Raw genomic sequence first — 288,358 nt, 5'->3', positions numbered from 1 at the left:
AATAAGTATTTCCATTTTCTGTGAACATAAACCGGTGAGAAGATGTGCAACTGCAACATTTTAATTCCTTGATTTGAAAATAAAGAGCAAAAAAAAAACACACACACATTTTACTTTTACTGCAAATTGTTTCATATTTAGTTGTTGTGGAAACTAAAATTCAGCTTATAAGTTCAAAGCAACATAATTTAATTCCCTCGTTCCAAACCACCAACACCAGCCGCCGCCAACCTCCTCTCTGTTTTTAGGTTTCCCCTGCAGCGCTTTGGGAAGAAACCACCAGCTTCCCCGGGGAGTGGGTGACACTCACGCTGTGTGTACCTGCACACACACACACACACACACACGCCCACTTATGTGACTGAGTGTGTGAATCGGTGAGTGTATTTGAGAGAGCTGCGGCTAGCCTTAAACCATCAGCCTAGCGGCAGTACAGTAATAACCACAGGATTCTCTTGCTACCACAGGCTATGTGTGTGTGTGTGTGGGTGGGGGGGGGTGCTTACCGATAATGCTGGGTGTGCTTGTGAGTGTATTGATGTATTGGATATGTGCATCCTTGCCTACTGTACTCAATTTTCACATTTCCTGTTATTGCGAAAACCAACTTGCTGTTTGTGTGTGTGTACAGTAGCTCATTTATAGCGGTGTAGTCCAATCACGGCTCAGATCTGTTGGTCCAGCCTTGGCAGCAATTGGTCGAACGCTCCAAAGCCACCGGACAAGGTCGCACAGACAAACAGCTACAAAGAAAATATATATTTAAGGCGCTTCCTGCATCTGCATGCAAAACAAAATCTTGGTAAAATATGCAAAGAATGGGAATTGTTTTCTTTTTTTTCCTTTCCTTAAAAAAAATACTGTTTCCTGTCTTCCCTCCTCTATCTTTCCTTCTCTCTTTTTATCATGATCTCTCTCTCTGTCTCTCCCTCTCTGGTTGCTGCAGGGTTGATTGGAGGTTTTGTCACGCCTGCTTTGACAGGCCGGGCAGAGCTCAGGTCCCAACGGTTTGGCAATTATCCTCTAACCCAGCAGCCTACTGCTGCACAAACGCACTCGCACACATCTACACACATCCATACATGGCCTGCATGTCAATACGTCAGAGATGGGGAGACAGCCTGTCTGTGTATTCCATCTCGTTCTCTTTCGCCCTCTTCACATCTCTCCCTCTCTCATTAGCCGGCTGCGTTTTAGAGGGGAGGAAGGTGTGAAACTCCCGAGACTCTTAGCATTCCTCTCTAATATACAGTCCATCTTAAGCCATCCAGGGCCTGAACCGCATTCACACACACACACACACACACACACACACGGTAATCCTTGGAGATCAGAAGGGCTGCTCTTTCTCCAGCTAAGTACTGTTGGACTCGTCTACAGACTCACTGACAGCCTCTCAAGCTTAGCAAATGTACAGCAGCTTGTCAAGTTCAGGAAGTAGCTCCGGTTCTGGAATTAACTCAAACATGGACTTTAGAAATATGAAGGAGTTTTCAGTGTCCAGCCTCATCCTAAACCCACATTGTAATAATCAATCGATCGATTAATTCACAAACACATTATTTTAATATACACGAGTGAAAAGGGAGGAAGAAGAAGAAAATATCTTGTGGTTTCCTCCCTCTTCCTCAATATTTACAAAATAAATGTCCATGGACATTAAATTACATTAAATGAAATAAAAGCATATTTATTTAGATTATATGCTTTTTTAAATTTATTTTTTGTCATTCTTAGTAAGTAAAGTTAATATCAGTTTACTTTACTTTACATTAGCTTTACTGTGAAATTCAGTTTTTTATTTTGAAAGGCTTCCTTCCTGTTGAGTTGTATGTAACAAAATACCCGCAGACTGTAATACCATTTTTGACCAGAAGTGGCGTGTTTGGATTTATTATTATTATTTTTTTTTATGTTTGCATTTTATTTAGATAAATATTTCTTAGTTAAATTCAAGGTTTTGCACTTTAAGAGTGCTTCAAGAACGACACAGATACTGGCTCGGTTGCCATAGCAACATGAGTCTCAAACAGTAATGATCCTGTGCGCGTGACGTCACACTCTTCAAAACTCCCCCATGACAGAGAATGTAGCCTAACCGTTGGTAACCATGGAGACAGTGCCGCACCGTCATGTAGCCTAGCATGTACGAAAGAAATGGTTAGCATCTCGTTTTTAGTGCTGCTCCGGTTTAAGGGGAAATGCTGTTTATGACATAGTGACATAAATCATGTGGTGTGAATTCAGGTAAAGTTAGTAATTTTACCAACACGTCAGGAGGGAGGAGGTACGGGTCGGTTTCTAAACTAGCTGCTTCCAACTTTTGTAAATACCTCCGTCTATGAGCCTCAACCAGGCCTCTAACTTAACGTTAAAATCATACATGACTAAGTTTTTTCACTAAAAATCATGCCACACCGTCGTCCTAATACTTCCTGTCATATTCTTCTTTGTGGTTTAAGTCAAAGGTTAACATCCGGTTGTTGATCATGTGACTCGTGATGCGAAAAAATGTGCTTCCGTTGCAGTTTTGCAAAAAAAAAAAAGAAAAAAATCTTTGTGACACGACCAAAAATTCAATTCATCCTCACATCAAAACTTTTTACTGAAAAACAAGTAAAGCCTAAATGTCAGATTATGCAGCTAAAGAGTTTGAGAGCCTTTCTAAACAATGATACATTTTTTTCCAAACACTAGTTTTGTTTTTTAGAAGTAAAAAATTGATGTTAAAATTGCCAACTATTCATAGGTGTGGTATAAACATAATTTTTAAATATTAAAATTAAGCTTGAAAATGAAAATAATTTGAAGTAGAAGTGAAAGTAATATCAAGGTATTTGTTTAGTTTTGTCACCTTTGGTTGAGTTTTGTGTTTTGGTTTCTACATTTGGGTCAGAGTTCTGGTGACAATAATCACTCACCTGTTTTTTGTCCACTAATCACTCCACCCAGTATAAACCCCTCCGAGTATAAACCCCTCCCAGTATAAATCCCTCCCAGTTTCCTCCTGTCTCGTCAGATACATGGTCTTCTTTACCCTGTTCTGTTTCCTCTAGTGGTCGACCCGTGTCTCCATGTTTGCTCTGGGTTTTTGTTGCAACTCTTGGACTTAAAGTTGCAGGTTTGTGTTTGGTTCATTAAAACTCACAGCTTTACTGACCTCCTGCCTGCAGGTGAGTTCCTACAATATATCACAGGTTAGACCAAGTTCGCTTTTACTTGCATGGGAAGATAAGTTTAGTAAAAAGTGTCAATAGGAAAATTATATGCGTGAAATCTTGTAATAATTTGTATGCTTCCATTCACTTTTAAGCAAACTATTAGACCATAAGTTCACTTTTTGAAAAGAATAAAGTGCTGAATGTATTTTCTAAATAAATTGTCAGAGGAAGCAGAGAGCTATATATCAACCATCCCATTGTTTCTGTGCTTTAGTCCTCCCCAGGCTCCTCTCTTCTGCAGCTGTTCTCTCCTTCCTCCAGCTAATAATATTCACATGCTGTCCCAGCTGTAATCCAGCCCCTCAATCACCGCTGCTACACTTGTCAGTCATTTTGACAGGCTGTCTGATGAACTCGATGGCATAAACCCTGGCATTGCCAGACAAAGGTGCAAATGCAAATTACTCTAGAGCCTCTCACTTCCTCTTCGATTTACAGCAACATAATGAACAGGCGCAGACCGAAATACCTGCGGACGCAATTGGGCGAGCCTACAGCCAATGGGAACGCTGAATTGTGTGACGCCTAAAGCGAGCTCTACAGGAAGATGGGATGATTTTAACTGGCTGTTTGGGGAAAAATATGTCATCAAAGTCAACTCTGATGTGAAATAAACTCATTGCTCAGATACTAAACTACCAGAACTTTGGTTCTGCTTTCGTCAATTCAAGTCTTCTGGTTCTGGTCTTCTCTGAATTCTCAGAACCAAAACCAAGCAACTTTCAGCTTCTATCCACCACAAATCTGGAACAAATTTCCAAAAAGCTGCAAAACAGCCAAAATACTGAGTTCCTTTATGTAAAATTTACTCCTTTTTTCAACTTTACATCATGTTTTAATGTTATTCCCTCATCAAAAACATCCTGGGAGTGTTTTGATTCTTTCATGCACGTTTGAGAAATCCTTTAATCTCCATGGCAACCATTCAACTGTCCAAACCGTCTGGGTGGACCTAGCTCCGCCTTCAAGGACTCATCTCCTACACAGAGCTGCAGTTTCCAATCTTCCGCCTCCCCGCTCCTTCAGACTAGTCAGCAGCAATTAGCAAACACCTGGTAGAACTGCGCTTTGACTGAGCTCATTAAACGAGGTACTTCTCAGTGCAACGCTGGTAAAAACTTTATTAAAGGGTTGATAGAGGAGTGATTTTGTGATGACTTCCTGAAAGTGGAGTTTCAGAAAGAGCAGGAGCTTCTTAAAGAGACAGAGGCTCAATTTCAAGATGTTAATTACAAAGTAAAACTTCTTTTAACTGCGTGTTCACACCAAATGCATTTTGAGCGTCAGGTGCGTTTGGTTTACATTGAAAGTCTATGTGAAGGCGCATCGAGGGCCGTTGCGGCGCGTTTTGACCGTCTAGCTCAGCATGATTTGAACTATTTGGAGCGTTTGATACGTCAAGAGCGTCCAAAGCACCCGACTCCACATAGACTTTGAATGTAAACCTGACGCGAATGATGCGCGAAACGCAAGGAATGTCAAGCGTCTGTGTTCAAAGTGCACACGTGTCAAACTTGAAGCGTCAGACGTGTTTTTGACGTGTGTATTGTGTTTGGTGTGAATGCACTATAAGTCATTTTTGATATATGGAGCATTTTTAAAACAACTGACGTCAACATAGTTACTTGATCTTGCTATAAAATGGCACTTTAAGCCAAATTACTGCCCCTTATAATCAAAGCTGTTTAGAGCTGCATTTGATTAGTAGCAAGTGGAACATAGATCAACATATTTCATGTGTATTTTGATGATGATATGACAAAATGTGATGTTTATTGCCTGTTTCATAATTGGTAACTGTGAGAAGTTGCTGAATTTTACACTCTGAAACCAAAATAAGATGAACTGAGAAATGGCCAAAGACTTTTGCACAGCACAGTGAACATATTAAGACATAAAAACCTAAAACATGAAACAAACCCATGCTATAAGAGCAAAGCTTGATGTTTGCAGCCAGGTGAGGGCCTGTGTGAGTAGGTGTGGGTTTCCCTCATAGGAGACGCCTCACCTTTCTCCTCCTCTAATGAAGTTATTTCTGTTCCTCTCCTTCCTCTGGTTTACAGAGTGGCACCGTCAGTGTTTCCTGCTCAGCGCCCTGGGCGGCATAATCGTCAAATCCATCAACACGCTCGCCTCACATCAGATCAGCGCGCCGCGCTTTGAAGGAGATGGACGTTGTAGCTTTATCAAACAGACAATGCAGTGATCTTACCTTCCGGCGTAAAACAACTACATACACCTTACAGCAACAAAAGCCTCTGTGTGTGTGAGTGTGCCGGTGTGTGTGTGTGTGTGTAAGTGGTTATGGAAGCAGAACAAGTAGATGGGTGTAATTTTAAACGTGTGTGCTGTGAGAGTGTGTGTGTGTGTGTAGGCGGACCTTGCCTCAAGCTAAAGTCATTGAACAGTTAAGGAGTTCCTGCTACACTCCAGGCTAAAGCTGAGATGCAACCGTCTGACCACGCGTGAAATTACCACTCTTTCATGAGCAACACACAAACACACACCCCCACACACATGCTGACGTGTGCTGACAAAATCATACCTGAGCTTTTCCATGTTCACAAACATCCTGTAGAGTTCTGCAGCAGACAGAAAAACATGTCTGCACACCAAGAACAAACTATCAACCTTAGAAGTGCTAATAGTTTATCTACTCAATCCTTTTATTGACTATATAAGCCACGTGTGTCAAACTGAAGGCCCACGGGCCAAATCTGGCCCACTGTAGGTTTTCATGTGGCCCTCTAAGTTACATCAATCACTCCTTCAAGATTTATTTGCGATTCTGCAATTTACCAAAAATCAGTAGATTCCAACATTCTTTCCCCCTAAGGCATAGCTGTGAGTTTATTGTAAATATTACGCAAAAATAGTAATAAATATGGAGTTTAAGTGATGCTAATTCCCAGTATTTCTTACTTCCAGTACACTGCTACCTCTGAGTTACTGGATGTCAAGTTATAGTCTCTATTTTCATTTTTACTGTTTTGCACATTTCATTTTGTTTCTGTTTGTTCACTTAATCTTAACACCTGTATTTAATTTGTTTATATTACAATAATAAAATGTAGCGAGTAACAAACAGCCATATTTCTAAACTGGAGCCACAAAATTAGTAATTTTGATTGGAAAAAAAAAATTCACAAAACATTCACAAAATCCTGGAGGGACTGATCAACGAGAAAAGATGTTCCATATTATTAAATTTGAAGCAGTACTTCTCGAATGCAGAGACAGCTATTAATTAATATTTTAAGAGTTTGTTAATGTGTTAAATCTGATGTGACATAGCTCTATTGCTAGAGCAAAATTATCCAAGTTTAGCTTCAGATCTGTTGCTCTGAAGTAACACAAGCTGAGTTGCAAAGCGACGTCTGACTTTGCAGCCAGCCGGAGTTTCGCAACTTGAAAGAAGAAAGAAAAACTAATTACAATCCGTTTGAGCAGCTGAGATAAAACTTTAACCTTTTAAAAAGAAACAGGAAGGAAGTCCAGCAGATTTCTCCAACTGCTCCCTATTGTGTGGAAGTTCAGGTGTACCAGCAGCAAGTTAAAGATCAGTGGAAGCATGCATATTTACATAAAAGTAAAATATATAAGAATAACAATGATATCATTTACAGTAAGAGAAAATTCACAAGAATAATAATAATGTAGAGGTAAAATTGTATGGTCAATGTGAAGCTGATAAGTTGCTGAAAACACTGGAATAGACAATTGTTGATGTCACTGCAAATTAAAAAAAGGTAAAATATTTTTACAACTGGATATATTTAATAGCTGAGTTTATGTAATTCACAGTGTCATTAAATATTTTAAGAGGAAAAGACAACCAATGCTCTACCTGTCTGCAAATAAAACTTGTACTAAAATGATCAAACTTTTAACAAAATGTTCCCCTATGCATTTTTAATTCTCTCAAGATTTACCATGAGCTCTAAAGTGGAAGAAAATTTTATCTCTGTACAAATTGCCAGAAGGGCGATAAAATGTTTCAATGAAACCGTCCGGTTACAACCACATTGTGCACCTTTTTTTTTTTTTTAAGCAAATTTTGCAGCAAAATGTTTACTTGTTTACAAATCCAGCAAGGCATTTAGTTTTCTAAACACCTCCAGGATTTGATTTATAAATCTGCCCTGAATAAAAACAGATAAAAACAAATACTAAGTGCTCTAAATCTATTTTTTGGTAGCAAGCAGTGGTGGGCAGAGTACACAAACATTGTAGTCAAATAAGAGTAGCAATACTTCAAAATAGTTTTACTAAAGTAACAGTAAAAAGTAGCCAAAGAATCATAACGTAGAAAAGATTAACTAATCAAATCATCATCATCAGCCATTGTACAATGGCAAAATCAGCCAAATGACCAAATGTGCTGGAGCTCAGCTTGGGTTGCTAAGTAACAGGCTGGGTTTTGCTGGAGTTTCTAGGTAACGGGGCACTGCCTGCTGATTTGTGACGTTGCATTCTGAAGGTTTTTGAAATGTCTCATTTTCCAGACACCACAAAATATTTATTTATTGGCAGAAACCAGTTCAGTGTTTGTTTTTAAGCACTTAAACTGTTTTTAGAAGCAGTAAAAACCCAAATGGAAGTACAAAAATGTGCAAAATGTGAATTTTGCTTAATGTGAACCCTTTAAAGCTCTTGTCAATCAGGCTGGGAAGGAAAAACTGTCACTGAAGTGCATCACTTCACAATCCCACCACTCTTAGCTCTGACTTCACATCCACACAGACGTCTCTACAGAAATTGGCACAAAACACCTCACTGTTAGTTCTGCTTTCTTCTCATTAGCGCTCTGTGTTGTTTTTATCTTGTGACAATACTGTTGGCTCCCATTGCGGAATAAATTTTAAAATCGATGCATAAATGCTTCCCTCCATTATTACTTCGGTAAACGCTGCGCTGCTGTGTGACGTCAATGTTCTTCTTCTTCTGCACAGAAGTCTCACTGCGGTCGAGTTTAATTAGTAGTATGAACGACCACACCAGAAAAAAACCATCTGATTTCAGCAAAAAAACAACAAAAACAAATCAGAATTGAGCATCAAGATGTGCTGTATGAACGTAGCCTAAGGCACGTTAAAGTCCCGTTTTTAAACTCACTTTAGAGCTCAACGTTAAGAAAAGCTCAATTTTGATCAAAAAACCTAAAAGCTACGACTTTTGATTCATCCAGAACAAGAACGGTAAAAGTGTTGGCAAAGTAATCTGGGAACTTCACTTGTTTTATCTCAACTCTCCTGCCTTTTGACAACCATCTTAAATGCTTTCAATTAGCTGAGCTGCAAACTGATCTTGAACGTTCAATAACACAAACTGAAAACTCGATACTGTATCCACGAATGGTTTTTATCCACAACCTGTTTATCTGTCAATCAATCAGCAGGTGTTAGGCCTCACACACACGCCCCCCCCACACACACACACACACTGGGTGCTGGTTCAGTAGAGTAATACAGTCAAGTCTTCCACTGTGCAGTGTGTCACAGCACATTATCCCAATTTCAGATCACAGTGAGTGTGATTTAGACACACACACATACTGTACGTGCCCGCGCACGCACACACACACCCACCCACGCACACACACACACACACACAATGAGCCATCACAGCAGTCGTCAGTTAGATTTGGTTCTTTTGAAGCAGAGCAGAAGTGCAGTAATGTCACAGCCTTGGGCGACAGACTGCAAGCACCCTGACACCCATTTTACTCCCTCCTCCCTGTTCCTCTCCACCAGCTCACCCCCTCCACCCACCAACCTGCCCGCCTGCTACCAACACCATCTTCCTCTCTGAAACACACACACTTAATGCAGACTGTCATGGCATATCTTACTCCAAACTCCTGCACTGTCTGTGTGTTTTTTAATGTCTCCTTCACAGAAATTTGAAACCAATTACCGCTCAAGGCTTGATTAAAAAAAATAACCTGTAATAGTTCTGCAAAGTTCATATTTTGCACATTTTTGTGCTTCTATATGGGTCTATGCTGCTTGTAAAAACAGTTGAAGTGCATAAAAAAACAAACATTCAGCAGGTTTTTGGCAATAAGCTAGGGTTTTTTGGTGTCTGGAGAATGAGCCTTATATAATAGCAGAAATCAGCAGTCATGTGTTGTCTTCGCCCTGAGTTTTCAGATAACGACCCTCCAATAACCAAACTTCTTTTTCTCTTTGCTTCTTTATTGAAGAATGGCCTCTGACCTCTGCCTTCACTTTGGCCATCGTAAAACTGAAAAACACAAGGAATACTGTTAGCTGACTATGCAAATTGGCCATTCTTAGCGAGCTAAAATTAAAAAAGCATTTTCATGAATGACTTAAATGTACAAATTATTCACACCACTGCTACAAAAAACAAAGAGACAATTATTTTCGTCATTAGCCAATACCTTCGAACAAATCTCGTCCAAAACACAAAGTACAACGTTCTTTTCTTCCAATTAGTTTGTAAACTGCAAAAGATTCAATCCTCAATATAGTAAAGGGGGCCGGTTATGCAAAAGTCACATTTTGCACGTTTCCGTACTTTTATTTGGGTCTTAACTGCTTCTAAAATCAACCCAAGTGCTTAAAAAAGGGCCACAGTTGTTCGGCAATAAGTTGGCGTCACAAATCAGAAGGCACAGTTTGTTACCTGCAACCCAAGCTGAGCTCCAGCATGTTTTGTCAGCTGGTTTTACTGCTGTACAATGGCTGTTGGAAAAGACAATTATTTTGTTGTTGATTTACCATCCAGAAACCATTTACTGTATTCTTGTTGGTTTTGTGGGAGGCTCCACCTCTGCTTTTCTAAGATGTACGATTGTATAGTTGCACATCAGTTAGCAGCCATTTTCACGTGTGAGTGTAAATGTACGGTTGGGGGCATGACTAATTTAGATCTAAAATGACAGGAGGCCCTAAAACAGATCAAAATCGGCAGAGCTGAGCAAATTAAAATCTCATAATCTAAGAATGATTCAAAATGTTTTGCATAGCTCATGAACCTATGCTAACTTGTTCGAGGAAACCTTATAGGTCACCTTTAATAATAGCAAAAAGCAAGCACCTTTAAAGTTTTGGTGATTTGTTTGTATTTTTCATTTATTCTCTAAACATTTTCTGAATATTGTTTGTCCAGATTCATGAAAGAAGGTGTTTTTTCCCCCCGTCTGAGTAAGTAAGTGCTTTTATTATTACAGCAGTGTGAGCTTGTTTTGAAGTGTCCACAGTAAAGCCTGCGTTTTAATTTGTTTGTAATGAGGAACAGTTCTTCGCTGCGAGAGCATTCAGTGTGGAGATGTGTGTGTGGGTTCAGACCATGGCCTGAGGTCATATCTACGCCGGGCGGCTGCTAGAGCTCAGGGCTGGAGCATGATCCCCTACGTCTTTAATTAGACACATTAACATTCACACACACTCGCGCACGCCACACAAATAGAAGACACACACTTCCCTTCCTGTGCTGCTTCATTTTCTCTCCTCTCTCTCTCTGTGTCTGCCTCCCACAATAGGCCTGTTGCATGACCTGAGGCTATGCCGACCACACCACATTAAAACCTGAACTAATCAACCTTATACTCTCATGGACATTTACTCTCTCTCATACACACACACACACACACACACACACACACACACATATTAGGTCTTTCTATCTTCGCAAGGACTTTGCATTGATTTCATTCATTTCTATATTATTTTTAAACCTAACCATGCCTCACTCAAAACCAGACAGCATAAGAGAAAGTGGGTCCTCACAGTGTGGTATTTGTTGGAGAAACGGGCCTCACAAGGTGAGATATGCTAAAAAAAAAAACACACACACACCTTTCACATACAGAGACACTCTGTGGTTGTTAATACTGCAGACAGAACATGGTTAAAGTCTGATTTAATGTGGCAACTGTGGAGACGAGCAAATTAAATCTTGAAAATGACCAAGGAGAAAGTAAGCCTGACCCCATTTATAAATTAGAAATGATGCAGTAATGGTTTACATAATGTATTTGTTGAAGGGGAAGTATTATGAAAAATTCACTTCTTGCACGTTTTTCTACTTCAGCCAAAGCCCTTTAAGGAAAAAAAAACATTTTTCGGTTTTAAGTTTTGCTTTATTTTTTCAACAACCACCAGAATCTTCAGTCAAAATCGACAGGCACTGCGCCGTTACTTAGCAACTCCTTTAATCTTTTATTTACACACAAAGCTTTAAAAGGGACGTATTATGGAGTGCTTAAAAAAACACACAGCCAGGTTTTGGTAATAAGTGAAAGTTTTTTTGGTGTCTGAAAAATGAGCCATTTCAAAAACCTCCTGAATGTAACATCAAAAATCAGCAGGCACTGCCTGTTACCTAGCAACCCCAGCTAAGCTCCAGCACATTTGGTCAGTTGGTTTTAACCCCTGTATGCATTGTACAATGGCTGCTGGAAAAGAGAAGCGTTTTGTTGTTGACTTACAAATCAGAAACCACCTGCTGCATTCTTGTTGTTTGTGAAGGAGGCTCCACTTTTGCTTTTCAAAGATGTATGGTTGTATAATTGCACATCTTTTTGCAGCCATTTTCATCTGAAAATGTAAACATTGAGTTAGGGGGCGTGGCCAGCAGCAGTTAAAGTGACAGAGACCCTAAAATAGCTCATTCTGAAAGGAGCTGAAATTGAAAACATTTATCAGAAGTTACTTATTTATGTTGGAAATTAGAAAGCTTCTTATTAGATTGCAGGATGTATGTGAGTAACCCAATCAAGTACCAGCTAAATACTGAGACTGATCTATAAACCCAAGCAACCAGCGATCGACTAAACCAGAATAAATCACTTCTCGACTACATCGCTGAAGAAATAGGAGAAATAGAAACATCAACTCAATGGCATTCAAACTTCCTTCAAATATTTCTAAACTTTACCTTGATCAAAGTGAATTACTGTTCTGGAAGGAGGTACGGCTAAATTTTTGTATCGACTCAAATACATTTAGTCAAATCCTGCTGGGGAAATTTTTCCCCAGAATGCTATTTGTCCAAGGTTAATCACTTTCGGGGCCTTGAAGTCTTTTCATGGGCAGAATGAAGCTGAAAATACATTCTTTAAAGTTGGGAAAAAATTTCACATTTCTGCAGTTCATGTTCTGCATGTTAAACAGTCTGCTGACACATTCCTCTTTGGTGTAGCGTTTGTTAGTTAATGTGGATATTTTCTTTTACTCTTTTTATGGAGTAGTTATAATTTTTACATTGAGATCAAAACACGAACGTTCAAAAATACAGGAACAAATGTTGATAAATAGTTTTGTAATTTCAACAAACCAGATTTTTGGAAATGTACATTTCAGAAAAAGCAATTTAAATCCACACTGTTATAAGTTTAACAGCTTGAATTTTTAGGGAATATCTTGTGAAAGACACTCCTTACATCTAAGAGTATGGAAGTAAATTTGTGTCAAATGTAGGTCAATATGTAACCTAAAAGAATTTCATTATTATTTTTACATGGTTGGAATTTAAAAGTTGAATTTTTTTTTAAAGTCTGAAAAGTTAAACTAAAAAACTTAGTTTAACTTTATTTAGTTTAACTTAATTTTTAGCTTAAAATCAAAATTAATGAAAAAATTTTTAGGTTAAAAATGTATTCCGAATATATTTTATCACTAAAAGAGTAAGTACAAACACACATTAAAATATCAGTGGCAAGAAAAAAATGCTAAAATTAAGACTTTTTTATGTTTTATCAAATTATAATTACAAAATTCAATATAATTTTTTATTTAACAATAAAGCTGCAATAGAGAGTGAAGAACTGAAGTGTAAGAAATAGATTTTTTTCTTTTCTTAATTGGGAAACAAAAGTCTGAAAAGTGTGGTGTGCATTTCTATTCTGCCCCTGTGATTACCATGAGGTGCTAAATAAAGCCCAGGTGAAGTTTATGTAAATGTGGGGCATTTGATGGCATTTAAAAAAACACCACAATCAATATTAGAGAGCATCAACTGCGCACTGCAAAAACACAAAATGTTGCCAAGTATTTTTAGCCTAGCTTCTAGTGCAAATATCTACTTTGTCTGCAGTAAGCAGTAAGATAAAACAAATAACTTTTCTGCAAGATGTAAGAGCTTGTTTTAAGTCAGTAATTCCTTAATACTGATGAAAAAGTTCTGTTTACATTGGCAGATTATTTTACTTATGGAAAAAATGTTTTGTTATAAGTACTTCAGAATTATTTACTTAAAACTAGTTATTTCCCACAGAAAAGTTACTTGTCAGTTAATTTTGTCTTATTTCAAGGCTATTAAGATATCTGCGGTAGAAACTAGACCAAAAATACTTGCCAACATTTTGTGTTTTTGCAGTGAAAGGTGCCATCTTGTATATTTTTGCCTCCAAACAGATTCACTTTGAGCTTTAACATTGCATACAATGCCTCACTCCTGGCAATTGAGCTTAAAAGGAGCTCTGCGCTTCTTGCTCTGAGCACCTCTCACCTGGAAAACTAATGATTATTGACTTCCCTCCAGCGAACGTTGGGGACGTTTGCCTCAGGCCTTTGACCATTACACACACACGCATACGCACGCACGCACGCACGCACACACCCACACACCCACACAGTGACACTCCAGAACTACAGTTGACACCAGACACATGCAGCCTCAGAGGCAGAAGTCATCACCCATTTAGCATCATCCTAACAGGAAACCATGCACACATATATTAATCGTTTTGGGGCAGGAGGTCAGAGCGTAGGTATGGGAAGCGGGCTGATGGGGGTGAGGGGTTGTTGGGGTTTTTTCCTCCAGTAGCAGCAGCTTTGCCTGGGGGGCTTCAGACCTGCCACTCCCTGCCAGAGGAGAGAGGCTGTCACTACGCGTCTGTGTCACTCTGCGTGTGTTTATGGGTGTGCATCCAGCACTCGATTTTTTTTTCTTCCATTTTTGTGTGTGCGTGTGTGTCATTCCCGCTCTGTGTCAGCTGCTAAAAGCTGCCAGGCCGCATCGTGTCTCTGTGCTTCCCTGTTTCGCTCTGATTGGCCGTCTCTCGTTTGTAGGGGGAAGTGGAGGAGGAAAAGGAAATCTTACACATTCTGTATTCAGATTTATACAATCAATCAATCAATCAAGTTAATTTGTGTAGCCCATTTTAGCAACACGGCATCATACAAACACAAAAGTGTCATCATTTCACATCAAAATATTGGTCAGCGTTTCATTTGTTATGGTTCTAAAGCAGCTGGGTTTTAGGTAGACGTAAAGGTACTCCGCTTTTCGTCTGTGTTACAGTTTTCTGTAAGTTATCTCCAGATTTTTGGTGCATAGAAGCTGAATGCTGCTTCTCCGTGTTTGGTTCTGGTTCTTATGTGCATGTCACTCAAAACGGCGTCAAAAAAGAACAAACTCTTACCAAGTATGATCTGTCTAGTTTCTAGTTCATCTTTTCCTTCCACACTTCTTCCTTCCACTCAACTTTCCATTAGTACATTGGGATATAGCACCCTGATCAGACAGCTTTTTTAATAATGAATTTTAGCAGCTTATCCTCCTTGTGGAAGGCCTTACACTTGGTTTTTTTAAGCCATACATTGCAAAAATACAAATTCTTCCCAAGTATTTTTGTCTAGTTTGTAGTGCGAATATCTTAGTCCACTTGAAATACCACAAAACTAACTTACAAGTAAGAAATTGGAGCTTGTTTTAAATGAACAATCCCTAAATATTAATAAAAAAAGTTCTGGTTCTGCTGGCAGAGTGTTTTTCCCATGTTATAAGTGAAACTGTCTCCTAGTGGAACTAATACTGTTACAGCAATATTGGGAATTATTTACTTAAACTCCTGTATCTTGCTCAAAAGTTGCTTGTAAGATAACTTGATATTGTGAGTAAATAATAGAGAAATATGGCTCTTTAACTAGCCGAAGGCAGTTTTTTCATGCATATTGTGAAATAATTATTTGGTTTAAATTGCAGCAATAAACTAAAACTTACAATTCAAGATTAATGAACTTAAAAAAAACAATGTTTATACACTTGTCTCTGTTGTTAAATCAACTTCATGAACTTTAATTTCTGAGTTAAAACCAAAGCAGTTTTCTTTTTGGCAGGTTCATTTCAAATTTCATTTTCAAATGTTTTACAGTGTAGCTTTTATTTACTTAACTGTGAAGTGTTAGCAGATGCCATACTCGATTACTATATTTCATCCCATAGCAAAAACACACTTCCTGGATCCTTCTGTGGTCCTTAAGGGCAAAAGCAAACCATAAAGTGAGATTCTTTGGACTGGTGTGTGTTTATCTGTAAACATGAGAGAGTCGCTTCTCTATTAGGACAGCTTGAATTAAAAATATCACCACAGTGACAGACACTGGGCTGTTTTTTATCGTCAGTAAGAGTCTCAGATGACTGATGTGAGGTTGCGGCTGCGTGTCTGCTGCCATCTGTCTGGGATGTCTGGCTGGATTCGGCGCGTCAAAGCAGCGCGAGGAGGTTTCCCACAACTGACAGATGTGTTAACGCCAAATCGGCCCTTCGAAACCCAGCCGCATCACCTCTGACACGCCGCTGTCAGCTTCCCCCTGACGAGCTCTGCAAGTGAAATGTGTCAAAGAAAGCATCCGTCTCTTAGGCTGCTTTAAATGTTTTCTGTTAAAGTCGTTTTTTGGTGAGATTTCAGTCAGAAGAATGTTATTGGATTTGTTGCTATCAAAAGCACAAAATTATTTGAGTGATTTGCTGACATGGTTTTGTTATTATTTATTCATGATCAATTTGATGTTTTCAGATTTGATTTGAATAAATAACAGTGGTGCAAATCAAACGTTGTAAAAAAATGCTCAATCCGATGCATAAAACATGTCAGAGGATGGTAATATGCCCAACATATACCAGCACCGTTGCTTTATTGATAAAAGATGATAAGATTATAGAGGATTTGATGAGACGTGTTGCACATTTCAGAAAGCGCAGACGCCTGCGTGGCATTTGAAAGAATACTGATGATGTTTACCTCAGAAATTCAACATATATCATATATATGTCATCTATTATTCTACTTCACCTGTGGAGCATTTGCAGCTTTACTGCAGAGAAACACCAAGTACTGCATGACTGTAAAGTGGAAGAAAAATAATGCATGTTTTAAAAATGAAATGGGAATGTAAAAACTGACACATTTCTGTATTTACCCTTGTTTTATTCTAAAAATGTCTACATATGATCAAATTAACTCTTCAGAAGTTATTGGATCAATAGAAAGAGTCAATCTGTATGTAATTTAGTCTCTGAAGGTTTCTGACACCAGACATGGAAAGATCTGAAAAGTGTGGCATGCATGTGTGTTCAGCTCCCTTACATTGCAGAAAAACCTATCGGCGAAATAATATACACAAGTACAGTTACTTTAATAACATTTTACTTACACGAAAGTAAAGATACCAAAAAAATTACAATTTTACTTTAAGTTAAAGTTTCTTTTGTATGAGCAGAAGAAAGTTCCTCTTGTGAATTTTACAAATGAAATGAAAATATATTGGTCTCCAACAGAATAAAAAGTCATGACGGAAAGGATTAATGCTGGTAATTGTTTTTTTTATTATTACTTAATATTAATTGATGATAAAGTACTATTTCCATTGGCAGATTGTTTCACTCATAACGAGATAATCTGCAGGTGGAAATAGATCTGGGTTGCTAGGTGACAGGCTGGGCTTGGCTGGCGTTGCTAGGTGACAGCGCCAGTGGAACTAGAACTTTTTCATCAGTATTAAGAAATTATTGGGCTTAGAACAAGTTGCTATATCTTGCTGGAAAGTTCCTTGCACTTTGTTTTAAGATATTTGAACTACAAATTAGACCAAAAATACTTGGTAAAATTTTGTGTTTTGGCAGTGTAGTTAATTCTCAAAATGGGTAGGTAATTACTGTCAAACTGTTTTTAAATCAAATCAAATTTTATTTGTATAGCACATTTCAGCAGCAGGCATTTCAAAGAGCTTTACATCATAACAAACACAGAAACACAAAGCAATATAGAATCAATAATCAAAACACCACATTAAGTCAAGTTCCATCAATAAATTTGTAATTGATTATGTTTCAAATACAATCCTAAACAGGTGGGTTTTTAGTGGAGTTTGCATCCATAAAAGGTTTACCTGTTACACTCCTACTGTGTGTGTAACAGATGCAATGCTACTTCTTTCAGTTTCATGTTGGATTAGCAAAATATCTTAAACTTGTTCAAGTTAAAGCACTGCAAAAACAAAATCTTACCAAGTATTTTGGTCTAGTTTCTAGTGCAAATACCTTAGTACATTTGAAATAAGACAAAACTAACATACAAGTAATCTTTCTGCAAGAAATATGAGCTAATTTTAAGTAAAAAAATAATTTTAATATTGATAAAAAGAAAATACTAATTCTATTGGGATATTATTTCACATATAACATGAAAAAAATGTCATGTTATAAGTGAAATATTCATGAAAAGTTCCTTGTAGTTTAGTCTTATTTCAAATGTACATTTACACTAGAAACTAGATTTAAAAAATACTTGTAAACATTGTGTTCTTTTACAGCGTAAACCTTTATTTAAATTGCATCTACATGCCATTTTACCAATATTTTACAAAATCTATTTCTGGTAAATAAGTCATATTGTGTAGCAAACTGTTTATGACTTTTTGTGTTTCATCTGCTTGATATTTTTAAGACAAAAAAATAGAAGAAAGAATAAAGAGACGGATAAGGCAGACTTTTAACTCTTTTAATTCTGCTAGAGGAAGCTGGTTAACCCCTAAGTGTTTCGCCCTGAGGACATCCATGAAAACTTAATCAGCCCCACCTGGGACGGGCACCTACATAACAATAACTCGCATTTGTGTGTGTGTGGGTGTGTGTGTATGATGCGAGGTCAGTGAGGTATGCAAGTCAATGCCTTATTGATGAGTGGCTGGCCAGCGGTGGGCGGAGCCTGTGGTTCGGTGGTGGCATCTCTAAAGCAGAGGAACCGGAGATGAAGGCGTCCTGGAGACCGTATGTTCTCGTTTAGATCGGTTAGCACGCCTAAAGGCACGAGGCTTTCATCTGAACGCGTCGTACAAAAACCGCCACTGCACAGTAACGCAGTTCGTACGTTTGTGTCTATTTAAAATAATATGTGAGTCTTCCAGAAGATCGATCCATCTTTGTGTCTGACGGTCTGATGCACATCAATAGACATTGATCACGCTGCAGTTTGTGTGTTCGTTATGGTAATATGCTGGAGCTAATGAGATAACACACACACACACACACACACACACAGTTTATCCCACTCGAGAGGTAATTTCTTTCTCTTGCTGAGAGGCGCCAGAACAAAACATTCATTTATTATTCAGAAATATATAATTCACTTTTGAAATTGGCTACAGTTCTCCTCGTCCGACCTAAAGAATCAATGTGGCCACTGGACATGATATGCACAGTTGTCTGACACACACACACACGGATAAAAACACACACAAGAGAGGTCAGTGGGAATGTGATCAGAATCTGAAACGGATTCTGCAGCAAACATTCATTCACTGCCACAACAAAGGAGAAAGAAAACAAGCAAATGGAGACAAGCGGTCTGATTTTAAACAATAGTGTTTAATTTCACATCTAATCTCATCTTATGGCATTTTCAGGATGAATGGGTCAAATTCATCTGCAAAAATATACCATAGAATTAGAGATGGGATCTGAAAGAGGCATTCAAAATCTGTTTTCTATTTGTTTATTGTTTGGCTGTTTTTAGAAACGGCTTGAAACCAAATGGAAGTACAAAAATGTGCAAAATTTTGAAATTTGCATATTATGTCCCCTTTCAGATCATTAGTATCTGATTTTTTTTTTATTATTTGTTGCCTGGATGTCAAGATATTTTGGGAAAATATTACCTTTGTTTTTATTGTTTTCACCATCAGTAAAGTAGAACCAGATGTGTTTCCTTTGGCTCGGAGTTATTCGTGTTTCTCAAGTTCTTTAGCCCTAAATTTTATTCAGATACCTCAGACAAACATTTTAATTGTTTTTACAAGTCTGAAAGCCAGGAAACAAATATCAAACAGGTTGGTGCATACAAAGCAGAAATTTGACTTTGGTTCCACTTCACTCTCAATGAAAACGTTAAAATAATAAACAAACTAAACAATTCTTGGGAATTAAAGAGTTTTTCTGTAGATATGTATGTGTATAAAGTGTTTTTATAAAAGAGGAAGACAAGGCTGAATGAGTGGAAATATGCATGGTATCGATCTGGGAACTCTGGCTGTTCAGCGTTCATCAGAGTCGGCCTGGGAAAAAAAACTCTCTCTCATTTTTAAAAATAGTGCTCTGGTGTCACCCTGAAGGAAAAAGTCTAAACAGTTTCAGGAGTGATTTTGGAGTTATGATAGCATGGTGTTGGGAAAATATATATTTACCCGGATGAAAGGGAAAGAAAACACTAAATTCATGAATGTAGAACAATTGTTCAGCATGAATTTAGCCAGAATATTGTGAAGGATTGGGTTTAGTTCATATTTTAAAAAGAAAATAGCACAGGGTGATTCTTAGATTTCAGTTTTCAGGTAAATTTATGTACAAAAACGCAACATTAGACATTCGATTGCAAACTGTGCCTGCATGTGGTGACAGCAGAAAGGAAAACTCCAACTGTCACCATATGCAAGATGTGTGCGATTTTAGTAATTTGGCTGCTCAGCAAGAAAGATGGCTTACAACCTTTGTTGCAAATCGCAGCTAAATGTGAACGTGTATGTGAGGCTATGAGTTGCACAAGACTCTCAATCAGCTTTAGGAATTTATCAAAAAGTAGGCTAAGAAAGATGGTTGTCAAAAATGCTAAATTTAATGCTTATTTTTTTTCTTTTGCCATTCTTGGTGCTGGAACAGATTTGGTAAAAACTAGACCCATCTGCTATGATATACTGAAACGTTCTTGAATCCACACAGCAAAAACGCAAAATCCTACAAAGAACAAAGAATGTTTCTAGTGCAAATGTCTTTGTTTGCTTGAAATAAAACAAAACTAACTTACAAGAAATGTAGGAGCTTGTTTTAAGCCAACACATTCTTAATATTGATGAAAGTACCAGTTGAACTGGCAGATCATTTCACTTATAACAAGACATTTTCCACATAAAAATGTTGCTTAATTACAATAACATCAGCAAATATAACAGGTTACTTTCCTGACAATTACACCTGCAAGACTTTACACTGCAAAAACTCAAAATTTTACCAAGGACTTTGTCTAGATTCTAAAGGTGCACTTGAATAAATACGAAAATAACTTAAAAGTAACTTTTCAGCAAGATAAATAAGTCTAAGTAAATAATTATTGAATCCAGATTTTTGTTTTTCAGTTAAAACAGGAAAGATTTCTTGTTACAAGTAAAATAATGTGGAACTAGAACTGGTTGCTAGGTAACGGGCTGGGCTTGGCTGGCGTTGCTAGGTAACGGCACCAGTGGAACTAGAACTTATCAATATTAAAGAATTATTGACTTAAAACAACGTCCTATAGCTGAAAAGTTATTTGTAAGTTAGATATTTGCAACAGGGGCGTCCAAAGTGTGGTCCAGGCGCCATTTGTGGCCCTTGATCAAAATTCAAGAATAGCCTAAATTTGGTTTGCCATTTCAGGCAGTTGACACAGATTTTAAAATTATGTTATGGTGCAGTCTTTCAAGAAAAACAGAATTTAAGATACTAAAATGTAAAATATAAGGTGCAGCACAAATTTTTTGCTTTTAATTGGTTTTAATTTATTTGTAAAAGCAACCATTTTTACTGAAATGCAGACTTTCAGTAAAAAGTCTGCATTTCTGTCTGCAGAGCAAGAGTGAGACATGTGCTGTTCTTGTTTCCAAAAAAAAGGCAAACAAAAAAAGATAGAAAAATATGATCAACCTGAAAAAAATCTAATACAGTTTGTTGTTATTTTTTTATCTGGTAAACCTGCAAAGCATTTCTTTTGTGTAATTAATGACTTGCCTGGAGAAATGTGACTGCCATCATGTTTAGTTTCAAGTAAAAATGAAAACACAAGGTAGTCTTTGCAATTATGATTAAAAACAAAAATACTAAAAAGTCTGTGGCCCCCGGAGTTCTTCCAGCTTGACCTTTCTGGCCCCCACAAAAAAAGTTTGGACACCCTTGATTTACACTATAAACCAGACCAAAATGCTTGCTTGTTAAGATACTTGTGTTTTTGCAGTGCAAAAGAAAATTTTTCATCAGCCACTTGGGTAATAATAAGTTAAAGTTTGAAGCCGGCAGGGAGAAGGCCTACTTTTTCTGTGTACATAATAAATTTGAGGCTCAGCAAATGAATATGTTTAAAATTAATCTTAAAAGGGGAAAAAAAACGATTTAAACTTGAATTTACTACTGACATTTTTATACATCAGCATAAAAACTTATCAGCAGGACAATCTCTCACAAAGTTTTACCTTCAATAAACAGACTTGTTTTTTTTTAATAAGCCTCCTCACCCTTGTGGCTTTTGAAACTGCCGACTTTAAAGCAAAACCTGCTCATCAAAGTCACGAAGCCTGACACTGACCTGTGTGTCAACGTGCAACACATGTCAGGCGCCGCACTTTTGGGACAAAGTCTTGACAAAGCGGAGTTGTTACCGGTAGGAATTAGCCAGAGGTCATATCCCGATTCGTGATATTCATCAAAAGGTGGAATACTTATCCATTTAATACTGTGCATCGCTCAGAGCCACCTAGCTTCAGACCAGATCATGTTGAAGAGATGAAGAGTGCCAGATAAAGAGAAAGCAACTGCAGATGATAGAGGAGTAAAGAGAAGAGGTGTGTGTGTTTATCTGTGTGTCACAGTAACCAAGCTTCAGATAGAGATGTTGGACTATTTTTTTTCTCTCCTCAGAGGGGATAATTATTGTTTGCATATTCATATATGCAAACACAACATGAATAATTTCCCTCTCCACCTTCCTCTCCCACTCTCCAAAGGTTAGCCCATTAATTACAGCCCAATAATTAGCAGCAAGCATTTTTATAATTTTTTTTTTTTTTTTTTTTGCCAGCTTTCGTGCATAACTTACAGAAGGGTCAGAGTCCAGGACAGCTGTTGAGGGCGTCTGCAGCGTGTGGCATGCCCATGCTAATGCAATGTGTGTCTGCAGTTTTAAACGTTACACAGTAAATTAACAGTCAGTGTTATTTTAACACCAACAAAGTGTCTATATGTGTCCACACAAGCTGGTGTTAAAATAACATTTGTGAAAGTGTTAAAAGATTGACAGCCATTTTTATTTTTGTTAAATTAACATTAGACATTGTTAAACAATCAACAATACTGAATATCACATTAAGATTACAATGGTGTTGGTGTTAAATATAATGATAAAAGTAACACCAACACTTAATGTAAACTGCGGCCCCAGGGCCACAAGTGGCTTTTTGGACCCTCCACAATGGCTCTTAATAACTCTGACTAAACAAAAATAAAAAAAAAACAGATAACATTTTTAATAACAAATGTAGCCATGCAATATTTGCACTGAATTTCCACAAAGAATGACACTAAAAGAGCCAGTAATATGTTTCTAGGTCCGATGTTTACGACAGGGCCATTGTAGGTAGAAAAAGAAAAGAAAAAAAATAGTAAATTTCAGCCAAAAAACTGAGAAATTTGGCTGAAATTTCTGAGTTTTTTCTAAGAATTTCTGAGACTCAGATTAATCTCAGAAATTTTCTAGAAAAAACAAGAACATTTCTGAGCTCCAAAAGACAAAATTTTAAGTCCAAGATTTCCAACTTTTCAAAAATCTCAAATATTCTGAGTTAAGAGTTTTTTTGTGAAAATGTACTCCTCTTCAACATTTTCTCATTAAGTTGGAATCTATATGCTGTTTTTATTACATTTTCCATCCCACTGAAGGAAAAAATGATGCATACTTTTTTTGCTAAATTTGATCTTTACCTTTATTTCAAATCCTAAAAACAGAAATAAAATGGTGACTCTTTAAAACTATACAAATTCCCTTTATTTCCTATATTTATCTAAAATTCTTAGTTGTTCTAAGAGAGTTTTATTTGGCTGGCCTGACAGTAAGAGTGTCTCTCCTGATTGTAAAGCAGTGGTGCCCAAAGTCAGTCCTACAGGGCCGACATCCTGCATGTTTTAGTTCTTTCTCTGGTTTAACGCACCTGGATCCAATGATGGCTCATTAGAAGGCCGAAGAACAACAATGACATGCTGAAAAGGTTGTTACTACCACCAGGAAGAGAACTAAAATGTGTTGGATGCCGGCCCTCGAGGACCGACTTTGGGCACCTTGTTGTAAAAGTTGCAGATCTCTGATTTAGAGAGATCAACCTGACGGTCATGTTTTTGGACAGTGGGAGGAAGCTGGAGTACCCAGAGATAACCCACACATGCACAGGGAGGACATGCAAATGACCCAGGCAACAGTGCTACCAACTGAAGACATTCAGCAATTATGTTGGATTAAGTACATGAATCTTTTTTGTTTTGACAGTGATTTTTGAGGAAACAACTTGTGTGAGGGAATTAAGAAAAAATCCCCACATCCTCTCAGAGGCTTAACATTAGCTGCTTGCAATGTTGGGTTTTTTAAACATACATACAAAGTAGAATGCACTTTTCAGCAGCCGTTACACGAAGGAGTGGCTTAATCAACACCAACCAATTAACACTCAAATTCTGGCAAATATGCCAGAAGTTACACTGACAGTGTTACCTTAAAGCTGTCTGGTGTTAAAACAACACTAACACTTTTTATTTAACACTATACCAAAGATTTCGATGTTGGCATTTTTACTGCGTGGCAGCGAAACTCTTTCAAAAGAAAAGCAGATTAGGATGTACGCCATCAAGGCAAAACCACACACCCTCATAAATACAAGAAAATCAAAATGCACATGTTAGGACAAAAAAAAAAAAAAAACATGCACCCACAGACCAAACATGCTCGCTCCTTCCCTGCTTCCCTCGCTTGTGCAAACACGCACACGCAGAGCGGCCTCAGTGTTGGTTGTTGCCTGTGGGCCTGTGGTCTTTGAACTGCCTCTCAGACTCCAGTCTGCTCAAATTCACCATCAAGAGATCCAGCTCTCTGCCTGCCTAAACTACTCCAACTCAAACACACTCAAAGAAAGAAGAAACGCATGCACGGCCAGGCAGACAAACACATCAGACTGGGATGGAGCTGCACAGCAAATCACAGCACCTCTGCTTCAACCTGCACAAGTTCTCTGGGAAATTAGAGCTGGTTTCCTACCTGGAGTCAAACATCCAGCAGCCCAACCTGAAACTTAAGAAAGGAAATTGTTCCAGAGCTCATTCTGCAGTCCGGACTACTCTCAGGGTTGTTTGGCTTTATTTACAGATTTAAAACATTTTGCAAAAATGCATAAGTTGAGGAAAAGTTTTGGATTGCTTTTTTTTATCTATTTATTTTTTTATATTTAGTTGAAAGGTACAACAGAGTATTTATTAGGACCATGTTAAGAAAATAAAATTACGAGAATAAAATCGTAAAATTACAAGTTATAATATTGTGAGAATAAAGTCACAATGTTATGAGAATAAAGTTGTAAAAGAATAAAGTATTATGACTTTACTTTGGTAATATCCTCACTTTATTCTGGTAATAATATGACTCATTATATTACGACTATAATCTTATTTGATTTCAACATTTTACTATTAGGATTTTGTTCTGGTAATATTATGACTTTCTTGTAATACTATGATTTTATTTTCATAATACTATGACTATTCTAAAAATATTATGACTATTCTTGTAATACCACAATAAATTTTATACCCATAATATTGACTTAATTCTTCACGTAATATTACAACTTTATTCTCATAATTTAAGTTTTAACTTTTTTCTTTGTATGGCCCATACTCTTGTATTTTTTCATAAACATCTGTGTCCACATTGGACCTTATTTTCAGAAATGTTTTCATCCACACAGAAACTCTGAGAACTGAGGCTCAAAATCCTGCTTTTACTCCTCCAGACCTGTAAGTGGCGCTAAACATAAAGTATGGCGCATACGCATAAGGCTTCCACGCAAACTTAGCAGTAAACAACAAGAATGCTGAACCAAGTGATCAATGAGTCATAACAAAAAAGAGTAGTAGATAAAGTTAACCTAGTACTTAAGCAAAGTACAGATGGAAACTGTCAGCAGGAGCAAGATGAACATCTGCAGCTGAATGTGTCGAGTCAGGGAGTTAGAAACATGCCGTTAATTTTACTGAAGTAGTGGACTGCTATGTGGAAGTTTATCTGTATAGCACATTTTAGCAACAAAGCTATTAAAACATCATACAGTCGGCAATTATGAAACAAGCAATAAACATTACATTTTGTCAAATGTCATCATCAAATTCATCAATATGTTGATCGACATTCTAAAGCAACTCTTAACAGATTGGTTTTTAGCTCTGAAACAGGCAGCACTGTCTCAAAGATAACAGTGTTAGCTTTATATGTGCCTAGCACTTAAGCAAAGTGCTACACATGGAAACTGAATATTCAATATTTAATACATAGAATATTCTAACAGCTGAAACACTACAAAATAGTGTTTCGGCTGTTTTGCATGTTTGGTTCTGGGGATGCAGAGAAGGCAAACATATGGATTAATTTCTCTATATCTTGTTGATACTTTAGTCTGTTTGTCCTAGAAACATTCTTCAGGTGATAGAAGGCTGACTTTATAACTATCTTTATGTGTCTCTGAAGGTCTAGGTTTGAGTTCATTTAGGACAAAAGAAGAAGAAAATCAAACCACAAGTGAAATGAAGCTTTGAATGGAAGTTGTAAAGGAAGCATTGAGAGAAATTCCAACAATATGGCTGGAAAACAAATCACTAATAACATATATCGAAACTGACAAGTGATCAATATCAATAGATACTAGGTTTGATAGAATATTCAATATATATTCACTGAATTCCAATACAGACCCATGCAACACTGAAATTCAATTCTAATTAAAAAGTATCTTATTAATCCCAAACAGAAATCAAATGTTGTTGGAACTCACATCAATTCAAAATTTGTCAAAAAGTTGTTTTCAGGGAGAAAGGCTTTAGCCGCTCAACCTCTCTCAGCCAGTTAAGAAACATTGGTAACATTAACTAAGTCACTAACTCTTTGGTTACCTAGCAACTCACGCATTCTTTGGTTACCTAGCAACAACCTGTTGCAGCAGCAGTTTGAGGTTTTGGTTTTTCCTTATGTCTGCTTAAAAATAACATAACTGTGTGGAAAGAAAACAAAAGAGGAAATATTACTCCACTAATATGGCAGAATTATGAATATTGAAAACAAAAAACTGAGAAATTATTATTGATATTGACTGATGTGAAGCGTTTTTCAGCCACACCGTCCCGCCTTAAATATTCGCTATGACACAGGATGAGCTGAAGTTTTCTTTAAAGTGTCGGATGAAATCTGCTAAATCAAAATCACATGCAGCCCCACTAGTGTAAATGAATGGCATCTGTAGGTAGAAACATGTTGAGGTTGTAGCTGTTTTTTGATATTTATAAAATGGCATTACATCCTCTTGAATGTTCATAAACCACATAAAGACATCTGACTTTTTCATCAGGTGTGCCAACAGGTATTAAGGTTGATGAAAGCTACAGAATTTAATGCAAAGTGAAAATTACAACCGAAAAATGTTACGAGATTCTTTTGGTCAACACACCAAAGGCTGTAAGACTTTATAGTCGCGGCGTTGTAGCAGATAATTTCCCGCCTGGCATCTTCCCACTTTGATCCAGGCTCCTTCCCCACACAGTCAAATGAGAGATGATGTGACTGTGCTGTTATACACCGCGCGTGTAGGCTGTGCCTTCGCTTTAAAGAGGAGTTTTAGAACTGAGAAACCTGTCCTGTTCGCTTTTTCACGGAAGCTAATTTACCGGCTCTCGCTCGCTCGCTGGTGGCACCGAGGAAAGGGAGCCGCTAAGCTGTTTATATCATACGTGTTTGTGTTTTGGGGGGAGAAAAAAGGCTGTTTGAAGAGGGAAAGGATACATTTTCCTGCTCTCTCCTCCCATTAAACATATTTGTACACTTCATCTGCAATAAAAACAGCAAATCAATCTCATTTGGCGCTCTTCAGAGGGCTCTTTGATGTGAATGACCTCCCACTTTCTGCACCAACTGGAGCTCAACGAACACCCTACAAAAAAGTGATATTTATCCCGCTTTCCAAAATTAATTTATTTTTTCCAATGGAAAATCCTTGAAAATTTCATCAAACACATTCTAATCAGGGACTCCTCAGGTCAGCTAATGAGTTGGCAGGAGTGGAGCCCTTTCCAGGCGGTTCTCTTCAAAGGGCCGGCTCATTAGCGTTAGCAGCTCTGATTATGATACTTTCACATGCTCCCCTCACACACACACACACACACTTCCTCATTCACTGACACACACACGCTTGTATAGAGCTGTTATTAGCTCAGTTAGCATCATTAGCAGCCAAGGTCAGTGTTTGAAGCTGGAGACAGACGGGCTACCTCCTCCTTCCTTCAACCAGCCTTTCAAAATGTCTCCCAGCTCCAAAGTTATATCTCTGCAATTAGACCAGAAGAAAAGTGAAAGGAAATGGAAAGCAAAGGCATTTTTTAAAAATGTAGCAATAGTTAAAAAAAACAGTTTGTCCTTTTTTGTCCTTTAGCATTCCAGGTTTTAATCTGCCAGCATTTCCCTCCGTTGTTCTGTGCAGGCAAAGAGATAAATGGTTCTCCACAACTCCACTGAGGGTTAATTAAAAAAGTAGGTGGGGAAAAGTGTCACTACTTTTTCCATTATTCAGCACTCGTTTTGCTTTCAACACTTCTTGTTGTATGGCTGTTTACAGGGTTTAGAATGATTGTCGACACTGATTGGACAAATTGGTGAGCAAATAAAAATGTTTTAATTTGGAGCAAAATCAAAATGAAAAAGTTTTTATTAAATAAACATAAAAAAGGACTACTAGAAAACATGATTTAGAAATAAAAAGCTGATTTTCTCAAAATGGGAGGACAAGATTGTACCATTCTCAATACCATGACTTTACTGGAATATTCTGTTTTTGTGATGCTCATTTTAAAATCAATCTGTTAGCTATTAGATTAAACTTTTTACACTTAAGAAAAATTATTTAAGAGGGCAGGCTCAAGGAATCTTATGAGACTCTTCAAAAACAATCTTAAAACTTTTCAGTTACCCACTTTCACTAGCTGAAAAACGTATCACGATGTAAGCATTTCATATCAATCAATATCAATAATTATTGATCAGTTTTTTGTTTCAAATATCTGAAATACTGCAAAAACTGTTGGCTTGATCTTTCCTGTTTTATCTACAGTTTTCACTCCACACTGTTGTTTATTTTTAAGCAGTTATGAGGAACAGTGCTGAAACTTTAAACTGCTGCTGCGACAGTTACTCAGCAGGTTGTTGCTAGGTAACCACAAGTAACTAGACAAGTATTGCTAGGTAACCAAAGAGTGAGGGAGTTAGTTGAGTCCACCAACCTTGCTTAGTCGCAGTGATACAAATAATGACTTTCCTCTGCCTACATCCCCCAGAATGCTGTGCGGTTTTGTTTTCTAATTTTACTGTTTACAATATTCCTTGTTAAATAGTGTAATTGTACAAACCATGACAATAACAGTGAGTCGCATACTAAACTTATAGTTTTGTGTAGCATTACCATAATTGTAGTAATCTGATATTTTTGTCTGCTATATAATTTTTTCCCTTTCTTATGTTTTTCTTTGATTAAGAGTGTAATAAAGTTGTTGAACCAAATTTGAAATCCGCATGGACAAAAGTTTTACCCAAGTAAGATTATCACTACTTCAATATAAATCCAAGAAATTAAGTAAGTAAAATAAGTAAGAGTATAAAAGTATTCTGTAGAAAGTCTACTCAAGTACCAAGTAACTGATCAAATTATCAATCATTTAATATTTAAAAAACTACATTGTCATCAGGCCAAATTTTAAAGTTTTGGTATTTTAAGGACCAAAATGACAATAATTAATATAAGTAACAAAAAATAACAAAATCAGGCAAAAAAAAAAAGAATAAACAACAATTAGAAATCAGTTTCTCTCAATAATAAACTTATGAAACTTGAACAAAAACCGCAGTTGTGTGTCTGGTGAATTTTTGATTAATTTACATATTTGTACTATAATAAGTAATAAAGTACTTATTTGTTTTTCATTCAGTGGGTAGAAAATCCAGAACTTTTACTAAAGTAAAAGTAGAGATACTTCATAATAAAGTTACTAGAGTAAAAGTAAAAAGTACAACTCTCGATAGTCCTTTAACAATAGAAGATCTATCTGAAGCAATAGACAGCATGAACAGTGGTAAAACCCCAGGTCCTGATGGACTTCCAATAGAATTTTATAAAACATTTAAAAATAAATTAATCCTACCACTTCTCAACATGTATGAGGAATCATATGAAGCTGGAATACTCCCAGACTCACTGAGGTTCATATCAATAACTCTCTTGCTAAAACCAAACAAACCCTCCACTGAATGCTCCTCTTATAGAGGAATCAGATTTTGTGTAAAGCCCTCTCTAGGAGATTAGATAAGTACCTGCCCAGTTTAATAATAGATGATCAACAAGGATTTATTAAAGCAAGACAAGGCTACCATAATATAAGACGGGTTCTTAATGTACTGCATGAAAAACATAATTGTAAGGACACAGCAATGTTATCATTAGACGCACGTCAAGCTTTTGATAGAATAGAGTGGGATTATCTGTTTGAAGTGCTCCCCAAATATGGATTTGGTGAAACCTTTCTAAAATGGATACGACTATTATATACCGATCCCAAAGCACAAGTTTTAACTAATAATAACATGTCAAAACCTTTTAATTTACAACGGTCAACTAGACAGGGTTGCCCCCTGTCACCACTACTTTTTGTATTGGCAATAGAACCTCTGGCAATGGCTGTTAGAGCAAATACAGGAATATCTGGTATTAGAATTGGAGGAAGAGATCATCTCATTTCCCTGTTTGCGGATGATATCATATTTTTCATGAGTAATCTGAAGATCAGTATTCCTAAATTATTACATCTAATAAAAGAATTCGGTGAATTTTCAGGATATACAATTAATAATTCTAAATCAGAGTTAATGTTTCTTAATGAAGAAGAAAGGAGAAGTCCTATTGTGACTACCCCATTTAAAACAACAACAAAAGGTTTTACATACTTGGGCATTAAGGTCACCCCATCTCTTAATGAAATAAGCACAACAAATTATAATCCCCTTGTGGAAAAAGTCACAGAAATGCTAAATAGATGGTCAAACCTGCCTATATCTATGATAGGCCGAATAAATTTATTAAAAATGACAATCTTGCCCAAATTTTTGTATTATTTTCAAACACTTCCATTACCGCTGTCAGATTCATTTTATGACAGTCTGGACAAACTATTTAATCAATTTATTTGGAGTAATAGAAAAGCAAGACTCCGCTTAAAACTACTCTATCTGCCCTATGAAAGAGGTGGACTTCAAGTCCCTAATTTCAGATGGTATTATATGGCCGCCCAACTAACATCAGCTACCCACTACCTTTGCCCGACGACACCTCCAGCCTGGGTAGATATTGAACAGCAATCTGTTCCAGATTTCCCCTTAAATACCTTTCTATATTCTTCGGACCTAAAGACATTAAAAAAGACCACAAAAAACCCCTTTTTAAAAAATACGATTACAAACTGGTATGCAGCACACAAACATGTAGGTGAGCATCCAGAGCTATCACAATTTACCCCAATCTGGGGTAACGAAAGGTTCATCCCAGGGAAAAATGATGGAGGATTTAAACTATGGAAAACCAAAGGCATTCAGAAAATTAAAGATCTGTATGTTGATGGCAAGTTACTTACTTTTGATGAGCTATGTAAGAAGTATTTAATACCCCCGAAACATTTTTTTAAATACTTGCAATTGAAAAACTTTATGTCATCAAAACTGAAACAAATAGTTGACATTCCACCCTTAACAAAAATAGAAGAGGTGTGTGTTGGAGACTCAAAAGGGAAAGGTTTTCTCTCTGTGTTCTATAATTTGTTAATGCTTTCCTCTAGGGACTCAGCAATAGATAAGTTGGACGCTTGGAGAAGAGATACTTTCGAAGATATAGATGAGGAAGACTGGAATCAGGCCTGTTTAAAAGCACAAAAACAAACAATAAACACACGATTTAAACTTTTGCAATATAAATGGCTTATGAGAACCTATATAACACCAGTTAAGCTTCATCATATGTCCAGTGATATTCCAGATACTTGCACTAAATGTTTGTTTGAAAAAGGAACTCTTCTCCATTGTTTGTGGGAATGTCTTAAAATTCAGAGGTTTTGGAGGGATGTTATTGGGTGTCTATCTGAATTGTTTAAGGTAAAAGTCCCATTAGAGGTTAAAATCTGTGTACTAGGAATATACCCAGCGGAATTTAAACAATCACAGAGGAAAACTAAATTGATAGACTATGGACTTCTTCAAGCCAGAAGATCTATAGCATTATGCTGGAGAGGCATGGATGCACCCTCCCTGGGACTTTGGAAGAAGGAAATTGCAAATTCGCTCGGACTGGAAAAGCTAACATACATCACCAAGGGTAAACAACGGGATTTTGAGACTCTCTGGGAGCCATATATGAAGATCATAGGGACTGAAGGTGGAACTTATTAATGGCTGTCTTGTCTACAGTTTCTATTCATATATTGTTCTGTTATTTTTCTTTCTTTTTTCTCTAAGTTAATCTAAAAGATTTTTGATATTTTTGGAACCAAACAAATGCAGGTTTGAAGGGTGAGTGTGGGAGTGAATGCAAGAGTGTATAAGTACATGTTATAATGTTAAGTTTGTTGTGTGTAAATTTGTTATGTCAAAAAAGAGAAAATTCAATAAAAAAATAAATAAATAAAAAAAAGAAGTAAAAAGTAGAGTGTAGTAAAAGTACATGTTTTCAAAAAAGTTACTCAAGTAAATGAAATTGAGTAAATGTAACTAGTTACTACCCAACTCTGGTCATGGATGCAGTGGATTTAACTGAGATAGACAGTGACTGTTTAAGGAGCTGTGTGTAAATGTGTGCAGGAGCTGGAAACATGAATCCAGGGCTTCTGTGTGCACGCAGGCGTGAGGGCGTGTGTGTGTGTGTGTGTGTGTGTGTGTGTGTGTGTGTGCTCCCAGAGAAAGCCAATTGAAAAACCTCTCTGTAGTCTATCAGATTAGCTCCATTAGTGGATTAGCCGGATTAGCGGGTTAATTGCAGTCTGCTGCTGCGCTGGTGCGCAGAGGCTAATGACAGCTAACGCCAGTTAATCGCCCGGCAACGGGCTCGTCTGGCAACATGGCGCACACATCAGGGAAACCAGCGTCCAGCAGCTTCCCATGAGGATTAGCAGCCAGACATCTCTGCTAGCTAGCAGCAACACATCTTTCGCTTCGTTTTTTTGCCACATTTAATTATGAAAACAATAATTAATGGAACAGGATAGCACAACATATAAAAACAACAATAAAATACATTGCATAACATAAGGTAAAGTGAGATTTTAGAGTATAAAAAATTTATAAAAGGAAATTATTTTGTATAAAAATGCATTTCAAAAGAGTTTTGATGCTGCTTTTTAAAATTCTAGATTTATTGGGGGTTTTATTGTGAAATTTTCCTGTTCTATATAGATAAAGTTTGTTTTAGTTTTGTCTCTAGATCCAACTTGGTTTAGTTTTCTCCCACTTATGTATTTTGGTCCTACACTGTACAAATAAAAAAAAAAAAGGACGGATTTCACAGTATAAATTCTGTAAAATCTGTATTTATACTGTAAAATTCTGTGGATGCCAGAATTTTACGGTATGAATACCAAACATATTTGGTATTTATACCAAATTTTACTGTAATACAGATTTTACCATATTGATAAGGTCAAATCCAAAACAAGAATAACATTGTTGTTAAAAATTTTGATTTTACCATATTTTATCAATATAGTAAAATCCGTATTTATAACAAAATTCTGTGGAGGCCAGAATTTTATAGTATTTATACCAAATTTATCTGATTCTTTGGCATTTAAACCAAATTTTAATGTATAGACACAGATTTTACCACAGTGATTCTGTGAAATCTGTATTTTTACCATAGAATTCTATGGATGCCAGAAGTTTTACATTTTAAAATTCTGGCAATGCAGCTGCCAGTATTTCACCATAAATTAGAGACGTTTTTTGTTTTTTTTACAGTGTATTGTTAACACCTGAAACACATTTGTTCTTCTTTCTGGGAAAACACTTGTTACAGAGATATGTTAAACACAAATCCTGTAACTTGACCAGTGCAATTAGTAATTGGACAGTAATTCCTGTACGAGAAGCCGTCCGGCTCTGCGGATCAGCACCTTGAGGCAGATGTAAAAACAAAACCAAAAATCAACCTCAATCACCACCGGTGGAGAAAACGAACAGAAAGAGACGATCAGTCCAATCTGCGGCGCGTCTGGCCGTTAGGATGTGGCGTTTGGAGCCGAGCGGATGCTGTGTTATTGATGCGGTAGCCAATGAGGTCTGACACATGGCTTCAGGACAGGAAACGCCAGGGGTTATGGGTAAAACGGGTGTTAGCAAGCGTGAGCCGAAAACGCACGTTGCTGGCATGCAAAGAAAACGAGATGGAAAGGGTGTCCACGCGCGTACACACTCTCCGTATATATTCTGTGGGCACCTCGGCCTCATTAAGGGGAAGTGGAGGGCTCCCTGCTCATCTTTTAAAGATAAAACAAAGTGCTGTGATGTCATACCTCATCAACCTCCGCCGAGGAGACGAGAAGCACTTTAGCAGAAAGTGTGTGATCGCCTGAACGCACAGACCTCCCTCTGACACTCGCTTGTGCTTTTTTTCCTCTTCTTCACAATCGTGGCGGCAGCGGATGGTGGATGAGGGATGCATGTTGGTTCGGGGCTAAACATGATATCTCCTTTCCCCAGGGCCAGCCAATCAGAACAGCCTGCCAGGGAAAAACAGCAAAAGCACTCAAGATTGGCCAGAGGAAGACACACTCCTAAACACATACATGCTAACATGCACATAAACCTACAAAAAATAAAAATAAAAACACTCTGTACTCCTTTAAAAAAACAGCCATTCAGACAAAGAAATGCATGAGGAAGGCCCGGAAAGTTGCTGGAAAATTAGCATCTATATCTCTTTAGAGTGTATATCAGCTACCAGCAGTATGAGAGAACAAAGCTGGGACTCTGTGTTCTTAGAGTTGCACCAGTTTCTGCTGGGGGTTGGTCCTTAGGGTGGGAGCTGGGAGGTACGGAGCACAGGAAGTAAGCACCTGGGGGGGCAGCAGTCAGGAGAAGCGCCTAGAGGTCCTGGGCAAGACACGTTCGCTGCTACCGGCTCTGTTTTACGGAAGACGGATCCAGGGGAAGCGTTTACAGGAGAAGCAAAGCCCCCTATTAAAACCACATTGGGTTTTGAAGACAGTCAACACAAATCAGTGCAAGAATTTCATGTTTTTCATAAGTTGTTTCTTGAGCCCTGATGGTGCTATGAGCGATTTCCCCCAAGCAAAATTTGGTCGCAAAGACATGAAACTGCTGTGTTGAGTTGTCTAGACAGATAAAGATGAAGTAGCCTGTTCTTTTCTTAATGTCACTGAAACCTGATCAAATATGTCAAAGGAGGCTTATTTTAGCAAAATTCAGATTTTGCAAGTATTTGGTACCAAGCGCTTAAAAAAACCCACCCAAACTGTGTCTGTGTTTAGCTGTGTCTCTTTCCAGGATGGAGCCATTGATTTTTTGTGTTTTTATAATTCCCTTCATAAAGCCGACTTGCTCTTTTACAAGTCAACTGATGCAGGCCTGCACTGCAAAAACACAAAATCTTACCAAGTATTGTTGGTCTAGTTTCTAGTGCTATCATCTTGGTACTCTTGAAATAAGACAAATCTAACTTACAAGTAACTGTTAAGCAAATTATAGCAGCTTATTTTAAGTGAATAATTATTTAATATTGACAAAAAAAATGTACTAGGTCCGTTGGCAAATTATTTCACTTATTACAAGGGAAAAATGTTTTGTTACAAGTGAAACAATCTGACTTTTTAAAAATCAATTTTAAGCAATGTAAAACTTGCCAATATGTTTTGCTCAAAATTTACTTGTAAGTTGGTTTTTATCTTATTTCAAGTTCAGGAGTACTAAGAAATTTGCACTAGAAACTAGACCAACACCACTTTAAGATTTTGTATTTTGGCAGTGTGCGAATACATTTGATTATAAGTCTGGAGTCTAAAAAAGGTGGACTGATTTTGACTTCTTCTAGCCGCAGTGATCCTTAGAGAAAACACTGAGAAAATGTTTTTAAAAAAAATTATAAAAAATTGCCTTAAACTAGTTGTGACGTGTTTTACTTTACTCTGTCTTTTGTTGCCGTTATTCCTGTAGCTTGATTTGTAAATCGTCTTTGTTCTACCTTATAATGGAGGTATTCCTGGCTCAGTGCTTCCGTCTTTCTCTTTCCTGGATAAAGCCACTGATGGAGCTATTTCTCCCATTAACTTTGTGTTTCTTTCTTTTTTTTTTAATTGAAAGTACACCTGGGTTACGGCTTCAATGTTTAGCTGTGTCTCTTTCTCAAACTGAACATTTGTCAGAATAATTTCTGTCATTAACTTTGTGTGGCCTCTTTCCAATAGAAAGTTCTCCTACATCAGTGCAACATCATTATTTTTTGTTAAAATAAGAAAAATAAAACTTTCTCCAGATAACATGTTAAATATCTAACATATGTTGATAATTAGATCAATTAGGCTCATTTTCTGCAATACAAATATAGTCAACTTTAATAAAAAATTACAGGCACATAGCTAGCTAGCAAGAGCTAGATGAGTAGAGATATCTAGCTAGATAGCTGGCTAGAGATAGATACATAGAGATAACTAGCTAGTTAGCTAGAGACAGATGGGCAGAGATAGCTAGCTAGCTAGTGATAGATGGATAGAGATAGATAGCTAGTAGCTAGCTAGCAATAGATGGGTAGAAATAAATATGTAATAGCTAGCTAGCAATAGATGGGTAGAGATAGATAGCTAGTAGCTAGCTAGAGATAGATAGATAGCTATCTATCTCTATGCATCTATAAATTCATCCATTTATGGAAGGATAGAGATAGATAGCTAGTAGCTAGCTAGCTAGAGATAGATAGATAGCTATCCATCTCTATGCATCTATAAATTCATCCATTTATAGAAGGATAGAGATAGATAGCTAGTGGCTAGCTAGCTAGAGATAGTTGCTAGAGATAGATGGACGGACCAACATACATATTGGTAGTAAAGTACACAATAAGTCATAAAATTTGGAACAAACTATGAAAACCATGAAGCGGTATTTCCTACACTGAGGTGGGACACTTTTATTTTTATTTTCTATTTTTATTTTTGTCATGAGGTTTGTTTTCTTAACAGGCAGTCTACCATTTCACGATTTAGGGAAAGAAATCCTATCAAAACTCGACCGTCAGTTTGGGAAAGTGCAAATTTGTGAATTTAAGAGCGCTATCCGAGTCAGATCATCAAGCCGGCGCTCAGGTGTAGCGGGCTGACAGAGGATTAGAGAGAAGCGACTCCTCCGCTTGTTTGAGAAGTCGACTCCATCACTCTTCGATTTGCCTCTGGGTCTCACTTGGTTGTTGACCCTCTCATAGATCCTGACAGGACTCTGCGCTCACTTTCTGTTACATCATGTCGGCATGCAAAGACACCAACAAACCGATAAATAAAAGCCTCACAAGGCGGCCGGATACTCCTCTCTTCTATTGTTCATCACAGTTACGTATAATTAGGCTGCACATCAGTGATAAAATAAATAAAACAGAGACCCAGGAGAGAACTGGGATGGTTAGAGACGGTAGGATGGGAGGATTTGGTGGTTGCAGGGTCATTATAGGGTGTAGTAAGAAGCGGAACAGGGGTGGAGCGGTGGGGGTTGAGGGGTTTTTGTGGGGTGCGTTGGGCGGGGGGTGAAGCTTGGAGGCTGTGGTGCGGCGGGGGTGAGGGTTGGTTGGGAGGGGGGTATCAGTGGGGAATGGTGTCAGCTGCAGAGGCAGCAGGGAAAGCCGACATCTTAATAAAACAGCCTCGGGCTAAATCCCATTAAAGGCCTCAGAGCCTGTTACCACTGCTGGCCAGGTATCACGCACACACACAACAAACCCAACACACTCCGCACACACACACGTCAAAATTTAGGCTTGTGCACACAACCGCTCACACACACCGGAATATATTATATATAGATCCATGTGTCCGTCTCTCTGTCTGTTCCTGTCTGTCCATGTGTTGAGCTTTTTCTTTGTGCTCGCTTTTTTTTTTTTTTTTTTTTTTTGTGCGTCGATGTGCCTTTTCATCTCATTGTGCAACTGTTTACTCCAAATTACAAAATAAGCTTAATGAAACCCAGTGAACAAACATTTAAAGGTCTATTGTTGGAAACGCAACAGCTGCAATCCAGTTTGTTTCACTTTAAACTCAACTTTAACTCCAGGTCCAGTGAACCGGACCTTGACTTGGCCGGTCTAGCATATTAATATTCTTTCCTCTAAACCAAGGTTGTGTGTCAAACTCATTTTTATTTTGGGCCACATTATGAACGCCTCAAAAGGCCGACTGTGGTAAAATGTGTTGATGAAATCCATTAATAAACTTCTAAAATTTGAATAAATAGTCGCCTCTGCACTTCATTTAACTGCTTCCTAAAGTTAAATAATACTGAACATGATGTAATTTGGCAGAATACAAACTACGGGAAAAGATCGTGGCCACTGAAAAAAACAAAAAGAATCCCGGCCTTAATCCTCTGAGGTCAAAAGTCAAAATTCTGAGAAATATCCCCTCCATTCGGATTCTTTCCTCAGAATTTTGACTTTTGATCTTGAACAATTAAACTCAGAATAATTGTGGTAAATTATGAAAAAAGTCGTCAAAATTCTGAGAAAAAAAAATCTAAAGCGTGGCCCTAATCCACTTCTGTTGAAAACTGCGTTCAATTGATTGATAAAATATTAAAGCACACAACAGTTATTTTCAAGGTTCTGTTTATGTGTCCCTCTGGGCCATATAAAACTTTATGGCGGGCCACATGTGGCCCGCAGGCCTTGAGTTTGACACGTGCTGTAAACCACTGTAGCTTTAGCTGAAGTTCAGGATCTCTGTCCTGCTGGAAGTGAAAGATAAAATCTTCAAAAGAAACGGCATTTATAATTAGAGAGTTGCATTTACTTAGAAATTGTTCAACATGATGGGAACCTTATCCATGTTATTGATATGATCTGGTCACCATGGTAGGGTTGTACTCAAGTAAAAGTAGCACTACTTCAACATATTTTTTATTAAAATTAAAAGTAGCACTTCAAAAAATTACTCAAGATTTAAACAAATATTTGGTAAAAAGGCGACTCAAGTACTGAGTAATCAATCATTTACCATTTAAAAATTGCATCATCAGACATTATGTGGAAACTTTGGTATTTTAAAGACCAAAATGAAAATATATTTTTTAAATAAATAACATAATTACAAAGTAACAAATTCAGGCCAAAGAAAAATGTTTCGTAATCAGTTTCTCTCAATGTAAAACTTATGAAACTTTCACAAAAACTGCAGCTTTTTGATTAAAACATGTTTGTTTTTCATTCAGTGGGTAAACAATCCAGCACAGTTTTTTCTAAAAACTTACTCAAGTAAATGTAACCAGTTACTACCAAACTCTGCTGGTGTTCAGTTGTTTTCAACAAACTCTTGGAAACTGGATCAACTTTGACTTGAAGCACAGAGCTCAAAATACAAGATATAAGAGCTGGTTTTAACGAAGTAAATACAATTTTTAAATTTTTTTTTAAAGTACTGGTTCTTCTGGCAGATTATTTCACTTAAGACATTTTTCTCATGTTATACTAATTTTAACTTTTTAAGGACTCATTGACTTAAAATCATTGCTGAAAAGTTAATTGAAAGTTAATTTTGTCTTATTTCTAGTTTGCTAACATATTTGCACAATAAGACAAAAAAATACTTGGAAAGATTTTGTGTTTTTGCAGTGCATTAACTTAAGGCAAGTTTACCAACCACCAGAGTTGGGTAGTAACTAGTTACATTTACTCAGCTGCATTTACTTGAATAACTTTTATGAAAAAAATTACTTTTAGGAGTATTCCTACTACGCTGAACTTTTTAATTTTACTTGAGTAATTTCATTATGAAGTATCGCTTCTCTTACTTGGGTAAAATTTCTGGATTTTTTTGCTAATTATATGGATTATTGTCATATTGATTTTTAAAATACCAAAATTTTCACTGAACTTTATATTTTGGTTCGTCTGATGATGTAATTTTTACATGTTAAATGAGTGATCATTTGACCAGTTACTCAGTACTTGAATAAACTTTTTTACCAAATGCTTTTTTACTCTTACTTGGATGGCTACTTTTTACTTTTACTAGAGTAATTTCTACTCTTTCACAAATTTCCTACTGAATGAGAAAAAACATGTTTTAACCAAAAATTCAGACACATTTGCAGTTTTTATTAAAGTTTCACAAGTTTTTATATTAATATTATTGAAAGGAACTGATTTGTGAAAATGTTCTTTTGCGTGATTTTTGTTAGTTTTTTGTTACTTACACGAATTATTGCCATTTTTTTCCATAAAATACCTAAATTTCCACTTATGTTTATATTCTGGTTTGTCTGATGATGTAATTTCTAAATATTAAATGAGTGATCATTTGACCAGTTACCTCATACTTGAGTAGACTTTTTACCAAATACGTTTTTACTCTGAATTGGGTAAAAATATGTTGAAGTAGTTTACGGTTTGCCAACCTGCATGCAGCTGCCTGTAACTCCGAATAATGCAGAAAGGAAAACTCGCGTTTTCTAAAGTGAGAAAAGGAAGCGACAGCGATTTCTGCTGCGGCGCAGAAGAGCTGCGGTGGAGATTTGTCAACGATGGCAATTCCTCCCTGGAGCACTACAGACGTGCGTATGATGAACAGTATCTAAACTGTCCTCTGAGTTTTTATCTACACATACGCCCTGTGATTCTGGGCTGGGATCCAAGCGAGCTGGCCCAAATAAAACACATGCACACACACCCTGCATGTGGCGGTGGAGGCGTCGGGGTGTGGGGTGTTGATATGAAAGACGAATCTATATGTCCCAAAGTTGAAGTTCAGCCTCTGTCTGACAGAACACACAAGTTCCTGTTTTAGTAAACTATTGTTTTGACAGGATGTCACTTCAGTTCTGCAGAGTGTGTGTGAGAGCGCCGAGCGCCGCGCCTCCTTTTTATCTCAGGCCTAAGGCTACTGTCACTGAGCCGGGGGGGAGAATGGGAGACCGAGGCAGGCAGACAGAGGCGTAGAGAGAGAGAGGGAGAGGCAGGGAGATACGGAGGTAAAAGGAGGGATAATTCACTTGTCAGCTGCCTGATGAAATGCTATTTTAACTGAAGCTGCTAATAGGAGCATTACGGGAGTTCAACAAGCCTCAGACAACTTGCACATGGTGAGGTCTGCATGCGTCCCATCAACACAGAAACTCTTCTTCTTCTTCCCTTTATGTGAAAAAAAAACTGCCTCTGCCAGGCTGTGCAGGACGTGGGACTCCACCCTGACGAGGTGGAGGCAGATTTCAAAACAACCTGCTGCATCATTCCTCATGTTTAAACGTTCTGGAAAAGAGGATTTATTAAACTTCTTTTTCTATCTTTAATACAATGCAGTGATGATTGGTTAATGCGTCTATATTTCAAACATTTTGATCCATCTTAAAATAATGTTTGAATTATTGTAACATCTTAAACATCATTTAAGACAGGGGTGTCAAACTCCAGTCCTGGAGGGCCGCTGTCCTGCAACTTTTAGATGAGCCTCTCCTGCACCACACCTGAATAGAATAATGAGGTTATTAGCAAAGGTCTGGAGAACCGATCCACACAAGGAGGAGGTCATTAAGCCATTTCATTCCAGTGTTTTGTACCTGTGGCACATCTAAAACCTGCAGGACAGCGGCCCTCGAGGACTGGAGTTTGACACCTGTGATTTAAGTTTTGCATAACATCTTGGAACATGATTTAAAGTATAATCACTCTTCACATAGTCCCTCACATCGATTGATTGTTTTAATTAGTCTTTCAGTGACAATAAAAGACATAAATTGTTCAGATTATTTTCAGTATTTTCTTCTGAATTTGTCTTTTTGTATTCTTTCATGACTTTTATGACTTAAAGCTGTTTTAGTTGAGGCTATTACCGCCATCTTGACCCAAACTCCCTGGAAGAAGAGTTTATGTTTGTTTTTTGTGTATATTTATTTAGATGACGTAACTAAAAAAACAAAGAAGAAACACAAGCGACAAATGAAAAAGTGTCTTATTTTAAGTGTATAAGAATAATGTAAAAATAGTGCAATTCTACTGGAAATGTGCAACATTTTGTGGTTTTAAATCTATAAAGGTGCAACAATTCACAATTTAAAATGATCCCAGACAGCATTTACTTTCTGATAGGCAAATTTTCAAAAATGCTCATGCAAATCAGCAGTTATGGCTGTTTTTCCCCCCTAAAAGCTCAAAGTAAAATCTTCATATCTACAGCTTCATGTGAGAGTTTAAGTACAACAGAAATGATAAAAGTCTCAGTCTGTGAGTTTGTGAAGGCCACAAACTTACAGTTATAAACTGAAGGTGTAAGAAAAAATAAACACATTTTAGGGTAAATAATTGCTGACAAAACAAACTTTTCAGGATAAAAAATAATTCCGGTTTGGAAAAAGAATAAAAACTTACATTTGTTTAGTATGTTCATTCAATTCAAGTTAATTTCGTTTTAGTTTCAGTCTTTAGTACTAAAGACATTTTTTTTTATCCAAGTTTCGTTTTAAGTTTACAAAAAAGGAGGGAAAATATGCCAAAACACTTCAATTATCGCAAGTATGAGTTGTAAACATCATATTTGATTCCTCCAATCGAATTTTCCTAAAAATGTTGTGTCAGAAATGAGCAGATCTTTTAAAAGGTTGACTAAGTTTCTGCAGCTTTAGCAAACACTCTCATGCAGCATCAGCGCAGCAGCTAGCCATACTGTCCACCGACATTACCGCATTTCAAAGGGACATCTGAGACCTGCACACCCCAACACACACACACACACAAGCAGCCACACACACACTCACTCACTCTCACAGAGAAAGGGTTAAGAGAGCCCCGAGGCCAAGTGATTTACGCAAGAATGGGCTCAGTGGTTCCTGTCTGCTTCGGCATCAGTGTGTGCAGATGTGCATGGGTGTGAGTGTGTGTGTGTGTGGCTTTGGTGTTTAAATAGGATAGTTCTGCACAAACCTCCAGCATCCACACATTGAATTGTATTACAGCATTATTGTGCAGCATTATTAGCAACAAATCTCATCATTGTGTCTATTTAAAGAATATTTATGATCATTTTCCTCATTCCAGTGGATCAAAAGTGCTTTTTTTGTTGTTGCTATTTTTCCATGTTATCAACAAAAGTTTGTTTCTTTTTTAAGTCAAAACTGTACATAACACCTGAAGGCTGCACTGTCTGACCTGAGCGTAAACCGAGAGCAGAGTGAGAGTTCATCTGCTTCATTTTTATGAAAATCTAAACGAAGCAGACAATCAGACGGCCACGCATCCGGTGCGTGTTTTGCTCTGGGACTGAAAAAGGAGCCTTGAATGCCATCTAGCGGCCTCAGAGGGAGCAGCAGCAACAGAGGTCACCTAAAGGAGTAAAATTCATGTCAACAGCACCCCCTGCAGGAGGAAGCGAAAACTACACGCGTGATTTTGGCTTCTGCATCAGCTGAAGCTTATTTTACTTTAACCAGGAATGCAACAGCTTCTGTTGCACCATAAAGTCCTGGTTAAGATCAGAAATGATAAAAACACAAACTTACTACGGGTTTAAAAAAAAAAAAAGATGAGAAACACGATATTTGATAATTACAAGAGTAAATAACTTCAAATTATGTTGTATTTGCACTGGTTTTGGATTGTTTCATTTCCTTTTATGTTTCTGTGTAGTGATTCATATATAATAAGTAAAATATTTTGGGGTTTTATATATTGAAATGATTTATGAAGGGGTAATTTAATCCAATTTAATGAGATACCTGCACATTTTCAGTCAAGTTGTTTAAATTGTTGCGGTGTTTTTGAAATATACATAAGTTATTTGATGACTGACTCACTGAAAAAATCAATAAGGTAAATAAATCAAAACACACTAGCAACATTCTTTCATTTCAAGTAATTTTTTTGGCAATTTTTGGTGACTGAGGAAGTAAATAAAGAGAAAGGTAAACAAAATAAGCAACTATTTCAGAAATGCAAACATGAATATCCCAGACGTGCATGCAAATTACATTTAAGTGAACTTTGGATTTTGCGGTTTTGGTGACTTTTTTTGCAGCAGAATTTTCTTGCACAGACTAAAACTGACTTAACTTTTACATTTCAAGTTAATCTGATAACTCTACCTGCACTAAAATCCTGTTGGTCATACTTAAGATTATTTGATATTTATTGCTATAAGGCGAACTTTATCCTTAGTGTTTGTGAAATCTGCCCTGGTCACTCTTGGCTGCAACATAAAATGTGAGATTTTCACCTTCCTGCTCCTAAATGAAGTTATACTTTCCAATAAAACAATCAGATCCCATTATCTGCCATTCTTTAACAAATTAGCAGGAAGGGAAACTTGCTGGCAGAGTGCTGAGGTCTCAGCGGCCATCAGCATTCAGCCGGTGAACGGAAAACAGGGACGCTGCAGAGGCCTTCACTGCGGAGCTGGAGACCATGGTGACTGACATGTCATCCTCACACACACACACAAACGCTCACACACACACACACACACACACACACACAGAGTTTAAAACTGGGAGTCTGTGAGGATGTGCATTGACTCAAGGTGTCTGTCAGAGTGTGTGTGGAGCCGTGGATCTCCTAATTTAGCCTCTAGAGAGCTGAGACGTCGGGGTGTCAATCTCTCTGCGCCGCTTTTTTCCCCACTTAACTTTTTAACCGAGTTTCCTTCTCTTTGCAATCCTCCGTATTTATAGCTGCCGAGCCTGGAGCAGACACGTATGTTTGCAGGAGTGCGTGTGTGTGTGGTATTTACCAACATTAAACTCTTTGTGCCATGTGTGTGTGTGTGTGTGTGTGTGTGTGTGTGGGTGTGTGTGAGAGCTGCACAGCTGTTGATATTGTGAGGGTTAGGGGTTTGGTATTTCAGTCAATTTCCTCCGAGACGAAGATGAAGCATGGCGAGGGAGGGAGACAGAGGAAGTGTGGAAATCGCTGGAGGAAAAAGAGAGAGCAGAGGAAGAAAGAAAGACGAGGAGGTGAAAGAGATGAGGAGGGAGGGATGGGGATGAAGGAGGGGCGGATGAGGCAGGATTCTGGCCGGGTGAGCAGCTCTGAGACTAATTAAGGTGAGGGCAGTGGCAGAGACGAGGTAATGATGAAGAAAAGGATTTACTCCCCACTCTCTTCCTCTAAGAGGCGCAGCGCTGCGTCTCCAAACCAGCCGAATTAATTCTGTCACAGAAAATAACGCAGCTGTAATTTTTACTGCAGGAAAAGTCGACTCAAAGCGACGAAGTTTTACTTTGACTTTCTGACCTTAAGGTCAACGACATCTGAAGGAAAACAAATCAGAGTCTTTGTATTTTCTTTGGCGCGTTTCCCTCAGAGCAGAGGTCAGAAGTCCAAACAGTTACCTTTGACCTGACTCCTACAAAATAAAATTTTACAGCTTCACAAAGCTTTAAAGATAGCTTTTTAAAATACGTTCATATGGAATTTGTGTGTTTTAATTTATAAACAACAAAGGAGAAAGTACATGATACACTTTATAAAAAAAACTTCTCACTGCAAAAACACAAAATTTTCTAGTTTCTAGTCCAAGTATCTTAGTAAACTTGAAATACAAAGAACTTAAAAGTCTTTTCAGCAAGATAAAGGCGATTGTTTAAGTAAATAATTCCTTAATATTCATTGGCTGATAAATTTACTTATAACATTGAAACAAATGTCTTATTAGTGAAATAATATACCAGTAAAACTACAACTTTTTCATCAATATTAAGAAACTATACTTTAAAAAGTCTTTCTGTCTAACTAATAAGTTATTTAAGTTATTTTACTTGTACTGAGGTATTTGCACTAGAAGCTAGATCAACAATACAATAAGATTTTGTGTTTTTGCAGTACTGTTGGTGAATAAATCCAAATGTTGTATTCAAACACACATACAAACTTATTAAATGGATTTCTTAAGTACCTTGAAGTTTAAAGACATATACTGTATATATATATATATATATATACACATATTTTTTTTTCCCACCCTATTAAGACACATCAAAGAGGACATGTGGCTCTGGAAACTCAGAGGGAAAAACTATTAAAATGTTTCAGTTTTGTCCCAAAACAACCAAAAGCATCCATGTATTTTACCAGAAAGTTGAGAAGTTAGATAAGACTTATTTACTGCTTTTTAGGACATGAAATAAACACCTGCTGAATGCTTCATTATCACCTTGTGGTGTATTTAATGACATAAATGATGCACTGCAAAAACACTAAATCTTACCAAGTATTTCTGGTTTAGCTTCTCGTTTTGTCTTATTTAAAATAAGACAAAACTAACTAACTTCAAGTAACTGTTCAGCAAGAAATAGCAGCTTGTTTTAAGTCAATAATTCATTAATCTTGATTTACATTGGAAGATTATTTCAACATGGAGAAAATGTCTCGTTATAAGTGAAATAATCTGTCAGTAGAACTAGAACTTTTTCATCAATATTTAGGAATTATTAACTTAAAACTAGCTCTTATTTCTTGTTGAAATGTTACTTTTAATTAGTTCTGTCTTATTTCAACTGTCTTAAGATATTTTCACTAAAAAATAGACAAAGAATAGTTGGTAAGATTTTGTGTTTTTGCAGTGCAGACTCTGTTTAGAGTAACAATAACTAAAGCATTGTTCTTATATTTGTCTATATGAGTCTAGTAAATGATTGTAGATCTCGGTTTGGCTGTTTCTGTCTAATCTAAACTGTGGGAATTCAAAATCTGCTGTTGTACCTCAAAGTTGGTCAGCGTTGTTCATCTGTTGCTAAAAACTGTTGCGACTGATGGAAGAGTTGATCTTTCTTGTCTTTGCAGCGTTTTGCGACCTGAAGGGGAAAAAAAGCAGCAAAGTTGTAAACTCTGTTGGGTTTTTTTCAGCTCTGGATTGTTTGGTTTCTTCTGCTGGTAACTTTTCATCCACTGGACGTTTTCTTTTAATGTCAGACGTCCGGAATGTGTTTCTAAACTCACTTTGAGTCTTCTTTGTCATTTTAAAACATAAGTATCAGACAAAAGAGTTTCAGAGCCTTTTGTTTTTCTTTAAAAGAAAAATTAAATCATGTTTTTTTTTATAAGTATAATTTCCCACGTACTCAATTTAAAGGAATCATCAATTACTGAAAGTATTAAATTTAATAAAATTTAATAAACAATAATACATTTATTAGAGGAAAATAAAGTGAAATAAAAATTCACAAATAAGTAAATTTATGTTTATGCAAGGAAAGAAGGCAATAAAAACATAATTACGTTAAAATTAAATAAAGTGAAATAAATAAATCTGTTTGAAATTGGGAAAAAGCCATAAAAAATGTATATATTTAAAATAAAATAAATAAATAAAAGTTATAATGTATTATTGTTCTAATATTGCCCTTTTTCATGCATGAATATGTATTTTTATTTACTTATTTTATTTTACATGTATTGTGGATTTTAAGGGTTCTTTTTTCACTTATTCCATTTTTTCCATGCATAAACATAGGTTTATCCATCTGTTTATTTATTGACTTTTATTTTAAATTTACTGTATTACGAGTTTAAAATTTTTTTTTCCTTTATTGCCTTTTCTCCATGCATAAATATTGATTTATCTATTTACTTATTTTTAGGTACAGAATCAACGATAGACTAATTCAATACTTAAACTCTTTATGTTATTAGTTAAGGTTTGTGGGATTTATCGGGCTGTGTACAGGAGGGAAAAGCTAACGTTTTCTGCAGAGCATCACTGATGTGGCATTCTGACTCCTCCACCTCCTTCCTCTCCGTTTCGTGGGCCAACATGGAAGCTGCTACAGCTCCACATGAGGCCTCCTGTTCCGTCCCGTTCCTGTCTCCCAACGGCAAAACATCTCTTTATAAACGTTCGCTTCCGCCCACACGCATCCAGCATCTGCCGCTCGCTGTGTTTTGGTGTCTTGTAGGAAATTAGCATACAGTTTGCAGAGCCAGAGTCACTTCCTCTCTTGTTGCCTGCGCCTGTCACTGCCTCACTAGAACTGTGAGGCTGCGGCGTCTCCTCAAACACAACCAAACGTCTCTCGTCACACACACTTTGAGTGGTTTAATTTTGTTGGCAGAGACTTGGATCAGTGCCTGAACAATCAAAAGAAGGCAACGCAACAAAATTAAACTGTAAACTTAAAATACTTCAGATTCTGTTTTGCAGGTTTCTGTTGAAAAAATGAAATCTTTAAAGAGATCAGATCGGGATCACAGCAGAGACGTTGCTTGTGTTGGTCTTGTTTTCTTTCAGTTTAGATTTTTCTCTCATGTTGTGATGTATTTGTAATAAATCCTGATTGTCAGGATTCACATGAATTTGAGGATCTGGATGGATTAGCAGTACATGCTGAGACGAAATTTTAAAAATCTCTGCATCAACAAAAAGACAACCTGATTTCTTCATAAATTTCCTCCATTTTGCACGTAACTAGTTCACAAGGCGACATCCTGGAATTGCATGACCGGATCATGTAAAACAAATCACCAATAGAAAAGTCTATTTTTCACTTTTTTGCATTAATTTATTTTTATGTTTTACGAGGATTATAAACTGCTTTCATTGCTATTTTTGAAAAGCAGGAGTAATTCTGCTGCTGATGTCTTTAAGAATCACCTGCGCAGTTACTAGCGCAAATGTCTTGCAGCAGGAAGTTTCGTACGGAAATGTACGGAAATGAGGGACGGGAGTATTGAACAGAGAAACTGAACTTGTTTTCCAAAGTTGTTTTTGCGAATTTATTCATTATTTCTTCTTGTTCAAGTATTACTAATTTGTCTGTGAGAGTAAAACGCCTGGTGGGGATCATAGACGGAGGTATTTATAAAAGTTGGAAACGGCTAGCTTAGAAACCGACTCGTACCTCCTCCCTCCTGATGTGTTGATCAAATTACCGACTTTGCTTGAATTCACACCACATTATTTATGTCACTATGTCATAAACAGCATTTCCTCTTATACCGGAGCAACATTAAAAACGTACAGAAGACGAGATGCTAACCAGTGTTTTTTCCATACATGCTAGGCTACATGCTAGGCTACATGACGGAGGAGCATTGTTTCCATGGTTCCCAACGGTTAGACACGTACTTTCTCCATGATGTGATATTTTATATCTTTCTAATTACACTTACTTATAAAGTATATGAATGTTAATCTTCTTACCATGTAAAAATTGTTCAGGGTTAGGGTTAGGGTTAGGGTAGGGTTAGGGTTAGGTCATTGTGATTAACGGCTGCCGTCCATCGCCGCCAGATCTTTTCTCATTAAAAGTTATAAAATAAAACTACAAGTTTGGTTTATATCCTTGTCTTTTTCTGTAGCCGACCGCACAGCACCCTGTGACCATCTTTAAAGTGAAATCAACTCAATTAAAGCAATATTAGATTACAGATGTCTTCTTCTTCTTCTTCTTCTTCTTTTCCTTTTTTATGGCGGTTGGCAAACAACTTCTAGATGTGCATTACCGCCATCTACTGGAATGGAGTGTGGATCGGGACGCTAACTATATACACCCCCCTCAAAACAAAACAAAACAATAAAATAAAAAAATAAATTAAAAAAAATAATAATAATAATAAAATAACAACACTTAAATCTTTTCTATCAATTTTGTTTTCTTAAGATAATTAATTAAATAACTTATATCTTTAGAATTAGAAATTTTTCCCAAAATATCTTGTAAATTTAACTGTAATTTATTTTCTTGTAACCGGCTAACTAATTTCCTTCTCTCAACAGAATATTTGGTACAGAACAACAAAACATGTTTTACTGTCTCTTCTTGACCACAAAAATCACAACTTCCAGTTCGATGTTTTCCTATTTTAAATAAATTACTGTTTAACCTTGTATGTCCAAAATGCAACCTAGATATAACTGTTTCCTCTTTTCTATTTCGTCCCGTTCTCCTCATTGCACCAACTTTTCTTTGAATACTGTACATCCATCTACCAGTTCTATCTTCCTCCCACTGTCTCTGCCATCTTTCCTTAACCTTTTGTTTAATAATAGATTTGATTTCTTCTCTACTAAATGGAACTAATATATCAATATCACTATATGTTGAAGCTTGTTTTGCATATTTATCAGCCAACTCATTCCCTCTTATTCCTATATGTGATGGTATCCATGTAAATATAACTAATAACCCCATTGCTTGAATTCTATATGTCATTAACTGAATTTCTAATAAAAGATCCGGTCTACTATTAGCATGATTATTTTTTAATGAATATAAAGAAGAACTTGAATCAGAGCATACTATGCTTCTTAATGGACGGACTTCCTCAATCTATCCTAAAGCTAAAATAATTCCCATCATCTCTCCAGTATAAACTGATACTCCATCAGTAATTCTTTTACATTTTTTAACTTTGAATTCTGGAACAATGAAAGATACCCCATTATTGCTATTTGAGTTTTTAGACGCATCTGTAAAAACTTGGACATATCCATAGTACTTACTATCTAAATATGATTGAACCAAATATGGATCTGAAATGTTTTCTCCTTTCCTTTTCTCCAACAAAGTTAAATCAACAACATTATTATGAAATAGAGACGGATAAACTGGTGAAAGAGGAACTGTTTGACTAATGTTTATATCAGATAAACCAAAATCTTTTATAACATTTTCTATCTCCCATCCAAAAGAATTTAATTTCTTCTTTTCTTTTTCCCAACTAGATTTTAAAATGTCTTGACATGGATGATTTCCATCATGGCCCTTTAAATTACACCAATAATTGGACTGTAACTGTAATCGTCTGAGATTAAGTGGCATCTCTCCCATTTCTATTAGCAAAGATTACAGATGTCTGTTTTTGGACTGGATTAAAAGGAGCACGTTGGTTATTTTGACGTCCGTCATGGCGGAGTGGGCGGAGTTATGAAGAGCGTGACGTCACGTGAAACAAAAGCACAGTACGTATTACGCCGCTACGCTCCTGACTACCGGAAAGTAATGTAACTGACACAGTTCCATTACAGTGTAACACAAAAAAACACTTTGAAGTCATTAAGCAAAACCAGAATTAATCCATATTAATCCACTAGAGGGCGCTGTCTTACTCCAGAACAATATAAGGCGCTCTGTCGTGTTTTGTTTTTTTTTTAAGTAAAGGCTTTTAAGTGTAAGTGCGCTTTAGAGTCTGGAAAATATGGTAATATTCATTTTTATTACAGCTGAGGTGTGTACCTTTGTTAAAATATGTCTTTTGGATATTTTAAAAACTGTCATTGATAAGAGACAGATGATCTGTGGGAAAATAAATCAACTTTCTCCAGGTGGTCCTACTGCCATCTGCAGAAACAACCATTTACAGATAGGAGGCGTGTCTTAGAGCTGTCAATCATGATCATATTCCTGTAACGTAATTTACATAAAGTAATGTATTTAGTAAGATTTATATTCATCTTTATATTTAGATGTAATTCCTCAATCATAACTACATTTATTTGCAACTTCTCAAAAAGTTCGGGCTGCATTCTCAGGTTGTAACAATAATTACTTAATGGATTCTAATAGACTGACTTTTAATTTTATTTGATTGAATTTTATTTTAATTTTGATAATTTCATCAGATTTAATTGTCTATTGTTTAGTCATTTGTCTTGTTAATGCATTTAAGTTTTATTCAGTTTATTAATCAATTCAAATTTCTCTTTAATTTCTTTGATACATTTGACAACATTTAAAGACAAAAACGAACAAACCTTTTTTTTTCCTATCCAAAGATGTTTTTCTAACTTTCCGTCATGATCCCTGAGTTTGTTGTCTAAAACAGAAAATCTTAGATGCTAAATGCTAAATTGCAATTCTGATGTGTCAGACAAGATTTTTTAGAGCACCAAAATGTTTGACTCTTGTATATTTAGAGAGAGAATCTTAAACTGGACAGAATCATGTCTTTTTCCCTCACAGAGAGCACAGCCTCTGGCTACCGAACTCCACATGTTTGCACATATTTGCACATGTTCTGCTCCTTCATCTCCGTGTCTGCTAGCATACGGCCACCTGAACACGCTGCCTCTTTGTCGCTCGCTTATCAGAGTTCAGAGCCAGGTGTGCCTGAAGCAGAGAGCTGAGTCTTTGAGCTCACAGGGTGGCATCGCTGGTTCCCACGTATGAAAAAATACGTAGCTCAGCCTTGTCCAAAAAGTCACTATATTTGTCACTGGGTGCTTTTTTCTTTTTTTGAAGAAGGGGTCTGAAAAAGTTGCTAAATCTGGTGAGGAAGCGTGAAAGTTGGCAGCAATGCTTGGGGCATGGCTCAGGGCAAAGTCTGTATAGTTATGACATCACAACCTTATGGCGGTCCTGATGATCCATTTACAGACTCCAGGCTTCAATACAAGCTACGTACACATCTCAGCAGAGAAAATATTTTAAGCGTTTTATAGTAAACACCTTGTAAAGCATCCGGCGATCAGAAGAGGAAAACTAAAAGTTCTGCAAATTATTGTACAGATTTTTGTCCTCAGTTTTCTAATAATTATTTTATTTAATAAGGATAACAACTTTTGAATTTTTGGGCTGGCAGCGTACCCAAAAATTTTACTCGAGTAAGTGTAGCACTACTTCAACATATTTTTACTCAGGTAAAAGTAAAAAGTTGCCGTAAAAGAAATTACTCAAGTAAGAGTAAAAGAAAGTTTAGTAAAATGTTCACTCAAGAACTGACTAACTCATGAATTTATCAATCATTTCATAAAATCTTAAAATAGAAAGTTAAGTGGTAATTCTGGCATTTTAAGGACCAAAATGACAATTATTCATAGAGATATCAAAAAACAAAGTCAGGCAACAGAAAAATATTTCCAAATCAGTTTCTTTCAACAACAAAAACTGCTGGCCACGCCCCCTAACTCGACGGTTACACCCGCACGTGAAAATGGATGAAAACAGATGCACAATTATACAATCGTACATTTTGAAAGGCAGAAGTGGAGCCTCCTGTACAACCAACAAGAATGCAGCAAGTGGTTTCTGGACGGTAAGTCAACAACAAAACATCTGTCTTTTCCAGCAGCCGTTGTACAGCTCAGCTTGTGTTGCTAGGTAACGGGCAGAGCCTGCTGATTTCTGACATTACAGACCAGAAGTTTTTGAAACGGGTCACATTCTTGACACCAAATTCTTGCCAAAACCAGTTTTGGCTTTTTCTTTTTAAGTACTTGGGCTGTTTTTAGAAGTAGTAGGAACTCAAATGGAAGTATAAAAGCATGCAAATTGTGAATTGTGCACTTTTAAGAGAAGTTGTCTATAGGCTGATTTGTAAAACAGGGGAAAGTGACTCCAGGGAGTCCCAGGGAGATTCACGTTGCCCTTAAATGGTGAAAACCAGGGAAAGTGGTGAACCTTTCCAGGACTCAATGTCCACACTGCAAAAACACAAAATCTTACCAAGTATTTTTGGTCCAGTTTATACTGGAAATATGTTAGCACACTTGAAATAAGACAAAACTAACTTCAAAGTAACTTTTCAGCAAGATATAGACGTTTGTTTCAAGTTATTAATTCATCAATATTTAGGAAAAAATATCTTGTTATAAGTGAAATAATTTGCCAGTGGAACAAGTACAATTTCATCAATATTAAGGAATTATTTTCTTAAAACAAGCCTCTATTTCTTGCTAGAAAGTTACTTTTGAGGTAGTTTTGTTTTATTTCAAGTGCACTAAGACGTCTCCACTAGAAGATTTTGTGTTTTGCAGTGCAGAATCACTCGAGTCTTCCAGGATGGTAAGGAGCAGGGACTGGGTCAGAAAGAACAGCTTTGAGATATGCAGGATTTATTTTTATAAGCTTGTTGTATTTGTGTGCTTATTTTTAAACCAACAATTAAATAAAAGTTTGAATTGACTCCAGATATTAAGAGTAAAAGACTGTAATAAAAATACAGATGCTTGTGAGCCTCACAGCAGACTTTCTGAAATTGTTATCTACTGTATTTATAATGTTGCACAACCTCTGCTGCTTCTTTCTAAGTATTCATCCTGGAAACACCAGCTGGATATGCTGGAAATTCCTCACTTCCTTATAAATATTTGCTTTTGGTGTCAGGTAAAGACCAAGAAGAAAGATCTTAGATGTTTTTGGAATACTTGGACAGTTTCAGGATTGTTACAGCGTTAAAAACCAAGCTACACTATATTTCCAGAACCACTGAGATGAATGAGATGTTCCTGAACATCTCATTCAAAATATGCTTTAATCCTGAGATGACCAACTTTGAAGCTGTAGAAAACACATGTCATGTCTACAAACTTGTTCCCACATATCTGGGAGGATGCAAAGCCAACCATGAGAAAAAAAATACAAGCTCTAAGTTTTTCCAGTTCAAACAAAGTATAAATGACGTCTTTTTGAGTAATTTATATGTCTAACTTGTATTATATGTGTAGTCCTGCTGCACTGTTGCCTTGCAGCAAGAAGGTTCTGGGTTCTGCGACAGGATGAGGTGGTTTTTTTGTTTTGTTTTTTGGTTGTATGGAAATTAGTGTATTTCACAAAACTGCAATGGAAACCCTTTTTTCGCACCAAACAAGTCACGTGGTCAGCAACCGGAAGTTACTACTGGCGGAAAACACAAAGAAAACAACAGGAAGTAGTAGGAGGATGTTTTCTTAATGACTTATCCTGGTGGAAAAGCTTATTCACATGTGATTTTAATTGTATTTCTTATTTAATGGAGTAATCGTTAATGTGAAATTATATTTTTTCTGACAAAGTTTTGAGCACATTTGCAATGGAAACGCAGCTTGCTGGTGTAAATCAAGGGTGTAGGTTTGGTCTAAGTTTTGGTGGGACCTTGCAACTTACTGCGCCCCCCCCCCCCCCAACTCCCCCGCACCGACCATTTTTGACCACTCGGGGGCGGGGGGGGGGGGCACAACATTGGCTTAATAACCCCCTCCCCCCAACCATAACCAGATCATACAATCTTGTGTATACAACCAGATACAGTCATACTCAGCAGATCAGTTCAAGAACATTTTACTTTTTCCTTTTCAAAATTCAGCAAACATTACAAGTCAGATCAAAAGAAATATCCTCTGGATCTACTGATTATACAACAAACACAACTGCAGATAAGAACAAAAAATGACTTCTTGCACTTCAGGAAAAAAATCCAATTGTTGAGATATTATTGCGTGATAGATATCTAACTTATGGGTCCCCTCACTGTACTTACAGCCGAGGTAGCGAAATAACTTCTAATGTCTGTCGTCCTTTTCTTTTTTGGTGGCGACATGGAGACTCATAATAAATGTGAAACTCAGAAGGAGACGCGTTCACTGTCAGCACCGTGGACCAAGCTTCCGGTCCGCGTGTGGCCAGCTGGCCGCCGCCTGGTGCAGCCAATCAAAGAACGTAGATCCACGTCCTGTGAGCCAATGGCGGGTCGTCATAGTTCATAACAGCGAATTTTAAAATGAATGCTACCACTGCGTAGTATATTGAAATATTAACTAATCAATGTAGATTTTCGTTTATTTATTTTGTTTTTGTTAAAAAATACATATGTTTTTTTTTTTTTTTTTATTAATATGGCAAAAATTGGTCGGGACTATTTTATATCCCTTGAATATTGGTCGTGACATGTCACGACCGTCCATACCCAAACCTACGCCCATGGTGTAAATGCATGTTCCAGGTTTATTTTAATACCTGACTACTGAATGCAAGGTCCCATGTAGCAGAAAGGACATTTCATGAATGAACCTTTTGCACATATATCGTCTTATCACGGTACCAGCCAGGACGTCTTCCGTTCAGAATGGATCGACAGCAACCTTTAGATGTCAGTGCGTAAAAGCGACCGGGGCGTGCAGCTGAGCAGGTTTCTCATTGGACAAGGTCATGGGACATATTTAAGTCCTGCAAGGGACTGCGCTGCGGCGGCGAGTCTCCTGCAGAGCAGAGCGCAGGAACAAGAGACCGCAGCACAGCATGAGGCAGGGAGAGGAGGGAGCGCTGGATGGAAGGTGTGTGAGCAACAGAAAAGCCTGGATAGCAGTGTGTCAAGAGTGCTGTCAGTCACTCATCCATCCAGCTGGCTAATTGGCTCCTTACCCTCTCTCTCCTTCTTTCCCTCTCCCTCTATCCCTCTCTCTCTTGCCCTCTCTCTCTCTCTCTCTCTCTCTCTCTCTCTCTCTCTCTCTCTCTCTCTCTCTCTCTCTCTCTCTATCAGGCGTTGCTCCTAACTGCGCGCCGGAGGCCAAAATGCAGATGAGCTCTGCCTCGCGTCAGGGGGAGCTTCTGCTCTGCTTAATTATTTGTGTGTGTGTGTGCGTGTGGGGTGTGTGTGTGTGTGTGTTAGCCTATGAGCTTACCGGCCCACACACACAACGTTCGAGTTGCTGCTATGCTAAACAGCAAGGCATCCTGGGAATTGCAGTGACAGCTCATTTTGGGGGGTTTTCATAGTCTCTGTATGAAGGCTGCTGAGAGACAACCCTCCCCTCCTCATCTTCCTCCCAAATTTCCCATTCCCCTCACAACACACACACTCACTCACACACCTCTCTCTTTCCCCTGGTGCTCATGGGAACGGTCCGGGGCCTGTCACTAACCCTCCCCCTCTCCTTTATCCCCACCACCTCACCGCCTTCCCCTCATCGCTGCGGTGACAGGGCTTGTTGACAAACGCCAGCAGTCATCAGGGCACCATGGGAAATCTTCTGCCACCATTTTGTCAGCAGTATGACAGAAGTTGTTAATGTCTTGCCTCTCGCCCTGACACGAGACGCCGCGGCTGACAGACTGCTACACACACACACACACACACACACACCCCATCACACTCACGCACACACACATATATATACAACATGCACGTGCACAAACACCCCAACAGGAAATGTCATTTTCACAATATAGACACAAACACAGATGCTCATGCACACACACACACACATTCATGTCCACATTTTGTGTCCCTCTATCCTTAACTCACACACACACACACTCTCATTCAACTAAATCAGTGAGTGTGTGTGTGTGTGCGTGTGTGTGTGTGTGCTGGCTGACAACTGGATATGTGTGGATGTTTAGTGTGTGTGACTCGGGAGTGTTAATGAGGATATGTCTATGAGTGTGTACGGCTTCTAATGAGTTGTACCTGTGTTTTAGTGTGTGTGTGTGTGTGTGAGAGAGAGAGTGTGTGTGAGAAGTGTCTTGGCTCTCGTTATGGATGCTGCGTGTTTGTCTGATCGATAACATTTACAATCCCGACAGGAGATTGAGCCTGGCGGACAACCCTAACTGACCGTTATGAGAGCATAATGAACTCCGGACAGAGCTTCCTCTCAAACACCCCCACACGCACACACACACACATACACCTACACACACACGCACGGTGCAGCTTCTCTGGGCAGCCAATTACCGTTGCTCATAATCCACTTGCTCCTCACACATCCACCTGTGTACAAGTCAGTGTCCAACATTTGTGCGGCTGGATGTTTACGTGTGTTTTGCCGGTTGCAGAAGATGCCAAAGTTCCCTCCAGAATCCATAAAGCGTGCGCGGATCACGGCCCCGGTCGGAACGGGATTGGTGGTTTCTGCCACGGTTCACCTGTTTGAATCCACGCTTCGATGCTCGAGGTGTTGCTGATTCATACTCACCTGCAGGGCCGAGCGCCGCACAAACTACGGAGGGATGTGTTCATGTTTCTTCAAAAGAAGGAAACAGGAGACTAAAATAATTTATTTTAGTTTTTTTATATGAAGCTGGCTTTCCTTTTTTATTTGCAAAGTCATTTTAATTGAAAAACAGATTTACCAATAATCAAATTTACTCCTAAAGCAAATCAACAGAGGCCTATTCTCCATTAAATAAAAGGACAAAATGGTGATAATTACTCTGTTTGTCATATTGTGAAAATAACAAATAAAATCAGGGAATTTATATATATACATTATGTTTTACAGTATTGTCCACAAGACTTGACAAACTGCACCCATCCTGCTACCGGTACCAAAATCTGCATTATTATATCCAGAAATCTGTTTTGAAATCCAAACTCATCTGAAACTTTGTGGAAAAGAAAACAAAGGAGGTTAAAAACAGATTGATGTTTAATTTCGTCTCCTTTTGCACATTGATGCCAATATAAACCTATAAAGTTTACTATGACCAAATGCCTTTCAAATCTATTTATGTACCTTTAACTTTTTCATGATGAATCCACAATATTTAATGCCTGTTCTTATGATTTAGTGCAATTCTTTTGCTTTTCGCAAATTGTCTTCACTGCAAAAACAAACTCTTACAAAGTATCTTTGGTTTAGTTTCTAGTGCAAATTTTTAGTATTCTTGAATTAAGACAATAGTCAAACTTTTCAGGAAGATGTATGAGCTCATTTTAGATCAATAGTTCCTTAATATTGATGAAAAAGTTCTAGTTCTACTGGCAGATTATTTAACTTATAACATAGGAAAAACGTCTTGCTACAATTGAAATAATCTGCTAAAATTTACTTGAGTTAGTATTGATTTTGATATTTGCAAAAGAAACCAGAGCAAAAATACTTGATAAGATTTTGTGTTTTTGCAGTGTTGTCAGTAAAATTTTGAAGTATTAACTTTATTTCTGTCCAGTGAATATGTCCCTAAATGTAATTTTAGGGAAGTCAATTACATTAGTAAATATGGTTCATCTGGGTGTAATTTAATCTCAATATTAATCCAGCTGGTTTGTAAAGGTGTCAGAAATTTGCTAGAGAACATTGGTGAGCAAAATATCATCATAAAGGGCAGATATAAATATGTAGAGAAGTTAAAGAAGAATTATGTTGTAAATCAACATATTAAGCATTAAACATTAATGGGACCCAGTTCAGTCCATCTGAAAATGGAAACGCATGGAACAACAGCAAACATATCAAAAACAACATTTTAAAATCACACATTCCTTTCCTTCCACTTCACAATTAAGTGCTAAATAAAATTAAAGTAAAATGAACTGAACTTTGAAAGTGTGAATAATTAGGCTGTTGTTCCGATTAACCAAAATAAAACACACAAATACAGAAATTTGCTTTGAATAAATAACAACAAATGTATTCAGCACCATGAAACTTAACAGAAAGATAAAACAAAAAGATATACAGACAGAAATATATTTCATGGTTGTTTTTTTTTACTGGAAGTTGTATTTAAAAGAAGAAAATTGTGTACTGATGTCAGGGAAGGAGTGTCTGATGAAGAAGGCCCACAACCAGCCTCAGTCTGGATTTACTGCTAGTAATAGTACAGTAATAATATCTGATAATACAGATTATAATGTTTACAACAACCAGGTATGACACAATTACACCCTAATTCAATGCATCTCAGAGGACAACTAATGTGAATACACACTGAAACCCATGCTAACGCTCCTGTTTTAGACACATCATTACATAAATGTGGTCAAAACATCTCTAAATCAGACAACTCAAAGATGGCTCCTTCAAAAGCACAGCTATAAGTTTAAATTACATAACTTAAAACATTTACTCCTACAAAGCTTATTACAGTAGTAATCAAACAAAAGATGCTAAATCCTGTTATAAACATATTTATTAGGCTGACCTATGTACTTATTTCTTAGAACAATAGTAAAAATTAAACAAAAATCTATGAAACACAAAATCTCACCAAGAATTTTTGATCTAGTTTCTAGTTCATGTAACTTGAAACACAGTAACACATGAAGGAAGACAAAACTGACTTAAAAGCAACTTTTCAGCAGGACAGAGGAGTTTGTCTTAAGTCAATAATTAGTGATTAAAAACAATTAGTTCCACTGGGAGATTTTTTCACTTATGAGACAATGCTAAGAGTCAAATAACCTGCCAGTTGAACTGGTAATTTCTCATCAGTATTAAGGAATTATTTACTTATTTTTGTCCACACAGATGTTTCGTTTACATGCAAAATTGTTCATCCTCCTGGTAGATTTAAAAGGGACTTATTATAAACTTTTTAGATACTTCCATTTGGATTTCAACTGCTGCTAAAAACAGCTAAAGCACTTGAAAAAAGAAAAAAACACTAAGTTAATTTTAGGTGTCTGGAAAATGAGACATTTCAAAAATCTTCGAACGTCCATGGGCACTTGGGCTCACCCAAGCTGAGCTCCAGCACATTTGGTCAGCTGGTTTTACCGGTGTACAATGGCTGCTGGAAAAGACAAGTGTTTTGCTGTTGACTTACCATCCAGAAACCACTTGCTGTATTCTTGTTTGTTGTGCAGGAGGCTCCACTTCTGCTTTTTAAGTATAATTCCACATCTGTTTTCAGCCATTTTCACGTGCGAGTATAAAAGGGTGTGGCCTACAGTTTTTAGTCTGCCACAGCTGTCTGGTCTGCCATAGCTTTTTATATGGCCCTCAATACATCAATGAATTCACACAAAATCAACAGATCCACACATTTGTTTCCTGATTTTTACTGCAAATTTCTCTCAAAATTGGTTTAAAGTGACTGCTGCCTTATTTGATGTCAAGTTGTAGTCTGTAATCGATACAATTAATAAAGTCGCATTTATTTGCTCTAATCATACATCATACAGTTCCTTACAAATATTTCTAAATTAACACCATAAAATCTGTGATTTTTATTGCGAATAAAAAAAAATACACAAAAATACTCACAAAATCCTGAAGGGACTGATCAGGGTGAAAAAATGTTGAATATTATTTAATTTTAAGAAACACTTCTTCAATGAAACAAAAAAACCTATTTATTTGTATTATTTATTACATCAATAAATCCCTCCTGTTTTGCACAAGTTTGCAAAATTCACACAAAATCAACAGACCCACACATTTTATTCTGATTTGTACTGCAAATTTCTCTCAAAATTGGTTTTAAGTCACTGCTGCCTTATTTGATGTCAACTTATAGTCCGTGATCAATACGGCGATTAATAAAAAGTCACATTTAACATCATACATTTGCCCCCCTTCAGCCCCAGTTCGCCCAGGGCGCCAAACAGGCTGGGACCGCCTCTGCATTAGCTAAAAAGTTCTTACAAATATTTATTAAAAAACACAAAAACAATCACGAAATCCTGGAAAAGATGTGCAATATTAATTAATTTTAACAAACACTTCTTCAATGCTGCAACTAACAACTGTTTATTGATATTTTAACAACTTAATTACAATATTCAGATTTTTGACATGGCCCAAAATGAAAATGAGTTTGACACCCGGGTACAGTACGGCTCTGCATAACAACTTGTTCAACAACACACACACACACACACACACACACACACACACACAGGTGGAGGAAGTTAAGTGCAGCTTTCAGCAGGTGCCGCCCTGCGTGAGCCGGCGAGGACGAGATGAAAGTCACCGCTGCACTCCGACTCCCTGCCTCCCATCACCGCGCGGAACACGCAGCCTCCCTCCCCGCCTCCCTCCCCCCCTCCCTCCTCCCCTCCCTCCTCCCCTCCCTCCCCTCCTCCCTCCCCGCCTCCCTCTCCGCCTCCCTCCTCCCCTCCCTCCCCGCCTCCCTCCTCCCCTCCCTCCTCCCCTCCCTCCCCTCCTCCCTCCCCGCCTCCCTCTCCGCCTCCCTCCCCGCCTCCCTCCCCGCCTCCCTCCTCCTCTCCCTCCCCTCCTCCCTCCTCCCCTCCCTCCCCGCCTCCCTCCCCGCCTCCCTCCTCCCCTCCCTCCCCTCCTCCCTCCTCCCCTCCCTCCCCGCCTCCCTCCTCCCCTCCCTCCTCCCCTCCCTCCCCGCCTCCCTCCCCGCCTCCCTCCCCGCCTCCCTCCCCGCCTCCCTCCCCGCCTCCCTCCTCCCCTCCCTCCCCGCCTCCCTCCTCCCCTCCCTCCCCGCCTCCCTCCTCCCCTCCCTCCCCGCCTCCCTCCCCGCCTCCCTCCCCGCCTCCCTCCCCGCCTCCCTCCTCGCCTCCTCTCTCTCTCCGTGAGCCAGATTTGTAGTGACAGCAGCGGGTGCACTCACTAGTCATTCCCCATAAAAGGTTCCGTCTGATCAAAGCCCCGCTGAGGCAGCGAGGCGGCTCGCTAACGTCGGTGTGTGTCTGCGTGTCTCCGGTGTCTCGCAGGATTGAGGCGGGTTTTGAAGCGTTATAAACACAAAAAAAATAAAAAAAAATCCCTCTCTGTCGATCTCCCTGCTATTTACATTTGAGCTCCGTTTTGCCTTGGCAGTAAAACATTGTGTTTTTTATATTCCCTCCGCCTGTAGCCTGTGACAGCCGCGGCTGCATTAATCAGCGCCTCTCGCTAGAGTCGGGGATTTCTTAAACTGGAAGAATTAAATCTTTAAATACATTTTAAACGGAAGCGTCTGACTGAAGTTATGTTAACAAGCCCCCCAACCTGAGAGGTGTGTGTGCCGAGCGCAGGTTCCCCGGTGAGCGCTGAGGGGTTGGCACACACCAAAGCAACGTTGCGGCAATGTGTTGATATAAATTTGCCCATCCGCTGTCAATTAGACAAACCTTTTAGCAGCTGTGAAAGTTGGGCTTTTCCCAGTCAAATATGAGAAGGACGCCATGCAGGTGCAGGATGAACTATTTAAAGCCGTCTCTCTCTCTCTCTCCCAGTTTTCCATATTCATGTCGCTTTTAAAATCACCAGGAAGCCCGAGCATCCCTCTTTACCTCCTCATTAACACCAGGCGGCTCGTCAGGAGCAGCAGCGTTTTTCACAATCAATTAAGCGCGAGGTTTACTGCTGACGCATCGATGCAAGTTGAAAAATATGCATGTGAATAATAAAAAAAAAAACAATTTTGAGAAATGCAAATTTTGAAGTGCGTTAAGACTTTTAAGAGGCTTCTTTAAGGAGCTCCACACCCCTTCTGCCTAAATTCTGTTTTCATCCTCAACACAAAGCTTTCTATACATTGATCTTTTCCTCACAATACTTCCTGTTTCTGCTGAATAAAACATAGACCATCAACACCGCTTGAAGTTGTCCGTGCATCAATGCTTTCTGTCTGTCTTTGAACACTAAAAAAAAGTCAGAATGTGACTTTCTAAAGAAAAACTAGAGCAGAAAAAAGAAAGATTTTGAACATAAACATCAAAACTACTTTGCCAGCTCATATCTAATTTGGGGAAAGTGTGAAACTTGTTCCTTTAACTTTTATATGTGCAGCAGTGGCACCGACAGTTCCTGACGCAGCATCAATTTTAGGTGAGTTTTATATCAATTCAGCAGTAATAATGGGACAGAAAGAAACTTTTGCTGCTAAAATTACCGAGAAACTAAAGCGGAAAACACACGGCCTCGATTTTATTGAATGTTTAAGAAATATTCCCCCAAATCCAGACGATAAATTAATAAATTATACATTAAATTACAATTATGAACTTCACCATTTGTTAAAAACTACTTATAAAGAACATCTTGAAATTTGAGCTGATCAATATAATATGCAAGTTATAATTTATTGATTTTGCTTTAAAGTGGTCAAACGCAGGTATTTTTTAAAGATCTTGTTATTTATTTGCAGAATAATCTATTAAACAACTTCAGCTTTTTAATTACAAAATTATTTTCTGGAAGTACATTTTAGAAAATATTTAAAATTGCAAGAAATTCAAGAGATGAAAAAAATTAAACATTAGATTGTGCACAACAGAAATCTAGGGAAAAGAAATATTTTTCACACTTTAAGTTTTTGCATGCAGTTTTTATTCTAAAAAAGATTTTTATGTTCCAAAGCAACAAACCGTTGCAAACATGTTTGACATGACGTTTCTGATAGATAGAAAGTTTGCTTTATATTATAATAACAAAATATTTCTATCTAAATTTGAGAAACTCCACTATTGGTCAAATTTTAGTTTGTTTTTAATTAAAATTTTTTGAATATATTTAAAAAATAAAATCTAACAAAAACATTGTTTTTTTTTTTAGAAATATCAACACAAAGATGTTAAAAACTTTATTTTATCTTCATACAGCTTGTGTCAACATGTGAAAGTGAACAGGTAAAAAAGGACTGATTTGCATCATTAACACTGCAGTTGTGTTAAAAGCAAAATATGAAGAAACACAGAATCATTTAAGTTTCATCACACCATTTAATTCCAACAGTCTGTATGAAAAAACATAGTACAGGATATACAAACATTAGGATCACCTTACTTCCTCTGAGCGGGGTTAAACTTTGCTATGTTACATTCAACTCAGAGAAAATGCTGAGAAGACACCAGGAAACCGAGCAAACATTCCTCATCAGCATTCTGCTATAATTTAACAGCCTCCAAGCTAAAATTAATTTACAAACGAGCCCTCAAACACATTCGCATCACTTATTCAACCTGTCCGATCAAGGCAAAGTGGTGCTTGAACGTTCACTTGGCTGATCATGTTAGCAAGTATGTTGGCAGCAGACATGATGAGAATTAAGATCTAATTAGGGATCATGGGTTACTGGGGATAGGCCTCAATCACCATGGCATGACCCTGGAAGATGGACAAATTACAAAAAATTAAATATTTGTTGTGTTGTTTTTATTTTTGCTGGTTTTTAAGGTTAAAAAGAAGAAGCTACCTGTCCTCCTGCAGCGCAGGCGGCCACCATGCCGTACTGTCCGCCCTCCTTCTTCAGCCGATGAGCCACGGTGGTCACCAGCCTGCAGCCTGTGGCACCGAACGGGTGGCCCAGAGACAGAGAGCCGCCCCACAGGTTGAACTTATCCAACGGTGGAGTCCCAACCTGCACAGATAACAGGGTCAAAGGTCAAGGGTAAAGCACCAGTGAAATGTTTCACATTATAGATATAAACACCACTGACATTTAATGGGATTTTATGTGATAAACCAGCAGAAAGAAGCACATAATGATACACAATCAAAATGTTAGAACATTTCAAGAAGTGAATACTTTTGAAAGGCACATTAATATCAGACCAACATAACTAGGACTGTCACAATAACAGATTTTGCAGCATGATAAGTTTTTGTCATAAACGATAATAATGTTTTAACAACGCAAGAACAAATTCTCAACATTAATAAACTTTAAATTCTATTTAATATTTAACACTGGAAATGTAAGACATTTTAAATATGCAAAATGAATAAACAAACCAGCAGAAACGACAAATAAAATGAATTATGAAGTCTGACCAAAAACTTTTGTTATTCAAAAGTAAAAAGAGAAAAGATTATCATGTGATTAAATCATTCATTGCTTACTGCGATAGGCATAAACATTCAAAGATAAAGCTGCTGTATGTAACTTTTATAAAAAAATAAATCTTTTTACACCAATCAGAGCCAGGAGGCGGGCCTTAGTGCTGTCAATCACCTTTGCTCTCTGCTAAGCTGCAGTTAGCATAGCTTGTCATGAACACTAGGGCTAGTTAGCATAGCCACCGATGACGACAGATAAACGGTTTTCCTGTAACCGAAAGTCATTTCTCCTCCAGTAGCACATTTAGCATCGAGTACATGAGAGTGATTGACAGCAGTGAGACCCGCCTCTTGACTCTGATTGGTTGGTTTTGGTCGGCATTTCTACTGATGGCAATAGTAGCTCAGGAAGTGATGGGTAAGAGCAATCTCTTCACGGATTATCTGTCTCATACCACACAAATAAACATGTAAGTATCATTTTTTAAAAATAAAATTTACATACCGCAGCTTTAAAGTTCATATTCATGAGACCACAATTCCTATGGGTGATTACAGAACTACCAACCTAAACTTCAAACTTTTCCTAACAAAAATAGTTCAGCTGATCTGCATAGATCATAGATTGATTACTAATAATCATTACCTTTGCTTTCCTGCCCATGTATGTCTGAGCAAACCAATCAGAATCCATCGCCTTCAGATTTGCCATAATCTGACCCTACAAAACATACAAAAACACAACATCATGACAGAAACAAGTGATTTATTTCTAAGACAGCTGACTGTGAGAACTTACAGCGAATGCTTCGTGAAACTCAAACACATCGATGTCGGACAACGACAGGCCGGCCCGTTCCAGGACTTTAGGTGTAGCGTAAGTCGGCCTGAAAAAGAAAATGAAACAGATCAGAGGAAACAAATACTAGAACATTTTCTTAACGTGCAGTTTGGAATAGAACAAGATTTTTAGGATGTTTCTGGAATAAATTTACCCCAAAAGCAGCTGATCTTTGGGGTCCTGGGACACATAGACAAAGTCTCTGTCAACGTGAAAACATCACACAGATGAGCGCACCTGAGGTCGAAGCAGAGGTGAAAATAAAACTGAGAAAGTCCAGATACCTGAGGTAGGCTTTGGGCTTGAACCCCATGGACAAAGCTTTCTCCTCAGACATGATGAGAACAGCAGAGGCGCCGTCAGTCTGAGAAAACACACAAAAACAAGGATCCACAAAATTCAAGCTGGAGATGTTTGTCAAAATGACTTCAACTAAAATAAAACATGTTGGGTTTTTTTTGAAGAAAATGTTGCGCTCAAATGAATTTAGAGTTAGTATGTTTATCCAGATAGAACAGTAAAAGCTAAAGTTCACCAGGAAAGACGAGTTGGCAGCAGTGACCGTGCCATGCGGCTTGACGAAGGCAGGTTTTAGTTTGGACATTTGCTCCATGGAAGATGGACGGATGCCGTTGTCCTTTGAGACGATATCCCGACCTGAAACCAAAAACATGTTGGATCAGTTTATTTAAGCTGTTAGGATTTATTATACATGTCATTTTAGCTGAAATCCATCTCAGATTTTGTGGCTAAAGTAAACAGACTCCGACACATTTTCTATCTTAACCCTTCTAGGCAGAACGTGTCGGCGACGACACGGCCAAATTTCCAGTACCGTAACTCTGCGATACTTTGCGCTATCTGAAAAACTCCAACGGCGTCTGAAATTGGAGACATTGCACTTTACAGTCAATATCGAGTTATTACGGTAATTTCACTCCCGCCGTTTCAGGGAGCATGTTTTACTTCTGTTTAATCTGATGAAACACTCTCTTAATGGACGGTAAATTGCTAAAATAATTGATAGATATTGAAAGTTAAAGTTGTTATGGATAAATGGGCAAATATATTTACTCACAGGACATTTAAAGAACTGCGCACAATTAAAATAAGGAAAAATATCCAGGCAGAGATTTGAAACTTAGGGCTCAGAGGGTTAAACGCCATACTTTTCCGGATTATAATCTAAAAATTTTCTGTTTGTTTTTATAAAATTCCAGACACATTTTCTTAGTCACGGATTTTTTCAAGAAATATTTATTTTATATTAAATCCATAAAGAACATCTATAGATTTAGTAACTCCAAAAATATCTATTAAACAATGACAGAAATGCGAGAGTTGCAACAACATACCTAAGAATATATACTTAGAAATAATCATAGAAATGTGAAATAAGATTAAAGTTTGAATGTGTGTTGTTAGATAATGACAGGATGAGGATTTACCGGGAACTTTAAAGGAAATCACGTCCTCCAGCAGCCCCTGGTCCTGAGCCTTCTTGGCCAGTGTGTGCGACCGCAGCGCGAACTCGTCCTGCTCCTGCCTGGTGACCCCGAACGCCGCGGCCAGACGGTCTGCGCTGTGGCCCATCGTCTCCGCTGTGGAGAACTCGGCGACAGCAGGGAGCTGACCACACACATTCAACAAAGTTTGTATCATGTTACACACAAAAGAAAAGGAAAAAAAAAAAACAACGATGCCGACCTCTGGAGCCAGATGTGCCAGCCGGATGCTGGCCAGCAGGCCGAGCCTCTGGCCGACGCTTTTGGCCTTGTTGAGGGACAGCATGGTCTTCCTCATCTTTCGGCTGTGACGGATCGGAACGTCGGACATGAACTCTACGCCGCCGGCCACGATGGCGTCACACTGGCCTGCTGCAATCATTCCAACAGCTTAGGAGATAAAGAGAGAGAACATTAACGGTGAACTACTGTGCTTCCATGAACAGATTAGAGTAGGCCTACGGTTTATACAAAACATGTTCATTATATGTTTTGGCACAAAATTATTCTTAGATAATGAGATTTTAGTTTTTAGCTATTTTAGATCCAAATAATCTGCTGCTGGCCACAAACCCCCAACTCAACGTTCACACTCGCACGCGACAATGGCTGCAGACAGACACGCAATTATACAACCGTTCAACTTTGAAAAGCAGAACTGGAGCCTCCTGCACATTCAACAAGAATGCAGTAAATGGATTCTGAATGGTAAATCAACAAACAAAGCACTTGTCTTTTCGTGCAGACATTGTACAGCGCATAAAGCGGTGAAACCAGCTGACCAAACGTGCTGGAGCTCCGCTTGGGTTGCTAGGTGACGGCCTTGTGTTCACTGGGGTTGTTAGGTAACAGCGCAGTGCTAGCTGGATTTGTAGCATTCTGAAGGTTTTTGAAACGGCTAATTTCCCACACACCAAAAAACATGAACTTATTTCCAAATAAACAACTGGGTGGTTTATAGAAGCAGTAGAAATCCAAATGTAGTACAAAAACGTGCAAAATATGAATTTCCCCATCAATACAGCCAAAATGCCTAGGAAGCAGGCAGCTTTGATAAAGAGCTGAGGTTACCTGAGGTCATCGCCTGGTTGGAGGAGATGCAGGCCATGGTGACGGTGTGAGCGGGAATCTTGTCAGAGAAGCCGGCCCCCAGCGCCGCCTGGAAAACAACGACAAGGTCATTCTGAAAAACTTCAGATCCAGATCACACTGATTCAGTAGGGGTGTGTGCGTGTGTGTTTATACCTCCCGGGCCACGTTGCTGGTCTTAACCTCCTGGATGACCGTCCCATATATGAGGTAATCCACAGAATCCTTAGGTATTCCTGTCCTGTTCAGCAAACCCCTAGAAAAACACAAGCAGAGAATTAAAGAGAAATACAAGGAAGACTGGAAGTAAACACTTTAAAAAATGATTTTACAGTAGATTTCCAACACCTAAAGTCCCTAACACCAAGTTTTTTGTCTAATTTTGAGTACAATATTTTTATTTTAATATCTGCAGTGTTTTTTCTTGTAGTCTTGGTTATTGTTAATTTTATATATATATTGTTTTTAATACTTTTGTGTGTGAAACCTATTACCTGATGGTGCTGTTACAACTGGATTTAAAGAATTTGAAAGTATTCCTTATGCATCCAAATTAAATGTGGATGCATGCTTAAAGCTCCTTACATTAATGTAATGTAAGAATAAAAGGAGTTCATGTGAATTCATCTGAAATCATGAATTAAACGTTTCTTAAAAGTATTAAATTTATTCACAAGTTTCAAATCTTTATTTTACCCAGATTTTTATTTTCTACACAAACTATGACTAGTTTGCACACAGCTTATATCTGGTCCTTATTTTCACTTTTCAAACTATGATTCTGAACAACGTTTTGTTTTTCTCAGTTACGTTTTTGGCTTAAAGTCAACTCGAAAACAGAAGCACAAACTTACTGAAGAGCTGCTCTGGCCAGGTCATGGGGCATTAAATCAGCATACCTGTCACCAACGATGAAGGAGACATTTTATAACAGAATCAACAAACTATGGAAACACAAACTCAGTTTCTAAAAACAAAACAAACGTACGTAGTTCCAGACAAGAGGAAAGGGGTTCGAACTCCTTCAACCAGAACGATGTTCTTCACCCCGGGTCGAGCCAGCGTCTTTTTGCTTTCAGTTTGTACTGAGAAAAATAACAACAATTTTATCAATGCAAACAGTGATCGACGTATCTCCATTATCTTAATGGGAACCTGTCATGTTTTGTTACAGTAGATACATTGTTTTACAAATGCAGTGCAACTTAAATACTTAAAAGATTAATTTCCATGGTGATAATTAGCATAAATATACACTCTGCAAAACAGTGGGGAAGAACTCAATCCCCTTTTAATCCTTCATTTGTAATCAAAATACTGAACTTAAATTGTTTAATAAAATTATGCAGTTTTATACAATATAAAATGATACTTTTAATGTAGAATGAAATACGTAGTATTTATAGTAGTATTTGTTACCTTGAGCCTTGAGCTGTGTTGTTGTACTGAGGGAGCGTGCAACTGTAAGAAAAAACAACAACATTGACTTAAAATTATGATTATTACTATCATTATTATTATTATTGCAGATAAAAACAGTAAGAGTTATACAGAAATAACATGGTAAGAAGTGCTGCTGTTTTACTGATTGCTGGAAGTTATTTTCATAAATTTAAACTGTTAAAAAATAAAAGAAGAACTTACCAGATCGCACGGCCCAGGACGGTCGTACGGCGCCGGTCCGCATCGTGTTCAGCAACATGGAGGCCATAATGCTACAGACTGGAGAAAAAATTATCTACTTTGAATTTTAGCCTGAAATTTTAAAACAAAAATAAAACATAAACATAGAAGCCTTTAATTAAAATAATAATAAAACTGTAAGCAATGTTATTTTAGTAAGTTGCAATTTTCTGGTAAAAAATATAAATTTTTAGGTATAAATACAAAAGTCTATTATGAATTATGGAATATTTCTCTATTGTAATCATGCTTTAAATGTGAAATCGACAAAATTCACAATAAGAAAGAAAAAAATGAATGGATAGGCAGAAAGAATGGTGCAAGAACAAATGAAACTTTAAACAATAATCATGTTTTTCCTTTTTTCCACAATAATTCAGGACTGAAAAACACTTAAACTATATTTTATGCTTTTTCATCGTTTAAAACGTTTATAATTTATTTTTTTCATTTAATATTTATACAATCTTCCGGAAATTTCAAATAACTCTAAAGACGCCTTTTTTCTGAATGACGGATCGACACATTCAAGTGATATTAAGATACTTTTGTAGGCAAAAGGTCAATTTCACTGTACTTGAGATGAGACCATGCCCTAAATTTCTAAATAAAACTCTTCTTGGTCTCAAATTTTAGTTTTCCCTTCGCGGTAATAAATATTTGATCATTTATACTGCCATATAAATAGCCTAAGAAATTTAGGTAGACATCTAGAAATGCTGAAAAAGCCTAAAAGTGCACCATTATCGTACGCTAATTTCCAACAAACTAATCTTTAATATTAAGTGTTATTTATTTTTCTAACTACTCCTTGAATTTACTTAATATGAATTATTATGTGCGTCAGTCTGATGTATTGTTGGGTCACCCTTGCCCAACCTCCTGCTACAGCGACCTTTCACCTACATTCCTCTCCTACAGAATGACAGAGACAAAAAAACAACTATAATTGCCTCAAACTGTGTCATTTCTCTAAAAACTCCAAAGAGACGTTTCATTACTTTTAATAGCATTTAAATGCCAACAAGACGTCATCAGGGAAGCCGTTTATGGCAAAAATAGATGAAGCACTGCAAGCTAACGTCAGAGCGAAGCTAGCTGACTGTTAGCTTTAAAACTGTAATGCTGGTTAAGACTTTAGACATCCTTTCTGCATAAATAAAACATATTTTATGTTTTTAATAACAGCCTGGACGACGTTTCATCTTACCTTTAGTTGTGCTGCTTCTTTGCCTCCACGGCTTCCCTGTTGAATGACAGACTGCACAGGACTACAACAACCGCTGTAAAGTACCCAAAACAACTACGGCGCCTGTAATAAATGCCGGTAATGAATAAACGAAAAAAATGAATAAAACGTAAGGCATACGTTAAAGACCAATATTCCATACTTATATAAAATATTTAACGTATATTTGTGGATTATTGTCAGCATTTTATTGAAACTACAGTTGAAAACCTAATGTTTTAGTTCAGGCAATTGTCAAGTTGACTCAAGATCCTTCTTCAGTCTGCTGCAAGAAACAATTACGCTCTTGCACCCCCAATGGCTAAAGTTTTATTTTACGCGTACACATTGTTATATCAGCAGTTTTTTATTGCTTTCTGTCACTAAACCAATATAATTTTATCATTTTAATTAAATCAACATCATTAAATAAAGTGCATGGCAAATGGATAACATAGCAAGTTTTATACATGTATGTTTACGTTTGCCTTTTAACGTTACAATCGATCGTGCCAGATAATTTATTAGTAATTACGACAGTTTTATTTAAATCTAAGTCATCAAACGGAGAATACAGGGATCACTGTTTTAAATATTAAAAACATATATTTTACAATCTCCTCACAGAAGAAATCATCACCATGACAACTTATGGTCTGAAAATGTTTATTCTAATGGCCCGTATCGATTCATGAACTATTATGGTTATAAGAAATAATAATATTTTTTAAATATAATTTGCGTATGTCTTTTTTGTGTATAGTTGAAAGTTGTGTGATTGTTCTAACTAAAGCAACCTTAATAAGTAAAATAAGTTATTTGAATAATTTAACAAGCATCCTTTTAGATGCATTTTCAAGTTTTAATGTCAATTTCTCTTTATTTTGTTTTAGTATTTTTTCTTATACTTTATTCTTTACACCAGTATACCAGTATATTTATTCTTATTCTGGTATGGTTTTCCTTTGTTTAACAATTTCTTGAACTGTATTTGCCTCTATAGAGGGAAAATGAGACATTATTCATGTTGAAATAGAAAGTCCAAAAGAATAAATCTGAATTATGATGAAATTGTTAACCTATGCTGGATTAGCTACATTTTGAACTAGTGAATAAAGTGTTATTTCTTTTTTTAGTCCTAAAAGAACAATGAGATGTTGCATATCTGACTGGAAGGTCAGATAATCAGGGGAAATGTCTAATCCCTTTTTCTCTTTACAACTCATGGCTCTTTCTTGGGAACAGACCTCAAGGTAATATAATCAAATCTGCTTGTGTGGCTAAAGATTTGGCCTTAAGTTCTGACTTTACAACAAGTTGTTAGTAGAAAAGGCAGCAAATAAATAAATAAACATAAATGAATGGTGGGAAGCGCAGAAGTCTTGGTTGTGCTGCTGCCTGGAGCAGGTGGCACACAGAGACTGCTTTAAATGGTATACAGACACACATCCATATTAATTAGTGATGCACATAAAGGCTCAAAAAGCTCCACAGTCTTGTGCTAGTGGCTACTGGGTTACACTTGAGTATATTAAGGTCAAGACAATCATTTTGGCTGATATCAGATTTAAATATTGGAGAAGGGAGACATGTGCCAGCTGGACCGCCCTCTGGGTATGTTCTACTGTATCAGTGGCATTTCTTTATAGCTTCACTTAAGAAAAACAGTGCTGCCTTTCTGTGGTCTTCTTCTGGGCAACAGTGACACAAGTATGCAACTCTCATGATACTATTTTATTTGTTTTTCTGGACCTGTTGAGTTCATTTCTTCAAAGTTCCTCTGGGTGATGCCTGCAGAGAAGAAGGATAGTTTAATGTCACAAATGTTGCACTGGACTTTTCCGGATTGCACAAAATCCAAGACTGAACAAATGTTATGATCCAGAGTTAAATAATCTTGAAATAGCCTGTTGTACTGGAACACTGAAAGCTGTTAAGGTTTTGTAGATTCGTTTTGGAGTAAAGTATCTTGAAGTGAAATGAACAGGATCTATTATAAGGTAATAAGTACAGAGAACATTTTTAAAAAACAGCCACTTTTATTTATAACAGATTGAAAAGTGTTGAAATTTCCAACATTTCCATTTGCATTTTGAGATCTCTCATGGTTTTCATCATTTTAAAACTCAGTTTGCAGTCCTATTGGGATTATTTATCTGAATAGATCTAAAATTAAAATCAGGAGTAGTAATTTTATATTTTTATACTGATTATTTGTCCATTTAAGTCCAATCTTGAACTTTCATCCAGTGCTCTAATCTAGATACTTTATGTTTTGTCTGTTCTCTTTATTTACAATAGCTTGCCAAGACATGCAATGTACAGTATGTGGAACTCCTCTGTGTTCAAATGAATTGTGACTTTTATGTCTTACTGCAAAAACACAAGATCATCCATCCATCCATCCATATTCTAACACCCTTGTCCCTAGTGAGATCGGGAGGGGTGCTGGTGCCTCCCCACCCCACCCCACCTCACCCCCCAGAAAACAAATGCTTCACTATTTAATAATTAAATTTTGTCTAAATTTTGTCATTATCAGCATAGTGACTGAACCACTGAGTGACTGTTTTCATCGTTTACAAACTGCATGTTGATGATTTCAGCTCAGCTAAAACATATCAAAACTCATTTAGTTTGTTTTATTTCGCACATCACTCATTTATTTCTGCATCGTTCGTCTGATTTACTTCAGTCTGTAAAGTAACACAAGGAGCAGATTTCAAAAACATCATTAAGTAGCTTTTTCATTCGTCTATAGACCACTGAGTTTAGGGAACATAAACTTTTTTATAGTGAAATATAACTGACATAATGCCGCAACAATACAATCATAGACAATCAAGTATAGAAAAACAGAAATTGCACCTTCATAGTTGTCCAGACACATCTGGCCATTTTATTATTCTATAAATAGAAAATAAGTCTTTGTTTTTACACATATATGTATATATATCTACAAATTTGATACATCTGGATTAGTAGGGCAATTATTTGTTGAACTGAATCAATAATTATGGTTAAAAAAAATCTTCACAGAATCGAATTAAGATCTTTAAACTTTAAACTATCTAATAAGTTAGCAGGTTAGGTTTTTTAAAGATCGGTGATCAGCCAGAAATCTGCAATCTGTCTACATTTACTGGGACTTTAAGTTGTTCTAATTTAAGTTTTAAATGTTGTGAAATAATGACAAAGAGAGATTTAATTGTAGTTACATTTATTTGGGTAAATAAAGCATAACAGAACAAGAAATTTGAGGTATATCATAAAAACTAATTTCTCAGGTTTGGGGAAACTAAAAACAGATTAATGTGTCATTGAAGCAAATTAATGTAACTAAAATTATCGATAATGTTATGCTGTGATTCCCCGCAGTGCCAATGCAGTGAAGCACAGAAAAGCCCAGACACTCATGGCTGAACATTTAACCCCAATTTTTTACTTATAGAGTTAACAACACGTTGTATTTGTTTTTATTGTATTGATTTAGTTTAACTAGCTGTTGTTGTTTTTTTTAGCTCCTAAGCTCCTCCATTCATTCCAGTTATATCCCACAGAAGCTCAAGGGAAACCAGTTTGAAGGATATTTTCAGTTTTACTCGTCCTACTGGTCATAAGTTTAGGTTTAATCAACCAAAACTCATTGAGTACCTATCATAACAATGATAATAATAATAACTAGAAATTACAAAAAAAGTCAAAATAATTTTTGCCTTCTTTCAAGATATTGAAAATGTCATTGAAAAACAGAGCATCTTCAGTCAGAGGCTTCCTCAAATTCACCGTGACACATACTGCTACAGGAGATCCTTCCTGCCCACATTTACAAGAACTCTGAATAATGTTGAATTAACATGAGTTAAAACAACATTTAATTTTCCTTTGGGGTCAAAAAAGCATTTTTGAATTTTCAATGGTTTTTTGGGAACACTGTGTTTGAAGGGTTGTTGTCAGCAAGTGTCATTCGGTAAATAATGACATTTTACAAAGTCGCGTGAAAAGAGTAACTATTAATCTAAAAGTGCATTTAAAGAGACAACTTTAATGCAAAGTTTCATTAAAAGTTGTAAATAGAGACACCTTTAATGCAAAGTCACAATGAAAGTGTCACTTTTAGTGCAAAGTTGCTTTAAAAGTTGGAAATAATGATTCTTTCAATGAAAAGTGACATTAAAAGTGTCACTATTTACAACGTTTAATGAAACTTTACAATAAAAGTGACACTTTTTATGTGACTTTTCATTAAAAATGTCATTGTTTACTGAGTGACACTTAAGGACAACAGTCTTGCACATTCATGACGCGTATTTCATGTTTATGACTGCAACATGTCAGTCTTATGCACACCCACTTCAAATAAAATGGTTTTTTTTCCTGTTTCATGGCCCCTGAACTCCGCCTGGTGTCTAAAGGCTGTTCTGTCGAAAATTAAAATAAAAACTAAAGCGGGAATTTTTGTCTATTCAATTCTCACCTGGAGCCAATGTTAGTAAACTACTTCCAGTCTGAAATTCAGAGAAAAATCTAATTAAAATCTGCAGTTAGAGTGAAGAATCAGTTCTGCAGTTTAGCCACAGGGGGGCGTGGTTTCATTAGGGGCTCAGCAGCCAGTGGGTCACAGTGGAAGGCACATTCAGGACGGCTGAGTCGCCATCAGGCACATTACTCGGGTGGTAGGGTTAGATTTTGGGCCTCCAGCCTTGGATGAACTGAGTGATTTTGGTCACATGGAGGCGGCTCAGGTGGAAGTCGTGTGATAGAATGTCTTCAGTCAGCTGCACCAAAAGGCTGCCATCGATCCGCTCCCTCTGGAAGACGGCCACCGCCGCCTCCGGCAGGCCGATGAACCGCAGGCACGCCGACACCTCCTCCAGTGACAGAGCAGAAAGGTCACTGGGTGGCCTCCAGGTGGGGTCAGGAGGAGAGGGGGACCCATCAGCAGCACTCGATGATGTCCCGCCGCCTTCCGCGCCTCTGGAGGAATCATTTGTCACGGGTTCGGGTGATGGGCAAGGCGACTGGCGGTTGAAGGGGTTCAACGCGCCAAACGGTGCAAATCGGCTCTGTGGGGGCGGCGGCCGGAGTCGGGGTGTGGGGGATGTGAAGGACTCCACCCAGGGCTCCGCCCAGGTGGCCTGCGCAGGCTGAGAGCTGGATGTGTTTTCTGCAGGGGCGGTGGAGGCCGGGTCCGGACTGGCCGGGTTAGGAGCGGGACAGTCGGCCCAGGAACATGGGTAGCAGTAGAGGGTGGCGTCCGGAGAGGGGGAGCAGCTGGGAAACAAACACATATACCAACAAATCTTAAGCCTTATATTTGAAGCAAATTGGAAACAAAAAAGTTTCGTTTTTATTAAATAACAAAAAAATGAGCTATTATAAAATGTGATTTAGTAGTAAAAAGGCTAATTTCTCAAAAAGGAACAACAAAACCAACAAATACCATGACTTCAGTAGAATATTTTAATTCTGTGATGCTTTCTAAACTCTTTTCCATCAGGGATTAATGTGTTCTAACTTACGCATTCTTCATCATTAAAATCGATCTGTTAGTTACAAGATTAAACTTTTTGCATCCAAGAAAAATCAATTAAGAGGGTAGGCTTAAGGGACTTTTCCAAAACAATCATTTAAACCTTTTCAGTTAAATGCACTACAAGATCTAATTTGTTTCAATGACCAGAGCCTTATCTACACAAACACTGAAGTTTAAAAAATATAAAGTTTATTAAAATCATAGCTGGACATATCGTGATATTAGTGTTTCATGTCAGTTGATATTTTTTAAAATCTAAAATCTGAAATATTGTGTTTCCTCTTTTTTTCACTTCACGTTATTGTTTTGTTTACTTGTTATTTTTGAGCAGTTATGAGGCACAGTGGCAAAACCTTAAACTGCTGCTGTTCCAGTTACTCAACAGGTCGTTGCTAGGTAACCAAAGAATGAGTGAGTTGCTAGATAACCAAAGAGCTGATACATTTATTTTACACTTTATTACAAAACTGTGTTTGGAAATCAAGTACTTTCAAGAACTTAACACAGAAATCAAATACTTAAACCTTGACAATGCTGAATATAAATGTAAGCATTTCCAGCACTTGTTGAACGCAGGTTTTACTGCACCTGTCCTGCAGTCCGGAGGAATAGAAGGAGAGGTTTGGCCTCGGGGAGGTGGAGGTTTTGGGGAAGCGAGGCGGAACCGGCGGGCTGGGGGTCGGACTGGAGACGGAGCCTTCTTTAGAGCAGCGAGGCGGCACCGGAGGGGCGAGCAAGTAGCGGCACTCCTCCCTCACCTACACACACACACACACACACACAGTATAACACACATGCATCAGGGAAAAAAGTGAACGCCCAACACTTCTAACTGTGCGTGTTCGACTTGGTAAATGTCAAACTTGGTGACCTTTACACCTCAAACAAACTCTACTACACACACACACAGTCGTGTTTTTGTGTCTTGTGGGGACTTCACGTTGATTTCCAGTCATTTTCTACCCCAACCCCTACCATTACATGTCTAGCCTTTACCCTACCCCATACTCTAATCCTCACATACCTAACCCCTAACCCAAAAACATTTCCCCCAAGAAATGTCCCCACAAAAAGCAGTGGTCCCCACAAACCCACAGACAGAAATAGGTCCCAATGAGAATATAAACACGTGATTCACACACACACACACACACACACACACACACACACATGCAAGCCCATTGTTCTGGCAGGCTAAATATCAGGGAATGAAGAAGACTGTTGGAGAGGCTGTAATTTAGTTGCTAAGCAGATGTCTTCACCCACACAGAGAAAGAGAGAAGTTTAGTAAATGATAATCTAGTTTTCTACATGAATGTAGAGGGACAGCTTTGACCTACAGGATAAACTGTATATAGATTATATATGTTTTTATTTCTAATAAATCGACTTACATTTTGTCCACTGGAAGAAAAAAAAGTTTTGTTTGGTTTATGAAACTAGATATTGAAAACTATCTGACTGCTTGAGTTGTTGGTGAATAAAAACGGCAGAATTAGTTTGAATGAGCTCATTAATCCTTTCCTTACATCTGTCCTTTCTTCCCCACTTCATTTGCTGTCTTTTTATCTATTCACCTTTGCTCTCTTTATTTCTGGCCATTTTCTTCTCCTTCATTTCCCTCTGTGTTTAATTCTCACCTTCTCTCCCATAATCCCTTCCTTCACTATTTCATCCATTTTCTTCCCTTCTTCCATCTTTCCTTATTTTATGTTCCTTTCCTTCCTCTCTTCCTACCATCCAATATTCTTCCTATTTTCTTTGTTCTTTCCTTCCTTGCTTCTTTCCTTTCTTTCTTTGCTCTTTCTTTCCTCCCTACTTTCAACCTTTCTTCCTTCTGTCTTTCCTTCCTTCCTCACTTATTTCCTTCCTTCTTTCTCTCCTACTTTTTTCTTCCTTTATTCCTTTCTTCATTCCTTCCTATTTTCTTCCTTCTTCCTCTCCTTCCTCTCTTGATTCCAAGTTAGAATCAATGTGAATATTTTTCTCTGATCCTTTAATCATGTCTCTATTTGTCTTTATTAACAAGCTCTTACTTGAACTCACATTGCTATTAAAAAAATCACATTAATTCATTTTTAGGATCTTAAAACTGAATTTAACTTTCATAAAACATTCAGTAAAACTGAGAATCAATCAGAAAACCAAACCATTTATTAAACCAATTGTCCTAACCTGTAGCTGTTTTCCTTTTAATTGTCAAATCTGTATGAATTGAGTTTTCTAAGATTCTGTTAAGAGAAAAGTTTCCTGGAAACGGTTTGTGTCTGTAAGCGTCTCAGGAGCTTCAGAAGCTCTTATATATGAATAATTCAAGCTTCTAAAAGCCGGATGCAGCTGAGGACAGATGAAACCCAGAAGACACTCACAGCATCAGATTTTGGAGGTATAGGTGGTGGGGTAGACACTCTGGTCACCACGGTACCAAGAGACCCATCCAACGAGGAAGACGTGTGGAAGGAAATGAGGTTTGGTTCTTTCCCCAAACTCTCTGCGTTCTGATTGGTCCAGAGTTCTTCATAAGGGATTTCCTCATTGGTCCTCAACTCGTCCTCAGTCCAATCGGGAGTCACATACTCCCTTTCGTCACCGGGTCCTTCGCCCAACCTCGCCCCTAGAGAGTTTTCAGAAAGCCCGCCCACGTAGCCGCACATGGAGAGCCGCTGGAGCGACGGTGCCAGCGAGTCCTGACCCGACACGCAGAGCCGGGACCGCCGGGGGCTCACGCACTCCTCCGTCATGCACTCCAGCTCCGGACGCGTCTCTCTAACCGCCCGAGAGTAGGCATCCGGGTCGAAGGCGTGCCTCAGCAGCAGGCTCTCCAGCGCCGCCGTGTGGACGGAGGCCTCGGCCGCGTTAAAGCGAGGCATGCAGCGCAACAGCAGGAAGTGCGAGGGAGACACTTCCTGCCGCCGGAGGACCAAGCAGAGCACCACCGTCTTGCTGACGATGTTCAGCAGCTTGTAGCGGTGGCCCTCGCGCACGCCGTGGCGGTCGTAGGGGTTCCGCGGTGGGCGTGAAGGCACCGAGACATTCACAGGGAGGCGGACTCTCTCGATGATGCTGCGGACTGTGTGCTCCCCTCCCAGCATGCCTTGCTCCAGGGGTGAACGCGTGCAGAAGCGTCCGCGGCAACCGAAGGGCAGGCTGACACTCTGGTTGGTGCGGTGGTTCATACAGACCAGACAGGGCGTCTTACCTGAAGAATCAGAGAGAGGTGTGAAAACCTGATAACGCTTTAACGCTTAGGTTAGGATATATTTATGGCCTAAACAAATCACCGTTTTTGCACAAAATCATTCTTCGCACATAAAAATGGCTGCAAACAGATTATGCGATTTTACAACCGTACATCTTTGACAAGCAGAAGTAGAACCTTCTGCACAATAAATAATAATGCATTAAGTGTTTTCTGAATGGTAAGTAAACAACAAAACACTTGTCTTTTCCAGCAGCTGACCAAACGTGTTGGAACTCGGCTTGGGTTGCTAGGTAACGGTGCAGTGTGACTAAACAATTGGGAGGTTTTTGAAACTGCTCAGTTTTTGGATTCAATAACTGAAATGTTTTGATAGCAATTTCATCACCAAAACAAGAAAATAGGAAATGGTGATTACAGAAAAAAATAAAAGTATATAGAAGATGCAAAACAAATATAAACTACATGGCAAAATCTTGACATATTTTGGACGTTTTAATTCAATTTAAAGACTTTTTATAACTTCTAAAACCTAATCAAAAGCCCTAAAAAAGTATTCTTACCCCTTGAACTTTCTCATATTTTGTCACCAGTTTGCTGTCATCGTTTCTGAAAGGTGATTCTACAAAATATGAATCCACAGTGTTCATGCCACACTTTTCAGATTTTCGTTTATAAAACTTTGAAATCTGTTTTCTGTCCGATTTGCAATTCAGTGCTGTTCCATTTTGTTCTATCACATAGGTTTGTGGTTGTTATATGCCAAAATGGTGTGAATACTTCTGCAAAGCGCTCTGAATCTAAAGTTTTTTAGAAAACAACTAAACTTTAAATTGCTACAAACTGCAATAACGGACGTTAAAGGCTTAAAACATTGAAAGTGTAGTTTCTTGATATCTAAATTATAAAGATTCAGCTCTGCAGTGTTGCAAACATTGACGCAAACTGTAGATAAAGTTGCTGCAAGAAAACCAAAGACTGATCATTTGCAAATCGTTCAAAAATAAAACAAATTAAACATTTAGAATGAAAAACAAAAGTCAATGGAATTCAATATCAGTAACACGCGTACATGTTTACCAATACGTTGCATCAGCGCGTTTTTATACAACATTCTAAGAATCTGGGAGCCCTGGAGAGCTGTTGGTGCAGCTTTTAAAGTGAGATGTTTTCTTTCTCAGGCGGTTTAGCCTGCAGCTCGCAATGTTCCTGATTTCCAAAAAGAATTACAGATTCATCAGGTTACGAAGCAGTTTCCGCTTCACCTCAATCCGTCGTAGACCAACTAGAGGCAAGTTGAGGCAGAGGCCTTTCTGGATTGCGTTTATAGATGTGTTTTTTCCTCACATGCCAGAGTTTAAACATTTTTTATTAATGTAGCGCAGCCGGAGGGCCTAAAAATCACTACCATTAGAAATTGATTCTTATCCGTGTCCCTTGTGTACAAAGATCCTCCTGGTTTCTCTGAATCCTGTAATAATATTATGTGCTGCAGATGATGAAATCCTCAAATTCTTTGCAATTTCTATTGACAACAGTTTTTCTTAAATTGCAAAACTGTTTGCTCATGAAGTTTTGTTTTTGTTTTCTTACCAAGCAGTTAATCTTTCTTATAAAAGAAAAGCAAAGTTACACCAATCAGGTTTCTGACTCTTCAAATTGAGTTTTTAAACTTCAGAAGTTAGCTTGAGGTGAAATGTCACTAGCATTAAATCCATAAAATAGTTATATGTTTTCTTAATTTCAAACAAATCAATAAAAAAAATCAAGAAATGTAAAGACATATACAGAGTATATGGTACATTTAAATATATTCACAAAAAACAGTGATTTACAACATAAGAATCAGTCATTTTAGCTGCTTTACTTTTTAAATTCTCACACTCTTCTACTCCTCCTCCATGGGCTGCCACCTTATCGTGGTGGAGGGGTCTGAGTGCCCCAATGATCCTAGGAGCTATGCTGTCTGGGGCTTCATGCCCCTGGTAGGGTCACCCAAGGCAGACAGGTCCTAGGTGAGGGACCAGACAAAGTGCAGCCCGAAGACCCCAATGATGAGTAAAAACATTGGACTTGGTGTTCCCTCGCCCGGACGCGGGTCACCGGGGCCCCACTCTGGAGCCAGGCCTGGAGGGGGGGCACGATGGCGAGCGTCTGGTGGTCGGGCTTTTACCCATGGAGCCCGGCCGGGCTCAGCCCGAAGAGGAAACATGGGCCCCCCCTCCCATGTGCCCACCACCCGTGGGAGGGGCCATAGGGGTTGGGTGCACTGTGTGATGGGTGGCGGCCAAGGGAGGGGACCCTGGCGGTCCGATCCTCGGTTGCAGAAACTGGCTCTTGGGACGTGGAATGTCACCTCTCTGGTGGGGAAGGAGCCGGAGCTAGTGCGTGAGGTCGAGAGGTTCCGGCTAGAAATAGTCGGTCTCACCTCGGCGCATGGCTCTGGTTCTGGAACCAGTCTCCTTGAGAGGGGCTGGACATACTTCCACTCTGGAGTTGCCCAGGGAGAGAGACGTCGGGCAGGAGTGGGCATACTTGTTGCTCCCCATCTCGGCGCCTGTACGTTGGGGTTTACCCCGGTGAACAAGAGGGTAGCATCCCTCCGCCTATGGGTGGGGGGACGGGTTCTGACTGTCGTTTGTGCTTACGGGCCGAACGACAGTTCAGATTACCCACCCTTTTTGGAGTCCTTAGAGGGGGTACTGGAGAGTGCTCCTCCTGGGGACTCCCTTGTTCTACTGGGGGACTTCAACGCTCACGTGGGCAACGACAGTGAGACCTGGAGGGGCGTGGTTGGGAGGAACGGCCCGCCCGACCTGAACTCGAGCGTTGTTCTGTTGCTGGACTTCTGTGCTCGCCATGGATTGTCCATAACGAACACCATGTTCAAGCATAAGGGTGTCCATATGTGCACTTGGCACCAGGACACCCTAGGCCGCAGCTCGATGATCGACTTTGTCATTTTGTCATCGTTTCATCGGATCTGCGGCCGTATGTCTTGGACACTCGGGTGAAGAGAGGTGCGGAGCTGTCCACTGACCACTACCTGGTGGTGAGTTGGCTCCGGTGGTGGGGGCGAAAGCCGGTCAGACCTGGCAGGCCCAAACGTGTTGTGAGGGTCTGCTGGGAATGTCTGGCGGAATCCCCTGTGAGACGGAGCTTTAACTCCCATCTCCGGCAAAACTTCGAACACGTCCCGGGGGAGGTGGGGGACGTGGAGTCTGAGTGGACCGTGTTCCGTGCCTCCATTGTCGAGGCGGCCAATCGGAGCTGTGGCCGCAAGGTTGTCGGTGCCTGTCGCGGCGGCAACCCTCGAACCCGTTGGTGGACACCTTCGGTGAGGGATGCCGTCAGGCTGAAGAAGGAGTCCTATCGGGCCTTTTTGGCCTGTGGGACTCCGGAAGCAGCTGATGGGTACCGGCGGGCGAAGCGGCATGCGGCTCGGGCGGTTGCTGAGGCAAAAACTCGGGTGTGGGAGGAGTTTGGAGAGGCCATGGAGAAAGACTTCCGCACGGCTTCGAGGCGATTCTGGTCCGCCATCCGGCGTCTCAGGGGGGGGAAGCGGTGCAGCACAAACACTGTTTATAGTGGGGATGGTGTGCTGCTGACCTCTACTCGGGACGTTGTGGGTCGGTGGGCAGAGTACTTCGAAGACCTCCTCAATCCCACCAACATGCCTTCCACTGAGGAAGCGGAGCCTGGGGACTCTGGGTTGGGCTCTCCAATCTCTGGGGGCGAGGTCGCCGAGGTGGTTTAAAAAGCTCCTCGGTGGCAAGGCCCCGGGGGTGGATGAGATCCGCCCGGAGTTCCTTAAGGCTCTGGATGTTGTAGGGTTGTGTTGGTTGACGCGACTCTGCAATATCGCATGGACATTGGGGGCAGTTCCCCTGGATTGGCAGACTGGGGTGGTGGTCCCCCTGTTCAAAAAGGGGGACCGGAGAGTGTGCTCCAATTATAGAGGGGTCACACTCTTAAGCCTCCCTGGCAAGGTCTATTCAGGGGTCCTGGAGAGGAGGGTCCGTCGGATAGTCGAACCTCGGATTCAGGAAGAGCAGTGTGGTTTTCGTCCTGGTCGTGGAACACTGGACCAGCTCTACACCCTCGGCAGGGTCCTGGAGGGTGCATGGGAGTTCGCCCAACCAGTCTACATGTGTTTTGTGGACTTGGAGAAGGCGTTCGACTGTGTCCCTCGGGGAGCCCTGTGGGGGGTTCTCCGGGAGTATGGGGTACCGGGCCCTTTGATACGGGCTGTCAGGTCCCTGTATGACCGGTGTCAGAGTCTGGTCCGCATTGCCGGCAGTAAGTCGGGCTCGTTTCCGGTGAGAGTTGGACTCCGCCAGGGCTGCCCTTTGTCACCGATTCTGTTCATCACTTTCATGGACAGAATTTCTAGGCGCAGCCAAGGTGTTGAGGGGATCCGATTTGGTGGCCTTAGGATCTCATCTCTGCTTTTCGCAGACGATGTGGTCCTTTTGGCTTCATCGGATCGTGATCTGCAGCTATCGCTGGATCGGTTCGCAGCCGAGTGTGAAGCGGCCGGGATGGGGATCAGTGCCTCCAAATCCGAGGCCATGGTCTTGAGCCGGAAAAGGGTAGAGTGCCTTCTCCGGGTCAGGAGGGGTGTCCTGCCCCAAGTGGAGGAGTTTAAGTATCTCGGGATCTTGTTCACGAATGGGGGAAGAAGGGAGCGGGAGATCGACAGGCGGATTGGCGCAGCGTCTGCTGTCAAGCGGGCGCTGTACCGGTCCGTCGTGGTGAAGAGAGAGCTGAGCCAAAAAGCGAAGCTCTCGATTTACCGGTCGATCTACGTTCCCACCCTCATCTATGGTCATGAGCTTTGGGTCATGACCGAAAGAACGAGATCGCGGATACAAGCGGCCGAAATGGGTTTTCTCCGTAGGGTGGCTGGGCTCTCCCTTAGAGATAGGGTGAGAAGGTCAGTCATCCGGGAGGGACTCAGAGTAGAGCCGCTGCTCCTTCACATCGAGAGGAGCCAGTTGAGGGGCATCTGGTCAGGATGCCTCCTGGACGCCTCCCTGGTGAGGTGTTCCGGGCACGTCCCACCGGGAGGAGGCCCCGGGGAAGACCCAGGACACGCTGGAGAGACTATGTCTCTCGGCTGGCCTGGGAACGCCTCGGGATTCCCCCGGAAGAGCTGGAAGAAGTGGCCGGGGAGAGGGAAGTCTGGGCCTCCCTTCTGAAGCTGCTACCCCCGCGACCCGACCTCGGATAAGCGGAGGAAGATGGATGGATGGATGGATGGATGGATGGACACTCTTCTACTATTCTTCAATAAACACTTATATAAAAAAGTATTTTTATACTATATTTAATGGAATCATCCAACAAATATCCTGTATTAAATGTATGTATACTTCTTTGTCTAGATAGCTATTTAGAAATATTTTTGGACCTTTTTTGAATATATTTATGTTTGTACATTGCTACGAGTCATACTATTCCAAAAAGTCACAACTAAAAAAAAATTCTGATGTTTGTTCCTCAGAACTCTGAGATAAAACTCAGAATTCTAAGAAAAATCTGAATTTTGAGGAACAAACATCAGAATTCTGAGATAAAAGTCTGAATTGTGAGAAAAAGAGTCCACATTCCCCCAAACCCTCCAAAAAATTCAGATTAATGGCAACATTCTGAGTAAAAAAGTCAAAATTCTGAGATTAAAGTCAAAATTCAAAGAAAAAAAAATTGAATTCTGACATAAAAGTCAAAAGTCTGAGAAAAAAGTTGGGATTCTGAGATTATGGTCTAATTCTTCCTCAGCTGCTTGTAAAACAATTTTGTCAGATACCCTAAAACTTTGAGCTCAACAGCCTCCCGTACTTACTTCTTGGAGTTTTTCCCAGGCGTCTCAGGAGCGCGCTCAGTCCCGTCTTTTCCTTCGGGGGTGTGGCACACAGAAGCTCGGCCTTCCCCATCAGTGACAGCTCGTCTCCAGCCTGCAGAGTGAAGCTGTAGGACTCGCTGTCCTCACTGAACTCCCCGGAAACCACCTGGAACAGAGCAACACATGGACATGATCAGCCTGAATGGTAGGTGTTAAAAAGTGAGTAACTTAACATTAAATGACCTGCTGTAGACAATCCAGAGTTTACTGCAGGGTTCTATACATTTTCAATCAAATTATTTGTTTATTTTTGACCCATTTAAAGTAAAAAAAACAAACAACATAAATTCACTGAATTGTACTGCAAACATCCATCCATCCATCCATGGATAGACGATAATAAGAGTATTGATATTCTCTCCTCCTTTTTCTACATTAAATCTGAAAATCACACAAATCAAATTCCAAAACCTTTTCCGGTCATTTCCAGCCTGCGTTGGAACCCGGCTCTAAACTCTATAAATCTCAGCAGAACATGGAGTGTGCTACAGGTGAGCCCAACAGGAAGTGAGCGGTTTTCACCTTGACGCTGAAAGTGATTGTCTCCATGACAAAGACCCGGTCAGGGAAGACTCCAGCAACTTCCTCCACACTGGAGAAATACTGGACCGGATCCCGGACGTCGCGGTCCTCATCCAGCAACTTGAACTTCCCTGCAGAGCATCACGAAACAACAAAGTCCAAACGAGTCGGGAAGAAAACAGGAAGAAAGAAGGAAGTACCGGTAATCAGGAAGAAGTCAGGAAGAGAACAGGAAGAAAACAGGAAGTTCAATGGAGGATAAAAAGGAAGTAAAAGGCAGAAAGAGGAAGAGAAAAAGTTTGTTTTTGTGGAAATGTGTACGTCTACCGCATACAAGGAGAATACAAAGACACCTCAATGACCTTTGACCTGGCACCAGACTTTACCCAACTGACAGCCAACAGTGTCGGCATGGCAACCAATAAAGGGGCCCCCATTTTCACGCAGAGCAGAGGCACATCACCATGGAAACGGTCACACATACAACTCTTTCTCTTCCACCGTCGCTTTTCTTTTCTCATCCTCTCGTCTGACTGTAACCTTTATGGATTGGCGTTTGCGCGGCTGATATTTCTGGCCGTCTAGCTAACTTTCTTTGATGGATTCATGGAATGCAACCAACATATCAGTTTGGTTTCAACGAGCCTTAACAGTATCCTTATTTATCACTTCTCTGGGTTGCGTTTAAACAACTACATGCCTTGGAGGAGTCTCCTTTATTCTCACAAAGTGATGGATGTGTGAAGATAAGACCAAAGAGTTTTTCTTTTCTATCTGGGAGGCAGAGCGGCATACCAAACTGTCCCATCCTCTACCAGCACCGCCTTCCTCCTCCTAATTCAAGCTGAACCCCAGGAAAAAGCAGCTTCTCTCCACCAAACAATACAACACTAACCCTAACCCACCGTCAGGGATTTTTCAGCTCTGAAATGTTGAAATTCAAGCATTTTTTGAGCACTTTCAGCGTGTCTGTGGGATTATCTGTTATAAATAGAAAAACATTAACTGCTGAATCTCAGGTTTGCATGTAACAGGATTTTGTTTTAACCATGTTACAGTTGTGAATGTTTGTCAACATTGACTTATTTGTCATTCAAATTAATTTCGCTTATTTTCTCCTGCTCGTGACAGTCGGTGGTTACCATAGCAACCAGTAACTGAAAGTTACTGTCAGTTATAACGTTGACTTGTAGTTTGATCTGTGGATTTTTCAGATCAATTTGAGAAGCAATTTTGATCATATTCCACATTTTATTGTGTGATGTAGCGCGGGGCGCTGGACTTGGTCTCGGGTTAGGTGGTCCTGACTAGTCAGCTGTCCTAACGCCTCTTCCCTGGTTGCATGTCCTCCTCACCCACCTTCTTTCCATCCCCTTTCTGTTGGATTTCTTTCAAAATAAATGTTGGGACAGGAGACAAAATGTTTCCGTCCCTGAAATTATGATGCATGGAATTACAAATCTAAATCTAAACTATGTTACAGAGAGTAAACACAATAAAAACATGCTTTATCTCTGGCATTGTTCATCTGATGTATGAAAATTAAATACAGCAGGTACACTTAATGATATTGTATTAGCGATTAGGTAATGCATTCAGCAAGTACTTTTACTTTTAATACTTAAGTATTTTTAAAAGCCAGTACTTTTTCACTTTTACTCAAGTAAAAATGTTAATGTGGTACTTTTACATTTACTAGAGTACATTTTTGTCTGTGTATTTGTACTGTAAAACAGCTGAAACACTGACTTCTTTTAAATCTCCACTAAAAACCCACCTGTTTAGGATTGTATTTGAAATGTAATCAATTACAAATTTATTGATGGAACTTGACTTAATGCTGTGGTTTGATTATTGATTCTATATTGCATTGTGTTTCTGTGTTTGATATGATGTAAAGCACTTTGAAATGCCTGCTGCTGAAATGTGCTATACAAATAACATTTGATTGATTGATTGATTTTACTTAAGTACATTGTTTGAGTACTTTCTCCACCACTGCTGTCCTTATATCATCTTCCTCGTCAGGAGGAGGATGCAGTCAGCGGGATGAAGAGGGAGACATCCTGCTGTCTAATCCCCCGGGGGAAACCTATATTGCTCTCATCCAAGGCTTATTTAGACTTCCTGTATGAAGTCATCCCTCAGACGTTAGCTCATCGCTGTCGGTTGGCCACTGGTGCCAAAACACCTGCTATAATTAAAAAGATCATAAGTGATCCTTAAACGTAGGTTTACGTAACTTCTTCTTATTGACTCTTTACAACGCCATGGCGCATGTCGGAAGTGAGGGAGAAGAGCGACTGAAATTGTTTCCAAAGTTGTTTTTTCCACTTTATTCATGGCTTCTACTTGTTTGAGTCGAGCTAATTTGTGTGTGACGTGACACACCTGGTTGGGGCTCATAGATGTCGGCGGTATTTACAGAATTTTCAAATAGTTAGCTTAGAAACCAACCCATACCTCCTCCCTCCTGACGTTTTGATCAAATTACCGACTGCCTGAAGCTACATGGCGGTGCAGCATTGTCTCCATGGTTACTGACAGTTAGACCACATACCTTCTGTGTTCTTTTGTAACCATGGAGACAGTGCCGCGTCATCATGTAGCCTAGCATGTAAGGAAAAAACTGGTTAGCATATCTCGTCTTTTATACTTGCCTAGCGCCCACAGTGAGAAGGAACTTAAGGTAGTAAGAAATAAGATAAGATAAGATAAATCTTTATTGTCATTGTCACAAGGACAACGAAATTTAAAAAGTGCCATCAGTCGGTGCATATACCCAAAAACAAAAAATAACTGTCTCACAATTCACACACAACGCCAGAATCAACAAACAACTGGCAGAAAGAAAAAAAAAAAGAAATCTCTGAAAGATTCATTTATTTTAATAAGTTTCGACATCTTTACCAGCGGTGCTAATAGACGTAGAGGTTTCTGTTAGAATGAAAATCTGAGTTGTTTTCTTCTTATCTAATCAATGTTTTTTCTGTCTTTTCTTACAAATAAATAGCAGGAAAGATGCACCAATTATAATTTTTATTTTTTGATTTTTTTTTTTCTAAGAACTTTCTAAGAACATTAGAGAGAAAAACTGTGCTGCAGGTTTTCTGATTTAAGTATTACTTTTGAACCCTTTTCAATGAGAAATTAAAATGAGATTTTCTTCATTTACGAATCAAAGCACATTTCCTTAAAAACTGTCTGATCTTTAATAAACTCAAACTAATGCATCTAAGTTGGTAGATGCATTTAAAGAACAAAGATGGGAGATCTTAAATAAGGGCTACATAATATGAGGAAAATACATATTTCCAATACTATTACTGAATGTCTTTTTACTGTATTACTTTTTTTATCATCACATATTTTTACTATTATCATTGTTATTGTTAAACTTGTCTTTTATATATTGTTTTAACACTAAAAACGTTTTTATTCCTGATTATGCTGTTGCACCTGAATTATCTATTTCTTTTCTTTATTATTCTATTTTATTCTATTTATATAGCTAGCTGAAAGTTATTTAACATTATTTCTGGGAATTCAAAGTCTTAAAAGTCCTTAATATTTGGAGTGTTTTGTTTTGTACTGTGTTCTGAAATGTTTACCACTTCTTTTTTTGGAGAAAAGGTGATAAACTGTCAAAAGGCAATTAAAATGCGTGCATTTAATTTAGTACATTCTAATTAGTTTTGAAGTTGAGGTGTTAGAAACGTAACAGCTAAGTTAGTTTCCAACAATTTTTTTAATGTGACTATGAGACTCAGTGAGCTTTTATGTCTTATCACTAAAAACCTATACTGTCCATGACATACATTTGTCCAAATACTCCTCTGTAAATGCAACATTGCATACACTGAAAAACAATTACAGTTTAATATATCATGCAGATGTAGTTTTGATGCATTTAAAATAGAAATCTTTTTTGACCCGCTGAACATCAGTCACAGACAATAAAATGATAAACTGTCTGATTCTGAGCTCTTATTTAAGCGATTTTAAAGTAAACTTTCTGGTAAATCAACTCCTATTTATTGACAAATACAATTTTTAATAGTAAAAACGTCTTTTTACAGGGTTACTGTGAAATAGTGAATGGTCTGAAGTGACGATGATCTCAGCATCCCCTCCTCCCAAGCAAATATTCATTCTTTCTTCCGAAGCAGAGCCTGAGAGGCGGCAGCAGCGTGAGGTGACATCAGCGCTGCATCAGAGGAGGAAGCAATGGAGATGAGGCATAAAGATCCAGTTACACAGCAAATAATGAGGCTGCAGTGAGAGGGAAGAATGGGCTCCGGTGAGGTCATCTTGACTAGACTCATTCAGCAGGAAGACCGCAAGTCAATGAGCAGGAGGTCACATGGTGGCAGGTTGGAGGCATGAATGAAACGGGAGCAGTAAGAATATTTGCAGTAACTGCTGTACAGTCAAAAGGGACGTTTTAAACAACAGCTTAAAAGTTGCCCATTTGCATTTTTCCTGTCTTGTAAACAAAAATGTAGAAATGAAAAAAGATTAGACTGAAATCTAGATAAAAACTTATGTTTTAAATCTAAAGGTTAAAAAACCTTTTGGTGAAACTTGCCGACTATAATAGGGCTGCAACGATTCCTCAAATGATTGGATTATTAAAATTCCTCGAGGAAAATTGATCTGCCTCGAAGCTTCGTTAAATTTTGTTTTATTATTTAGGGCACCGTGTTCTGGCCGGGTTATTATTTGTGTTAGGCAGCGCTCTCACTTCCGCCTATGAGTTGTTGCTAGCATAACGGCAAACTGTCCGTTTTGTTTATTTTCTTGGGTGGACTAATAAACACTTTGAGTTGACTGACGCGATGCTTGGACTACGAAAGCTTCTTTCCACCTGGAACAGCGTGGTTATGTTTCAAAGCAAATGGTGGTAAAGAGAGAGAGAGCGGGTTCTGATTACTTGATTAATCGGAAAAATGATCGATAGAGTACTCAATTCTTTTACAACAGCCCCAGTCAACAACAAGCTGCAAGAAAAATGAGACGTTGTGTTTCCATTAACCATATAGTTGCGCAAATTGGAATTGAATTTGCTTAACAGAAACACAGCAATTAAAAAAAAACAACAACTTCCGTTCAATAAAAGGTTTTATAGTTTATCGGCTGCATTTCACCAAACTGCAATGAAAACACTTTTTTTCTCTCGTCACATGACCAACAACCGGATGTTACTACTGGACGAAAAGACGAAAAAGACGACAGGAAGTGGTAGAAGGACGATGGAGCCGCATGTTTTTTAATGGCGTGTCATGTCAACAAACTTATTCATGCTTGATTGTAAAAGCATTTATTATTTAATGGAAACTAGACTTTAAATTTATGCATCTTATCTCAAAGTTAACTCAGTCTGTCTTACCTTAACCTATCTTTTAACTATCTTTTATTAAGTAATTTAACTTAGCATAATTTAATTTAAAATGGTTTTAACTTAACTTTTATGTAATGTCAAGAAAACTGGTATGGGGTTTGAAAGTATTATCTGTTTAGTTTCTCTTAACTTTTAAATAAACTTGAGGTTAACCTAACTTACATTCATCTCAACATTTACATTTCTTTTTAAAAATGAACTTAAATGATCTCAAGTTGATTTAAGCTAACATCAGCATCAATTTAACCACATTTAATCCAGACAATAAACACTGAACTTTAGGATATTTTTAACTCTCAGAGCTCAACTGCTGCACATCTGTAGCGTCATTTAAGAGAACAATGACCAGTCCAGCTTTTCAAGATGAGATTTTTCTTGGTATTAAATAAGCAATTAATTAAAACCAGATTTCAACACAAAAACACAACATTAGCTTCCTTTCCTTTGACATTATCCAGCCTGCTTTAAAAGGAACAAACAGAACCCTCTAGAAATAGAACAAGTGGAATATGTTGACCTTTACGGAAAATAAAACGAGTATTTATTTTTACCCCCAGAGAGAATGGGACATTTTATAAACAATGGACAATTGTTAGAATGTGGATAAACTTTTGAGCGACTACTTGGTGATTCCTTTGTCTATGGGCTCCATGGTTATGAGTAACCAAACTGCAGCTGTGCACTGTGTGTGTTTAAGTGTCCATGCTGACCCTGGTACTGCAGTGGGATGTCGATCTTGGGCCCGATGACGTAGTGTCCCTCCTCCAAGCTGTGGGCCGTCACAGTGGTCCACTGACGGCAGGAGTGCAGCAGCACCACGTTGTCCTCCGACAAACCCTCCACGCATTCACCTGAAACGCAGAAAAACACAACGAAAGACGGGATTTATTCAAATATTTCACTTTTATAGTCTCACTTACTAGGAGGCCTGTGATGGAAAATGCTTGAAAACATTTGAAGTTGGTTGAACTTGAAAATGAAAGTCCACCTGCTGAAAATTGTTTTGGTTTTAACTCAGAAATTAAAGTTCATGAAGTTGATTAAACAACAGAGACAAGTTGTCTAAACATTGTTTTTTAGTTCATTATTCTTGAATAGTGAGTTTTAACTTAATGCTGCCATTTAAAACAAATAATTAAAACCCTCACCTGGTCAAAGAGACACATTTTTCTAATATCTCACTCACAATATCAAGTTAAAATAACTATTTATTTTACTTTAAAATAATTTGAATTCTTGTTTCAAATTGCATGAACAAAATAAGAATTTTATTAAACATCACAATGAACTCTGCTGAAGCAGGACATTATCTTCAAGCTTTGCACTGAACTTCATTAAAATAAACTCTTTCCTTATTAACACACCAGAGTCAGATCAATGTAACACACTTCCATCTCAGGATACAAAAACACGCCGCTAAGCATTCTGGGAAATAGTTCCCACTCCTGCCTTTTTCTTCTTTTCTGTTTCTTTAAGTGCAAACCTAAAAACTCTCGTTTATTCAACAATTAATAAAAAGATAACATAACTTACTCCTGTAAGTTTATCTTTCACAAACTCACACAGTTAGGTTCAAAATCTAAAACTTGATCAATTTATTTGACTTAAAGAGCAGCAGATAGTAGACACAACTAAATGTGGCTCAAATGTTTTACAGTGTGACGTCCACACACACACACACACACTCGGGGTTCAGTGTTCATAATTACCACCATCAGTAACGCCTCACCAACTCTCTAGCTGCTACTTATCAGGACCCTGTTATTCAGCTGGCATCCTACTATTAAACAACCCACCTTCCTCCTCCTCCTCTTCCTCTATAACGCCACAACTGGACTGATCTCAGCTGACAGCGCAGTGGTACAGCTCAATCACAGAAACACTACATCTTTTGGGTACAAACTGTAGAACGGAGGCTCAATAATTGTTTTGATTTTATCTAAATGTCTTAGATTAAAACTCTTTATGTACCAAAAATATCCTGATTAAATGTTTTATGATGAAACATGAAACCACTGAGTGTTGATACAGAAACAAAAATATCTTTTTTTCATTTCAGACCTGACAATAAACTATTAAAATGTTTGCATTACAGTCAGATGTGAGGTTTTAATCACTGGTTTTAAAAAAGACCATTTCTATTTTTCCCATCCTGTAAACAAAAATGTCAAAATGAAAAAAGGTTGAACTGAAATCTGGATAAAAACTGGAAATAAAGACTTGTGTTAATTTGTTAAATCTTAAATCTTAGAAACGTTTAACTTTTTTAAACTTTTACCCTCAACTAAGTGTTGAGTAATTTTAAAAACATTTCTTATTTAATGGAAACTAGACTTTAGATTCATGTAACTTATCTTTTAACCCTAACTATACATTAATTTTACTTTCATTTTAACCAATTTTAAAATAACTAATTTAATTTATAAGTTGATCTTCATCAGGTTGTGCAGCCAAAACAAGAAAAGTTGCTTATCTTTACAATCAAATCTGTAACCACGTTTTTTTTAACGTGGTTCATTATTTATCTCCTTCATATTCTGGAAGTTAGATAAACTTTGTAACAACCAAAGTTTATCTAACTTGTGGGATTATAGATGTCTGAGGATTTCCTTTGTGGAGCCAAATGTACTTGGTAGCAGGCAGTCAGTTAGACTTCTAGATAATTTAATATCGTGCAATCTGGAGCATTCATAACGTCGCAGGAAATCCCCCGTCACATTAGCTCCTTACGCACTCACGCAACCGCACTGCACTTTCTGCATGCAAATAATCACCCTGTTGTTTGTTGACTTGAGAAAGTTGTCATGTTGTTGCACATAAATGCCATCTGGCAGTGCAAACAAGGAGGGATCTGTGTGGGGCAACTGCGGCGCAGTTAATAAACACCAACCGGTGCTGCGGCCAAAACAAAACGCGCGTCTCCGGGAGGCGAGGTGCGCATTTTTCCAGGAGCCCGACATGCGCGCCTCTGTCCACGGTGAAAAGTTGGAGCTTTGCCTCGCCGTCGCTCCTCGTTAGTATTCTCCACGTTCGTCGACAGATTACAGCATTTGCATATGAATGGGATTGAGCAGCACTTCAGCAGCACAACAGACACTTTGTGGCTTTCCGGGCCTCCTGGACTGGAACAACTTGGCCGCGACACCCATCGCCCGTTCCCATAGTGAAGACAGCAATTCTGCGGTCACAGTGGAAAATCTTCTGGCAGTGAAGCATGTGACGAATAAACAGTGTGCGCGATCAAAATGTTTGGTTGAAATCCTCCGTGGGCGAGAGAGTGGATTGATCTGGAAGCCCTTGAAGTCTCTGCCCTGTTACAGAGGAATCAAGAGCCACAAGGTGGACAGATTTTCCCAAAACGCAACGGAAATACACCTAAGCTGATTTCAAAATAAGAGTGGAAAGAATTGGTCAATATAAATTAGAGTTGGTAAAGTACTGTAGGTAGTTAATTAATTAACTCGTTGCATTTTATTAAGAAGAACGTGGAATAATCACGTTCATATTGTTCAAATAAATTAATTAGTTCATGTCAAACTTTAGAAAACAATCTAAAGCTTAAGAATGATTTTAAAAAAGTAAAAGAGTTAAAGTATGTGCATACACGGAAAAGTATTTAATGTCTACATTATTTTTATGTAGACAGTAAATATTGGGTTAGGTGGGCGTCTTAATCCACCTTTGAGATGTATTGCATGAAAAAAAATGACAAACAATCAAGGTAGTTTCATGGAAACATCACAACTCTAAAGCATTTTGCACTTTCTGAAACAAGAAATTGATTAAAATTAGATTTTATTGTCTTGAATCTCAATTATTTCTTTTAGACAGAAAGGATAATCTCTTTCAATAAATGTAAATATTTATTGAATAATAATATTAATAATATATCTTTATTAATAGTAAAGTTTGCAGGAGTTTGGCCTAACTTATGGAGAGTATTATTTAGATTATATTATCCATTCCCTTGAATTTCATATACTTTTTTTGGCCTTGAAATTTCTTCCACTGATTTTTAAAAATTATTTGTCTAAAAAACATTTTTTCAGTGGGACAACAGTAGGGATTTGGCCTGAGTTACTGGGAATATTATTGGCCTAATAGATATTTATTTAAATTTATTCAGGCAAAAGACTCATCTCTTTATCTTAGATTGAAAAGATAATTTATTTAAACCATTATTTTAGGAAGCATAATAGTTGTATTTCAAATGAAAAACATTTCTACTCATATCAAAAATATGCTTGTGTTAATTATTATTATTATTATTATTAGGAAGTCATGGTTATTGCTTCCTTGGTTCTCTGATTATCCATCCATCCATCCATCTTCTTCCGCTTATCCGAGGTCGGGTCGCGGGGGTAGCAGCTTCAGAAGGGAGGCCCAGACTTCCCTCTCCCCAGCCACTTCTTCTAGCTCTTCTGGGGGAATCCCGAGGCGTTCCCAGGCCAGCCGAGAGACATAGTCCCTCCAGCGTGTCCTGGGTCTTCCCCGGGGCCTCCTCCCGGTGGGACGTGCCCGGAACACCTCACCAGGGAGGCGTCCAGGAGGCATCCTGACCAGATGCCCAAGCCACCTCAACTGGCTCCTCTCGATGTGAAGGAGCAGCGGCTCTACTCTGAGTCCCTCCCGGATGACTGACCTTCTCACCCTATCTCTAAGGGAGAGCCCAGCCACCCTACGGAGAAAACCCATTTCGGCCGCTTGTATCCATGATCTCGTTCTTTCGGTCATGACCCAAAGCTCATGACCATAGATGAGGGTGGGAACGTAGATCGACCGGTAAATCGAGAGCTTCGCTTTTTGGCTCAGCTCTCTCTTCACCACGACGGACCGGTACAGCGCCCGCTTGACAGCAGACGCTGCGCCAATCCGCCTGTCGATCTCCCGCTCCCTTCTTCCCCCATTCGTGAACAAGATCCCGAGATACTTAAACTCCTCCACTTGGGGCAGGACACCCCCCCTGACCCGGAGAAGGCACTCTACCCTTTTCCGGCTCAAGACCATGGCCTCGGATTTGGAGGCACTGATCCCCATCCCGGCCGCTTCACACTCGGCTGCGAACCGATCCAGCGAGAGCTGCAGATCACGATCTGATGAAGCCAAAAGGACCACATCGTCTGCGAAAAGCAGAGATGAGATCCTGAGGCCACCAAATCGGATCCCCTCAACACCTTGGCTGCGCCTAGAAATTCTGTCCATGAAAGTGATGAACAGAATCGGTGACAAAGGGCAGCCCTGGCGGAGTCCAACTCTCACCGGAAACGAGCCCGACTTACTGCCGGCAATGCGGACCAGACTCTGACACCGGTCATACAGGGACCTGACAGCCCGTATCAAAGGGCCCGGTACCCCATACTCCCGGAGAACCCCCCACAGGGCTCCCCGAGGGACACGGTCGAACGCCTTCTCCAAGTCCACAAAACACATGTAGACTGGTTGGGCGAACTCCCATGCACCCTCCAGGACCCTGCTGAGGGTGTAGAGCTGGTCCAGTGTTCCACGACCAGGACGAAAACCACACTGCTCTTCCTGAATCCGAGGTTCGACTATCCGACGGACCCTCCTCTCCAGGACCCCTGAATAGACCTTGCCAGGGAGGCTTAAGAGTGTGACCCCTCTATAATTGGAGCACACCCTCCGGTCCCCCTTTTTGAACAGGGGGACCACCACCCCAGTCTGCCAATCCAGGGGAACTGCCCCCGATGTCCATGCGATATTGCAGAGTCGCGTCAACCAACACAACCCTACAACATCCAGAGCCTTAAGGAACTCCGGGCGGATCTCATCCACCCCCGGGGCCTTGCCACCGAGGAGCTTTTTAACCACCTCGGCGACCTCGCCCCCAGAGATTGGAGAGCCCAACCCAGAGTCCCCAGGCTCCGCTTCCTCAGTGGAAGGCATGTTGGTGGGATTGAGGAGGTCTTCGAAGTACTCTGCCCACCGGCCCACAACGTCCCGAGTAGAGGTCAGCAGCACACCATCCCCACTATAAACAGTGTTGGTGCTGCACCGCTTCCCCCCCCTGAGACGCCGGATGGCGGACCAGAATCGCCTCGAAGCCGTGCGGAAGTCTTTCTCCATGGCCTCTCCAAACTCCTCCCACACCCGAGTTTTTGCCTCAGCAACCGCCCGAGCCGCATGCCGCTTCGCCCGCCGGTACCCATCAGCTGCTTCCGGAGTCCCACAGGCCAAAAAGGCTCGATAGGACTCCTTCTTCAGCCTGACGGCATCCCTCACCGAAGGTGTCCACTAACGGGTTCGAGGGTTGCCGCCGCGACAGGCACCGACAACCTTGCGGCCACAGCTCCGATCGGCCGCCTCGACAATGGAGGCACGGAACACGGTCCACTCAGACTCCATGTCCCCCACCTCCCCCGGGACGTGTTCGAAGTTTTGCCGGAGATGGGAGTTAAAGCTCCGTCTCACAGGGGATTCCGCCAGACGTTCCCAGCAGACCCTCACAACACGTTTGGGCCTGCCAGGTCTGACCGGCTTTCGCCCCCGCCACCGGAGCCAACTCACCACCAGGTAGTGGTCAGTGGACAGCTCCGCACCTCTCTTCACCCGAGTGTCCAAGACATACGGCCGCAGATCCGATGAAACGATGACAAAGTCGATCATCGAACTGCGGCCTAGGGTGTCCTGGTGCCAAGTGCACATATGGACACCCTTATGCTTGAACATGGTGTTCGTTATGGACAATCCATGGCGAGCACAGAAGTCCAGCAACAGAACACCGCTCGAGTTCAGGTCGGGTGGGCCGTTCCTCCCAACCACGCCCCTCCAGGTCTCACTGTCGTTGCCCACGTGAGCGTTGAAGTCCCCCAGCAGAACAAGGGAGTCCCCAGGAGGAGCACTCTCCAGTACCCCCTCTAAGGACTCCAAAAAGGGTGGGTAATCTGAACTGTCGTTCGGCCCGTAAGCACAAACGACAGTCAGAACCCGTCCCCCCACCCGTAGGCGGAGGGATCCTACCCTCTTGTTCACCGGGGTAAACCCCAACGTACAGGCGCCGAGATGGGGAGCAACAAGTATGCCCACTCCTGCCCGACGTCTCTCTCCCTGGGCAACTCCAGAGTGGAAGTATGTCCAGCCCCTCTCAAGGAGACTGGTTCCAGAACCAGAGCCATGCGTCGAGGTGAGACCGACTATTTCTAGCCGGAACCTCTCGACCTCACGCACTAGCTCCGGCTCCTTCCCCACCAGAGAGGTGACATTCCACGTCCCAAGAGCCAGTTTCTGCAACCGAGGATCGGACCGCCAGGGTCCCCTCCCTTGGCCGCCACCCATCACACAGTGCACCCGACCCCTTTGGCCCCTCCCACGGGTGGTGGGCCCATGGGAGGGGGGGCCCATGTTTCCTCTTCGGGCTGAGCCCGGCCGGGCTCCATGGGTAAAAGCCCGGCCACCAGACGCTCGCCATCGTGCCCCCCCTCCAGGCCTGGCTCCAGAGTGGGGCCCCGGTGACCCGCGTCCGGGCGAGGGAACACCAAGTCCAAGGTTTTCCTTCATCATTGGGGTCTTCGGGCTGCACTTTGTCTGGTCCCTCACCTAGGACCTGTCTGCCTTGGGTGACCCTACCAGGGGCATGAAGCCCCAGACAGCATAGCTCCTAGGATCATTGGGGCACTCAAACCCCTCCACCACGATAAGGTGGCAGCCCATGGAGGAGGTTCTCTGATTATTATAAAGTAAATTGTGCATCAAGTCTTTGTGGAGCAAATCTACCAATGACACTGCATGGCAACCTAACCCACCATGAGGAAGTAATGTTATTTGTTTATCCCATTTTCTCAGCTAAAACACAACATATAACAGCTACATTTATGATTTAATGCTTCATATTAGTCAATGTAAAGACATTTTCTTTTTATATTTGACTCATTTTTCTTAGTACGACAACAAACTAATTTGTAATCTCTTGTGTATCTTTTAAATACTTACATTTCTTTTTGAAAGTTCCTTTAAATCAAGGCTAAACACCTTTATTGTTTCCAGTTGCTTTTGAAGTGAATTGACAAGATTTTATGTTTCTCAATTGGTGACTGCATGCTGTTTTTAAGACTTTTATTTTTTGTTTTTATGATGTAAATCACTTTGATCTGCCTTGTTGCTGACATATGCTATACATATAAACTTAATTGACTTTTTAATTTTTTTCCTAAACTTTCTAAAACAAGTCAGTGCATTTATTTTGAAAATTTTAAGCCGGAAGATGTCATTATCTTTCGGCCGACTTGACATTTTATTAAATTTCTAAATTTCTTCAGTTAAATTTTTACAATTGTTTCATAATACTTCAAAGTTGTACTTATAAAAACTCATACAAATATTTTTTATATATCGATTTAATAACTTTTTATTCCTCGCTTGCTAGCAGCAAAATCACATTTGTGATTATTTATAATCGCCAATTCTACAAACACGCGGCGAAAAGTCGCTGTAAGCTTAAAGTTGGCAAATGGCGAAAACTTTTTAAGCACCCACGGGCGCCGGTTGTGTCTTACCGTGGGCCAAGCGGACCAGAGTGGGCAGGCGGTACTTGCTGACCACCGCGTCCAGCGGCAGCGCCAAGGGGCTCCAAGTGATCTCCGACAGGCTCGCCGACAACTTCTCCATCCTCCCGGGTCATCACGGGGCCGGAGATAACGGCAGCGGTTACGGTAAAGATGGTTACGGTAGCGCTGAAGCGGAGGACGGTGACTGAGGTGGGATAATGGCAAAGAGTTTCGCCATGTTTGAATAATGCAGGAGAGAGAAGAGGAGCGGAGCGGAGCTCGGTGCGCACAGAGAGGAGGGATGGTGGGAGGGAAGGAGGGAGGCAGCGCTTCCCCTCTCCGTCAACCGGTTTCTGCCTGCTGCCGCCCCCACGCATGAAAGTAAGCGTAAAAAAATTAAGTCAAACATTTAACGTGGCCAAACAGAGTTCTGTAACCCTAACTGAGCCTATTTACATACATCTGCAAGCTCTTCTTGGATAAAGTCATGGAGACAATTATATATTTTTAGGTGTTGCTAATTAAACGCTCTTGATTAACCGATTACCAAATGTATGACCAGCAGTTTTCTGCTCTAAAACATACAGGCAGGCGTTATAACACAACGCCAGGATGGAAAGGTAACAGCAATAACCTTAAAGTAATAACGATTGCTGCCTTTCAGTCTGGAGTGGACTAAAAGAAACAAGGACTGAAACGATTAATTGTGTTGAACCAACTGGTAACTGGAGCATACAATCCCAAAACAAGACAATTTGCTCAAGGAACAACTTGCAGAGCAGTAATTAAAACAAAAATGTAGAATATATTTTGCATTTAAGATGAAAAACCTTCCTTTTATTATTATTATTATTAATCCTTTCTTTAATCAGGATAATCTTTCGAGACTCCTTTCATTTACAGGAGACCTGTTACATACATCACAGCAAATAACATAAACACAACCATAACACAATCTACTTAACACGTCTAAAAATCCAAACCATACATTATCTGTGTGAAGATATTCTACCCAGAACTCAAGTGGCACCTGGTTGAAATTCTGCTTAAACACAACTTCTTATTAATGTTGCAGTATGTACATTTTATTTCAAAAAATGTTTTTACATATTTGTTGAAACTGTCACTATGTCTGTCAGTATGGTATTAAACATTTACAGATAATCTATGAAAAATTTCAGGTTCTCTGTGAGAACACAGTGCTACCTTGAAACAACCAATCAGAGCTGGGGGGAGGGTCTTAATAATTTCCCTGCTGGGATGAATAAAGTAATTCTTCTTCTTAGCGTTGTCAATCACAATCTACAGCTAGCATAGCATGTTGTGAATGCTAGGCTAGTTAGCATAGCTACCAATGACAGCAGGTGAACAGTATTACTGTAGCAGTAAGTTGTTTTTTGCTATTTGCACATTTAACAGTATTGACTGACAGCGCTAAGACCCGCCTCTTGGCTCTGATTGGTTGTTTTTGTTTGGAAGTGGTGCATTTCTTCATGGCAGTAGTAGCTCAGGGAAGAGGTGAAGGAGATTGATCGTTTCCCAGATTATTTGTCTCATATTTCACTTTCACAACATGGCGACAGCTTTGATAAATATGGAAAACATTTTTTGTAACAAAAGTTTCATACAAAAAGTGACTTAGCCCCTCTTTTTCATTGGCTATTAGCAACACTTTTGCTGTTAGGTCAGTAAATGTTCAACTGGGTCCAGATCTGTCTCTAAAAATTCAAACATGTCAGGTCAGTTCCACTTTTCCACTTCCAGTCTTCACCCCATTTAACACAAGAGTTGCAGACTTTCCCTGACTTACAATTGGGAGTAAAATTAGACAAAAAGTTGTGTAATGTGTCCACAGATTCAGAAACTTGAAGCTGTAATCACAACAAAATGGCCTGAGGTGGGCTGAGTACCCAAAACGTGTACTGAAGTAAGAGTAGCACTACTTCAACACAATTTCACTCAAGTAAAAAGTAGCCATCCAAGAAATTAATCAAATAAGAGTAAAAAAGTATTCTGTAAAAAGTCTACTCAAGAACTGAGCAACTGATCAAATTATCAACCATTTAATATTTAAAAATCACACAAAGTATAAAGTTAAGTGGAAATTTTGGACAAAAATGTCAAAACAAGCAATAGAAACATTTTTCCAAATTAATTTCTGCCAATAAAAACTTATGAAACTTTAATAAGAACTGCAGATGTGTGTCTGTGTCTGGTGAATGTTTAGTTCAAACATGTTTGTTTTTCATTCAGCTTAGAGTAGAGATACTTCATAATGAAATTACTCAAGTAAAAAATACAGGGTAGTAAAAAAATACTCCTAAAAGTAAATTTTATCAAGTTATTAAGTAAATGTAACGAGTTACTACTCTGCTCTGGTTCTGCTTTCTCCACACTTTTCAGATTTCCTGTTTGCATGCATCAATAATTTCCCCTCAGACCACAAAGTATTATATATTTAATGTCCTGTGGACGGATACATAATTGCACATTTTATCCTCATAATTATTTTTTAAAAAATAAGATAAAATTTTAGATTCTGAGTCACTAACATCTGTTTTACTAGACACTGACTTCACAAGTGAAGTTCAGGAGCTTTTTACTTTGCCATATTAGCAGAAGCATTTATGCATTAATTATGTGTTCAGCAATTATTTCAACATGATGGCATTAATGTTTTCATCAGCTGGTGCAGGCCGTTCATCTGGTTTCCCAGCTCTGAATTTGTGGCCCTGAGCGCAGCGAAAGCTCTCCGTTCTCAGAAGCAAAGTGTACAGGCTGCTGCTCATTGGTTATTGATTTTTGTCAATGAGGCAGTTGTGAAGCTAAATCCATTGTGCTGTAATGCAGAGTAAGGACTTCAGCAGAATTATGTAACCAAGTTAAACGTTTTATCCATCATTAAAGCAGGAAAATTGATTCGAAAGGTCATCTGTGATTTTAGAGGACCATCCTCAAGCAGCATCTAACCTAAAAAATAAAACTGTTTCCTGCAATCACTAACCGCATAAAACATCCACTCAGCACCAAACAGGCAATATGGAGGTTTATTCCCGATTCGATTAGTTAAAATGCAAACCCAAACTGTGATTCATTGACTATAAATAGCTCACTAATTCTCCAAATGTAGCAAACACTAAAACACATAAGTACAAAACTGTTTAAAAGGACCAAAATCAATTTAAATAAAGCGAGCTCTTAACACTTGTAATGTATAAAAGTTACACATTTCCCCTTTTCCCCGTTTTATTATGTGTGAAATCCAGAGTTAGTCCTCTTCACCAATTAAAACAAACTTTCACAAGAAAATAATTTTTAAAAAATGACCAAAGTTGAGGACAATAATTTTATTTGATCCATATTAATGAAATTCAAACATAAAGTTGGACTTTGGGATTGATGAGACAGGTATATCACAGGTGAACAGGATGGTAGGAAGGTCAGTGAGAAGGCTCTGAAAAAGTGACAAAAGATCAGGGTCAATTATTTCCCATTTAATTTATTAGCCAAGAATAATAAATGTGCATATAACCAATAAGTTAATCTAGAAATAAACCAAAAAATTACAGACGTATCAATGGTGACCTATAACAGGGCCCAATAACCTAAATAAAATACTAATTGAAATACACTTACAAAATTCCATCGCTGAAATTAAAAATGTGCAAAAATATTTATGAAAAATGTGAATTAGTCTGTAGTAGTCTTAAAGGCAGACGAGTTTAAGGAGAAATAAAACAACATTGTTACAACAGGCTGAAATTTTTTTATCATTGCTGACAAATAAAATCATTTTAAAGAACCTATAAAATATTAAACTTGATTCTGATGATGGAAAAACAAACTATTGAGGAAAATGTGGGTTAATTGCATCTGATAGCATGATCACAATATTTAAGAATATCAAAATTACACATCCAAAAATAGTACATACACACATTTTAAATATTAAATTCTTATTCAAAACATGGCTATTTAGAGAGCTGGGTAACTTAATGATTAATAAACAGACGTTTTCCAAAGATTCTGTCCAGCACAATATATTGTAAATGTTTTGTTATTGAAATATTACTGTAACTGATGCCAGATCATTTCTATAGTTTTATGCTTTCGGTGCCTGTAATATATTTGGTGACTCCAGCCAAATGTAGCATGAGAAAGTTTAGAAGGTAAAGAAGTGCTGGAGTGTTAAAGTTATTAAAAAACTACTAATAAGTTGTTTCAATGTCTCAACATCAACCAGATATTAACTCGTTGTTGAGATGGAAATAATACAATTAACTTTTATAACAATAGCTGGAAAGACTACTTGCTATGTTGGGTCTACATTTGCTATGAAGCCAAAACTGAATGACAGCAACAAGTTATTATTATTTATCTCAAGCCACATCACTAGTGCAACTTTCACCAAAATTATAGTATGTTCACCCAACTGTTGGTCTTATTTTTTTTTTTTAAGTCTTGTTTAGACACACAGGGAGGTAGAGAAAAGCAGAGAGCACTGGGAGGCAAACTATTATGTCCCAATAAAGATGATTTTAGGGGTTTGGTGTTCTGATGAAATCTCATTTTGTAATTTAAAACAGGAAAATCTTTTTAGTTTAGAATCCATCTGCACAGAGGTAGTGAAAACCGGCTCTCACATATGATCATATTGCTTAAATTTAATTACACATCATAAGTTAAAATATATTAATGAACTTACTGTTCGTCACTGCCGCCTCCTTCTTCCCTAGAATAGAGAAAAATCAAAGACATATTAATCACACTGTTATACATATCAAAAATATTATCCACAGACTGTGAAACACTTACTCTACATATGTGAAAAGCACTATGATAAATTGATTTACAGACTGCTTACATTGAAATAGTCTCAGTTATGTGACACTCCATCCAAATCAACTTTATCTACTTCACACAGCATATCTGTAGTTCATAATATGTCTTGCTCTTCAACTTACCCCCGTAGGAAATTTTATAATAAATGATGGTCATTATGCCAACTCCAATAAATACATCTCTGTACGGCTTAGTGTAGTAAGGGCCCACTTGGGCCCACCATCTCCTAACGGCACCCAGAAGCATCTGTGGGAGAAAACAAACAAACAAAAAACAATAGAATTCACTAAACGTGACTCAAATTTGTAATAAATCTCAACAAAAAAATAAAAACTTGGCTTGCATGCCTCCTAAGTTAGGCTGAGATATTTTATTACTTCGTTTTCTTGGAGAAAATATTTATAAATATTGTTACATTTAACATAAATCCAGCTGATAAACTCGGAGAGCTGCTATGTCGCTTAGAAACGATGGATGAAGGTAAAGTTTGCAAGTTACGTAGAACTCAGGAAGAACCACTGTTTTGGTGCTAACTGAGAAGCTACAAAAATGCTACCAACTCCCATCTTCTTCTTTGTAATTTTAAATGCACCATTAACCGCCTGATTAAAAGTTAGTGATTGATGAGCAAATATGAGACTACTTAATCTCAATTTCATTTGAAAATATCGATTTGCTAATGAATAAACTGCTCTGCCATCACTGGCTAACCCCAGCTTTAGCATTAAGCTAAACTGCTAGATACCGAGAGCTGCAAGAACAGGCCATTCAAACAGGAAATATAGCGACTTATTCGATTAAGATTAATAAATTAAGTCGGCATGTGTTACACGGACATCACCATAATATCTCAGAAATGTAATATCCAAATAAATACTCACATTTCAGTTTGTCGAGCTGCAGTTAGAAGGTCAAACGGCCGCTTTGGCTAAACGTCAAAGTCGAGGGGTAAAGACTTCTTCTCTTTTCAAGCTGTGAGGTGCTGCAGTTCCGTTTTGGTTAGGAGCGCCCCCTAATGGTTAAATAGAACTGATAACTGTCGTGAACTGTTGGCTCCACCTTGTGGATAATTATTAAAACAAAGGATTTAGAGCTAATATTTGGTCACCTATCTTTGATTTAAAAAAATATTGTGACTTTGCCTAATTTAAAAAGTATATATATCATTAAAATGTAGTATTAAAATGTAGTTTTCGAGTAATGTAAAATATTAACACAAAATAAGAGGAGGGTACACAACAGCATCTCAGTGAAGTACAATATGCAAAATTACTTTATTTCAGCATTTCGCTTGAAAAAGTGAAAGTCCCTGAGGCTCATTACACACAGAGTGAAATGTGTCAAGCATTTATTTACTTAACTTTGATTATTATGGACTACAGCTTGTGAAAATACAAAATTCAGTGTCTAAAGAAAAAATAACAACTAATGAAACAAAATGTTTTGTTCCAGTAGCAGATTATTTCACTTATAACTAATACTTTTATTTAGTTTTTTTAAATCAATATTAAGATATTAAGGACTTATTAACTTAAATAAAAGCTCATATTTCTTGCTGAAAGTTACTTGTAAATTAGTTTTGTTTTATTTCAAGTGTTCTAAGATATTTGCTTTAGAAACTAGACCAAAATTACTTGGTAAGATTTTGTGTTTTTGCAGTGTAGAATTGTCATAGCATAAAATGGCTGCATTCAAAATCCCTTTTCATTTTTCACATTGTGATTTTCTGAGAGCAGACGATTGTATTTCCATTAAAAGTAAGTCATAATCAATCAAATAAAGAGTTAAAAAAAACCACCTGAAATATATTCCTATGTATCGAAAGTAGCTCTACCATCAAATATGAGTTTCACTTTTTGAATGAAATTACAGAAATAATGAAGTTTTTCAATGAGAATCTAATTTATTGAGATGACTTTCTGCTAACCACAGCCAATCTGCCCCACAGTAACTGTCCTTTTTCTCGAGTTCATTAACTCACAGTAACTCTGTGTCTTGGACTTGAATGAAACAAATCACTTCTTTTATTCAATTTCTCTTTTTCTCCCATTGCGTTAGCCAAAGCTCCCAGTTTACAGCTGCTGCATGACATACAGACTCTCTACCAGCTCTGCCTGCTCACCGTAGCGGAGGGGTAAATAAAACTCTGGCACAGCGCTCAAGGGTAAATGTGACACTATGTGACAACATAGACATTTAAAGCAACCTTGTGTTTTTAGGTGAAAGGGAATTTAAATAGAGAAGACTTACAAAACATTAATATCTAATTTTTTAATTCTATCTACTGGATTTTCTTAGAAACATTTGTTGTGAATTGGCACTAGATAAATGAACTGAACTGAATTAAATAGAAGCCTGTCAGAAACAATTCACACTGGATTTGCCTTTACATTTTAGAGGAATCTGAATCAATTTCTTATAAATGCTTCAAAGGAAATAGTTTCCCTATTTTCAACTTGTTCATCATTACTGCCTTACTAAAGAAGAAGTTCCCATAAAACGAAGTGATACTTGTTTTTCTTTCAGAGACTGCACTGCAAAACAAAAACTCCTATCAAGCTTTTAGGTCAAATATCTTATTATACTTGAATTAACATAAAACTAACTTACAAGGAACTTTTCAGCAAGATATAGGCGCTTGTTTAAGTCAATTATTCCTTAATATTGATTTAAAAATATTAGTTCCACTGCCAGATTTATTTAAAAAATACTTTTTGTTAATCATTATTATGGAATTTTTTTACTTAAACAAGCTCCTATATCTTGCTGAAAGGTTATTTGTAAGTTAATTTTGTCTTAATTCAAGTAAGATAAGATACTTCCACCAGAAAATACTGGATAAGATTTTGTGTTTTTGCAGTGTGTGGGGCTTCTTGCCCGGGTTATGAAGCTGGTCTGAGAGCGGTGAAGTGATTTGGACCTGCAGCAGAAAAGGTGGGACTTTCCTCTCTGTTCTTTCATGCAGCTCCAATGGGCAGCAGGCATCTTGCTCAGCTATGAGCGCCTAAAGGCCACGGCGCGTCTGAAGGCATTCACCAATGTGTCAGCTGAGGAGGAGAACAGCTGAGCGAACAATCTCCACTCTCAGATGTTATAATATTCTGCCGCGCTCCAGGTATGTTGAAGAGCAGGTCATCTATTTTTGTATGCTCATTTTAACAGAAGCTGGATTTTAGAAACCATTGAGCTCTTTGGTGGAGAGTTTGCATGTGTGTGCTTGTATGAGTGTGTCTGCGGTAAAATCAGGGTGTGTGTGAGCTTTATGCGTTCCTGACATGACCAATCAAGCAGTCGACTCCAAGTCATTCTTTGGAAATGTTCAGCTTTGATTTTGCTGCTGTAATTCTTTTGTTTCCAGAAGTTTGCTGAAGTTCAGACAGCATGGCTTCAGGATCGGAGGGAGACGATGGAGGCATTCCCCTGGACATTGACGATGTCCACATGCTCCTCCAAGGTCAGGCTATTTCTGCTCTGGTGTGGATGTAGATGTGATGTTGTGCCATGTGTGGGTTTTGTTCTGCTCCCACATTGGAAATAAATGATAAAAATTACAACAAAAGATAAAAACGGTCATAAAAAGTCTTGTATCTTCTGCTTTGTGCCAAGAGTCTGCTCTGGTTTTAATTTCTCTTTAGTCTTTTGCTTTCTGTTTGTCATATGATGACATTAACATTTTGTAATTCAGGAAAATACACTGTAATTCCAGAAGTGAAAAAACTCAACTTGCATATTGCACTGCAAAAACATAAAATCTTACCAAGTATTATTTGTCTAGTTTCCAATGTAGATATCTTAGTGCACTTGTCTTGACAAATATTTATTATCTTCTTGCCTTTTTGTTCCACCTCGATGCTTCAGATCATCAAATACATTTTAAAATCAGTCAAATTTCACCAGAGAAAAACAAAATGCGTTTTTTTCTAATACAAATGAAAAATAATATTCAAACCAACCTGACCCTGTGTGAAACTATAATTCATAAAATAACTGATCATTTATCGGATTCTCCATGTCAAGAGGAACCAGCAGCCCAGACACACCCAAATCTTACACTGCAAAAACACAAAAGTATTTTTATCTGGTTTTTAATGCAAATATTTTAATACGCTTGAAATAAGACAAAAACCAACTTAAAAGTAACTTTTCAGCAAGAAATATAAGATTGTTTTAAGTAAACATAATTGTACAAAGAAGAGTGAGTCAAAATTCCCATAAAATGTTAGATTGTTGCCTTTTTCCCCTTAATAAATGAAATAATTATTTGAAAACCGATTTCTATATTTACTCTAGTTATCTTAGTCTGATATAAAAATTTTTTGATGTTCTGAAGCATTTAAGCGTAACAAAAAAGCAAAAAGAGAAGAAATATTCTTCAAGACACAATTTAAGAGTAAAAATGTGTTAATTAAACATAAAAAATATCTTTTTTATTTTACTGTAAATGTTAAATAGAAAATTGCATATAAAATAATACAGTAACAATATGTTATCGCTTAATGTCTCAAAAGTGTAATGCACATTTTTTTTAATGTTTAAAAGTTTGCCTTTAAGTTTTTCTGAACAATTTATTTCTAAAGTGAACTTTTTTAAAATTTGCATACTTAACATTACATCTGTCAAGCAATTAAAAAACATATAAGTATGAAAATAGATTGAAATATTTCTGATACTCAATAAACTGCCCCTAAGACTGAACTGAATGTAGCAGGAAACTCACTTTTGTTTAGTTTTGTCAACACATTTTTCTTTTTGCAGACATTGTTTAAATAAAAGATTAAAGCAGAAAACTGACAATAAGTTGTTTTTTTTATGTGGAAATAAAAACCTCAGTTAAATAAATTACGGCGGTGGAGGAGTCATGATGTGGGCTTAAGCTTATAAAAACACTGTCACAATCTCTTTCTAGAGGATTTCACAAAATAATGGTTTTATTTATAACTGGTTTTAAACTCAGTACAAATAACTGAGTTTAAGACCATCTCATTTATAAAAATTAAAATAAATCAGACGCAGAGTTTAAAGTGAACATGCCTGAGCATGTCTGTCGTTGCTCCCTTTGAAACCTATTTACAGCTTTCGTTTTTACGCAGAGAAACGTATTAAACAAGTGCTGCCTTTCCTATTGTTTGCTCTTCAAACAGGGTGGAGTCGAGCAATTAGCGGTACCTGCCGTGGCAGGCTCCAAAACAAACGGAAAAACTTCAAACTCGATCAGATTCAGCCGCATTTTTATGAAAAACAAGCAAGTTTGTGGACAAAAAGCTCAAGTTTTTCTGAAAAAAAAAGAAAGAAATTGGAGTAATGTAGGAGTCCTTAAACATCTAATGTTAAATTTGAGCTGCAGTGTGTTTCGGTCTGCAGTGTGTGCTTAGTGACTGGGTGTGTGTGTGTGTGTGTGTGTTTGGGTCCGTATCCATGTGTGTCTCCGTCTTGGAGGCGATCCCGTCCTGCAGGCAGATCCTGCTTCTTACATTTACTTTAGTCTAGTGAGGAAGCCAAACGCTCTCCAGCCGCACCAGAGGGAAAGAAGAAGAAGAAACAATTTAAACAGTTTTAAATGGATTATGTTTTATTTTGTGTCATAATTCATGGGCAAAATTAGCTAAAGATTACAAACATGGAGTTTAGAGAGGTCAATTTCTGTGACGTAGGTGAGTGATTGGTGTGCTTGTACCGATATAATCCACATCAACAGTCCAGTTTATCATTTTCAACTTTTAATTTTACTCAGGTTTGAGCATTTTTGTGCCATGAGTGTTGAAATAAGCAACACTCATGATGTCAAGTTTGCAATGAGGCATAACTAGGATGTTTGGTTAAGGATTTTTAGTAGATATTGTTAGTTTTGCAGAACTGGAAATCACAGCACATGAGCGTATCTATCACATGTTGCATCATATTCATACCAGATATCATAAAACATGTGAATAATACTCTATTTACTTCTCTTTTTTAACAGTGGAGCATGAACAGATCCAGAAAAGGACATTTACCAACTGGATAAACGCTCAGCTTGCCAAGGTTTGTTGGAAATCGTGATTATTTTTCTGTGTCAAGATCACAAAAACGTTTTCTAGAGAAATCTGCAGAGTTTGTGTTACATTTGAATCCTAAAGTACATATTGGATCTGCGATCCATTGCTCTTTTCTGCATTTGGATTTAAAAAACAGCCTATTTGTTAATGTGGAGCATGACATCCTGTGTCAGAACAAACCAGTGCATGTCTCCTTGCTGATCCTGATCCGTTGCTAAGCTGAACAAAGCTGCGTTTGGAGCTCGGCTCGCTGACTCACCGGTCAGAGATCAGTGAAGCAACTCGTGCCGACTCCCTTTGGACGGAGACGCCGAGCTGCTGACATGGAACGGGACTATTAATAGAGCTTCTGTGGAGCAGAACAGGATGTAATGTGAGCCCAGACCCTTCATAACTACATGTAACACTGACTGAGCTCATGACCTGCAACCTGCTTAGGTTCAGAAACTGGAAGCTGTTTCTGTCGGCAGCTCAACGCTCAGCGCTGACATCAGACAAAAGACTGAAAGAACCAGGAAATCTTTATGTTTTAGGGTTTTTGTTGGCCTTCACATTGAAAGTTATGCTTTCACTTTCTCTCCTTCCATGGGACAACAAATCAGTTTCTGTTCTCCTGCACTCTAAAAAGAAATTAGTTGAACCAACTTAACTGAACTGCTTCATTAGTTGACAAGTAATTCAATTAAGTTTAACCAACCTAATTTATTAAGTTGAACCAACTCAATAAATTAATTTTGTCCATTAAGTTGGATAAACTAGTTTTTCTGTCATGTAGGACACTAATCGCTTGACCCACATGCAGAACACAAACATGAGATGGAGGAATCAGATAAATAAAATTTATTGATGAACAGATCAACAGAAGTGAAATGTGAATAAGTTCGGGCCCTCACTGGATCCGGGGCGTGAGTGATCTGAGGACTGGAGAGATGACAGGTAAGTGGATTGTAGGAATTATGGGGAAGGTGGAATGGAGCGGGCTTACTGGGAGAGACGAAGGGGATTCGCCAGGGAGGTAAGTCGTAGAGAAGCTGGAGTCCGGGTTCTTGTACAGGAGAGGGGTTCCGATGGCGGGGAATAGCCGAAGGGAGGCACGTCGGAGGGCAGGCAGGTAGTCGGACCGTAGTCGACCGAGGGACGTTTCCACGGGAGGATTCCAAAACAGGTAAAACACTCCGGCGCCGGCGAACTGGCCACCCGCTCCTCTTATGCTGGTGTTGATGAGGCTGATAACGCACAGGTGCGCGGTGACCATCCTCCTCCAGAAACCTCCTTGTGGCTCCCCCTGGTGGACAAAACAACTCTCTCCAAAAACTCCAGCCTCTAACAGTTTCCAATTGAAGCAATTCAATTAAGTCAGTTTTCAGTTTGAAAAACTAAAATAACATGTCAAAAAACATTTAAAATAATTAACATTTTAGTTGTATTTTAAGTACAATGTAAGTGATAATGTCATTTTGAACATTTTAGGTTTTTAGTTTGGAACCACTTAAACCAGGAGTGTCCAAATGTTTGCCAAGTGGGCCAAAATTGCAGACTCCAAAGTCCAAAACCAAACCTAAAATCAAGCAAATACAGTAGTGGAATATTTATTGCAGATCCGAAACTTGAAAGGTATTTTTATGATGATGTATTAGGGCCATTGCAGATATGAAAAAAGGAGTAATTTCTTCCAAAAACTCAGAAATTTTCCAGAAAACTTGTAAATTTTCTAAACAAATTTTTAATAGAAAATTTTTGACATTTGAAATTCAGAAATTTCTATCTTTCTTTTTTTTCAGAAAATTTCTGACATTAATCTAAAAATGTTATTTTTTCTAGCAAATTTTCTTGTTTTTTCTAGAAATTTTCTGAGATTAGTTTTTTTTTGGCTAAAATGTAGTGGGTTAGGGTTAGGGTAATGAAATAAGTTATAAAAATGTAGTAAATTGAGTTGGTCAGACATTGGATATGAAACTGGCGTTGAAATCAATTGTTTCAAGAAAAGTTGAAGTAAAAAGTTTCTTTAAGTTAATTCGACACAAAAAGTAAGTTGTCATCAGTAAACCATTTTTTAAAATGTAGATTAATGTAAATAAATCCATTAGATGAACAACAGCCCACAACATTTTTTAGAGTGTATAGTACCTTACTATGTAGTAGCTTTCACTATTTCCCAGAATGCTTAGCGGCATGTTTTAGTGTGTTACATTGATGTGACTCTTGTGTTTTATTAAAGCAAAGCTTGACGATAATGTTCTGTTCACACTAAATGTTTTGAAATTTAGTGTAGACTAAATTTCAGTTTAGTCCACAGTGTCCAACTGTGTCCAGCTGAATTTAATAAAATTCATTATCAGATCAGAAATTTTGTTCATGCAATTTGAAACAATAGTTTAAATTATTTTAACATAAAATAAGTATTTTAACTTGATATTGTGAGTGAAACAATAGAGAAATGTGTCTCTAACCAGGTGAGGGCAGTTTTTTTTTAACTTGCATATTGTGAAATAATTATTTGGTTTAAATGGCAGCATTAAGTTAAAACTCACAATTCAAAATTAATGAACTTAAAAAACAATGTTTAGATAACTTGTCTCCTGTTGTTAAATCGACTTCATGAAATTTAATTTCTGAGTTAAAACCAAAAGAATTTTCTTTAGTTGCATTTTCCAGGCAGCAGGTGGACTTTCATTTTCAAGTTAAACCACCTTCCAGTGTTTTACAGTGTAAGCTGAAAGTTCACTTCTTACTGGTCCAGCATGTTTTTATTTAACGCTTTCAGAGATCTTCACCTTCCTACGTGTCGGACTTATTTTTGGACCTCAGCGATGGTTCACGGCTTCTGGACCTGTTGGAAGTGATGAGCGGTCAGTCGATGGTGAGGAATGACTCCAAAAGCCTCCAAAATACAACATGAGTTCAGAGCTAATGCTACAAGAAAATGTGCTAAAATGTGCTGAAGCTGCTAATTTGTTTTTCCAGAAAAGACAAAGAGGTCGAGGAGTTTTCCAGCAGAGGGCCAACGTTGAGACGGCTCTGGACTTTCTCAAGAAAAAATCTGTAAGTTTATTAAAATTTTATTTCACAAAAACATTGCAACACAACAATTCAGAGAAGTGACTGAGGGTGTTAGCAGAACACATGTGCAGGGGCGTGTCTAGATTTCTTTTCTGTCTGGGACCTGGCAGCGGATGAACTGTAGAAAGGTGGCACAATGAAATTGTAATTTCTTGTAAATGCACTGCAGTTTTAAAATACAATAAACAGTGGGCCAAAATTGGAATAATTATTTACCCAAACAAAAGCAGAGGTAGACTATATGAGATTTCGTTTCTTCATACTGCTCCTATTAATTCAAAACATTTGTTTATGTCAACATGTAATATGTTAATTTTAAATGGTAAAAGAATGAAATATGTGGAGCTTTTTTAGCATGTGAAATAGATTTGTTCATTATTATGGCTTAGCGTTAGCGCTTCTTAGCTTAGCATAGCTTAACTGGACAAGGTTTCCTGCAAAAAACTGGCTAAGCCCGGTGGTTGGGTGCTAGGTCATGTTTTTGAGTTAAAAAATGTTTAAAGTTGACAGGAAATTTTAAAATACCACTTGATAATTATGTGTCATTGAAAGATTGGAGGATTATTGGAAGATTGGAAGACCTGAACTATAAAATCTTTAAAAATGCAAACATTTTTAAAAAACTTAAATAAATAGCAATGCTTAGCCTGGTGGGGTCACAAGTAAAGTCTGGTGGCCCGCCAGGCTTATGATACTCTGGGAAAAACCCTGCTGTATACAACTCCATTTTTAGCACCGTTATGCTAACTATATTCAACTAATCAACTAAAAGTCATAATTAGTAAACCATTATACACTACAAATTGTAAACAACTGCTTAATTACCCACTTTCCTCCTTTATTAAGAGTTTTTTTTGTGCAGTAGACTGGAGCTGCTTTTTAAAATTATTATTATTAAACATTATAAACATCAACCTACCAAAGAAGTTAAAGTTAACCACTTTGAAGATGTATTTAAAATAAATTTTAAAAAATGCTAATGACATCAAAACGAGCATTTCTGGTATCTACTGACATGGACTGTAGACAAAATGCTAATCTACAGTATGTATGATATGAACAAAGTCAGCCAAACTGATTTCAACCACATAAATTTCAATTTAAGATTAGAAAAAGAAACATTAACCGTCATGCTAAGTAGAATCGTTTTGTGTTCAGATCAAGCTGGTGAACATAAACATCCCAGACATCATAGACGGACGTCCATCCATCATCCTTGGCCTTGTATGGACCATCATCCTCCGCTGTCACGTGAGTATAGCTATATTTTATTGTTTTATGCCATTTATTAATTGGTTTCAAGCCTTTTTTCCAACTCCAACATGTTTCAGATTGAGGAGTTGGCCAGTGCGTTGTCCTTTAGCTCCCGTCATTCCTCCCTGGACTCTATGTCGAGCCTGGACTCCTGGTCCGGCAGCCCGGTCCCGGCCAGTTCGGTCCCTGCTGGGCGGATATCACCTCTGCACAGGCGCTTCCGTGTTTCTGCCAAAAAGGCCCTGCTCATGTGGGTCAGAGACCAATGCAAAAAGTAGGTTTAACACAAACAGACACTTTTATTTTGTTTTGGGTGTTAGTTTCTGTCTCTTTTGCTAGTTTATTCAGCAGGGGAAACAAAATAAGAAGTTTAAATAACTTGAACTATTGTGTCATCAAATACGGACTTTCTAATGCCTCCAGTAATTATATTTGGACAGTTGTAATTCTACATGTTATACTGTGAATTTAAAGGTCAAGGATGCTCTTAAATGGCCGGTTGTGACAGAATGTATTGATAAAACCCATTAACAAACTGTTAAAATATTAATAAAAGCTGTTTTTGCATTCAGTAAGTACTTAAAATGAAGTATTTACTTCATTTTAAGACGGTCGTTCACATTGATCAATCCCTCCAGGATTTTGTTATTGTTTATGTGATTTTTTGCAATCAAAATCAGGGTTTCTCAAATGTATTTTATGAATTTGGCAGTATTTGTTCTTATGTATGACTGTAAATGCACATTTTTATTGCTCATTATATCAATCACAGAGTATAACTTGAAACCAAGTAAGGCTGAAGAAACAGCATTGTAGCAGAACAGAGCCAGCCCAAGGCAATGCAAATTTAGCAGTTGTTTAGGGCCTCCGCACCACCAGGGGGCCCCCAAGAGGACCAAGCTAGAATGATAAAAAAATATATTTTTCAATAAATGGGATTGATTAATGCAATCTAAATGCTAATGCAAAAATTAGTTCCATATTACTGTCATAGTTGGTACATAAATAGTAGATTGATCTCTTTTTGTTATTGTTTGGTGCTACTGTTGGGCAAATACAAATAAACTTTCTATCTTGTTTACTGTAAATTTAGTGTTTATCAGCTGATGTTACTTTCAAATAATTAAAATATTATGGCTTTTCTTTTAGTTTGCTAGTCCTGTAAGGTTAAAATAAGCAGCAATAATAACACCAGTACAATGTAAGCTAATTAAATAATTATGCTAATGATAGCTTAGGAATGACGATGTTCAGATGTTGGTATGGGGGCCCCCGAATGAAAATATCCTTAGGGTCCCAAAAAGGCTTGTACCGGCCCTGTAGAAGAAGTAAGAAATGCTGCCACCTTCAGGAGGGAGTTAAAAATCACTTAAACCCAATGGATTTGGCTACTTTCGCAAAACAAATGTGCAATGAACTCAAAATTATGCATTAGTGCGAGAAAATGTGGGTGCCTGTTGATTTTGGGTGAATTTCCATAATCGCAAAATTGTGAAAAACTGATTTACGGCTGTGACTCTGCGCAGGGTTCACTGCGCTGTCAATGTGAAAGACTTTAAGTCCAGCTGGAGAAGTGGGGAGGCCTTCCTGGCCATCCTCTGCTCGCTCCGACCAGAACTGGTGGATCTTTCACGGGTCCAGACCCGAAGCAACCAGGAGAACCTGGAGGAAGCGTTTCACCTGGCTGAGAGGGAACTCCACATTCCTCGCCTCCTGGAGCCCCAAGGTACGGCTGGATCAATGATGCTTTAATAACACATTAAAAAACTAACTAGACTGCAAAAACACAAAAACCTACCAAGTATTTCTATGTAGTTTCTACTGAAAATGTATGAGTTCACTTGAAATAAGACAAAATTAACTCAAAAGTAACATTTCAGCAACATACAGTATATAGAGGCGTGTTTAAGTTAATAATTTCTTAATATCGATAAGAAATTAACTTATCAATATAAATTAATAAAATAGATTTTATTAATAAATTCAATATTTTATTAGCACAATTGTAAAATTATGTAAAATATTCTAGATAAAACTATGAAATTGCAACGTTTTTTGTAGACATTTTCTAAGCATAATCTCAAAATTTCTAAATTTTTTATCGATGATTTTTGACTTTACAAACTCAGATATTTCAAAGTTGTTGTTTGTTTATTTTTTTTATTCTGATGTCAAGCTAAAAATTTGGGACTTTTCAAAGTTTCTCAAAAATGTCTTAGATTAAGCTCCGTTTTTTGGTGGATGTTTACTCCTTGTTTTCTATCTACAATGGCTGTGGCATGGTGTCATAAATAAGTGCTTTGTAATGACAAAAAGTAATTTATTGTGGTTTAATTTGCCACTGAATTGCAGGGAGCTGGTTAATAGGCAGTTATTACATGGTTTATTTCTGCGATTTAAAGTTAAATGTTTCTAATTTTATATCTTATTGTTTGCATATCCTGTCCCCCATTTCTCCACATTTCAAAAACAATGTTTTAAAGTAACAACGTTACATTAATGATGATGGATTTTTTCAGATGTTGACGTTAAAGATCCGGATGAGAAGTCCATTATGACGTATGTGGCCCAGTTTCTGCAGTACTCCAATGATCTGCCATCGCCTGATGATCATCTGCAGGTAAATATTAAAACCTCTTTCAGTCAGCTTGTCCGCCTTATTGAATTAAAAAAATATATTTTAGATTTGGAGTTTGTACTTTTGCCCTGTTTTATCATTTTACCAATTAAATATCTTGAAATGTCAAGAAATGTCCACTAATCTGATTGGTGTGAGGAGAGAATTTTTATGATTTTCTTTTTGTAGCCAATCAGAACAGATTAAATTAGTTAAATAGTCGCTGTTCTGCATTATTAGTTGATAAATTTTAAGAAAGTTGTCAGTTCTTTCTCTCCGACCTTTCAGCTCATTTTCTCTTCCCTCTGACTCTGTCTTTCTCTGAACTGGTGGTGGTGGTGTAGCTGTTTCCTTTGGAGCAGCCTTCAGTTTTCTACCCTGAGAATTTGCATGCTCACTTCGCTCCAGCAGCTGCTATTTCACCATTACACCCGGTACATCTTTTTCTCTGCATTTGTCTACTCATTTCACATGTTATTTGGATGTATTCTCAAAGAAAACATAAGCAATATTGGGTTTATTTTGTCAGAAAATCTTTGTTATTCAGCTGCATTTGTGATTGTGCAGCAGAAACACTGCAATTCTCATAACTTGAAGTATAAAATTGCAGGTGTCACCAAGCGAGCGAGCGCAGGATGCAACTCGTTGGTTGCAGCAGGCCTGTAAGGAGCTTTCAGAAACATGGACAGCTACAGAGGGATCAAATTATGCAGAAAAATATCAGGTAAGGCAATGCACCAAAACTTCTAGAATGTTTTAATGTTATATTTTATAGTAACTGAGGTTTTTTTCAGGTATACGAGAGCTTCACTGCTTCCTTTGCTGAGCAGAGGAGATCAGTTATGAAGCTCCTTGCAGCAGCAAGACGCCGCTCTGAACTAAATCAAGAACAGCAATCTCTGAGGACAGCGTGGGATCGGCTGGAGGAAGAGGTAAGATAATCTGCTGTGTATATAAAGCTCCTGGTAGCGCCACTACAGCTTCACTTTGCTAATTAAATTAAGTTTTTTGCTTTAGTCTTAGATTTTTGGCGCAAAAAGGGAGAATATTATGTATTTTTCATACATAATGCCATTTTTTATCACAATTAAGCAACTTTGTTACCATCAGCTGTTATAAAAATGCTACATATTAAACATGACTCAAAAGAAATTTGACTTCTTAATTTAAAGTCTTGAAATGGGGCATCTGTCTCTTTAAGAAGCTCCTGCTCTTTCTGACACTCCGCCTTCTGGAAGTTATCACAACAATGTTCCTCCATTAAGCCTTTAAAATCGCTACTACAAGTGACTGGGAATATTATTCCAAACTGAAAAAGTTTGAAAAAAATCTAAATTTTGATTTGGGTGTTTTATTTTGTCATTGGGAAAAACATGCTAAGAAATAATTATTTTTAACGTAATTGTCACCGGTGCAAATATTACTAACAGTATGTCCGTGGAAATAAGTATCCTAACAACTCATTTAAAATAAATGTAACTGAAGCATATATTTTATCAGAGTTTTTATAGTCATGCAGTTAGTGTTGTATAACGTCCTTTTCCCATTCTGACTTTTTCCTCAGAATTCTGAGATTAAAGTCAAAATTCTAATTCTGTGTCAAAATCTAAATAAATAACCAAACATTCTTAGGTGTATGTCGTTGCTGTTACTAGAGGAACATAATCACATAACTGTTCCTTTCTTCTTATAGGATTTGTAAACCTGCACTTTATTCACATTGAAAGTCTGTCGAAAATGTTTTTGTGATGGATTTGAGACTAGACTAGATTTGTTTGATTGTGTATAAACAATGTGATAATTCTGATACTGGGGAAAAATAGTCGGAATTCTAAGAAAAAGTCAGAATTCTGCCACAAATTTTAAAAATCAGAATTTTGAGAAATAAAAATCAGAATTCTAAGATTAAAGTTAAGATTACAAAAAAGTCAGAATTCTGATTAAAAGGTCACAGTTGTTAGAAAGTGTCATAAATGCTGCCAGAATTTGTAAAAAATCAGAATTTTGAGAAAAAAAATCAGAATTCTGAGACTGCAGTTACAATTGTTAGAAAAAAGTCAGAATTCTGGGGAAAAAAAAGTCTGAAATTTGAGATTAAAGTCAAAATTATTATTTTTGTTAGTGGCCCTAATTTATTTCTGTAATTTATTTCTCTATATGTGTTGAGAAAATGTTGTACTGAGTCTGTCCTTGTTCAGCTGTGGCGGTGTGAAGCAGACCTGGAGCGGAGTCTTCCTCCTCCTCTGAACTCGGTCGTGTTGTGGCTGCAGAGAGGGGAGGCGGCGCTGAAAGACGACGGCGAGATGACAAAAGATCATGCAGAGGCTGCCAAACATGCAAGAGCAAAAGAAGACCAACTAAAGGCAGTTTTATTTTAAAGCAGCAGAAACTGATACCAAGCATTCTGGAAAATGTATTAAATTAGCTGATTCTGTGTTTCAGACATTAATCAAGGAGGTGAATCATTATGTGACGCTCACTGACTCGTTCCACAATGTTGATGATTCAGGGAGTATGACAGTGCCTTCAGAAAAGCTGGACGACATAAAAAACCGGTGTGTGAAATAATTTTTAAACTTTCACCAGACGACGTATAGAATCCATTATTAATTTGTTACATTTTCCTAATTTTAAAAAACAGTTTGACTGGCATCCGAGTCACCACAAAATACGAAATAATAAAGTTGGAATACAAGGAATCTCATCACACGGTCCTGGATCTTCTGGGAGTCGTCAAGTCAAAGGTCCAGTCCTGGAGAACTCCGTACGGATCTCAGCAGTCCGTTCAGGTTCTTCTGCTTGACTGGCATGTGAGTTCACATCTGAAAAAGCAACGAGTAACATTCCATCTAATATTTATTATTATTACTACAGCAAATCTCTGTTTCGGAAAACAGGACAGCTTTATTCTCCTGTTTGATGTTTGTCCAGGAAACAGTGGACAGCCAAGGGTTGCTCTTGATTCTGACTGATGCCCTGCAAAGCCTGAAGGGCAAGATGGACGTTTACACCAGCAAAGCTTCTCTAGGTATGAACTAGACATTTACTCAGAGGTGGTTAAATAGCCAACAGTTACAAAAGTGTGTAAATTAGTTACAGGCCAATGTTTTCAAGCCTTTATTTTTGTTAATTATTATGTTGATTTTGCATTTACTGTTAACAAAAAAACATGACCTATTATTCAAGATTCTTATTTTGCACGTTTTTGTACTTCCATTAGCTTCCAAGGCATCTCAAGCGCTTAAAAAAACGCCCACTTGTTTTTTGGTAATAATTTGTTGTTTTTTTTGGCGTTTGGAAAACAAATGGTTTCAAAAACTTCCTATGCCGATACCTAGCAACCCAGGCGGAGCTCCAGCATGTTTGGTCAGCTGGTTTTACTGCTGTATGTGCTGTACAATGGCTGCTGGAAAAGACAAGTGTTTTGTTGTTGGCCTACTATTCAGAAACCACATTCATGTTGATTGTGCAGGAGGCTCCACTTCTGTTTTTCAAAGCTGTGCTATTGTATAATTGCGCATCCTTTTGCAAATGGTACTTTTAGCCTGACAAAACAGCCTCATCAGCATGTTCCATTTTATTTAATATGGCTGTATGTGCATTTCAACATTACCCATTGTCATGAATTCATCGCAGCGTGTTATATTCATCTTTAAGATGTAATGCTTTATTTCCACATACTCTTCATTTCCCAGGTGGAGACTTGCAGAGTGTCACTCGTCAAGTGAAGGAAGCAGAAAGCGAATCAGAGCTGGTCAAACAGATGACAGCAGCCGCTAAAGAAATGATGGAGAGAGTGGCGTTTGCATGGGACGTGTACAACAAGAACCTCACTTCCCTTGAGACATGGCTGGTGCAATCTTCAGCTGCAGAGACACGGGTAAGCTCAGTTAGATTATCCTGGAAATCTGTAATAGGAATAAAAATCCATCAAATTGGCTTTTGGTTCACTTTTCTCTAAACGTTGGCGTTGTAGGATATGAGCGAATGGAGTTCATGTCATGCTGGGTTGAATGAGGCGGGAAACTTCCTAATTGAAATAACAGAAGCTTCAATCAGCTCCAGTTTGGTGGAGCAACTCAGCAAAGTCAACTTGCAGTGGGCCGAACGCATGAAGAAGACTGTGTTTGTAAGTGAGTTTTTGCACAAGGAGTAGTACAAATGATTACACATTACAAATGAGGAATGATATAAATGTTTTTCCTTTCTATAGGAAATACAGTCAGAACCTAAAGTTGGTTCCTCTTCTGTTATGATGTTGAATTCACTAACACAGGAGGCAGGTTTGCTCCTGAGACAGCCTCTGGAGGTAGCTTCAGTCCCTCTGAAGGCTGTCAGACAAAAACTACAGGTGAGCTAAATGTTAGACAAATAAAAGGCAGATTTTTCAAAAAGGATCTGTAATGCTAAATTCACATTTTGTTTGTTTTTACTTCCATTTTGGGTCTCATCTGCTTTTAAAAACAAACCAAGCTCTTAAGAAAAATCACCCAGGTGGTTTTTGGTGTCTGGAAAATGAACTGTTTCAAAAACCTTCCAGATGTAACATCACAAATCAACTGGAACTGTCCCTTTACCTAGCAACCCAGTAAAGCCCTCACTGTTTCCTAGCAACCTCAGGGGAGCTCCAGCATGCTTGGTCAGCTGGTTTTACCGCTGTATGCACTGTACAATGGCTGCTGGAAAAGTGTTTTGTTGTTGACTTACCATCCAGAAACCACTTGCTGCATACTTGCTGGTTGTGCAGGAGGCTCTACAAATGCTTTTCAAAGATGTACGGTTGTATAATTGCTTGCAGCCATCTTCATGTGCAAGCGTAAACAATGAGTTGGTGGGTGTGGCCAATTCAGATTTAAACTAACAAAATGCCCTAAAACAGCTCATTCTGTAAAGAGCTCAAAATATGCAGAACTGACCAGACTAAAAACTTATCTAAGAATGACTTTGTGCAAAAAATGTAAAAACATATTCAGTGTTTAAATATTTATTTCAGGTCTGCTGTATTATTCCTCTCTTTTCTCTCTTTGTCAGTCCATGAGAACAAAGATCGGAGAGGTGGAGGCATCATCCAACATCCCTTCTGCAGACCTTCAAAAGGGCCAAAGAGAAATCCTTCAGCAAACTCTCCTAAAGGTAATGTGCAGAACTCAACCCTTCCTTATAGCTTCCCTTCAGATAAAGTTAATATGATGCAATATCTTGCAAAAGTATTTGTACTCCTCCTATGATTTATTGCACATGTTGTCACCTTACAACCACTTTAAAGTCAGAACTTCAATTCTGTGACAATCAATGTCAAAATCTGAATAAATAACCAAGCATTCTTAGGTGTGTGTATAAGTTTGTTTCAGGCCCAGTAGGTTGACTTCATTACAGACACATTCAGGTTCACCGGACTTATTCTAACGAAAGAGGAAATCAAGTTGGTGGTTAACATCAGTCCAATGGCTTCTGCCTCTAAACGTTAAATAAAATATAATAAATAACCCTAAAACTACAGAGCAATAGCTCCCAATGAGCAGTTAGCACCAGTTAGCCGTTGTAAAATTAAACGTAGCTAAAATGGACAACATTAATAATGATAACAACTAAAACAAATACAATACATTGTAAAATTCCTCTAGTGTTTCATGAGGAAACACTAGAGGAATAAGTTGAAATATTATATTTGAAACTTAAATATTTCAATATTTAAGTTGAAATATTATATTTCAATTTAAGTTGAAATATAATATTTGTAAAGAAAACACAGAGCTGATGCTAATAGGTAGGAAAAGCAATAGAAAAACAGGAGGGGGGGCTGGGCTGTCGGGTACTGGTTGCTATGGTAACCACCAACTGCCAAGTGCTTACTGGAACTTCACACACCAGTAAATGTCAGGACAAACACCTTGAACAAATGAAATTCAAATAATAAGCAAATTTTGATAAACTTCACATCTTTAATATTGTTAAGATAAAACACCATTTGTGTGAATTATGATGCTAGCATATGGAAATGAGACCTCACGGTGGATAAACAACAATTCTGATTCTGTGGAAAAGAAAAAAATTAAATTGTCAAAAAAAGTCTTTTTTTTTTTTACTTAAAAGAGGGCTGATTAGAAATTCACGCCACACTTTAGAATTGTTTTTGCTCCTAAAATTCTTATTTTCGGTTGCAGGTTGACAAAAGGTGAACAGATTTTATTGGTGTGGTCACTAATGCATCGTTCTGTTTTATAAGGAGCTGGACTTTTAATCTCTTACGTCTTCATAGCAGCTTGTTGAGGCAGAAAGGTGCTGTGGGGCTCTGCAGAGAGCAGCGTCCCAACTCGACGGGCGTGTGGCTGAACTCGATCACTGGAGCAGCGAAGCTCTGGACTGTTATGATCAGCTGATGGAAAGGAAACACAGAGGAGGACAGTCTGCTGCCAAAGTTAGTAACCACGAAAACATCTTCTTAAACCGTTTTGGACAGATGTGTGGGTTCTGGATTTGTTTGAAACTATCTACTTTAATGCATCTTTTAGGGGTTGATCTCTCGAGGGCTGCAGCTAGTGCAGCAAGTGGTTGCAGAGTCACAGCATCTGGAAGCTTTTGTTGCAGAACAACAGAAAACTTCTCCTTTGCAGACTTTCAGTACTGCTGACACGCAGGACAGGATTGCAGCCGCAATCTCCCAAAGCCAGGCAAGTTCAGCTCAATAGGGCTGCAACTAACAGTTATGTAATCATTATGGTTTATTGTGTATGTATTTTGGTTATTCTGGTCTTCCTGTGTCGTGTTGTCCACCTTTAATTGTTTCCACATGTCTCTTTTCTAATCTCTCCTATGTGGTTTTTTCTTTTCCATTTTGCATATTTTTCCACTTACCTGCTACCTCCTCTATCCCCCTTCGTGTCTTGGACTTGTAACAGATTAAACAACATTAAGTCATTTTTTACTACTTCACTCTGGGCTTCATCCATCTACCTAAAGAAATCATGACAAATCATTTTAATTATGGATTAATCTATGAATTATTCTGACAATCGGATAAAAAAAGGCATTCTCCAGATTTTTCTTATGCAACATCAGAAATACAGTAAAAGATGCAACCAGATGAAACAAATAATTCAGTTCCAGCAATTTTTTTATTGAAGAAATACATCAGCTTTTCTGCGTGACGTAACGTCAATACGGTGTAGGTATCATGTGTTGATTCATTTCTGGATTAAAGGATTAGTAATTGGATAGCAAAAGGTGTTTAATAGATTTATTTTACAGAATTTGAACCAGGTGAAGCTAAAACTTTACATTTAGGATAGAAAAATCTATGCAAAAATCTTTAAGTGTTTCTTACACACTTTGTCTTAATTACTGCTCTAAATACGCTGTTCTTTCAGCAGCTGGGCTATTTTTTAATCTGTATACTTGATTACTAAATTAGTTGACGATGATTAATCCTTTCAGTGCTACTGAATGAATAAAACTTAATTAGTTACTGCATGTCAGTAATTTGGAATGACATATTTTTTTATTTGTGTAGGAGACACTTGAAAAGTTTAGTTCCTGTGGTTTCAAGCAGCAAGTTGGAGACTTCTGTGAACGGATGCAACAAGTTCAAACTCTCCATCCAGACACTGGATCACACATTCTGGCCAGAACCAAACAGATTGTAGATGTTAAACTGCAAACTCCAGAACTGATTCAGCTTCCTGATCAAGACAGGAAGGGCCATATAAAAATGAAAACAATCCCTCAACCTGTGATGGTTCCAGTCCTGCAGAGTCAAACCGAGAGTCCTGCAGCAGGATCGACAGAGATCAAGTCCAGAACAGCGTCGCAACCAAACACCACACAGGGACCAACACACACACAGCCGCCGCTCATGACCCACAGTGAGGTTCACTGCAAAGCCCAGTCCATGGCCAGGAGCCGACTGGAGAAGGCCAGGCTTCGTCTGCAGGGACGCATCCAGCAAGCCATGAAGTTATTCAGTGGCAAAGAGATGACTGAGTCGCAAATCAAGAAAAAACAGGTTCAAGATCGATCAAATGCAGATTCTTTAATACAGTTCAGATTATATTGTGCCCTATGACTTTTGGTAATTTGTGCTATTATACTTTTTGAAATATTTAAGATTTAATGCAGATTTCAGCTAAATTGAAATACATTGAAATTCTGCAGAATTCCACGAAATTCAGCAAAAACTTTGCACTTTTTGATAGCTCACTACTTCTGCCTACTTCAACTTGTTGCTTATTGCTGTAAATGCTGGAAAAAGCTTATTTGTGTTGTCATATGCAAATTGTACTTGAAACTGGAACAACAGTATGAGGATGTACACTACAAAAATACAAAATCTTACCAAGTATTTAGGTCCAGTCAAAAACAACTTACAAGTAACTCAGCAAGATGTAGGAGTTTGTTTTAAGTCAATAATTCCTTAATGTTGATGAAAAAGTACTTGTTATAAGTGAAATAATCTGCCAGTGAAACAAGTACTTTTTCATCAATATTGACAAACTCCTATATATCTTAAGTTATTTGTACGTTTGTTGTGTCTAATTTTAAGTGTACTGAGATATTTTTACTTGGATCTAGACCAAAAATACTTGGTAATATTTTGTGTTTTTGCAGCGTATTTTTTAAATGTCTGATGTTTTGGTTTGTCAGGCTGTCATTTTTGTTTGTGCACCTGTCCAGCTGTGTGTTTTTCTGTGCAGAAAGCTCTAAACACTCTGCAGCCTGCCATGCTTGATGAGTTCCTGGGTGCAGCTGAAGCTTTCAGGGCCTTCTGTTCGGGGCCTCAGCTCCAGGACTTGTTGCTTCTCTCTGAGTCGGTCCGAAATCAGTGGGAGGTACGGCAGGAACTGGACAGAGTCTATACAAGACTGATTCAAACTACGGATGCAAACAATAATTGACTTACGATTAATTATTTGTTGATTAATGGTTTACTAGATTAAAATTAGTTTTCATTTTAAAATTAATTAGTTTCTATTAGCAGGGACGGCCCAAGGCTCCCTGGGGCCCTGAGTGAAATTTGGTTTTGGGGCCCTCTAGTTCTGCTAACAATGTGGACTGGCTGCAATCAGCAGTCCGATCATTAGATCATTCACACACCTGCTGTAAACTTATTGCATCTCTGGCAGTGCTGTTTACATTATATACATGTATAATATAGGATACATTTATTGGCCAATTGCTTTATCAAGCAGTTGATTTCTGGGCGCCAATTTCCTTTATTTTGGGGGATCGTGACCGGCCGATGCTTCCATGTGAAGCCCATCTTATCCCCTAATCTTATCTTTGTCAGCAAAGGTTTAAAAATCAGTCTCTGTCCTCTTCTGCTCTACAGTGAGAGGTTTGACTGACAGACCGACCCACCAGGTCGGGTCTGAACGTTTACAGTTAACAATATTCACTCCACTGTTGCCAACTCACCGACTTTATTGCTATATTTAGCGACATTTCAAACAAAAAAATTCATATCAGCCAAAATCAAAATGGGCAGGTCAGGTTTTTTTTAAGATCGGTAACCAGGGATTGGTCAGAAAACTGCAATCAGTGCAGTCCAACTTATGATGGAATGCATGCACATGTGGCCTACGTGTATCTGGTGGCTTCTTGGTGCAGAAATGAACGACTAGGAGCTCAATCTGGCATCAGTTGTTTTCTTTAATTCTCCATCTGCATTTCACACATGAGCACCGAGGTAAAGTCAGTCTCTGGCATGAAAGAAACTCCTCGACAGTGGAGAGCCTCATGGCTCTGAGGATTACCCATCATACAGTAACCACAATAAAATCATTGAAAATTACAGTGATCGTATAGTGGATTTGGTTTACATCTAAGGAACAACCAGCGAGTGTCCTTTTTAAAGAAAGTAACACAATTAATTAAAATGCTCTGAAAAATAAAATAAAATGCTGACATTTTATTTACTAGATGCCATTTTTATATTTTAGCTTGTACAAACTTGCATCTTGAAACAATGCAAAAACATTAATTAACAATATCTTTATATAAAACTGCCTTATATTAGCCATCTGCTACAGAGATTTAGTAAAACATACCTGCATTTCACACATGGGCACCGAGGTAAAGTCAGTCTGGCATGAAAGAAACTCCTGCCAGGAGGAGCCAGAATGTTACCGTGTGGGAAATTCCCGCCACACTTTCTCACGAACTAAACATTTCTATAACGCAACAAAAACAATGTAATAGCAAAACTAGCATAACCTGGATTAAACATGTTTCAATAATATGCAAAAACGAAAACCATAAACATATTTTATAAATAATATTTCTTTATCACATCGCAGAGACACGTTACCTCGACAGTGATCCTCATGGCTCTGAGGATTACCCATAATACCCCGCTCTTTCTAGGGTGAATGCAATACCCCGTTTTACCAGCAGATGGTGCATTTTAGCAGGATTTAACCTGAACCATTTTAACTATGTTACACACACATATTCATGACATTCTTTGATTAAATACATTTCTCTTTAGCGTTACTCCGGCAGCTAAAACTTTAATTTATACCAGGTGAGTTTTTCTTCCTTGAGAATGTGGACCGGTACCAGTACCGGGTTGATTCTGAGCCTTCAAATGATTTTAACAGAAGTTTCACATAACTTAGAAGTTGATGTAAAAAATAATGTTTGTTTTAGTCACAAAATGATTTTGCTCAGCAGCAAACAACAAACCCCCAACTGCAGCATAGAGCAGCTCATCGATGTAGCAGCTGTGTAGCCTGACGTAAGAACATTTTGCTAGTATTAAGGAAGAATAATTTATTAAATTAACTTTGGACAAAACGTTTGGCTCTCTCTTCCTTAAACTTCCAGGTCCTCTCAGTGGGCGACTTGCAGCCACAAGGAAACAACAATGCGCGCGTTGACGTCACAGAATCACAGAGTTTAATTCCATACAAAGCAACGCATGAATCAACAACAAAGCTGCAGAGGAACAGAGATATGCATTGTTTACCTTATACAAACAAAGACAGACAAGACAAAGACAGACAAAAAACAAAACAAAGACACGTCTTTGGAGAGAGCCGATGGAAAAAAGCAAAATAGTGGCAGCTCTCTAAATTTTTCTCCTGTACACGAAGTCTTATACTGAAGGTGTGTCTTGTCTCTTTAATATATACAATTAAGGCGTTCCTTTAGTTGACCAACTGGAAGCTACCTTGGACACTCAGAGAAACTTAGAAACTCCCCCTAATTTTACGGCAAAGATCAAAGGCCATTTGCTCTCTGCTAAAACAAAAGAGCCAACAGCTGCGTCCTGACCCCCTGTGGTTCTGCGGTCATTTTGGGTACAGAGGAACCTGAGATAAGATTTCACACCGTCCCAGATGTTGGTTTCTGGCAGGCTTTTGATCCGCTGTGAACAGAACAGGCTTCTCTCCCCCAAGCTCCAGTGATTCTGCCCTGCAGGATATGCTAATTTTATGGCCTCCTGTGCTCCGACAGCACAGCAGGAGTCCCCACTGAGAGATCAGCATTTGGCCCCTGTTGTCTTAATGCTTGGTCATCTGGTTTAGTTTTAAATCCTTAACACAAACCTGTTCAAAATAAAGAAATTTGTTCAAAATAAGAGTGTTGAATATACCTTTTACACATGCCGTAAGATTAACTGTATTAAGCACTAAAAATAATCATTTTTCCTCAACAGTCCCCCTTTTGAGGTCTGAAAAACACAGACCTCACAAAAAATTGATTAAGCGTTCTAATAGAGGAACCAAAAACTATGTAGTATACTAAAAAAAACAACAACAACAAAAAACAAAAAACAAAAGAGTAGCCTAATTATATAACACTAGACAATGTCAAACATTGAGAAGTTTTAATTATTGCTATCAAACGTTATCAAACCCCATGTTTTGAAGCCAAAAATACCTCAGAAATATACAGAGCCAACCATGAGAATCAACTCATTTAAAGTTTAAACTCAGTTTAACACAAACACAAATACCCTAGCATAAATGTTTAGCTGTTGAACTGGACTGTTCAAGCCAATTTTCTATTAGCAGCTTTACAAATCTTTTACATTATTACATTACCAAGGCACATTAAAACAAACCTTTATCTTGGCTTTTTTCTATTCTTCCTCTTTATTTTCTCCCTCCCTGAAGGATAAGTCATTTTTTGAGACATTGTTTTGCTTATTTATGTTCTGACCGGAGCTTTGGACGTTTGGATGCTCATTGCACAGCAGCTCGTTACTGGCGAAGCGTGCGGTACCTCCTGCAGCCACCAGGGGCTCCAAGAGCAATTTATTTTTTCTTCTTACCAATAAAACAATAATTTCTACATACATTATCAAATATATATTATTGTAAAAACAAATTACTTCATAGTGAAATTGTGTGTTTTTGATATTATAATGACATAGAAATTATTACTAAAAAATAAATTAAAAAATCAGCTCCACCAAGCTGGCCGGCCCTGCTTTTAGTAACGTCCACTAAGACGTTATTTTAGTATTGTAGTTCGACCTCCATCCAAAAGAAGGCGCCGCTGGTCATCCTCAGGCGCAGCCGTTGACATAGAAACAAAGATGGCGGAGCGGTCTTTGCTTGTCAAAGAGGAATGATGTAAACAGAGTTCGGTGTGGGATGTAAAATTCACTTTATGCGGTTATTTTTATAATGTAAACACTCGACAAGCTCTTTAGGTTATCACTTTAATAAGGCTAATTCAACCGCGCCGCGGTCAACTTCTCGTTCAAAAGTGAATTATTTACTAGAAAGCGATGATCTGACAACAGAAAAGCAGAGGGGATAAATAAAAAAAATCCTAACATTATGAAATAAAACATGATGCCAATAAGTAAAGGTGATTTTCGAGGGCTGTGGTGAGTAAATGCACTTCAAGGAGCGAAGTTTTAACATTTCTATCTGGAGCAATGATGATAGCACTTTTGTATAACTTTCTGTTAATGAGGGAGTTATGTGTTACACATATTTTAATGTCATTTTTCTACTCAGCAACGTAAGAAGTTCCTGTTTATATTTTAGAAATATGTCTAACTATGTGAGAAGTTGGTATTAATACAGTTGACACAAAATAATGTTTCAATTGAAGGTTTTTCACCATATTATGGAAAAATGTGACCAGAACAGCGGTCCTCTTGATACAAGAGAAAACTCGGGTTTTTAAGTAAATGGGCGTTTTATGAATTAATCGATAGTCAATCGATAAGGTCAATCAACTGTAAATCAACTCATTAATTGATAACTTGCATCTCTAAAACCAATGCTATAATCAAAAGTTAAAAGTTTGGCCTGAAAGCTATAAAAACAGATATGACATCTGTTTGGATGTGCATTGTATGTTTATTTTAATAAGTAAAATTATTATGATTATAATTTAATGCCTTTACTGTTTACATACACTTGAACCGATGTGAATTGAACTAATTAGCATAATAACGACACCCCTAACAGACACCAGTCTCCTTTTTTGTGTCATGTTCAGGATGTGCGCAGAGAAATGGCTGACTTTATTTCCATCCAGGCATCTAAAATCAGAGAAGTAAAGCAGCCATTTACTGCTTGTGACATTTTTACTAATGCTCTGCATGATGCTGCTGACCAGACTGACCACAGTTACTTGCAACAGAACCGTAAGGTACTTACAGGAGTTTAACATTACCACAATACCTGATGATATTTAAAGATGTTTATTAAGAAACGTTTGACTCCCAGGCGGTCTCCCAGGAGGCTGCATCTGTCGAGGAACGCTTTGGATCTCTCGGAGAACTGTGTGAGACTTTGACAGTGGAGAAATCCTCCGGCTCGGCAACAGACCAGCAGACAGAGCCTGGAGGAAAAGTGCAGAAAACTCAAATTAAGAGGTAAAATAATGCACATCTATTTAAGGAAGCAGTATTTGCAGTTTACCCTACATTTAGTGCAAAACTACAACAGTAATTTCTGGATACTCTACCCACTGAGAGTAACTTTTCTATGTTTTCACAACATAAAGCACTTTGAGCTGTCTTGCTTCTGAAATGTGCTATACAAATAAACTTGATTGAAACTTGATTGATTATAGTTTTAACATAAGTTTTATATTGAAAGAAACTGATTTAGAACAATTTTTCTTTTTCTGATTTTGTTATTTTGTAATTATTATTTTGTTATATGAATTATTTTCATTTTGATCGTTAAAATACCAGAACTATACCAAATACCAAAACTATAGTTTTGGTACATCTGACGACGTAAATATGAAATGCTTAAAGTTTTGATCAGTTTCTCAGCACTTGAGTAATTTTTATACCAAACACCTTTTTACTTTTAATTGAGTTATTTCTTGGACGGCTACTTTTTACTTTTACTTGAGTAAAAATATGTTGAAGTAGTGCGAGTAGTACTCCTACTTGAAAATTCATTCTATTGATTAGGGCTGGACAGTAAATCAATAACAATATATATTGTGATAGATACGTAAACAATATCAGTATATAAAAGTATTCATATACAGAATATTCAGTGAACTCAGATTCAAAACTGCACAGCGTTCTGGGTGATGTAGGCAGAGGAAAGGCTTTATCTGTTCAGTGTTTCACAGCCAGCAAAGGTAGGTTGGTGGATTCAACTAACTCACTCATTCTTTGGTTACCTAGCAACAACCTGTTGAGTAACGCACGCAGCAGCAGTTTAAGGTTCCGCTAATCTGCCTCATAACTGCTTAAAAATAAGAAACAATGACATGGAGTGAAAACTGTGGATAAAACAGGAACACCACCAGTTTCGCATTGTTTTAGATATTTAAAACAAAAATCTTATCAATAATTAGCAATTTCAACTGACATAAAATTCTTATGCTGAGATACGTTTTTCAGCCTTCGTGTTCAGCCCTGAATTCAGTTGATTTCAGCCTATTGTGCAAATTTATTTATTTTTATTATCAGCTTGTTATTTTTGTTAGTTGTTCTGTCATTAAGTTTATCATTTATTTTTATCATTGCATTGAAATTATTATCTTTTTTTGCCAAATTCCAACAGATTTTCTTTAGAAAAGTGTTGAATGTTTACCTGTGTAAAAATTGTTCCTTGATGATTTAACTGATGCAAAAGATTTTATTTCCAACTTTTATCTCTCTAATCCCTGCAGTCTCTAAATTTAATGAAATGTCTGTTGGGCTGAGTAGCTGCGGCTGCCTTTGGCCTCCCCCTCATCAGTGTCTCTTATCTCAGCAGGGGACAGCAGCCTGCAGTAAACCCCCTGCTGAGTCCGGCCGACAGGCAGCCAGGCTGCAGTCTCGTGCCGGACCGCGGCCTGGATGGAGCGCAGCAAGACATTTCGCCCTCAGGAAAGGCAGCGCACGCTCAAAGAGCCGACGACGCCCTGCGGCTGCGAGTCTGGGACGTCGCGCCAGGGAACAAGGACCACCTGAGGCAGAACCAAGGAGACGGGCTGGAGAAGAAGCAGAAGCCTTCACTTCGGGCTCAAGAGCAGCTGCTGCGAGCTCATCTGCTGCACATCCCAGGGAGCGGTCAGCAGGCTCAGAGTCATGTACAGGTATGATGAAAAAAATTGTTTTCTTCATGTAATTTAGCTCCAGAGCTTCATTTATTCACATGGTTAAGCGGATGAATACCTGATTTTCCTCACTCTAAGTTTGCAAAGATGAAATGAAAACCCACATCTTTGAATGTATTTTAAAAGATGATTTGTAGTTTTCTCTGCAGAAAGACTTTAAGTAGATTATCACCATAAAGTACAGTCACCTTGCCTGCAATCTTTGTTTGAAGTTTTAACTTGATTGCATTCAGCAGTTAGCATTTGTCCCACAAAGCTATAAAGTTAGACTGATCTTTATTTTAACATTAATGTTCAAAACAGACCCATTATATGTTTGAGATTTTTTTTTCTTGTTTTAAATTTACACATGTAAAAAAATAAAGAAACAAAGTTTTAAATGTTTCACACATGCAATATAACTTATACTTAAAAGTTTAATTTTTTTTATTTTGTAATAACCAAACCTTTTTGGAGATATTTAAAGACATTTTATCCCTAAATGTAAAAGTAAGTGGTATAAATCCAGTTTTGCTCCAAAATTCAATTTAACATAGCTTTAATTTTTTTATTTTTTTTATCTTGTCCTAATGAGGATACTGTATTTAACTCAATGTTTTTATTTTATTGTTTTTACGTTTTTTAACATTTTAAAGTATTTAGCACCTGGCTACCTCTTTTTATATTTATATTTATTGTGTAAAGTTTGATGTTTGGCAAGAAAGCTTACTCTTAATACTGTAACCAAATCTATTGATTGATTAGTTTATATTTTTGTTGCTTCTTTTATTTTTCCTTTACCAATTTATTCCATAAGCTTTTCAAATAATCACAAAATAATATATATTTCCTTTGTAAATGTTTTCCTTCTTTCTGCAAAGAAACATTCCAGCTCAACTTGAATACCAATCATAGTTTCATTGCTGTTTTTAGTTTTCTCTACCGGGTTCAAGTCAAAACTCTGACTTGTTTGCTTTACTTTCAGATTATTCTCAAATCTCCTAGTATGGTTTTATGTCCTCATTGTTAAAATACAAAAATGATAGATTATATGTGCATATTTATCGTTGCCTTTACACCAACCTGCCCAGTCAGAAACACACTCAGCAGTTTCACCGGCCAAGCTTGACCTGTACAGGACACTAATCTTTTTTTAATCGGATAGGCTCACTGCTCCACCTTTTCCTCTGTGCTCTGACGATCTGGTACTACGCAGCTCTCTCATCTTCCAGGCTGTTGTTAGGAGCAACACTGTGGAGAGCAAACAGGAGGCAGAATGGACCGTCATCCCAGAACCAGATGTGCCACCGCAGCTGGAGCGGAACACCAAACAGGACGCAACAGGAAGGTACAGATAAATTCACTGATAAACACAAAACCTTTCCAAGTATTTTAGGTCTAGTTTCTAGTGCAGCTATCTTAGTACTTGAAACAAGACAAAACTAGCTTACATGTAAAATTTCACATATGGGAGCCTGTTTTAAGTCAATAATTCCTTAATATTGATGGAAAGTTCTAGTTCCACTGGCAGTTTGGGCATTTGGACAGTTACAAGTACCTAGGTATACCACAAGCAAATGGCAACCTCGATGAGGTCACAAGGAAAGGAGCCACAGCTAAATACCTCCAACGAATAAGGCGAGTCCTGAGAAGCCAGCTCAATGGCAAGAACAAAATCCGTGCGATAAACAGCTATGCCCTGCCAGTAATCAGATACCCTGCTGGAATAATTAGCTGGCCAAAGGAGGAGATAAAAGCCACGGATATTAAGACTAGAAAACTACTAACAATGCATGGAGGGTTCCATCCCAAATCCAGCACCCTGAGACTGTACACGAGCCGCAAGGAAGGAGGCAGAGGACTAGTGAGTGTGAGAACCACAGTCCAGGACGAAACAACTAAGATCCATAAATACATCAGGGACAAAGCCTCAGCAGACAATGTGCTCAGTGAATGTCTCAGACAACAGGGAACGGAGGTTGAGGTGCCAGAGATACCATCATGGGAGGACAAGCCCCTACATGGGATGTACCACCAGCAAATAACCCAAGTGGCTGATATCAGTAAATCCTACCAATGGCTGGAAAAAGCTGGACTCAAGGACAGCACAGAGGCCCTCATCCTGGCCGCCCAGGAACAGGCCCTAAACACCAGAGCAATAGAGGCCCAGATCTACCACACCAGACAAGACCCAAGGTGTAGGTTGTGCAAGGAGGCCCCTGAGACAGTCCAGCACATAACAGCAGGGTGCAAGATACTGGCAGGGAAAGCGTACATGGAACGACATAACCAAGTTGCAGGCATAGTGTACAGAAACATCTGTGCAGAATATGGACTGGAAACCCCGAGATCAAAGTGGGAAACACCCCCAAAGGTGGCGGAGAACGCCAGAGCTAAGATCCTGTGGGACTTCCAGATCCAGACAGACAAAATGGTAATAGCGAACCAACCAGACATTGTCGTAGTGGATAAACAACAGAGGAAAGCCGTTGTGGTAGATGTAGCAATACCAAGCGACTGCAACATCAGGAAAAAGGAGCAGGAGAAACTAGAGAAATACCAGGGCCTCAGGGAGGAACTGGAGAGGGCCTGGAAGGTGAAGACCACAGTGGTGCCTGTGGTCATCGGGGCCCTCGGGGCAGTCACCCCCAAACTGGACCCAGGGGCGCAACTCCATATTTTTGTGGTGGATGCGAACATATCTTCGGCGCCCCCCCATATATCGAATGATGACTGAGGCCTGCTCTTGCTTTGAAATATCAGGTGTGCAGTCCAGTTCCACTGCAAAGTACTTAGAGGACTTGATCTTGGCAGATATTTTACTCAAAACACACTCTGATATTGAATCTAAAAATTCATTCTGAGTGCACCATGTCAGATATCCAGTGGTTTGTTTGGAGACAGCCTTTCTAAGATGCTCTGCCAGTGTTACATCATATCGTGCTATGAGCTCAAGGATTCCCAGAAAATTTCCATTTTTAGGATTTCCTAACTGAGAATTTTTCCCCCTTAGTGGCAAGTTTCTCTCTGCAAGGAAAAGTATGCAGTCGATAACTCTAGTCAACACACTTCTCCAGTGTGCTTTTTCAGCTGCCATGGTTTTCTGCAGTTCACTATCAATAGTCTTACCTAGGCGTAAGCGAGATGCCATTTCTTTCCACGTCAGATAAGCATTTATGTGAGAACTACTGGTTTCATGGTGCTTCAGTGTTTTTGAAAGACATCGCCAGTTATTATACCCCTCCACAAGGCATGTGTCAAGAACTTTAGCTTCACCAAAAAGCTTACATGCAAAACAATAGACTCTGTTAGTATTTTTAGAATACAGTAACCAATCTCGTTCAACTTTCTCTCCATTAGACAGTAAACGAAAACAGTATGCTTTGGAAAAACACCTCTTATTCTTCTCTGATCTTGGATATGGACCATCAGAAACTTTCTGTGGGCCATTTACAACCATGTACTACCTAAATGTGTCCCCCATTTTGTGTGGTAAAGGCCATTCAGATGGTTCTTCTGAATAAAGCCTTGTCTCGGCTCTCTCCTCCGCAGCTCTGTGCTTCTCTCTCTCTTCATCATCTAGTCCTCTCTGCTCTTCCTCTCCCTCATCTGCACCTTTCTGTTTCTCGTGGTTGACTCACCATGACTGCCTGCACTAATTTCCCCCAAAAAAGAACACAATCAAAGATGGTCATCAGAAACTCAAACCATCATGGTATATAGGTTTTTGTTGCTTTCCTAATGCCTACCTGATCTCATCACTTGTCTCCTCTATCACTGACCTCATGTCTGTCTCCTTCATCCCTTGTCTGTGGTGTTCTCCACTAAGTCATGTGGTCAAAAAAGCATTATTAGTTGTAAAAATTACAGATCTTACCGTTTTTAAAAATAATGTTTAAAAATTTGTGCTTGAGATGGACTAGTTGCTCCCTCACTTCCACCTGCATTAGACCAACCTGTTGCCTTCCCCTGTCTGTCCTGATTCTTCCTCTTTCATCATCTTCTCTTCTTTCTCTCCACCATCACAGCTGAATGACATCAATTTTGTGTTAAATAGGCTTAAAAAATACAGCAGTCAAACTACAATAGAAATTAAACTTTAATTTAAATCATCTCCTTGTTGGATAACAGTTACTGATTGGACATTACATCTGATCTGACTTATCAGATACATCACAACACCACTGTAGTGGTATTGAATAAGACATTTAAACTCAAGTGTCCCCCTGCCAAAAAGGTTGGTAAAATAGGTCACCAACCTTTTTGAGTTTAAGGGCTTTAGTGACTCTGATGACTAATTTGTCTGATACACGCATGAACTTGAACAACTCATCTTTAATTAAAGAATCCATAATATATATGAGTGAAAAAATGCACCCATGAGGGCTAAGTGTTGGACCATAGCTGGGCACTGCCGCCACAGCAGCTTTAGCTTTCCTGTGTTAATATTTCCTGAGTTTTATTTCGGTCATTCTTACTTAGTGCGCGGTTATGTGTCTGTGACATGTTTATGTATCAGATATTCATAGAAATACAAAACAAATCGCGTCCCTTAATGGTTTAATAGGGGAGGCAACTTTTAACAGCCAAATATGGGACGATTCCGTATTAGGCTAGCTGCTAGCTTTAGCTAACTTGATTATTTACAAGCCTCCTGTCCTGCTAATACACTGACGGTACTTACCTACTATCTTTCAACCACATTGAAAGGCTTTTTTTCATCCCGCCAACATCTTTATCCTTCTCCCTTTTCCTTTTTCTGTTTTGCGCCCCGGACAGCTTTTTTTTCTGCCGCTCCATTTTGTCAAGTGCACTACGAGTGGTAGTCTAAAATAAAAAAAATAAAAAAAACGCGCCTGCGTACTCTTAGGGGCGCGTGCACAGCCACCTGCATGGGAGGAGCAGAGGGGCGCCTAATCAGTGCTGTTCCCCTGTTATTGATCATTTCATTCTGTTAATTATAGAAAATGCCAACAGAAAAAAACATTTTTCGAGACGGGGTTTTGGCGCCCCCTCTAGTGCAGCGCCCCTATGCGTTGTGTGATGGATTGAAATGTGGTTATTTCAGAGGCTGGCTAGTCTGATTTGTCTGAAGCAGTGGTCAAATTCAACCAGCAGGGGGAGTCTAGCGCTTGCGCTAGCTATAGTGAAGAGCACCGGAACTTCCTCCTTAGTTAATAATAACCGTTGGAGCAGAAGCACCGTGTCCAGCTCTTTTATTAAAACACTCCCCTTCTTCAGGTATGAGTATATATATATACACACCTGTATATTGTAAATGAGTTTATTGACTTTCAGAAAGCTGTGAGTTCTTTTGGCACTCCGAATGTTAAATTCTGTTGTTAGCTCCGTTGTTAGCGCTGTTGCTAACATACTGCTGTTAAATCGAGTTAATAATAACCGTTGGAGCAGAAGCACCGTGTCCAGCTCTTTTATTAAAACACTCCCCTTCTTCAGGGCATTTACATTTGGAGGCACCGCTCGGATGTTGATGGTGAGGCGCTGGAATCCTACAGCAGAGGAGAACGCCCCATATCAACCATCCCATTATCAAAACCCAGGTAGTGGAGAGTGCAGCTACAACAAGGTGACGCCCAGCCAAGAGGACTTTGTATTCTGAGGTGCAGAAAAGCTACTAGGAAACAACAGTTCTGCGGTAACTGGCAAACACTATTCTTCAGCACACTTTACCACTGACGTAGAAGAAGAAAAATATATATATACATATATGAAAAAAATGGATTCAGAAATGGACAATCTACAGTTTGAGATTAAAGGAGCCCTCTTCCAACTTACCAGTGACCAGCTGAGCGAAATATGTGATTTCCTGGGAATTTCAGGAACAAGCAAAGACAATATTACAGGCAAAAGTCGTAATATTCTTGTTTCAATGATCATCAAGTATATTGAAAGTGACGAACTGAGACAATTAGAGGATGAAGGAATGTCAGCTTTGCTGAGTTTAATGGACATGATAAAATCAGTGCAGACAGTTGTCAAAAACAGCGCAGCAGAAAAAGAAAATGAGGAGGAGGAGAAATTAAGCAGAGAACTGGAACAACTAAAACTCATAGTTCAACAGAAAGAAACTGAAATGAAAACCCTGGCAAACAAAAATACAAAGGACATTAGAACAGCGTTTGCCCAGGCTTCCCCTGCCCATGAAAACAACCTCCCATGGAGAAAAGAATTTAAGATCTCAGGTCAAATTGGCGACCCTGGACAAAAGGATAGGTTAACATTTTCCAGTTTGGCCCGCCAAATAGAAAATGGTCTTAGCAAAGGTTACCCTGAACCAGAGATAGTGGATGCTGTCATTAGGGCAATAGTACCTGGCCTACAACTGCGCAGCTACTTAGAAGGAAAGAGTGACCTGTCCCTTCCCACTCTTAGGAGAATCCTTCGTTCACATTATCAAGAGAGAAGTGCAACTGAGTTATATAAACAACTTACCACAGAAGTGCAGAGCAGCAGAGAGACAGCACAGAATTTTGTGATCAGAGCAATGGACTTGCGCCAAAAAATATTGTTTGCTTCACAAGAGGCTGAGTCTGGCCTTAAGTACGATCCTGCATTAGTGCAAAGCATGTTCATGCACACGGTTCTCACAGGCCTTCAGAGTGATAACATAAAGACTGATCTCCAACCTCACTTGTTGAAATCAAGTACTTCAGATGAGCTGCTCTTAGAGGTTCTCAATACTGCCTCTGCTAATGACAAAGAGAGACAGGATAAGAAGAGAAACACCACACAAAGGTCCACCGGTGTGCACGCAGTTCAGTCTAATGATACAAATAATGAAAGGAGACATGGGGGACACCAAAATGTTGCTGCACTTCCCCCAGATGTGCTGTCTGACCTGAAAGAAATCAAAGCAGATATGGTTTTGCTCAAAGATCTCAAAACTGAAGTTGCACAAATCAGAGAATCCATTTACAACAAAGAAGATAAAACTAAATTACAACCTGATGTGTGTCAAGAAGCAGAATATGGTTTTCCCCACCACAGGGCTTATGCTACTCCACAGCTTGCTCCCTGGAGCACCGAGGGTGCAGCTGCTCATCATCAAAGAGGACCTCTGCAGGAATATCAAGGAACCTATGATCCGAGGTCAATTAGAGGAACTACTCAATTTCAACAGAGATTTGCACCACAAAGATACCCAGTGCCACGCCCCAGACCAAGGTGCCTTGCATGTCAGCAGCAGGGAGAAAATTTCTGCCAGCACTGCTACAGGTGTGGAAGCAGCGAACATTTCCAGGCTGGATGTAGAGGATATCAACGCACGCCCTCCACTGCAAGAGAACACCCTTTAAACGAAGGAAGGTTGCCCCCGAGGGACAGGGAGTAACCATGTGCACCAAAACGTCCCAAAAATGTGCCAATTGTGGAAGAATGGAAGGATCCCAAACGTTTGGACAATGTTCAGTGTGCAAAAGAGTACTTTACTGTTCCAAGGAGTGCCAGGAGAGTCATTGGCCAGAACATAAAGAGTGTAAGCCACCCACAAACACTGAAACAACTGCTGAAAACATACATCTATGCACAACTATGACAGGTAAAAAGAAAAACACACTGTCACAGAAAGACTCTACATTAGTTGACCTTGTTGGGAAGAAGTGTCTTGTTAGCTGCTATCTACAGCAGAAGAAAACACAGGCGCTCTGGGATACTGGTTCGCAGGTTTCTGCAATTGATGAAGCCTGGAAAGCGGAGAACATCCCAGATGCGAAACTTCGAGATATAGCAGAAATTGTTAACTCAGATGATCCCCTACAACTTGAGGCTGCTAATGGCACAGAAATGCCATACATAGGATGGGTAGAAGTAATGTTTAAACTAGCAGCTGGTCTTGAAGGGTTCTATGTTCCAATGCTTGTTATGAGAGGCAGCCATCTTCCCCGTCCCATAATAGGCTTTAATGTTATTGAACGTATTATTATTAACAGACACAAACAAATGAACTATGAAGAGACAGAGGAACTTTTAAAAACAGTGAACATGGCTTTCCCAAAACTAAAAAAAGGAAATGAAAAAGCTTTCATTAAAGCAGTGAGTGTGGAGCGAACAAGTGAGTACCTAGTTAACACAGCATGTCAGAGAATGACTGTACCAAGCCGTAGTACCGTCCAAGTAAAATGCAGAATAAATGTCCGACCTTTCAAAGAGGACACAACTCCAGTGTTTGAGCCAGATGAAAACCCACTGTGGCCAGAGGGACTTCAGTTTTGTGACACACTATTTCGAATACACAGAGGTGCACAGCCCAATGTTATCCTTAGTGTACAAAACCCCACTGATCGTGACATTACACTAACAAAAAGAACAGTTATAGGCACAGCACAGTCAGTTACATCTGTGTATCCATTCAGCCTAAACGACGATTCACATTTGTCTGCTTCTGTAAATCAGATTCAGACCCACCATACCAAAGATGACGCTTCCACAGAACCCTGGGATCCACCGATTGATCTCAGTCACCTGAATGAGACTCAAAGACAGATCGTACGTGAGATGTTAAGGGAGGAGTCAGATTCTTTCTCCCTATCAGATAGTGATATTGGCTGTATAGAGAAACTACAGTTAAAAATTAAACTGAAAGATTCTGAACCGGTTGCTCGTACCTACATGTCTGTTCCTAAACCATTGTACGATGAAATGAAGAACCACCTAACTGATTTGATTGTGCAAGGATGGATTGAGAAATCTCACTCATCCTATGCTTCCCCCATTGTTTGTGTCAGGAAAAAGTGTGGTTCGTTGCGTTTGTGCATCGACTACAGAGAACTAAATCGGAAAACTTACCCTGATCGACAGCCAATCCCCAGAGTTCAGGATATTACGGATGGACTTGGTGGAAACACCATGTTCTCACTGCTTGACCAGGGAAAGGCGTACCACCAGGGGTTCATGGCGAAAGACAGTAAGGAGTTGACAGCTTTTGTCACGCCCTGGGGCTTATATCAGTGGGCTAGGATTCCATTTGGGCTTATGAATGCCCCAGCAGCCTTCCAACGCTGCATGGAAGAGTGCCTAGAAGGGCTGCGTGACAAAATATGTGTACCATATTTAGATGATACACTAGTTTTTAGTAAAACATTTGAAAGTCATGTTAATGATGTTCGAAACGTTTTGCAAAGACTCAGACAACATGGGATAAAACTAAAACCCAGCAAATGTGAGCTGTTTAAGAATGAAGTCCGTTACCTCGGGAGGATTGTATCAGCCGAGGGAAATAAGATAGATCCTTCTGACACTGCAGCTGTCCAGGTTTTAAAAGACAAAGAACCAAAAACAGTCGGTGAGTTGAGGCAAATTTTGGGACTGTTAAGTTACTACCGTCAGTATATCAAAGATTTCTCCCGCATTGCTGCCCCTCTGTATGATCTAACTAAGGGGCCAGTTAAAGATCAGAACCAGTCGTGCTGTAAGGGGAGGAAGTCACAAAACTGCAGGAATGCAAAAGTAGTGCCATCCCACACTCCAATTGAGTGGACAGACAGTCACCAACAAGTTCTTGAGCAACTGATAAATTGTCTGACTCAGCCACCCATATTGGCATTTCCAGATTTTTCTCTCCCATTCGTTCTTCATACAGACGCATCCAGTAAAGGCCTTGGAGCCGTACTGTATCAAAAACAAAACGGAAAATTGCGCGTCATTGCATATGGATCGCGAACACTGTCAACACCAGAAAAAAATTATAATCTTCATTCAGGCAAATTAGAATTTCTTGCTCTTAAATGGGCTATCACAGAGAAATTTCGCGATTATTTATACTATGCCCCCTTTTTCACCGTTTACAGTGACAACAACCCTCTAACTTATGTGTTATCAACTGCAAAGCTGAATGCCACAGGGAGTAGATGGGTTGCAGAGCTCGCCGACTTTAATTTCACAGTTAAATATCGTCCGGGCAAAGAAAACATTGATGCTGATAGCTTGTCTCGGATGCCACTGGATGTAGAGAACTTGATGGCTGAGTGCACAGAGGAGATGTCTTATGATGCTGTAGGAGCGACTGTAATGGCAGTAGAGACACAGTTCGAGCCAAATGCCTCCTGGTCAATGCCTACCTCTATTTGCAGTATGCTAGACACTCAGGGGAACTCTGTTTCATTAGCCCCAGCAGCTATACAACAAGACCAAAAAGATGATTTACTTACTGGGGTGGTGTTGCAGTCCAAATTGTCTGGAGTGAGACCCCCACGACATGAGCTAAACAGGCTTGGGCCACAGGGTCGGTGTTTAGTAAGGGAATGGGATAAATTGGAGTTGGATGAATCTGGGGTGCTTTGGAGAAAGACTGCCCACAGGAAGCAATTGGTTCTTCCAGAACAACACAAAGCAAGGGTCCTAAATGACCTACATGATCAGATGGGCCATCAGGGCACTGATAGGACAGTATCATTGATCAGGGATCGTTTTTTTTGGCCCTACATGCGGCGCGAAATAGAACAGTATGTAATGAGATGTACCTGTCTGAAACAGAAAAGACCTAGCCGTGAGACAAGGGCTCCCCTTGTAAACATAGTCACCACACAGCCCTTTGAACTTGTGTCAGTGGACTTTCTCCATCTAGATAGGTGTAAAGGTGGCTATGAATACATATTAGTGATTGTGGACCATTTCACACGATTCGCACAGGCATACCCTACAACATCAAAATCTGGAAAGACAGTAGCTGACAAAATATTCAATGATTATGCACTAAGATTTGGGTTCCCAGCACGGATCCACCATGACCAAGGTGGCGAGTTTGAAAACCAACTTTTCTCTCAGCTCTCCAAATATTGCAGTATGGCAGGATCAAAGACTTCCCCATACCACCCTCAGGGAAATGGTCAAGTCGAACGCTTTAATCGGACACTGATTCAGATGCTCAAAACCCTCACAGACAGGGACAAGACAAACTGGAAAGACTCTCTGAATAAACTTGTCTTTGCCTACAACTGCACACGCACAGAGGTGACAGGATTCTCACCATTTTATCTGTTATATGGCCGCTCCCCAAAACTACCCATTGACTTGTTGTTCGGCCTACCAGCAGAAACCGGTAACCAGGATCACCATGCTTATGTTGAACAGTGGAAAGAAAGGATGCAGCAGGCGTATGCCATTGCACAAGAAAATGTGCAGAAATCTGCCCAAAGAAACAAAAGAATCTATGATGCAAAAGTAAGGAGCTCAATGTTGTTTCCAGGAGACCGGGTGCCAGTGAGGAATTTGACTCCTCGTGGTGGTCCTGGTAAACTCAGGAATTATTGGGAGGATGTCATACATACCGTTGTTCGCCAAGTGGGAAAAGATGTCCCAGTGTATGAACTAAGACCTGAACATGGGAAAGGAAGATGTAGAACACTTCACAGGAATCACATCTTGCCTTGCGATCACTTACCACTGGAAACTAGGACAAACAGACCTGTAAAGAATAAAAGAAAAGCTACAGCAAAAGAGGACACTAGGGAGGAATGTGAGGAAGAGGACGATGAAGATGATTATTATCCCATGAACTTATTTCATTCATCAATTCAGCCAGCGACATCAGCAAGTGAGGCACCTGTAGCTACACCTGATTCTTCTGAACCAGCACCAATGGAGCGCGCATTGGAAGCTCACCAGCTTGACTTTGATTCTGAACATCAGTCAGGAAACCAGGTGATTCAAACTCAACACTCACCTGATACTGGTGCAGCGACATCCATGACCCCAACTGATCACACTTGTTGCTCTTCTGAATGTGAAATGGACATAAGACCACATCGACCACAAAGACTGCGTCGGCCCCCAAAGACACTAAAATATGATAAAATGGGTTCTCCATCGTGTTACAGTATTGCTGCACTTCCCTCTTATGCAAGACTTCCAACTTGGATGCATCCTGTACAGCTATGCAACAACCAGCACCTTTACTTGTATGGACTGTAAAATGAAATATGTGGACTTTTTCCAAATGTGGCACTTAAGAAGTGATAAGGAAAACAGACTGGTTTTGAGGATGCTTAAGGCACTAGAAGTGAGGACATTATAAACTTGCTTATATGATTTGTAAGAAATACTGTGAACTGACTTATGTGGAAATTTAAAATTTCAATGTTCTTTAGCAGTGTTCGTGAAGCTTTTCTAAGTTTTTCGAGTGACAAAATGTGACTCAAAAAAATTGTATGTTTCATAACTCCAGGTTTGTAAGACTCATTGTAGAACCGCCCTTATAAAAGTATTTCATGATGTTGAGGACAACATCTAACTTTGAGGGGGAGTATGTGATGGATTGAAATGTGGTTATTTCAGAGGCTGGCTAGTCTGATTTGTCTGAAGCAGTGGTCAAATTCAACCAGCAGGGGGAGTCTAGCGCTTGCGCTAGCTATAGTGAAGAGCACCGGAACTTCCTCCTTAGTTAATAATAACCGTTGGAGCAGAAGCACCGTGTCCAGCTCTTTTATTAAAACACTCCCCTTCTTCAGGTATGAGTATATATATATACACACCTGTATATTGTAAATGAGTTTATTGACTTTCAGAAAGCTGTGAGTTCTTTTGGCACTCCGAATGTTAAATTCTGTTGTTAGCTCCGTTGTTAGCGCTGTTGCTAACATACTGCTGTTAAATCGAGTTAATAATAACCGTTGGAGCAGAAGCACCGTGTCCAGCTCTTTTATTAAAACACTCCCCTTCTTCAGGGCATTTACAGTTGCATACCCTGCATACCCACTTTTTGCGCCACTGACTGGACCAATGGCTACAACAGATCCCAGGAACAACATCAGACATCTCAGTCCAGAAATGTGCAGTCCTTGGCACAGCCAAGATACTGCGCAGAACCCTCAAGCTCCCAGGCCTCTGGTAGAGGACCCGAGCTCAGAGGATAAGAACCACCCGCGGTGGGTGAGAAGGGAATTTTTTAAATTTTTTTTATATATATATATATATACTTTTTTGTTCATTTGAAAAGGATACGTTCCTTCTCAAACTTTTCAAAGGAGTATCAAACAGCTGCAGGTAGAAAATTATATAAAATATGTCTACAAGGCCGGTCACAATAACAAATTTTGCTTAACGAGCCAGAAGTTATCGCGATAAAAGATAATATTGTTTTGAGATAATTTTCAAGTAATAAAGTGGTAATGGCATTATAATGCAAAAAAATATTCTCCAAGATCAACAACTTTAAGTTCTAATGAACATTTGACCCAGGAACTGGAAGACATTTTAAATATCCAAAATAAATAAACAAAACGGAAACATAAAAATTAATTATCAAGTTTCTGTAAACAAAAATTGGGCTTAAAAAAAATGAAAAAGCACCAGACTGAAGACTTTTGTCTTCCAGTGTTTGGTAGAAAGAGAACAACAATAAATTATTCAAATAGAAATTATTGAGCTTATTGTAATTTATTATACAGTTAATTGATTTATTGTTTATTGAGACAGACCTAGTGGCTACACTTAACTAAGTTTAGTGGAGTATTAATAATTACATTTCCGTCATTAACACAGTTTACTAAAATAATTGTTTTTTTCTGTGATTCTTGGTATGGCAGAATGGTTCCCCTGAAAAGTACCTCTGATCCGATGGAGTCTGCAGACGATCAGACGACAATAATCACTGGAAAGCTAAACCAGATCATCAGGCAACCTTTGGACGTCTCCTCTCTGGCGTTGGATGAATCCTCACTGTTTTCTGACCTGAAGGTAAACAACGGTTTCCCACCAGTCTGCGTCTGGACTGAAATATGCAAACATGAGCGTTAACCCTTGATGTGTTTCCCAGGAGATGGATGAAACGCTGAAGGATGAGATGAGGAGGCTTTCAGAGGAGGAACGGCGAGGGCCGGGAGCCACATCGCAGATATTCCTGCGCCAGTCACTTCTCCTCGGTAACATTCGTCATCTGGAGCAGCTCAGACAGCAGCTGGACTGCGTTCAATCCGCCGTGGAGACTTTGGATCACTTCCTGGCCACCCTGAGAGACATCAAGGCTGAGAGTCCAACACTGCTGGCAAACCGAGACCCCAACGGGCGTAAAAATGAAACGGAGCTGCAAAAGGAGAGACATTCTTGGCAGGCAACAGTGGAGAGGTTGAAGCCTGCTATGGTGCAGTCCCATATTGTTGACTGTAGCTTAAAGGCAGCAGGGATGACTCTGACCATGGATGGTGCTTCTGTGACATGTCGGGATATGGCGGCTTTTCTGTCCCATCAAATGAGAGCCAAGAGGCGAGAAGAAGAGAAAGAACTAGATATTCTGGAAAAGAACGGCGTCCAAAGCAGCCAGGACATGGAGGAACCGAGATTTGCTCCAATTGTGACAGAAGAAGAGTCAACACAGGAGGTTAAGAAGAGGAAGCAGGAACCAAAAATTCAAATATTGAGATCTGAAGAGGGTTCCTTGCAAAGAAGCCTGAGCAGTCATGCTGGGAAAGCTGGAAACGAGCATAAGGGTTTGGTCCAGAGGAGGTCTGCCTTGTTAGCAGTGCTGAAAGAGACCAAAGCAGCAGCTGAGAGGTTGGAGCTGCTGGAGCCGACGCTGCCGGCCCTGCAGCAGAGGTACGACACTCATCTGGTCCTGATGAGATTCAGCTTAAACTACAAAGCAGCTAAACACAGGCAAATAGCTGCGCTCCCACTACAAATGTTAGCAAAACTTTTTCCATGTCAGAAAACCCACAGTTTATAACTTTTATTAGAAAATGTGTTTTTTACCTACATGTTAAAATTATCATTGTGTCGTGACAATAATCAGTGGAAAATCGAGGTCCTTTGCCTTCTCCCAGTAGAAACCACAAACAGAGCGAGGAGGGTCTTAGCGCTCTCCATCACTCTCACGTATCTGCTGCTCTCCGCTACACACAAAATAGCCTCCCACAAAAGTTAATGCTAGTTAGCATAGCTACCGATGATGGTAGATACATAGTTTTCTGTTGTTCCTCTGCCATTAGCACATTTAGCATCCTATACACGAGGTGACTCACAGCGCAGCACAGACTCGCCTCCTGGCTCTGATTGGTTGGGTTTGACCAGGAGCATTGCATTTCTTCAGATAGCAGTAGCAGCGCAGGGAAGAGCTTGAGTTTTTCTTTTTCCCACAGATTATCTGTCTCATACCTAACTGTCACAACAAAGTGACAGCTTTAACAAATACACAGAAACAGACTTTTTCAAATAAAAATTACTTTTGAAATTCCAATTTGGGTAGTTTTATGGTCAATAGAAACACAGCTAATGTTGCATGGTATAATTCTTGTCTAGTCAAGCATCTGGACAATTCCAGTAACTCAAATCAGCTGCAGGGAACATATTAAGTGAGTAGCTTCTTTAACTTCCTCTGCAGGACGCGGGCTTTGACGGAGCTGGAGAGTTTTCTTGCCGGCCTTGATTCTGAGGTTCAGTACGTTCATGATGCGTCTTCAAAATCAGATTTCCCCAAGGAGAATCAGAGCAGAGAGGTGGAGGATCTCTGGGAGGAGACAAGGAAAGCCACATCAGAAAGGTAAAGTTAAGCTAAATGTGTTTGTCTGTAATGCACAACGACGTGTTAAGAGTAAATGTAGACAGAAAAAAAGGTTTAAAAAAACTCATATTTTGAGATTAATCTCTAGAATAGAATAGAATAGAATAGAATTACTTTATTCATCCCAGCAGGGAAATTATTTCGCAGTTACAGCAGCATAGAGACAAGACACACAACAACCACCACTGAGTAGCAATTGTAGACAAAATAAAAATAAAATATAACCTGCTGTCAATATAAAAAGCAGCTTAGAGCAGTCCTTGCAAGGATTCAAAATGCAGAACAGAATGTATATGTAAATATATGTACAGCAAGTGTGCCACAGTGCAGTTGTGCAAAATTGGACTGATTAGTGCAGAACAATGATTTAGCTTTTATTGTACAGTGAGATGGCATGTGGCAGGAAGGATTTCCTATATCTGTCCCTACGACAGCGGAGCTGGAGCAGCCTATGTGAGAAGGTGCTCCGCTGTCTGTCCACTATGTGGTGGAGAGGCTGCTGTTTATTGTCCATAATAGACAGAACCTTCTTCAGTGAAAAATCTTTCTTCTCTAGAAAAATCATGGAAATTTCAGAGCTTCAGAAGTAAAAAATGTTCAAACTTTGAAACTCAGAAATTTGTAAGTTTTTTTTATGTTTATAAAATTTCTCAGATTAATCTAAAAATGTTTGAGTTTTTTCTAGAAAGTTTTTGACTTTTGGAGCCCAGAAATACCCTTGTTTTTCTGGAATTTATTTTTTGTTTTATCATAAAATCTTTATTATTTTTTTTCTTTTCAGAAAATTGTTGACTTTTCAAACTCAAATTTTCCCATGTTTTATTTTTCTAGAAAATTTTAGATTAATCTAAAAATTTCTAAAAAAATTTTGACTTTTCAAACTATGAGAGATTAAGCTCAAAATTTCCGATTTTTTATTTCCAGAAAGTTTTGGACTTTTCAAACTCAGAAATTTCCATGTTTTTTCTACAGGATTTAAGAGATTAATCTAAAAATTTCTGAGTTTTTTCCATCACATTTTTGACTCTTGGAGCTGTTTTTTTCTAGAATTTATTTTTATTATTTGGTGAAAATTTACTCCTCCTTTTTATTATATTATTATATATATTATTAATGTGTGTTAGTGAAGAGTTTTTGTTTGTGTTCACACCCAGGCTGGAGCAGGCTCAGGCCCTGACAGAACTGCTGAGGAGGTTTCAGATCATGCGAGGTGAGCTGAACGGCACGCTGCAGACGGCTGAGGCAACCATAGGTGAACAAGCCTCCTACGTCAGAAAAGATTTCCTTCAGAGGCTATACGCTAAGGTACAGCAGGATGTTAAATTTATGCTGACATCACCTTGTCTTGTTAAAACCAGAAATTTAGATGCAGTGATGGGTATCGCTAGCTGTAGCTAGTTGTGCTAATTGTAAACATTAGTTCTGCTACCACACTGTATTTTGCAGAAGCTACTGCTAAAGTGCTAACTTTAAATCAGATTACATCTTTCCTTGAAAGACTACAATCTTCTAGCACCAATTTAATTTTGACATATTTTTGATGTTCTTAGACATTAAATATTTTATTTATGTTCACATCTTGTCATCTACTGTCCCTGTGGTTTTTTGTTCCTGCATGTTTCTTGTTGGAAATGGGGGAAATGTGAAGAGAGGAAGCGGAACTGCCCCATTCTCCACCCACTTCAAAATAAGAGCATGAATCTAAACGTTGAATTCTTAACAATCAATAATCCAAACTTCAAAATTAACTTAGGGGAAACTAAGTGCACTAAATGTTTTCAAAGTTAGGAAAATGCTAAATGGAAAATTAGCTTCTCTATTAGCAGGTTAGCAGAAATGTACCCTCCACTGTTAAAATGCATTTATTAAGGTTTCAGACCAACAAATAAATACAAATGAGAGCCAAGAAAATGTAATTTGAGCTTCTTCTAGTTTCTAAATAACCAATTACGGTCAGAAGTTATCTACTTTGTAAATAAAAATCTCCGTGTGTTATCTAATGTCATTATACATAGGACAGCTGTTTTGTGGATAGGTCAGAGGATTGTTAGAGAACATTGTGAACCGAAAGCAACATGGAGTCCAAGGAACACAGCAGACAAGTCAAGGATAAAATGTACTAGTTAATCTCTCATCTGAAAATGTTAAAACTAAACGTACCTACACATGCCCGTCCTCCAATTCTGTTATAACAGGGAAACAACATGGAAATGTTCAAGGTGAAAGAATATTTCTACTTATTACATTAGGTTACTTTAAACTGTAAAGTGTGAGAGATTTGTGATTTTTTTCCATGTGCGGTTTTGAAGGTTGGAGAGACGAAAGCAGAGCTGAATGGTCTGGGAGACGACATAGAGGAGGTCCGCAGCGTCTGCAGACAGCTGCAGTCTCTGCTGCGTCAGGTCCCGGGCTGCAGCGGTTCTCCGTTTGAGAACGAAGCCGATGCGCTGATGGACCGCTGGCTGGATGTAAGTTCAGTTTATCACATCTTAATGCTGCAATTTTAACCAGATAATTATTTCACAATATGCATGAAAAAAAAACTGCCCTCACCTGGTTAAAGAGCCACATTTCTCTATTATTTCACTCACAATATCAAATTAATACAACAACTTATTTTACTTTAGAATAATTTAATTCTTGTTTCAAATTGCATGAACAAAATTTCTCATTTGATAATGAATTTTATTAAACATCACAGTGAATTCTGCTCAGAAACATTTAGTGTGAACAGGACATAAAAATAAGCAAGAGTCAGAGCAATGTAACACACTTCCACCTCAGAATACAAAAACATGCCGCTAAGCATTCTGGGAAATAGTTCCCATTCCTGTCTTTTTCTTCTTTACATTTTTTTTAGTGCTAACCTAAAAACTCTTAGAGGTTTGACTAAATCAGTAAAAAGTGAACACAGCTTACAACTGTAAGTTTATCTTTCACAAACTCACATATTTAGGTTCAAAATCTAAAACTGACTAAATTTATTTGACTTAAAGAGCAGAAGATACAACTAAATGCAACTCAAATGTTTTACAGTTTTTAAAATTCCAGCTATTTTAGGTTATTCTACCTTATTATGACTGCATCTTTACTTTCTCTCTCTGTTTTGCTGCATACTTCCTGTACATGCAGATAAATTCAAGTTAAAAGTTTGATAGTTTACAGTAACGTTTTGTGCTTTACTGTAATAAAATCTCTTTGCTCTCTGCAGCTGTCTGAAAGAACGGATTCCCACCTTGAAAACCTCCATCTTTGCTTGACGTTATGGGACGGAGTGCTGCAGCTGGGGGAGGAGGTGGAGAGCTGGACCAACAGCAGAACCGCGGCGCTTTCTCACGGTCCATCTTTCCAGAGTGAGGACGACATTAAGGCTCTGCAGGTAAAACCGAGTCTCTGCTGGGTTTTAGAACATGAACTCGTGTTGGTTATCATTCCCCAGCTGGTTTTTTGAAGGATATTAACTTCTTTCACTGTGGCTGCAGAATGAGATTATGACCCAGGAGGAGAGTACACGGCGTTTCCACAGAAAAGCTGCAGAGATTCAGTCGCTGCTTCAGAGTGCAGAGCCCCCGCTGGAGCTGCAGGTACACCAACGATGCTTTGCTTTCAGTTAGTTTGGTTCTGAAGGTTCAAATTTCCTTCAGACTTTCTGGTTGATATTTTGTATGACACTTATTAACAAATTTAGGCCCCTCAAGATCTGCAAGCTGAATATATTTGGTAAAATTTTAAACACTAGAATATATTTCTCTTCAAATTAATCATTAATCAGAAACAAAGTTGCTATGTAGGATCTTATGAAAGCCTTTTTCTGTTTTTAAGGTTGTAGAGACCCAGATGAGGAAGAAAATAGAGCAACTGAAGGAGCTCTTTTTGGAAAGTGAGGAGGTGTATAAGCAGACGGTGGCCACAACGGGACAAATTACTGAAAGGATGGCAGAGTCTCTCAGCTCCCTCCAGAAGATTCAATACTCCCTCTGCAGTTTTTCTGGTCCAGACGTTGCAACAGTCCTGGCGAAACTTAAGGTAACTGCTTAAATGATGCTGTTTTGTAGCGTTATCAATTATCAAAATTAAAATTATTTTGCACATTTTTTTCCTTTTAATTGGGTTTCAGCTGCTTCTAAAAAACAGACCAAGTGCTTAAAAATAAACACCAACCCGGTTTTTCGGCAATAAGTTAATGGTTTTTTTTTTGTGTTTGGGAAATCAGCTGTTTTAAAAACATTTGAAATGTAACAACAAAAGAATCGACAGGAACTGCCCCTGACCTAGCAACCCCAGTGAAGCCCAGCCCGTCACCTAGCAACCCCAGTGAAGCCCAGCCCGTCACCTAGCAACCCCAGTGAAGCCCAGTCCGTCACCTAGCAACCCCCAGTGAAGCCCAGCCCGTCACCTAGCAACCCCCAGTGAAGCCCAGCCCGTCAACTAGCAACCCCAGTGAAGCCCAGCCTGTCACCTAGCAACCCGAGAATCCCAGCCCGTCACCTAGCAACCTGAGAATCCCAGCCCGTTACCTAGCAACCCGAGAATCCCAGCCCGTCACCTAGCAACCCGAGAATCCCAGCCCGTCACCTAGCAACCCAAGCTGAGCCAAACATGCTGAGCCCTAGCATGTTTGGTCAACTGGTTTTACCGCTGTGTGCGCTGTACAATGTCTGCTGAAAAAAAACAGTAATTAAGTTTATAATTATGTTTTAACTTGTTAAACAAAAACTCCTTCACAAATTTGTTCGTTTTTCGGTATCCAGCGTCCTCCGTTTGGTCACAAGTTGCTTATTTATGGTGGAATTTGTGTTAAAAAATATGAGATCACTATTTAATTTCTTATTTTCTTTCTCAAGGAAGTTTTAACAGGAGATTCATGTTAAGCTTTGCTCAAACTTGCTATTTCAGTGTTTTTAAAATGCTCATTTATAACAGTAACATCTTCCTCTACACCACATGTGTCAAACTCGAGGCCCGTGGGCCAAATCCGGCCCGCTGTAGCTTTTTCTGTGGTCCTCTAGATTCTAGACTAAACACAAAGTGAGCTTAAATATTATGTTATCAATCAAATCAATGCAGTTTTTATCTGTTTACTGCCAAATTATATCAATCAGTCCCTCCAGTTTCTTGAGAATTATTGTGGAAATTCACACAAAATGAACACATCTCTGCACTTTTTTGGGCTAATACATAATTGGGAGTTTATTGCAGATTTTTCTCAAAAATTGTCAGAAATTTTTTTGCATGTACTAAACAGCTGCCTCAGCTCTAATTGATGTCAGATTATAGTCCATAACCTGTACAGCGAGTTATAAAAAGTCACATTTACCGTCATAAATAAGCTCATATGTTTCCAAATTAGTACCGCACACACTTAGATTTTTATTGGAAATATTACAAAAAAATCCCGAAATCCTGGAGGGACTGAAAAGATGCTCAATATTATATTTTAATTTTAAGGACTTATTGATATTTTAACAGTGTGTGAACAGGTTTTATCAATACATTCTGGCACAACCGGCTCTTTAAGAGCATTCATGATCTGGATTTGGCCCAAAATGAATTTGACACCGCTGGTCTACAGGAATTATGTCGGCGGCTCCACACTGAAGATGAACGAGCGCAGAGTTTACTGGAGGATGTGCAGGTTCTGGCCTCCATCGCCGGCCCTGACAGCCTCCAGAGTCTGTCTGTCAGAGGGATTGAGCTGGAGGAGAAGCTCAGAAACACACATCTGCTTTTCTCCGAGGTGGAGGAACAGACCGAGAGGAATGTCCACCACCTGGACAGGTAACCTCACATTGTCATTCAGATCACGTTCTGTAGTAATTTAAATGGTTTTGTTTAGTTCTTCTCAATGAATTAGCATGTATACATGTGTCGGGACAATCTCACATTAAAACAAAGCTGTAACATTGATATTATGTTGATTTTATCTGAATTTGTTCAGTTAATTTAGTTATTGATTTATCGTATAGAAAATTGACACATTCTGCATATTTTTATTCAAGCCTTAAAAATGCATTAAAAGATAGAAATAAACAAATACTTTAAAAAAAAAAGAGAGAATAACATTTTATTGCCTAAAATGCAACTACATAGCATCCATTCAGTGAATGCTTAGACTTAGACTTAGACTTGTACTTTATTGATCCTTTGGGAAGACTCCCTCAGGAAATTGAAGTTACCAGCAGCTCCCAGGCAAAAAACAAAGATAACACACAGTAAGTAAAGTGCAAAAGAATACAAAATACAAATTAAATACTGAGGTACACACCAAATGTGAGTAACCAAAACCTTAAATTATGCAAGAAAAACCTTAAATTATGCAAGAAACAAGGAATAAGAATATAGAATATAAGAATATAAGTAAATATAAATACAACACAAAAAAAAATATATATATAAGAATTTGGCGGATAGATTGACCAGTGATATCGTATTGCCCCCCCCCCCTGTGAGGAATTGTACAGTCTGACGGCATGGGGGACAAAAGAGTTCTTAAATCTATTGGTCCGGCACTTGGGAAGCAGCAGTCTGTCACTGAACCGGCTCCTCTGGCTGCTGATGACGGCGTGTAGAGGGTGGCTGCTATCGTTCATGATGTCCAGCAGTTTGTTCAGTGTCCTCGCCTCTGCCACCGTCACCAGAGAGTCCAGCTTCATGCCGACCACAGAGCCGGCACGCCTGGTCAGTTTGTCCAGTCTGGACGTGTCCTTCTTGGATATGCTGCCTCCCCAGCACACCATTTGTAGCAAAGAATGCATCTGCAAAAAATACTTCTAACATCAACATATGAAAAACTTTGACTTTTCTGCTTGACTCGGCATTACTACAGCGTTGAACTGGTCTGTTGATTATTTTTTGAATTAACCGATTAAAAACCCCAAAAGCAAAACATACTTAGTTTGAACCAGGAGAAGCTAAATTAGGGGTAGAACATATTTAGAGACAAACGTTTTTTTTATATTAAATATAAAATGTATGTTGTTCATTAATCATTAATTGAGTCTGTCTACTCCAATTAATGATTAAACAATTACTAAATTACTTGACGACGATTTCAATAATTGCTTAATCATGATTAACCCAATTTTGAAGTTTAGATTCAAACCTTTTACTCACAGGCTGTGGAAATAAGAGTCAGGCAGGAAAACGGGTTAAACTGGAGATAAAACCAGAGCTGCGGCAAGTTTAGCTTGTTTTAATTTAGCAGTAGGTCCTGCTCCATGTTGGGAAAATTATTATCTAAGTTCATTTAAATTATGACTTTATCTGAAAGGTTATGTTTTCATATTATTATTATTCTTTTGTGTTTTTACTAGGCTCCTTTTCTTTCTATGGTACATTATTAACTGTTCTTTGGATGTTTGTTTGGAGGTAGGAAACGTTTACACACCCTTCCTGTTTTATCAGAGATACAGGAAACAATGCCATGTCAATAGTCACAGGCAGACTTAAAGAAATGTGTAACAGACTGTTTAGAGCTACAATGTTCATGTGATTAGGTCATACTCTGTTTCAATAAAAGACAGTTGAGGACTGAGAGCCGGCGAAGTTGATCCCAGACAGTGTCTGGCTTCTCTTCCCTCTTCTGAAGAAGAGTAACTTGTGTTTTTGGTCGATTTCTTGCAGGTTGAGAACCAAAATAGACCCAACACTCTATGTGGGAAAGTTTCTCTCATTGTAATCTTTAATCTATTGTATACTGTGCAGTTTGTGCATTAAAGCCTGTGGCCTTTGCAGGCTCCAAACGGAGAAAGAGCAACTGGAGAAGTGGCTTTGTGCAGGTGAGGAAGATGCACTGAAGACGAAGAATCTGAGTTTTCTGCAAGAAGAAGCACTTCAGCAAAGGTAAACTGCTAAAAAAAATTTAATAATGAGTTATTGCAGCAGAGTAAGTAAAGTGTGTTTGTTTGTTTTCTTTAAATACACCATATAACTGACAGAACTGCAGTCCGCTGCAGAACTTTTATAAAAATGACAAAAGCATTATTTATTTAACATGTTTTATTTAAACAAATATGGCCTTTGGATCAAATTTGTACCACCTTAAATACATATTTACTGTATATGTTTGCTTTACTACATACCCTGTTTTTTATTTTACTCTTTATAGTAAATATGTAGGTAAGGTAATTTTATTTATGTAGCAGATTTTAAGCAACAAGGCAGTTCAAAGTGCTTTACATGAAATAGAAGGAAATACAAAAAAACAAGAGACAAAAAGGTAAAAGTACAATCCTACATTTTGGTTCCTCATGTTTAAGAAGAATAAGAGTAAATAGTCCATAATTTCTAAACTGTTAGGGGTTTCTCTGGATTCTTGATCTGATCAAATATTTGTTTTAGACGACCAAATATGTTCACAGTGTTTGGAAAACCTGGACTTCCATTAAACATTAAGCTATGTTTTGTTGATAAATTATTATTAATCTATGAATAGATTTTGTTTGTCTCATGTTTTTTATTCACTGTAAAGAACATCCAGCTTGACAAAGCTTCACCATTTTTCTCATTAATCATATAAACCAGCGGTGTCAAACTCATTTTGGTTTTGGGCCAAATCCAGATCACCAATGCTCTTGATTATGCCAGAATGTATTGATAACACTTGTTCACTAACTGTAAAAATATCCATAAATCCTTAAAATAAAATAATATGGACCATCTTTTCAGTCCCTCCAGGATTTTACAATTGTTTTGTGATTTTTTGCAATAAAAATCAAAGTGTTTGTGGTACTAATTTGGAAATATTTCTGCTTATTTATGACGTAAATGCGACTTTTTATTACTCGCTGTAAAGATCATGGAATATAATCTGACGTCAATCAGCTGTTTAATACAAGTAAGAAATACAAAAAATTTTTTGTCAAACTTTTGACAATTTTTGAGAAAAATATGCAATGAATTCCCAGTTTTTAGCTCAATTTGTTGATTTTGCGTGAATTTCCACGATAATTCTCAAGAAACTGGAGGAACTTATTGATATATTTTTCCATTAAACAGAGAAAAACGACATTGATTTGACTGATAACATAATATTTAAGCACATTTAATGTTTAGCTTACAACTTAGAGGGCCACACAGCAAGCTATGGTGGGCCGAATTTGGCCCATGCGCCTCGAGTTTGACACATGTGATATAAGAGTCTAACTGACTTGTTTGTAGTTAATAATTAGTTTTTTCTGTGTTTTGCAGAGGGAGGACAGAGCGCATTGCTGAGCTCGTATCGTCTTTTAGAAGCAGTAACCTGCAGCAGTGTGTGCTGCTGCAGCAGAGCTGCGATCTGCTGCAGCGATGTCACAACTTCTGCACAAACCTGGGAGGCGTTTCAGAGGAGGCGACGCCCATGCCGAGTAACGATTCAGAAGCATTTCAGGGTTTGGTTGAATCCATTCAGTCATGGTTTGATGGTCTGAGACAGAGTGACGGTGGAGAAATTGAAACTTCAGCAGAGCAAAGACTTTGTCATGCTCAGGTAGGAACATAATTCATATTCTAAACAAATATTCTTGAAATATTTAGCAAAAATGAACAAAATGACTTATTTGTGTGTAATTTAAAGATCTTTAAACAACCTAAACCAGCACAAAATTAACTTCCAAACCATTTTATTATTAGTTTTCCACAATTCAGCCTTTAATTATACAAAGGTAATTATAACTGATGATAAAATATTTGTCACTTTGTGAACCTCAAATTAAAATTCCACCTTTTGATGCCAAATAAACATTTAAACTATGTGTTTTTAAAAATGTCTGTTATGCAGCTTGAACGGTGCAATGTAAAAGTCCTTCCCACCACTTCTGTAAAATGTGGTGGTGGTAGCATCATACTGTGGGAATGCTACTTTTTGTTAGCAACGGGAAAGCTGCAAAAGACTCAAGATTGGATTGAGGGTACACCAGAGCGTCTAGATCACAACACATTCTTGATAGAATGGTCTAGTCAAAGTCTAGCCCTAAATGTAAATAAAACTCTGTGCTTAAGCTATTTCTCTAGATATGCTCGTGGTGACGTACCCTAAAAGACATTTCTAATAGCAGTGAAAAGTGGTGCTAGATACAAATGCACACCACATTTTCAGATTTTTACTCTTAAAAATGTTAAAATGCAGATTGTATCTTTTCCACTTCATAATTGCATCTATTTTGAGTTGGTCTGTCATGTGAATATGAAGAAATTAAAGAAGTATGAATAATTTAGCAAATCATTGACAGATTTTCTCCATTTGTCTAAAGTTTGTCCAGCTTGTTCTAAGCATGTTGTGCAGAAGTCATGTTGCAGTGACGTATAAACCGAACAAACTGGAATCACCAGTTAATGCTTTTAACAGAGCAGACACAGTAATCTAAATAAACAGATTACGCCTGAGTTTGGAAACGTCTGTGATTCAATGAAACATTTTGTTTTTGTTTCAGGCTGTGTTAAAAGCTACAACTGGAGCGGAAACGCGTCTGCAGCAGCTCAGAGTTACTGGAGAGAGTCTGAGCCAAAGATTGTCTCCGGAGCTGAAACGAGACGTTCAGCTGAAGATCCAGAAAACACAACAAAACTGGAAGAACCTTTTGGAATTGGTTCAGCCTTATTTCAGGTGACTAGAGTCAAAAATATCTCTTCAAAAACTCAGATTGTCACAGTTTTAAAACCTTCTCCAGGGCCCGCCCAGGGCTTTTTGAGGCCCTGGGCAGATTTTCATTTGGGGCACCCATACCAACATGTCAACACTGGATTATTTTTCCTTCTTGTGCTTAACCTGCTGTCATATTAGCATAATTTGCAATTAGGTTACATCTAATTATGGCTGTTTATTTGAACTTTTTAGTAGCAATCTAAAGAGAAATTTGGATTTTTAACTGTAGAGTAATATTTAGGTGTTCCCTAATATTTAATTTTTTGAAAGTAACATCAACTGATAAGCACTAAATGTACAGTAAACATGTTAACAAGTTTGATACAGCAGGAAGATATTAACCTATTATTGTTTTAACAACTATAATAAAATAATATAGAAATAATTTTTCCACATGTAGTTTGTATTATTCAATTGCTGCATTTCCATTGACCATTTAATTGCGTAATTTGGAATTATGAAAATAAATTTGCTTACTGGAAACACAGCAATAAAAAAAAAACTCACGTATTTTGATACAAAACTTTTGTTCTAGGTTGAGTAAGGAAATTAGCGTATTTTAGTGTGCGAACAAACTTATTCATGTGTGATTTTAATAGCTTTTTTTTATGGAAACACAGCAGTTTGCAAAATCTTTACGTTTTCAGTTTATTGACAAAGTATTGTGCACATTCGTAATGTAAACGCAGCTTCTGTTACTTTAAATAGATATACATTTATTTTATTACGGTAGCTTGGTGCTCTTGGGGGCCCCCTGGTGGTGTGGTGATCCTAAACGACCGTTGAACTCGCATTGCATTGGGCCGATTCTGACTTTCTTTGTTGATCTATTTATTAAGGAGCTTTTACGATGTTCTTTTAGGGTACTGGAAGATGATCTGGAGCTCTCCTCCGCCTACCTGACCAGCAGGCAGGAGGCTTCCTGCAGAGTGGAAGAGCTGAAGCACCAAGCGGAGCAACTTCCATCTTTATTCCCCTGGCCGGGCTCAGCTGAGCGAGGGCAGGCCTGCTTTCTCGCCCGGCAGCTGCAGGTTGAATCTGAATCCCTGAAATTAACCTTAATCAGTCTGGATGAGAAGAGGATGGAGCTGGCTAAGAAAACCAGGAACGCCATCTGGAAAGATTCCTCTTGGGATGAGTTAGAAACCCGTTGGTCAGCACTTATGGCAGAAGTGAAGGTACAATGATTTTTATAGTGACTGCCAGTTGAGTTCATGTTAAAATGCATTAGAGATTGATAAATCTCTAATTTGATTTGTAACTTTTTTCTGTAAAACCTCATTTAAGAATGCAAAGACAAAAGACCACATATCCAAAATCAAACAAGTAAAAAGCTAAATGAATAATACATTCATTAATAAAATAAAAATAAATTAAAGCTATGGTCTTTAAGTTGGGGATTGTGAACCCTACACTACAAAAACAAACTCTTAGTGAGTATTTTTGGTCTAGTTTCAAGTAGCCCTCTAGCTCGCTCGCTCTTTGGTTGCCTAGCAACTCACCCACTCTTTGGTTACCTAGCAACAACCTGTTGCGTAACTGGCACAGCAGCAGTTTATAGTTCCGCCACCGTTACGTATAACGTCTTAAAAATAAAAAACAACAACGTGGAGAGAACACTGGATAAAACTGGAAATCTTATACATTTTCTGTTTTAAATTTTATATATTTAGATCTAAAAACTAACATGAATTATCAATATTGACTGATGTGAAACATTTAGATGGTGATATGTTTCTCAGCCATATCGTCCAGCTCTAGGTGAATTGTTTTTATTTTTACATACTCTGTCTGATGATGTAATTGTTTAAATAATAAATGATTGATTGCTTGTCCTTCTGACCAAATTCTTAGTAGTAATTTCCTGGAAGGCCAGTTTTTAAAATATGCTGAAGTAGTGCTACTCTTACTTGAGTACAGGGCTCTCAGAGTTTGAGTTGCTTGGTCTGCCTGAAATGTCCCCAGGGTTTGTGCACCCACCTGCAGAAAGGTTTGAGTAATGAGGAACAGTTCGGCCAGCTGCTGCAGGCCTGCCACCATCACTTGACAACCCTTCAACAGAGGATGACGGCTTGCCAGACCCGAACAGAAAGCTCCGGTGGGCTGACCTCTGATGCAGCATCTCTAGAGGTAAAACCCTTAAAGAAAGCTGACTCTGCATATTCTGTTTCCACCTATATCATGTTTCACATTTCTCTTTTTCTCCATCCGCTTCCCAGGCTTTGCTGAAACAAGTAGCAGAAATTGAAAAGGAGCTTTTAGTGCTTGTAACGCTCAGGGATTCCCTCACAGCCAGCTGCACAGCAGAAGCCCAAGCCAGCCTTTCAGAGCAAATCAGTAACCTCCACAACCACAAGAGGGCGATAGAGCGTGCAATCCCTCTGCAGGAAGAAGCCTCCCTTTTACAGGCAGATCTAAGAGATCTCGCCAAAAATGTGGAGGAGCTGTCTGTGTTGCCAGATGTCTTCCAGCTGACACAGCAGTGGCGTTCGGTACAGGTAACATTAAAGAATACTGTGAAGTGTCACTACATCCCTACATAAACACATGTCAAAAACTGCATGCATGCTTTCAATAAAACAAACATTTGTGCTTCTCAGGGGTGGGATAAAAAACTGACACAGCTGGATATCAGAGTTAATGCCCTGCAGAGGACGAGGGAAACACAGGAAGTGCTTCCTGCAGAAGCCATTTTTACTGTCAGTGCTGTTTGGAAAGAACTCCTCAGGTACATCGTCTCAGTTTATGACAGCAAATAAAGGCAGATGGGACTATAACTGTGACAGAAAGCAGAGAATGGCTGATTTAGCAGAAGAAATGGAGAAAACAATGTTTTTCTTGTTTTATTATTTATTTCTGTAAATAAATATGTTTATTTAAAATATATTAATATATTGGTAAATTCAAATAAATTACTGAATTTTTGAAAATGTAATAAAATTATATAAAACAGACTGATCTGTTTTATAGCTTTGTCAGTGTAGTATTTGGAGTATCAAAGAATATAAAATAATAAATTATGAGATTAAAGTCATAAAATTATGAGATTAAAGTCATAGAATTATGAGATTAAAGTTGTAAAATTATGAGAATAAAGTCATAATATTACTAGAAAAAGTTGTATGAGAATAAAATCATTACTTTAATATTATTATATCGACTATTTTCAAAATATCCTGACTTTATTCTCACATTATTTCAACTTTATTCACGTAATATTGTGACAAGTTTTTCTTGTTATATTGTGACATTATTCTCATACGACCTAATTCTCATGATACTATTATTATTATTATTATTATTATTATTATTATTATCATCTTAATTTTAATTTTTTACTAGTGTGACCCTCATACTCGTAGAGAGTCACACAATTCATGGATATAGAAGTTTCTGTAACAGAAAGAAGAGAAAAACTGTCCTAATTTCATAAAAATTCACTTCCCATTAGTTTTTGTAAAACATTTTGACTAAAAAACTGAATTCTCTCCTTTTTTGTGCCCTAAATCCAGCCTGAGGTCAGTTTTTAACCAGAAAAAGGAAGAATGCGTGGAAGTAACGGGTGAGACAGTGAGAGGCGTCATCAGAGATCTGCAGCTGTGGATCCAAGCAGTAAAAGTTCAGACGTCATCATCATCCAGTCAGGTAATTCACAAACGTTTCCATTAATGTTTTCCATTAAACGTGGATCAGGTTGAGATTTAAATTCAACCGCAAAAGTTAAGCACAAATGCTCCCAAAGTAATATGTTGCTGCTATGTTATCGCCAACATTTATTGTTGTTCTGTTTTGATACATAAGCAAAGATTTAAGTTAAGTCAACTTTATAATGTAACATGAAGCTGTAATGTTAGCAATATCTGAAAATTTAAAGTTTTTGATCATTCAGAGTTGTTTCATGCGAACTTCAGTTTGCAAAGTCAGCTTCTTTTTTTTGTTGCCAAAAATGTTCAAATTTAAACTTTTTTTTACAAAACATGCACATAATTTTTTTTTACAATTTTTTATTTAAAATTAATGTGAATTAAATTTTTAGATTTTAATTTACATGTCTGAATCATTTTTTATTGTTTATTGTTTGTTGTTTCATGCAAACTTGAGTTTGAAAAGTCCTTTTCTTTGCCAAAAATGTTCAAATTGAAACTTTTTCTTCAAAACATGTAAATTAAAGTTGTGACTCAGCTCTCTGAGCTTCTGTAAGTGAGAGTGGCTTCAGCCTCCAGTGCTTTTTTCGGCTGCACTTTGTGTTAATGACAGGAAAATTACTTTTCCCTTTGTGCTTTTCAGGCCAAGCAGAACAGATTTTTCTCATGAGTTTTTTTATTATTCTTTTATTCATTGAGCTTTAAAATGCCACAGATGGATCCATCCTCTGAATTATAATACAAGCGTTGAGACCTTTCCCCTCTTCGTTGTTCTTGTTAAAAATAAAAAACAGGATGCAGCTCATTCCATCTGGACGGTAAAAGGCCGTATTTCAATCAACTTCTTAGTGATAGTGATGTTTTCATAACTATAAAAAAACAAATATAAATGTAACTAAAGCTATTGTTTGCTCTCTCATAGGCGGTTCTGGATGAAGGTTTAAAGCTACAAAACAAACTTTACGACGTTCTTTCCCAGCAGAACATTCTGGTAAATTGTCTGGGTGAAGAAATGACGAAAACGCTGGTGAAAAGCGCTTCAGAGGTTTTGATGGAAAGTCGAGGCCTGGTGAGAATATTCTTAGTTCAAGAAGAATTAAGTTACAAGTGTCAAACTTATGGCCTGGGGGCCAAATATGGCTCACATTAGCTTTTTATGGACCTTCAGAATAACAGTTGTGTGCTTAAATATCATTTCATCAATCAAATCAAAGCATTTTGTCTCAGCATATTGCCAAATTACATCAGTCAGTCCCTCCACTTGGTCACTATTCCACGAAATCCATGCAAAATCAACAAATTGTTTTATGCTAATGTATATTTGTGAGTTTATTGCAAAATCTCCACAAAAATGTTCAAAAATATTACTAACTCCCACCTGCTGGTGGCAGTATTTCCTACATCTACTACACCGCTTTGATGTCTGTGATTGATACGGCGAGTGAAAGGTAATTTATAAGCACATATATCGCAAAATTTCTTACAAATATTTAAACAGCGCTGGAAAAAATTAAGAGACCACTTACAATGATCAGTTTCTCTGATTTTACTTTTTATAGCTAAAAAATAAAATAAATACATTTTTAAAAACTAGAATAAATATATATACGTATATAAGAGACACCATAAGAACAAATAAAATGTGGCTAATTTTTACTAAAAATCTAAATCTTTCTGTCTAAATATATACTGTATTTATACAGCTCTGGGAAAAATTGGAGACAACTTAAAATGATCAGTTTCTTTTATTTTACTTTTTATAGGTCTATGTTTGAGTGAAACGAACATTGTTCTTTTATTCTATGAACTACTGACAACATGTCTCTGAATTTACAAGCAAAAATTTGGTATTTATTTGCAGAAAATGAGAAATGGTCAAAATAAGAAAAAAAGATGCAGTGATTTCAGAGCTCAAATAATGCAAAAAAAACCAAAAACAAGTTCATATTCATTTAGAAACAACAGTTTTTACAAATATTTATATATTTGTGAATTTGATTGCAAAGAACATCACAGAATCAATCATGAAATCCTGGAGGGAGTGATTAATGTGAAAACAATTTAAATTTTATTTAATTTATGGACGTACATCTCAAATCCACACATTGCTATTTATTAATATGTTTGTTTTTGGGGGGGGGGTTTAACAGGTTTATCAAATGCAAACAGAATTGCCAAACGGAGGTAATGAAGAAAAAACAGCCGGAGATGTTTGTGATCCCAACTCAGACAGACACCAAGATGGCCGGGAAACGTTACACATCCCAACCAAACTGCTCACTTTTCAACCAGGAGTATTGAAGAATGAAACTGATGCCACTAAACCGAATCAAGAAAATATCCCTGTTATTTGTACAACAGCTGTTTTAGACAATATTCCAGCCCTGTGTTCAGAAAGTCCAGATGTTTTCGGGTCAAAGGAGCCTCCATCTGCTTCAGGAGAAATTAACCATCAGATTGCTGTTGAGTCAGCGGACATGATAGTTTCTGAAAATATTACAGGAACAATCATATCCGCCTCACTGAACACTGAAGAAGCCTTAGTTTTAGAACCGTCTTATTCAGACAAAATCAACAAAATCAAATTACCGATCATCTCGTCCCCCAAGGAATCGACTGAAGCAGCCATTCCTGAGATCAACAATGTGTCCTGTCCTCTGCCGATCCATTCAGAAAGTCTTGATGCCTTAAAAGAACATTCTGATGTCTCAACAAAAGTATGTACAGTTGAACCAGACATGGAGAATGAAAAAAGGGAAAAAGAGCTGATTGAAATCACAGAAAAAGCAACTAGATTTTCCACAGATTCAGCCCAGTCAGAGTCGGACCAAACACTCTTAAAAACCTGCAAATCTGAGACTTTTAATGCAGGTGCAAAAGAACAAGATGAGCATAATGGGCAAGTCAGTGGAAGCCAAGATAAAGTGTTCACTGTAGTTTTGGAGCTGCAGTCGTTTGACATCCAGCAAAGTGGATATGTAGGAGATCAACACTGTAAAACAAGTTCAAATGCAGGATTTCTTGAGAAGAAACCAAGACTCAACCCTGAGTTAGACGGAAAACCTGCAGAGCAAAAAGGTTCAAGCAGGCAGTCAGAAAACAAAGAGACTCAACCAACCCATGCAGTAAAGAATGATGAAGCTCTAACTCTGTCTAAATCTGACTCCAAATGTGAGTTTGGCGTTGAAACAGGTGAAAAATTCCCAGTCAGCACATCTTGGGTGACTGCCTGTCAGTCCTTGGGAAAAACTGTGCCGCCTGCCCTGAGCTCTGCAGAGGATTCGGTGCCAAATCGAGATGAAAACGAAACCGAAAAACAAATTGATGCAGCTGACAAACAACTGACAGCTACCGACAGTGCAATGAGCAGAGGTGGAGCAGGTGAGGGGACGGCGCGAGGAGGAGCTAACGACTCTGAATGTACAGACGGGAAACTCTGTGCAATACCCACGGGACAAGATGGCACCTCACTGCGACGTGAAGGAAAGAAATGGAAACAAAATGGAGCACTGAAAGAAATGCTGTTGCCACTGGGAAAGGTGAGCTAATGGTTTATTTGTTAGCACATTTTAAAAGTTTTTTCACTTCTTTTCCTTTTTAAGTAGGAATAAATGGAATAAAAATAACATGAATACCTGGATAAACAATGATTAAGACTTTCTATTCACTACATTATCAATCAGTCCATCAATCAAATTTTATTTGTACAGCACATTTCAGCAGCAGGCATTTCAAAGTGCTTTACATCATTACAAACACAAAAACACAAAGTCAAGCAACACAGAATCAACAATCAAAACATTACATTAAGTCAAGTTCCATCAATATTCATAATTAATTACATTTCAAATACAATTCTAAAAAGGTGGGTTTTTAGTCGAGATTTAAAAGAAGTCAGTGTTTCAGCTGTTTTACAGTTTTCTGGAAGTTTGTTCCAGATTTGTGGTGCATAGATGCTGAAAGCTGCTTCTCCTCGTTTGGTTCTGGTTCTGGGGATGCAGAGCAGAACCAGAACCAGAACCTGAGAGGTCTGGAAGGTTGATACAACAACAGCAGATCTTTAATGTATTGTGGTGCTAAGCTGTTCAGTGATTTATAAACTAACAACAGTATTTTAAAGTCTATTCTTTGAGCTACAGGGAGCCAGTGGAGGGACTTTAAAACTGGTGTTATGTGCTCTATCTTCCTGGTTTTAGTCAGAACGCCAGCAGCAGCATTCTGGATCAGCTGCAGCTGTTTGATTGATTTGTTGGACAGACAAATCCCATTAGACCCATTTATATCAGATATAGACAATCCTTTTGGCTCCCATTTCAGAATAAACGCTAAAATCTGTCCATAGACAGCCCCATCCAATGTTACTTCCATAAAAAGTTTGGCAAAAATCCAAGCTGTGATTTTTGCGTAACAGATTTTGCAATTTTACAGCTCCACCTACAGGTGGACGTTGAAAAAAACTAGCTAGATATGGTCAATATTGTGTTTTTAATTGGCAGCATGAAGGAAATTGTGGATTATTGTTACGGTTTTAAAATTATGGGTAATTTCATTTTGCAGCTACGTGTGTAGCAATGTGTAATTAGCTTTTATTACTTTATAATTGGGCAAAAAATAAATAAATCCACCACCATAATTTTTTTGTTTCTTCCTTAGTGTATATGGTGCCAGGTTTTATTTTCTCAGAGTTGATTCTAGGGGGTGAGATTGGTTTTGGTTAATCCAGTTTTTGTGGCAAATATTCCGGACAAGCAACTTTTGCACAGTGGCTCATCTGCTGGAGAATCTTTCTAAGAAACTTTGCCACATCAGTTTTGTTAATGTGATTTCTAAGTTTGGAGTTATAAGTTGAAGCTATATCGCCACCTACAGATGGATGTGGCTGAATATTTGCATCTGAGTTGTGGTGTGAGTACTGAACCTGGAATTTCAGGGCCGTGACTTGCATTGGTCGTTCGCTCGCTCCCGCGGGCTCAGAATCCTAAATATAAAGGCAATCAGGTTAAGTACTCTTCTGAAGAATAAATGTATTTTTTCCTTATGGATAACTACATGCAGATCAAGACAACAAACTGTTCTCAATTCTTGAAAAATTTTTTAAGGTTGACATTTACAAACATGTCTTGCAGTCAAGTGTGAGAGACAACAAGACATAAAAATGACATTTTAAAGCTGTAATTTTATGCTAAACTGTATGCTGCTTTTACAAGAATAGATTTGCATTTATGTATTTTTTTTATTTTTATTTTTTCTTACCTTATCATTTATCGTTTGAATGCCTCCCATCTGCCAAATTTGACTTTAAAGCATTAGCCATCCACCAAAAAGCAGCTAAATTTGAGCAAAATCCTGAACAATTTGAGGTTGGTGCCAAAGCAGCTTTCACTTCCTTTCACTTCTTACGGTTGTTTCTGGATGCCTGAAATATTTCTTTAGGAATTTGTCAATAAGAATATTTGTCATTACACCACCGTTCGTTATCTTGGTTAGCATCTGGTTTCTGTTTACAGTGTTAACCGTTCAGCCAGGAAAGTTCGGCTTGTGTGTACTTTTTCACAGATAGCCAACATGCAAAGGTGCAGAAGAGCATGAAAGAATGGGCTTGTTGTCTTTCACATTTTGAACTGACCAGCTGACCAATCAGAGCAGGCCCGGTTTGGAGCTCTTAAAGTGACAGCAGCAGAAATGTGGTACTCTTGTAGGAAATCGAAACAACAATAAAATAAATAAACTTCTGCTTCTGCACAAGACAAAACCGATTTTGTTTTGTGTCAGACTTTCTTTTTGGGCCATATAAACATCATAAATGTTCTTAAGGGGTAGATTGTATCAGAATGTATTGATAAAACACATTAACAAGCAGTTAAAATATTAATACATAGTTGAATTTGATGAATTCTTCTTAGATTTAAATATTGAATTTTTTCAAACTGATCAATTCCTCCAGGATTTTGATTGTTTTTCTGATATTTTGCAGCTAAAATCTGAATATTTAGAAACATTTGAAAGATATTTTGCGCCACATTGTGTAAGATGGTAATTGTGACTTTTTATGTACTTACCATATGGATCACAGACTAAAATTGACATTAAATAAGGAAGCAGTGGAGTAGAAGTAAAAACTACTACCACTTTAGTTTTTGAACATTTTTGCAGAAAATTTGCAATGAATTCATAATTATACATTAGCGCAAAAAAAGTGTGACAATCTGGTTATTTCGCATGAATTTCAGCAATTGTGGAATCACAAAACAACCAAAGAGACTGACTGATGTACTTTGGGAGTATAGACGTTTCTACAAGGCCACATAAAAAGCTATGATGGGCTGGATTTGGTCCCCGGACCTTGAGTTTGACACCTGTGCTTTAACTGAAGCTCATTTAACAGCTGTATTTTGATCATTAGTTGACTATAACCATTTTTGAATTGCTATATTTTTTAAAACTTTTATCAAAATCTATAAATCAGATACATAAACTCAATAAAAATATCCCTCTTTTAGTTTTCTTAGCCATATCAGTATTAAAAATACAGTTTTTCTAAGTGTCTTCTCCATTTTTCCATTTCCTTGTTACAAATCGTGTTTCCATTCTTTCACCGCATAGAAAACAGCCACAATACACACCTTCGTCTTTCCCCTGATGTTTAGCAAGGCGACTCCCTTCTTTTGTAAGCTGCTAACGTTTTTGGTTTCAGTCCAGTTTGGCCACACTGTAAAAAAACAGAGTCAGCGTTGTTTTATGTGAGCAGACGGGGAATCCTTCACCCCCAGGGCTTCCTTCTCTTCATCACTCACTCGGGCGCATTCTTGTGTTTACTGCACTGACTGGCTGAGCCACTGACAACTTGATATTTGCACCGGCGGAGGCGGGAAAAAAAAGAACAGGAAGCACTGTTATTATCTGTGGACAAACATGGGGAAAGGCTAAAATGTGACGCCACTCCTGGCTTCTTTCTGTGTAGCTTCAAAGCCAAACAGTCATGGAGTCGGAGCGGATCCCGCCGGGCTCAGCATGCGGCCCCGGCGCTGAAGTATTGACAGGTGGATCACCGGGAAGCTACAAGTACAGCTCCGCCTTGCAGGACAGTTTATCAGCGATTCAGGCGTCGGTGGAGCAAAGTAACATTTTACAGGTGAGTTTTAACTGGTTTTAATGCAAAATCTGAACACAGCTTCTGTTCTAAACTAAGTCACAAATATTATCTCCTATACTTTTGTGCACATTTAATACATAATCTGTCAGTTTTGTTGCAAAATAAAACACTTTTTGAAACAAGTTCAAGTTTCTGTTTCTAAATGAAAGGTTAAATCATTTCTGATGTCAGAGTGAGAAGAAAAGAGTTGACTGATGTTTGTGTATTCCCATGATGCTGCCTAACAGGAAGGATTTATGAGAGAGTCGTTTCCTGTGGAGTCTTTAGTCTAATTACACTTTACGTAGATCAAGATAAAAGAGCAGTTACGTTAGAATAATGACATTTTGTATGATTGTTCGAGATCGTTGATATTTGATATCGATATTCATAATGTTTCTTGACTTATTTATGTGTAAAAGTGAACAATTTGCACATCACATAAAACTTTGTGCTTCTTTTGCGAAAAAGATCAACACAAATTAGTTCATAACTGAAGTGGAAAACAATTTTTATACATAAAAATCTCAAAAGTGTGGTGTGAATTTTTATTCATCTGCACTTACACTGCAAAAACACAAAATCTTACCAAGTATTTTTGGTCAAGTTTCTAGTGGAAATATCTTTGTACACTTGAAATGAGACAGACTAACTTAAAAGTAACGTTTCAGCGTTGTTTTAAGTAAATAATTCCTTATTATTGATGAAAAAGCACATGAGAAAGTGTCTTTTTATAAGTTAAATAATCTGCCAATGAAAAATTAACTTTTTCAACAATATTAAGGAATTATTTACTTAAAACAAACTGCTATATTTGGCTAAAAAGTTACTTTTAAGTTACTTTGGTCTCATTTCAAGTTTATTTTAAGATATTTGCACTAGAAACTAGACCAAGACATTTGGCAAGATTTTGTATTTTTGCAGTGCACAGCTGCAGTTTTTGGGTTATGCCCGTTCTTCTTCCCAAAACAAGTTTAGTCAAATTGGATGGAGAGAATTTGTAAAAATCACTTTTTTAAGCTTTGTAACAGATTTTTAAGTGATTTATGGTGTAAATTTGGACTCAGCCATGTCTTAGTAGGCTTTCCGTTGTTCCTTGCAGTTGTTTCAGATGATTTATGAAACTTTATTCCATGAAATGTTCAAGAGTTGCTTCATAAACTATGCCATAATTTTATATTTGACCTGTCTGCTGTGTTTCTTGGTCTTCATTTATTCACTACTGTTGTCTAACAAACCTCTGAGGCAATCACACAACAACTGGGAATAAATTACACCCAGTATTACAACATGCACTCTGTAATTATGTGGCTTCCAAAGGCAAATTGCTTCACTGAGTTTTCTTTAGGAGGATCAGAGGGCTGGAGGTTGAATCCAAATGCAGACTTTTAGTTTATTACTTTAATTTGTAAAAAAATGTGAAATCTAGGCACATTTCCCTTATTTTTATGATACTTTGTTTGAGACTATAACATCAAATCCAAATATAATTTAAGATTTATAGCTGTAATATGGCAATATGGAAAATTACCATCATCTGCTCTTTCTTTATCATGAAATCATATTAATAGCACTTTACTTTCTCTGTTGACTGTGTTGCTCCAAGGTTATCAGAAGGACTGGAAATGGATTTTATGTGCACTTTTAGGTTCATTTTTTATTTTCTTCTTAGAAAATGCCTCATATGGACCTGAGTTGGTACCTGACGTCCTCACCTGGTGATGCAGACATTCGATTAGCACGGACAGTTCAGCGTGTTCTTGCTTGCCGATATCAACCTGCACACCTCAATGCTGCAGCTATGGCTAAACAGCAGGAGGAAGCACAGGTATGTGAAGCACTTAAGAATTATTCCCTCACATTTTACAGTAGTCTCCTTTGTCAAAACTTTTTTTTTCCTGTAAAAAAAAATTTTTAAGAACTGACTTTTCTCAAAATTGATCAAAAACATTGGGTTTCAGTGACTTGATGTCAAGTGATTAATAGGGTGATTAACAAAAAGTCACATAAGCGCAAATATTCTGAAAAATTCCTTACAAATATTTCTAAATTAGTGCCACAAAATCTGTGATTTTAATTGCAAAAAAACACAAAAACAATCAAAATCCTGGATGGACTGACCAGTGTGAAAATATGTTTAATATTATTTAATTTTAAGAAACACTTATTGAATGCTGAAACAAACAGTTGTTAACATTTTAACAGTTTAATGGGTTTCATCAGTACATTCTGGCAGATTATTCTGATTTTTGATTTGGCCCAAAATGAACATGAGCTTGACACCCCTGATCTAATTCATTAAATTTTTATGACTGCAACATCTAATGTTGAAAAGCTGATGTTTTTCTTACTGAAGCACTTTTGGTTTAGCTATTGCCAAACTAATCTTGAGCTATTCTTTCCCTTTCATTGTGCTTCTTTTAGGAGTACAGGCGATCCGTGCAGGAGCAAGTGGCTTCCATTAAAAGCAACGTGACAACGGTTTCAGACCCAAAGGCTTCAGAAAGAGCGGAGGGAGAATGGAGCTCAGCCCTGCTGGATGCCTCTGCCACCGTTCAGGTCAAAGCAGCTCAGCTGGATCTGGTCAAGCAGTATCACCTGCAGAAGAACATCACCAAAGCTTTCCTTGAGGTCGTAGCAGCGGAGAAGGATAAGATGAGCTTGTAAGCGACCTGTTATGCAAAATTCACTTTTTGCATGTTTTTTTACCCTTTAATTTGCATTTCTGCTGCTTCTAAAACCAGCCCAAGCACTTAAAAAAAACAGATGGTTTTTAGCATTAAGTTGATGTTTTTGTTGTCTGGAAAATGAACCTTTTCAAAAACTTAAGTCACACTGCGACGTTACCTAGCAACCCAAGTGGCGTTCCAGTACGTTTGTTCAGCTGGTTTTAATGCTGTATGTGCTGTACAATGGCTGCTGGAAAAGACAAGTGTTTTGTTGTTGACTTACTATTAAGAAACCACTTGCTGCATTTTTGTTGGTTGTGCAGGAGGCTCCACTTCTGATTTTCAAAGATGTGCAGTTGTATAATTGCACATCTGTTGTGTGAGTGTAAACGTTGATTAAGGGGCGTGGCCAGCAGCAGCTTATTTGGATTTAAAGTGACAGATCGCTAAAACAGCTCATTCTGAAAGTAACTCAAATTGACAGAATCTGAGCAGAATAAAATCTCAATTTGTGTAAAAAAAAATTTTATGAACATTTTATAAATCTGTTCAAGGAAGCATATTAGGTAACCCTTAAATTATTTTATCATGTCTTTTATAATTCATGTGTTAATCTAGTATCATTTTGTGTTGGTCTTTACTTTTTTTAGAAGTGTTTTGGGAAGCAGTTCCCTTCAAGAGGAAAAACTGAATGCTTTGCTGCAGACCATGGAGCAGAAGAAGTCAATGATGGAAGATTTGCTCTGCCTAAGCAGCCAGTTGTCAGTCCACCTGAGTGATGCGGAGAGTTCAGGTGTTCTCGTTGCTCAGCTTGGTGATATCCAGGAGGAATGGAGGCTTCTTAAAGGAAGCATCAAAAGAGCACATCAACAGGCGTCAAATTCTGCATCTCAGTCGAAACTTGTTTTAAAAGAGGCTGCTGAGCTTAAAGCCAAACTTGAAGTTCTTTTAAAATCTGAAATTCACAACATAAGTTGTTTAGACTTAGCTTGTCTGACCACAGAGCTAAAAGTGTGCAACCAGCTCCTCCTGCATTTACAGTCTCAGGCCGGTGCCCTCATCTGCTTTTCTCTGGGTCCAAAAGAAAAGGCTGCGATTGAAGAAAAGATTCAGGATCTGAAATGTTTGCTCCATGTCACTAAAGAGAAGCTCAACTCTTTGCCAGAAATCTGTGGAAGTGGATCTACAAGTAAAATCAACAAGCAGCTACAGGACTTGATCAATTTGACAAAACAAGCAGAAAATCATGTCTTTATTGGGAAAAAGTTGTCTGTTTTTCCTGAGCAGGCTCATCTTCAGATTGATGAAATGAGGAAATTTCACATGGAAACATTATCTAGACGAAGCAAGATAAAAATGCAGGATGGAGAGCTAAAGAGTAAAGCTACTGAAATAGAAAATCAGGAGTTAATAAAGACTGTAGAGCTGTATGAAACTGTTGCTGACAGGTTGGGTCGTGTTCTTGAAGCCATGAAAAAGGGTCTTGATGAAAGAGAGAAGGTTATGTGCGAGTTTGGTAGGTTGGATGACTGGGTAGCAGAAACGTACGTGAAAAGAGAGACTCGCATCAACGTTGAGAATGTTTCCAAAGCTGACCTCAGTAAATTGGAAATGGAGCTAAAAAGTCATCAATTAGCAGCAGTGGAGCTGGAAACCCAACTCAGATTAGTGGACGCACTTTCAGAAAGTTGCACAAAATTAGCCGTTGAGCTGAGTCCCACTGAGAGCCGCTACCTTGGCAACAGGCTTTCAGGCCTTTCGGCAGAGTTAGACGGACTGCTAGCTCATGAGAAAGCCACCTGCTGGGAATTAGAGGAGCTAATTCATGAGAGAACATCTTCCAATGAGGAGTTAGCTACCATTCAGGCTAACTTGGAGAAAACATCTGCTGATCTGGAGAAGCAGAAGTTCCCTTTCACCAAAGAGACGCTGTTAGTTATTACACAGTTGGAGCACAAGCTAATGGAGCATCAGTGGGAAGTTCAAGAGCTACAGCATTGCCAGGAGGACCAGAGAAACTCTGTGCTCTGCTCTATTGGTGAACTACAAGACCAATGCAAAGCTCTCAGAATAAACACCGTGGAGCAAAAGAGATATGTTCACCACAGAGGACAAATAGAGGAATCCATGGAGATCGCCAAAACTCAACTCCAGGAGGCTAAAAACCAATCGGTGAGCGCGGCTGAGAGGTTCAGATTGAGTCAAACGCTGCTGGTCGAACTCGCGATGGTCAACACCCAATGCCAAGAGACAGCGGATCAGCTGGAGGTGATCGCTCCTGAGTTAGAGCTGTCTGAGCTTAAGGCAGAGAAGAAGAAGCTTCATGACATGGTGGAAATGCTGATCTGCTGGGAGCAATCTGCCACGGATCAAATCAAAAATCTGGAGGCCGAGCTTTTACCAGGTCTCCAGTTCAAGTTTGAGCTTCCGGCATTGATGGATCTGTTGCAGAGAGCTAACAGGCAGCTGGAGGAAACCAGACGCGTCAAACCTGATAAGAAAGCAACAGATGATGCAGTGATTCAGTGTTGGGTCATCAGGAGAAATGTAGAGTCTGGGATGAGAGTGTTGGAAGGTCTGGCACAGAGAGACAACGTTAGCCTGGAAGACTACAATGAGCTGTATTCTCTCAGAGACGCAGTAATGCAACAGTCCCACTCATGGATGGTAAGGCGGTCAATACCTTAAAGCTGCAGACAAAACAAATATGTTTTTTATTTATAAAACTGTCACCATGTCATGACAGATAATCTGTGAAAAGATCAATCTGCTCCACCTCTTTCCTGAGCTACAATAGAATAGCTGTAAATGTCTCTATGCTGTAACTGCGAAGTAATTTTCCTGCTGGGATGAATAAAGTACTTCTATTCTATTCTATTCTATTCTACTATTGCCATCTGAAAAAATGCACCAAAAGCAACCAGTCCGAGCCAGGAGGCGGGTCTTAGTACTGTCAATCAACATCATGTACTGTGGAGAATTTATCCGTTCTCCCTGCTAAGTTCTTGATGTATGAGGTTGAAAAGGAGTCAGTGAGTTGAATTCATGAATTCCATTTATTAATACCAAAATACAGCTGGTCCATTTCTCATGCTACCTTTAGGAGCTAGCAGGACGAAATGGCATCAAGCAAAAGTTTTCCATTCTCTTTGTTAGCCTCTATCTAAGCTATCCCTTAAAGAGGGCGTTCCCTAGTGTGTCATCGTGTTTCCTAACATGTCATTTCCTTTAGCTTTAGCTTTGCAACTAGCTAAAAGAGATAGAAGGAAAACACAGAATTATGTATTCTCAACAGTACTCACTGAAGGTGCTAATGAAGGTGAAACGACTTCAATGGAAAACCGTTTATCTGCTAAGCTAACTAGCTCGAGCATTAACTACACAAGCGATGCTAATTACAAAGTGATTGACAGCATTAAACCCCGCCCCCTGGTTGGTTGTTTCTAGTTAGCACCGGGAAAAGACAGAGGAACCCAATCTTTTCACAGATTATCTTTTCCCAGAAACGGTCAAAACATAGTGACAATTTCAACAAATATGTAGTAAGTTACACACTGCAGCTTTAAATAGTTTTTGATTCACTCATTTGGAAGATTTTGTAAAACAATTTTTAATGTGTCCAACAGGTCAGTCTGTCTCAGGCCAGGGAATCCCTTAAAGATTACCAGTGGGCTGCTCAGGGAGCAATAAACTTCCTCCATAATGCCGAGGCGACCTTCATGTCGGCCCCCGGAAGCTTTTCAGATTGCACCCAGGAGCAAAGACAAACCCAACAGGCTTTGGAAGCTCTTGAAAATGGCTTTCAAGCTCATATAAACCATCTGATGGAGCGAGTGCCGCAGGAACGCTGTCTCTCACAACCGGATACCGAGCTCCTTCACATCAACGTCCTCAGCCAGTTGTTAGTTGGAAGAGCTGTACTGGAAGCTCAGGCAAAACTCAGAATGGAGCGTTTGCAGAGGTACTAGATATCACTATACAGTACAGACCAAAAGCTTGGACACACCTTTTAATTCAATGAGTTTCCTTTATTTTCATGACTATTGACATTGTAGATTCACACTGAAGGCATCAAAACTATGAATATGTGGAACATGTGGAAATATGCACTAAACAAAAAAGTGTAAAACAACTGAAAATACCCCTTGTTACGCCCCCTTAGGTCTAGGAGTCCAGGGGCGGTAACATAAAATGTGTCCAGAGATAAAAGTGGAATGAAAGAGTGATTTATTACAAAATGAAGGTTTTCACAGAACCAAAACACAATACAACTTAAGCCAATTAAACAAAAGTAAAGAACCAACAAATTCAGAAATCACTGAGTGCAAATTAAATAAGATGTGCAAACACATCAGTCTAAAGTAACTCAAAACAACCAAAAAGAAAGAACAAAGGGGAGCACCAAAAAACCTCCCAAACACAAGCCTCTAGCTTGTTCAAAGTTTATCTAAAGCAGCTTCAAACCACTTAGCAAAATAAGCAAGAACAAAATTGTTCAAACTGTCCAAAACAGTCACAAAACACGGAAGGTGGGGGTCAGCTTTACACAACCTCTTCCCGCTAGCTGCCCCACTGGAGGAATGAACTCAGACGTCTTTTATATGATGCAGGTGGGTCTCATCAACGTCTGATTGGCTTTGCTGCTCCAATGGGGTGGCTGCTCTCCTGCAGCTTCTAGGCAGCCAATCAGAAAGCTGTGCCCGCACAGCTGATCCTGCATAATAGAAAAAAAAGAGCCTGCACAGCCTCAAGAGGCCAGGGGCCGTAACACCCCTTATATTCTAGTTTCTTCAAAGTAGCAACCTTTTACTGTGATTACTGCTTTGCACACACTCTGCATTTTCTTGATGAGCTTCAACAGGTCGTCACCTGAAATGGTTTTCACTTCATAGGTCAACCTGCCCTGTCAGGTTAATAAGTGGGATTTATTGCCTTATAAATAGTCATGAAATAAAGAAAACCCATTGAATTAGAAGGTGTGTCCAAACCTTTGGTCTGTACTGTATGTCTAAGATGTATTTATATGCTTGTTTTGTTTACACTTCCTGTTCTTACAGGTGTGAAATAAGACAGACAACCCATAGAAAGTGGCATGAAGACATTAAACAGAAAGTATTGCAGTTTGAAGCCAAGCTTTCAGGATGTGCATCAGAGAAAGTCACATCATATGATGAGTGTATCGATCAGAAGAAGAGAGTGAAGGTAGGTCAGATGTAGAAAATCTGCTAGAACCTTGAAATAGAGCTACAAGGCCTGATACTCCAGTAGACTCGGTTCAATTGGGAACCAAAATGGAAACATTCATTACATTTTCAGTTAGTGTGGTTCGCTTTCACACGCACTGTGTCAAACCAACCAAAGCTTTCTAAAAAACCTGTTCCCCTCCTCACCTGCGGGGGCGCTGCACCAAGAACAACTGAAGGAAACGACACAAAAACCTCTGAAGACATGAGCGCAACTTTCTTCTTTGCAAAATGTAAAAAAAAAATGGAGTAGGGTCAGATTTTAGAGGTTGTAGGATTTCTGTTTTGTCTGTAGTAAAAAACCACAAGTCATTTCTTCTGCTAGCGCTAAAATCGCAGGTTTGTTGTGGTTGCATTTACCCAGAATGCCCTACGACGCTATAGTTTGCTTCCTGATTTTGGAGTTGTCTCAGATTCACATGTTATATATGCATCCGAACCACACCAGAGTTCACTTCAGCCAAACCCAGACCATGGCTTGTAAATAGACTATTAACTTTAGAGTTAAATTAACTACAGCGATTTATTCAGGCCAGTGAAGGTAAAAAATAAAAAGGTGTAAATTTCCACCAAAAGTCTTGGAAACTTTGAAAATAATCTTAGAAAAATTCTAGAAAAACTTGGACATTTCTGAGGTTGAAAAGTTGAAAATTTGCTAGAAAAAAACAAACAAAATTTTGAGATTTATCTCAGAATTTTTCTACCAAGAAGCCTTGGAAATTTCGGATTTCACAAGAAGAAAATGTTTGACTTTTGAATCTCTGAAATTTCCAAGTTTTTTCTAGAAAATTTCTGAGACTATTGTTAAAATATCCGATTTTTTGTGCCGTAAATTTACTCCCCTTGTTTTTCTACTTAAAACGGCCCTGATAAACTGTCGTATATTCACAGCTCCCCAAATAAACCAAACTTTCCAGGCAAAGTTCAATTAAAGCAGGGCTGATGTGGATGCTTAAATAGTTACCCCTCTATTTCAAGTTGCCTACATCCTTTGATTACAATTGCACTGCCTTTTTAATTCTTATTTTGTACTTAATTTTACTATATATTAAAATTTTTTGTCTGTTTTTATGTTAAATTATGTAAGGTGACCTTGAGTGTCGAAAGGCGGCTAAGAATAAAATGTATTATTATTATTATTATTATTATTATTATTAAGAGGTATTATTGTTTGATGAGACACTCGTTTGTTTAGACAAACCTGAATTAAACTTTCTCATCTTTGGTAAGATGGTAACTTATTGCAACTGGTAACTTGTTGGTAACTTATTGCAACTAACCAAAACTAACCCAATGTGTTGGGTCAAACCATCAACCCAACCCAGTTGAGTTAAAAAACCCCAGCCAGCGTTGGGTCGGTCCATATTTGACCCAGCACTGGGTAACTAATTGGGTTCATTTTAACCCAGCAGTTTTTACTGTGCTCTTTGTGAAGGTTCTGAGGGAAGATCTTCGTAATCTCACTGGGAAGATGTTTGACCTGAAAGCCGGATGTCCGACGCAGGGTTGTGGCGTCGGGAAGGACGGCGAGCATGGCGCCCTCTGGAGGCGCTGGACGGCATTACAACGACGTTTGGGCCTCCTGTTGGTACACACAGAACAGAAGGAAGAGGAATGGAAGGACATCACGACAAGTGTGAGTATCATTGTTGATGAATACCTACAGGCAGAAAGTAATCCTAATTTGTGCTTTGATGGTAATTATTGACAGTTGAATTCTACTTTCCTTAGATAGAGGAGAGTTGCAACTATTTGTCCGGTCTTCAGGCTGAACTTCCAGGCTCTTCCACTATGAGTTTCTCTCAGGAGGAACCTCAGGAGCTTCTGGCCAAAATGGAGCAGCAGCAGCTGGCCTTATCATCACTGAAGCATCTATTGGAGCACACTTTGGGCTTATCCTCTTCCCAAGACGGCGTCCTCCCTGGATCCACTGGAAAATCCCTGAAGAATATGCAAGAGAGCATCTGGAGGTGGGATTTCTTAAATCTGACTTTGTAAAATGATAGAACCAGCTGAAAGGTAAATGTTTTTAAAACATCATTGATTCCCTCAGCTTGAAAGAGAGAAACCTGCTTCTCATGGCTGCAGCGGAGGAAGAGGAGAAAGAGAGACGGCAAGCTGAAGAAGAAATACGAGATGTTGAGAAAAAATTGTTTGAGATTTTACCAGAACTGGAAACGAGTTCAAATCCAAGCAAAACGCAGGTCAGCTCATTTTTTATGCTTCATTAATACATTCACATACTGTATATACACAAATACAAAAACTTAGCTTATAAAAGATTGGGAGCTCGTGTTTTTCTGGAAGACAAGTGGAATTTTAAACAACTCAATACATTTTCTGAAAGATTATCTTGAAACCAAGATAACATTTACATTTACGTGAGTAGAAAATGTGCTTTTTACTTTTACTTGCGTAACTGGAAGTGTCGCTACTGTTACTTGAGTAAAATTTCTATATTCTACTTCTTTTAACCAGAAAGTCCCCAGACACACACCTGTAGCTTTTGGTTAAAGTTTCATACGTTTTATATTGAAACAAATAGATTTGGAAAAACATTTATTTTAAGTAATTTTGTTATTTTGTAATGATGTTGTTTATATTTTGGTCTATAAAATAACATAATTTCCACACATTTTTCTATTTTGGTCCCGTCTGGATACGTAATTTTTAAATATTAAATGACTTGATCAATAAAGTTTTTACTGTTTCACTCGAGTAATTTTTTTAAAACCTTTCCTTGAATCCAGTTTTTGCCTTTGCTTGTTACATCCTGTCTCATCTTGTTTTCATGTTTTTCTGCACTAAAAGGAGCTCCAGGAAAATGTTATCGCTCTAAAAACCCAACTTAAACACATCCTGGACACCTGGAGGAGCCGACATGCAGAAATCCCGCCAGATATCCGAAAAAAGATCCAAAATGTGGAACAATCCGTCCAGAAAGCAAAAGAAATGGTGACATTAATTAACTTCCATCTTTACCGACACAGGAATCATCTTTCACCAAAGCCGTTTTTTCCAAACAAAATGTTTTTTATTCAACAGCTTTTGGAGACGGACAACCCAATCAGGAAGCTTTCACGTAGAGTCAGGGAACTGGGTTCTGGTCTGGAGAGAGTGAAATCTTTACTGGAGCAGAAAAGTCCAACAATCAGAGAAGCTCAATGTGTCCTGAAGGTCTTTATGTCTTCATTTTGTATTTTTGTCTGTTTGCTTGAACATCTTTTTGATAATTTCATAAAATGCGATTTTTTTTACCACATATTAAAATTACTTTCCCCGCTTTTAATCAATGGATTTTACTTTTTTTGGTGTCGGGAACTATTTTTTTTGCACAAGAAGCAAAGAAATGGGCTTCAGATTGTTGTGTGTTGTTCTCCAGTGTGTGTGGGATGAACTGGACACCTGGCACAGCAGCTTGACGCTCCTAGAGAGTGAAGTGCAGGACGTTGCGGAGGACCAACCGGATGAGGCCCAGCTCCTCATGGACCAGCTCACAGAACCGCTGCAGCTCTATCAGAACGCGTCCCGCCTGGCCGAGAACCGAACCGCCTTCCTCAACAAGGTTTCCTTCTTCTCTCATTACTCAGATATCTACACTCAGCTCAAGTAGGACTGAAAAATATTATCAATTACATAAAAACGTGTCTGCTAATGTTTCTATTTTCCTCTCTGACGTTAGATTCCTGCCTGCCTGCAGGAGTTTGAAGACATTTCTCACCGAGCGTCCTGCTGGTTGGATGAAGCCCAATTATGGCTTGGCACTCAGTGCAAGTTTACAACAGCCAAAAGTCTCAGCAACCATGTCAAGTATTTAGAGGTTAGAGGTCCACCGAAACGCTCTCTGGTCTACAAATGTCAGCCTTTTTTGACCCATACAATAAATGTTTTAATTCAGGACAGACAATCCTGGCATTAAAGGGCATCAATTATACACAATTTGCAGTTTCTGTGTTTTTACACTTCCATTTGGCTCTATACTGCTTCTACAAACAACTGAAGGATTTAAAAAAAAGACCTGGATGTTTTTTTGATGTCTGGAAAATTAGCAAAAATTGTTGAGTCACATTCGACAGGCACTGCGCTGTTACCTAGCAACCCCAGCCGAGCTCCAGCACATTTAATCAGTTTGTTTTACCACTGTACAATGGCTGCTGGAACAGACAAGTATTTTTGTTGTTGCCTTACTATCAAAAAACCACTTGCTGCATTCTTTTTGGTTGTGCAGGAGGCTCCACTTTTGCTTTTCAAAGATGTACAGTTGCATAATTGCACATCTGTCTGCAGCCATTTTCAAGTGCGAGTGTAAACGCTGAGTGGGGGGCGTGGCCTGCAGCAACTTATTTGAATTTAAAGGGTCAAAGACCAAAAACAGGCAGAACTGAGCAGATTAAAATCTCATATTCTAAGAATTTGATTTTATTTTTTGCAGTAAATGTAAAAAATATGTTTTGTACAAGCCATAATCCCACAATATCCCAAAAACACAGTATTACCCATTGATTTACCAGTAAATCAGAATTAGAAATTAGAAACTTTAAATCAGATATTATATTTTGCACATTTTACCCCAACCGTTTATTAACTGGTTGTGATATTTTTTCTTTTTTTTTTTTAACTGAAATTTCTGGAGTAGTTGATCCTGGAAGACTCTGACAGGATCAGACACACCCTGCAGGTGTTTAAGTCGGGCCTGGCGGAGATCTCTGCCGTGTGTGACGTCAGCGCTCAGGAAGAGAGGCTGGACCAAAGAGACCAACAGGTTCAGGAAATGCAGCAGACCATCGTCGAGCCACTCGACCAGCTCCAGCAGGCTGCTGCGGTAAAAACCCCAAAATAAAAGCAATTTTTTATGCTAATGCTAGCATTGAAAGTTCCCACCCAACTGAAATGCTTCTAAACTGAAGCCAGTTTCCTTTGCAGATAGTGGAAGTTGTTGAAGCTGACATTAAGGTGATGGAGAAAAACGTCTCAAAATTCAGAAACATTTCATACTCGATGGATGATGCAGACGTAACGCAGGCAGAACGTCTTTACAACTGTGAGGTAAAACACTGCTGATGAAGATTTGATCATTTGTTTGACAGTTAAATGCTTCAGCTTGGTTAGAACTTGCTTAACTGATGCATTTTCTGACTAATATGGACGTTTTAACTCTAGTTTGAACTGTATTTTGCACCTAAAGGAGATCCTGACCCAGATTCAGTCGATGCAGAAAAGTTTGGAAGACATGGAGAGCTGGAAAGAGGAGGTCCATCTCCCCGAAGGAGCAGAAAACCTGATGATCTTCTCCAAAGCCAGAATGCTGCTTGAACAGCTGGATGGGCTGGAACAAACCACCAGAGAGAAAACATGTTTGCTGGAGGTACAGCACGTTTTAAAACGGGGATTATGTCAAAATGCTGTCATTGAAATCTTATACAAGTACAAAAGTTAAAGCATTCAAAAGTGCTACTGTTTTAAATGAGGTGAAGGATTATTAAATAAAATGGCTTTGTGTATTTTGAGTCACTCACGGATTGTTCCATACGTGATGTATTATGTAAACATGTGGGGTAGTAATCATAAAATATATATAAATTAGTTGTTTTATTTTACAAGAGAGATGTCAGACGTGAGTGGAAGTGGATACACACATCACACAACCCCAATTTTTAGAGCTAAGCTTATTGAAACTTAATGAATTGATAAAGGACAATATTTTAACATTTGTGTACAAAGCACATATATTTATTTATTTATTTTTTACCAAACATATTCAAAAGAGATTTGTAAGAAGAAAAAGGAAAAACAACTTTAAAAGAACAAATATTTAAATGTATATGTGAATATATATAAAAATTTGACAATGGAATGTATTTCAATTAAAGGTGGAACAATCTAAATCTCTTCCTAAATTTAAAAATAATGTGAAAATCATTCTGTTGAAGCGATATGACGTTGAATAAGCTGTTTTATTCTGCAATACTCTTCTGAGTTGAATAACTTTTATATTCTCTTCATGTGAATATGGGGCAGATATTATAAGTTTATACTTCTTTCTGCTCTATTTTAATCATTATTTCCTTCAGTTAATACATTCATATTTATTTATTTATGTATTGTATTTGAAGTATGCCTAATCTTCGAATACAGGTTGGCAGCTTGTTTGGTTTTTTTGATGACAAGAATGATGTAAAGCAGAAATCTGTGTTTTTATATGTGCATTTTCTTCGATTAACACAACAAATGTCATTGAAACAGGCATGATAATATTTTTTCTTTGCTGTTCTTGACTAACAGAACAAAAAGGAAGAAGAAGAAACGACTGAGAATCTTAATATTATCTCCGATTCATCTGAAGAGATGCCGCTGCTGGAGAACCCTGCACACAGACGCTTTTTCCAGGTAACAATAATAACAATGTTAGATAAAGAAAAGCTTCTAACAAGGCCTGATTCATTTAAAACTTTTGATTACTTGAGAATTTTGATTGCCATACACTGAAAAGCTTGTAGGCGTTTGCCACTTTTAAATTATATGTTTGAGCTTTTCACGCTTTGTTAGGTCTGTTTTCTGGATTTATCTGAATCTCCTTATGAAAGTTCTCATAATAAAGTTACAGTAAAAATATTAAGTTAAAAGGGAAGTTCATTAACTCATTGAATATTAGTTTGGCAGCTGTGAAAAAGTCTGGCTTCATTAATTGATTGCAGATTTTTCCGTCTGTAAAAGGGACTTTATAATTACTTAACTTTTTAATACAGTTTTTGGTCACTTGTATATGGCTGACAAAAAAGTGACCAGCCTAAACTAAATAATCAGTTTAACCCGACAGGTTCCCTACAAGTTTATATAAGTTACAAGTGTGTATTGAGTACACACTTGTAACTCGAGTCACATGTGCCAAATTATTTAATAAGTTTTACTAAAGAAGCTTGTTTTAGGTCAATAATTCTTGAACATTGACTAAAAAAGCAATAGTTCCACTAGCAGATTATTTTACTGATAACGTGAAATATGATTTGTTACAAGGGAAATAATCTGCCAATGGAACTAGAACTGGGTTGCTAGGTAACGGGCTGGGCTTGACTGGTGTTGCTAGGTAACGGCGCTAGTGGAACTAGAACTTTTTTATCAATACTAAAGAAAATCCAACCTTTATATATATACACTGTATATATATATATATATATATAATGGATAAGAAACAGTTATTATTTCTTTTTTTTTATTTCGATATAAAAAATGTAAAATTTTCAGATTACCTAAATCTGCTTGCTGGGACTTGGCAGTGTTGTACTTCTCAAATTTATTCTCCTTCTCTAAAAATGTGTTATAAAGTGAAAGTTGCTTACTTCATCACTGTGTGGAAAATAGAATAGAATAGAATTAAATAGAATATACTTTACTTATCTGAAGGAGAAATTGCTTGTTAGTTGATTAGCTACTCCATCCAAAATGTTATTAGCAATAGAAATAAGAATAAAGTTTCTAAATATATATATGCCTATATAAGAGTGATGTAAATAATTCATTATGACTGAATATAAATAAATAACTAAATAAATAAGCACATGTAAATATGTTAATCTATAAATAATCTATAAATGAGTACAGAGAACATTAGATTAATTTAGCTTGAAATATTGAAATATTAGATAAAAATATATTTTTATTTATTATTTATTTTATAAATATATACATAAATATATTAATACTTACTAAACTAATGCAATTTTTCATATTATGCTCTAGATTTGAGTAAAATCCTTCATTCATCCATGAAAGTAGCACCGACTTATCGACACAGTTCAGTGACTGAGTGATTATTGCTCCAGTTTAATTCAACTCACACGTTTGGTGATTTATTCATTCTCATCCCTGCAATCAGGAGGCTTTTGAGGTGTATGTTACAGAGGAAGAGGAGGATGAAGGAGATGAGAGTTGTCACTCTTCCTCCTCTGACACACTAACATGCAGTTTTCCAGAGGTAAATCTTTGAACTGATCCAAACCTGAGCGTAACTCTACGTAACTTTGGGCTCCATTCAGAAAATCTTTACATCTCCTATTATTTACAAAGTATAATTTTTTTTATTCTGAAGAGGAATAAAAATGCTTTTTTGTATTTATTAAGCTTCCTTTTAATTATTTTCAAATAAAATTCATGCATGTATTCTTTGCTACTAATTAAATTAACCCATTTTTGAATGAAGTGAAGCTGTAGCGGACAGGTTTTTGTTTCTCCTTAGAAACCCCCTCCTCCACTGTCGAGAGCAGCTGCTTGAAACGCTTCCTTTCATCCATACACTCAAAACGAGAAGGTCATGTTTGAATAAATGTGTGGGCATGGATTTTATTTGCATTTCTATTTTCACAAACTCACCAGGACCTGGAGGAGACGCTCAATCTACCAGATGAACGAAGGGAGGACATGGTAAAAATATTAGAAACAAGGATATGAGGTTTTATTCTTAACAAAAACAATAACATGTTAGATTAAAGTGATTCATTTGTCTTTCAGGAGGAGCAGAGTGCAGCTTATCAGGCTGAAAACGGTCCAGACGAACCTGGAATCGGTGTTTTACGTGTAAAATCTGGACTTGATGACAGTTTTGGACCCACATCTCCAAAACTGGGCTTGAACGCTTGCCAAACCTTTCCTTTTGAAAAAGTAGAGGATGGTGTAAAAGACGAACATGTTACAGGTTCATCAGAGCAGAAAATGGCCAACGTTGATCCGCAAATCTACTCGTGTTTGATGGAAGCTGTGGTGGGAGACACCAGGCTGATTCCTTCAAGACCCATAACTCCCTTTTGCTCTAAAAAAGCCTCAGATGAGCTGCGAGAGGAGGAAGATAAACATCTGTCTTCGTCCTCGGCTGACCTTTCACACCCGGTGAGTGTCCAAGAATAATGGAAATTAAAAATGATGCTAATTTTTAAACCATAATCCATCCAATCTGGCTGTTTTCCTCTTTAATCTTCAGGGAGTGTTAAACAAACTGAAGGAGCAAAAAGAAGTCAGTCCAAGTTCAGAATCTCAGAAAACTGAAGCATCATTTGGGTAACAAACTGCAAACGAGAAGAAAAAATGTTTTCATACTTTAGTTTGTTCAAGCCTACAGTACACCCGTCCTCATTCTGTGTCCCTCAGCTCTCCTGATGATGATGAGGATGATGATGATGATGATGATGATGATGATGATGTGGAAAATCAGCATTGGACTCATATTTGCTCCCATATTGGGAAGAAAGTGAGCGCTTTGAGGAAAGTTTTGGAGGAGCAGCAAAACATGATCGGCACTCAAGACGGAGGAAAAAAGAAAACGGTTAGAAAATACGTGAAAAATAAATGTGGAGTGACAAAATACCGAACAGAATAGATGTTTTCCATCTATTCAGGCCTTTAAGTTTTCAATTTAAGTTTAAATTTAAGTTGTTGATTTTAAATAAAGGAGAGTTAAAAGACTTAAAGAAAGAGGAAGAGGGGTAAATTACTTTTTCTACTTTAAGAAGAAGACTAAGTAAAGAAAAAAAAAAGATTTGAATACATTTCAAAGCATAAATTGCTTCCTGATCTAAAATGGAGCTGCTTCTTCTTTGTTTTTGTTCAGGTTCCAGGAAAAGAGCCCATGTCTGCAGCGTCTGTTTCCTCGGTTCTACAGCAAATAAAAGACACAAACGCTAAGCTGAGACAAACGTTACATGAGGTACAAAGAGTAATCTGAAAACAATCCAATTCTCAACCTGGTAATTTTGACTAATTGTGTTGATTATGTCCAGTAAGAAAGATTTAATCTAACAAGATAACAAAGAAGCTAAGACGATATGTAAATGATTTTTTAAAATAATTATTTCAGTTTTTCAATCAAATTTTGGTTACTTCTATATAGCTGACAAAAAGTGACCTGTCAAGTTTTCTATGAGTTTATATGAATTGCAGGTGTGTATTAAATGCTATGAGTCACATGTCCCAAATTATATATTATATATAATACATGTTATATTATAGAAGCTTGTTTTAGGTAAATAATTATTGAATATTGATTAAAAAAAGCAATAGTTATTACACTTATAACATGTGAAAAATGTCTTGCTATAAGTGAAATAATCTGCCAGTGGAACTAGAATTTGGTTGCTAGGTGACGGGTTGGGTTTGGCTGGCGTTGCTAGGTAACGTTTTACTTAATTATTTAGTTAAAGCAAGCTCCTATATCTTGCTGAAAAGCTACTTGTAAGTTAGTTTTGTCTTATTTCAAATGAACCAAGATATTTTCACTACAAACGAGACCAAAAATACTTGGTAAGATTTTGTGTTTTTGCAGTGTTTAAGTGATAAAAAGAGAGTTCAAAAAACTAGAACCAGAACAGTTTGACTTGTAAAATATTCAAGTAGTTTTGAGGCTTTTCTTTTCACTTAGTGCTTTTGCTCTATTTTGTAATAATAAATCTCAATAAAAAACCGAAGTTTATTTTTGTAATGTGGAAAAAGAATGACTAACTTTGGTAATCCCCAGGTGAAGGCCTCAAGTTCTTCTCATCCAGGAGTGAAGAAGAAGTTCAGCGAGGCAGTGCAAAGCGTCGTAACGTGTCTCGACTCGTCAGCCAACCTGCTGACCCCTGATGAACCTGCAGCGGCGGATCCTCGGCTGAGGCTGCTGCAGCTGGAGGTGGCTGACCACCATCAACCTGCTTAAGTTACAATATTATCAGCAAACCTGAAAATACAGCTTAGTGCAAAACAGAGGTGGGGGAGTACCCAAAAACTGTACTCAAGTAAGAGTAGCACTACTTCAACATATTTTCAATCTAGTAAAAGTAAGATTTTAAAAAAAAGAAATTTCTCAAGTAAAAGTAAAAAAGTATTTTGCAAAATGTTTACTCAAGTACTGAGTAACTGATCAGATTATCATTTAATATCTAAAAACTACATACCATAATCAGATGGACCAAAATGTAAAGTAAACTAAAAACTTTGGTATTTAAGGACCAAAATGAAAACAATTCATATAAGTAAAAAAAATAACAAAACCAGACAAAAGAAAACATTTCCAATGCAGTTTCCTTCAATAATAAAACTTCAGAAACTTTAAGTAAAACTGTAGGTTTTTGGTGAATTTTTGGTTAAAACATGTTTGTTTTTCACGTAGTGAGTAGAAAATCCAGAAATTTTACTCAAGAGTAGAAAAGCATTTGGTAAAACGTTTACTCAAGTACTGAGAAAGTGATCAAATTATCAATCATTTAAAATTTAAAAAACTGCATCGTCACCAGGCCAAAATCTAAAGTTAAGTGGAGATTTTGGTATTTTAAAGACCAAAATGACAAAAAATAACAAAATTAGACAAGAACAATCCAAATCAGTTTCTTCAAAAAGAAAAACAACAACTTATGAAACTAACAAAAACTTCAAGTTTGTGGTGATTTTTTTTTTGTAGAAAATCCAGAAATTTTACTCAAGTAAGAGTAGCAATACTTCATAATAAAATTACTCGAGTAAAAATAAAATGTACTCCTTAAAAACAATTTATTTTAAAAAAGGCTACTAGCGTAAATGTAATTGAGTAAATGTAACTAGTTACTTCCCAACTCTGGCACTACATTTCAGGGTTTTTTTTGCTTTCCTTTGTGTTTGTTTCAGAGTTTATGGGCTCAGTTGGAGCCTTTAGCTAAGCTGGTGGGTGAAGTGGAAGCGCAGATCAAACCTGCTGTCCTGATGCGAGAATCAGACGCTCACAGCTGTTTGGCGTCGCTTGACGATTTTGTCCAGGCGGTCCAGCTTCTCCTCACCTCCTCCCACAATCGGCTGCTTGAGCACTCAGGGCTGCAGAGCCAACATCAGGTTTGATGTATTGCAAATCAATGCCAAGCTTTTCCAGATGTATAAATTTCTCTCTTTAAATGCAAAAAACACAGACCATCATTTAAAGGGGTAGTATTTGGTAAAATTATGTTATAATGTTATTCCCCTATTAAAAATATACCTGCATTTTTTCCTTGATTCTTTCATGCATGTTTGGTAAATTTTTTAATCTCCATGGCAACCATGCAGCTGTGGGAACACCTGCTTTCACCAAGCGTAGTTTTTTCAACAAAGCTCCTCTCCTCCTCACAGCTTCAGTTTCTAAGCTTCCACCTCACTCAGCTCCTTCAGACTAGCCAGCAGCAATTAGCAAACATCTGTTCATAATTTGCATACGCTCAGCTCATTACATGAGCTACCTCTCAGTGAAACACTGGTAAAAATGTTGCTAGAGACATTTTTTCCTTTGGTCCAGCATCTATTAAGAACCACAAAAGCTACATGAAACAAATTAGCTTATAAAATTGCTTCTTTTTTTTTAAGAAAGAAGAGCACTTTAATGTTTTAAAATGACTTTTTTTACACAAAAGGAATGAAACACAATTTTTCTATAGAACATATCGTTTGTAGTAGAAAGTTATTTCCAAAGTAGCATACTAATTTGCAACCAAAAGACATAAAAGTTACAATTTAAAAAAGAAAGACGCTGTTAGTGTTGTTTGTAAAAATGCTTTACATTTATTTTTACGTTTACATTTTAAAACAAAAATCTTTTTGCATTTTTGACCAAAGTTATTAAGAGCCACATGTTTCTCTGTAGCCTGCAGAACCCTAATCTAGAGGGCCACAGAAATCATGATGGCAGGCTGCATTTGGCCCCGCGCCTCGAGTTTGACACATATGCACAATATCCCTGTAGTTTAAGCTGAAATAATAAAACTTTGTAAGAAAATGTAGCCAAATAACCTGCTAGTAAATGTTTAATGATGAAATTAACAATTAAATTCAGAGTTTTCTGTGAAGAACTTGATAAAAATCAACGTCTTTCTCTCCGTACTGTAGACTCTTCCCTCCTGCCAGCCTCGTCTCCTGGATCCATTTGATACGGGACTTTGTGAGATCTTCCCAAACCTGAAAGGTCCGCTCAGCTTGGAGGTAACAACCGCTGCAATTTAGCTTTCTGAAAAAGTTTTAACATTTTAAAAAGTTTGCAACAAAATTGCAAACATTTTCGTGACATTTACATTTTTTCCCCCCCGTTTTTCTGAAAGTTCAACCCATAAATATTCTCACCAAAACTCTGGTTCTGTTTATCGTCCCAGTGTGAGCCGGGCGGAAGAGAGGAACTGCAACACGCCTCCCAATGCTTGCTTCAGGGAACCTCTCGCCTCTTGAAATGGTGTGAGGAGAGTTTAACAGAAAAACGGACGAGCCTTATTCCCAGCCGCAGCAAACTTCAAGCTGATCTCTGCAGACACAAGGTATCTGATTAAGCAGGCAAAGCCCGGGTTTAAGTTAGAAACTCCACTTTTCCCACAAAGTGAATCCAACCTCCAAGAGTTTATGATTCAGGACCTCCAAACGTCCTGTTTGTTGAATTATTTACTGTTTAATTCACTTTTGTCACAAATCTGGATTCATTATGCAGAAACTCCTCCAGGTCCTCGGATCCCAGCTGTCTTTTCTTCAGTACCTATTCCAGCATGAACCTAATGCACTTAGCAGCAAACAGGATGAATGGGTACATCTGGAAGTCAGGGCCAAAACTCTGCAGCAACAAGTGCTGGAAGAAGGAATGGCTTCTCAGAAGAGGCTTCGGGTTTGTAATGTTTGTTTGCTGAAGGCCATTTGAGCTTCTGCACACATAAATACGCATCTTTGTTGTGTCTAAAAATCCGCTCTGGGGTTTTCTGAAATGTATGGATTTTATGTTTGCCTTTGCTTTAGGATTGGACCCACTGGGAGCAACTTTGTGGTCAACTTGGCAGCGTGTTGGATGAGTCAGAAGCTTTTTCTAGCGCTGCAGAACCAGAGGGAGACGATGAGGAGGAGACGGTGGAGCGGAGGCTACATGCCTGCAAGGTAAGTCCAGTGAAAATTTCACACAGTTTATCCTCATTTCTTCTCTCAGGTTGCCTAGTTACTCCTTTTTCCCAACTAAACAGAACCACAAATAAGCAGGAAATACAGATCTGCGAAGGGGGAAAAAGAAAAATCCCATTGAGATTTTAAGAAAACTATTAAAGGAGAAAAGGACGCAAAAAACATGTTGCATTAACAAATAATGCAACATTTGAGACGCAAAATAATAAAAATTTAAAAAGGACAGTGAGATTTTAAGTTTAAGAAAAAAAACCCACAAACACTATTTTCAAACAAATGGGAAAAAATCCTTTTAAAATAGTAAAGCAGTTCTAAAAAACATGAATATTTACCAAAGTTCAGTCTTGGACATGTTGTTTTGTTGTCATGTATTTATAAACAAACTAAATAAACATAGAAATCATGTATCTAGCACTGTAGACATAGAAAATAGTTTGTCATTATTGCACATTTTATCTACTGTAATGTATAAATTATGTATTTTTCTGCTGAAATTTAAACATATTATGTTGAATATTTTTATTTATATGCCATATTTTCATCAAAATAAAGTTATTTCTTTTGAGTTTTGAAAAAAGTAATCAGAAGTTTTGCCATTGTTCAAACTCGACATAATTCGAATTCTGCTTGATTCCCAGCGGACTCTGATCCGGCTGGAGGAGAGCCGCTCCGTGTTGGGATCGTTTTTGGATCACAGGCTGGTGCTGCAGGCAGAGCTGTGGTTCGGTGCCTCGGTTGCACAGGAAGGGGGCGCTCTGGAGCTGCGATGGAAAGGCGCCTACCGGCGTACGGAGCAAGAAATCCTCCGCCTGAGAAACATCCAGGAAAGCAGAGCCAGGTGGGCAAGATGCAGCATTACCAATCTGAAGCATCTAATCAGGAGAAAACATGTTTTGTACAAGAAGCAGAAGAGCAGAATTATTATGGCTTGAGCTCTTGACAAATTGAAATAACCAGATGAGCAGTTTTATTTAGAAGTACACTGCAAAAACACAAAATGTTACCAAGTATTTTTGTCTATTTTGTAGTGCAGATATCTTAGTACAAAACTGACAAGTTAGTTTTGTCTAACTTATTAGTTAGACAAAACTAACTGACAAGTAGCTTTCCAGCAACATAAAGGAACTGGATTTTTTAAAGGTTTTATTGGCTCTAGTGGCCTTTATCTGAAAGTGGGCAACGAGAGAAGTGGAAGACATGCGGCAAAGGTTGCCAGGCCGGGAATCGAACCCGCGACAGAGCACCAACTGTCATTGAGCATCAAAATACTGCCTGCAAAAATTAAAATTAACAAGATATTGACTGCATAAAAGAATCAAGGTGGCAGTTATAGCTTCCTAACTTTTTGGGTTGAATCTTTTTTATATTTCGTTTAAAAATATGTTTTCATTATTTTCCTAGCAATATATATGAGAACTTTGTTCCAAAAGCATTGCTGTATTAGGATAATTTTATTGAACTGGTGTGTCTGCAAAGCAAAAACAAAATATTACTAATAAAAGAAAATGTATCATTTAAGAAGTTACACATCTGAAAATGTAAAATACTTCAGCTCCATTTGGTGGATAATTTTTACTCTTGTTGTGCAGAAGGGGCCACACAAATTTATTACAAGAGCCATAAATGGCCCTCGGGCCTCACATTGAACACCTCAAGTATAAAACTTGAGATTAATTTTGCAGGAATAAATAATCTAAAGCTTTAGTTCTCTTTTATTAATATTTTCATCTTCACTTTACATGAGAATTCAGCAAAAATATTTACAAAAAATTTTGCAGTACGTTTACTTTACATTATAGGAAGCCAAATATAATTTGTTGTTAAATTTATGAAACAAGCTAAAAAAATAAAAAAAAAAGAAAGAATTTTTTGTTTTCAAGCATGCACTTACGAGCAAAAAAATAATTTAAGGAATACAAATGTATATAAGTTTAAATTTTATGTTTCTGCTTATAATTTCTATAAGAAAGTTATATTTTTGTCTTATTTTATGCATATTTCAAAGATAAGAAGTAGTTAGTTCAATTTGATGCCATAAATCTAATATTTGTGTACCTTTTCAGTCAAGCTGTTTAAAAGTTTTGAGTGATTGATTTTTGATTTATTTAGTCATCGAAACACTAACAATTTAAAGAGTTTTGATTGCCCATAAATCAAGATGGTGGAGCGAACTGGGAACGGTTCAATCTCTGACTTTGAAGCAGTTTAAAGACGTTGAATCAAATAACATCCCTGGATTATAGTTTGCTCATCTGAGCGGGAAAAATTCATAAATATACTGTTTGTCTTATTTCTGGATTCAGAACAACAGATGGAGAAAGAGTTAAAAGAGAAGACAGGTATATAAGAAAAAATAAAAAGGAAGCTTATCTTTTATTTTCATTTTTGCCTTTGGACATCCACCAAGCTGGCCTTTGGTGTGTGTGAGGGGGCCTTCATGTTCTGCCCCGCTGGTTGATCTATCAGTCCTGGCTGTCCTCCCCACAGATTCCTGGCTGGCGTTGCTTCGGTCGGTGAGCATCTGCTGGCCGCCGGCGAACACCTGAAGACTTCCTCAGACCTGAGTCAGGAATCCGTTCAAAGGCGACTGCTGGATCTGCTGGTGAGGCGCTTATCTGCTTCATTAGCAATGACCTGCAGGGGGCGTGCCGTGGTGGCGTAGCGGTTAGCGCGACCCGTATTTGGAGGCCTTGAGTCCTCAACGCGGCCGTCGTGGGTTCGACTCCCGGACCCGACGGGAAGACATCCGACATTTGTCAGATGTCTTCCCCCCGTCTTTCCCTCTTTCCTGTCAGCCTGCTGTCACATAAGGGACACTAGAGCCCACAAAAGACCCCTGGAGGGGTAAAAAAAAAAAAAAAGCAATGACCTGCAGGATGTGCAGGCCGCTGCTTTCAGCAGTGATACCAACATCAGTGGCTTATTATGGGTTTATTATAGTTTATTATTGGCTTATTATTGGTTTGTTATTGGTTTATTATTTGTTTATTATTGGTTTGTTATTGAAGACATATTTAAGTCCGAAATGTTTTAATGGTTTTCTTTAAATTTATGAAAAGTGTGTATCATGAGCACTGATCGTCCGTCCGCCCAGAATGACTGAGAACTTTCATAAAGTTTGGAATTTGAATAAAAAATGTGCAGATCCCCATATTAGGAAACATAGCAGAGTAAAGCAGAAGCATGCATTGATTGATTGATTGGTTCATTCATTCATTCATTCATTCATGTTGCGATCTCTTGTCTCTTAAAAATGAGACGCATCATCTTATTTTTCAGGGAGATCTGCTTAAACCACAGGTTGATGTAAAATAAAATTTACTGTCAACAAAAATCCTTCAAATGATAAAAATTATAAATATTTCAAGTTTGTTTCATCAAACTGACCACATTAAATCACTAAAACCACAATACAATTTTATCAGGTGTCCTTAGTTTAATAAAACTCAAAATAATGTTCCAAACACATTAATTATAATTATTCCAACATTGTCAACTTTTCCCCAGGACGTCTCCGTGGAGCTGGCAGCCGTTTCCAAGGAAACCAGTCGGCTTGTCCACCTGAGGGACGCCGAGTATCCCAAACTGAGAAGTCTGGTCTCACAGCTGGAGGCCAGCTGCAGCCAGCTGACCTCTGACCTTTCCAAGATGCTGGAGCATCTGCTGCAGGTTCAGTGTTTCAGTACTTAGAGAAAATAACGTTTTAAATTAACAGATATGAAGCAGCTGAGAGTGTTTGAGATTGTGTCAGATTTCATGTTAGTTCTGTTCGTTTTCAGAAATAATTAGACTCAGAGAACCGCCCTCGGCTGCTGGGAGTATAAACTTAAATGTCTTCTAGGCGATCAGAGAGGGAAGGAATCAGCAGGAAGGTCACTTTTAATTTTTTCTCTCCATTCATCATCGGTGACTGGAACCAGATATCTGGCTTCACTATAATTAGTCAGATTTTGCCAGATTTTTTCTCCCAGTTGGCTGAGTTTGAAGCCTTACAATCTGGAAACCATTTCAGCAGATCTTATCTTCTGAAGAGAGATTTAGTAACACGGATACTGATGATGTTCTCCTTATTAATACCAGATGTTTCATACAGAATTACTTTGATTAAGAGCAATAAAACCAACCAGCAGAGCATTAAAAGGGACAGATGTTTATGTGAAATGAAAATCAGTTATTGTTATGTTGAATTATGTTTATTAGCGCCTGGTGAACGAACAGCCGCCACTAAAGCTGCTGTCTGAACTGGAGAACTGGCTGAAGGAAACGGAAACTCGACTTAGCCGGGAGAAGAAAAGCGTTCTGACGGCCAAAAATGCAGCTGAGATGGTTGAAATTCTGCAGCAATGTCAGGTACGTCATGTGTGTTTTATGCATTCATTTAAATAATAATTAAATTAAAGCTGCTTTTTTTTTGTCAGGATTACTGTTTTAAGTTGATTTCCAGCCTGAAATATATAGTTCATATTCTAACTTACCGTATTTTTCTGACTATAAGCTGCTACGTTTTCCCCACGGCTTTTCCGTGGATTTTTCTTCAACCACCAGGGGGCTCTTTAGCAGGAAGTGAATCATTGGAAGTCAAAACTGGAAATCAAAGAAGAAAGCGCTAATTTTAATTTAGAACAAGCACATGCTAGCAGCAGGCAAGACAGAGGAATGTTTTCAAACTCATATGATGCAGCTTTTAAGTTGAGGAGTATCGATCTGGCAGTACAGGATGGAAATAGAGCCGCTGCACGTAAACTGGGGGTGAACCAATCCAAGGTTCGGCTTTGGAGACGCAGGGCTGCGTCCTTAATAAATCCAGCAGATTTATGGAAAACCGAGAGCGGCGGAGATACCAGCGGCTTGTAGCCCGGTGCGGCTTATATATGTGCGTTTCCAGGTTTTTTTTTTTTGTTTGTTTTTTTTTTTCCAAATAAATTGTCGGTGCGGCTTATAGTATGGTGCGCTCTACAGTCCGGAAAATACGGTATTTACATTTTTTCATGTTCCAACTACAATTATAACTTTACTTTATTGATACTTTATGTGACAAGTTAACATAAAGTAGGTCTGAATGTAAAATCTAAAGAAAGCAATGCAAGTTTTACAAATTAAAGATGTGATGTACATTTTTACTCAACCTCCCTGAACAAAGTCTTTTAGATTGTGTCTCTACTTATCTAAAAACTGACATTTTTGTTTGTTTTTCTTTGGAGAATTTCTTATGTTTAGTCAGATTGAATGGAGACAGTTTGTTTTTTTTTTTGCTCTACTGAAGAAAAAGATTCCCCCAGCATGATGCTGACACCACCATGTTTCAGAATGGCGTTGGTGTTTTCTAAATGTTGTGCAGCCGTTGTTTTGCAGACATAGCGATTAAAATGAAGGTTGAAAAAAGATTTTTGCTCTCATCTGACCAAACCATCTGGGTTTAATTTTCCTACATGGTTTTTACTGCAAAAACACAAAATTTTACCAATTATTTTGGTCTAGTTTCTAGTGCAAATGTCTTAGTTCACTTGAAATAAGACACAACTAACTTAAAAGTACATTTTCTGAAAGATATAAGAGCTTGTTTTAAGTAAATCATTCCTTAATATTGATTAAAAAAACAACTAGTTCAGCTGGCAGATTATTTTAATTATAACAAGACATTTCCCCATGCTATAATGGCAGATTATTAAAATACTTTTTTCATCAATATTAAGGAATTATTTACTTATAACAAGCTCTTATATCTTGCAGAAAATTTACTTTTAAGTTAGTTTTGTCTTATTTGAAGTGTACTAAGATTTTATTTGTGGCTTAGTAAATCTAAAAAATATATAATTTTCCTTCTATTTTACAATTAAATGCAGCGTGACAAAGTATGGTAAAATTATGATTTGAATTTATTGTTCTGTACAAAATCTCAAAGGAAGAAAATAAGTGTAAAATTAAGAGATGTTGATTAAAAAAACAAACAATTAACCCTTATTTCAAATAAATTCCTTATATCTCCTATTTTCCAGGCGTTAAGGGCAGCTGTCGACAACTGTCAGCAACTCCTTGATTTTATGTCCGAGCCTGGGTCCAAAATGGCGGGAGCAGACGTCCCGGCTCGCCGCTTGGAACGCACGACCTTCGCAGAAAACCTGGGCGGCGTCAGACAGCGGTGGCTGCTCCTGCAGAGGCAGCTGGACAGCCAGGTCAGCGCCTCGGTGGAACCCGAGTCAAACGGGACCCTTTACACGAAACTCACATTTTTCACATCTTTGTACTAACAACTGCTTCTAAAAACCATTTTTCGACAATAAGTTCATGTTTCTTTTTTTTCTGTGTGTTTAAAAAATTAGCTGTTTAAAAAAAATCCCAATTGTTAAGTGACAGTGCGCTGTTACCTAGCAACCAAAACGAAGCTCCAGCACATTTGGTCAGCTGGTTTAACCGCCATACAATGGCTTCTGGAAAAGACAAGCATTTTGTTGTTGACGTGACATCCAGAAACCACTTGCTGCATTCTTTTTGGTTGTGCAGGAGGCTCCACTTCTGCTTATCAAAGATTTATGTTTATATAATTGTGCATTTGTTTTCGTTCATTTTCATGTGTTAGTGTAAACGTCAAGTACACAGCAGCAACTTTTTTTAGATAAGAGGCCCTAAAACAGCTCATTCTGAAAGGAGAGGACCAAAAATCTCATTATATAAGAATGACTTTGTCTAAATAATGTAAGGAAAATGTTTTTTACTGTGCCAACCTGTTCAAGGACGCATAATGGGTCACCTTTTAAGTGTTGCTATTCAAAGTAGTTTTATTCAAATTTAGAAATGGAGGAAATGTGATATTTAAAGACAGCTTGTGTGCTACAATTTATCAGTTTATAGATTCAACATATTGTTAAATAATGTGTCCAGAATCCACGTGTCCATCCATAGTAACATGGAAACAATGACTGTGTTTGAATTGGCTCCATTCCTCTTCTTTTTCTTAGATTCATGAGGTTGAACACCTCCATCACACTTGTGCAGAACGAGAGAGACTTCTGCAGAAATGGCAAGACTGGACAGAGCAGCAGAAGAAGAGGATGAGTCAGTGGAAACGGCCCTGCAGTCAAACCCTGGCGGGCTGCGCTCTGCTGGAGTGGGAGGTATAATGATGGGACACACAGAGGGACGTCTGGACACTGGACAGTTTTCTATCTGAGGTGACTTTGTGTTTTCCAGGCTGAAGTTGCCAGGATCCAGCAGGTTTCTGCAGATCTGCAGGATCTGGGAGAAGGAGGAAGAGGAGTGTGTTATGGGAAGGAAGAGAAGCTCCTGTGTAATGAGATCTTCTCCGGCCAAGTGGACAGTGTGAGGCAGGCCTGTGTTGATCTTCATCAGCAGGTAAGTCAACCTCAAGGTTGGACAAGTTTGGTGGACTGGAGTCCATAAATACTCCATCCATCCATTAATCAGTAAGTCTCTCCTCCCTCCCTCCCTTCCTTCTTTCCTTCCTTCCTTCCTTTCTTTCTCCCTCCCTCCCTTCCTTCTTTCCTTCCTTCCTTCCTCCCTTCCTCCATCCATCCATTAATCATTAAATCTTCCCTCCCTCCCTTCTGTACTTCCTTCCTTCCTTCCTTCCTTCTTCCTTCCGTTCTTCCTTATTTAACTGTCCAGAATGAAGTTGTTTTATGACCATCTTATGTTCCTGTGCTGAGGAGGTCTGAATGGTTTCAGACCTCCTCGAGTCTGAAACCATTAAAGATAAAAACATCTTCAATTAGTTTTTATTTCATTCAACATAAAAAGTATAATGTTGACATCTTCTTTTACAAAAAAACCCAAAAAGACAGTGTTTTTACATTTTAAACCTATAGAAACATCTATAAAGAATAGAACATGAAATCACCCAAACTGTCTAATTGGTTTTTGTTTCTGTTGCTTCTGCTCCTTCTGTACTTCCTTCCATTACAGATGGAAGATCTCAGAGCGCATCTCGAAGAGTCAGTGGAGAAGTGGAGTTGTTTCCGTAGAGCTCTGGGGGAAGTTACTTTGTTGACCACTAGGGTGCGCTGTGCCCTGCAGCAGCAGCGAACACCTCTCTTCTCTCTGCAGCAGGCTGAAGGAAACTCAGACCGCCTGCAGGTGAGAAATTAACTGGTCTCCATAAACACATTAAAGCTACAAAAGCAAGCATAAATGTATATTATCGTCAGAATCATTTATGGTAGTTTATTAGTTTTAAAACAAGTTGATCTGGAGTCTAGAACACTGAGTGGCTACAATTAAAGAAGGAATCATAAAACTTTAGTGTTTGTGTGGAACAGCAAGCTGTAACTGCGGTTAAAAGCCTCCGAGTCCGGATTTGAAAGGTTCAGTGAGAGAGTGGGCATTCACAGACTTCAAGCTGTCACCTCTTTTATTACTTTTTAGGGAAGTAAATGCATTTGAGAGAGCGAGAGTTAAAAGGAAAAAGTGTTTTTCATTTTGCTCAGCACCTCCAGGTGAAGGCGGAGGAAGACGGAGAACAGCTTTGGACGGATGTGGACAAATCCTGCAGGACGCTGATGGAGACGCTGCATGATGCGTCAGTGCAGATCATTAGGGATGAAGTAGAGGAGCAGCGAAATGGGTCAGTGGAGGGAAATATTTAGATTAAAATTTTACCAGATAATGTACGGGTGTCCAAAGTGTGGCTCGGGGGCCTTTTGCGTCCTTTTGTGATACAGGTTTGTCTCACTGGCTGATGCAGATGGAGACGTTTTCTTCCCCAGTTAGGACAAAATTATGACACACAAATTAAAATCTTCTCTAAAAAATGTCAGATATTACAACAGAATATTTAGGTTATACTAAGAAAAAAATAAAATAAAATAAAATTACGAGAATAAAGTCATTTTATTTTGATAATAGAGTCATATAAAAATATTCGAAATAATGCGAGAGTAAAGTTGCAATAATATGAGTATAAAATCATAATATTTCGAGAATAAACTGTGTTACAAGAATAAAGTTGTGCAAGAATAAAATTGTAGTAATGTGACAATCAAGTCCCAGTATTTCAAGAATAAAGTCATAAAAGAATAAAGTTGAATTAATATGAGAATGAAGTGATTTTATTTTGAGAACAGTGTCAGGTCCTATTCTATTTAAAGGATTTGCCTTTAAGTTAACTTTTCTTTTCTCATTTCTAAACTTATTGCTTGAACTTTGTTGCTTCATATAATTATTACACACTCAGTAGCTTTATGTTTGCCTCCTCAGGTGGAACAAAATACTCCAAGAGATAAAAGACGAGCATAAAAACACTAAAGACATTTTCTCCCTCTGGCTTGAATACTCAAATCTGTCTGAGCGCTTTTCTCTTCGTTTGCAACACCTGAGGAATGAGTGGGAGGAGTTATCAAGTTTTTCACCTGGAAAAGATGCAGAAACCACAGTCTGCTCCTTCAAGGTGAGTCAGAGTCTCATCAACTTTATCACCAACCAGAACTGAAACAGTCATTTTCAAGCAATTAATTTAGGAAATTCAGACTTAAAGACGACCTATTATGTTTCCTTGAACAGGTGAGGATAGGTGACCTGTTGCACAAACATGTTCATCAAATGTTTAGCATAAAATCATTCTGATATAATGAGATTTTAGTTTTGAACTCCTTTCAGAATGAGCTGTTTTATGGCTCTGTCTCCCTTTCATGCATGAATTATGATACTTTATGTCAGGATTTCTTTCCAGAGTGTTTTTGATATTTTTAAGGCATAAGAAAGAAGGTGGGGGAAAAATTGTTCCTTTTTTTAAGGTGATCAGTTGTAATTTTCTCCAAATACAATTTTATTTAGAAAATACACCAGTAGTATTAGTCTTTAGGGGTTACTTGATTTTTTTTTTTACCTGCAAGAGAAGAAGCAGGGACTGGAGTTGCTTTTTTTGGTCTGTCTGCCATATTGGAGTTAACAAACAAATCATTGCAGTTGCAGTAGATGGCCAGTAGTTGGCAGTGTATTGTATCATGCACCGTTGTCCAGATCAGTGATCTGTGTGCATTTATAACATAACATTTAAAACACAAGAAAATAGCTGTCCACTGCAATGACCGCTAAGGATGAAAGGGTTAAGTCTAAATAAGCTACTTCTGGCCTCCAACTTAACGTTCAAATGGCTGCAAACAGATGCACAATGATACAAAAGTACATCATTGAAAAGCATTTGCACAACCAACAACAATGCAGCAAGTGGTTTCTGGATGGTGAGTTAACAACAAGTAAGTCACTTGTCTTTTCCAGCAGCCGTTGTACAGCTCATATGGCGGTGAAACCAGCTGGAGCTCAGTTTGAGTTGCTAGGTAACGGGGCAGACTGCTCATTTTTCAGACACCAACCAACATTAACCAACAAAACTCAACAGGTTTTTTTTAAAGCGCTCGAGCTGTTTATAGAAGCAGTTGAAACCCAAATGGAAGAAAGAAAACGTGCAAAAAGTGAATTTTACACAATAAAATGATAATTGCACACCGGCAGTCTCCTTAAAGATACATTTGATTTATTGTTGTTGCCATAAGTTCACACAGAACAGAACTTTACTTGGTCCTTATGCTAATTATCCTCTGGGTAACCTAAAGTGCATTTCTGTCCAGGTTTATGTTTTTTCTGCTTAAAACTGGCAAGAAAATACACAATAAAGTATTGAAAGCCTGAGCTTAAGTGCTGGAGTTTAACCAGGTTCACAAACCCTGTTTTTCAGCCTCCAAATGCATTTCTTTTTTTCTCTTTTCGTTTTTATTTTTTATTTTTTAGAATCATTAGATTCCCTGCTTGACTCATCTGTTCCAGGTGCAGGTTCGGGGAGTCCATGCATTGCGTTCTCAGTTTAATTAAATGTTTTTCTCAATACCTGCTCTCCTATTCTTGGAAAGGAACGACGGCGCATGTACTTCTGTTGAGAAGTATGACTGAAGATCTGCTTCCAGTCGGTGTACTTGACCTCCTCTCTAACCTGTTGCAGAACATCCAGATGACGTGTTGTTTTGCTTATTTGATCAAAGGAAAATGTTTTTATTTTTTTGGTTTCCTTTTATAATGCCTCCTTAGTTCCTTTCTCTTCCAAAATACAGAGGAAATGTTGTTGTTGTTGAAACCTTTTACTGCATAAATTGCGTTATCCCACAGGACTAAAGTATCAATCTATTTGAATGAAACAAGTGGAAAGTGGCAATAAACTGCATATAAAAGCCTGCTCCTGTTCCTCAGCTTGTCTCCTCTTTTTACAATCTAGAGGCTGCAAGATGCTGCTGATGAGCTGCAAAGTGATGCAGGAGATGTGCTGGCAGCATCCAAAGCTCTTCTTGGACGACTCGAACCTTTATCTGCAAATTTAATCAAATCAGAAACCAGGTTGTTGAGTCGCGATGTCCTGCTGCTGAACCAAGCAATATTGGGAAAAAAGAGAAATCTGGAGGTGAGATATTTTAAATTTGACACATAAAGCATGTTGTTTAACATGGAGGTTGTTAAATATGACGTATTATCTAAATGTCCAGGAGGATTTGGAGCGAGAGGGACGATTTAAAGCTCAGCTGGAAGCACTTGAGGAACAGATGCAGAACTCGCTTTTTAAACTGCGTGGGGGCGCATGTGATGCAGACACTCTGGAGGTTTTAAACTCCCCTTCTACATACCTTTAACTAAGAAAAAAAAATCATTTTTATAATTTCGTATTTTCTCTTAAACTCCCAGCAGGTTCTTTTGGATCTCAGTGACATGACTCCATCACTGGTGGACGTTAAAGAGATGAGTGGCGACATAAACCTCAGCAACGAGGAGATGGGGCGAGTTCAGTCCCTCAGCAGGCTGTGGGCAGAAACCGTTACCAAGGCAACAGATGAAAACATGTGAGACAGTTTGATCTACAACATGTAATTATTGCCATCTAGAATCCAAACTGTAATGGAGATAAAAGTCTGAGATAATGCACTATTTTTGAAAAACGGATAAATTACCAGAAAACACAAAAGAAAATGAACTCGCAAAAAATGTAATAGCAAAGAAATATTATGGCATGAAAATCTAAAAAGAATAAATCACTAAGTACTGCAAAAACACAAAATCTTACCAAGAATTTTTGGTTTAGTTTCTAGTGCAAATATCTTAGTAAACTTGAAATAAGACAAAAACAACTTAAAAGTAACTTTTTAGCAAGAAAGAGGAGCTTGTTTTAAGTAAATAATTCCTTAATATTCATGAAAAAGTTACTAGTTCTATTGGCAGATTATTTCAAGACATTTCGACGTTATAAGTTAATTTATCTACAAATAGAACTAGAACTTTTTTATAAATATTGAGGAATTATTTACTCCTATATATTGCTTAAAAGTTACTTTTAAATTGGTTTGTCTCATCTCAAGAGTACTAAGATATTAGCTAAGATATTAACAAATGAAATAATCTGCCAGTTGAACTAGAACTCGGTTGCTAGGTGATGGGCTGGGCTTGGCTGGCGTTTTACTTAATTATTTATTTAAAACAAGCTCCTGTATCTTGCTGAAAAGTTACTTGTAAGTTAGTTTTGTCTTATTTCAAGTGAACCAAGATATTTTCACCACAAATTAGACCAAAAAGAGATGGTACGGTTTTGTGTCCTTGTTCTGTATTTACTGTGTGATTAGAGCTTCAACTCGTCACAAATGTAATAATTCCTGGTTTTACATTTATCAGATAGAAGAAAGATTGTGTTGTGTCTTCATAGTCTAAGACAATTCTCCGAAAAACAAAATGTACCACAGATGAAACTGTTCACAACCTGAAAGGATGGGTAATAATGCCACATTTTGATGGGTAAAGTTGTAAAAAGCATGAAAAACAAAGAAGTATCACTACTTTAACTTTAGTCATTTAAACGTAACACTGCAATTCTTTAAATAATCACCAGAGGCCCAATGAACGTTAAATATAGCTCTGGAAAATAAACACCACTTAAAATGATCAGTTTCTGTCATTTTACTTTTTATAGGTATATGTTTGAGTAAAATGAGTATTGTTCTAATTCATTTAGAAACAACAATACTAATGTTTTAACTCAGAGAGTTCAGAAATCCATATTTGGTGGAATAACCAGGAGGTTTTCAATTGAATTTTAATTTTTTCCAGATCTGTACAATAAATTTCCTGGTTTTTTACAATTAAACTTTTTCACCTATCTGGATTTAAATGCAGTCTTACAGACAGTGATTGACAGTTTGTCTCTAAAGTCTTTGTTCTCTTTATTTTATTTTATAGAGTTCTGCAAGATGAGCTTCAGAGCGGCTATGACTTTGAAGAAAAATGTGAAAAGGTGAAAACGATCCAGGAATACCTGCAGCAAGAATCACTTTGCAGAAAAGATCTGAGTCACTCAAACCTTAGAGAGATGCTGGCTGTCCATCAGGTTTGGCAGATCTTACAAATTCATTCATTTCTTGAGTTTTACTATCAATAATCTGAGGCTTTTTCCGGCACATTCAACAAGTTTTCAATCGTTTTAGAAAGAGCACAGAATAATTGAAATGCTAATATGTTATCTCAGGAAACTGCAAGTTCAGCCTCAGAGAAAATCACCTGTCCACAAACAAATAACTATTATTTATGTCAAACTTCTTAACCATAACTTTTCACTGTGTAATCATGAGCTAATTTGTTAAAACGACAGAGAAGAATGAATGTCCTTCTGTTCTTTAATCTAACAAATCTCTCCCACAGAAACTTCAGGTTGAGGTCATGAAGGGGCATCAGCTCCTCCAGAACCTCCTCTGTGACGCCCTCAACTTTATGGAAAAACAAACTGAGGACAAAAGGTGAGGAATGATGCAGGACGTTTTAACAGATTTATGGTTTTTAACTGATTTAGGAATTACGACTTAGTGCACTGTAAAACATGTAAAGGTGGTTTAAGCTGCATTGAAAATGCAATTTAAGTCAACAAGAAAATTGTTTTGGTTTTAACTCAGAAATTAAAGTTCATGAAATTAATTTAACAACAAGAGACAAGTTGTCTAAACATTGTTTTTTAAGTTCATTATTCTTGAAAGGTTAGTTTTAACTTGATGCTGCAATTTATACCAAATAATTATTTTACAATATGTAAGAAAAAAACTGCTCTCACCTGAAAAGCCACATTTCTCTATTATTTCACTCACAATATCAAGTTAAAATAAATACTTATTTTACTTTAGAATGTTTTAATTTCTTGTTTCAAATTGCATGAACAAAATTTCTGATCTGATAATGAATTTTATTAAATTCTGCTCAAAATCATTTAGTGTGAACAAGACTTTATCCTCAAGCTTTGCATTAAATAAAAATGTTCCTTAATAAAACACCAGTCAGATCAATGTAACACACTTCCGTCTCAGGATATAAAAACATGCCGCTAAGCATTCTGGGAAATAGTTCCCACTTTTTTTCGTCTTTCAGTTTTTTTTAAGTGCTAACCTAAAAACTCTAGAACAGGGGTGTCAAACTCAATTTCACCAAGGGCCACTTCAGCATATTGGCCACCCTCAATGGGCCACATTGACGGTATAAATCAGGAATGCCCAAGTGCAGTCCTCCAGACTGCAACTTTTAGATGTGTCCCTGCTAAAACATCCCCAGACAAAAAGTTGACTTCCCTCATTAGCAGCAACTCAGTTCTGTAGAGGCCTATGAATGAGTCAATGATCCAGGTGTGTTAGAGAAAGAACGAGTCTAAAGTTGCAGAGTGATGGGTCTGGAAAACTAGACTTGGTCAACCCTAGCATAAATGTATGAAAATACAATGTTAACAATAAATTAAACAACACCTCATATTGTTAAATAACTGATTTTATGTATTCAAGTTTTAAATATTACATTTGAGTTTGCATGGATGTAAAATTACTGCTCAGTTTAAAAATTACAATATTTTTAAACTGAGCAGTTTAAAAATATGCTCAGTATTTTTAAGCTGCTCAGCTAAACTTCGCTCTTTAGCTCGTTAGCTTGTCGATGTTTCAGTTTTATTCGCTGGGAAAATTAATCTTTGTCTGCTTTGAAGATAAGCAGACAAAGAATAAAAACAAGTTTTGATATTAACTCTCAACTTCATTCACAAAACTCTTTCGTTATTTATTACACAACGAACATGTATTTCACATAAGAACCAAACAATGAGGTGATGCTGCCTGAACACAAAGCTGATCCCTCTTCACCCTGTCACCAACACATCCTCATTGTAATAAACACAAAACAAAACACAAGCAAAATCAATAAACTATATGCATATTCCAGTATACTGAGTTTTGGTTTTACATTCATTCTATCTAAATTTAGTTTGTTCGTGCTTACCAATGTTTTCTGGCCGGATGTCTGGCGGTTTTAGCTCTAATCTGTGGAAATCCGCAAAATGGCGTGTAGGTTTAATGCGCGACCTGGTCTTGGTCTCGTTTAAATTCATTTTTGAAAACATCTGTTCGCACAGATAGGTGCTTCCAAACATGGACAAAACACGAGCTGCATGGAGTCGAAGCTGTGGCATCAAATCAGGGGCAGGAGACGGTAAAAATCCTCGATTGAAACATCACGGAACTTCGCTCTTTAGCTTGTTAGCTTGTCGATGTTTCAGTTTTATTTGCTGGGAAAATTAATAATCAGCTTGAGGTGACTCTGCTGCACTCTAGTGGCGAGAAGCCGTAATGTTGGCTGGCAAGAATCTGAAGGCATTATGGGAGATGTAGTTTGTAGTCAATTCGTGCTCAAAACCTATTTGAAGTCAATCAATGGGGCTGTAAAACGGTGGTGGGGGGAGAGGGCCACATAAAATGACGTAGCGGGCCACATGTGGCCCGCGGGCCTTGAGTTTGACACATGTGCTCTAGATTATTCAACTTTTGGAGTTTTGACAAAATTAATAAAAGTTAAGACAACTTACTGCTGTAAGTTTATCTTTCACAAACTCACATATTTAGGTTCAAAATCTAGAACTCAGTTATTAGACACAACTAAATGCGGCTCAAATGTTTTAGAGTGTTTCAAACGTTTATTCTACCGCTTAAGGATTAGAGCCATAATTTCACATTGATTAATCGATTAATTGAAAGAACTACCAACTTATTTAGTAATCGATTAATCGTTAATTGGAGACTCAAAAAAGTCCAACAACATCCTCAAAGCTGCAATTTAGCCAAAATTTAACAAAAATCTATGTTCATTTTGCATTTCAGATAAAAAACCCCCTGTTTATATGTAAATATGTTCTACCCAGAACTCCTCAAGTAGTGTAGTTTTAGCTTCACTTGGTTCAAAATATGTAAATATAAGGATTTTTTTCTAACCAGTTAATAACGATGTTTTACTGGAAAACCGTCCTAAAGTAATTACATCAACTTGGTCAATCATTGACCCTTTGCACGTGACGTCACTCTCTTCGGAACTCGGCCCGCTCCGCCATGTTGGACGTCAAAGCTACCAATATGCTCCTGTAAAGCCCGTCAAAAAAACCCCGCACATCTGGTAACCTGATGTCTTGTTTTATTTAGTTGATTTGGCAGTAAAAAGGTTCACAGGGTGCTGCGCGGTCGGCTGCACAAACAGACAAAGGTAGAAACCAAACTTGTCATTTTATTTTGTATCTTTTAATGAGGAAAGATACGCGGCGATTTATAGCAGCCGTTAATCAAAATGACTGTCAGCCCTCGCTGTAACCGCGGATTTCCAACAAACACTTTTTTCAAGGTAAGAGGATTAACGTTCATTTATTTTCTAAGTATTTATAATGGCAGATATCAAATATCGCATTATGGCGAAGGTACGCATTATGGCGTCTCAGTAACCCCGGAAACAATACCGCACCGTCATGTAGCCTAGCATGTATGAAAGAACTAAAAAAAAAATTAATGTATGAAAGAACTGGTTAGCATTTCGTCTTTCATACGTTTTAAGGCTGCTCTGGTGTAAAGGGAAGCGCTGTTTATGACACAATGACATAAATCATGTGGTATGAATTTGATCAACACATCAGGAGGGAGAAGGTACGGGTTGGTTTCTAAGCTAGCTATGTCCAACTTTTGTAAATACCTCCCTCTATGAGCCCCAACCAGGTGTGTTAAGTTTACAGACAAATTAGCTCGACTCCAACAAGTAGTAGCCATGAATAAACTGGCAAAGACTGTTTTGGAAAACAATTTCAGTCGCTCTGTTCGATACTCCCGTCCCTCACTCCCGACATCCATTATGGCGCCTCGAATGAGGAAGTGACGTATTTGCAAAGGGTCAGCATCAGTGTGTTTCCAATCGTTTTCTTGGTGAAGTTGGTTTTATTAGCAAATATTTTTGGACAGATCTGTAATTTTCTCATGGTCATCCAGTGAGGAATGATCTTGCGTTCAGCTCCAGAGAGAGTCAGTCCAGTCTTGTCCAGATGTACTACCTTGTCCTTGACGTGACTGACAGCTTTTTGGTTTTGACTAAAAAGAAGAAAGTACTCTGCGTACAGAAGGGCTTTAAAGTCTGCAGAATCAGCTGAGGTCAGAGGTATTTGCAACCGGCTGATTGATTGCTTGTTCTTTGTGCCACATGGGTACAAAAACTGATTATTGGAGTCAGAATTCCTGCTTGTTGGTCTGAAATCAAATTCTCATTGCACTCAATGACAAGCAGATATTATTTAATGTCATGTTTTTGTTCGTTTACTTTTGGATTCATCGATATTTTTGAGTTTTTGGAAAAGGTAAAGGAATCTGTTGTAAATCATTGCAAATACTTGAATTTTAATTCGGTGTTTTCAAGGTTCAGAAAATGCTTGATTTCTGTATAAAAGCTTGATATTTAAAGCTGCCAAGTTTTATAATAAAATGCAATTTACAGTTGAATTTTTTTTCAGAGACACACAAATTAATTTTTCTCTCATTAAAGTTAAATCAGACTAAACTTTTCTTGATTTAGGTTAGTTAGAATTACCAAACTTATTACTATTGCTAAATGTCAGAAAATGTACAATATTTTCTATTTTCTTTTTGAATATTTATTATTTATTCCTAATGGCTAAATTAATTATTGAAGAGTGTAATTGAAATAAAGGCCGGCTTACATTTTATACATTAAAGTCATTGAAATTGGGGAGATTTTTTTGTGTGTGTTAAATTTTAATTTTGATATTTCCAAACATAAAACTTTGTTGTATTATAGTTTACCTTGTCCCTGCTGTAGCATGTGGAATAATAATAAATAATATCATATAATAGTGAATTAGTGAATAGTGAAATCATCTGTTTTTATCTCCAATGTGGTGCTGGAAAAGTTTTAAAACTTACCTTGAAAAGTGCTTGAATTTTACAGTGGCAAAAGTGTAGAAACCCTGTGTAAATAGTTTTTTCTGCTCTTATTATTTTGTTGTTTTATTTTATGATCATTCATTTAGGATCTGTTTCTTTCTCAGCAGCCTTTTTTGTTCTCTTTCCAATAGAAGCATGTTTACTAAATTTCTGCTTTTCTGCTTTTAATTTTGTACAATACCAAATTTTATGAATTCGTGTTGATTTCAGGTTTTTCTCCAAATAAAGCTGACAAACCTAACCTTTCTTTCTTATTTCTTGCTCAGATCCGAGCTCATGGTTCGAGTGGCGTGTCTGAAGCGGAGCTGGACCGATTCTGTGGCTCTCGCTGCACACAACTGGACCTCAACAAAGGAGCATCTGCAGCAGTGGAGAATTTACCAAGGCGGTTTGAAATCTCTGAAGAAGCTGTTTAGAGAGGTGGACTCTCTCCTGCCCTCTAGTGGACCGGAGCTTTACACGGTGCAGCAGCTGCAGAACTTAAATGTTTATGAGGTCAGTGCACTTGGTTGCAGATCATTATCAAATGTATTATTTTAATTAAATCATATGCTAATTACATTTTTTGTAATTTTCCTGTTTTTTTAAAGCTTATTGAAGAATCTCTAGGTCTGCACTCCTCTGTCTACGCCCGGACTGTTGAAGCTGGGAAACATTTGTGTGAAATCGTTACAGAGTCAGAGAGTCGGACCCAACTGCAGTCAGAGCTTCAGGAATTACAGAAAGTCTGGGAGCGAACCACCTTACTGCAAAGAAAAAATAAAGATCTGCTTAATATCACTGTCCAGGTAACATCCTGTGCTTTTTATCTGCAACATTTCCCATCTGATGTTTAAAAAATGGGATATATTAAAATCAAAACATGGAAAATAATTTCAAAGTTTCATTTTTTATATTTTTTTTTTGTACACTGATTGATTTTTCTTCCCGTTAAAAAGGAGTTTTACTTTCCACTGTTGCCACATGCATGCTTAGTTTGAGAGATTCTTGCAACGTTAACAACTAAATCCAAATACAAAGTACCAATAATTGGAGATTCTATTTTTAAGAAACAAAAATCTGCACTTTCTCTGTGAGAAATCATTTATTTATATCTTTAATGTATTAAAAAAGAGACTGCATGTATTTAATAGCAGGGAGTTTTAAAATGTTACATTTTCATGGTCAGCAATGCAGAAATATCAGTTTTCATGAGTGTGTTTTTAAGAATCTTAACTGAGATTTAAAAAGTTGGAAAATATTTTCAGTGGCAGATTGAAAGCTGGAAAAGAATAATAAGGCAATAAAAATCCATTGAAATGCTAATCTTCACTTTTTAATATTACTACATTTTGAGAAGTGAGATTTTAAATCAGGTGAGGTAAATTTTTTATAGTTTTACCCCAAACTATTTGAGGAGTTTGGGGTAAAACATATTTACAGACTAGACATTTTTTTTAGCTTAAATGCTAAATGTTGGCTCAATTACTGCTCTAACTATGTTATTGTTTCAGCAAATGGCCTTTTAAAAAAAAATCTGTATGTTCCTGTTAACGATTAATTGATTACTAAATTAGTGGATGATTATTTCAATAATCGATTAATCGAGATTCGAGTCAGTGCTAGTAACAGATTTAATGCATAGGTTGCAGGTTTTAGAACAACAAAATGTAAAAAGGAAAATGTGCTGTAGAGGGGATTGTGTGACCTTAATCCAGGACATGATCTCACACACACCCCCACACACACACTCACACACACCCAGGCTGCACAGCCCTGATCTCCTGCCAAGGGAGATCAAATCTCTTCCTGATCCACATCCTGAAACAGCTGGTTACCAGTGTCATTCCATCACAGCGACACAGCATTGTGCTGGGAGACCCTCATCAGCATAAATCTAGAACAAGGGTGTTCAAAGTGAGGCACAAGGGCCATTTGTGGCCGCTGGACTGATCTTGTGCGGCCCCCATGACAACAATTCAAAAATAGATTAGGACAAAACCATGTCTTTTAAATTAAAATCTACTTATAAAAATGTTAGATGCAACACAAAGTGGTCATCTTTTCCAAGCCATCTGGTTTTCTGTTGTTGTCATGGTAACTAGGACCACATCTACTCATTGACTTATGCTCTAAAGCAGCGGTCCGCAACCTTTCAGCGGACCGGGGGGGTGAGCTGCAGTACTCTGATGTTGTTTTGTTACTCATTCTGCTGCAAGTTGGCGGCTCAATTTTGACGCGCAAGACGTAACTGGTAACATCCGGTTTAGGATTTTCAAAATAAAAGACCCAGAAGTAGTTCATTATTTCTTGCGCGGCCCGGTGGTTGGGGACCACTGCTCTAAAGTACATCTTGGTGCACCCAAATCTGCTTTTATTTGCTGTATTCAAACATTTTGAAATTAATACTTGCTTCATTTGAAAGCAAGAAGACTGACCTGGATCTCGTTTTTATTCAGAACAGACAAATTATTTTTCCAGTTTTCTTCCAAATTGAGAAATTAACAAGGAAAATGTGCAGAAACAATTTGAAGTTTTGGAACTACGATCCCGTTCCTACAAAAAAGAAATCTGATTACTTTATTTATTCAATCGAAAAGATTTATACTTAGTTGTTATTGTTAAGTAGGTAAAAAAAAAAAATCACAATATCAATATTTTTGGTGATTTTAGATTTTAAATTGATATTTTTTTTGTACTTTTGAGCTGAAGATTTTGGCCCACATGACATAAAATTTGTACACCCCTGATCTAGAATGTTCCTCTTTCTTCATACAAGACGATCTTGTTTTGACAACTTTAATGCAAGCATAGCTTACTTTTGCTGATATCTAGTTAGATCTTTATAATTTGTGATTAATTTCACCCGAATATCTGCAGATTTTTAGTGGCAGTGGTCAGAAATTGTTTTTTGCTTTTTCCACTTTAAGATGACCAGATGCAGGAAACCGCAACATGTTTAAGACATAATCGCAATCTAGGAAACAAGGCCAACTTATCCTGTCTTACTAAAGACCTCTGGCTCTGTTCTTCTTATATAATCCTCTGCAGATAAATAGGCTGTGACTTCCTGTTCGGTGTTCTGTTTGTATTTGAAAAAAGAATCATTTTTTTGCCCATAGTTTCGTTTTCTACCTATTGGACACATTTATTTAAACTTGTGAGGGACTGAGGGACTTGTGAGGTATAAACATTGTAAAATCAATGAGTTGATTAGCATTTTTGCAATGTTTTGCTTCCCAGATGTGGTCTCAGAGTCAGGAAGCAACAAGCAGCATCTCTTCTGGACTGGAGAAAGTTGACAATCTGCTTGCAGAAAGACCGGCGGGCTCAGAGGAGGAGGCGCAAATCCAGGTGAACAACTGATTCCACTTGACTTTTTTAATAGAAAACTAACTGAAAGCATTATATCTTTTTCCTCCCACTTCACAATTATGTGCTGCTTCATAATCTATCACATAAAATCCCAATAAAAAAAGAATATTTTAGAATGTGTGGTAGGTATGAAATTAATATTTGACTCATTTGTCTTTTTAATCTCAATATAATAATGTGACACAGCAAAGTAACCTCTCTAAATTTTACAGAAAGTACTAAACAAATCATTGGAGAGTAACTTGGAGAGTCTTTTATGTACAAGGGGGGAATTTTACCAGGAGGTTTTTCTGCAGAAAACAAATTAATAAAAAAAAATCTTCTCAGAATTAACGTGTGGCTTTGATAGTATTCCACATTACATGTTGCAATAACACACCTCAAATTTTCAACATTTGTGTGTCATTTTCTTGAATCCATTTGTTGGATCTACATTTTCTGGATTTCCAAATAATAATTTTAAAGGAGACCTATTATGCAAAATTCACAATTTGCACATTTTTGTACTTTGATTTGCTTCTAAAAACGGGCCAAGCGCTTAGAAAAACCACCCAGCTGTTTATTAAGCAAAAATTAATCATTTAATGAGATGATTGAAAATTCTTTCAAATGTAACATCACAAATCAGCAGGCACTGCCCTGTTACCTAGCAACCCAAGCAAAGCCTGTCCCATCACCTAGCAAACCATGAGGAACTACAGCATGTTTGAGCAGCTGGTTTTACCTCTTAAAGCGCTGTATAATGGCTGCTGGAAAAGAAAAGTATTTTGTTGTTGACTTACCATCCAGAAACCACTTGCTGCATTCTTGTTGGTTGTGCAGGAGACTCCACTTCTGCTTTTCAATGACGTACGGTTGCATAATTGCGCATCTGTTTTTGGTCTTTTTCACGTGCGAGTGTAAAAATTAAGTTGGGGGCGTGGCCAGCAGCCGCTGCTACGGATTTAAAGTTACAAGAAGCCCTAAAACAGAACAAAATAGGCATTACTGAGACTAAAATTATTATCAAAGAATACTTTTGTGAAAAAAAATTTAATGAACATGTAGATCTATGCTAAAGGAAGAATAGTAGGTTACTTTTAATTTATGAGAAGTTCCCCACTACAAAGCCTTTCAGTTAGCCCCCCTTCCTCTTATTTAATGCACTGATGCTTTCACTCCCCTCCCCCTTTATTACCCCTTCTACCCTCCCCCTGTCCCGTCCACAGCCCTTTAATCTGGACAGTCAGGGCAAACCCAAGCAAGAGGTAAAGCAGCAGCTTGCATGGCTGCCTGCTGACCGTGCTGCATGTTTCTGTGTGTGTTATGCAGGAGGCTGAGCTCTCTCTGCAGCGTTTGGCTGGCGGACTGAGGGAACTGGCCACCATGAAGACAGACCTGTCCCAGTACGTGGCGGCCAGTGACTCGGCGCTGCTGGAGCAGCAGCTGGAAATGCTCCATGCTCAATGGGACGAGCTGTGCACCAAGGTGAGAACCAAACTAAAAGTTTTTACAAATAGTTTGAGGTGGGTGAAGATGGACTAGGAGGGAAAGGAGGGAAGACGTTTCTGGTTTCTTGATGACTGCACAAAGACGGAAGAACACACACACACGTTGGTCACACTGATTTGTTTGATGAAAGAGACGAAGTGTGCTGGTTCTTGGAGGGAAACCAGCAGCTTACTTTTTAAGAGTTTAGCTTCTGTAAAGGAACCAGTTCCTCCTTACACGTATGGTTAATATTAATTATAAACATAAATCTCCCTCATTGTGTCAGCATGTGAGAATATTTACTCCCTGATTCAAGCTGTCCATCATTCTTGCTTGCTAACCTTGTGATTAGAATATTATTTTTGGTAACTCCACACATTCCTACACATGTTTGGTCTTTAGAACTCAATGGTTAGTTAGCATGTTAGCCGGTTATAAGGCTACTATAATGCTAGTGCTAATTGGGCTTTCAGTTAGAGAAGCTGCTTGCACCTGCTTTCCTGTTGGCAAAAGGTTTTCAGATTCAGCAGCAGGAAATGTTTTCAGTGTGTACTTCGTCTGTCTGATAATGAATTGATTTGAGTTTTTTTGGCTTTACATGTGAATATAAATTCGTAAAATCCATATTTTTGGTCAAAATACCCCAAAGTAGTGGGTAGTAACTACTTACATTTATCTGAGCAACTTTTTTGAAAAAAAAAAAAAATATTGTAGGACTATTTTTACTATGCTGTACATTACTTTTACTTGAGTAATTTTACTATGAAGTATTTCTACTCTTAGTTAAGTAAAATTTCTGGATTTTCTACTCACTGATTGAGAAACAAACATGTTTTAACCAAAAATCCACCAGACAGACACACCTGCAGTTTTTGTTAAAGTTTCATACATTTTATATTTAAGCCTGTCGCAGTAACCAATTAATTCCATGATATATTAAAATGAGCTTGATAATTTCCATTTTGATTATTAATATTTTTGTAGGCAGTTTTGTTTACAGAGAAATCGTAATATGTTTTATTTATGGTTTTGGTTTAGTTTGTTTTCATTGATTGTTTTTTATTTTATTTTTGGAAATTCAAAATATCTTCCAGTTCCACTGTGGAGCATTTCATACAAAATGAAAGTTTAAATTTATAAATTAAAGTTAATGAAACTCATTATTACTTGCATTATTGTGCCATTATCATATTAGTTGATTGGTAAAATGTTTTATAGTTTATAATTATCTTGTTTAAGTAAAGAATTTTCATTTAATTCTTAAAATATCAACATTTCCACTTATTTTTATATTTTGGTCCATCAGATTATGTAATTTTTAAATATTAAATGATTTAATCTGATCAGTTCTCAGTACTTTAGTAGCTTTTTTGCCAAATGCTTTTTTTATTCTAGAACACAGGTTTCAAACTCGAGGGCCGTGGGCCAAATTTGGCCCGCCATAATTTATCATGTGGCCCTCTAGATTCTAGACTAAACCCTAAATATCATGTTATCAATCAAATCAATGCAGTTTTTATCTGTTTACTGCCAAATTATATCAATCAGTCCCTCCGGTTTCTTGAGAATTATAGTGGAAATTCACACAATCAACATATCCCCACATATTTTTTATGCTAATACACAATTTGGAGTTTATTGTCAAAAAATTTGTCAAAAACTTTCTTACTTGTACTAACCAGCTGCCTCAGCTTTAGTTGATGTCAGATTATAGTCTCTGATCTGTACAGCGAGTAATAAAAAGTCACATTTACCGTCATAAATATTGCAAATATTTCCAAATTATTACCACAAACACTTTTATTGATGATCTTGATTTGGCCCAAAACAAAAATGAGTCCGACACCCATGACGCTTACTTTTTAATTTTACTTATGTGAAAATATGTTGAAATAGTGCTAATTTTTGGCTAAAAGAGTGATGCAGTCAAATATTTCAATCTTTTTTTTAATTCACCAAACTGTTGAGCTTCAGTTTGTGAAGTTGTGCTACTTATTATGTCACCAGCTTATTAAAAACAAACAATTTATCGTATTTCTTCATGACATACAGTGATGAGTCTGTGGTTAACAGGTTGCAGATTTTGTAGGTGGGGGTTTGGTGAGCAGATGGCCTGGCCGGCCTAAGGGGGGTGCAGGGACTTGCTCTATTGTTCCCAAGGCGGCACTCAGTCCTCACAGGGTGACCACAGCGCTCAATGCATCCCCGATTCTTCACACTGCAGCGGGACCATCTGCGTCTGTGCATTAATACCAAAGCAGGGCTCTTTTTAATAGCGTAAATGTTGATGATCAGTCAAATAGAGCAGCTCTAATCATAAGCCCTGAAACATCTAAAAGATCAACTGCCCCCTCTGTGGGTTTGTAATGGGCTGTTCTGCTGGTATTAAGCTGTCATTAGAAAAATGGACCTTGTTAATTTGAGCAAATAGCTGCACTCTCCTGAGGGTTCTTCTGAATTTAGTTTATTACTAAATAAGAGTAAAAATTACTGAGTACATGTGAGCACATTTAATATTCTTATTATTGTTTTTTTTACAGCTCAATGCTTGGATTTCTAAAGCTTTGTCTGTGCATTATATTTGGGTCACTTTGTTTTCTGAATGCATACCAATGTATCACAACAAAGTGTCCTGCTGCAGACTCAAATTCATCGAGGGCTTTGGCACCTCTCCTTTCGCCTTTAAGTCATGGCGAAAGGAGAGGTGCCTGTAACTGCAATAAAATTTGGGGGGGAAATAAATGTAAAATATGATCTAAACATGTGGTTTTCCTCTTGTAAAGAGAGTATATACAGCTCTGGAAAAAATGAAGAGTCCACAGCACTGAACCCCTTTGAAAACCTGCTGGTTATTCCACCAAATATTGATTTCTGAACTCTTCCTGAGTTAAAACATCAGTATTGTTGTTTCTAAATGAATATGAACTTGTTTTCTTTGTATTGTTTGAGGTCTGAAAGTGTTGCATTTTTTTAATTGATTTATTTTTTGCTATTTTGTCCATTTTCTGCAAATAAATACTAAATTTTTGCTTGGAATATCAGAGACATGTTGCAGTAGTCCATAGAATAAAAGAACAATGTTCATTTTACTCAAACATATACAGTACATATAAAAAGTACAATCAGAAAAACTGATTATTTTAAATGGTCTCTGAATTTTTTCCAGAGCTGTAAGATTGTTAATCCTAGTGCACTCTAAAACTCACCCAGTTATATTCAATGAGTTGAATCCAATTTTTTAATTTGGAAAATAATTTCCTTTGAGTGTTTTTAGGTGTTTATGACCATTAAAAAGCAAAAAAAGATGGAAAAATATGTATATTTGGAATTCACTGTTGACAGGTTAAGTTGTTATCCAGTGTAGAAAAATAAAAAGATTCTTGACTTTCTTTGTAAGAAACTAATATCTTATCTAAAGCTGACATTTAACAAACTGCTTACCAAACACTAAATGTCATTATTATATTTCCGCCAGGTGTCGTTACGCAGACAGGAAATAGCCGACCGCCTGAATGCCTGGACCATTTTCAATGGTAAAAACAAAGAGTTCTGTGATTGGCTGACTCAGATGGAGAACAAGGTGTGCCACAGCGCAGATCTGAGCATCGAGGAAATGGTGGAGAAACTAAAAAAGGTATGAAGTCATGGCAACTTCATACCATTGTTGTTTGCACCTTTTTCATCAAAAGAACCTCCGATATGAGACAGAAACCTTGAATTTGATTACGGTATCTTCATTAAAAACACATGAAGCCAAGTTGCAGGTAAATTGCAGAATATACTAAGCAGATTAAATGAAAGGAACTTTAACAACTTTTATTCCTTAAAAGTAAAAAAAAATCTGCTTGCAATTTATTGTGGTCCTTCTGAAAAGTTGACCTGCTTTTGTAAAATTTAAACAGAATCTGTTCTAAATGTACGTACTGTTTATAATAATATCCAGTAGTTTTGTTGCAAGTCTAATAAGTTTCTCTGTTGCAGCTGAAGAAAAACACTGCAAAAACACAAAATCTTACCAAGTATTTTTGGTCTGATTTCTAGTGCAAACATCTTAGTAAACTTGAAATAAAACAAAATTAACTTCAAAGTAACTTTCTAGCAAAATATAGGAGCTTGTTTAAAGTAAATAATTCCTTAATATTGATGTAAAAGTACGAGTTCCATTGGCGCCGTTACCTAGCAACGCCGGCCAAGCCCGGCCCATCGCCTAGCAACCCAGTTCTAGTTCCACTGGCAGATTAGTTTACTAATAACGAGACACTTTTCCCATGTTATAAGTTAATTTATCTGGCAATACTATAACTTTTTCATCAGTATTAAGAAATCATTGACTTAAAACCTCATCTTACTGAAAAGTTACTTTTAGGATAGTTTACCTTATTTCAAGTGTAGTAAGATTTTTTGCACTAGAAACTAGACCATAAGTCGCCTGGTTCAAAGCGTGGGAAAAAAGTAGCGGCTTATAGTACGAAAAATACGGTCTGTATCTATTTTAAACCTGTCTGCATCAACATGGTGTTCATGTAGCTGTGTGGTCGTCATGTGTCCACAGGACTGCATGGAGGAAATCAACCTGTTCAGCGAGAACAAGAGCCACCTGAAGCAGCTGGGAGAGCAGCTGCTGTTCGCCAGCGACCAGGCCAAGCAGACCCAGGTGCGCGGCTCGCTACAGGAAGTCAATCAGCGATGGAACAACCTCTTTCAGCACATCGAAGCCAGGTGAGAGCTGTCGCAGCATCTGCTCAGCGGGACTTTGGGTGTTTATATCAACTAAGCACTTCCCAAAACACTCTTTATGCCGTTCTGTGAGCACTTTGAGCACTTTGAGATAAATAGTAAGATGTTGGCGGGGTTGCAAGTCAAATTGTGTTTGTGAGGCAACATGAATCACACTCTTAAGTACCGCTCTCAAAATTTACGTCATTATCCTGTCAGAACAAACACCTTTCAGGGCAAAGCCACTCTGCTGCAAAATGCATAATTAAGTTCTGTGAAGCTTTAACTGGATTCTTGGAAGTAAACAATAGCTTCTAAGGGTTTCCATCCACCTGCTGTTGTAAGCCGTGCCTAGCAGCTGTCGGGAAAACATGGCCTCTCATGTATGGACTACAGAGGTTAAGCTCCTGCGTTGTTAAACTGTTGCTACCCCCCGTCAAACAGATGGGCAATCCTGTGGACAAGCAGGAGATACAAACCCCACACACCCAAGCTTCCCCCTCGGCCAGAAGAAGGGGATAGTCGGAGGGCTCAGACAGGACCATATGTCCCCTGGTGCGCTCTGACTGGGCCCACTTCCTGTAGCCCAGGGTGTCAAACTCATTTTCGTTTTGGGCCAAATCAAGATCATGAATAGTGCCAGAATGTATTGATAAAACCTGTTCACAAACTGTTAAAATACCAATGAATTCTTCAGTTTAAATAATATTATTAAACATCTTTTCAGTCCCTCCAGGATTTTGTAATTCTGTTTGTGATTTTTTCAATAAAAATTAATGTGTTTGTGGTTCTAATTTGGAAATATTTGCGATATTTGCACTTATTTATGATGGTGAATTTGACTATTTATTCCTCGCTGTACAGATCATGGACTATAATGTGACATCAATTAAAGCTGAGGCAGCTGTTTAGTACAAGTAGAAAAATCTGCAATAAACTCCCAATTATTTATTGGCGCAAAAAAGTGTGGAGATTCATTGAGTTTGCATGAATTTCCACGATAATTCTCAAGAAACTGGAGGGACTGATATCATTTGGCAGTAAACAGATAAAAACTGCATTGATTTGATCGCTAACATAATATTTAAGCTCACTTAGTGTTTAGTCTAGAATCAAGAGGGCCACATAAAAACATATGGTGGGCCGGATTTGGCCCACGAGCCTTGAATTTGACATATACTGTAGTCCATCAGTGGGAGAGCACAAAGTAAACAAAATTGGTGTCAAATGTTTGTGCAGCAAAAAGTTTCATTTGTGCCGCCATCATTTTAAAGATGGTAATAAATGTCTCTAGATGTAATCAAAAACCTAACTAATCTGATGTCAATCAAACCATCACCAACATAGCATAATTAATTTATATCAGTTCGTTTGATTTTGTTTATGTGGAGGGAGGAGGGCAGGTTGATCTCTGGTGACCTACCTATGGAATTTTTTTTAATTTAATCTTAAAAGTTAGAACCACGCAAACAGACGTTTTGCAGCACCAATATTGTTTTTGGTAAAGAGAAGAAATTTCTTGAATTTTATAGTTGTGGAAGCAATTAATCGATCGATTTATGATTAATTGTCGATTAAAATTAGTTCCAATTAACTTAATAGACCTTATTCAATGTTGTAGTTTGGCCAGCAGAGGGCGCCGGTGGTCATCTGTAAGTGGAGCCGTTATAGAGAAACAAAGATGGCGGAGATTTACAAGAACCTGAAAGAGAAGCAGGCCAAACAAGAGTCCCGTTTGGGATGTAAAATGCTCCTTAAGCTGCTCTACATTTATTTTGAAATATAAACACTCAATAAGCTTTTTAAGTTGTCACCTTCAGCCGTGGTGCATAATGGAGCAGCGTCATGGAGCCTAGACTTCAAATGTTTCGCCAAGAGCAACAGACGGTACTTCTGTATAAACGTTTTCCTGTTTGTTCATAGGAATGAAATGTTTTATGTTTTATTTTTCTATTCAGCAACTTAAGGTTCCTGTTTTGTTATATTTTATAAGGTTTAATAATGTGAGAAAACCACAATATCCTGTTTATTCAGTCATACAGCTAATGCTAATGTTTTCTTAAATTAAGCATTTATAGAAAAATTTAGCCCTTCATGTTATGGAAAGACAGTTAATACAAGAGAAAACTTCGGCTTTTAAGAAAATAGCCACTTATAAATGAATCGTTAGTCGATCAATAAGATCAATCAACTTTAAATGAACTCATTAATCAGGTTGTGGCAGTAAAATTGAGCTAATCTTTCAATCAAACCAAAGATATGCAGTTAAATAAGAATTACTTCATAATCAAATGAGGGGCAGCAACTTTTTCAGGTTGGATAATGAGTAAAATCCTAATTTAAAAGCTGCTTTTTTAAAAAAAAAAGATTAAAAACAGACCAATATGTTTTCATTGCACTGTATGTTTTAATACTGAAAATAAAGTCCTTACAGTCACATCAGCATGGTTTATTATGGTAATAACCCTGAAATACTGAGGGACCGTGTGGTAAATTTGCAGCTAAAGTTGGCAAACGATCCTACTTGAGGGAGAAGAAAGAAGTAAGATTTGTTTCCATGACTCTTTTTAATTATGCTGTCAGTAGTTAATTTCGGTGCAAGCAATATAAATTGAACAAAGCAGATTTTTGCTGAACAGTTCCATAAATACAGTGAGAGGAATAAATGTCAGCTGGAGTTTTATCTCTTTGTAACTTCAGGCCCTCCTATGGTCAGCTGCACTTTGTTATCTCGGCTCTCAAGCCATATATCCTCATCCTGGGCTCTTTTCTGCTTCATTTTCTCCAACCATTCTGTTCATGTCCTCTTCCTGAGCGAGCCCCTGCCCGGGTTTTTCTGTCTTTGTCTGGTCTCCACATGAAGCTGCTGGCCTTTGTTAGGCTGTCAGAGGCAAAGAGGGAGGTGGAGGGAGAAAGAGGCTTGTTAGTTGAGCAGGATGGTTGCATCTGCAACAGTAGTCCAATAACTTACACTGACTGTGTTGTGGATTAGATGCATCACTACACCCCCCTAATCCTTCCGGTTAATAGTTATTAGTCCCATACATCATAAACCAACCACATAATTGCTGGTTTTCAGACACGTGACGCGCAAAATTCAGATGGGGGTTAGGAAGTGGATTTCTCCAGTTCAAAACAAGGCAAAATTGATCACAACGAGTAGCTAATGCCCTGAATGGGCTGGAACTGATGAGGTATCTCGAAAAAATACACGTATATTTAGGATATGATCCACATTATCTCAGTAAAAAAAGACTTATAATGTTACCAGGCATCAAGGCGATCGACATGACTAACTGCCTGTAGCTGCAGACCTCAAATTATACAACGAGCCAGAAGAAAGTGTTCAAAAGCCTGGAGGACACAATCATTTAGTTTCTGGTTGGGTCAAATTTAGGATCAAAAGAAGCATTAAATGGCTGTCGACTTGTTTCTGCCAGGTAAGTAGTGAGCTGTGCTATTTTTAGTAATTAGTCTATGATAGCAATGCTATCGCTAACAACAAGCCAACCCATGTTATTTCCATGTGCTTGGATCTACAGTACTTGTAAATAATTTATTTGTCTTCTGTAAACCCAAATTCATGCTGGAGTTGTATGCTAATGTTGAGTCGCTCTGCATTTCTACAATGTAGGTCAACAGGTAGGTCGGTTCTACAGAAACCCCATTAAAACATGGTTCAGCCTAAAATAATATATCTTACCTTACATATGAATGCTTTTCCTTCTCAGTAACTGTCCAATAAAATATCTGAAAAAACAATTTTAACAATGCAATTGTTACCTGTTAGAAAGTGGAAACTCTGGCATTGTTAGTTTCCGCAGCTCCTGCTTTTAGCCGTAGATCGTTGATCCACTTTTCTCCTCTTTTTTCGGTAACTTTTTAAAATCAACTCCCTTGTGACAAACTACCTTCAAAACATGAAAACAACGTTTATCGTTCTGTTTATTAGGTCATTATTATTTACTTTAGTGAATGTCAACTAAAACTCTGCAACTCTTTTACACCAAAGCTAGCAGAAAATGTCAGCTATATTTTTTATTTACTGATCAGGAATGTCTGGAAAACCCTGGAAAAATGTTTAATCTTCTTAAATAATTTTCTTGGTTTGGAGTAGTTTGGAAAATGCCAGTTTCTATTAAAATGCTGAATCAATCTCTGACTTTCTCTACTACACAAATTTTACTTACTACTTAAACTAGACGAAGCTCATCAATGTTGTCCTTTACAGGAGTCTTAGTGTCTGAGTGAATACACATTAGGACATATTGTTTTTAGATCATGTTCATGTTTTTAGATCTGAAGCTCACTTTACACGCAGAGGAAGTTGGGACTCTTGTCGTTTGTTGTTTTGTCCGACGTTCTGCAGAAAGCGTCTCCCTGCCCGGCTGGACGTCCGCAGGAGAAAACGATCAAATGGGGGAATTAACTCAAACTCTAAAAACGGGGCACGCTTCAGCCTTTTAAGCCTCCAGAGAGCTTTTATTGTCATGTGCGTTGCCATGAAAACAGCTAGTGTGGCGCTTTGGGTGCGTTAAAGATACCAGAGAAGTTTTTATGTTTGCAAAACACTTTCTCTGTCTTTTTCACCAGTACATTATTTTTTATTTTATTTTCCCTTTCTTTCTTATTATTTTGTTTTATTATTTTTCTTTTCTAGTTTAGTTTTTTTTCTGTTATTCAGTTCTTTTTGTTTTCCTTCACATTCTGTTTAGCCTTTTTTAATGTTCTTTCTTTCTTTCTTTCTTTCTTTCTGTCTCTTTCTCTCTCCTCCTCTGTTTCTTTTTCTTTCTCCTATGTTTCTTTCTGTCATTCTTTCTTTCTTCCTCTTCATTTCTTTCTTTCCTTCTTTCCCCATTTTTCCTTACTTCAGTTTCTACATTTAGCTTGTTTTTCTTTGGTTTTTACTTTCATGCCTTTTTTTCTTTTTCAGTATTTTCCCCTTTTCTTCTCTCTCCTTGTTTCTGTTTTATTTATTAATTGTATTACTTTTTTCCCTCTCTTCTTGTTTTATTTATTAATTACTTTTTTTCTTTTTATTCTGGCCTAGAACTTTCTTTAAAATATTTCAGAATATTTTAATTCCCAGAAAAAACATCAAATAATCAGATGTTCTCTGAACAACTGCATCTCTTTCTCCCTTTAATACATTAATTAATTACTCATTAGTTGAGTTTTGGTAACTCAGTCGATAACTATTAAAGTTTAATGACGTTAGAAAGGTTTGTTGAATATTAAAGTTACTAACTGGGCGACTGTTTCTTTTTCAACATCTTTTTAAGGGTGAGGAAGCTGAAGGAGACTCTGGTGACGGTGCAGCAGCTGGATAAGAACATGAGCAACCTTCGCTCTTGGCTTTCTCGCATCGAGGCCGAGCTTTCCCGGCCGATCACCTACAGCATCTGTCATGAGAACGAGATCCAGAAGAGGCTCGCTGAACACCAGGTAAGTTACATCTACTGCCATGTTGGTTGAGGTTATGTTTAACTTTTTGGATTTTGTTTCACTTCCTAAGTATCTTATTTTTCTCACTTTCATTCCCCCCCTTTGCGTCTTTAGTATTTAGTATTAACATTTCTACATTTTCCCACATTTTGCTGCTCACTTCTTCTCTGTTTATCATTAATAATTCTCATCTTTTGCTTACTTAATGTTAGGAGATGTGGTGTTATTGCTTTTCAGCTTTATTCTTTAATCCACATGTGTCAAACTCAAGGCCCGGGGGCCAAATTTGGCCCGCCGTAGCTTTTTATGTGGCCCTCTAGACTCTAAATTACATCAATACATCCCTCCAGTTTTCACAAATCTACAAAATTCACACAGAATCAACAAATCCCCGCATTTTTTCTGATTTTTCTAATTTTTCTCAAAATGAACAAAAACGTGCTGCCTCAGCCTTACTTGATGTCAAGTTACAGTCTGTGATTGATAAGGCCAGTAATAAAAAGACATACATTAGCGCAAATATCGTAAAGATTTCCTAGAAATATTTCTAAATTAGCATTAAAAAATCCATGATTTTGATAGGAAAAAAACACAAAAAACAATCTGGAAATCCTGGAGGAACTGATCAGTGTGAAAAGATGTCCAATATTTAATTTTAAGAAGCACAAACAGCTATTTCTTTATTTTTTTAACAGTTTAATTGGTTTTATCAATACATTCTGGCACATCTGGCCCTTTAAGAACATTCAGATGTTTGATATGACTTCGCCGATTTAATCCATGAGGTCTGCAGACTGATGGTTTGGTGTCTGTGCAGGACCTGCAGAGGGACATGGAGCAGCACACTGAAGGCGTAGCATCCATCCTCAGCCTGTGCGACGTTCTGCTGCAGGATGAGGATGCAGCAGGCGGTTCCGAGGCCGAGAGCGACTCCCTGCAGGAAACCAGCCGCAGCCTGGACCAACGCTGGAGAACCATCTGTGCTCTGGCTCTGGACAGAAGACTCAGGTAGGTGCAGTTATGCTACTTACATTCACACCTAACTTTTTAGTCTGCCTTAATTCGACTGTACTTTGTTTGGCTAGAAAGTCCGCTTTGTTTGGGGAGGTTTGTATTTGTAATCGAATTCTGATCCAGCTAAAAGCCTCGGTCTCAGTTCGGTTGAAGTGAACTCTGGTGCGGTATGAATAAATATGTGAATGTAAGCCGATCAGAGACCGCTCCAAAAGCATGAAGCAGACTGTAACGCAGGGTATTCTGGGAAAATGAAACCAAAACAAAGACTGAGAGTCTAGTTCTAGAGAGAGAGAAATTACTTGTGGTCTTTTACTAAAGAAATCCTGCAAACTCTAAAATCTGACACCACTCCATTTTTGTTCACATTCTGCGAAAAAAGAAAGTTGGGCTCAGTGTCTTCTCCTGAGGTTTTTGTTCATAGAACTACTTCAGTAGTTCTTGGTGCAGCGCCCCCACTGGTGAGGAGAGGAACAGATTTTTAGTTTGACTCAGAGTGAAAACGAACTGCAGCAGCTGAAAATGTAACAAATGTTGCAATTTTAGTCCTAAACTGAACCAAGTCTGTCGGACATTCAGGTGTAAAAACTCTCTTTATCTTTGTATTGAATAACTTTCATTCTGCAGAAAGGCTTTTGTTGTTTTTAGCAAACTATTTAATTTGTTCTTAAGACGTTTGCACAGGAAGCATGAACATAACTCTTTCATGAGTAAAGTGCATGTGAGCGAGTTGCCTGTTCGACCTTGTAAACATTTTCAGGTTTTTAAGGTTACATATTTTCAGCATAATTCATGGGAGCCAAAATTTCCAGCCACAATAAACACTGTAACTTCAACATGATGTGTTCTTGCAGAATCGAGGAAACTTGGACTCTATGGTGCAAGCTCCTCAACGACTACTCCCGCTTCGATGATTGGCTCAAGATGGCGGAGCGAACTGCTGCCAACCCAAACTCTGCAGATGTCCTTTACTCTGCAGCCAAGGAAGAGCTGAAGAAGTTTGAGGTCAGCTGATTTTACTGTTAATTTCTGTTGTTTCAGTAAATGACACATTTCTGTCCGGTGTAATAGTGCTCATTAAGATTAGAAGTTGCGCATTTTTTGGTAAAAAACAAAAAAAATAATTTTTGTGAAACTTTACATGTGATTTAATCAACTTTTGTCAATCTATTCAGTTAAATTTGAATGTTCCTGAAGTTTGCAAAAGATTCATAACTACTAAATCACTGACAATAAGTAAATAAATATTAGAGCTGAATCGTACTGAATCGATTATTGAAATAATCAACTAATTTAAAAATGGATTAATCGTTAACTGGAGCATACAGACTCCAAAAATGGCAATTTGCTGAAAGAACACCACCTTCAGAGCAATAATTAAGCAAAATATGTAAAAAAATATATTAATATCTAAAATAAATGTCCGTAAATCTTTTCTATCCAGAACGTTCTGTAAGAAGTCTCCTATTATGCACCTTTTGCTGTCCTTGTATTAATCCAAAAATAATCAACAGATTAATTGATAGTATTTATTTAGATATAGATGCACCTTTTTGCTACAAATAATCAATGTCCACTAAGAATATGCTTTTATTGCATTTTAGGCAATGCAATCTAATTTATTTTACTCAAGAAAGCAATTAAATGATCTTATTTTGATATTTTATTGCATTTGTAATATTGTGTAAAGAAACAGCTGATGAGATTTAAAGGTCCTTAGGAAATGTGGTAGTATCATCTCACGCGCCCCAGTGGCAGCAGAACCTGTTTCCTGTTTGTGGATCGCTACTGCTGGAGTTTCGTCCGTCTTCCTTCAGATCAGTTCAGTGGTGATTTATTTCAGGAAAATCTATCATTTGTGATGGAACAGCAGAAGAAACTGGGCGATTTGGAGACTTTGGAAGATGTCTTCTGGGACACATGGAGCTGCGCACAGGAGCAGGGGGAGGCCTGCGTTTTTGCTGTGTACTGACTCAAGTTGTTAAGTTTTTTTCTTTCACAGCACCTTTAGATAACAGGTCCGATATCTAAGTTATTTTTGTCTTGCATTACGTAGTATCAGCTGTTGAGATACGAGCGTAAAATAAGGCAAATAAGAACATAACAGCTGTTTCTCTTCAAAAGCTGTTACCCTCGTCTCACAGCTGTTGCAAAGATCGTTTGGGGGAACGATATTGTGAACAACAAGATTATTACCCTGCCCCCCTCAAAACTTCAGTCTCAAATGCGAAAAAAAACAAATCGCAGAGCAACAGGATGACAGACAGGTAGGTGGGCGGAGCAGGTTGCCTCAAAGCGCAGTGGAAGAAAAAGGGCGAGTGACTGAGGGTCACTGCGCGCAACGGAAACCCTGTAAATTCTAGACACTAACAGGTACCATAGAATTGCACAAAAATCTGTGAGGGACGACGGCGTCCCAGCTCGAAATTACGTGAAAGAGGTGAACGGAGCCTTGTGCCAGAAGCCCATTAAAATCCTGTCTACATCGTTTAAACTGTGTGATTGTGATTGTGAGGGAATAAAAGTAGCAGCAGGTATTTTGTTCCATACAACACAGTAGGAGTGCAACAGGTAAACCTTTATGGATGCAAACTCGACTAAAAACCCACCTGTTTAGGATTGTATTTGAAACATAATCAATTACAAATTTATTGATGGAACCTGAATTAATGTCGTGTTTTGATTATTGATTCTATGTTGCTTTGTGTTTCTGTGTTTGTTATGATGTAAAGCACTTTGAAATGCCTGCTGCTGAAATGTGCTATTCAAATAAAATTTGATTTGATTTTGATTTTGAACAGGATAATGACATGTATACTGCTGATGAGCTTGTTACAGAGCCACAAAGTTTTATAGTTTCTTTACATCATTACAACATCTTACAGGACACTGTAAAATAGAAATTGTATAAATATTTTTTATTTCCTTCAATAAAATTCTCCCAGCTGGAGACAGAAGGATGCAATTTGTTTTCTTTTCTTTTCATTTTATGGTTTTGTGCTAATTTCTTTTTATTCAAGAAAAACAATTAAATAATCTTATTTTCATATTTTTATTGCATACACATTAGGACTGTGATGTCTTCATGTGGAAAAGCTTAAACTGTATTAAGTATTTAGTGATCACACTAGGTTGATTTGATCAACTTTACAAGATCCAAATCATAAAAAAAGCTTTGAACTGTTTTCTTATTAAAAGAAAAACAGACAATTTCCAATTTTTGGGGTCATCAGTTGTTTTCTCTTCGGTTTGCTAAATTTATACCGTCGTTGATTTAATCAGAATCATTTCACTTTTATCTTAAGCATCAAAGAAAATGTATTGGCTGCAATATACAGCTCTGGAAAAAATGAAGAAACCACTTAAAATCCTCAGTTTATCTGATTTTACTCTGTATTTGTTTATGTTTGAGTAAAAGGAACATTGTTCTTTTATTCTATGAACTACTGACAACATGCCTGAAATTACATGGAAAATATAGTTTTTATTAGCAGAAAATGAGAAATGGTCAAAATAAGGTAAAAGATGCAGAGCTTTCAGATCTTAAGAACTGAAAAGATCTGAAACGAAGTTCATATTCGTTTAGAAACAACAATACTAATGTTGTAACTCAGTTCAGAAATCAATACTTGGAGGAATAACCAGGAGGTTTGCAGTGCAGTGGGCTCTTAGTTTTTTCCTATTAGCATGTTTTTTAGTCACCTTGTTTTGCTTTGAATCTGATTTAAATTGGAAACGGTACTCTTCATCAAGAATATAGATGGATGTAAAAAAAGCCTCTTACTGACTCAATAACAATGTGTTTTTTATTTTATTTTATTTTTCAGGGTTTCCAAAGGCAGGTTCATGAGCGCCTGACTCAGCTGGAGTTCATCAACAACCAGTACCGCCGCCTGGCCCGGGAGAACCGCACCGACCGAGCCAGCCAGCTCAAAGCCATGGTCAGAGAGGGAAACCAACGCTGGGACGGCCTGCACCGCCGAGTGGCCGCCATCTTACGCCGGCTGAAGGTATTGATTACACCGTAACGCACTGCAGTACGTCTGCAAAGAACTAGAGATGCACCGATCCAATATTAATATCTGTATCAGTTCTATTCAGTCTGATTCTGTGCTTTATGAGCGCATCATGCTTTATTTATTTTACATTATACTTTCTGAACCATTTGAAAGAAGGTTTGTTGCGGTTTATTTTTTACATGTTGTTTTCGTCAGTTTCTTTATTACTGATTTTCCTAATTACATCGACTGAAGCTTGTCAGGGTTTATTGCTGTATCAAAGTGAGCCGTACAGGTGCAGAGTTATCAAGTACATTTATAATTTAGATAATTTATGTCTGATTAAAAGGAAGAAAATGTTTTGTTCAGCTATGTTTTTCGGTACCAGTCGAACTTTTTGGCATGGGGGCCAAAAATGTCAAACTGCAACAACTGAGGCGGCCACAAAATGTTTAGTACTTTTATTTATAATCGCAGATAATATTTCATTATGTTATTTTTACTAGCTAAGTAACGAAACAATTAATTACAAGAAGTAATTTAATGAAATAACCAAAGCAGTCACATATGTGTAGTTCTTTGTAGATTTAAAACAAATAAGGATTTATCAGGGTTTACAGATAAAAACAAAACAAAACAGCAAACCATTTCCTAAATTTTTCACTTTTTTCTGGATTTTTATCTCTTTTTAGCTACAAGAACATTTGATGGCTCACTCTTTATTTTTCCAAGTTTATTAAATGTCCACTTTTATTAAAAGCAACTGAATGTTTTTAGTCCCTATTTCTACTAAATTAAATCAAAAGCAAAACCCCTAGATAAATACTTCTGGTTGCACATTACAGTTTTCATGTAAAATTTGAAGATTTTAAACAATAAAAAAAGTTTAGGTTATTCTTGAAATGTGATTAAGGGCCGCCCAAAATTTTTCTGAGGGCCACAAATGGCCCCCGGGCCGCACTTTGGACACCCCTGGTTTACAGTAAAGAGAAAAATTTGTTTGTTGTATAGATTTTATAAATAAAATGTTGCCATGTCATCATATGAGCAGTTTTTACACCAATCCAAAAGCCTAAAATTATGGTAATCAAAATATTCTGTTTATTTTCATTTTATTCTCCCTCTTCCATTCTTTTTGTCGTTTCTCTCAGTATTTTACCAGCCAGCGGGAGGACTTTGAAGGCACCAGGGAGAGCATGCTAGTTTGGCTGACGGAGTTGGACCTGCAGCTCACCGACGTGGAGCATTTCTCCGAGAGCGACGTCCATCAGAAGATCCAACAGCTCAACGTGAGGCACACGTCATTTCATCTCTACACACAAATCTCAAATATCCGATTTATTACCTCTGAAGGAGAACTTGTCAAACTTTTAAGCTGCTGGTTTCATCTTTAAGCTGCATGTTTTGGTTTAGGGAGGATTCTCTTGCGCCTCGTTACGAGGACGCTTTTAAATTTCATAAACAGGCATGTGTTACTCGTTCTGGTTTTCCTGACTCAGTCTCCGTTCGTCCATCCATCTTCCGGCAGAGCTTCCAAAAGGAGATCAGCCTGAACTCTGAGCGCATTGACGGGTTGATAGTGTTTGGTGAGGCTCTGATCCAGAAAAGTTCAGCTCAGGATGCGGCTCTGATAGAGGATGAGCTGGAGGAGCTTCACTCCTACTGCCAGGAGGTTTTCAGCAGGCTGGTCCGCTTCCACCAGCGCCTCAGCCAACCTCCGGTGAGCTGGACCGCACACGAGCTCGACTTCTTACTGTATATCACGGAACATTAAGCCTTTAAATTCCACTAAATCCTAAAAAACATACATTTTATGTTCTTTACCCACTGTCTCATATCCCAAAAAATAAACAACAATGATATATTTAAATAACACCTGCCTTTCAAAAATGTGCCAGTTTGTAATTTATGTTTTACAGTGAGGAAACTTATGAAGCTGCAAAAGGGCCGGCAGCTAATGGACCTTTTTGAGGACGGGTGGACCTGTAGAGAAAATGACTCTAGAGATTATTTTCACTGTAAAGTTTGCAGATATAGAAAAAGTAGATGGAAAACATTCTTTCCATTATCCTGCAGCAAAAGACTGGAACTTTAAAAATAGGAACTTTTAAATGTATTTTAAAGAATATCCTGTCTGAAACCTGCACGTTTCAGCTAAAAATGCTTATTTTATGCCAAACCTTTTGGAAATGTCAAGCTGAAAGAACTTCAGTATATTTTGTTTTTAATCATGTCCATGCCAAAAAGTTTGACAGCACTGACTCTTAGAAAGAGACAAAAAAAAATCCGGAAAAAGATTAAAACTTTAGGATATGATTTACTGGTTTTTTTTGTTTTTTGTTTTGGCAAACGCGCAAACTTTTTGTTTCAAGTCTACAAAGAATTAGCGATATCTGACAGCCCTGGCCTCCATATCAAGAATAACCTAACCTTGTTTTGGTGGTCAAAATCTTAAAATTTAAGATGTTAAAAGATTAATAAAAATAACAATGTTATTATATTCAAAATAACAGTATTTTTAATTAATATTTTAATAATTTTATTTTTAAAAATAATAATGTTATTTTTAAAATGATATTTTAAAATAATGTTACTTTTAGAATAACATTGTTAAAAACTAACATTTTAACAATGTTGTTTTCATTGTTAGCATAACAATAAAAAATATTCATTGTTATTTTAATGAATATGTTATTTAATGTAAAAGTAACACAACTTTAATTTCATTATTTTGTTTCATTAAAATATTGTGTTTAGTTATTTATTTAAAGATAAAATAAAATAGATTCTGTTATTACAATTAAAAGGACAAAATATTTTGTGGCCCCTGTTGCAACTTGACATTTTTGGCCCCCGTGCCAAAACGTTTGGACACCCCTAACTAAAACCATTGGTGTTACTGTTCATTTTGTAACCCAGATGATCAAAGAGGAACCAGACATCTCTGACCTCACCGTTTCCCTGGAGTCGAGCTTGGAGCTGATTGGTCGCCCGTGGCTGGGGCGGAGTCAGGCGAGTCTTCCAGCCACGCCCACTCACCTGCTCAGCTCTCCTTTGGATCGTTCAGGGCGGGAGACGCCGGTGAGCGTCGACTCCCTCCCTCTGGAGTGGGACCACACCGGAGACGTGGGAGGGTCATCATCGCATGAGGATGAGGAGGAAGAGGAAGAGCAGGAAGATGAAGGGGCTTACTTCAGCGCACTCTCAGGTATTTTCAAAATAAAATGCCTTTTTATTAGTTCAACAATGCCACAAATTTGGCCCTCTGATACTTTTAATAATATTTTTAGAATGAGAGTTCTTAAACAGAATACAGCAAAATTACTTGTTCTTTAATTAGCCTCTTTGGCTTTTATTTTTATTTCATAAAAGGTTGAGTCAAACATTTTGTGAATTTTTACTCAAAAACAAACTGGTCACACACATCCACTAGATTTGGATAAAAACAGCACAATTTGTAAAAAAAATTCTTATTTTCTTTGCTGAGAATAAACAAAATACATTTTATAGACTTAAAAAATGGAAAATAATAAGCCAGAAAAGGTAAATGACTGTAAAAGTTTAAATATTAGATGTTTTATTTATTGTTGTACAGGTAAAGGAGAAAGAATTCGCAATAATATTTTTAATTGGGGGGGGGGGAGAAAAAAATTGCCCTTGAATATTTATATTGGGGATTTTGGACTTTGGTGCAAAAGTTTGGACACCCCACATTTAGGGATTTATTTTTTGTTTTGATTGATTCCTGCTCTAGCAATCAATCAAAACAATTTCACTTATAATGAGACATTTTTTCCATTTTGTGAGTTAATTTCTCTGCCAATTGAACTAATATTTTTCATGAATATTAAGAAATTATTGACTTAAAACAAGCTAAAAAATAACTTTGAAGTTGGTTTGTCTTATTTCAAGTGTGCTAAGATATCTGCACTAGAAACTAGACCAAAAATACTTAGTAAGATTTTTGTGTTTTTGCAGTGCTGTGCAAGTGAGAGGATATAATGCTGCTGCTGGCGCTCTGACTAAAACCAGGAAATTAGAGCACATCACACCAGTTTTAAACTTCTACCCTGGCTCCCTGCAGCTCAGAGAATAAACTATAAAATACTGCTGTTAGTTTATAAATCACTGAACAGCTTAGTAAGAAAATACATTAAAGATCCTCTGTTGTCATAGCAACCTTCCGGACCCCTCAGGTTTTGTAGTTCTGATCTGCTCTGCGTCCTCAGAACCAGAACCAAGCATGGAGAAGCAGCATTCAGCTTCTATTCACTACAAATCTGGAACAAACTTCCAGAAAAACGCAAAACAGCCGAAACACTGAGTGCCTTTAAGTCTCGACTTAAAAACTCAGCTATTTAGAGTTGCTTTTGAAACATAATCATGAAACATTAATCAACATTTTGATGTGTAACAACAAAATGTAATGCTTAAATCATTCACTGTGTGTGCAGTGGCTTAGTATTTCTGTGTTTTTATGATGTAAAGCACTTTGAATTGCTTTGTTGCTGAAATGTGCTTTACTAATAAACTTGATTGATTAATAAACAGGAGGAGTCCTAGGATTGAACCTTGCGGTGCCTCACGTGTGATTTCTGTCCGCTTCTATGAGAAGTTAAAGCTTTTAAGAAGCTGTTGAAACGCATCTTTTTCAATAATATGTTTGATAAATTGAAGGTTGGAATTGGCCTGTAATTCTGCAGATTGTTCCTTTTTTTTTATCAGCTCCTGTTTTTAAAGTTTGTGGTAAAAAAAAACAAACACCGGATGAGTTTACCATTTGAACCAGATCAGATGCAGCGACAGGCTGAACTTTCTTAAGAGAGGTTGTGGGTATGACGTCAAGACAGAAGGAGGTTAGTCGTCTCATCAGATCCAGAGGGTGAGATTTATTTTTCGGTTTACCTCAGACGGTTCCAGGGGTCGTAGAAACTGATTTCTGAGGTGCCTTGAAGCTGCCTGTCAGATAATCCATTATTTTGAGTCATTGGTATGTTTGTCTCATTTCCAAAACCTGTGTTGGCCTTGATATTTACCTCAAGTCGATGAATCTTCGATTTTATTCAGCTTAGAGGAAGAAAAATAGAGTAAAAAGTCAAAAAAATAAATCCCACGCTTCTTAAATTTGAAGTAATCCAGTTATGAGTGTAGACACTGTAAGAATGATTATAAAAACTGGATGTATTAAATAACTTTAACAGACAAAAACTATCAAACGAGACCTGCTACACATCTTCATGTTCTGCGTAGTAAATCCACTTCCACCTCTGCTCCTCGGGCTGCAGGAAATGCTTCCAGGAAATTTCTTCCATTAGATTATAAATTAAGACACATCCACACTGCTTAATGGATTGTAAATCTTTTGGTTTTTCACAGTAATAAGATAGATAGCATTTATTGTCATTGAACAGAATTCAACGAAATTTCCATTGCAGCTCCCGTGCAAAAGGTCAAATATATACAGTATAAATAAGCAAACACACAATAATAATAATAACAATATATACAACTAAATTAACTAAAGGCCCTCAACCACACCAAAGAAGTAGCAGCAGGTCCAATTATGGCAAAGTACAGATGATGTGACAGTGCAAAGTGCAGAACAATATGGCTGTGTGGGGGTGGGGGACATGTATGTGTGACTGCGAGGTTATGATATGTGTGGGAGGGGGGGGCGGCAGGGAGTAATGGCTCTGACGGCTGTGGGGAAGAAACTGTTTCTCAGTCTATTTGTTGTAGTCCGTATATTCCTGTACCGCTTGCCTGATGGCAGCGGCACAAACAGTCTGTTTGTGCCGCTGAACAAAATATGAACAAAATTATAAAATATTCTTATAGGAGCTAAACCTGAAAGTCAAACTCATGATTCTCATGTTATGTCTTTAAGTAGCAAAGATACCTTAAAGTTTAAGAGTAATGATTGATTTTTGGGTTAAATTCAGGCTTTCAGTTAAGATGTCAGGATTTAAATTTCCGTCGAGGTTGGAACCAATACTTGATTAGCAAAATTTACTGCTGTACTGCACTGTACAATGGCTGCTGGAAAAGTCAAGTGCTTTGTTGTTCACTTACCATCCAGAAACCAATCGCTGCACCACTTCTGCTTTTCAAAGATGTACGGGTTTATAATTGCGCATCTGTTTGCAGCCATTTTCACATGTGAGTGTAAACGTTGCTTATTTAACTTTGTTAGGATAAGACTATGGTCTATAAAAACATGCTCATTACATTTTTTGCAAAAAATAATTCTTAAATAATGAGGTTTTAGTTTTGAGCTTCTTTCAGAATGAGCTGTTTTAGGGCCTTTTGTCACTTTAAGTCCAAATATGTTGCTGCTTTCCACACCCCTCAAATCAACGTTTACTCTCGCACGTGAAAATGATGCGCAATTATACAACCGTACATCTTTGAAAAGCAGAAGTGGAGCCTCCTGCACAACCAAGAAGAAGAATACAACAAGTGGTTTCTGGATGGTAAGTCAACAACAAAACAGTTCTCTTTTCCAGCAGCCATTGTACAGCTGTAAAACCAGCTGACCAAAGGTGCTAGATCTCCGCTTGTGTTGCTAGGTAACGGGTCAGTGGCTGTCAAATATCAGGAGGCTTTTGAAACAACTCATTTTCCATACACTAAAAACAACAACTTATTGCCAAAAAAACAATGCTTAAACTTTTTTTTTTCTTAAGCGATTGGGTTGATTTTAGAAAACCAAATTTTCCTGAATTGTGCACAGTAGTTCTCCCTTAACCTCCCAATAAATGTTGTTTTGCAGTTTCCAGCCTGTCTCTGGCTGTTCGCGATTGTTCATGGAGAACATCAGAAGCCACAGAAGCTCAGCCGGATCCAGAAGGACATGCTGAGCCGCCACCCGCTCTGACCAGCACGCCTCTGAAGCAGGGTTATGTACGTCTCGCGGTTCCCTCTGCGGACTGTAATACAGTCTGCGAGGCCTCGCCGTCGAGCCTGAACTCGGCTCTGATGATCTACTTGTTGTGTTTTTCCAGCTGCGGCTCATGTCCCAGTGCAGCGGGAGCATCGAGAACATAAAGAGAGTCTCTCTGATCCTCGACGATGAGGAGCAGCCAGAGGAGTTCGGCTTGACGGGCCTGAATGCCTCAGACAAACAGTCAGGTGAGATTACCGTGCAGAAAGGATTATTTATTAAGAGTGTCTGCACTGCGAGGGAGGACTCAAAACAGACATCTGCCATAAAATCTCAGAAACAGTGTAAAAGAAACCAGGTGGTGCATAAGTTATGAATGTATGCAGTCAAGGAATCGGCTCAAAAGGAAATAAATTAGAAAAATACTCATTTTAACTCATTCACTTTTGAATCTGCAGGAGGTTTTTTTATATCTTTGTAAGTCAGAAAGGAAGATACTTGAGCATAACTGCAGTTGGGTCAAAACAAAAATTAAATCTGCAGAAACTGTGATTTAGACTGAAATTAATCATTTTGACAACAGAGACGTAAAATCACGTCATTCCCAGCGTTGGGTTTTTCAGAGGAACCGTGAGGCTCTTGGTCTGTTTCTGTTTAACTGGACATGGGAACTTTGTTACAACTTTAAAATCTTTGGACATTTTAAAGAATAACTACAACTTGCTGCCAGAAAACTGATAATAAACAACAAGTGGATGTTTCTGTGGGATAATGACGCAGAATCTTTCCATAAATCCACAAAACAATGGTTCACTTAGTACAAAATAATTTGATTATCTCAGTCCTCTGATTTAAATCCTACAAAAACCTGATGGTTGGGCAAAGAGCAAATATTTTAAACTAAAGTAGTATTATCCATCTGCAACAGGGAGTTTTAATAAAATATCAACAGAAGTGATGCCAATAAGTGCGACAGCTGTCAATTTTTTTAACATTTATTTCTTAATTTGAGTTTAATGGATTTCTCTCTTTTTAATTATTCTTCTTGAGTAAAATATTACATTATTTTCAGTGTTTTTGAAGGTCTTTAATCGAAGTGTTCATCGCTTATCGTATCGTTTATCATTTATTGTGATAAATTTCTTCTCATGAGGAGAATTTTGATTTATCAATGTTGCAGTAAACTTCAATTAATGTTTAAAACGAACTGTATGTATTGTTGGGATTGTTCATTTACCAAATTTTCCACCGTTTTTTCACAGAGAGTGTCAATGACCGTAAAAATATGATTAAATGCAGTTACTGTAGGGCTGCAACGATTCCTCGATTGTTCAATTTCCTCAAGGAAAATGTATCTGCCTTGAAGCGTCGTTACGTTATGTTTTATTACTTGGCGCACGGTGTTCCAGCCAGGTGATTATTTATATTGCGCAGAGCTCTCACTTCCGTCTATGAGCTGATGCTAAGTGTTAGCAGCATAATGTCCAATTTTCAAGTTTGGTCTGGGAGGATTTCATTAATTGATGATAATGTCCGAGTTTTTATCGTTTTTCGCGGGTCCAATAAGCATCTTTAAAATAACTGGAGTACGGCAGCGTTTCTCCTCCCGGAGCTGCCGCCTGGTGGCGGTGAAGAGCGCGGCGGGTGTCTCTGTAGTTGATGTTTAAGGTAAGGTTAGCTTTACAGACGAACCGGAAAATTTATCTAATATCATCCCGGTCTCAACCTATGGGTACGTTATGGTAGATTTACCAATATTTTATTTTATAATTTTTTTATTTGATTACTCGATTAATCGTCAGAATAATCGATAAAATACTCGATTACTAAAATAATTGTTTACAACAGCCCTAAGTTACTGTAAGAAGTTTAGTGATATAAATCACACTTCTTTATGTAACTGGTATCCAAAAGAAGCTAATTATAATTTTTCAAGAGCAATATTTGTGTTTTGTATGATTGCTGTGCCATTCAATCACCTAAAGTCACCTGAAAAAGAAGCAACAAGTAGTTCTTATAACATCAGTACTATAAAATATAAAATAAAAACTTTAAGTCCATATTTCCCGGTCGTTGAAACACCAATAAGTGTTAAAAAACGGCTGAGTTTATTGATATTTGTGAGCTTTCAGGTGTGATTGAACGCTGGGAGCTGCTCCGGGCTCAGTCCAGGTGCAGCCAGCAGTCTGGCACTCTGGATCCTCAGCTGATGACCTTTGACCTGGACGACGTCACTTCCTGGCTAGAAACTGTGATCCCTGAGCTGGAGCGCCTCTCGCAGGCTGAGCCTGCAGGCAGCATAGAGGACATGGAGGCCAGAGCCAAAGAGCTGAAGGTGATGATTTAATCCGACCGTAGCGGATGGAGCTTAATCCAGATTAAGTTTTAAGGGATTTTTTATTCTTTGTTTTCTTTTTACAGGAAATGGAGAAAGTGTTTTGCCACTACAAGGCCATCATGCTGTCTGTGAACCTGCAGGCGAAGGAGGCTCCAGAAACGCAGGAGAGAGTGGCGAGAGCGAACAGAGACTGGAGCAGAGCGTGTACTGGTCTGCAGCACTGGGACCACAGCCTGAGGAGGAAGCTGATACGCTGCCAGGTGGCAAGAAAACACTTTAATAAACTAATATGTAACACAAATTCATCTTAATAAGTCGGTTTCATTCAAACTAAGACAAACTGGGTCAACTATAACTTTACAGATTTATTTAGTTGATTTCTATAAGCGAATTGGACTCAAAATGTTTCTCTTCTATATTTAGTACTTTTGTTTCACTTTGGTGCTGATTGAATACAATTTTAATCAATCAAGTTTGTCAACAAGACGGTTCAAAGTGCTTTACATCATAAAAACACAAAAATATAAAGTCATATAATAGAAACATTACATTTTGCTGCTATTATACATCAGAATATTGATTATTGTTTCATTGATTAGAAACAGTTGGGTTTTTAGTCTGTATTTAAAGGAACTCAGTGTTTCGACAGTTTTGCAGTTTTCCAGATGTTTGTTCCAGATTCGTTTGAGTGATTTTGTTAGAAATAAGATCATTGTTTAATCATTTATTGATTAATGATTTGAAATGATTGATTTTAAATGCTATGATGAAACACTAATATTTTAAAAAATAAAGTTGTAACTCGTCAGACTCGGCAAATAAAGTATTAAATATGAATAAATATGAAGATTAAGCAAAAACCCATATTGAAAAAAAACTTAAGTAAAAGCAGATTTTATAGAAATTAGTTAACAGTTTACTTCTACACCATAACTGTAGATCCAGGTTTTCTGCTACCAGAAAACCAGAAGTTGTGGTGTTCAAAGTGTGGCGCCGGGGGCCATCAGTGGCCCTCAAAATGATTTTGGGCGGTCCTCAACCACATGTCAAAAATGTTCTGAATTCTTGACATTCAGGGCGTTTCTGAGCCCCGTTGATTAGAAACGCATTTAAACAAAATATGAGGCTGCAATTTTCAGCAAAAATAAACAACTTAAAATCTGTCTAACATGTAAAAATATTAACCTTTTATCAGCTTTTTTTATTACTCAACTTTGCAAAATGAAGCAAAAGTGAGTCAAAACTTTTTCTTTTACTGTAAAAATGTACAGAAAAAAAAAAAAGAAAATTAAAATCAACCCAAAGAAATGCAGGAATTGGTTTCCTCTCATTTCAAATCTACTGTACACTGAGCTACTTTGTTTGTTTTTATTAAAATATTGTTTATGAATGAGAGGGTAAAAAACACAACAGTAATCCAATTTAAATAAAAATGTTCCTTTATGTGCTTTCAGCTTCACATTTTTTTAAAAGTGTTAATTGACTGAAAGAATCTGTGATAAAAATGATATTTAAGGAACTCGGTAAAAGAGTTTTGTAAACGACTCTTAAATAGATGCGATTTCTGCTCCTCGTAACACTGATTGAAATGTTCTCATGTTCTCTTTTCTTATTCTGACGGCCTAAAAAAGTTATAAAATAAAACATCTGTAAAAGATTTAAATCACATTTCAGTTTCTGATCTTTTATTCCTCTGTGACGCGTTTTCCCCATCTGCTGGTTTTCCTTGGATCTTTTGAACGTGCTATTAGCCGTAAGAAAATTAACTTTAGATTATTTGCCCACTTTTAAAAGGCCTGTTTTTCCCATTTCTCGTGAAACCCGTATAAAACGCTTGATCAGGTTTTAGAGTAGCATTACACAAGTTTTATGGACATCCTGCTCCTGCCAGAACGTTTTGAAAATATACTGCTATTGTCAAACTCCAAAAAAGGCCCATAAACAATGAAGCATGTGATATCTTGTTTTTGTTCAACTTTCCAGTAAATGCAGGACTTTTGTGGCGTGAAATGTTGAACTCTGAGACTTAAATTTGTCTGTGCAGGAGTTTCATGAAACTCTTCACTCTCTGCTGCTGTGGCTCGCTCAGGCAGAGAGCAGATGCTACAGCGTAGATATAAAGCATCCAGAGACGAGCGTCAGAGCCCTGAAACAGCAGGAAGACACGCTGACGGTGAGCAGCAGATTAACAGATTGGGATGAGAAATGAAGCGTTGAGACCGAAACAATTAATCGGATTAATCGGTTCTTGTAATAACTTAGTAATTCAGTAACTGATGAATCGTTACCTGGAGTTTACAGACTGAGAAAAAGGTCATTTGATGAAAAAAAACCAACATATGCAGAATGGCAATTAAGCCAAGACAGTTAAAAAAAAACAACAAATTTACATTTAAGATAAAAAACCCCCCAAAAAACTTAAAATGTAATCCACCTGGAACTCTTCAAGTGGAAAAGTTTTAGTTTCACCTGGTAAAAATTCTGTAAGAGAAAAATCATATTTTTCCTATGGAAGAAGATTACGTCCACTGGAAAAGTAAATTTAATCTTCTGAGATTAAGTTGGAATTCTGAGATTAAAACCCGAATCTTTTTTCTCAGAATTTTTACTCTAATCTCAGAAGATTTAGTTGTATTCTGAGAAGAAGTCATAATTCTGAGATTAAAGTGAGAACTCCAACTTTCTTTTCCTCAAAATTATGACCTTATTATTGCAGAATTGAATTAACCCTTCTGAAATTAAAGTGAATTATGAGGAAGAAGTCAGGATTTTTGTTCAGTGGTCTATTTATTAATCAGATAATCCAAAAAAATAATCATCAGCTCTGTAAGGTCTGAGCTTTTCACATGTTAAAAGTATCTTTTTAGCTGCAGATGTTTCCTTTGCTACAAATTATCAACTATACGCTAAAGGAGTGATGTTATTGCATTTTACACAATAAAAATATTTATTTTTTGATTTAAAAAATGACTTGATTTTTATTTTACTTGCATGTTTTAATGCATTTCTATTATTGTATAAAACAGGCAGGCTGTGTCGATGTTTTCAGCCTGTTAATCGATGGGTTAATGTGTCACTAGGTCGTCTGCAGACCTTCTTATGTCTCGCGCTGTTTGTGCTGTGCAGGAGCTGCAGGCGGATCTGCGCAGCCGGCAGGCTCACCAGGCGTCTCTGCAGGCCCTCTGGTCTCAGCTGCAGCCTGAAGATGCAGCAGAGGACTGCGACGAGGCGCAGGAGAAGCTGCATGTGACGGGCACCAAGCTGAAGCAGCTCAGGAGGAAGGTGGAGGACGACCTCCGCGCCCTGCAGCAGCGTCTGCTGGTCCAGGATCCCGGCTGTGCTGAAGCAGACCCAAAAACAGCCTCCTCCACCCAGAGGTACGTACAGAGGAGAGGTTAAATGGGAGTTAACTCTGCCTTTATCAACTTTTGTTTCTGTTCTACAGAAGAGAATCGTCCCCACCTCGATCGTTCTTCTCCCGCCTCCTTAGAGCTGCCTTCCCCCTGCAGCTGCTGCTGCTGCTCCTCCTGCTGCTGCCCTGCCTGATTCCTCTGTCGGACAGCGAGCCGGGCTGCACCCTGACCAACAACTTCGCCTGGTCCTTCTACCCCATGCTGCACTACACCAACGGCCCGCCGCCCACCTGACGGCAGCTTGTTTCCAACGAAAGACATTTCCCAACAAAACATGGGTGACTTTTCAGGAAAATGTTTTAAAGACAACCTATTGTGCTTCCTTGAACAGATTAAGATAAACAAAACATGATCACTGTCATCAGTAGAGCTTCCAGTTCTGCCTATTTTCAGCTACTTCCAGAATGTTTTAGGGTCTCTGTCACTTTAAATCCAAACAATCTGCTGATGGCCACGCCCCAAACTCAACATTTACACTGGTATGTAAAACAGATGCGCAATTATACAGCCGTACATCATGGAAAAGCAGAAGTGGAGCCTCCTGCACAATCAACAAGAATGCAGCAAGTGGTTTCTGGCCGTCAACAGCAGCCATTGTACAGCACATACAACTCTGGAAAAAATGTAAATGATCAGTTTCTCTGATTTTACTTTTTATAGGTTTATGTTTGAGTAAAATGAACATTGTTTTATTCTATGAACTACTGACATGTCTCTGAAATTACAAGCAATAATTTAGTTTTTATCTGCAGAAAATGAGAAATGGTCAAAATAACAAAAAAGATGCAGAGCTTTTAGACCTCAAATAATGCAAAGAAAACAAGTTCATTTTAATTTAGAAGCAACAATGCTGATGATTTAACTCAGGAAGAGTTCAGAAACCAATATTTGGTGGAATAACCAGGAGGTTTTGGTTCAGCGCAGTGGCCTCTTAGTTTATTCCACGGCTGTAAAACCAGCTGACCAAATGTGCTGGTTGCTAGGTAACAGTGCAGTGACGCAATAACGGGAGGCTCGTTTTCCAGACGCCAAAAAACCAGCTGGGTGATTTTTTTATGTTTGTTTTTAGAAGCAGTAGAGAATCAAATGGAAGTTCAAAAAGTACATTTGGCATAATAGGTTCTCTTTTAAAAAAAATCGATTTAAATGTTTCTTTATTTGACACAAATGGTAACATTTGCAAATGTATTTATACTATTTCTAAAAATTTACAACTAAAATCAATATATTTTAATTGGACCAACAAAGTCGTGCATAACTGAGAAATGTTTTCAAAATGTTCTGCAAATAAAAATCAAAGTTGTTGAATTCAACTTTGTGTTTCCACCTTTCCAGAAATGGAAATTAAAAAGTTCTAATTAGTAACTCTGGATTTTGTTAGAAATTGTCTGAATATGTATTTTTATTTCTGATAATTTTCTATCACACAAAATCCCAGTAAAAACATTGGAAGTTTTTAGCTGGAATGTGACAAAACGTTACAATTTGCAATCGTTTTTGAAAATTGGTTCAAATCTCGACATTCTTTGAGATCAAATCAAATTTTCCCCAACATTAAATTTTTATTAATATCTATTTATGCTTTTTCAATTTGTCATTCAGAGGCTTAAAAACTGTAAATCAAAAGGAGAAATTTTAAAAATGAAGATGGTAAAACTGCCTGACTCGTTTTAAAAATAAGGCTTGTGTTTGTACAGGTTTTTGTTTAAAACATCTGGACTAAGCAGAGCCATTTTATATCGTCATGCATTTTGTTTTATCATATTCCAGCTTTTTAAAATCTGACTTATTGTTTTTATTACTGATTCAGAGGTCAGATTTAAACCGGATTTTTCTTTAACATGACACAGAGCTCCATAATGTTTGTTTTTATACATTCAACATTTCATCGTGTTTCATGTTTGGGTTATATATTTGTGTAGAGAATGTAATGCTTTTTATTTATGACTGATTTTCTGTTAGTAAATCCTAATTGTTTTCCTTCATTCTCCATTTGCCTGATTTAATAACATTAATCAACAGAAGGCGACAGACAATACAGGTTTGAACATTTATTACTAAATGTTTTCACCAGAAATGAACAAAGATCGACAGTTTTCTGTTTTTTTTCCTACACAACCATAATACGGTTTGTTTTAAGGTGAGAAATAGGCAGAAGTCCAGAGACCAGTTTGTGGTAAATAACCGTAAATATTAAAGTGATTGTCAAAGCTGCAGAATATCACAGAAATCACCTTCATCTCGCCCAACTTTAGAACAAAACAAAAAGGAATACACTTTGATCCAACAGCTGAAATTCACAATAAAACGCAAAGTGGAGACGAATAACCCCAAATAAATCTAGAAAATATTCAATTGAGCTTCAATTTCAGTTACAAAAGTTATTATTTTCTGTCTACAATTATGCGTTTTATTCATTCCTTTTTGTTGTATTCCTTTAATCCATACATGCAAGTGCTTTGTTACCGTAAAACGTTTTTAACGAGGCACAAATGGACGTTAAAAAAATAAACTTTCAGAAATAACAGGGGTTCTGTTGGAACCGATATCCTAACTTTCATTTGCATTTTTTGTAAAAATCGGTTGAACCAGTTAGTGGCAGATATTTATTTATGCTTTGGACACTTCAGCAAGTATTTTCTGTTAAAAATGGATCACAAAATCAGCTTCATCTTAAATGAGTTCATCAACTTCCTCTGTTAAATTACACCCATTACTTTGCTTAAACTACAAATCCAAGTTCCAAATAGTTTTTACTGTTTATAAAAAGTATCGTCTGCTCTGATGTTAAACTTTGATATTCAAAGCAAAGTGTTAAGTTTATGAAGCAAAACTTTTCCTCTTTACATTGAAGAGTTAAGTATTTAATTATTGAGTCATAAAAATGGAGAAAGTGAAACAAGATGAAAGTTTGTAGCTGTTTATAAAAGACAAACTTCCTGTTTTAAGTTTTAACTTTATTAGATTGGGACTATTTAAGTAAATGCATATTTAATAATATGTTAATATTTCCAGGGTTTCTCCTAGTGTATTATAAGCCTGGCGGGCTGCCAGGCTCAGCATTGTTTATTTTAAGACCTTATACTGTGTGTTTAGGTGTAAATATTGTCTTCCATTACAAGTGATTTTTTAATATTTCCTGGCATTTATCACATTTTCTGAACTTGAGAATCTGTAGTTTGACACACTGTAGTTCCTAAAACCCAACAATCATCCAAACTGCCAAACCTTAAAGTTATATATTAAAAAAATGCATAAAATTCTGGTTTGTTATAGATCTAAAGCAGTGTAGATTCACAGTTACGGCTTCCTCAACATACTGTACCTCGGCTTTAAATTGTTTTTTAATTTCTCCATCTCATCGAATTTGTTGAATTTGATAAACACGGACAGAGAACTCCGCCATGTAAAAATCACCTAAAGTAACCAAACAGATTATTCTGCAGTCAGTTTTTGCAGGCCATGAGTTACACGATGATGACATCGCCATCTTTTATTTCAAAATCTTATATCTGCTTGGCTTCAAACACTTAAAAACTGTCTATTTGCATAAACTCGACTTAAAACGATAGTTCTAAAAAAGTTTCCAGTTCAGGAAAACAGGCTAAAGGGGAAAAGCCTTTAACATTTTTTTTGTTTTGTAGCTGAAGTGACCTGAGGAGACGTGGGTTGTCCTTGGTCCAACCCACGTCCTTGGTTGTGGGTTGTCTTTTATAATTTGAGGCAATTATAAAATTACCTCAAAAAGTGACAAAAATAACTTTTTTAACCAATATTTAAAAGAAGATTTCACCAAAGTGGTACTTTATTGGTTGGAGCTCTAATAGCAGCTTTTTCTTCTCGGTTTAAGAATCGTTCTTGTTTTGTTTTTTTTGTCATAAGTGCACATTTCTGTCCGCCAGATCCTGTTTTATGCCTCGTTGATTCACAATACTTCAATTTTTAAAGGATTAACAGCAATAAAAAAGAAGAACAGAAAAATTCTGGTTTCTGTTAAAATTCTAACAGGTTTTTAAGGCATTTCTGTTCACAAATTACACTGCAGTAAAAAACAATAAAGCTGTGAGTAGTGATGTAGAAATCTAGTGGTTTTATGTGATTTATGCAGAAAATGTTATTACTTCCAAGAATACAAGCCTTGTTGTACAGTGCTGTGAAAAGTTTATTTAATTTTTTTTGTCAATCTTTTATATTCCAGATTAAATTAAATGTAATATAATAGAAAAAATATGATTTAATTTATTCAGAGGAGTAACTAAAACATCCAACCTGATTTTATGTGAAACTGTTGACTCTGTACGTGACGTCACGGACTCCAGAACTCCGCCCACTCCGCCATGATGGACCATCGCGCTCCTTTAGAGCCTGTCTAAAAACCGACATCTATAACCTAATATCGCTTCTATTTAGTTGATTTCACTTTAAAAATGGTCCTAGGGGGCCTGCACAAATAGACAGGGATAGAAACCAAACTTGTCATTTTATTGTAGAACTTTTAAAGAAAAGATCTCAGCCGTCAATCATAATCACTGTCAGTGAAATCACTGATTCGCAGCGAACACTTTTTACAAGGCAAGAAGATTAATGTTCATTTACTTTATAAGTATTTATGATGACAGATATCAAATATCACACTGTGGCGTCTAACCGCTGGTAACCATGGAGACAGTGCCGCACCGTCATGTAGCCTAGCATGTATGGAAGAAAGTGGTTTTTTTAGTGCTGGTTTTTAGTGCTGCTCCGGTTTAAAGGGAAACGCTGATTATGACACAGTGACATGAATCATGTGGTGTGAATTCAGGCAGAGTCGGTCATTTGATCAATGTATGGGTCGGTTTCTAAGCTAATTTATGTATATGTAAATTTGACCCAAAATAATAATAATAATAGTATGTATTAATAATGAGATTTTTAGTCGATGCATTTGTTTAGAGCCGCCTAGTGGTGTGATGAGTAACTGCATGCAACGGGTCCTTCAGGCATTCTCACGGCTTCCCCCACAAAGCAGCTCGTCAATACTTTTTTTTTTTTTTTTAACTTGGGGTCATATTTTTCTAGTTCAACTATTAACAAAATACTGCAAGAACATCTAACATGTACGAATATAATTAGTAAAGTTTTCTCGTGGTTGGGCCTGTGAGTGGGTCACTTGGTGTTCATGGCTGGCCGCTCAGTCACGACACCAGCCGTGTCTTCTTTGATTTTTCAGCTGTGGGGCCCCTTGCATGCAGTTAGAAGCCACATTGTGAAGAGGGATTTATTCTGTGTCGTACTAGAAGGTGACAACCAGGCGAGGAAGGTTCCACTAGCTCTGTAAATATCACCGTCTGTGAGCCCAACCAGGTGTGTTACGTTCACGGACAAATTATCTCGATTCTAACAAGTAGAAACCATGAATAAACTGACCAGAACATTTTCCAGTTGCTCTGTCCAGTACTCCCGATCCTCACTTCCGACGTCCATCATGGCGCCTCCGGTGATTTAGTGACGTAGTTGCAAAGAGTGAATAAGCTTCCATGTTTTTTTACTCTTAATTATTTTGATGAATAATCAGATAAAAAAAAATTGCATTCTGCAGATTTTCCACTTAAGTTTTGACTAGAACATGTTTAAAGAAATTATTTAATCTTTTATGCAAAATGTAAAACTTTTAAGACCGTTTTGTATTTGAATATGTTGCTCTTTCAGCAAATTGCCTTTTTTTTAGTCTTGATACTCCAGTTAACGATTAATTGCCACAAATCTGTCAGATTTAGGTCCCTCCAAAATTAAGCTTTTTACTTTAAGTATAATATTTGGAACTAATTTTATAAGAGGGGCCTTTAAATTTATTTTTGCCCATTTTTTGTTCTAATTTTTGAATCATGAACTCTGACCTTTAAGATAAGTGGGGCCTGCACTACTGTAGATCTATTTTAAATTTTTTTGTGAACTCGTGGATTATTCTTTGACTCATCTTTGGATAATTGTTATATAAAAACTTTGAGAAATGTACTTTTTCACATAGGTCCAGGTTGGTTTGCAAAGCTCTTTTTTCCTCTCAGTAAATAAAATCATAGACAAAAATACTATTTGAATCTAATCAAGTTCTTTTTGCTATTAAAAGTTGTGACAAAGCAACTACAGGAGTAAAATAACGTACCACTGTATGTCACGGTGAAAGCTGAGCGATCCACGATGATTAATATGATGCCCTATATGTTAGAAGCAAGAGTTCAGAAGTTGAAAGTGCTGACGCTGCGTGTCAGAATGACGGTTTGTTTCCAGGTCCGGTCCGTCCTCTGAGAACTCACCAGCAGCAGTGCACAGTGTGTTGAAGATTCACCAGTGGTCAGAGATTCCTGCTCTCGGTCTTTGCAGACTGCTCCCGAAAAGCGTCGGTCCAGTGAGAGGTCGTGGGATCCGAGCTTTAATCTGAACACTGGGCTTCGACCCCGACTCCAGCGCTGCTGGGAGTCCAGGTGTTGGACGGGCCGCCGCCAGACGCCGGCTCCGGCTGATCCGTGGACTCCTGCTGAGCGGGCCGGCGAGGGAGGCGGGAGCTGTGCATGATGTGAGCGTCCAGCATCTCCAGCAGCAGGTCGTACAAAGGCACGATGTTCTTCATCTTCATGCAGTGCAGGTGGTCCATGCCTTTGTTACTGCACAATCGAAGAAGAAAGGCCAACAAGTTATAAGTTTCACACCTTAAAAACAACTACAAAATATAATCCATGCTACTGGGATATACCGTATCACCACAGCACGCCAACCAGTTTCATAAGTTTTTTAATGAAACATTAATTTGGAAACTTGTTTTTGTTACTTATATGAATTATTGTCATTTTGGTTCTTAAAAGTACCAAAATTTCCACTTAACTTTATATTTTGGTTCATCTGATGATGTAATTTTTAAATATTCATATTTTGATCAGTTACCCAATACCTTTTACCAGATTCTTTTTTTTACTCTCGAGTAAAAATATTAAGTAGTGCTGCTCTTACTCTTACTTTAGTTTTGGGGACTCAACCATCTCATTCTTAGATGATGGCTTTGTCCTCTAAACCCAAATAAGCTGCTGCTGGCCTCGGCCCCAAATCAACATTTACACTCACTTGTGAAAATGTCTGCAAACAGATTCACAATCATACAACCGTACAGCGTCGAAAAGCATTAGTATTGCCTCCTGCACAACCAACAAGAATGTAATAAGTGGTTTCTGGATTGTAAGTCGACAACAAACCACTTGTCTTTTTCAGCAGCCATTGTGCAGCTGACCAAACATGCTGGAGGTCAGCGTGGGTTGCTAGGTAACAATCTGAAGGTTTTTGAATTAACACCAAAGATATTAACCTATTGCTAAACAAAAACTGGGTGGATTTTTTTCAACACTTGGGCTGATTTAGAAGCAGTAGAAACGTATAAAAATGTCCAAAATATGAATTTTGTATAATAAATCCCCTTTAAATATTCACCGTGTTCCAAGCTATTGCTCTAAATGTAACCATTTTTGTAGCCTCCAGGAGGTTTTCTACCAGAATGACTCTTTATTTCATTCCATCCATCTTCTCCTAAACTCTGATGGCCCCACAGCATGATGCTGCTGTTACATGTTTTTCACTTTTATTTGCTGTACATCTGCATCTTCTTCCCTTCCGCTTCTTCACACGTTTTGCACCATTTTGTGTCAGTCCGACATTAAAGTGTTTTTGCAGCATCACGGCGTCGGTGAACAGTTTACCTGACATGGCGGATGTGTGAGAGCAGCATCAGGAGGTGGGCGAGGCGCGTGTACTGCTGGCGGAAGGTCAGGCCGCTTTTGGCGATGGCCCACACCAGAGCGTCGGTGACCGAGTCCAGCAGGCGCAGCAGCTTGGAGCGACTCTGCAGCTCCTCGCTGCCTTCGTTTGAGCTCAGGCACATGTCTGGTCACAAAAACAAAGATCACAGCTAGCCGCGCAAACTCCAATTGTCCAAGAAACGACGACGAAAAGTCTACAGCTACAGCGAAGCTTAAAATGAGAGCGGAAAACTGACCTCATTTGATTCCTGTGGTGAAACGTAATAAACATGTAAAAATAATTATTTCAGCTTCTATTCAAATGAAAATGAAGCAGATAAATTATTTTTCTTGTGACCAATCACATGCAAAACGGATTGAGAAGTGCGTGATGGTGAAACGCCAAAGAAAGACGCAGCTTGTGTTTATGGAGGTCAGCGATCAAATGATCGGACCGGAAAACAAAGCACTCAAAGGATCTGATATGGATTTGCTGTGAACAAATTCATTATGTAGTAAATCTCTTTAAAAGCACTTGAACACATTTCCTTCTCAGAATACGCATTATGACCACATCCTGCAGTCTTTTAGCAGCTGCAGAACTGCTAAAATTACAACCAGAGTCCTGCTAATCCGTCTTTTACACAGCTTAATGTTCCCCGTCAAGTTTATCACTTATAGAGCATAAAAACAAGTGAAGAGGAGCTTCATGTCTCCCTGAAGAAGCTGCCTTTATGCTCCAGATTTGGCATAAAGACACCCACAGAGCGCTGCTGAGTTTTTTTCCACTCTGCATTCCGTCTGCACATTGGGTTCGCGTCAGGATGCTGGATCTGCTGGACATGCCGTCGTGTCATTTTTTGCTCCAATCAAACCGCCGCATTTAAGGTTACAACTGTAAATATATATGCTTTAAGAGCTCAAGACTTATTCAAACTGAACACAAAATGTCACTTTTGATGCAAACTGAAGTCTCATGATTATCAAACTGCTTCATGAGAAAAACCCTTAGTGTTTAGTAGAGAAGCAGCTCCTCACTTTTATAAACTACAGGTTTTAATGGAGGTCAAGTCTGGCAACTAGGATGGAAAATCTTCTGAAACCAAACTATGCTGGACTTTAAGGAATGTCCAAAAGTCACTCAAACTTCAGAGTGTCAGATATTTTACCTCAGCTTTTCCTAATGAATCCAGTTCAGCTCTTTGGCTCATTTTATTTATGAGCTGCTATTTAATTACAATAAATTATTCCCAGCAGATTTAGGCTTGAAGTAATAATTTAGTTTTACAAACATGTTTCTTTTTACTGATTTTATCATCCAGAGTCCCAATTTTAGCAGTGATGAGGACCATTGTAGTCCGGGGGGAAAAGCAGTAAATTTCATCCGAAAAACTCAGAACTTCGTGAGAAAAGGGAAATCTCTGACTTTGAGTTTTTCTCGCAAATTTTAGGTTTTCAAACTTCTGAGTTTTAAAAGTAAAGATTTTTTTGAGAATTTCAAAAACTTAGGAATTTCTGAGTTTTTTCCTAGTAAAAAACTCAGAGCCGTTTTTTTAAATCAAATTTTTGATTTTTCACTCAGCAATTTCCTTAGTTTTTTTTCTATAAAATTTCTCAAGTCAAAAATAATTTCTATCAATTTTTAGATCTTTAAAACTCAAAATTGTCCATATTTTTCCCCCTTTAAAATTTTTGAGGATATATGAACATTTCAGGATTTTTTAAGCATTTTGGGGTTTTTTTAGATTTATTTGGTGAAAATTTACTCCTTTTTTCTGTCTACAATAATTATTACGGGGTTTCCTCTAGGATTTATTTATTTATTTATTTTTATACATGAAGGCCAAACTATATTGATTAACTACATCGTTGCTGTTCAAAAGCAACAAACATCAACATTAGTTTCACATTTTCAAGGTTTGAACTAAAAGTAAAATTCAACTCAACCTTCCTTTGGTGCCGATCAGTCGCCTTTTCTCTCCCTCTACTCAAACTCCTTCTTCATTCCCGAAAGCGTTGCAGCGCACAACAGCCAGCGGTGTTGGTTTTTCAAAATAAAGTCATTTTTAATGTTTCATAATATTTAAATTCACTTCAGGCAAATCGATCACTTCCTTTTGTTGTTTTAACATGTATATAAAGCAACTTATTTCTGAAGGAGTGCCGGCTTTTATTCTGTATTGTTGATCAATTACATGTAGAGGAAACCCTGGATTATCATTACCGATTATAAGAGGTTTCTTTTATTAAAATATTATCACTGCTGAACTGAAACCTGCTGGGTTTGGACCGCCTGCCTTCCTCAGGAATCTCCTGGCGGTTGTTGATCATTTCGTTTTCCTGCCGCCGTGAAACGGTGAAACTGCTGTTTCATCACTGGTAATTTTGCCAACTTTGCCTCAAGCTGCATTTCTAGGAGCATTCAGGGCCTTTGCTACATTTTTCTCCCTCTTTTTTTTTGAACAAGACAAAAATCTCTTCTCAGAACTATTTGGAGGATTCTGCCGACTCAGGCGTATTTCGAAGAAGCAATAAAATGTTAAACAGTCCAGATGTTTGTGGCGTTCCATGTCATTCTCACCTAACGCAGCAAAAGAGACGTTAAAGAGGCGAATAAGACACGCGTCAGAGCAAATGTGTAAGAAATGTCCTCCAGAGAGGATTTCTTCCAGAACATTAAAGTCATTTTAAGACGGCAAAGTAAAACTTTATGGAAGAGGATTAGGGCCGCTGGGAAAGAACAAGCGAGAATTACTTTTTTTCTTAGATTAAAAGTCAAAATTCTGAGATCGAAGTCAAAATTTGAAGTGGGAAAAAAGAAAAAAACTCTGAATTCTGAGATAAAAGTTTTTAAAAAACGTAAAAATTCTGAGATTAAAAAAAAAAACTACAAAAAGTTTTTTCCAGTTGGTTCAGAAAGTGCAATTAGGAATTTAAAAAAATAACATATCAAATGCTTTATCGATCCCAAAGGAAAATGAAATGTTGTAACTCATATTGACTAAAATTCTTCAGTGTTGCTGTAGATTAGCGCTAATCTAGCAGGAATAAATATAGATATTTATCAGATTGGTGCATCTCTGGTGTAAATAGAGAAAAATTAACCTGCTACAGCAGCATGAAAAGTCACAATTCTGAGATTGAAGTCAAAATTTGAAGGGGGGGGAACTGAATTCTGAGATAAAAAATTATTTTAAAAATGTCAAAATTCTGAGATTAAGGTCGAAATTCGAGTTTAAAGTCAAAATTCGAGAGGGGGAAAAAGAAACAAAATCTGAATTCTGAGATAAAAGTTTTTAAAAAATGTCAAAATTCTGGGATTAAAGTCAAAATTTGAAGGGGAGGAGGGAATCAGGATTCTTAGATAAAAGTAAAAATTCTGAGGAAAAAAAGCCAAAATTCTGGGATTAAAGTCAAAGTCTGAGAAAAAGTCAGAATTAAACAAATAAAGACAAAATTCTGAAATTGTCAGAATTTTTAAAGTCCCATTTCTGTAAAATGTTTTTTTTTCTTTCCTGAGGTCTTAATCTTCTTTTGTAAAATTTTGTGTTCAACTTAAAATATCTGTAGTTAAACCACAAATCGGAGCAGTTTTGATAATCCTTGATTGTTTTCTTTCTTGTATAAAATCTCACATGACCAAAAAATTCCTAAAACTCCAATTTTTTAAAAATAAATTCCTCTAAACAAACACATCCAGGCTGAATGTTTTACTTATTGCTTTCTTTACATTCAGTAAAATAAAACTAACTGTGATGAAACATTGTATTCGTCGGAGCAGAAAAGGCTGTTTTTTTGAGTTTTTTTATTCTTGGCTCCTGTTGAGCCTCCAGTGAAACGTGCCGCCATGTTTCATCCGTGACGTCAGCAGCAGCGAACGTCGGCCCACACAGACGCGCTTCACTCACTGGAATTGAGGAGGATCATGGCCTTGAGGCAGACGTACTCCTCCCTCGTCAGCTTGAGCTCTCTCACTCTGGACGTGGCGGCGATCAGCATGTCAAAGATCTCCACGAAGCCCTGGACGCAGCTGCCCTCCTCCCTGCCACACACAAACAAACACACACAGATCCCGCTGCAAACGCTGGTATTTATGCAGAACGATTCAGGACAATCAATCTATCAGAACCAGAGCAAAAAATACAAAGAAAAGGTTAGAAAGCCTGGAGAAAACCCGATCAGAGCCATTTTAAATAATCACAACAATGAAAGTTAATCGTTTGCACAGTGTCGTGTCTGTATATCTGCACAAATATGGCAATAACATTTACGTGCAATTTGCACCGACTCATCACACTGCAAAATCACAAAATCTTACCAAGTATTTTTGGTTCAGTTTAGTGCAAATATCTCAGTTCACTTGAAACAAGAGAAAACTAACTTATGAGTATCTTTCCAGCAAGATATAGGAGTCAATAATTACTTAATATTAATGAGAAAAGGAGATAAAACTAGACAAAAGAAATACTTTGTAATACTTTTTGCAGTGCATGGAAATGACAATTTTAGATCTTTCAAACTCAAATTTCCATGTTTTTTTTTCTATAAAATTTCTGAGATTTATCAAAATTGTAGTTTTTTTCTAGCATCTTTTGGAATTTTTCAAACTCAGAAATTTCCATGATTTTTTAAATAAAATTTCTGATATTTATCAAACTTTGAGTTTTTTGTAGCAAATTATTTTTGTCTAGTTTTAATGCAAATATCTTGAAACTTGAAATAAGACAGAACTAAATTATAAGTAACTTGAGAAAAATGTTAAGTGAAATAATCTTATAGCAAAGCATTGTTATAAAATTAAAACAATGCTATAATCTACAGAAATATCAGTATTTGTATTTTTACTGATGTTTTAAAAAATACAAATATATACTTCAGGAATTAAAAAACAAGTCAAGTCACAACAAAATTTAAAGAAGAAATATTTCCATCTAAAATTGTGCAATGAAAACAAATATGATGAAAATAAGGCATAAAATATATTTTATCTATATAAAATAAGTGGAACTAGTACTTTTGTTGCCAATATTAAATCAATAATTGACGCAAAAAAGCTCCTACTTTTGCTTTAAAGTTATTTGTGAGTTAATTTTGTCTTATTTAATTTTTCTAAGATATTTGCACTAAAAACCAGAACAAATATACTTCGTAAGATTTAGTTTCTGTTTTGTTGTTTTGCAGTGCGGGCGCACAAATTTAAATTCAGTGCGTTTTTTTTCTCTAATCAATACAGGATCAAACATACTAGATCAGAAATGATTAATCGTTATAAATCGATTTCTGAAGTAATCTTCAAATAATTTAGTAATTAATCGACTCAAAACAGGACATTTTGTAATCATTATCCCAAAACTGTATGAAAAATATACAAAATTAGAATTTTAGTTTAAAAAATATATTTTCTTATTCAAAAATGAATTAAGTTATTTGGATATTTAATGTATTTCTAATATTGTATACATGAAAAATCTGCAGAATGTGTCCAATGTTTATCCCTGTACTTGTACAAATAATCGGTAGATGAATCAATTACTCAAATAATCGTTAACTGTAACCCTAAAATATAAACGCACCGACTGAAATATTTGGTTAAATGTCCTCTAACAAGTCGCGTCTAAACAATAGTTAGGTTTTCTTTGGTGGCATTCAGAGCGCTCCGTGTGGAATTCTGGCTCTGATGTTTGACCGTCTAGAATGAGATGTTCCGGTTCCTCATGCAGAACGCTTCGTTTCCTGGCATCCATCTGTGCTTTCATTCATTCTCCACTCACAAGGGTTGAAGTTGGCATTTAGAACTTTGACTCGGTGCAGAGAAGAGATTTTGCTTGTGATGCGTTTGGAAACCTTTGAGAAAATCTTCAAATCAACGCAATAAAACAGAAAATCAACCGTAATAATTACGGTCTGAATCAAAGCGGTAGTGGTACCGGCTCAGGCAGAGGTCGGGGGAGAAGATGAGTTTCCCTGGATGGTCCAAGGATCTCCACATCAATCCCATCATCAGCACCTCCAGCCAGCAGCACTCCAGCAGATGGACCTGGTCCAGCAGACAGAGCTCCACAAAGCCTGAGGAGAACGACTTCAGTTTGAGTTAACGTCTCCCTGCTGATGGTGCAAACCGACCCTGAAACTCCTGAAAAACGTTTAACGCAATTAAAGATGTCAGTACTGATGTAAACAGAAGCAGAAATCTAAGGATGGTATTGAATTTGCAGAATTAGAGCTGTTTAATAAGAAGAGACTAAAGTCAGGCATCGCAGTAAAAACCAAGAACTTAGTGGTCGGGTTGGAGTCGGAGCTTTTTCTGTCTTGATCTGTTTTTAGTTTGGCTTTGAGGCATTTTGAACGAAAAATCAGACTCAGAAATCTGACTTCTGAGAGCAAAAGAAGGAACATTTGAGAGGAAGAGTCATAATTCTGAGATTAAATGTCTGAATTCTGAGATGAAAAGTCAAAATTCTCAGAAAATTTGAGATGAAAAATCATAATTCTGAGGAAAAGTCAGAATGTTGAGAGCAATTGTTGACTGTGTCCAATGACTTTGTATTTTTATGATGTTAAGCTTTTGTTGCTGAAAGGCGCTATGCAAAATAAAACTTGACTTGATTTTGAGCAAAGTTAGAATTTTGTGAAAAGTCATAATCCTGAGATTAAAGTCAGATTTATTATTTTTTTAATTCCTGTTCTGTAGCATCGTGACGAAGCTACAGAGACGGTTTCTGTCAACGACGTGCTGAGGAAGTCTGAGGCATCGCAGTCATGACCGACTGACAGCAAACGCCTCTGAATGTGAAAAGAAAATATTCCAGCTGCTTAACAAAAAAAAAAAAGCCAGACTCATTTTACAAACTGGTTTGTTTTGGATATTTTTCTGCTCATGTAAAGCACATTTGTACCTGTGACTTCAACACAAACGGCTCACATTAGCTGTAAAAAGGTGTCGAGTCATTTCATTTCAGCCTGAAAGAGTCTAATTTGATAAAACGCCGTTTTGCTCCAAACATTCGCTCAGTTTTACGTTTTAATTTGAGGAGAAAGGTTCACACGCTACATAAAGCAGAGACAATGGCTGGATTCACCAGACACAAACGGTTTCATCACATTACCACAAATCTGGACTTTGCTCATGAAGATGATTTTGTAATAAGTGTCAGATCACTCCAGTAAAAACTAATTACTCCAAAATCTTTACCAACTACAAACCAGCGGCTCTCCATTTTACATGAAAACTATTTAATTTACAGGATTAATTTCTTAGCATGGGTTTTTTTTTGTATAAATCATGAGAATAAAAGATTTAATTAGATGAAATATTTAGATTTTGCTGCTGTAGCAGATTCATTTTGCTCCATTTACACCGATCTGATAAATAAATATCTGCATTTATTCCTGCTAGATTAGAGCTAATCTACAGTAACACTGAAGAATTTTAATTAATGAGTTACAACAACATTTCATTTTCCTTTGGGCTCAATAAAGTATTTGATACATTATTTTTTAAATTCCTAATTGCACTTTCTGAACCAACTGGAGCATTTTTTTTGTAGTTTTTTTTTTTTTTTTTACGTTTGACGAAAGCAGTCAACCTATTTTTTTGCAATTAAATATTTTTTAAAAGTATAATCACAGATAACACACAAAAAGAAAAAAAAACAGACAAAATCTATTTTTTTCAGTTTCTTATTTTCTTACTTCTAATTGCACCAAAGGAACAAATTAAAGTTGTTTTTTGACCAACATATTTAGGAAGATATTACCGTCGCACCACCTTTGCTTGTCTTTGGTACGAAATTCGGACTCGGGTCCCAGAATAAGAAATTCAATACACAAATAAAAAAATGTTTAAATTAAATGTGCTGTACTGGTGCAAAATTACCAAATAAATTTATAATTCAGAACATTTCTGTTGGTCTAAAAAAAGGAAGGTCTTGCGTCAGTTCACTGAATCGGATCAGTCGATACTAAACTTCAGACATGGGAACCGGAAGTGAAACGTGGATCCCTAAGTTACATCTTAAGTTCTGCTTTAGCCGACCTGAACGGGGCTCCGGCCGCCGACCCGTACCTGGAATCTTCTTGGCCCAGCTGATCATGTGAACCAGCTCCTTATCGGCCAGGTTGGTGAGTGACATCATCACGTCTGCTTCCGTCAGCGGCCTCTTCATGTCCTTCATGAGGTAGATGTCTGGCGGCTCCGCCTCCACGATCCGCTCGATCAGCTGCTCCGGCGTCAGTCCAGGTTCTACAGGCTCGTTTAACGAACTCTCCACCGGCCGGCTTAACACCCTGGGTCTGCTCACTCGCCCCTGGGCGGACAACCGGGTCACTCGCCTCACCAGCGTGCTCCTGCAGTTCCCACGCTCCTTACGGATCCCTTCAAAACCAGAACCCACACTTAATTACTCCAGGTTTTTCACTGTAAAAACACAAAATCTTACCAAGTAATTTTGGTCTAATTTCTGGTGCAAATATCTTTTTACACTTGAAATAAGATAAAACTAAGTTACAAGTAACTTTTCAGCAAGATATAGGAGCTTAATTTAAGTGAATAATTCCTTAATATTGATGAAAAGGTTTGGTAAAACTTTGACAGGGTGTCCATAAGACTGACACGACTTATGAACATGACACTGTCATAAACATGAAGGAGTCTTTATGAATGTCTATGACTGTTGTCATGAAGTATTCAGTAAGTAATGACACTTTTAATGCAAAGTTACTCTAAAAGTTCCTTTAAAAGTGTCAACTTTGTATGATTTTGTAAATAATGACAATTTAATGCAAAGTTGACCCTTTTTATGCAACTTTTAGAGTAACTTTGCATTAAAAGTGTCATTATTTACTGAATCTCACTTCATGACAACAGTCATAGATATTCATAAAGACTCCTTCATATTTATGACAGATGTTATGTTAATCTTACGCACACCCTGTCAAATAAAGTGTTACCAAAAGTTCTAGCTCCCCTGTCACTGTTACCTAGCAACGCCAGCCAAGCCCAGCCCATCACCTAGCAACCCAGTTCTAGTTCTACCTGCAGATTATTTTAACAACATCAGAAAATATCTTGTTATATAAAAGTGAAATAATCTGCCAGTGGAAATAGTATTTAGTCAAATCAAGCTCCTATATTTGCTGAAAAAAAAACAAACAACTTTTGAGTTAGTATTTATCTTATTTCAAGTGTAATAAGATATTTGCACTAAGAAATTAGAACAAAAATACTTGGTAAGATTTTGTTTTTGCAGTGTTAATTTTCATTTTTCACAAAAATAAACTTTTTTTGAGAAAATATGTAAAAGAAAAAAATATACGCATCATAAGTAATTTATAAACATGTCAAGAGGATTTGGAGGTTATATTCTGGTTTCCATTAATAAAAATGCAAAAGTACACTGCAAAAACAAAATCTTACCAAGTATTTATAGTCTAATTTCTAGTGCAAATATCTTTTTACCCCTGAAATAAGACAAAACTAACTTACGAGTAACTTTCCACCAAGCTGTAGGAGCTCGATTTAAATAAATAATTCCTTAATACTGATGAAAAAGTTCTAGTTCCATTGGCGCCGTTACCTAGCAACGCCAGTCAAACCCAGCCCGTCACCTAGCAACCCAGACCTATTTCCACCTGCAGATTATTATCTCGTTATAAGTGAAATAATCTGCCAATGGGAATAGTACTTTTTCATCAATTAATATTAAGCAATTATTGACTTAAAACGAGCTCATGTATCATTTACATAATTTGCTAATTAAAATAGTTTTCCAATCAATTCAAATTATACCACAAACTCTTTTCTGTGGGATATATGTCAGATTAGTTACTGGCAGTTAAAGAAATAAAATAAAAGCACAACGAACCACATTTGGTCATGCCAACTTCGTAGCATTTGCGAAGGCGGCACGCTTGGCAGCTCTTGCGTCGGTTCTTATCTATAGTGCACTGATTGGTTGCTGGACAGATGTAGTCGTTATGACCTAAAAGAAACAAAAACACAAAACATACAAGATGTGAATTTGTTACTTAATGAAAAAGAAGAGAAACTGATTGTTTAATTTTCCGTATTTTGCTCTCGTTTTAATTTTTCCAGTCTAATGGAGTTCAGTTTTGACCGATATCGGATCAGAATCAGAGTTATATTCACTGAAGCTGTGATTTTTGCTTGGATGAAGTTCATTCCTTTGCTTTTGTTTATGTTAAATCAGGCAGACTGGAAGTGAAATGAATTTATCAGTGGTAAAAACACAGGAGTGACGACGTCTTTAATTCATGTTTGGAGCCTCTAGTTCCAGTTGCCAGCAAAGACTTTGTGCCAAGACACAACTTGTTCTCGTTGTTGCTTTTGTAGAAACAGGAAGAACCGGTAAGCAAGCAGAATACCAGCTAGACGCCGACGCCGGACACAGACACCTTTAGATGGTCCAACATGCCTGAATCATCCCTTTGCTGTGCAGTCAAGTTCTGCTAATGACTTCGATATTTGACCCAGAGGTGCTGAATCAGAAACGCTACAGGACAGGGCCGCATCCTACACTGCAAAAAACAAAACCTCACCAACGACAAATGGTTTTGGTTTAGTTTCAAGTGTGAATATCTTGGTACTCTTGCAGAAAAGTTACTTATAAATTAGTATTGATCAGAGTTGGGTTACATTTACTTGAGGAACTTTTTTTGAAGAAATGCACTTTTAGGAGGAGTACTTTTACTACTCTGTACTTTTTACTTTTGAGTATTTTTATTATGAAGTATTGTTACTCTTACCCGAGTAAAATTTCTGGATTTTCTACCCACTAAATGAAAAACAAGCATGTTTTATTTAATCAAATATGCACCAGAACCACACCTGCAGTTTGTGTTAAAGTTTCATAAAAAATCTTTATTTAAAAAACTGATTTGGAATTTTGTTATTTTTTTGTTTATTTGAATTATTGTCATTTTTGTGCTAAAAAATACCAAAATTTCCACTTTATTTTACATTTTGGTCCATTTGATTATGTAATTTTTAAATATTAAATAATTGATAATTTGATCAGTTACTCAGTAGTGGAGTGGACTTTTGACTAAAAATTATTTTCCTCCTACTTCAGTCATTTCTTTTTACGTGAGTAAAAACATGTTGAAGTACTCTGCCCAAGTAAATATTTCCTTAATGATGATGAAAAAGTATTATTCCTACTGGATTATTTCACTTACAACATTTTTATGAGTGGAACTAGAAATTATTCACTTAAAACGAGCTCCTATATCTTGGTGAAATGTCACTTGTAAATTATTTCTGGACAGGTTTACCAGGATTGCCAATAAATGTGAAGGGTTGTGCACTGCAAAAACTCTAAATATTAAAAAGTCATTTTAGTCTAGTTTTTAATCCAAATATATTACTATACTTCAAATAAGATAAAACTAACTTACAAGTAACTTTTCAGCACAACATTGGAGCTTGTGCAACATCAATAATCACTTTATATTGATCTTTTTTTTAAACATACTGGTTCCTGTGGCAGATTATTTTACCTGTAACTATAAATTTTTCAATATTAAAAGTAAAATAATTTGCCAGTAGAATTATTACTTATCAATATTAATAAATTACTGACTTCAAAACAAGCTACTATATCTGACTGAAAAGTTACTTTTAAGTTAATTTAGTCAAACAAACTTTTGTCATTTTTGTCTAGACAAAACTAACTAGACTTTGTCCAGTTTTGTCTAGACCAAAGTCTGGATAAAAACATCTGCAATAATACAAAATATTTGCAGATTATTTCCTATAATCTGACATTTTGGTCTAGATAAAACTAGACCAACTTGCAAATTAAAACTTTTTATTTGCACTAAAAACCAGACCACAAACAACTGGTAAGATTTTGTGTTTTTTCAGTTGATATATTTTCCATATTCTGAACAAAGTTACCATCTTGTGATTGAGAGAACATTCAGTTGAAACCAACAGGGAAAACCCAAACAGGTCACAGCAGGATGAAGGTTCTGTTCCAGAGATGAACGCATAAAACTTTTAACCCGGTGAGTTATGGGGTTTGTAAACTCTTAGAGTTTAGCGTAGAAAGACTCAAAAGGTAAACATAAATCACAGATTAGCAAGAACATAAAAAAGCAGATAGTGGGTTTTTCTTTTGATTTAGTCTCACCTTGGATGCTCCTCTTGAAGAAGGCCTTGCAGCCCTCACATGACCACACGCCGTAGTGATACCCCGAGGCGTAGTCGTGACACACGGCGCAGTAGTGAAGGTCGCCCTTCCCGCCTGAAGACACCACGGCGTCCTCGTTCTCCTGCGACAGCTTCTTCGTGCTCTTACTAACAGACACCTTCACGTCATTATTTCTCACCAACACAAAAAACCATCTACTAATAGGAATTACAGAAACCCAAACTCGGATTTATATATAAAATAATCAACATTGTAGATGGAAAAACAAGTTAATTTCTGCCAAAAAAAAACTCACTATGTGAATACTTTTGCAACTAGAACCTAAAAATACATCAGAGAAGGTTTGACTTTTCCTTAAAAATGTAGCTACTCTACTGTTATACATACAAGACTAAATTTAGTTTCTTTCTCATGGATTCCAAGACGGCATATTAGGGCTACTGTAGATAGAAAACAAGAAAGGGAGTAAATTCTGCAAATAAATAAATAAATAAAATTCAGGAATTTTGAGAGTTAGCTTCAAAATTTTCTAAACGATGTGCAAATTTCTGAGCTACAAAACTCAAAGAATTCGAGTTAGCTAGAGGAAATTTTGTTTTTCTAGAACATGGACATTTCTGAGCTCCAAAAAAAAATAAAAATGCAAGAAAATATCCCCCATTTTTTTAAATCTCAAAAAGTTTAGAGAATGTTTTTTTTTTGAGTTTGAAAAAAAAAATTGCTAGAAAAAAGTACATGGAAATTTCTGAGCTCCAAAAATTAAAGATTAGCAAGTAAAAAAAAACTTAACATTTTTATTTTGGTCTCAGAAAAGCTTTAGAAAAAAAAACAACTTAGAAAGTCTGAAGTTTTCAACTTCTCAAACTCAGAAATTTCCAAAAGTCGAAAAGTTTCAAGAAAGAAAAAAAACCCAGACGTTTTTATTTTAATCTCATAGAATTTCTAGAACAAACGAGAACATTTCTGAATTTGAAAAGTTGAGCATTTTCAACTTTTTAAGTTTTTGTTCTATAGAATTTCTAAGATTAAACTCAAATCTTTTGAGCTTTACAGCAGAAATTTACTCTTTTCTTATTATTCTGTATACAATAGGCCTAATAATCAGTATTGGAACGTTCCGGGTCGCATACGGGCAAAAAAAAAGAAGATTTGGGCCCCATTGCCTGCTGTGTGAAACAAAAAATATTTGTAGATAAACAAAAAAACTCTTCGAAGTGCATCAATGCATGTGGCACTCTGGGCGTTTCCCGGCCTACCTGCTGGTCAGGACGTTCTCCCAGGGGCTGTGGACGGCCTGGCCGTGCTGGGCTCGGCCCGGGGAGCGTTGCAGCGGCAGGGCCGCTCCAACATGGCCGCTCCTGGGCCAGAACAAAGAGGCGCTCAGTGACGGATGGACAGACTGACACTCTGAAATGCTCTGACCAGCGTAGCTGAAAATCGTTGGACTGTAGAAAGAGATGGGGGTGAAGTCGTGGCCCAGATCGGTGTACGGCGCCGGGATGCAGATGGGCTGGCAGGCTTCGTGGGTCAAACCAGGAGACAAAATGCGACTGCCGACTCGGCTGGAGTCCACCTCCTGGAGCTGCAGCAGCGGCTGATGCTTCTCTGGAGAGGTGGCAGCGGCCATCGCAACAACAGGAGCTCTCAGGAAACGACAGCTACTACATCATCTGCAAGAATTTATTTATCCCGGCTTAGTCAGAGAACAGTCTAGGTGGAGCCTCGCTCAGATCAGCATGTCGTTGTCGGGAAATATCCTCCAAACTGATTGCAGACGGTCCAGTTTAAATCAGAGGAGATGGGGAGTTAAATCCCAAGGAGCCAAAAGTCCTGCCTTGTGGAACGCCACCACATGATGCTGAATGAGAAGAGAGAAGATACCACAAACTGAAGTAAGAATAGGAACATCGAATAAACAGTTTGGTTGAATTTAATGTAGAGAATATCAATTTTTGTAAAAACTCTTATACATCGACTGCGGGATGAAAACATATGAAGAAAAATAATATTTATTGTTTCAATCTTCCCATTAAACTACAAACAGAATATCCACCATCATTAAATATTCAAGATACTAAAAACTGGGGATGGACTTGTATGAAGATTTGGGCCAATATCATCATCCAATATTAATATTGCTGGTATGGCCAATAACCAAGAACACTGCAAAAACACAAAATGGTACCAAATATTTTGTTCTAGTTTCTAGTGTAAATATTTTAGTACATTAGATACAAGACTAAACTAACTTGTAAGCACCATATAAGAGCTTGTTTTAAGTAAATAATTCCTCAATAGTCATAAAAAAAACTGGCAGATTAATTTAACTTGTAACAAAAATGTTTTCCCATGTTCTATGAAATAATCTGCCAGTGGAACAAGTGCTTTTTCATCAGTGTTAAGGAATTATAGATGTTAAAGGAGTCCCTATATGTTGTTGAAAACTTACTTGTAAGTTAGTTGTTTTTTTATGTCAAATGTACTAAGATATTTGAACTAGAAAATAGACCAAAAATACAAGGCAAGATTTTTTTCCCTTCTGAAATTGACATGTTTACATTAAGCAAATGTATTTTCATAATTCCAATTGACAGTTTTATTGTTAATGGAAACGCAGCTGGTGTGACATGACCAACAAAATGCAACAAAATGGAAATAAATATAATCTGTTAATATGAGCCCAGTTTTACTATTTGGTCAGATTCTAATATGTTTAACAATGACTAATGTCAACCGATAATGTTAGAGCCAATATACCGCAGATCCCTGCTAAAAACAGACAGATTATTTCACCTATAACACAAGAAAAATGTCTTGTTATAAGTTAAATAATCTGCCAATGGAACTAGAACAGGGTTGCTAGGTGACAGGCTGGGCTTGCCTGGCGTTGCTAGGTAACGGCGCCAGTGAAACTAGAACGTTCTGATGAATATTAAGGAATTAAAAGAAGCTTATATCGAGCTGAAACGTTACTTGTTTTGTCGAATTTCAAGTGTTCTAAGATATTTGCTCTAGAAACTAAGCCAAAAATACTTGGTAAGATTTTGTGTATGTTTGTTCTTTTTATTTTTATAGGTCTACACTGTGTGGATTGCAGATAAATGTCTTCAATAATGCGAATCACACAAACTGTTGCACTTTAACACCAATATTAATAGGAGAAAGTGAAAGCTTGTGCAATATTTCCTGGTTTACAGTCAACTATTTGTATAAAATCTGTTTCCTCCAACTGTTTCTCAGTCACAGAGAGGAGAGAAAACACTGAACAGGATTTATATCAACAGACAGCTGGTACATGAACATCCAAGTCCAGTGGAGTTTAAGGAGCCGTTACCACCAAACGCAGCAAAGTGAATCATTCCTACAAGGCAGGAGTTTGTCTTCAGTCAGACTTGGTACACAGTGTCTCTACTTTCTGGCTCAACGCCCTCCACTGCAAGCCATTTCATTTCTTATCCAGAAAAAAAATAATTAATCAAATTCCAGAGAATCTTTTTCTCTTTCCAGCTAACAAAGCTTTACAAGATTAGTCTGGGAATAATGTGGGAACTAATTAGATACAGAACATTGCAGGTAATCACAGATTACCTTTGAAGTTGTGTCTTGAGTCAAAGCGTTTGTGTTTTTCTCCTCTAAATGTTTTACGCCGTGAATTAAACCGAACCTAGAAACATTCTCCTTCCAGCTGTGAAGAAACTCACTGAAAATTGGCTCCACGAGAGAAACACATATTATTGCAGCTCATTCCCCGTCCAAGACGTTTAATATTGATATTATCCGAAGCAAGCTGTGTGAAACAGAAACAGTAGAAACGCCACACTTAGACTTAGGCGGCGTATTTTGCTCAAATACTCGCAAGCTGTCGAGAGCCCATGCAGCCGCAGCCATTTTGGGCGCCGCCATCTTGGAAAAAGACTTCATTACCGTTTCCTCCAGGCGTTTGTTTTTTGTCAAATTAAAAGTGCTGCTGATTTATTTTATTTCGTATAAAAACATTTGTGACCTAATCAGGAAGAACTGTGAAGATATTTTAAAACGGGATGCTGTGACATGAAACTAGGCAGATTTATGCTAACGCTAAATGTAGCAGGAATCAGGTTTCACTTTTAATTTATTGCCTTTGTGTAAAGTATTTTTACACTCACATTGAATAGCATCAAACTGAAATTACTTATTTTTAAATTGGTTAATCAACCAATTTGGTTTTCTTTTTGATTCAGTAATTTAATAATTCTTACATAAATATAGAATAATAATAACAATAATAATAATAATAGTATTAACTAATAAATATTCAAAGCCAAACTTTAGATTTTAAGAAAACATAATTTTAAAATTCTTATATTCCATAAGTTACAATGTTAAAAACAGAGACAAAAGTTACAACCAACTTTCTGAGGACCTTTGTCTAATGTTTTTATTTATTATAATTTTATTATAATTATTTTTTTCAGAACAAGTCGCGCCCAGAGTGAGCTTCAGGGTATTTTCACACCTGATTGTCTGATTTGGGAACAAAATTGCTACTTTTTTTTACGTTTTCAGCTTTAGACTTAGACTGACTTTATTGTCATTTTGCATGCACAGGGTGAATACAGAAGGAAATTTCGTTGCATACGGCTCAGGACAGTGTTTTGAGCTTCCAATGTTGTGAGGTTACTCCCGAATAAAATAAAATACAGTATAAAATATTAATATAAATCTAAATATAAAATATAAAGTGCAGGAATGACAGTAAAATAGAAGTTATTTAGCTCTGTACATGTGCAAGGTATAAAGTGGAGACCAGTTTTTGAGTGCAGTTTGAGTGCAGCTTTCTCGCTGCACTGTGTCAAACTATCTGAGCTAATTAACAAACCTGTTCCCCTCCTCGCCTGTGGAGGCGCTGCACTAAAAACCATTGGAGGAAACAACAAAAACCTCAGAAGAAGACACTGAGTGCAACTTTCTTCTTCATAGAATGGAAACAAAAATGGAGTAGCGTCAGATTTTAGTGGTTGTGGGATTTTTCTTTAAATCTTTAGTAAAAAACCACTTGTCATTTCTCCCGCTATTGCTAGATTAGCACGTTTGTTTTGGCTGTATTTACCCAGAATGCCCTGCACTGTGGTTCACTTCCTGCTTTTGGAGCTCTGGTCCGCTTTGCATTCATACATACACATTCAAACCGCACCAGAGCTCACTTTAATCAAACCGAGACCGAGGTTCTTAGCCAGACCAAACTTGCTTTTTGGGTCCGATTTAAATTTAAAGTGATTATGATTATCTGATTCATCTCCTTAATAACAGATAGACTGATTAAATATTGCTCTGTAAATAAAGAAATAGTTTGACCGAAGGATGCTCTCTTCTACGTTGGTGCTGAAACAAATAGTGGATCAGTACATCTACAGAAATTCTGCACAAGCTAAAAGCAAAACCTCCAAAATGTCTGTAATACCAAAACAGCAACCAGTGAAAAGCTAAAATCTGCAAATACTTGAAACAATCAAACACCCAATATACACATTAATACACAAAGTGGAAACCGCCTTAGCAATACAGCAGAAGTCAACATCTACAGTCTTACTTATCCTCACTCTTGAGGGAATCAATCAATCTTACTGAGCCACAAATTGGAAGTCTATTAGTTTCTGATAGGACGGCCATAATGGAGCAGGAAATAAGTAGCATGAGGAAACATTAAAATTACATTAATCCAGACCGACCACAGATCAGAACCGCTCCAGCTTGAAGGGAGTCTTGCTACTGTTTCTGCAAAACGACGCTTGAACCAAAGCAAGTCCTCCATTAAAAATTTACAAAGGAAGCAAATCTAAGTCAAATCAAACAGAAAAAAGGGGGATAATAGAAAAATAATTTTTAAAAATCGCTGTCAGGAGACTCAGAGTTATCCAAGGCTGAAACGATTAATCAAATTATTCGATTATTGACATAATCTTCAACTAATTTAGTAACTGATTAATTGTTAACTGAAGCAGACAGACTCAAAGATTAATCTCCAGCAGTCAAGTGAGTTTCAGCAACACAGTAGTTCAGAGTGCTTCACATTGTAAAAATCCAAAAATAAAAAGTTATGGTAAGAAATTTTCTAAGGAAAGAAAAACTTGAACATTCTAAGTAAGAAAAAATTTGAGATCAGAAATTTTCTAGAAAAAAAACAAATTCTGAGTTTCAAAAGTCATATTTTCTTTTGAAACTAAGAAAATTTCCAAAGAAAAAATTTTCGACTTGTCACTCAAATTTCTTTAGTATAAATTTTTCTGATATTAATCTCAAAATTGTGGAACTTTTTAGTACATTTTAGATATTTCAAGCTTAGAAATAATTGAATATTTAAATTTTTTTTAAATAAAAAAAAACAACATTTCTGATAATCTGAAACATTGAGTTTTTTTCCAGCAAATTTTAAACTTTTCAAACACAGAAATCTCCCAAATTTAATTTCAGCACATTTCTGAGATTAATTTCTTTGGGTTTTTAAGGAAAATGTAACTTTAAAAAAAATTAAAAATTTGCCTGCAATCCCCTTAAATCTGTCTTTTCCCATTGCGGTGGGTTTTGTTCTAGGCTGAATGTCTATTATGTCAAAAATAATTACAGTTTAGCAATAACTGCAGCTTCAGATTTGCTTAACTCATAAATCCTCACAGAAAGAAGTCTAAACAATCACGCAGCTTTTCGCCTGGCGTCAGACGTACCGGTCGTTCTCCTCGATGTTCGAAACGGATTTTAATCATTCGTTTCTTCAAGCACACGATGATTTAAAGTCAAAATCAAAGCTTATGCGATGTTCAGGCTCAAGTTTAATTACACGGTTTGTTGGCTTATCTCTTTCGACTGAATAATGTGGAATGACGAAAGACAGCCTGGACCATTAAATGTAAAAACGGAAAGGTTAATAAAAAAAAATCACTGGTGATATTCAAGACATTTCTGAATCCATTTAAGGAGTTCAGCAGTGACCTCGCGCCTGCAGCCAATCGACTTCCTCCTAAAGCAGATGAGTCGCTTAAGAGTCAAAAAGATCCTCTGCCAGTTTTGTTTTTTTTCTGCTTCTTTGACAACGGTTCCAGGCTCAAAGCAGATGTGGATGAGTTTTTTTGTTTCTTTTGAAGATCTGACCTTGCCTCCAAACTTCCTCGCTGTCACAGTCTCCGGGAGCTGGCAGCTCACTGTGGGAGAAAAACTCCCTCGCGCTCCACGCCGCGGCTCATCCTGCCGCCACTAATGGCTCGCATGGAGCCGTCTCAAACTAGAAGACCTGGTAAATGTTACTCTGGAGACTTGAGTTTTTTTATCCTCAGCCAACCTTTTACAGGAGAAGAGACATTAAGTGGGAGGAAAAAAGGGACCAAATGTGCTTTAAAAGTCAATCGTAACGACTTTTGGGTCTGTCAAGCTGGATCACTTTGAAAAGTGACAAGAAACATTTCGATATTACGCTTTGCTGAAGGTCAGAGAGGAATACACTTGTTCAATCCACTTCTTTTTCTTCTTTTCACTTCATTAAATGTGGTGCAATCAAAGCTCTGGCTCCAAATGTTTTGGCTAGCACAAACTCCAAACTAAAACTAACATCCAAGTCATAAAAAGCTAAATCTGAAGTCCTCCCGGCCATTAGCCAGATTCCACAAAAGCTCAAGGTCGTGTCGTGTTCCCATCCTAAACGTTTCCCTGCCTCCTTATGGTCCAGGCGGATGAGGATGTGGAACTGCTCCGAAAGTTTCTATATACAGTAATGATCTGATAGTGGAGCTGTGAGAGGACAAAAAGCTAAAAAAGGCACATTTAATAAGCCGAAAGGGGAAAAAACCCACATTATTTATAGATTTCCAGCATCTAGAACTCAACATAATCCTTCAGGATTTATTCATTTCTGTCATTTTTAGGAAAATATAACAAAATTACACATTAATGAAGCTTCAGGATTTGCTTTCAGATTCATGAATGATGCACAAATTTAAGCTTTTATCAGCCAATTCCAATAGCTAACCTTCTGCAGTTCAGATATTATGAAGAGTTACAACTTTAAAATCATTAAAAAACACTTTAAACATCTTTACTAAATCTAAAACTTGACTGGGTTTTAACTTAAACATTTTGAAGAAAAGAAAGTCCAAAAATCACGTTTCAAATGAAATCTAAATAAAAGTTGTAGTAGTCCACAAACCAAAAGCAAAACTGTGCAACCTAATATTTTAGATCAAAGTCAGACTTAATTTTAATTAAATGGATTTAAAGAAGATTGTATCTCACCTTACAAACATCTATATCTTACCTGTATTATCGTGATTTCGTCAAAATATAAGCAAAAGGTTTAAGTTAATCAGAATTAATTAAATTAAAATCCTCATTATAATCACTGTAGTATTAGTAATAGGACTGGCAGCAATATTATTTTATACATAGGGAATTAGACAAATATCCTTTATTAAAGAGTCTGAAATTATAGTCTACAATTTAAATATTTTTTAAAAATTAAACAAATACATAAAACAAATTAACTTTAAAAAAATGTTTTTCAAATTATCTACGATTCAAAAAATATGAAGATACTGTACATAATTTTATTCTCTTTAAAATTTTATTTTTAAAGGTGAAATAGCAGAATATTTATAATTGAGGCTTTTATTGTGAAGGCCTGCAACAATTGGGCTATTACTGTATTTTACAGCTTTGACTGTTATTTTCTTTTTAAATACAAACAGTAGAAATGCCTAACAAAAGGAGAAGTGTTCTTTACTAACATCCATCAGCAAAAATGACTGGATTTAAACTTTAAAAGTTATATTTGTATCCAAAATGTTACATTTGTTTTGTTCTGTCTTTGGAAATGATTGGATTTATTTTAAAACTTCAAGCACTTAAAAAAGGTTGGCCACATGTAAGTTGAGCTCAGAGAGTTTTCTGTTGCTTGTTTGCATCTTAAGTGGAATGGAAAAGGAATGTGGGAAGTTGGAAAAGGGAAAAACCTCCCTGGAGCAAAAGTATGACCGAGTTTCCTCAGACAGACAATATTTTATAAGATGGAAAGAAAACAAATCAAATTGGATTAACAAAAGATAGAATATAGAGGAAAAAATTATTGCTTTCACTCAAATCCTTTAATTATACCCAGGAAAGACAATGGCTTGTTACTTTTCTGCAGAAAAACAGAAAAGAGAAATAAAAGGGTAAATCAGGTGAGACCAGAGTATCCTTATTTATGTTCTAGCTTTTAAAATTTATCGCCTTTCACAATATTATTCATCATCAAATATTTATCTAAATCCAGACAGGGATCTCGAAGGCTACATCTGGCCAGGTGTTTTAGTTTCGGAGCAGATGTCTGGCAGCCCACACGCCGAAATCACTAAACCGAAACCACTAAACTGAAATCACTAAACCGAAACCACTAAACAACACACATGTAAGTAACATATTGCAGGATTTTATCCACTGTGAAAATATGCGGTTCAGGTGAGATCAGGCCCGAGTTCCCACAGGAACTTCAGACGCTGTAGAGTCTGAATAGTTTTGGTCTCCAGCATCAGACAAGTTGGGAAATACTCCAACTTCTGACACCAGAGTTCAGAATATCTGCTGATATTATGAAACAACAGGCGAGTAGAAAAATATGCATGGAAAAAAAGAAAGAAAAATGAACCAGAAAAAATGTGTAAAGCAAAAAAAAATTTGATACAGACATTTATCAAAACTGATACAGCAGTAAAGAAATCCCAAGAGTATTCACAGGGAACTGCCACAAAATATAAATAAAGTTGCATTATAACCACATTTAAAATTCATATTTATTAGCTTTTACTTCTTGCGCGTTAGTTATACTTTGTTTCTGACAGCTAAACCAAAGTGGTAAAATAAACTCGTAAAATTTATGTGCTCTAATTTATCGTGTCGTTACCCGTCTTATCTTTACGAGTTTTACTCATAAATCAGGTCAAGTCAATGTTAATGTTTCACACTAGCAAAATGTTAGCAGATTCACGCTTGAATTTGTTGGTCATCAATTAAAACAACCTGAAAAGACATTTAAAGAAAGAGAAATAAAGGATTGCTCGACGGCACTGCCGTTATGAAGCAGCCTGCAGGTTTTGGGGAAAAGGAAAAAGATCCTGGGAGATTTTCCACATCAAAACAGCTGATTGTTTATATATTTATATGTTTATATACGTGTTTCTGAAATGTTCATTAAAAGCCAAGACAGATCAGACACATCAGCTGATGTATTTCAATGCTTAAGGATTTATTTCTGAACGAGTTCAAGGGTTGGTTTTAAAGCTGAGATCTGGTAATGATTACTGGATCCAGCAGCCGGATTTGTTGCATGAGTTAACCCCCCACCTGTTAACCAGGCTGATCAGATAAGTCTCCCCAGTTTTAGGCCTCCAGTTTGACGCCTGATTAATTCACCAGCTCCCCACCAATCCCCCGAAAGCTGTTTTATTACTTTAGCCGCCCGGAAAATTACAATCACCTGCTTTCTCGGAAGCTCCTGTTGTTGACAAACTTGTCAGCCCGGGCGCCTGAAGTCCCGCTGCGGGGTCAACAAGGTGTGAAATAACGCGGGAGTACCGGTCCGTTTGGTTCCGATCCGAACCGCACAAAGTCCGAGCGCGGAGCCGCTCCAAGCTGCCAGACTGCTCTGATTTCAGGACGCAAGTTCCAGCTCACAAGCTAACCAGCAGCTGCCTTCAGGGAAATAAATAACCAGGAACTGGCCGCGGTAGGACGCGCAGCTTCCGGTTGGCTCCTTCAAAATAAAACATAGCGGGTTACATACTGTATGCACTATTTGTAAAATCTAAATAATTATAATGAAGTGACAAAGTGACAGGTAGCTACACAGGCATATTGTAGATAGGAGAAAAGGAAAAGTACATCTCTGTCAAATTTTGAGATCAGTCTCAGAAATTTACCAGAAAATAACAAGAAATTGTTGAAGTTTGAAAAGTTTAACATTTGCTAGAAATAATAATACAAAATTTAGATATTAATCTCAGAAAGTTTCTTTAAAAAAGGAAAGATATTTCTGAGTTTGAAAAGTTGTAAAATTGCTAAAAAAAAAATACTAATAATAAAAAAGAAAAAGTCAAATGTTTCCAAGTTTGAAAAGTTACGCATTTTCTAGAAAAGAACTGAGAAATTTTGATATTACTTTCTGAAATTTTCTAGAAAAAGCAAGGGAAGCAGACAGGAAACCAAGTCTAAACAGATGAAAATTTGCCAGAAAAAATTCTGAAATATTTATATTAATCTCAGAATGTTTTTAGAAAACACACAAAGAAAAATTCAGAGTTTGAAATGTTCAAAATTTGCTGGAAAAAATTCAAATTTTGAGATTAATCTCCAAATTTTTCTAGGAAAAAATTAGAACATTTCTGATTTTCAAACATTTAAAATGTTAAACTTTTGGATTTTTTTTATTTTGAAGAGTTGAAAACTTGACTTTTGAAACTCAGAAAATTGCATGTTTTTTGTAGAAAATTTCTTAGACTAATCCCAGTTTTTCTAGAAAATGTTCAACTTTTCAAACTCAGAAATTTCCTTTTTTTTTCCTTCTTTCTTTCTTGTTTTTTTTAAGAAAACTTTTGGGTTTTTTGGTGGAAATTTACCTGTCGTTTTTATTCTATCTACAATGGCGTTGAAGACAACTCTAATATCTTCCAAAGCCAAAAATAACCAATTACTGGAAAACATTCAAAACAATTGCTTAAAACAAAGGAGCCAATTAATAATTTATGCAGGGAATCACAGTTTTTACAGATAAATATTTTTTTACTTTTATAATGTCAGCTGAAATCATGAACAATTCTGATTAGCAGTCAGTTATTTTTTGCCTAGTCCAATTAAGCGTCTGATAGATGATGAGGAATTTCACATTTCAGCATTAGAATGATTTGTAGATTGCCTCCAAATCGTCATGAGTTATTGTCCCATTTTTTATTTTGTCTGTTTCAGCTGAATTTCATAGCAGATGTGGATTGTGAACATGTTAGATAAAGAGATGGTGGGAGGAAAAGGAGTGAAAAGAGATTTAAAAAAATATCCACAAAAAGACTTAAAAGCTTTTTATAGTATCACTTCTTCTAACAAAACCCAATAAGATCTTTTGTTTTATCTGCTATAACAAATACAAAATGGCAAATCTCTTTAATCTAATAGAAAATACTCTCTCTCCCATTTCAGCAAGACATCCCAGAACTTCATTTTAAATGATTTTGCTCGTATATTTTGCATTTGAAGGACTTCAGGCATCAGGTTTGCATGTAATATTTGATTAAATTCATCTTGTTTTGTGATGTTTTTCTCTCTTTTTAGTGGTTCTAATCTTCTTCTGTACATATTAGAAATTTATTTTCGCTGCCGACTTTCACGTTGAGGCTGGGAAAATTTCCTGAACATAAAATTAAGGGGCTTCCACATAAACAAGTGAGAACTTTGTTCTGCTCTGTTGGGTTTTGTTAGGATTTAAAATTAGCAACTTTTATTATGAAGGAAAGTTCAGAACTTCTTGTGAACTCGACACTGCAGAGAGAAAGTCCCAAAAATCATAGAAATAAACCACACCTCATCACCGCCCAGCACAATTTGTTCTCAGATTTCATCAGGTAACCTTTATCACACATGTGTCAAACTCAAAGCCCGTGGGCCAAATCTGGCCCGCAGTAACTGTTTATGTGGCCCTCTGGATTCTAATAAACACAAAGTGAGCTTAAATATTATGTTATCAATCAAATCAATGCAGTTTTTATCAGTTTACTGCCAAATTATATCAATCAGTCCCTCCAGTTTCTACAGAATTATTATTGAAATTCACGATAATTCCTGAATTTTTGTGCTAAAACATAATTGGGAGTTTATTGCAGATTTTCTTCAAAAATTGTCAAAAACTGCCTTACTTGTACTAACCAGCTGCCTCAGCTTTAATTGATGTGAGATTATAGTCCATGATCTGTACAGCGAGTAATAAAAGTCACATTTACCGTCATAAATAAGCGCAAGTACTTCCAAATTAGAACCACAAACACTTTGATTTTTATGGCAAACATCACAAAAAAGAATCAGAAAATCTTGGAGGGACTGAAAAGATGTTTAATAATATCATTTAATTGTAATGATTCACTGATATTTTAACAGTTTGTTAACAGGTTTTATCAAAATATTCTAGCACAACCGGCCCTTTAAGAGCCTTCATGATCTGGATTTGGCCCAGAACCAAAATTTGTTTGACACCACTGCTTTATCACATTCACTGCAGAAAGGAAAACCTTCACTGCAAGGTTAATACCACACGAATCAACATAGACCCCTTCCAGCTTTAAGGATAAACCAAAAAGCAATAAGACAAAATCCAGTTTATATGTTGTTTCCTGAAGTGGTTCCAGCCAAAAACAAGAAGGTATGTCCCTTCCTCACCTCAGCTAAGGACAGGCCAATTAAAGCAGGACGTGTTTTAATCAAACTCAGCCTGCAGAGCAGCTGCAACTCTGCAGTTTAAGTGCATACAGATAAAACTAGCCTGTTAAAGAAGAGAAGGAATTTTTTCATTTGGCAAAAATTCAGAAATCCCTTTGGCTAATGAAGGCATGCTTCAGTTTAGCGTTAAATGCCTGCACTCACGATGACGGAAATCTGAGCGTGAAGTTTAGAAAGGAAACTGCTTGTTAATCTGCAGCCAAGTTTGAAAAGAGGAAAACAAACAATGACCCTCCTGCATTGTCTCATTATCAGACGAGCAATAATGCACAGATGTTGTTTGGCTGATGTTGACGCAGAGTAAAGAGCTAACGGAGGTTGTTGTTACTGTTACAAAAGCAGCAAAAATGAGGGGAAAATATTACAAAATGGAATGAGATCATAAAACTGGAGCTGATGGACTTTTATTGGAAAAGGCTGTTAATTAATATTGTATATGTTTTTATGAAATTTAGAGAATTTTTTTAATCCAAGCTATCAACAAGTCATCTTAGTGTCATCAAAGAATATCTATGCTGCACAAAAAAACAGGATGTGGTTGTTTAATACAAAAATAATGCAACTAATAGTAGGCCTGCCACAAACAATAAATCAATCGCATGATAAATTAAAAGAAACTCAATCATTTTTATTTGCTTGATTTATCGTTTTTCTCTTTTTTCTTTCTTTCTACCAAAAACTGAATGATAAAATTCTTCAGTCTGGTGTTTTGGTCTCAACCATCCCTTTTATTTAAAAGATCATTTTGTTTACAGAGACTTCATAATTTGTCTTATTTGTTGTTTCTGTTGTTTTCTTTATTTATTTTGGATATTTCAAATGTCTTCCAGTTCCAGTGTTTAAATGTTTGTTAGAATTTAATGTTTATTGATATTTGAAAATGTGCTCTTACATTTTTATGCCATTATTACTATTATTTTACTCAAACATGTTCTCAAAACAATAATGTTATCGTTTATCGCAATAAGTTCAGGGATAGTTTATTGTCCAGCAAAATGTGTTATTGTGACAGGCCTACTAATCAGTTTACGAGAATAAAATACTTCATTGAACCCAAGTAGTAAAAATATATAAAATAACTCTGAGTGGCTGAGAGCAGAACATGTTAAGTACATTTGTTAAAAACAAGTCTCTCGGTGTAGTTAACAACATATCTTCACCAAAGGTTCTGCAAAAAACGTCATATTCGGTAAAACTAGCAACATAGAGTGTAAACTCATAAGTGTAATATATATATCATAATCATATTTACAGACCCCCTGCATGTTATTGTTTACATAAGGAAATTTCGCGCATGCGGACAAAGCTGGAGGGCAATAAGACTTTTCTTTAACATGCCATCCATAGCTGTGCTGCCGCCGTAGAATAACTCCGTTAACTCAATCAAACTTGGACATGTAGATATTATTAATTTCGTGCTGGGCTCCACAGCAAAGGGAAAAACCGTTATGGTTCAACTCAAAACCGCGTCTTTCTCCCTCTCTGTATCAGCGCAGCTACGCGCAGGCTCGTTATTATAGCAACGAACAAAGCCATACAAAAAAACACTCAAATATTTTCCACACAAAGAGCAGAACATTCAGCCTGTTGCAGTGCTCTGCTTTTAGGCTTAATTTTTATTATTAATAAGTGATTTCTGTGGTAAGAGGAGAAAACCATCAATATATCGCTGCACTTGACTTTACTCCATGCTAGCTCCATGGCTAGCTCGCTGTTACTGTCTCTTACTCTGCAGTTGTGGAGTCACAATGTCTGGGATCATGAGCGCCCCCTGCCATGAGGCAAGAGAACTGCCTGCCTCACCTCGAATCTGTTCTCTGCCGTTTCTGATCGCTCCTCAGCCGGCGAAACATGTTACACACAGTTAGTGGCAAAAAATCACTGCACATTATATACATAAGCTAAATTATGAAAAATCAGATCCCTTAAATGTTTTTTAGCCATTTTATTGGTGACGTACAGATAGGAGGAGCATGCTCCCATGAACGGCAGCCAGTGCAGTTAGCGAGAGGTTGCGCAATCCCAGGTGAGCCTCTATTTAATTTAATTTAATTTTTTTACAAAAATGTCTGAAAATATGTTTTCACTTTAGCTGTGTTTCCTTTACAAATGTGCACAAATCTTCCTCTATATTCTGCTAATGTCGAAAAACACAATTTCGCATCTCCGGTGAATAATCTTGTTCACGCGATAAGTTATTAGAAACATGACAGTGACGTATGTAAACATTTACCTGGGAATATATTTATAATTCCGCGATGGCGCTCATAATCGTTACCCATCAGAGGAGACATTGGGTCTTATTCAGAAAGACGTCACGTGCGCGGCGTTTTGGGGGAAATGTAGTCGGCCATTTTACAGAAGAGCTATGAACTTAGATGAACTGTACGATGCTGTGAGAGGTTTGCGAAGCCAGATGTGTCCGAAAAAACCCAAACCAAACCATCATTCTCCTACAACTTCCTGTCGTCTTCATCCTCGTTTTCCTCCAGTAACATCCGGGTTTTGATCATGTGACTCGTGTGATGAGAAAAGTGTTTCCATTGCAATTTTTATTTCAATACGACCCAAAACATTTACCGAAGTGAGAGTAGTGATACAAGTAAAAGTAAAAAATAGCTGTTCAAAAAATTACTTGAGTAAAAAAAAGTATTTGGTAAAAAGTCAAGTACTGAGTATCTGATCAAATTATCAGTCATTTAATATTTAAAAATTACATAATCAGACTGACCAAAGTATAAAGTTAAGTTGAAGTTTTGGTATTTTAAGGACCAAACTTACAATAATTCATATAAGTAACAAAAAATAACAAAATCAGACAAAATAATTTTTTTAAAATCAGTTTCTTTCAATAAAAAAGAAAAAAAAAAAACGTATAAAACTTTAACAAAAACTGCAGGTCTGATACTTTATAATAAAATTACTCACATAAAAGTAAAAAGTACAGCGTAAAAAAAAGTCAATTTTTCCCAAAATAAAAAAAAAGCTAGTTACTCGATGTAACTAGTTACTACCCATCTCTGCCTTTTTAATCAAAAAACATGTTTTTTTTCTGAAGTGGTGCGTTTCCAATGTTATGGTTAATTGAAATACAGCAACTGTGGGTTATTCTGTATGTATTATTTTTCAAACAATGCTATTCTTGCGTTTTAGATGAGGTCTGTAGCATAAAATGTGGAAAAAGTGAAGGTGTTTGAATCCTATCTGGTGACTATGTTTCGAGCTGCTGTTGCTGATGCAGCATTAATCTTGAAAGTTACTACCAAATAATTCCAGATAGAAATGAGTCAAATGTCCTAATTCATCAACTCTGCTTATGAGCAAAAGAAGTGGTGAGACAAAAATTATGTGAAAAACAAAATCTTCCTCCAGCCTGACAAGCAGAGAGTCTGAGGCCTAATTTACTACGGTCACCCTTAAGACTGGAAAAGCTTTTCTTCAGATTTAAGACTCTCTCTGCACCTTTTCTCCCAGGACCGAAGGAGACAGTGTATTTTTTTGTGTGTGTGCGTAAAAGAGCACTAACACTTGCAATTTTCTCCTCAGATAAAAAAGAGGCTTTTCCTAGTCATGAAGCCCCACCACACATGCAGAGATAATCATTAAGAATTACGTTTCTCACCTCTCAAAATCCAATTTGGGTGATTACCTGCGGCGGTCTTGAAGTCTGTCAGAGTTGCAGAAGCTCATTTGACATTACCTGGTAATGGATTACCGTCTTTACAGCCCGGCAGAGCCCAGATGAGCGCTCCGCAGGTTAAAAGGTGCAAATTGTGCCAGAAGATGTGGCAGGGCCTTCTTGAGTTTTTCATTCGGTTCGTGGGGACCCAGAGAGGCAATTTGGCCCCTAAAATTGGGCTTTTATCCACCAACTTTCAAGGAAGAACATAACTAATGAGTATCTTCAAATTCTGGTCCCAGACAGAAACACAGTCTTGTAAACATGCAAATATGACAAAGTTTAGTTTTTACTTTAGTGCTTTAGAGGCATTCACTTTAAAATACTTTTAATCAATCAGACTTTGCTGAATTATTCAGAAAGTCTTTTTTGGGCTCAGCTTAGTTGAGCATTTATCCACTACATAAACTGATTAGTTTTACAAGCACAAAGTACCGCCGCCCCATAAAAACAACAATAAACTTAAAAAATAGATCATGTAAAAATAATCTAGTGACTTTCACTTACGCAGTCTTTGTCTTCCATATGTTTGTTTGAATTTTAATTGGTTTTAAAGACTTTTTAAATCATGTTCTGATGTATTTTAACTAGTTTTTACACTTAAAAATAAACGTTTTAATGCAAATACATTTGAACAGTTTTGCTACATGTTTTATTTCTCAGATATCTCAGAAGCTGTTTGTAAAAACTCTAATATTCTTTCACTTAATTAATTTCTGAATATTCACAATAAGATAAATAGAAAAAAAAGTTGCTTTAAATGTTTTTGCTGTTGGAAAAAATGCAATTATTGTGTATTTTCCAGCCATAAAGTGCCATTTGTCAGCACATTCAAGTATCTATGTTACCTTCAGTTGTTGTATATATGTCAAATATGACATAAAATAAATTTGATTTTTGCAATTTGATGTCTTGTAACCAACCTGACCCCAGGTGTCACCTAAACCTAAAGCTGCTTGTTTCGCCTTGGCTGCTGCTGCTGCCATCAAAGGTCTGCAATAAGAGGAAATAAATATTTTCCATCGTTGTGGAGGAATTTTGTGGTTCTAATTTCAGCCACGTTGGAAGAAATCGAGCATGAAGAGTTGTTTTTTTCCCCACATGTTCGGCACCGACGGCCAAGCCAAGCAGTATGGCGGCTCCGGTTGCCTTTCCATTGCCAGTTTGTTTAAGATCTCCATCAGATTTAAGTTCCTCCTAGGCCTCGCTAAAACGTTTACTTATTTTTCTGCTGCACAGCTCACCATCACCATGTTTGATTACCGATTAGATGTTTTTGTTGTTAACTGTGCTTATGGACAAGAAAAATGCAATTATGCACAGTTAATCATGATTTAACCAACAGCATTTCCCCTTAATACAATTACAACATGCATTTACTCACGCAAAACAAAAAATCAAAAACAGGAAATTTGCAGATAGGAAAACTATAATTATACAACTGTAAACAGATGTATTAAAATCCACAGTTAAAAATGTTTCTAATACACAATTCTCAACACATAGCCTGAAACAAACTCCAGAAGACATTGAATAGCAAGAAAAAGGTGAAAGATGGTTCTATAAAGGGATATGAATAGAAAAGCATGCCGCACTTTTCAGATCTTCATTTGTAAAGAAATAAAAGGGGGGGGGGAGTCACAAAAATCAAACCTCCTTGTTATTCCACTTTCCAATTAAACCTATTTTAAGTAGATTTATGACTAAAAATATCTTAAAGTTTTTACCTCCAAGACTATTACTGTTTCCTTAAATAAAAATAACCCTGAAGGCCATTGTACTGTAGTTTAGTTTTATTTCTAAGTCTCTGAAGCAGCTGCAAATAAAAATAAATAAGTAAAAAAGAAAAAGAAAAAAAGAAAGAAAGAAAAAAAGGCTGTAAGTCTTGGTAATAAACATATTCTTTATTTTAGGTCATCTGAATCAATTTAAATGAAAAGCTAAAGTTTTTGTGTTGAAAAGGATAAATGTATTTGTTTCAGAAGATCTGACTTGTGCATCTTTTTGTTTTGTTTTTATTTTGTGTCAACTGATAAATAAAAGCCACGTAAACAATAAAAATCTAAATGGATATATATACATATTTTCCCAAAAATGTAATTAAATGGAAAAGATATTCAAATGTCTGGTCAAGCAAGCAATGACTTGTGTATATACAGTTTTGTGTTTGGAATATTTTTTTTTTAAATGTGTTTTTGGGGCGGAAACAGCTGGCACACAGAAAGAAGAAGTCCTTTGTGCCTGGGGAGAGATGGATTTATCAGTAAGAGGAACACAGAAGGTTATGTTGCCTTCAGAGTGCATAACCCCAAAGAGCTGACCTCCAGTTCACAGCTGACCCCTGACATCCGTTTATGCTTACATTGTAACGTAAACACCTAAAATTTCTGCCTGACTTCAAAACTTGGGCCGATACAGGATCAATTCTCCCAAAAAAAGAAACACGTAGGAACTTTGAGAGCTGGACTGTTGAAATCTCCCAACGCCAATAATCTTCCAGAGAGCTGAGAACCAAAACAGGAAATCAAAAGTGCTCGGCCTCCAGGCTGCTGGGGTCAAGGTCAGAGGCTCATGCTGACCTCTTGGTTACGGGACGGGCCAGGCATCACGTGCTGGCAGCTTTGTAGAAGTGAGAGTGGGAAGTTGTTGCTCTTATTGTGGCAACCTGGCTCTGGAGGTGACACTGAGGGCACCGCTTTGCATTTTGGGTAGCCAACGCTTCGCACTGATGGAGAGTAAACAGGCATATTCACAGAGCTGGGCAGTAACTAGTTACATTTACTCATTTACTTGAGTAACTTTTTAATGTACTTTTAGGGTGCTGTACTTTTTATTTTTACTTGAGTGATTTTATTGTGAAGTATTTCTACTATTACTTGAGTAAAATTTCTGGATTTTCTACCCACTGAATGAAAAACAAACATGTTAACCAAAAATTCAAACACACACCTGCAGTTTTTGTTAAAGTTTCATAAATGTTTTACCGAAAGAAACAAATTTGGTGGAAAAAAAAAGTATTTGCTACTTATGAATTATTGTCATTTTTGTCCTTAAAATACCAAAATTTCCACTTAACTTTATATTTTGATCTGTCTGATAATATAATTTTTAAATATTAAATGTTTGATAAGTTGATCAGTTACTCAGTACGTGAGTAAACGTTTTACCAAATACTTTTTTACTCTTGAGTAATTTCTTCTACGACTACCTTTTACTTGAGTGATTTTATTGTGAAGTATTTCTACTCTTACGTGAGAAAAAATGCTGGATTTTCTACCCACTGAATGAAAAACAAACATGTTTTAGCCAGAAATCTACCAGACACAGACACACACCTGCAGTTTTTGTTAAAGTTTCATAAGTTTTTTTTATTCAAAGAAACTGATTTGGAAAAAATTTATTTTGTCTGATTTTGGTATTTTTTTGTGACTTATATGAATTATTATCATTTTGGTCCTTAAAATACCAAAATTTCCACATAACTTTATAATTTGGTCTGTCTGATGACTTAATTTTTTAATATAAAATGATTGATAAGTTGATCAGTTACTCACTACTTGAGTAAACTATTAAGCAAATACTTTTTTTACTCTTGAGTGATTTCTTGGATGGCTACTTTTTACTTTTACTTAAGTAAAAATATGTTGAAGTAATGCTACTTTGAAGAACAATTTTTTAGGTACTCTGCAGGTACAAAATCAAGATAAATGCAAAAACTTTGATAAATTGGAATGCACCTAATATATTTTTAATTCAACTCAAGTTTATTTGTATAGCAGATTTCAGCAGTTCAAAGTGCTTTACATCATACAGTCACCAAGAAGGAGAAGATATTATTTATCTGTGGAAAAAATGGTTCAAAAGATGAAAATGTGTCTGCATCACCCAGTTATTCTTATAGGCTAGATTTGAGGTCAAGGGTCACTCAGAATCCGTCAGAGGGCCACAAATGGCCCCCGGTCTGCCTTTTGGTCACCCCTACTGTAAGCTGTCTTGGAAAAATAGTACGAATTTGACATTTTCTGCATTTTGTCATGTTGCAATCGCAAATTTAATCTAAAGTGATGCACAGTTGTGAAGTGCAGGACTTTTTACATTTTTACAAGTATTTTAGATTTTGGACTGCAGCTGATCAAACATAGCTGGGTCAGAATTAATTGGAAGATGATTTTTCTGCACGACTGCAACAAACTCAAGATTTTAGCCAGAGGTTAATTTTCCAACTGAGCCACTATAGGATGACTTAAAGCCAGTCAAATTCCAGACCTAAATCTAATTAAGAATCTGTAAAACATAACCTCCACAGATGATCTTTATGGTGCCTGATTGAGCCGTAGCTCTTTTGCTTCGAAGAGAGCCTTCGAGTCTCTAGACGAGCAAATCAAGCTAAGATGTAAAATGTAAAATATGGAAATGGTTCATAGGGTTGAAATATTCCACAAAAAACATTTTTCTCTTGCTGAATGTAAATCTGAAAAAGAAAAACGTGTAAATCTGCCAAATCAAATGGGTGTCTAGTTAGCAGACGTCTGCAGAGTTGAATGACTGAAGGCTGATGAGGGAATTCAGTCATTTCCTGAGAAATACCTGAATTTCCCAGAAGTAAAGATTTTGTGATTGATGAAAAGCATAGCAACCTTACCAGATGAGCAACAGCTAAAAAATCTCCAAGGTTCAGTTCATGTAAAAAAAACAAAAAAAAACTGATCCTCATGTGATCCTTCCTTTATTAAATTGCTTGATTATCTGTAATTTTCTACAAATTAACCTGTTCTCATGCCTCATCTTGGACTTAGTCACCTGTGGGAGTTCCTGACATATTGTCTAGGAAAAAAAATTAACTGGAGTTTCCCTGGTTTCCCTCCTTTATCCATCAACCTTGTGTCAAGATCTCAGATAAATGGACATTTGTTTCAACGTAAATACGTCTAATTTTCTTTAAACCAGAAATAATCAGGATTTAGAAACCCTTCTGCAAACATCTTTTGGCTTTCATTTGTTCGGAAGAGGATTAGGAACACTGAAGAAGAAAAAAAGATTTATTACTTTAATTTCAGGATTCTGAGAATAAAGTCACAAAAGTATCAGTAAGAAGTGAAGTAAGGGTCACTGATTTGGGGTAAAGCTTCTGCACAAGCAGAATGTCAGCATAAATTGGTTCAGAAACCAGAAAAGGAAATTCTGAGAAGCAGAATGGCAGCAATCAGATTGCTTCAGTCTGCTGCCTTATTCTGCAAAGGGAAAGAAATGGAAAAGAGCAGAGGGAAAAAAATACAAGATGCACCTAAGTAAGTAAGTAAGTAAGTAAACTTTATTTCTATAGCGCTTTTCACAGACCAGGGTCACAAAGTGCTGCACAAAGTGTAAAAAAAAAAAAAATAATAATAATAATTAAAAGCAACATACAAAACAATAAAACACAGTATTAAGCTAAAAAGCAAGTTTAAAAAAGTGGGTCTTAAGTTGTTTCCTAAAAGTGTCTATACAATCCAGAGATCGAATGGTACAAGGTAGCTCATTCCAGAGGCGAGGCGCCACAGCTTTAAAAGATCTGTCTCCTCGAGTCTTAAAAAGGGTCCGAGGAACCATCAGCAAGTTCAGACTGGACGACCTGAGGCTCCTAGTCAAAACATAAGGCTGGATGAGGTTCTTAATATAGTCTGGCGCCTGTCCATGAAGAGCTCTAAAAGTCAGTACCAGGATTTTGTAGTGCATCCTGTAAGATACAGGCAGCCAGTGCAAACTTTTGAGGATGGGTGTAATATGTTCCCTCCTGTGAGTGCGAGTCAGCAGGCGTGCAGCAGAGTTTTGTACAACCTGCCAAACTCCGTCTTGTTAAGACATGTGAACAGACTGTTACAATAATCCAATCTCGATGAGACAAAAGCATGAACAATCATCTCAAGCTCACCATAAGTCACCATCTTACGAAGTTTAGAAATGTTCCGAATTTGGAAAAAGCAGTTCCTAACAAGCTGATTTATGTGCCGCTCCATAGACATCGCTCCATCCATGAAAACACCCAGGTTGCGCAGGTTGCTTTTAACTGTGCAGCTCAAGTTTCCGAGGTGCTGCTTAATTCCAGGCACAGCACCGCCAGGAGCAACAATCAAGGTCTCGGTCTTGTTGGAGTTCAATAACAGGCTGTTTTCAGTGAGCCATTTTGTCACTTCGGCCAAACAACTAGTGAGAGTGCAAAGTTTATGTGGCTCACTTGGCTTGAAAGAGCAGTACAGTTGCAGATCATCGGCGTACAGATGATAGGACACATCACTGAACTTCTGGATGACCCTGCTCAGAGGAAGTAGGTACAGCAGGAACAGAACAGGTCCCAAGACCGATCCCTGCGGCACACCCCACAAAAGCTCTGCAGAATCAGACACTGCATTTCCCACTGATACACTAAAAGTTCTGCCAACCAGGTAAGAGGTGAACCATTTCAAAACGCAACCCGACATTCCAACCAAATGTTGGAGCCTGTTTATCAGGATGCCATGGTCCACTGTATCAAACGCCGATGACAGATCCAACAAAACCAGCACAGAACATTTACCGGTGTCAGCTGCCATCATAATATCACTAAACACCTTCAACAGGGCTGTTTCAGTGGAGTGAAACTCACGATACCCAGATTGAAAAGTGTCATAAATGTCATTTACCTGCAAAAATGATCTAAGTTGGGTGCAGACCACCTTTTCCAGGACTTTGGCCAAGAAAGGGGTCTTGGATATTGGCCGGAAATTCTTGAGTTCGGAAGAGTCCAGTCCTGTTTTCTTTAACTGTGGCTCCACAATGGCATGTTTGAAAAGACAAGGAAACACACCACTAAGCAAAGACATGTTAAACATTTTAGCAATATAGGGCCCAATGGAGTCAAAAACCCTCACAAACAGTTTAAAAGAAAGAACATCTAAAGTACCAGAGGACGGTTTCATTTTTTTCATGATGGTTGAGATGTCTTTCACAGTGACAGGCTCAAATGAGGCCCAGCTCTGAGTGGGAGGTTCCAAATGCTGGGAACCATGGCAAGGAGGCAAGCTGTCCTTTATTACTTTGACCTTATCAATAAAGAAATCCAGGAACTCATCACAACTAGTTGTAGACTTACGAGGATTTACAGCAACAGGTGACACAAGAGAGCTAATAGTGTCGAAGAGCACTTTAGGATTTCTTTTATTTGAGGCAATCAGACAATTAAAATAACTTGCCCTGGCCTCCTCAATCCTCTTATTTATGAACAATATTATGAACAATATTAAGTCCTTTAAATGCAGCCTAAGGACCTCCAATTTAGTAGACTTCCATAAACGTTCAGTCTGGGAGTAAAGGTACTTCACAGCCACCGAATATTTATGTAGCATGAGCAGACAGGTACACAACAGCAGACAAAAACATCAGAGTGAGAACTCTAGGCCTGCGTGCCATCTTTGTCCTTCATTTGAATAGATTTATTTCACAGCCCAGAGTGCAACTCCTGACGACAAAGAATAAATCAAATCCACATTTCCTCCAAATATTTCTCAGACGTTCCTCGTCTGCTGTGCCATTAAAAGTTTAAAACATATGTTGAAAAAAACAATTTTTAACGGCTCAGATGCTATAGAGAGATGTCATCGAAACATTTTTCTTTTCTTTTCTTTTAGAGCATTGAAAGAAAAGCACACAGATGAGAATGTTTTATTACTATTTCAAAGAATTAGTCAATGAACTTTAAAGAACACAGTTGATCAGGAGTGTTGGACTCATTTTTGTTTTGGGCCAAATCCAGATAATCAATGCTCTTAAAGGGCCAGAACGTATTGATAAAACCTGTTCACAAACTGTTCAAATATCAATGAATCCTTAAAATTAAATATTATTATTGAACATCTTTTCAGTCCCTCCAGGATTTTGTGATTCTCTTTGTGATTTTTCTAATCAAAGTGTTTGTGGTTCTAATTTGGAAATATTTGCAATATTTGAGCTTATTTATGACGGTAAATGTGACTTTTTATTACTCGCTGTATAGAACATGGACTATAATCTGACATCAATTAT

At 37.7% G+C, this 288,358-nt stretch overlaps 5 protein-coding genes and 2 long non-coding RNA genes across 22 annotated transcripts; 2 read left to right on the top strand and 5 right to left on the bottom strand.

Moving 5' to 3' along the window:
- The first annotated feature begins 63,683 nt into the window (after nt 1-63,683).
- LOC114158667 (uncharacterized) lies at nt 63,684-64,120 on the top strand. Its single transcript, XR_003598458.1, has 2 exons — nt 63,684-63,910; nt 63,944-64,120. It is a non-coding gene; the product is annotated as an uncharacterized LOC114158667 (long non-coding RNA).
- On the bottom strand, nt 63,813-71,338 carry hadhb (hydroxyacyl-CoA dehydrogenase trifunctional multienzyme complex subunit beta). 3 transcript variants are annotated; one of them, XR_003598457.1, is made up of 17 exons: nt 71,218-71,338; nt 69,969-70,046; nt 69,744-69,785; nt 69,313-69,409; nt 69,179-69,223; nt 68,481-68,580; nt 68,307-68,394; nt 67,438-67,625; nt 67,179-67,359; nt 66,266-66,387; nt 66,015-66,094; nt 65,885-65,932; nt 65,689-65,776; nt 65,536-65,610; nt 64,306-64,470; nt 64,115-64,217; nt 63,813-64,074 (listed from the first exon to the last, which is right to left on the bottom strand). XR_003598457.1 is itself a non-coding variant. In XM_028040388.1 (16 exons), exons 2-16 carry the CDS (start codon nt 70,033-70,035, stop codon nt 64,182-64,184), a joined length of 1,422 nt encoding a protein of 473 aa, XP_027896189.1. In that variant the 5' UTR covers nt 70,036-70,046; nt 71,218-71,338; the 3' UTR covers nt 63,813-64,181. The 3 variants fall into 3 exon arrangements, 2 of the variants coding, with proteins under 2 accessions (XP_027896189.1, XP_027896190.1); XM_028040388.1 differs by having other exon boundaries at nt 63,813-64,217; XM_028040389.1 differs by having other exon boundaries at nt 63,813-64,217; nt 69,969-70,079; nt 71,218-71,302.
- A 1,618-nt stretch (nt 71,339-72,956) lies between these two features.
- On the bottom strand, nt 72,957-100,641 carry gareml (GRB2 associated, regulator of MAPK1-like). Of its 3 annotated transcripts, XR_003598456.1 has the most exons (8): nt 100,309-100,641; nt 92,509-92,649; nt 86,398-86,528; nt 85,816-85,981; nt 79,141-79,970; nt 77,360-77,529; nt 75,713-76,509; nt 72,957-73,026 (listed from the first exon to the last, which is right to left on the bottom strand). XR_003598456.1 is itself a non-coding variant. In XM_028040386.1 (7 exons), the coding sequence occupies exons 1-7, from the start codon at nt 100,418-100,420 to the stop codon at nt 75,918-75,920; spliced, it is 2,142 nt and encodes a 713-aa protein (XP_027896187.1). In that variant the 5' UTR covers nt 100,421-100,641; the 3' UTR covers nt 73,863-75,917. The 3 variants fall into 3 exon arrangements, 2 of the variants coding, with proteins under 2 accessions (XP_027896187.1, XP_027896188.1); XM_028040386.1 differs by lacking the exon at nt 72,957-73,026 and having other exon boundaries at nt 73,863-76,509; XM_028040387.1 differs by lacking the exons at nt 72,957-73,026; nt 100,309-100,641 and adding an exon at nt 94,689-95,176 and having other exon boundaries at nt 73,863-76,509.
- A 2,990-nt stretch (nt 100,642-103,631) lies between these two features.
- atp5mj (ATP synthase membrane subunit j) lies at nt 103,632-106,173 on the bottom strand. Its single transcript, XM_028039432.1, has 4 exons — nt 106,023-106,173; nt 105,264-105,387; nt 105,005-105,031; nt 103,632-103,753 (listed from the first exon to the last, which is right to left on the bottom strand). The coding sequence occupies exons 2-4, from the start codon at nt 105,385-105,387 to the stop codon at nt 103,740-103,742; spliced, it is 165 nt and encodes a 54-aa protein (XP_027895233.1). The 5' UTR covers nt 106,023-106,173; the 3' UTR covers nt 103,632-103,739.
- Nucleotides 106,174-108,115: 1,942 nt separating this feature from the next.
- syne2a (spectrin repeat containing, nuclear envelope 2a) lies at nt 108,116-243,591 on the top strand. 12 transcript variants are annotated; one of them, XM_028041155.1, is made up of 111 exons: nt 108,116-108,256; nt 108,500-108,595; nt 111,101-111,162; nt 113,941-114,036; nt 114,141-114,218; nt 115,395-115,487; nt 115,568-115,764; nt 117,017-117,216; nt 118,010-118,110; nt 118,452-118,541; nt 118,718-118,831; nt 118,902-119,039; nt 120,306-120,470; nt 120,550-120,662; nt 120,749-120,917; nt 121,039-121,135; nt 121,803-121,987; nt 122,084-122,236; nt 122,321-122,458; nt 123,139-123,240; nt 124,367-124,525; nt 124,620-124,778; nt 125,618-126,109; nt 126,798-126,932; nt 131,569-131,721; nt 131,799-131,947; nt 133,296-133,620; nt 134,853-134,968; nt 147,162-147,312; nt 147,392-148,167; nt 148,952-149,110; nt 150,286-150,436; nt 151,441-151,599; nt 152,343-152,510; nt 152,614-152,715; nt 152,954-153,157; nt 154,704-154,909; nt 156,866-156,973; nt 158,321-158,600; nt 159,544-159,716; nt 160,618-160,933; nt 161,721-161,885; nt 161,975-162,253; nt 162,356-162,483; nt 163,268-163,400; nt 164,322-164,468; nt 165,550-166,938; nt 170,361-170,531; nt 172,204-172,359; nt 172,956-173,194; nt 173,851-175,867; nt 176,827-177,161; nt 178,258-178,402; nt 179,879-180,079; nt 180,175-180,413; nt 180,497-180,647; nt 181,255-181,398; nt 181,486-181,620; nt 181,826-182,008; nt 182,126-182,263; nt 183,080-183,265; nt 183,367-183,489; nt 183,629-183,808; nt 184,726-184,830; nt 186,317-186,415; nt 186,814-186,861; nt 186,949-187,323; nt 187,415-187,491; nt 187,582-187,756; nt 188,042-188,137; nt 188,945-189,097; nt 190,069-190,269; nt 191,293-191,385; nt 191,553-191,711; nt 191,879-192,049; nt 192,178-192,312; nt 192,972-193,171; nt 194,821-194,935; nt 195,841-196,002; nt 196,534-196,683; nt 198,330-198,506; nt 199,290-199,445; nt 199,522-199,683; nt 200,254-200,424; nt 200,775-200,911; nt 201,544-201,733; nt 203,552-203,734; nt 203,817-203,930; nt 204,013-204,167; nt 205,552-205,699; nt 206,011-206,105; nt 210,866-211,094; nt 211,190-211,387; nt 213,822-213,932; nt 215,265-215,420; nt 218,899-219,057; nt 219,976-220,142; nt 225,422-225,584; nt 226,402-226,592; nt 227,453-227,603; nt 230,426-230,608; nt 231,748-231,885; nt 232,125-232,316; nt 233,516-233,804; nt 237,369-237,499; nt 237,601-237,727; nt 239,612-239,814; nt 239,901-240,077; nt 241,862-241,990; nt 242,944-243,194; nt 243,263-243,591. In XM_028041155.1, exons 2-111 carry the CDS (start codon nt 108,523-108,525, stop codon nt 243,462-243,464), a joined length of 21,738 nt encoding a protein of 7,245 aa, XP_027896956.1. In that variant the 5' UTR covers nt 108,116-108,256; nt 108,500-108,522; the 3' UTR covers nt 243,465-243,591. The 12 variants fall into 12 exon arrangements, with proteins under 12 accessions (XP_027896956.1, XP_027896968.1, XP_027896967.1 ...); XM_028041161.1 differs by lacking the exon at nt 108,116-108,256 and having other exon boundaries at nt 108,427-108,595; nt 187,582-187,587; nt 187,621-187,756; XM_028041160.1 differs by lacking the exon at nt 108,116-108,256 and having other exon boundaries at nt 108,426-108,595; nt 204,016-204,167.
- LOC114159086 (uncharacterized) lies at nt 206,473-210,168 on the bottom strand. Its single transcript, XR_003598542.1, has 2 exons — nt 208,135-210,168; nt 206,473-206,749 (listed from the first exon to the last, which is right to left on the bottom strand). It is a non-coding gene; the product is annotated as an uncharacterized LOC114159086 (long non-coding RNA).
- Nucleotides 243,592-245,266: 1,675 nt separating the features above from the next.
- Nucleotides 245,267-273,877, bottom strand: esr2a (estrogen receptor 2a). Its single transcript, XM_028039998.1, has 9 exons — nt 273,641-273,877; nt 264,420-265,021; nt 263,143-263,309; nt 260,854-260,970; nt 259,056-259,364; nt 256,918-257,056; nt 254,899-255,032; nt 250,952-251,135; nt 245,267-249,871 (listed from the first exon to the last, which is right to left on the bottom strand). The coding sequence occupies exons 2-9, from the start codon at nt 264,788-264,790 to the stop codon at nt 249,640-249,642; spliced, it is 1,653 nt and encodes a 550-aa protein (XP_027895799.1). The 5' UTR covers nt 264,791-265,021; nt 273,641-273,877; the 3' UTR covers nt 245,267-249,639.
- Between the last annotated feature and the right edge of the window lie 14,481 nt (nt 273,878-288,358).

The sequence above is a fragment of the Xiphophorus couchianus genome, chromosome 15 (assembly GCF_001444195.1).
Source record: "Xiphophorus couchianus chromosome 15, X_couchianus-1.0, whole genome shotgun sequence".
Taxonomy (NCBI): Eukaryota; Metazoa; Chordata; class Actinopteri; order Cyprinodontiformes; family Poeciliidae; genus Xiphophorus; species Xiphophorus couchianus.
The sequence above is the reverse complement of the archived record's forward strand: the minus strand, read 5'-3'. Positions and strand labels throughout refer to the sequence as shown.

Coding starts and splice junctions, on each gene's coding strand:
- hadhb (XM_028040388.1), bottom strand. CDS start 70,035: ATGGCCTCCATGTTGCTGAACACGATGCGGACCGGCGCCGTACGACCG. Junction 68,581..69,178: donor CTGGCCAGAGCAGCTCTTCA/GTAAGTTTGTGC, acceptor GTGTTTTTCTAG/GGGTTTGCTGAACAGGACAG. Junction 67,360..67,437: donor TGGCACATCTGGCTCCAGAG/GTCGGCATCGTT, acceptor GTGTGTGGTCAG/CTCCCTGCTGTCGCCGAGTT.
- gareml (XM_028040386.1), bottom strand. CDS start 100,420: ATGGAGAAGTTGTCGGCGAGCCTGTCGGAGATCACTTGGAGCCCCTTG. Junction 79,971..85,815: donor CCTGGGAAAAACTCCAAGAA/GTAAGTACGGGA, acceptor CTGATTCTTCAG/GTAAGACGCCCTGTCTGGTC. Junction 76,510..77,359: donor TCCTCCGGACTGCAGGACAG/GTGCAGTAAAAC, acceptor TTTGTTTCCCAG/CTGCTCCCCCTCTCCGGACG.
- atp5mj (XM_028039432.1), bottom strand. CDS start 105,387: ATGCTTCTGGGTGCCGTTAGGAGATGGTGGGCCCAAGTGGGCCCTTAC. Junction 105,032..105,263: donor TTATAAAATTTCCTACGGGG/GTAAGTTGAAGA, acceptor TCTCTATTCTAG/GGAAGAAGGAGGCGGCAGTG.
- syne2a (XM_028041155.1), top strand. CDS start 108,523: ATGGCTTCAGGATCGGAGGGAGACGATGGAGGCATTCCCCTGGACATT. Junction 156,974..158,320: donor GAAGAAGCACTTCAGCAAAG/GTAAACTGCTAA, acceptor TGTGTTTTGCAG/AGGGAGGACAGAGCGCATTG. Junction 196,003..196,533: donor TGCTGGAGCATCTGCTGCAG/GTTCAGTGTTTC, acceptor TATGTTTATTAG/CGCCTGGTGAACGAACAGCC.
- esr2a (XM_028039998.1), bottom strand. CDS start 264,790: ATGGCCGCTGCCACCTCTCCAGAGAAGCATCAGCCGCTGCTGCAGCTC. Junction 263,310..264,419: donor GAGAACGTCCTGACCAGCAG/GTAGGCCGGGAA, acceptor GGTGTCTGTTAG/TAAGAGCACGAAGAAGCTGT. Junction 260,971..263,142: donor CTTCAAGAGGAGCATCCAAG/GTGAGACTAAAT, acceptor TGTTTCTTTTAG/GTCATAACGACTACATCTGT.